The 288,358-nt window shown below is 37.3% G+C and overlaps 1 protein-coding gene and 1 non-coding gene across 2 annotated transcripts; both read right to left on the minus strand.

Moving 5' to 3' along the window:
- Window positions 1-33,972: 33,972 nt before the first annotated feature.
- LOC130705647 (uncharacterized) lies at window positions 33,973-184,711 on the minus strand. Its single transcript, XM_057533305.1, has 4 exons — window positions 184,485-184,711; window positions 147,174-147,334; window positions 93,152-93,241; window positions 33,973-34,295 (listed from the first exon to the last, which is right to left on the minus strand). The coding sequence occupies exons 1-4, from the start codon at window positions 184,709-184,711 to the stop codon at window positions 33,973-33,975; spliced, it is 801 nt and encodes a 266-aa protein (XP_057389288.1).
- On the minus strand, window positions 170,185-170,311 carry LOC114235975 (small nucleolar RNA SNORD22). The gene has a single exon (XR_003622039.1). It is a non-coding gene; the product is annotated as a small nucleolar RNA SNORD22 (small nucleolar RNA).
- Window positions 184,712-288,358: the final 103,647 nt, after the last annotated feature.

Consider the following 288,358-nt stretch of genomic DNA (forward strand, 5'->3'; position numbering starts at 1 on the left):
AAAGAAAGAAAACTTGCTTTCATTTCTCTCATTACTCATTCAAACAATGTGCATCAGTTTCTCCAACGGAAACTTGATCAGTCGCCATTTACTAGACAATGTAGTTAAAATTTAGAGTTCTCAAATTCAGTAGACTAGCGTCATATGTGTCTATTTTTTCCTGTGAACTGCTTCAAAATGCAAAGAGCAAAAGTTCTAAAGTTTTAAAAAATTTTTATTTAAATATAGTGGATTTACAATGTTGTGTTAGTTTCACGTGTGTACAGCAAATATATATATATATATATATATATATATATATATATATATCTTTTTCAGATTCTTTTCCCTTATAGGTTATTACAAGATATTGAGTATAGTTCCCTGTACTATACAGTAAGTCCTTGTTTATCTATTTTATATAGAGTAGTGTGTATATGTTAGTCCCCAACTCCTAATTTATCCCTCTCCCCACCTTTAAAAGTTCTAAATTTTAAATAATCTACAAGTAAAGTTTTTATTTAGAGGTTTCAGCTGCAAATGACATCTTCAAATGTGGATGTTGTGTGATTTAAATGTGTATTTGCCACTGGAGTTTATCCTTTTGAGAAGACACAAAATAAATACTTAGATAATAGAGCAATGGTAATTTCTATCTGTTTAACAGGAGCAAGCTAGAAACATTTTTTTCTTCTGCACGTGAGAAGTTGTAGTAAAGGAAGTGCTGGAGGAGAGGCCAGTCAGAAGGTCCATTACTCTGTGAGAATATGTATCACTCAGAAGTTGGGGCCCATTGCGTTAGAAAGTGGAATCATATGTCTATGATTTTTATCTTAAAAAATAAAATAATATGTGAATTATAGACCCATGTCTATGACTACAGTTTGCATTCCTAGGGAATCTGTCATGTTATATAAAAAATTCAATTTATAAAGCTTGGCACTGCCATTAGTAATGCCAAGACCTAGTCATAAAAATTAAGCAAAAAGTTCCAACTTAATAAAGCTTGGTCCATTTTAGGGATAAGGCTTGGATTCCATTATATATTTATTAGACAGAAAGAGACTATGTTATGTTTCTTTTAGAGTTTGTTTACTTTATTTCTGGTACCAGAATTTATTGGGAATAAAAGATATAAATACTTAGTATTCTCAAAATTCAGCTCCCAATACATTAATATTTTACTTATGACAAATGAATATTTGCAGAAAAAAATATACATTTTAATATCTCTCTGCAATGGTAAAACTGTATGAAGTGATTAGCAAAATGTCTTTGCAATGATAATTTTTAAAATGCAAGCTTTTAGCTTTTACTCAGAACTCTAATACTTATACAGTGATATTTCCATATCTATTTTTGCTCTTTTCCTGCTAAAACACTGAATATGAAGTTTATTATTTCTTATAACTAACTAGGACTGATCTTAATTTTTAATTTACACTGGAGATTTGTTATAAAATGTTCTCATAGCACTATATTAGGTCTAAGTAAGTGGGTGGTAATTGCCTTGGCTAATTGCAACATGTTTCTTGATATGAAGACCTTCAAAATGAACAACTTAAAAGAATATCTGTTCAAATGAGTAGAAAAGGCTGTGCTTTCGTTCTCTCATACAGATTTTACAATTGGAAGGATCTGAAGTTTCTTCAAAGAGACAAGTTCAAAATTGGGATTTTTTCATTTCCTATTTCGGGTGAAAAGATTTATTCTGCTAAAGGTCCATTTTCTGTAATCGTTCTTTTGTAAACCTCTTTACATTTCTCTTTACATTTTCTTGGATCGGTACTAACCCAATCAAAGGGTATACAACCTGTATCATTTCTTTATTTTCTTTTTTCTTTTTTTTTAATAAATTTATTTATTTATTTTTGGCTGCATTGGGTCTTCGTTGCTGCGCGGGAGCTTTCTCTAGTTGTGGCGACCGGGGTCTACTCTTCATTGCAGTGCACGGGCTTCTCACTGTGGTGGCTTCTCTTGTTATGGAGCACGGGCTCTAGGCATGTGGGCTTCGGGAGTTGTGGCTCGCGGGCTCTAGAGCACAGGCTCAGTAGTTGTGGCGCACGGGCTAAGTTGCTCCGCAGCATGTGGGATCTTCCTGGACCGGGGCTCAAACCCGTGTCAGTGGATTCTTAACCACTTGAGCCACCAGGGAAGTCCCTGTATCATTTCTTAATAAATAAAAATACTATTACTATAATAACTAACATTTATTGAGGCATAATTCATACCAGGCATTTTATTTATTTTATCTGCATTTGTTTCTCAAGACAAATTTTTTACTCTTATATCTCTATTTTATAGATGAGGAAGTGAGTCTTGGAAAAGTTTGGTGCCTGGCATCTTCCAACACATCTGGTAAGTGACAGACTCAGGATTTGAACCAGCTCTTCCTGGCACCATAGGTTGTGTTTATAACCTTCTGCTTTTCTGCCTTCCTGAGTATAAACTTTGTTCATGTGTTTTGAAAAATTAGTGGAAAAATCAGTCTAAACTTATTTTCTGTCTTTTCTTTATCCCGTGATTAAAACAAAAACAAAAACAAAAACAAAACCACGTGTAATATACACTCTCAACAACGCTGTATGATGCAGTAAGCTTAGCTGAACTCACAACACTGAAGTTATTATACAAAAATAAACACACTCTTAAACATCCCTGGGGAAGGATTGTTCCCATAATGCATATAAACAAAGATCACCTCATTACCAAAGTGAGTGCCAGGAAATAAAACCCAACAATAAATCACAAATGTCATTGTTCCATTGTCTCTCAGTTTGGTAATCAGAACATGTTCTTACTGTTTAGATCACATTTCAGTATGTTTGTCCGAGTACCCATCAATCAGATTTTGAAACACGTTAACAGGGCACCATAAAATGCAAACCACATTTATGGAGAGTATGACTCATTCTCTTTCTCTAGTGAGTGAGTCCAAGGGAGCTCAGTTCTGATTTAGCTGTCCCCAAACTTAGGATGCCAGGGACCTGGAAGTGGACTTCCTATGTAAAAGAACACAGTTATTTCTCTCTAGAAAAACCAGGGCTTTCTTGACTCATATGCACCTTTTTACCTTAGTAAAAGTGGGACCTCTGGGATATTATATTTAATTTTCCAGGAAAGGAGAACTTGTTGGACTCAATGGTAACTCTTAGGTATAACAGGCAAATCCCACCAGTAGAGGCTGATGACCTGTCAAAGAATAAAAAGATGCTCTTGAATTTTTATGTATTGTGTAATCTTACCATGCACACTCTGTGAGGTGGGGATGAAAGTTGTCAATATTTGGGATGAAAGATGGGATGGAGTTGAGTTACCCACAGAACTTGTCCGCCGTTGGTTAACACAGGCTCGATGAAGGGGTTTCCTCAAGATGTTAGATAACCGTGCACTGAGAATTTTTCCTGGTAATCCATAATTGAGATTTTTCCTTAGTTCAGACTAAATTATCCCTCATGAATTACATTGCATGACTTTTGTCATATGTTATGTTATAGAATACAAAGGGGAGAATTGAATTATTACATTTATAAGAAATTGACATGTAGTAAATCCCTTTATAAAGGGGTTTCCATTTATATTTAATAATTATTTGCTTTCATTGCATTGACAGCCTAAAGACAGGGATGGAAAACAAAGACTATGCAGAAGATTTAAAACTAAAAGTTTGGATAATTTCATCATAATTAACAGAAATAAAAGCTAAACTTGCTCATTGGCCATCTAGTATCTGCTTTGAGTTACTCTGAATTGACTTGGAAGATAAATCTCCCATCGTTTCTCATACATTGCAGTGGGTCTTCATAGATAATAGCAAAGAACAGTTAGCTAGCTATTTAAGGTAACGCTCTGTGGAACATTTTAGCAATGGTTATTTTTACATCATCTTTTAAAAACATGTGTTTTTCTCTCCCTTACACTATTCTTTTCCAGCGGACGCACTCTGATTAGGTTACAAGTCTTAATAATCCATCAGATCTTTGTCCTAGGACCTAGAATCTTCATCTTGACGTTTCTCCCACACTATCTTGCAATGTCTAATAATCCTAAAGAACTCTGCATCCATCTTGGAGGACACAAGTACACCATAAGGGATAACGGTTAGTTCAACATCCAAGGAGCACTTTTTTTCAATAGCTAGAGTCGTGAATTATGAGAGAAAATACATATCAGTGATATAAATGCAGTATACTTTAGTTTAGGATTTTTCAGTGTGTGTGCAAGTATGTGGGTTTCCCCTCAGACAAACTAATGTTTCTCATCTGAGCTCACAGTCAGTTTTACTTTTATAAAGTGACTTCTTAAACAAAACAAGTTATTTTTGTAAATAAAACAGGCTTTGGCAGTTTTCTCTTTGTTTAAAGTAGCATTAAATCATGGAAGTCAAATTTCTCTTTGATGAGAGTCAGTGGTAAATAAACTCTATTTGTTCTTGCAAGAGGTAGCAAAATATTTATTCACAATTTAAATGCAGGAAGTTAAAAAAAGTCAAAATCAGTCAAATCGATGACAAGTTTAGTCAAATTACTAAAATCCACTGTTTCTCCCTACAGATTTTATAGTATGGTTTCATTCAATGCCCTGCAGTCTTTCAGAGAACATGTGAATTTGAGAAATAAAATCAACACTACATTTATACAATGTTAAAGGAAGAGATTAATTTTATTTATCATTGCAAGATGATGCACTTTGGAGGCAATTCATTATTTAACGTGATTCTAAATTTACATATTTACATATGGAGATTTACATATAAGATATCTTTCTGGGAATATTATCTGAGATTTGTGTTTTATGTAGCAGCTGAAATTATTACAAGTGAAAGACATGCTTTGATATGAATTTTTACAAAAGGAAACAAAAAGAAAAGATAACTGGGTATGGTCTGGAATTTCTAGTTACCCCATGGAGAACTCTAGTCCTCCTTCCCGTCTTGATTCTTTTCTCCTTTTTGGGCACTCACTTCACATACTTGTCTGTAGCATCCCCAGTTCCTGCCACCACCTTGGCCACCAGCCCTCCTGCCCTACCGACAATTAAGTCTGCATTGGTCAGATTCCTCTTATCTCTGTTCCCACTTCCACACCTGTAGCTTCTCTGCTTGGAACTAATATTATTTTTAAAAACTTACCACCAACAGCATAGGAGGGTTCCTTTCTCTCCACACCCTCTCCAGTATTTATTATCTGTAGACTTTGTGATTATGGCTATTCTGACTGGTGTGAGGTGGTGCCTCATTGTAGTTCTGATTTGCATTTCTCTAATAATTAGCGATGCAAATTGGTACAGCCACTATGGAGAGCAGTATGGATGTTTCTTAAAAGTTAAAAATAGAGTTACCACATGATCCTGCAATCTCACTTCTGGGCATGTCCAGAGAAAACCATAATCCGAAAAGATACATACACCCCAATGTTCATTGCAGCACTATTTACAATAGCCAAGACATGGAAGCAACAACCTAAATGTCCATTGACATGGGAATGAATAAAGAAGATGTGGTACATATATACAATGGAATATTACTCAGCCATAAAAAAGAGTGAAATAATGCCATTTGCAGTAACATGGATGGCTCTAGAGATTATCATACTAAGTGAAGTAAGCCAGACAGAGAAAGACAAATACATATGATATCACTTAAATGTGGAACCTAAAAAATGATACAAATGAACTTACATACAAAACAGAAATAGACCCACAGACATAGAGGAAAGGGGGGGGTGATAAATTAGGAGTTTGGGATTAACATATACACACTAATATATATCAAATAGATAACCAGCAAGGACCTACTGTATAGCACATGGAACTATACTCAATATTTTGTAATAGTCTATAATGGAAAAGAATCTGAAAAGGAATATATATATACCTATATATCACCAAATCACTTTGCTGTGCACCTGAAACTAACACAACATTGTAAACCAACTATACTTCAATTTAAAAAAAAAACAAAATTTACCTATTGGCATCATTAATTATGTGTGATTCCAAACTTGATTCAGGACCACAATATGGTGAGTGGATTATTTTCCTTTACCAGCCTCCTTGGTGCTCTTCCCAACTTGGACATCTCCATGGCTACTACTTCCATCAAATGCCATTGACTCATTTACTAAAAAAAGAAACAAAAATAGAAGCCACTCACCTAAATTTCTTCTTATGCATTTAAAAATATATTTCTATCCTTACCTTACTCACTCTCCCGCTCCTATCCTATCTCAGAAAGGGTTTTTCTACACTTTACCAAGCCAAACTCTTCCTCTGTGGTCTTATGCTTTTTTACAGTAAGTTTTGTTTTATAAAATTGACACATTCTTATTATAGAAAAGCAAGCAATACAGAAAAGCACCAATAAAAATTAAAATCACCCCAAATCCAATCGAAAATTGGTCAAAGGAGAATAAGAGTTCACAGAACAAGAACTACGAAAGGCCTAAACACAGGAGATGCACAATCTCACTCATATGAGAAAGATGCAAATCAAGACAACATTGACATAACCGCTCTTAATGGGAGATACACAGGAGGTCTGGGGACTGAGGACCCTCACGATTTCACCAGCCCTACTGTGGGCAACGTGGCAACATCTACCAAATTTACAGATGCATTTCCATTTCTGCCTAGAAACCCCACATCTCCAGATTTCCTTCCAGAAATAGTTATACAGTTACAAGATGTCACGTGTACAAATTATTGCATTTTCCTATGAAACTGGAAATTATTAGAAACAACCCAAGTGTCTATCTATAGGCTTCTGGAATAACCTAAGGTGCTCCCTTTCAATGGAATGTTATGTACTTACCTGTTGGGGCTGGTGGTGGATGGTAACACGGGTAGGATCTTGTATGTCTTAGCATAACTGTTTGAATTTTAAACTGTGGATCCGTTACCTAGTTGAAAAACAGTTAAATTTTTAAAAGTCCCCAAAAGTACTTTCAAAGTGAACATTATATTTTGGTGAATATTATGCTAGTCATTTCTCCATATATATAGAAGTTACCAAGAGAGGGAAGGAGAAAGGGAAGGAGGGGAGGATGCCAAAATAAATAAGGATTATCTTTACATTAGAAAAAATGTAGAACAATTTAGAAAAACATAAAGATTTGAAAATATAAATCAAAATATAGATTTTTTATTTTTTAAACAAAGGATTATGTTTAATCCAGTTAAATTTAGTGAAAAAATGGAATTTTAATGAGTTGAAAAAATTTTTAACCTATACCTAAATTATCTTTTTTTTTTACTGCATATATTAATTTAAATAACTTCATGTTAACTTAAGGCAAAGAAGGATCATAAAACCTTCAAAATGTTTTAACACTGCTTACTGTTCTTTGTCTTCCTGCTTTTCAAGATAATGAGTTCTCATATCCACACTTTCTTCAACTTTGTCTCTCTCCACCTCTCAGTGTTTTTCCTATTTGTATTGCTAATTTCACAATATCAAGCCAGCAAGAACTGCATTAGACCTGCATCTAAATTGAGTAAGGGTCTAGAGTCCTTTTGAGGGCTTTCCCACTCCTGAATTTCTTACTTTGATTAATCTTTAACTGGCTTGATTTCATTGTCAAGTGGGTCTTATCAGATATTCTTTATGATGCTATTTCCCTCTGACCTGATCCTTGAGACTGTCCAAAGTTAGCTGTATACTAGAAAGACAGCAAGCAGGAGGTAGAAAATTTAGGAGTCACATTTTTGATCCCAAATAATTTTATAGACTCTGTTTCACTGAATTCTGCCATTGATTGTTGCTGTGGAATGTTGGAGCCAACCAAAACCTATTTTTTCTTTTTAGTATCCAATTGTATTTTCTTCCTGGATGATTTCACGATTCTTTCTTGAACTTTGAAATTCAAAAACTCATCCCACCTAATCATGGTGTTAATCTTTCTGTATGAAGTCTTCCTGGGACACAGTGTGTACCATTTTCTTTTCTTTATCTTTTAATTGAGAAATAAGTGTCATATAGCAATATGCTAGTCTCAGGTGTACAATATAATCTTTTTTCTTGTGATGAGAACTTTTAAGTTCTACTCTCTAAGCAACTTTCAAAGACAATATAGTATTGTTAACTATAGTCACCATGCTGTACATTACATCCCAGGACTTATTTATCTTATAGCTGGAAGTTTGTGCTTTTTGATCCCCTTCACCCACTTCACCCTTCTCACCCCCAACCACCTCTAGAAACTACCAATCTGTTCTCTGTATCTATGACTTAGGGTTTTGTTTTGTTTTGTTTTGTTGTTGCTTGTTTGTTTCAGATTCCACATATGAGATCATATGGTATTTGTCTTTCTCCATTTGGCTTATTTCACTTAGCGTAATATCCTATAGATCAATCCATGTTGTCACAGTGGCAGAATTCCTTTTTTATGGCTGAATAATATCCCATTGTATCCATATACTATATTTTTTTTTATCCATTCATCCATTGGAGGACACTTTGGGTGTTTCCATATCTTGGCTGTTGTAACTAATGCTGCAATAAACATGGGGGGGTGCATATATCTTTCTGAGTTACTTTTCATTTCCTTTGGATAAATAACCAGAAGTGGAATTGCTAGGTCATATTTTAGTTCTATTTTTAATTTTATGAGGAACCTGTATACTGTTTCCCATAGTGGCTACACCAGTTTGCTTTACCACCAGCAATGCATGAGGGTTCCCTTTTCTTCACATCCTCACCAACCCTTGGTATTTCTGGGTTTTTTTGATAATAGCCGTTATAATAGGTATGAGGTCATATCTCATTGTGGGTTTGATTTGCATTTCCCTGATGATTAGTGATGTTGAGCATCTTTTCATGTACCTGTTGGCCACCTGTATGTCTTCTTCGGAAAATGTCTATTCAGGTTCTCTGCCCATTCTTTAGTCTGACTGATATTTTGCTATTGAGTTGCATGAGTTCTTTATATATTTTGGATATTATCATCTTATCATATATATGATTTGCAAATATTTTCCCTTTTTCAGTAGGTTGCCTTTTCATTTTGTTGATGGTTTTCTTTGCTGTGCAGAAGCTTTTAGTTTGGTGTAGTCTCACTTGTTTATTTTTACTTTTGTTGCCTTTGCTTTTTGTGTCAAATTAAAAAACAAATCATTGTTAAGACAGATCAGACATCAATTCAAGTCTCTAATCCATTTTGAGTTAATTTTTGTGTATGGCATACAACAGTCATCCAGTTTCACTCTTTTGCATGTGGCTGTCCAGTTCTCCCAACACCATTTATTGAACGGACTGTTCTTTCCACATTGCATATTCTTGGTTCCTTCGTCATAAATTAATTGACCATATATGTGTGGGCTTATTTCTGGGCTCTCTGCACTTTCAACTTTTATATTTAGATTTTACTTTTTCATGATTTTTTTCATTTATTGTGTCTTTGAATTTCTCTTCCATATATTTGGTTTCTTTTAGGGATGCTTGTTCAAACTTCTAAATCCATTAGATTCCTTCAGATTTTTAAAGGCATTGTCCTTTTGTTTCCCAGCATTGGCTGTTGCTTCTGGGAAGTCTGATGCCACTTGGTTCCTGATAACCTGGTTTCAGAGGTTTCTTGTTTTCCTTCCTGAGATATTTTAGGATCAATTATTCACAATAAGGTGCCATGATGTGGGCAGGTTTTATTTTGTTTGTTTGCTTTTTAATGTCACTGTTTTAGTCACTTGAGAGGCCCATTCATATGGAAACTAATATTTTTCTGTCTGGGGACATTTCCCTAAATTATGTCTTTGTTGATTTCCTCCCTTCCTCCTTTTCATTCTCTCTTTAATTCTCAGTTTCTCTCTGTCTCTCTCTTCCCCATCCTCCCTCATCTTATTCTTCTTTGTTTGTGGAGGGGCGGGGGGAAGGCAGGGGTGACAATTACCTTCTTTTTGTATTGAATTTGCAAATTCTCTAATTTTCTTTTATTTACTTTGCTATTAAAAAAAAATCTCATTGTCTTTTTGGTCTCTTCTCTGAGAGTCTTCATTTTCTATCTTACATTGATTATTCCCCTAAAATATAATTTTATTCACAAGAATTCTTATTAATTAATTTATTCTCAGGATCTTCATTTCTAATCACCTCATGTTGATACTTTATGATGGGAAAAGTTCTCCGAGCGTATTAATTACCATTTTGTCCTATTCCTAATATCGTCTGTTTTTATCTATGTTTCCTTTGCCCAACTCTAGCCTTTTGTCCTTTCTTGGTGACCTAATAAGTTCTTTTCAATGATTGGTGAACTTCTATGCTTTTAAGACACATCCCAAATATCACTAAATCTGTAAGTATCTTCTTATTACTTCAGCTAGAGTTTATCACCCCCTCATCTTACTCTCACTGCACAGTTTTTATGTGTCATTTCCCATCATAACTTTTATACAAGTGTCTCTTTCAGGAAACCTAACTCCTCAAAATGAAGAACTATGTCTGAATCTATTTATGTACCTTTTCTGTAGAAACTTGCAGTAGCGAGAACATTGGAGTGCTCACTAAGTGTTTTAAATGCTGTCAGTCATCTTTTACTTTTCTTATGTACAGATGTACTTTGTTTTATTGTGCTTTGCTTTATTACACTTTGCAAATACCACATTGTTTACAAATGGAAGGTTTGTGGCAACAGTGGGTTGTCAGATGATAGCATTTTTTATCAATGTATTTTTAAATTAAGAAATGTACATGTTTTCAGACATAACGCTGTTGCACCCTTAATAGACTACAGTATAGTGTAAACAAATTTTATATGCACTGGGAAACCAAAAACATGCATGTGACTCCCTTTATTGGCATATTTGCTTTATGGCAGTGGTTTGGAACTGAAGCCACAATATCTCAGAGGTCTGCCTGTATAAATTTATATCAACCTCAAGTAAAATATTGACTTGATGGTGAAATAGATAATCCTTAACTTCATTACCATGTTTTCTCCTCCAAGTCACCCACCTTGAAGAACAAAAGTTGTGCTATTCTCCCCAGTTTCGGGAACTCTCCTCCCCCATGGGTGATGTCGGCCATCCCCTCCACGGTGTCCTTTCACCCCTGTGTGTTGCTTTCATCAGGGCTCACCTTGACAGAGCTCATGCCCCAGTGAGCTTGTCTCTTGTATTTCAAGCACCTGACACATGGTAGTCTCTGGGGACATTTTAATGAAAGTGTTATGAACTGGAAGGAAGCAGATTTGTGGCGGGGGGTCTCTGTGGTCTGCCACAAACCCAGGCAGAGAGCAGAGCTAGCTGCTCATGCGGCACTGAGCCTGGGGAGGCCTTCCCGCCATTGGGCAGGAAGGGGAGGGCTCAGTGAGGGGAATTCAGAGACGAACTCAGAGGAGGGACTGCAGGAATCTAAATATACTCAGCATGGCCCTTTCTGGGGCCTCTCGGTTGGACATTGTTCTATTGGAGGGAAACATCCAGTTCTAGACCCTCTCTCCCTGATTTTCTTACTTCACCTAAAATGAATTTCACCCTGTACCTACCAAGTTTGAAGATAAGAAATGGGGATTGCTTTGAAGCAGCTAATGAAAAACAATGCCCCAGAAGTCATAATTGGAGGGTTCTGGGTTTTTTTTTTTCCATCAGACATGTGCAAAAATAAACATGTGATTAACTTTCATTGGGGTGCATGTTTAGCAATTCCACTTTAACAAAACAGCTATTATCCTTGCAGTGAAATATATAGTACAGATAATGCAATGTGTCATACATTTTACAGGGTCTCGGTGAAGTGATTTTATTACTGAATAGGCGTTTAAAACATTGGTGAATTTTTTTCATGAGAATCTGTATTTTTAATAAATGAAGCATTTATACACATGAATGGGTATAAATTATACAAATGCAAATAACCTCCCAAATAACTAAGTTTTACCAATGGAAAGTATATTTTTTTTGTAGTATTAAAAAAGCTTTTACATTTTTTTCCATTGTGTGTAGCTCTTCATCACTGGGCCTATTACAGAGAGCTAAGTAAATATTCCATTCCAGTTTCAGTAAAATAGTCATATTTCAATTATCAAAATAGTCATATTTCAATAATAATTCTTAACAGATCACTGACTCAAAAAGTAATACTAATTCCTTAATTTAGAAATAAAAGTGGTATTTAACCCTTTAAAAATCATACCATCATTAAAGAAAATGTAAAGATCACCAGAGACACATGGCTATGGGTTCATAATAAATGCAATACGGAAATTCTTTGCTTTGTTTATATATTCGCTTGATAAAAACTTTCTTCAAAAACTATAAAAAAATCTTAATGAAGATTTAAAATTCTTAGACTTAAACAGTTCTGACCCCAATAACTTATAATCTAAAGTCTCAGAGGAAATAAGTCCCTAAATGCTCCCTGGAAAATAAATCTTCTTTGAGCTGGTAGCCCGATCTGTATCTCAGTCAAATCAGCCCTTCTAGCCCTTGCTTTATGCGAACTAGAAAATGTTTTGATAAAGCTTATTTAAAATAGATAACCAACAAGGACCTACTGTATAGCACAGGGAATTCTGCTCAATACTCTGTAACAACCTAACTGGGAAAAGAGTTTGAAAAACAATAGATACATGAATATGTATAACTGAATCACTTTGCTGTACACCTGAAACTAACACAACATTGTTAACTATACTCCAATATAAAATGAAAATTAAAAAAAACTCAAATGTCAATATACAAAATTTTGCCAGATCAACATGTAAAAATAAAGACATCATGTAACGCGCCAAAAAAAAAAACAACTTATAAACATATACAATGTAAATGATGGGCTTTCTATGCTAGGGTGAGAAAACCAGGCCAATAAGTTATACAATTACTTTATCCTTTTTTTAATCACTCTAAGAGGAATGTTCATTTATTAGTGAAACAAAATATCAATATTCAGTGTTTAAATTTGGACTTCCTAAGACATTCTCTCTATTAAAAAAATCATTAACTTATTTTTAAACTCCAACTTCTTATTTTTTTGATGAAGACCAAATTATTAACTTTAAAAATATTTTTTAAAATTAATTCTATGGAAATAACTCTCTGAGTAAAAGAAAAAACAGTCTGTGAAGAATCCATTTTCAATTCAGGACACTTTTTCATCCAAAACCTATATTTCCTCTCTGAATGAGCACAGAATAAAAACAAATTTGAGAAATTGTATGTTTTATTTTACTGATGTAGACTCACATTTTATTATTAGGTAATGCCAAACAGTAAATTTCATGGGAATGGTTTGTATTTTCTCTGGGATAATTTTTGTCACACTGAGGTGTTTTTACATGGATGTACTTGAATTATTTTCCTCATCTCATTTTACACCGTAGAATGACCACCAGGTTGTGCTAAAACATTTGCAATGGTTTTATTCTGCTTGAGGCTGGGGTGGTGAGGGGTGGATGGCTTCTAAATGCTAAAATTTATATGCGTGTTATGTCAGTAAACTCGATGGTGCATTCAGACACGCCTGCTTTACAAGTTTCCATGTGTGTGCTGATATTTTACATCATTGAGTTCACCCACATTTACTTAAGAATGGCACTACTAGGTAAGTCAATCATATTATTTCTGTGGAGGAGGATTTTTTTTCTAGACTGTCTTCCATACAATCTCCCCAAAGTGGTCCAGCCTGACATCTCCACTCACCCATTACAGAAATCCACTCCTATCTCACTGCTCTGACAGCAGGAACCCCTGGGAATGGAGTTCTCTTTGGGGGTCAGAGCTTCCAATGGTAGATCCCAAACCTTTAGTCTTTCCAAGCATATCCTTTCATCTATCCCACATCAACACCAGCTCCTTCTAGGCAAAAAGCAGAAAAGGAGCTCCAGGTTGGTCATATTTTTCTTTGCCCCAAATCAGAACAATGTTGCAAAAGGCTTAGTATCTCACAGATACAGAAACATGTGCACAGAAGCCCTTCTGTGCAATGCATTTTGGCTACTTGGAAGACTCAGTCAAGGGTCTTTTCTGCCTACTTTGGCTATGACTTTGTTAGACCTTTATCAGGTGGTAGGTTAAGTTCATGTAAGTTAGGTATTTCAACTTGAACATCCTCTTTGGACACCTTTTGAAACAAAAGAATTTGTCATTGAGGAGAACAAAATAACATGGTAAACGAGCAACATGTCCAATAAAGATAATTTAGAAAGTATAGTTTTTAGAAAATACGTATGCATAAATCTGTGTGTGTTTTAATCCTAAAAAATTTGAAACTGTATGGTAGCTCTTAGTAACAGTATTTCTTTCCCAGGAATTGTTTCTGTCTCCATGCTAGTTGTGGTCTTGATTTTGTACATTCCTTCCCTTGGGCCCAAGCTTATCGTGGCTGGGCTGATCATCTTAGGAGGTTATGCCTCTAAAAATGCTGGCCTCAAGATCTTCCCAGCACTCCTCAAGAGCTGGAGTTTGCAAACTCTAATACCTTCAGAGGTTAGGAAAATAACAAGAAGGAATGAAAAAGGTTGATAAAATATTAAGGGTGGCAGTTTCAAAAACATGGAAAATGCATACCCCTAAAAGCACTCAAATTTAGTTATTTTTAAAACATGGCTCTGGCCTGAGAAAACACCCCAGCAGCCTGAGCTTTACACCATCTCTGTGCTACAGATACTGGTCCTGCTTCTGTCCCAGGAAACTGTTGCTGCTGGTCTGCTAGCTTGCTCTTTGCTTCATCTGCCTCTGTTTCTTTACATTTATACACTGTAACTTCCACCGCTGAAGAGGATGAGGGGGAGGGGGAAGGAGAGGGGTAGGGGAGGAGGGGGAGGGGAGGGGGAGAGGGAGGAGGGGGAGGAGGGGCAGGAGGAAGGTCTTTGTACTACTCAGGGAAACAATGACTTCTTTCCCTCTGTTATACTTTTCACTTGAAACATCACCTTACTCTGTGCTGGTCTCAGTCTCTATACAGTAGTTTCCAGGGCTCTTTACTTAATTTTGACATGTGTTTAGATCCATTGCTTTCACTGTGTGGTCATCTACCTCTGAGGGTAATTATCTCAGGAGATCTCAAACCATCCCCTAAGGTAGAGCTTCCCAACCAGGTGAGGTGGACACCTTGGCATGCCTTGACATTGACCCCCATTGTCCTCACAGGGTCCTGAGGCCACAGAACCTAGAGGCTGGTCATCTGCAGGGATAGGAAGCCTGTGCAGACTACAACTTCTTCGGTTTACTATTCATCACAGTTGCCTTTTAATACTTCGATTCACTCTGAGCTCATGAGATGAACACGCTGGGAAGCTCGACCTGACCAGAGACGGGACTCCTTGACCACGTGGTCACTTGTCACGTGGGTCAAGCGTCGGTGGTCTGCAGAGCAGGATCCGTCCATCTGTCCTAATGACCTGTATTGACTTCAGACTCACTATTGCATATCTGTGGCCTCTGATTTATAGACCCCAACGATGCAGATCCTCTGTTTTAGAGCCTCTGGCTTCTCCACTCTGTGTGCTGAGGACTGTTTATTTTGCCCAGGACTGGCGGAGAGGAGGTTGCCACCAGGAAAAACGTGCCCCAGAGAGGGAGACGGTTGTCTTGAACGGTCTCTTTCCTTCTTTCTTTTTTTCTTTCACAAGCATTCTCCCTTTTTCTGCAGCTTTGTGCCAAGAGGCAAAATGACCTTGCTTTTTATACAGATGCATTTTCTCTGTTTTAAACTTCTGCTGTCCCAGGAGAAGGGGATTCGTTTTATCAGCTGTAAGTACTGTAAGTTTCCTTGATGCATTATTCGTGACTGGCACTTGGGACCTACTGGTTTCACAGCTTGGATTTTGGACCTTTCACTGCTTCTGTGTTTGTAACTTTTCTGCTGCTTAATTTAGGGTTTTATTAGCCCTCCTGAATCTTTCCTGCTTTCCACTCAGATAACTGTCCACTGCTTTTGTCTTGACGACATATACTAACATCTCACTCTTTAGATATCCAACTGTCTAATTCTTTTGTGTTTGCCTCTTTCTTTAAATTTTTACTGTTGCCTTGTCTTCTTGGGGCATCTCCTTTTGGTCTATCTGACCCTTCCTTACAGAATGATCTCTTACTACTTTCTGGTTTTGCAGAAAATCTCAACATCTGCCTTGAACTCGACCCAGGTTCTTCCAAAAATTATTCCAGGAGCATTTCAATAAACGTGTAGAGAGGAGGTCTGCTCTCTCTCTAGTGTGCATTGTATTCTGAGAAAAGAAATTTTGTATAAAGGTAAGGTGTCAAATCCCGCTCTCCTCTACTTCCTGGCCAACTCTCCCCTATCTCAGCTGTGAGGAACTAGGGCTGATCTGACTCCTGCCCATCCTCTTATCTTTAAGGGGGCACTTTGCAGGGCGAGAAGTGTCAGCCTGCTTAGTGAGAGTCATTTATATTAATGCACCCTGTGGTGGGGCATCAGTCAAGTGGCATGAAATTCATTGTCATGTAAAACATAAGGGGATTCTACCTTATTATATGTATATATTTTAAAAGAGGGTAAAACAATTCAGTTTCCTTCTGAAAGTATTGTAGAGACACAATAGACTTTTTTAAAAAAAAAAGATGGAGGCAAAGCATCTTACATGTTTCATTATAGTTTTTAACTGTATTGACTTTTTCCTCTTACATGCTCAAGTCTTCCTTTCTATCCATACTACTGCTGGGCATAGCCACTGATCATAGAGAAATTGTTGACTTTACCTCTCACCTTTGGCTAAAAGTATAAATAAAGAGTTGCTTAACTCTTCAGAGAGATTTTTCTTTTATCCTCAGTAATGTATTGACTCGCTTCTTTGCCCAAAAGAAACCCACAAAGAGAATCAGAAGTGGGAAGAAAAAAAGCCCACCGTTTTCCTCTGCTTTTAGATCCCAAACTAATTAATTAGATGAAATCAAGTCCTACGTATTAATCTAACAAACAAAATATACCGCGTACAGAATGGGTTTAGACATCTTCCCTCCACCAAGTTTATTTAAGGTTCTTGGCAGGAACTTCCACTGGAATAGGCAGCTTCTTGGATGCTTTCTACTTGCAACTAGACACCTAATGGTTTTTCTCTTGGCTGAGAAACTCCATAAACAGAAGTGAGCGAGAGACCATGTGTCTCCAGCAGTCCCTGGAAAGGAGGGGCAGGCAAGAGGCTGCTCTTGGCTGCTGTTTCAAGATGCATCCAACAAAGAAAACATCCTCTCTGGGAAGCATGAGGCCATGTTCTTAAGAGCCGGGGCATCCTCTTGACCTCTGAGAGCTGGGTGAACTTTCCACTCCATCCTGGGTGACCAGGCTGCTTTCAAACAGCCCTTTTGGTGCCAAGGCAGATGCAGGGGTAGAAAATCCTTTAGGGCTGAAAGTCTGAGCCCAGTTCTACCAACACGGTGTACGATTTGGGGAGAGTTACCATGCCATTCTTAGCTTCAATTTTTTCATCTCTAAAATTGGGATAATATTTAAAAATTACCATTTATTCAAGGCAATAACCCAGGCACTACGCTAGCATGTTAGGTTTTCTCATTTAATTCTAAATGGCAAAGCAACCCAGCAGTAGAGTTTGAAGGTGGGTCCATTTTCTGACATCTTCAAGCCCCAGTTTTCTCATCTGTAAACCGGAAATCACGAGAGTTCTTACCTCCCAAGGGTTGTTGGGAAGATTACCCAAATAATGTGCAAAAAATAGTTACAAGAGTGACTGACACATAATTGGAACTCAGTCGATGATGGCTATTAACAGTCCTCAACAAGTAGCTATTATCCCCTTTAAGGATGTGGAAATTGGTACCAATAAACTAGCAGACCTGGGATTCACGCTTGGGTCCATTGGCTTTTAAAACTTAGCTCAAACCACCAGGCTAATAAAAATTGCTGTTGCCAGAATCCTCTCTTTGCCTTTGCCTCACTCCCACCCACCCTGCCTTCGCTGGGCCCACTGATGTCTATGAATCATCCCAACACTCGGCTTTATTATTGTAGTTCCCAGACCAATCCTGACTTAAGGGAGGAAGTTCCAAACCAGACTCAGCCTCTCCATCCTTTGAGGCTGGAGACTGAGTCACTCTTCCTGTTACTGTGAATTCAGGACAAAGAGTTCCAGCACTAACCACAGGGTCCTGTCTGTTCACTAAGGAAACCCCCGCAGTGGTCTCACAAAGGAGAGGAAGGCCTTGCGATGATGCCGACCACGGTCTCTGAATCCCACCCCCTCCCTCACTAGCTTCTCCACCTTCCATATCCAGTTCTTCCCCCTCTGCAGCCCCCAAAACCAGGCTCAGCTTGCTGTTGACCATAACAATGACACCGTGATGGGCACTTTATACACCGCCCCTCTAATCGGCGTTATATTCCTCAAAGCAACTATTTGTCTCTCAAATTTAAATTGAGGAAACAAACTTCAAATGCTTACATAATGTACCCAAGGTCACACAATCATTAACATTTATAAAAATCACAATCGTTTGCATTTATTCTTTACTGATTTATCTGAATTACCTAGAACAAGGTTTCTCCACCTCAATACTAGTCTAGGTATATTCTCGTGGGAAGTGGAAAGGGAGAAAGGGTTTGCCATGGCCCTTTTTTTAAATTAATTTTTGTTGGAGTGTAGTTGTTTTACTGCCATTGCCTTTCCATGGCATAACACAGAAGTAGCACACATTGTCTGCCTGCATTTTATTACCTCCCCTCTCATCCCATTGGCCAGAACTTAGCTATAGGGCCACAGCTAGCGGCAAGGAAGCCTGGGATGTGTGGCCTTTCTCACAATTAACAGCAAGGAAGCCTGGGATGTGTGGCCTTTCTCACAGCTAGCGGCAAGGAAGCCTGGGATGTGTGGCCTTTCTCACAGCTAGCGGCAAGGAAGCCTGGGATGTGTGGCCTTTCTCACAGCTAGCGGCAAGGAAGCCTGGGATGTGTGGCCTTTCTCACAGCTAGCGGCAAGGAAGCCTGGGATGTGTGGCCTTTCTCACAGCTAGTGGCAAGGAAGCCTGGGATGTGTGGCCTTTCTTTTGTATCAGCATAAAAATCAGGGATTGTGTTGGTTCATTTTATGTGTCAACTTGACTAGGCTAAGGAATACCAGATAGCCAATAAAACATTATTTCTGGGGGTGTCTGTGAGGGTGTTTCTGGAAGAGATTAGCATTTGATTCAGTAGACTGAGTAAAGAGATCTTCCCTCACCAGTGTGGGTGGCTTTGCCCAGTATATGGAGGGCCCAGATGGAACAAAAGGTAAGGGAAAGGTGAATTCTTTCCCTCTCTCTTCTTGAGCTGGGAGGTCCATCTTTTCCTGCCCTCAGATATCAGAACTCCTGGTTCTCATGCCTTCGGACTTGGCCTGAATTACACCAGCAGCTCTCCTGGGTCTCCAGCCCGCAGACAGCAGACCGTGGGGCGTCTTGGCCTCCATAACCTTGTGAAGCAATTCCTATAATAAATCTCTTCTTATATGTCTTTCTCTATATCCGATGGGTTCTGTTTCTCTGGAGGACCCTGACTAATTAACACAGGAATTCTACTGTTGTAGAAAAAAGAAAATAGACTTTGGGAACCACTAGCAATTTCCACCACATCACTTTACAGTATTGTCATGAGTCTCAAGGGCTTTGTAAATGTGAGAGTGCTTTGTGAGCCCTAAGGAAAAAAAAAAACAAAAAACCAACAACAACATTGAACTAACCCTAGCTGCAGACTTCTTCTAAAGAAACTCTTACACCACAAATCCTGAGATTTTTTACCAACTCATAAAAGTAAGTAAGATGCAGCAACAATCACATAAAGTTTCCGCAAGATTAGGGTTAAGGTTAAGGATAAGGTTAGGGTTGGGGTAGCTTCGTTTTAGCTGGGAGTTGCAGCTGAGGCCTGGGTGAAGGGCTCAACGATGACACGGATTCTGAATGTATAGAGGTTTACCATTAGCTGGGCTACAAGTCATCTGATTTTCACGTATATCGTATTTTCTAGATCCAGGCTCGAAGAACCCCTCCCGTCCTCACGTGGCCGACCACACAAAGAAGGCTGCTAATGGCACAGTTTACGTCAAAGAGCCTTGGACTTGGGAACTGAGTCTGTCTCGAGTTGCACGGATCTGCTTTGATCATGACAAACTACAAGTCTCATCTTGACTTTTCTTACCTGCAAAATGAAGGGAAAGGACTCCAGGATCTCCAGATTCTATCGTGCAACATCATTCCCTAAATCTGGGTTTCCACAGCCACTACGTAAGACGGATGGGGGACAGGGGCCATGCCAGGGGCTCCCTTTGGTGGTCTGAATAATCCAGTGTGGCCCCCACCACAGTCATTGCCTGGCTGGCTCTCTCGGTTCAGCCGAGGTCCAGGCATAACAGGCCCGCCCTGCTGCCTCTGACCGAGGTATATTTAGGGAGATGCATGTGGCTGTTTACACAGGCCTGGGAGCTGGGGCCTGGCTCACCCTGGCCCGAGCCTCTCACTTTCTCTGAGAACTGGAATTCCCCAAATTTTCCCCCAAATTAAAAGAACTAACAAACTGTATTACAAAAACAAACAGAGTTTGTTTTTCTTTTAACAAATAAAAACTAATTTATGCTCAAGCTTTGTTGCCTCGAATCAACCCGACCGCACGATTTCACTGCCAACACTTTTCTGTATTAACTTCTCAAGTTCGTCAAGCTTACCCCTTGCTGGAAAAAGTATAGGGTTTGCAAGCCACTAATTGGCCTAAAATGCTCCTCTATTTTATATAAACACACAGCATAGTATCAAAAATAGAGTTGCATTCATTAGCTTAAAAATCCAGCTTCCCATGTGAAACATTTTTTTATACCCCTTAAGATTTAGGTCTGCGTCTGGAGTTAAAGGAAAACTTGTTTTTTAAACATGTACTCTGTAATTTCACATAAAAAAAAAAAAAAGATGGCTTTGATTTCTATCTTTGCCTATTAATGTATTTTATAAGCAGGCCGAAAACGAAAATCTTTCCCTCAGCTATCCAGTGCTAATATTATTAGGAGAGTAAATCTGAAACTATGCAAAAACAAAACAATAACAAGACAACAACGACAGGAAGAAAGGAGAAATAAGCAGGTTCTTGTGGGTTCTGCCACAGGAGGGTGACTAAATCTCCGTCACATTTTGCAAACTATTGTTTGCCATCCTCTGTGATTCTCAGTGGTCAAGCCCACTCCGCCCCTCACTATTTCTGCAGATGACTCTTCTTTCTGCTTCACTGAGAGCAAGATAATTCCATGTGTCTCCTTGGCCAGCTTCTTCCAAACTCGGGGTCCATCTGTGTCTTCCTCCTTCAGGCCTTCCTCCGCTGGGTCTCCTTCTCCCACCTCCTTTGTTACACGAGGCCCCACCTGTGTTCTTGGTTCCACGACCTCACACCTCCTCCTCAACTTTACCAGCCTCTGCTTCAAATTCGTTTCGTCTGCTGATCATCTGACCTACAAACACGTTTCCCCCCCGTTCTCAAAACGATGATCTATATTGCCATTCCCCCAGCTCGTCCCATCCTAGCTGCCTCTGTATCAACTTCAAACTCTCAAAAGAGTCATGTACATCAGATGCTACATTGCCTCATTCCATACTCACTTTTCAAATCTTTTGAAATCTTCACCTTTGAAATCTAACGTTTATCCCCAAAGAGACGCCTGACACTAGTCTTTCCATGTTTAATGATAAACTCTGGATTATCAAATTTAGTGATTCTTTTTAGTCCTCCTGTGAATTGACTTCTGTAATAGGTGACACTAGACACAGTGATCCTCCCAATTTCCCGTCAACCCAGGACTAGAGACATGGGCAGCCCACTGCCCCTTCCTCGATGCCCTGCCCTGGCATCGAGCCTTGGATCTAGAAGGACACTAGTTTCCCCAAGGACAAAAGGCTCTGCAGGCTTGTTCCTAATTGTAGGGTGATGACTCCAATTTTGACTGCATTCAATGATGCGGTAAATTTCTCCTTAGCTTCCTCTACAATATAGTTTTACTCTTAGCATCATACATATATTTCGATGAACAGAAGTTCTTACATGTGGAAACTTAGCTCCCCGACAACCAGGGATCAAACCCATGCCCCCTGCAGTGGAAGCATGGCGTCTTAACCACTGGACCAGCAGGGAAGTCCCAGAAGTTCTTACTTTTAATATAAAGAAATGTATGCATTTTTTCTTTTGTGGATGGTGTTATTTGTATCTTGTTTATATAGATAGCTTCCAGACCAAAAAGTATGGCATCAGCTCCTCCTTTGAGGGACCAGACACACATTTTCATTCACTTTTTGGAAACTCCCATCTAGTCCTGGTAAACGGAATTGATAACTGCCCAGTGTCCTGGGATCAAGGCTTCAGTGTTGTCTTTCATCCCTTCCAGGGCCCATGATCACAAAAACTGATTGATTCCATTTTTCAAAGGGTCTGGCAGGTGTCCATTATTTTGATACCTGCAGCCAAGGCCCTAGTATAAGCCCTTCCTACCTTTTGATTAGACTATTTTAATACAAGCTCAGGGTCTCCCGGACTGGACTCCGAATGCTCTCATCTTTGGTTTATCCAACACATTGCTGTCAGATAACTTTCTTATAGTGCATCTCTGATCATAACATTATCTCTCTGATTTTCCCATGGCTAACAAGGAAAGGTCACTCTCCCTTGCTGACCTGAGACCCACCCCCTCCACGATCTGCACCTTACCCTATGCACGAGCTGACCTGCTCTACTCACTGCATGCTCACTACCATCTACTCTTTATGTTCCTGGAACTTATTTTAGTGTGTTCCGCCTACTTGGAAGGACTTGACTCCAGAGACAGCACTGTAAAAGGTCGCTGTCACATTAAGTCTCAACTCAAATGCTATCTACTCTAAGAATCATTTCTGGACCCCTGTTTACATCCTCCTTTTGGATTTATTCCTCTTGGAAGTAATTTCTCCCTCAATTTAAATCCCACTCATGTTTTTATCTCCCATCCTCAGTTCTTTGAGAGGCAAGTTTCTTTGGGAGGCAGATGAGTTCTTCTTTATTTCAAGAATAAATTAATGGAACGAGAAGATGGGAATAAAGAGGACAGAGGCTGGGGAAAGAGGGAGAGGGAGAAATAAGGAGAAAGAACTTTGGGGAGGAAAGAGAAGGAAAAAGAAGATGTGGTGGGAGGGGGAGAAGAGGGAGACAGATGAGAGGCATGAGTTGAGGAGAAAAGGGAGAAGGACCACAGCAAGGGAGGTGGATACTCAGGAGACACCAAGACAACCTATACCACCAGATATAAAAATACTCAATTTAACAGAGTGTGGCCACACCAGGAATAGACCAATAGAACAGACCTGTGAGCATATAGGGAACGTAATTCAAGGTGGACCCGGCAATCAGAATAGGGGACAAACTACAGAGGCATCTGATTAGTGATACGAAAAAGAATGAAATTACATTCCCATCCCATATCTCACACACATGCTAATTCCATTTAGTTTAGAGATTTAAAACCAAAAGGAAAAAAACTTAAACGTTTAAATAAACAAATACGAGAATAATTTGCATACGTAGGAAAGAGAAGGATTTTTTAACAAGATACAAACAGCACCATCCACATAGGATGGTGTAGGAAATGTAGGAAAAAATTCATACATTTCATTACTTTCAAAGTAAGATCTTCTGTTCATTGAAATGTACCGTGTTAAGAGTGAAAAGACAAGTCACAAGCTTGAAGTGTATACATGTAACGTATATGAACAACGTAGAATGAATATGCAAATACACACTCATACAAACATGTGTATTTATACATTCTATAAAAAATAAAAAAATAATTAAAAAGTTGGGCAGGTTTTATTCAGTAGTGAACAGAAAATAGATGGCTTCTAAACATGGGAGAAGATAATTAGCCTTTTTGTTAATAAGGAAAACAAAAAGGGTATGAATGAAATGCTGGTGGGCAGGGAGACCTCTGATTGGGGTACACTTTGCTACGCCCACTTTGACAAACACTTGGCTTTAAATATGTTACACGGGCATAAAGCCTTGAATTAGAGAACATTCTACTAAGAGCAGAGTCAATTTCCTGATGCCTTGACTCCTCTCTCACAACTTTCTTCCAAAAATTGATGGTTCAGGATTGGCTCTTTAGTTATATAAATATAAAACAAGTCCCCACCCATCGTCCTTGGCCATTGCAGTGAAGTCACCATAAATCTGAATGCTGATGCTGCAGATTAAGATGCCAAGTATTCTGTCCAGTGATGTAAGTGTGTGTCTTCAGCCAGAACCATGCCCTTGAAGAGGGTGAGAAATGTTTTGCCTAAATGTGTATCTAGAGCTGGTAATTTTCCAAAAACAAAAGGAATCGGTTCCAGAAATTCTGAGAGCTTTCTCAGCCTCTCCAAACTAAAAGCTGCCAGCAACCTCCTAATGGCAGTTCCAGCAAAGAAAAAAGAGATTCTGTCTTTCCTAGGTACCAGCATCATGCCTGCTTCACAGATAGTCTGTATTCTGAACACATACCCTAAACCAGATGTTTTCCTTTATATCAAATAAATTGAAAAGAATGGTTGAAGCTTTAAAAAAAAAATTGATGGTTCATTCAAATACTCAAAGAGGAAACTGCACAGAATGTGCACATAAACATTACCCCCAAAAGAGAAAAAAGGAATGGCAAAAGAAAGTGGTCGTTGACGAACACAGATGTGAAAAGTATCTCCACTAAGAAATAGGTGGATTCTATGTTCCAAGATATTCCCCAATAACCCAAAAGGATATATGAAAAGTTTATTAGAACTACTGTTTAAAGTAAGTTAAAGTAGGGCTTAAAGAAGAAAATGACATTTAAAATGTTTAATTGGCAGATGTCAGAAAGTAAGTAAAGGAGGGAAATAAAGCCATGAAAAAGCAAAATAGAAAAGAAGTTGACAATCTAATTAGGAACAGAGAGGAAGATTGCAAGAAAGAAAAACAAAAGTTAAAAAACCTATACTTTAAAATAATTTAAGTAATAGGAAAAAATAATAGTTATAGAAAGTAGACAATGGGATCCAATAGACACAAGAACATGGTTAATAAAGAGGGTAATGGAGGAGAATGAATATTCAAGCACATTTTTCTGAAATACCGGGAGATAAATTTCTGGATTTCTAGGGTATGCTGTCTGTGGTAAATAGTTGGTGATGATGGGGCACTACCCACCCTCTGCACCGAGCACACACCACTGCTCACACTGAGAGGTGGAGGGTATTTGCCCTTTGCTGACCTTGTGACTGGCTTCTACCAATACCTTGTGGTGGAGGTGAGGTTCAGGCACTTCTAAGCCCAGCTCTTAAGAGTCCTAATGGCTTTCACTTCAGGTAAAATCATTCCACTTCAGGGAAGATTTCCTTTCCTGACCTCTCCAGGAAGAGTAAGGATTTTTCTGAATGCTTGGCATCTACAGGGAACTGTGAATATTTTTACCCTAATTTTCATCACATTGCAGCAATCCCCTGCCCAGATCTGAATAATCATGTTAAGATTTCTGTCCAACGAATAAATGGATTGATTGGTACATGAATGAACATCACAGAGATAGTAGTGACCACCATCAGAGAGAATAATGCCATTAACGATAAAGAAAAAAAAAAGTGATGAGAATGAATAATCTATATTTAGAGGGTCAAAAGTAACCTGAAGAGTAATATATTGTGGAGGTCCTTCCTGCTACAGTTAACCAGATCTTGGATAAGCCTGCATATGCATGAAAAGATTACGGGGCTCAGAAGTGAGTAATAGAGGACAATTGAAAAATGAACTAAATCTAAATAAAAATGGAAGGAAGCTGAATGAAGGAAATTGACATTGTTTTGATGGCATGTGATAATGCCCAAATGTGGCCCTAGGTTAGGGAGTCTAAGACAAGGTCCAAGGTCCCGCTGACAAGCTGGGAAGGTAAATACAGAACTCAGGGTGAAGCCAAGAGCCTCAGATAGGGCAAAGGAAACCCAAATTATCTACAGAAGAAAGGAACCTCATTGTTTACTCTCAAGATTTGCAGATTGAGTTTACTCAAATACGAGTTTACATATTAAAAAGAAAAAGATAACGAAACATTAAAACTTCAGCAACTTGCTAAACCCTGTGTTTTGCTCCCACTTTGGACCTATACATTTCAATTATTCCCACTTACCTCTCAACATTTAAATAATCAACTGATATCCTCTAGGGAAATTTATACATATAGGTACATATAAGTTATATCTATATATCTGTATCTATCTATACATCTGTATCTCTATGTGTATATTTAATTTCCAGGTTATATGTCTATCTTTTCAGGAAATAACCAAACTTAATCATTATTTCTTGGTTCAGACATCACCACGTTATTGGCCATTCCCCAGCCTGAATCATCATACCACTTCTTTTGGTAATACCAAATTACTCATTCATTTATTCAATAAATAATTATTAAGTGCCTACTATATGCCAGATCCAGTGAAACAGCTGGGGATATAAAATAAACTATATAAGTGTGAACTCTGCTGTACTACTAGGGTACAGGCTAAGCTTCTATAACAAAGAGACCCTGAAGTATAGAAAAACAAATAACAAAATGTTTATTTCTTTCCTGTACCAGTCTATCGACCGATCAGGCTATCCTTAACACTTACAGACCCAACATGTCTGTTCCAGTGTTTGCCATATTCCAGCCAATGTAAAGGAGAACTCATGGGGAAAGAACAGGAAAGTTCATGGACAATCGTATATGAGGAAAAGGCCTGAAAAGATCATACATCTATCTGCTCAAATGCCTTAGATGAGAGGGGAGACACATACTTCAACTGGTTGTAAGAGGAATGGGAAATATAGTCTTTAACCTGGCAGCTCTGGGTCAGCTAAAAGTCTGCCATGCATAAGTGGAGAAGAATGGATATTGGGCGACCAGAAGTCATCTGCTACATCTCTTGTCGGCCATCCTAGAATCTCCATGATGTTTCGGTGATAAGTGATGAATAGTGACTATGCCTTTAACACAGACTTTGGGGGCCATGGAAATTGACCTGGATGAAACTTGTTTAAGCTGGGACTCTTAGGATGTTTAGGGATTAGGAAGATAAAAGGTAGAGTGAAGGAGTGCTCAGGCAGAAGGTGGAGTGTGCAAAGATAAATGAGGGCAATTACGGCAACTCATGGAAAGTATCACTAAGTCCTAGATTGGTGTCTGCTACCTAATGGTCCCTGGTACATAACTGACACTCAATACATATGTACTGGGTGAATAAATGAATAATCCATTGAGTTCAAATACCAACGCCTCTATTCTCAACAAGCAGTTTTCCAGTCTCCAAATTCTTCTCGTGATAGAGAATTTCTATCAAAAATATTGGATATTTATTTATTCAGCCACCCAGCCAGCCGGTCAGTCAACTAGCATTTACTGAGTATCTGCTATTGTAAATCTTGGGACATAAAACAATGAACCAAAAGAGAGCCGCTATTCAAATGGCAGTCTATGAGGGAGGGCAGAAAATAAAAATGAGTCAATCACAAAATAAAACATCAATACTACAACAAAAAATAGTAAAGGTTGCCATGAGAGCTTGACCCAGGATTTGATCTAGCTAAGGATGCCCAAGAAGGCTTTTCTTTTCTTTTTTTTTTTTTTTCCACACACACACACTGTATTTTATTTTTACAAGAGATAAATAGACTGACACCAAGCATTGTACATGGATGACCACAACAAAAGCAACAATGATTGCAATTACCAAACATGAAACACACTCATACTATGTCATAATATTGACATTCAGTCCAGTAATCCTCCACTGTAACAGCTCCTTTACTTTGCAGTGAAAATTGATTTGTATATTCTTTGCCTCTGAGTCCTTGTGGGATTTTTTTTTTTAATTCAGACAGAAAGTCACAAAAATTATACTCATCCTCATCAGTTCACTCAGTCCCATGTAATTAATTTTTTTTTTATCTTGATCTTTTGTTAGCACTTTTATGAGTTCATCAGTTTTTCATTAGAGTTCTGAAAATGCTTATTCATTCAGTTCAGCAGTACAGTCAGTTACCAGAAACCTGTACTTGTCAGAGTCTTTTCCATGAATTTCTTGAAGATGAAACCCTTTTATAGGAACATATTTGCAAAATCATCAGAGTACACCCAGAACTGTCTGTAAATGACAAAAGACTTAAAAATGACCATGGTTAAAGATTTGATGAAAGTTCATAATAATGCAGTTGACAAGAAAATTAGTTATTTCTGAGATATACATTTTAAAGTAATAACTAGGATTATTACTTATAACATTATACCAGAACATATAAGATTTTTAGAAGTTTCCTGTAATGTCTGAAACATTTATATTAACATATTTCCATACATATTTCCATACAAATACTAATATAAGATTTTTAGAAATTTCATGTAATGTCCGAAACATTTACATTAACATATTTCCATACAAATAACCCAATGAAAGTTTAGTATTAGTTGTTTTGTTTGTTTTTTTATACTGCAGGTTCTTATTAGGCATCAGTTTTATACACATCAGTGTATACATGTCAATCCCAATCGCCCAATTCAGCACACCACCATCCCCACCTCACCGCAGTTTTCCCCCCTTGGTGTCCATATGTCCATTCTCTACATCTGTGTCTCAACTTCTGCCCTGCAAACTGGCTCATCTGTAGCATTTTTCTAGGTTCCACATACATGCATTAATATACGATATTTGTTTTTCTCTTTCTGACTTACTTCACTCTGTATGACACTCTCTAGATCCATCCAAATCTCAACAAATGACTCAATTTCGTTCCTTTTTATGGCTGAGTAATATTCCATTGTATATATGTACCACATCTTCTTCATCCATTCGTCTGTTGATGGGCATTTAGGTTGCTTCCATAACCTGGCTATTGTAAATAGTGCTGCAATGAACATTCGGGTGCATGTGTCTTTTTGAATTACGGTTTTCCCTGGGTATATGCCCAGTAGTGGGATTGCTGGGTCATATGGTAATTCTATTTTTAGTTTTTTAAGGAACCTCCATATTGTTCTCCATAGTGGCTGTATCAATTTACATTCCCACCAACAGTGCAAGAGGGTTCCCTTTTCTCCACACCCTCTCCAGCATTTGTTGTTTGTAGATTTTCTGATGATGCCCATTCTAACAGGAGTGAGGTGATACCTCATTGTAGTTTTGATTTGCATTTCTCTAATAATTAGTGATGTTGAGCATCTTTTCATGTGCTTCGTGGCCGTCTGTATGTCTTCTTTGGAGAAATGTCTATTTAGGTCTTTTCCCCATTTTTGGATTGGGGTGTTTGTTTCTTTGATATTGAGCTGAATGAGCTGTTTATATATTTTGGAGATTAATCCTTTGTCCGTTGATTCATTTGCAAATATTTTCTCCCATTCTGAGGGTTGTCTTTTCGTCTTGTTTATGGTTTCCTTTGCTGTGCAAAAGCTTTGAAGTTTCATTAGGTCCCACTTGTTTATTTTTGTTTTTATTTCCATTACTCTAGGAGGTGGATGAAAAAAGATCTTGCTGTGATTTATGTCAAAGAGTGTTCTTCCTATGTTTTCCTCTAAGAGTTTTATAGTGTCCAGTCTTATATTTAGGTCTCTAATCCATTTTGAGTTTATTTTTGTGTATGGTGTTAGGGAGTATTCTAATTTCATTCTTTTACATGTAGCTGTCCAGTTTTCCCAGCACCACTTATTGAAGAGACTGTCTTTTCTCCATTGTATATCTTTGCCTCCTTTGTCATAGATTAGTTGACCAAAGGTGCGTGGGTTAATCTCTGGGCTTTCTATCTTGTTCCATTGATCTACGTTTCTGTTTTTGTGCCAGTACCATATTGTCTTGATTACTGTAGCTTTGTAGTATAGTCTGAAGTCAGGGAGTCTGATTCCTCCAGCTCCATTTTTTTTGCCTCAAGACTGCTTTGGCTATTCGGGGTGTTTTGTGTCTCCATACAAATTTTAAGATGATTTGTTCTAGCTCCGTAAAAAATGCCATTGGTAATTTGATAGGGATTGCATTGAATCTGTAGATTGCTTTGGGTAGTATACTCATTTTCACAATGTTGATTCTTCCAATCCAAGAACATGGTATATCTCTCCATCTGTTGGTATCATCTTTAATTTCTTTCATCAGTGTCTTATAGTTTTCTGCATACAGGTCTTTTGTCTCCCTAGGTAGGTTTATTCCTAGGTATTTTATTCTTTTTGTTGCAATGGTAAATGGGAGTGTTTCCATAATTTCTCTTTCAGATTTTTCATCATTAGTGTAGAGGAAAGCAAGAGATTTCTGTGCATTAATTTTGTAACCTGCAACTTTACCATATTCATTAATTAGCTCTAGCAGTTTTCTGGTGGCAGTTTTAGGATTCTCTATGTATAGTATCATGTCATCCGCAAACAGTGACAGTTTTACTTCTTCTTTTCCAATTTGTATTCCTTTTATTTCTTTTTCTTCTCTGATTGCTGTGGCTAGGACTTCGAGAACTATGTTGAATAATAGTGGTGAGAGTGGACATCCTTGTCTCGTTCCTGATCTTAGAGGAAATGCTTTCAGTTTTTCACCATTGAGAATGATGTTTGCTATGGGTTTGTCATATATGGCCTTTATTATGTTGAGGTAGGGTCCCTCTATGCCCACTTTCTGGAGAGTTTTTATCATAAATGGGTGTTGAATTTTGTCAAAAGCTTTTTCTGCATCTATTGAGATGATCATATGGTTTTTATTCTTCAATTTGTTAATATGGTGTATCACATTGATTGATTTGCGTATATTGAAGAATCCTTGCATCCCTGGGATAAATCCCACTTGATCGTGGTGTATGATCCTTTTAATGTGTTGTTGGATTCTGTTTGCTAGTATTTTGTTGAGGATTTTTGCATCTATATTCATCAGTGATATTGGTCTGTAATTTTCTTTTTTTGTAGTGTCTTTGTCTGGTTTTGGTATCAGGGTGATGGTGGCCTCATAGAATGAGTTTGGGAGTGTTCCTTCTTCTGCAATTTTTTGGAAGAGTTTGAGAAGGATGGGTGTTAGCTCCTCTCTAAATGTTTGATAGAATTCACCTGTGAAGCCATCTGGTCCTGGACTTTTGTTTGTTGGAAGATTTTTAATCACAGTTTCAATTTCATTACTTGTGATTGGTCTGTTCATATTTTCTGTTTCTTCCTGATTCAGTCTTGGAAGGTTATACCTTTCTAAGAATTTGTCCATTTCTTCCAGGTTGTCCATTTTATTGGCATAAAGTTGCTTGTAGTAGTCTCTTAGGATGTTTTGTATTTCTGCGGTGTCTGTTGTAACTTCTCCTTTTTCATTTCTGATTTTATTGATTTGAGTCCTCTCCCTCTTTTTCTTGATGAGTCTGGCTAATGGCTTATCAATTTTGTTTATCTTCTCAAAGAACCAACTTTTAGTTTTATTGATCTTTGCTATTGTTTTCTTTGTTTCTATTTCATTTATTTCTGCTCTGATCTTTATGATTTCTTTCCTTCTGCTAACTTTGGGTTTTGTTTGTTCTTCTTTCTCTAGTTTCTTTAGGTGTAAGGTTAGATTGTTTACTTGAGATTTTTCTTGTTTCTTTAGGTAGGCTTGTATAGCTATAAACTTCCCTCTTAGAACCGCTTTTGCTGCATCCCATAGGTTTTGGGTCGTCGTGTTTTCATTGTCATTTTTCTCTAGGTATTTTTTTATTTCCTGTTTGATTTCTTCAGTGATCTCTTGGTTATTTAGTAACGTATTGTTTAGCCTCCATGTGTTTGTCTTTTTTACGTTTTTTCCCCTGTAATTCATTTCTAATCTCATAGCGTTGTGGTCAGAAAAGATGCTTGATATGATTTCAATTTTCTTAAATTTACTGAGGCTTGATTTGTGACCCAAGATGTGATCTATCCTGGAGAATGTTCCGTGCGCACTTGAGAAGAACGTGTAATCTGCCGTTTTTGGATGGAATGTCCTATATATATCAATTAAATCTATCTGGTCTATTGTGTCATTTAAAGCTTCTGTTTCCTTATTTATTTTCATTTTGGATGATCTGTCCATTGGTGTAAGTGAGGTGTTAAAGTCCCCCACTATTATTGTGTTACTGTCGATTTCCTCTTTTATAGCTGTTAGCAGTTGCCTTATGTATTGAGGTGCTCCTATGTTGGGTGCATATATATTTATAATTGTTATATCTTCTTCTTGGATTGATCCCTGGATCATTATGTAGTGTCCTTCCTTGTCTCTTGTAACATGCTTTATTTTAAAGTCTATTTTATCTGATATGAGTATAGCTACTCCAGCTTTCTTTTGATTTCCATTTGCATGGAATATCTTTTTCCATCCCCTCACTTTCAGTCTGTATGTGTCCCTAGGTCTGAAGTGGGTCTCTTGTAGACAGCATATATATGGGTCTTGTTTTTGTATCCATTCAGCCAGTCTATGTCTTTTGGTTGGGGCATTTAATCCATTCACGTTTAAGGTAATTATCGATATGTATGTTCCTATGACCATTTTCTTAATTGTTTTGGGTTTGTTTTTGTAGGTCCTTTTCTTCTCTTGTGTTTCCCACTTAGAGAAGTTCCTTTAGCATTTGTTGTAGAGCTGGTTTGGTGGTGCTGAATTCTCGTAGCTTTTGCTTGTCTGTAAAGCTTTTGATTTCTCCATCAAATCTAAATGAGATCCTTGCCGGGTAGAGTAATCTTGGTTGTAGGTTCTTCCCTTTCATCACTTTAAGTATATCATGCCACTCCCTTCTGGCTTGCAGAGTTTCTGCTGAGAAATCAGCTGTTAACCTTATGGGAGTTCCCTTGTATGTTATTTGTCGTTTTTCCCTTGCTGCTTTCAGTAATTTTTCTTTGTCTTTAATTTTTGCCACTTTGATTACTATGTGTCTCGGCGTGTTTCTCCTTGGGTTTATTCTGTATGGGACTCCCTGCACTTCCTGGACTTGGGTGGCTATTTCCTTTCCCATGTTAGGGAAGTTTTCGACTATAATCTCTTCAAATATTTTCTCTGGTCCTTTCTCTCTCTCTTCTCCTTCTGGGACCCCTATAATGCGAATGTTGTTGCGTTTAATGTTGTCCCAGAGGTCTCTTAGGCTGTCTTCATTTCTTTTCATTCTTTTTTCTTTAGTCTGTTCCGCAGCAGTGAATTCCACCATTCTGTCTTCCAGGTCACTTATCCGTTCTTCTGCCTCAGTTATTCTGCTATTGATTCCTTCTAGTGTAGTTTTCATTTCAGTTATTGTATTGGTCATCTCTGTTTGTTTGTTCTTTAATTCTTCTAGGTCTTTGTTAATCATTTCTTGCATCTTCTCAATCTTTGCCTCCATTCTTATTCCGAGGTCCTGGATCATCTTCACTATCATTATTCTGAATTCTTTTTCTGGAAGGTTGCCTATCTCCACTTCATTTAGTTGTTTTTCTGGGGTTTTTTCTTGTTCCTTCATCTGGTACATAGCCCTCTGCCTTTTCATCTTCTCTGTCTTTCTGTAACTGTGGTTTTTGGTCCACAGGCTGCAGGATTGTAGTTTTTCTTGCTTCTGTTGTCTGCCCTCTGGTGGTTGAGGCTATCTAAGAGGCTTGATGGGAGGCTCTGGTGGTGGGTAGAGCTGACTGTTGCTGTCAAGAAGGCTTTTCTGAAGATATGATTAAAGGACACTCTGAAGGATACAGAGGGATTAGCTACTTAAAAAGGGGAAGGAAAACTGTGTGTGGTAAGTCCCTTTGTAGAGTGGAATCCTGGGGTCATAAACGAGAGTCAGAGAAGCCCAGTTTGGCTGAATTGAGGCTGGAGGAAATGGTAGAAAATAAATCAAATGCTGGGTGACAACCCACTAGTGAGTTTGTTAAAGACTGTTGGGTCTTGCCAAATTTTGATGTGTTCTTCTCCCCCTCACATACAAATGAGGGTCATGTGAACACTTCTTACCAATAGCCTGTGAGCAGAGCATCCCTGCCAACTTAATTAACAGCCATTGTGTCTTCTCCATACTCTTCCTCTCTTTCACCCATGCACCTGGAGGCAAAGGGCTCTGGCTTTGTGGGTAGCACGCCTGACGTAGGGGCCCTAAACCCCTGCTTGTAGGAAGCACGGATTTCACTGCCACCCACAGGGATTAGAAGATCCTCCGGTCCCTTGTTGACTCGTCCTCCTCTTGCTCCATCCAATTCTCTCCCTTTGGGGACGTTGCCCCAACAGGGATTCCGTTGCTTTGCAGTATCTTTGGCTCTGGTCCTTGCTCCTAGCATCTCCTCTACCCAGGGTACCAATGATGGCAAATGGTATTATAGACGATCCTATGAAAGTCCTCAGGACAGAGTGTGATGGTGCTGCCCAGGTTTCAAGCTTAGCCCTCATCACCAACCTCACTCGGTCACTTTCAGCCAGTAACTTACCTATCCAGGTCTCAGTCACACCATCTGTAAAATATCGATAATAAACATACTTAGTTTTATGCGTGGTGATTAAATGAGTTAATATATATATAAAGCCCCAAGCGCAGTATCTGTTACATCGTAAGTTTTCAATAAACATCAGCTATTAATCTTATTTTCCTTATTAGACATTGAAGAAGAACTAAAACAATAGTAACAAAACTGAAACAAACAAGAAAACAAAAAAAAACCACTTGCACTCGTGGCTAAAGAGACTGTTCATTTTCTGGTGCAGTCAAGAGTTTTCTTTTTCTTTGACATGCAAGATCCTAACCTTTTCTGGACCCATGTGAATCTGGATTGAAATGCCAGTTCCTTATTTTAGGAGCCTTGTGGTTCTCTGCAGAGACTTGCCCGTTCAGTTTATTTACTCATTGTATGTAACTGAGTTACCTTCTTCCATTTAATCTTCTAAAGGCCTGCCCCTGGTTAATTATCAACCCTGGAATGGCCTTTCTATTTGCATGGCCCTGCCTCTCTGCTTTGTATCTTTTGCCCCCTCACATTCGTATGGCCCGCACTTTCATTGGAATGGGTTTTATACTGCCCTGGTTTTTTTGGGGAAGAACAGATGCCCATTTGAGTTAGAGACACAAAGATGTGGTGACACTAAATTTACAACACTATGAAACCATGCTTTCTCCCACTGTAGCTCAAGGTGGTTATTTTCATGCTTGCAAATTGGAGTAACACCCAATAGGAACAGTGAGTTGGAAGCCCTTTTTCTGCCATGGAGGGCATGGGAGAAGGAGCAGGGCTAACTTCAGGAAAGAAGCAACAACATTGGAGATATGCTTAGAATTTTCTCTGCAAGGGAGGGAAGTGCATTCTAGACCAAAGGTCGCTGGGATACCCTATGCCTCTCAGTAGCTGTGGCCTCCCTCTGGTTGCCTGGGTAATGTATTGAAGGCACACACAAGTCTGGCCCTGCACCATCTAAGGAAACCTGATTGACCTCATGATATCCACTGGCGACACGAAAGTAAGCCGTGTAATATTTCAAGCTGTCACAAAGGAAACCACTTTCACAAAAGTTTATAGGGGTTAAAGGCCCCTCCACATGGCAACAGCTGTCACTGCTCCCTCTCAGTTCAGCAGCCCCCTCCTCCTCTGAAGATAACCATAGCAGCCCTACCCCCAGCTGGCTGTGTGGCCTGTTTCCATAGCAGAGGGCAGGGTAAACCCCCAATCAGCCTCCCTCTTCTGGGGATTTCACTTCGTGATGTCCTGAGAGACAAAAAATAATACCATAGTAGTAATTTTTGGTCTCTATTGAGTTCTTGTACCTCAGGCAGTTGTTATGTCTTTCATCTCTTACAACACACATCTGAATGTAATATTATTATCCCCTGTAGGGGAGAGGGCTTCAAGGGAAGTGATCTTCAAATACAACAAATATAATATATTCAAATAGACACATTCAACATGTACGTGGAATAAACCACTCTGGACACCTGGCTTACGAGGAAAAGTTATGGAGAAACATTTCAAACATATTTCCCAAGTCCAGCCTGCATGTCTCATCTCTGTCTGTTTTCCTGTCTAGATCCGTCCTTTTCAAATGTGCTCTCTGCAGAGCTCTCTGAGTTCCTTGAAGCCTCCCACTCCGACTCAAATCCTGACGGGGCCGAGGGAGACGGGTGGGAGAATGCCAGGGAAAAACCAGTGGTCCAGCAATTACAAAAGTGAGTAAGTCTGCAAAGACAGATCAAAATTAAAAGGCCAAACGCTCTGCATACCATGTAAAGGAATTATTTTAGATCCTTTAGCGCCCTGCTCACCACAAAGCCCTTATTCTATCACCTTTCAAACCATCTACCATCCTAGCTACCAGGTAGGATAAGCACTTGTAGGAGAGCCAAAACATAAATAATACGATGAAAATGCATATCTCAAAGAAATATATCTATTCAAAGTAGTATGTACTTATTTTACAATATTCTCTTTTTAGGATAAGAATGGAATATCTTAAAGACTAGATGTACTTCCTTCAATTTCAAGAAACTGTGACCAATCTCTAGCTAAACAAGCTGTCTTCCTTAATACAAAACAAAGCTGTCAACCTGAATATCACTACTTAGTTTATTTTCCTAGCTTTCTCCATTTGTTTCTTTTTTTTTTCATGTAGGTGAAATTTTATTCATTTTTTAAAAGTTTCCTATTTAGTTTTTAAAATTTTTATTTTATATTGGAGTACAGTTGATTTTACAGTGTTGTGTTAGTTTCAGATATACACAAAGTGATTCAGTTATACATATATGTATTTTTTTTTCAGATTCTTTTCCCATTTAGGTTATTACAGAACACTGAGTAGAGCTCCCTGTGCTATACACTAGGTCCTTGTTGATTATCTATGTTATATATAATAATGTGTATCTGTTAATCTCAAAATCCTGATTAATCCCTCCCCCACTCTTTCCCCTTTGGTAACCATAAATCTGTTTTCTAAGCCTGTGAGTCTGTTTCTGTTTTGTAAATAAGTTCATTTGTATCATTTTTTTAGATTCCACATATAAGTGATATCATGTGATATTTGTCTTTGTCTGACTTTCTTCACTTAGTATGATCATCTCTAGGCCCACCCATGTTGCTACAAATGGCATTATTTCCTTCTTTTTTATGGCTGAGGAATAGTCCACTGTATATATGTCTACATTTGTTTCTGAAAGTGTTGTGAACTTATTTTTCATAATTAGGCAGTATGTCTCATCAGCTGACCAGCATATCAATATGCCTTACTATGTTATTTATGACCTTATCAACAAAATACATGTTACATGAGCAATCCTGTCCCCTTCCGTGTCTAAGAGAACACTTCATGTACCTCTGATCTCCAAATTGCTATCTTTAGGAGTGGCCAAGACAGGCGCATTTCTCATCGAACCTGCCTCCTGGCATCCCAGCTAGACTCCCTTATATGTACACATGTATCTCTTTGCCTCCCTTGTAAGTAAGATGTGACCAAAAGACTGCATTCTCCCATCTGAACAGGAGTGCAGGCGACAGCACATCTTCCCAGCCGGCCATGCATGGTCCTCCATGCCCTTCCTCTTCTGCAGCCTGAGGCTGATGAAGCCACCTGTCAGAGAGAGAAGCCTTCAACAACCTATTGATCAAGAACCTATTTTATAATAACTTTATATGGAGTGTAATCTGTAAAAATATCAAATCACTCTGTTATACACCTGAAACTAATACAATACTGTCAATAAACTATACTTCAATTAAAAAAAAATACCTGTTTGGGACTTTACATGAGCAAAAAATAAATGCCTGCAAGTTAAGACATTGAAATGTAGGAGTTGAAGGTCTTAGAATAGTATGTACTACATTAACCAATAACCCAGCCAACTCCTGCCTTGAGCTCCAGACCTGGATTTCTAAATATCTCTTGTCTACTTATATCAAGCACAACATATTCAGAACTGAAACAATTATCTTGGACTCCAAACTTATCTTTCTCATTTTTAATCACCACCCACTCTACTTACCAACCTAGGGATTTTGGCTCATCCTCTCTACCAGGGCTTCCACAGCTTTGGCACGAGTACAAATCATCCAGCAGACTTCTGATAACACTGAAGTTTGGCTCCTCCCCTCTCCCCCCCCTTCCTCCATCCCAGTGATTCTGATTGAGGGAGTCTGGGGTGGGGAGTGACTCCAGGTGACACTGATGCTGTCACTGACCACACTTTGAGCAGCCCTGTGGTACACCACCTCCTCCAAACCATCTCCCCTTCCCCTTCCAGTTGGCTCTGAGTGCTAAGTAGCCTGCCCCCAATTTACCTCTAAAACCTGTCCTCTTTTCTTCCTTTTTCTCTTGGCCTATTTTTATCTTCTGTTATGTCTTATTGACTTGGTAAGTGGTCTACCTCCTTCAAACCCATTCTTCGGACAACTGTCAGAGTGGCTTTAAAAACCAACCCACCAACCAGCCGCCCACCCAACCCACCAACCAGCCAACCAACCAACCAACTGAGACATTGTGTATCTTGGTTTTCCCATTTCAAAATACTTAATATATTGATTTGTAAACTTCTTCCTTCTTTAATTAGTGTAGTTTTCCTTACGCAGGAGAACCCTTTCGTTAATAACATTTTGTGGATGAATGAGGTTCATCTCCGGCTGAACTCTGAGTGGGCACTGGGATCCTGGTACTCAGTCCCCTTCTTTCACCCACGTGGCAGTGTCTGATGGATCTGCTGGTAAAACCTATGGCTTCTCAGAGTTTGAAGATGACTTAATCAGATGGAGTCTCAATGTTCATTAAAAAAGAGATACAAATCTGACAGCATGGCACTGATGACTCGTCGTCTTCCAGCTCCAATTTAGGTGTTCAGTTTCATGTCTTGACTCTTTCTTTCCTTCTGTGGATGTGAGTTCATCCTGGAGCCACCTGGCTGCTCACAGTGAACTCTTATGCTACCAAGTGTGTACTTTCTTCTCCTGAGGATGCCCTGGGCACACACCACTGAGCCCAGCACTTGTACCCCATCACCAGGAAAGCTCTCTCAGCTTCTCATCCCAGGACCCCCGTCACCCCAAGATGGAGGTCTTCATTTTATCTTAATCTCTGTTTGCATCCCAGTCAAAATTGCCATATGTTTATTCTAGGACTGAACTCTATGAAAGCAAGCCCATGTCCTTGTATACATTTGTATATCATCATTTTTTAATATGGAATATGGACACATGTGTCGGTAATAAATGTGTGCTGTGCTCTAGAGCAAGATAGGATGGTTAGCCATCATGATTATCCTCATAAATCTTGTAGGATATAATTTAGAATCATTACAAGAAATAATTTCCTACTATGACAAAGAAATTAAGTACTGTGCAATAGTCACACCTGTAATTATTCTATGCCTTTTATTTATAATACAGTAAGTCCCCTACGTATGAACGAGTTCCATTCCAACAGCGCATTCTTAAGTCCAACAAAGTTAGCCTAGGTACCCAACTAACACAATCAGCTATGTAATTACTGTACTGTAATAGGTTTATAATACTTTTCACACAAATAATACATAAAAACAAACACAAAAAATAAAGAAAACATTCTTAATCTTACAGTACAGTACCTTGAAAAGTACAGTAGTACAGTACAACAGCTGGCATACTGGGGCTGGTAGCAGTATCAGCTACATCACTACTGCTTTTACGCTTGCTTCTGGACATTCTGGGCTTGGAATAAAGATACTATACTACTGTACTCTATACAGTACCGTGCAGTAAGGTACACAAAAGCACAACCACTTGTAGAGGATGCACGCACGTGACAGTGTATGCCAGACCCGTGAACTAACTTACGTGATTGGACATGCAAATGCACGTTTGCATCTTTGAAAGTTTGCAACTTGAAGGTTTGTATGTAGGGGACTTACTGTAAATCAGAGGAAAGATAAATTCATTGTATTGGTCATTTAAGGTCATTTGGCCATCCAACTCTTCTGACTGGAAATCTATGTCTTCAAAAGGAACTCAGTTGCAATTTATTTTAGCCATCATAAGTGAGACATTATCTCCATCACAGTCTCAATGAATATGACTCCCATTCTACATATTCCTGGGGTGTAACAGAGTTATTATGCCAGAGTCACATGTAAATTTAATTCTCCTTCAATCTCATTGGACACCCCTGATTCCTCTGTGACCTCCTCTAGCAGCAAATGGTTGATGAACTAAGAAATATTCTGTGCTGGAAGTAAGTATATTTTCCCCCTTAATTTGGAAAAACATGCCCTACTTCAATGCAAGAAGTTTTAGCGTGTTACCATTATATCTTAGCATGAATGGTAAATGACACAGACCTGATAAGTCGTCTCCAAGAAAGCTGGAAGTTAATTCAAAGCAGGAGTAACCTCTTCCCTAATATATGTAAAATTGCTGCCATCCTGAAGTTCTCACTCCCACATGGATTATTAATTTCCAATAGCATGAGTGAGAGTTGCACATACCTACAAAGGAATAGGCTCCCCGAATACGGTTCCGTATTTATTGTGATTAAAATGTATCATGCTTTTATGTTTTTTTGCCTTGTTATGAATGCAAAAGCTGTTTTTAAATTATTTTCATACACTTCATATCACATTAAAGGTATCATTTTAAACACATGGCATGACTTGCATTGTTTTCTTCAGGCTTCCAGATTTGTGGGAGCATTTATGCTGGTCATAACAAAGCACTTTGTACTCGAATAGTGTTTACGGTGCTTGGTAGTTTTGTCTCTTTAAATTTAGAATTGGTTGCCAGTTCCAAATTGGTGTATTCTAAGCTATAACTTTCCATCAACTGATCCAAAGGCATTCTTTCTCCCTTTTGAAAATCACGGCTGATTAAAAGTCTAATGCAACAGCTGTTACTGATCATGTGATTGATATGTTTTTAAAGACAGATGTTGAGTATTAAAAGCAGAGCCCTGCAGATTTCTCCGCAGTCAATGAATATTTCTGAGTGGCTGCTGCTCTTTTCCCCACTTTTCCACGTGGCTTTTTCTTATTTTTTTTCTTCTCTTGCCTTTTCCTTTTTTTATTTGTTGAACTGAAATAGTTTTAATCAAACAAGTTATTTAGAAGTATATCCAACACCCTCCATTCTCCAAAGCAAGTACTGGAATAAAATCCATCTTTGATGGTGAAGAGTTCTCTAAACTCTCAAGAAATCATGAAAATATCTTTAGATTCTGAGTAAGAACACAGATACAGTGAAATTCAGTCACCATGTACTCCTCCAGTCGGGGAGTTTCTAAATGGTCTAAATTGCCCTAGGACAGAGCATATGTTCATTAGAAAGCATATTTCTAAATAACTTCAGTTTTCATGGTTATGGTTTCTTAACGTGTTCTTTCACAAATTAACTCTCACGTTAGGAAAATTTTAAAAAGACATCACAAAAAAATATAGGTATCTATGTAATTATAATTGAATCACTTTGCTGTACACCTGAAACTACACAACATTGTAAATCAACTATACTTCAGTAAAAAATAAACTAAAATAGACTAAGACATCACAAATGCATTATCTTAACTCTTTTTGAACATTTAAAATCATGTGATCTCCTGGTTTTACACACCCCTTTGATAACTCCATCCTGTGGTGTCTATCCTGAAATTTTTGTGCCTGAATTTATGACATGCAGGTGAATTTATATCATGATACGGATGGTATGCTAGAAAGTGATTTATCTGGCAGCATCTCCTAGAAGAAAGCAACTGTGCTATGAAAAAGAGAGACAATATTATTTATAGAGAATCACAGCATTTTAGAACTGCAAAGAGCTTTGGAAATCACTCCAGAAAGAGAGTATTTAAAACACTTGATCTTGAATGTAAATGCTTAGGAGTGAAAGGTGATGCATCAACACAAGTCAGAGGGCCCACAGAAGGATTCTAGGCCAGCACATTTACCATGGTGGTTGGAACCTTCTAGGTTATTCCAGTTTGGATGGTCTTATACTGGTGACCCAGCAAGAATGGAAAAGCCATTAGCAAAGCCCAAATGAAATCACCACGCAAGTTACAGGACTCAGTTTTGTGATAAATAGTACGCATTCAGGTAATACCTTTCACCCCTGAATTATCTGGGGGAAGTCACAATATTATTCCCACTCCATGTATAAAGAGCAAAACAGTAATTGATCAAAGTGACTGAGTAACTTAAGCTTTCTGTGAATAAAAAATATCTTATTAAAAAGCAAGTTATCAATTTATCTTGGTCCTTAAAAAACAACTTCACAAAGGAAAAGCAAGGGTGGATCCATTCAGCCCAGGGGAGAGAAATCAGTACATCTTGCTTTTTCCTCATCAGCATTCCTGAGCTGTGTGTCATTTACATGGATTTCACATCTCTATTCATGTCATTACTATTATCCTCAGCATCAAAATCAGTTTTCGTTCAGTCTGCATGAATTTAGAGCAGTTTTCAAAAACTCTCACAACCTTTTTGAGTCCCCTGGTTTTGTCTTGACGTGTGCAATATTTGGTCTGGTACTAATAACTTAGTGTGGCTTTCAAGTTATGAGCAGCCGTAATCGTCAACACCATTTTCACCCACAAATGTGGCTTGAGTAGGATATTGCACCAGGCACGTTATCAAAGAATGTGCTCAGAGTGGCATCTACCCAGGGCCCAAACTTTGCAAGAAACCATTTCCAACCTGATCAATGAGTATACTTTATTTTGAGCGTTGGTTAATCCACATCAATTTCCTGGCACTTTCTAATGAGGCTGTGGCCCCTGAAAGCATATTAGCTGGGAAATCAAGGGCATAAAAAGGCAATTTAAAAAAAAAAAAAAAAAAGGCAATTTATATTGAAAAATCATACTAAAGTGCACAAACATTTGATTTTTCTGAAATTTTAAGTGAATTTAGTTAAATACAGTCCTAAGCTGTGTAATACACTATGTTATTGTTCCTATTCAAAGGCTCCTTTGATTTTGTTAAAAAAAAAAAAAAGAATAAACAGAAGCCCCAGGAGACCAGAAAGGGGAGGGCTCAGCCCCTGTGACCATAGCAGAGCCCAGTAGGAAGGAGAAATACTGTTCTTTCCTGCAAGGACTCAGCCAATGAAAAGCCACTGCCTCTTTGTTTACATAGCCCTCCTGACTTCCTTTCTCCTCCGTAAAATGTTCTCCTTCCCTTGCCATGTGGGACTTGTACGTGGCTCACCATGCTTGCAGACCCTGAGTGCAATTCTCTGGTGATCCCAAACACACCCATCTTTGCTGAAGAAATATATGGCAGTCTATTGATTTTATGTGAACCATTTCAATCGAGGAAGATTCCAAAATACCTCATGTCTGTATTGTATCTGATAATATTTTCAATCACCAGCAGAGAAGCCATAGAAATCTCCTCTTTCTAAGGAATAACTTTATTTACCTGTGAATAGGTTTATCTCAATGCTTTAAAGAAAACTTTCTTATTACTATTAAAACTAGTTAAATTCAGAATTTCTCAACGTCTGCTATATTGACATTTTGGGCTGGATACTTCTGTGCTGTAGGGAGTTTACCTGCACATAGTAGGACATTTAGCAACATCCCTGACCTCTATCCACTAGATGCCAGGTACACTCTGTCAAGAGATAAACTGAGGCATACTAAAAAGAATTTCAGTTTATTTGAGCAAAAACTGATTTGCATCAAGCAGCATCCAATCTAGTAGAGAGGGAGGAGCTCCAAGTTGCTGTGTAAAATGAAATACTTTTATAAGCCAAAGGGACTGAGAACAAGGAAGTTCTACTAGGCAAAAAATGAGGCTGGTTATTGCAAGGTTCCTTTCCTTTAGGGGATGCCAGAGGTTTATCAGGTGGATGAGCTCCCTAGTGCCGATCAGGTGATTCCTGATGGACAGGTTTAAGGTTCTATTGCCAGGAGAACCAAAACTGTAATGAAGTCTCGGTTTGGTGACATGGGGCTTGACATAAATGACACCATTTTGGGCCTGTCGTATTGTTTTTTAATAATTTCCAAGTTGTGACATCAAAAATGTCTCCACACATTGCTAAATGTCCCCTGTTACAGGTTCACCCCCTGGCTGAGAACTTCTAGTCTAACATGTAAATTTCTTTTTTCAGGGCTCATTGCTGGAATTGTCCCTTAAGATACTGCATTTTCATTGTCAGGGTCCTTCAAGATCGCTGGTCCAACTGCTGCATGGATTTCCACGGTGAAAGATACGACTTTAATTTCAGTCCATATATCACTAATTCCAGGAAGCAACTGTTCCTGAGTTTCTCCACAGGCAGATTGTTTCTGAAAGAGTCACTGGCTGATCTTAGGTTATCAGACTTCAGACTCAGAAATTTTTTTTGTTGGTTAAATTTTAGGGCTGAATCCTACTGTAATATACAATAGTTTCTGGAAGTTAAGTTTTTTTTGTGTTTTTTTGTTTGTTTGTTTTTTGAGCAGAGAAAGTTTTATTGCAGGGCCAAGCAAGGAGAACAGGCAGTTCATGCTCAAAAGAGCTGAACTCTGATTTTTTGTGATTTAATGTATGCATATACTAAAAACCTTATAATCTGCAAATCTCAGTAAAGAACACCAAATTACAAAAGCTTGATAAACTTAAGGAAGTGTCATAAGAAGTAGACAGACTAATTTTTTCTAATAATAAATATTTATAATGTATTTGATTTTTATGTGGTTTTAGTTTTATTATTTTTTCTTGAAATATATCACACCCAAAATCTTATCATTGCCTTAAATAAAAATTAATAAAGTCCAACTTTTTTCACGTTTCATCTCACTTTATGGCAAAATCCGTAGTATGCCGGAATGAAGCTTGTACACAAAGAGCATTTTGCCTTATTGAAATTCTCCAACAGCAGATGCATGTAAGCCTCCAATAAAAAATAGCTCTTCTGAAAATTTAAATTCAAGCAGCTACTTCGCTGGAAGCCAGTGAATTCTGGACAAGATCTGAGAAATCTGGATGTTATTACTTAATGCAAAATTAATCTTATTTTTTCCATCTGTAAAATGGTAAAAATATCTGCTTTGAAAATGTTTACAGAGAATAATGTGATTGTTGTGATATGTGAGGTATGCTTCCAGCTCTTCCAAAGAAAAGCACTAGTCACTGTGTTCCTTTTCTGTTTGTACACATCAAGAGAATATACCAAATAACTCTATAAACTGTTGAACTTACCTACTTAATAAATGCCCTTTGACGGCTGTAAGAATTTTAATCAGTTCAAAATGTGAACACGCTTGTGTTACCCTAAAGCTGGCGTAGTGTTAAAACATAGCCTTATATTTCTCATTTCATAACTTTAGACTGGGTGAAAAAGGCTTTCTTTCTTACTGTCTAGAACAATACTGAACCCAGGTATGGTTCTATTCACAAAACAAACAATGCTTGATCTACTCACTTATGATTTTTGGCTGTTGCCCTGCTGCCTTTCTGATAGCTGCATTCATTCCCAGTTTTGGAACAGTACTCTCAGACTAATCATGTCCAAGTTGGAATATAGAAAGGTAGCTCAAAAAAAAAAAAAAAAAAAAAAGGTGGCTTGGAGAGACTTTGGGTTTTGTGAGCAGATAGTGAAAAAATGGAAGCGAGAAAGGCAAATACCAGGAAGATATGTTAAAATTTTATAATATATATAATATATAAATAAATATATATTTTACAAATTTATAAATTGTATAAATTGATTGATTGATCTCACTCTTTTTTTATTGAAATGTAGTTGATTTACAATATTGTGTGAGTTTCAGGTGTACAGCATGGTGATTTGGGTCCTTTTTGTAGATTATATTCCATTGTAGATTATTACAAGATATTGGGTATAATTCCCTGTGCTATACAGTAAATTCTTGTTGCTTTTCTATTTTATGTACAGTAGTTTGTATCTGTTAATCCCATACTCCTAAATTGTCCCTCCCCCTCTCTTTCTCCCCTTTGGTAACCATAAATTTCTTCTCTAGATCTGTGATCCTGTTTTGTACATACACTCATTTGTTTCATTTTTCAGATTTCACTAAGCATTGTATTCTCTCGGTCCATCCATGTTGCTGCAAATTGCAATATTTCATTCTTTTTTAATGAATTAAGTAATATTCCATTGTATCTATATCCATATCTATATCTATATACAGATATATATATATATATATATATGTGCCACATCTTCTTAAGCTAATCTTCTGTTGATGGGCACTTGGTTTCCTTCCATGTCTTGGCTATTGTAAATAGTGCTGCATGTATATTAATGTTTTATTAATTAAATATATATACTTATACATTTTATATGTTATGTTTAAAACCACACTCATGCTTACCATAGTGCCCTGATGCATACAATAGGAGCTTAGTGAATACTTGCACAACATCTGATATCTCTATGTAGCTCTCTGCCTCTCTCACCACCCTACACTGTGGAGTCCTGCCTTGTGTGTGTACAAACCAGCTCTCAGCCAAGTTCCCTGCTTTCTGATATCTAGGCCCATGAATTCCACCTGCCTCATCAGCCCTGCTTTGAGCTCAGCCTCTGTCAGCAGAATGGACCACTGTTCTCCACTTGGTTTCTACCTCTTCACGCTGGAGTATGGAAAGTCCTGGGGCTTATTTTTTGTGTTTCCTGCTCTCAAGGATCATACCATCTGCCTTCTGTTGTCTGGTACCTTAAAGTGTTGTCTTGCATATTTTATTCAGTTTTAAGATTATTTTCTGTGGCAAAAGTGAATGGGTGTTTGTGTCCAATAGTGGTACTCCATCGTGAATGGAAGAGGAAGTTGAAACACACATGTTGTTGGATGTTATGTCTGATATCATGGGTCAGTACAATTCCTGTTTACTAGAAAATGTCAATGAGGATTTATCTAAAGAATCTACTTCCCTTTTTTTTTGGTAAGAACCTTACTCTCATCTCTTTTAAAAATCAGAGCCAAGTTGATGCTACGATAGCTTGGCAAGTGGCTAAGTGCTGTGTGTGTGCATATCTTTTCTTTGTTCCAGTTCATTCAAGTTGATCTGTTCTTGTTTATTTAAAATGATAACTGAGCATGTCCTTTGAGCATAAAAATAACAAGGACAAGGCACACAGATAAATTCAAATTCAAGAAAAGAAAGCTCTCATGAGAGGCCTGACTCTTCAGAAACAAAATACATAAACTCTGCACAAGGAATGGAAGCAGAATACACAGTTCCAATAAAACACTTCAAAGAGAATTCTAGTTTCTTCTTAAATTAACCTTCAGTCTGACATGTTCATAATGCCTGCAAAAGGCAACAGATGGTATTAGAATGGTAAATTACATCAAAAGATGTGTTTCAACATGGGTATTATATTTATTTATTAATTTGTTTAGTCACAAGTTCAGTTTAAAAATAAACTCACTTATCAGGGCAGGTGTAGCTTAAGGATAAATTCAGAAAGTTGCAGGTCTATTTCAGATTTTAGGAAAGTAGATCCCACATTCAGACTGATGCAACTGAAAGGACCTCCCATGAAATATAGCTCTTTGGGCAGTGAGTTGTTCTACCCAAGGATTAATAGTAGCCTTTGGAAAAAGATATAGGAAGGCTAACAAGTTGCCTTTAGTAGCGCATATATCTTCGTCTGTTTCCCAGAATTTGAGGTGGATTGAGTAAATTCATCCATACTTGTATTTCAGGGAATCTCGATGAGTTTAAGGACTTAATCCAGGGTCTTAGACCACAAAACTCACTGGTTCACAGTGTAATAAACATATTATTTTGGACTCAATAATTTAGTGTAGTTAGAAGCACGAAATAACTAAGTTAACTAAGTTCACCAGCTACAGAGAGACGCTATAATGACTGGTTACATGAAACAGAAATCTTCCAGAAAGTCAGAGCCATGGATAGCCAGATCTTAGGTGATCATGTAGTCAAGAATCTCAGGTTCAGAAGAGACTATTGCAAATCTACTTTTTCAACAAAATGCTACTTCCTTGCTCGATGGTCTTCAGCCCACATATGAACCTCCTCATTGAGATAGAACTTTTATCACCTAACAATCCATTGAAGTTTTCAGAAATTTAGAAAAAGTGCCTTATGGTAGGCTACGTGGTTTAGGAGAAAAAGCATAGCCTTCAGAAATTACTGAATTTATTTTAAACTTTGTTACTTCCTACTTTTCTCACCTGTCAAATGGATTTAACAAGGTGTGCCTCTTAATGTTATTTGTCCTATTTTTGAGAAGATGAAATGAGAAAGTCTTATGACTTCTTCAAATGTAGGAGATAAATATTGTGATAAATAAATACTATTGTTATCTTCAATAAAATGTGAAGAAACTGAAGCCCAGAGAGGTTAAAAGAATTGCTCGGTGTCCCACAGGTAGAGAGAGGCAGGGCTTGTATTGCATTCAACCCCTGGCCCCCACCCCTTACTCTTTTTGATGTTTAGAAGGTGCTTGGAGCATTCACAGAGGAAGTTCCCGACGTGGAGCAAGTCCTCTTGTTAATTCTTCTTTGAAAGAAGTTGGCCTCTGTCCTACTCAGACCCCTTCGCATGTGGCTTACTGTGTGTGCAAAGTGGGACAAGCAGGACATTTCAGCATTTCCTCTCTGAGACCAAGGTCCTCATTAGCCAGAAGTTCATGCCCCCAACTGCTATACAGCATAGTGCTTAGTCTCAATGCTCTGGCGTTAAATGCCTGAGTTCAAGTCCAGGATGTCCTACTCACTGCGGATGGCCCCTTTGGAAAGTTACTTAAGCTCCTTTTTTTTTCTGGTTTTAAGTGGGGATGATGCGAATTCTCAACTCAGAGCGTGGTTATATAGTTCGTGTGATTGGGAGCGGTTGGAACAGAGTAAGTATTTGATAAATGCTGGACATCCTTTCTATTTCCCTGCACCAAGAATAAAACAGGGGAGGGTTTTGTGAGGTGCTGTCCAAATGGTTAAACAGGAAGAAGACCTGCTGATAAGGTGTTCTTTATAACGAACGGTTCGTCCCACTTTTGTGCGACATTATATGACAACAGTGCCCATTTGCCTGGTGCCAAGAAGGTGCAAGCCGCTAAGGATGCAGCTCATGAAAAGATCCAGTTTTGTCCCCAAACACCTCTGGGATCAAGCCCCCCTGGTTAGCATCAATATAGTTTCCTGACTTCTGAGACTTAAATTAGCAGAGCTAAGAAACTTTCAGATACAAGCATAATTAATACATTAAACACACTTACATACATTGACAGATTCATGACTCTCATGATTAACCATTTTCCCTAGAAAATGTGTTTTCTGACTGATACTGAAGATGCTGACGATGTCATCCTATAGATGACCGTGGTGATTACAGCACATAGTCATTCATTAGCCACATTCGTTTTTAATATGTTATATTCATATTTTCATGTTCCTCCAGAAAGGCGAAGGAACAAATTCTGATCCCAACCTGGACCACATGTCTCTAATAACAGCTCTTGCTGTGCCAATTTTCTTTCCTTTTTCGTTTTTTGGGTTTTTTTTACATAAAGATACATGGGTTGTTGAGTAGCTTCGATGTTCTAAGATTAAACTGATGAGATCAGGCAAGCCTGACTGGTTTGTTTTCTAGAAGTCAAACAGACTGCAAATTTACAGGGTATAAGTAGTTCAGTTAGACACGGAGGCACCACCAGGGAGACAGATGCTTATTAAGTTCATGGATTAATGCAGAGGCAGCATGTAGAACATGCCTTCAAGGTCTGAAGCTTCCAGCTGTATGATTTGGACACCGCAGTTGTGGTTGTTAGGACAGGCTGCTGGCCGACACAAATAGAGCCAGTTCTAGGGCAGTTAATAAAAACCCTCCTAATTACCTTTGGTTTTGTTTGCTTCTTGATGGTTTGCTGTATATAAATTTAAAAAAAAAATGTTCATCAGTGCTTTCAGACTAAGATCTGCATAATGAAAAAAATGATTTAAATGTGATTCAAAAGTAACAAGTGAGGTTTTGAAAGAATCACGGAAAAAGATGGTGAAAAGGTTATGGCCAGAGTTAGCTTTTCCCTTGATTCTTAGATTGCTGATTGTAATAACCTTCTCTTTTATGTTGCATGGAGTTAGCCTTAACAAAACACTCAAGACACAGGATAAATTACTTTTCTAGGCAGTCTTTTCTTCCTTTCTCCTTTCTTCTCTTACTTCGTTTATAATTTTTCTATTATTTTTTCCTCCTCTATTTCTTTATTTTGACTTAGATTTTTTCATCTTTATCCCCATGCCTTGTTTTGCTGAATATTTGCCCACCCAGGCCCCCTGCTACAAGGATAAAGCACATTCGGCTGGAAGAGAAATGAAGAGAAACTAAAGAGGTCTGGTTCTATGTGTGACTCTAACATGGGAGACTGGTATTAGGGGCTGAATAGTGATCCCCAAATTCATATGCTGAAGTCCTCATCCCCCAGTACCTCAAAATGTGACTGTGTTTGGATATAGAGCCTTTTAAGAGGTGAGACTATTTAAAATGAGGTTTTTGTAAGGTGGACCCTACTCCAATATAACTGGTGTCCTTTTTTTTTTTTTTTTAAGTCTTTATTGAATTTGTTACACTATTGCTTCTGCCTTGTTTTGGTTTTTTGACTGTGAGGCGTGTGGGATCTTAGCTCCCCGACCTGGGATCGAACCCACACCCCCTGCAATGGAAGGCAAAATCTTAACCACTGGACCAGGGAAGTCCCTGGTGTCCTTATAAGAAGAGGAGATGAGGACACAGGCACACACAGAAGAAAGACCACGTGAAGACAGAGGGAGAAGGCGGCCATGCACAAGCTAGCAAGAGAGGATCAGAAGAAACCACCCCTGCCGACACCTTGATCTTGGATGTTTAGCCTTCAGAATTGAGAGAAAATAAATTTCTGCTGTTTAAGCCACCCGTCTGTGTACTTTGTTAAACAGCCCTACCAAACTAATACAACTGGTTGAATATATTCCCATTCCTTCACAAGACTCAGAATATATCCCCATTCCTGCCAGGATAAATTAATATCATTCTATTCTTCAGTCAGTCAATAATTAGTTACCAAGATACATCTCATCACAATGACCGAGACAGGAAGAGATTTCTACCCTTGTGGAACTTACCAAGATGTCACAAGCAAAAGTGCTTGGTAAATAAACTTGTTAAATACATTTACTGGATTATTGGAAATATTTTTATTTTCAAAAGCAATGATGGAAAGGCCTGCATTAACGGAGGTGTCAAATTCCAAAGCTCGAGATTTTTTACATGTATTCATCTCCATGGTAATAGTTAACGTTTATCAAGCACTTACTGTGTCGAGTGCTTTATTAGCAAGTGTTTATTTTATTTTCATAATGACACAAATAGGTAGACGCTTGTATTTTCCTCATTATACAAATAGGAGAGCTGGGACTCAGGCATTTAAATAACTGGCCCAAGATCATGCAGCTGAAAATAGCAGCAAGTGACAAATCAGTATGTGGAAGTTGAATGTAAAATCACAACACAGTAAAGTCGGCATGTAATAGAGTTGTTAGAAGTAACAGTTGGAAATGTTTGACTGGAAGAAGTCTTCCAATGAGTCAGTCTCTGACCTTGGCCTCATGCACAGCCTACTTCAAACACCAAAAACATGGTAAATGGAAAGAAGATGAGCAAATTAGGAAAAGGGTGAGATATATTTTGTCTGCTGATAATTTTTTTTAAATATATCTGCAGGAGGGGCTGATGTGTAAAGAGGATGAAAAATGAAGCAGGAAAGAAAAGATAGTGATATAATCATATAATCAGCAGAAAGTTTGGTGCAATGGGGCATGTACACCCCAAGAAGTCTTCTTAATTGGGCTTTTTAAATATCAGGTGACAGAAAGGAAGGAGCAAAACTATCTAATGGTGGTCTCCAATCCTGCCTTGTCTAGAGAATTGCTCTGTAGAAATGGTTACTTTCTGATTGGTCCCAATTTTTATTTGCCTAATTAAAGGGTATTATAGTTTAATATGGATTAAATAGATTTAGACTTTGTATATATAAATAAAACAATATTAAAGAGCCCTACTAAGAATGTTTTCTGGCATGCATGTGAGTGTGTTTATGTAAAAGTTTCTTCCTGCTTATAAAACAAAACAAAACAACAAACATTGAAAGGCCATTATTGGTTGGATTTTAATATGTAGAAAAACTAAGTTTATTTTCCTTTAGGCCAATTTTTTTCTTGTTATTCAACTAAATAACGTAAGTCTTAGAAGGCCCTAAATTATTTTAATCTTTTAAGTATTATAGGTGTGATATTCATGCCCAAGAAACTTAAATGTTGAAAAACAATAAAATAATGACATGCAAAAAAAGTTACACATTCTCCCATTTGCAGAAGTGTTAGCCTTCCTATGGCAGCTGATTTATTATTGCTTTGTAGGAAGGCAAAGCATATTTCATGCACATTTATTGAACAAATATAGAGCTTTATAAACATTTTAAAAGCTATGAATGGGCATCATCAGAAAATCTACAAGCAACAAATGCTGGAGAGGGTGTGGAGAAATGGGAACCCTCTTGCACTGTTGGTGGGAATGTAAATTGATACAGCCACTATGGAGAACAGTATAGAGGTTCCTTAAAAAAACTAAAAATAGAATTACCATATGACCCAGCAATCCCACTACTGGGCATCTACCCAGAGAAAACCATAATTCAAAAAGACACATGCACCCCATTGTTAATTGCAGGGCTATTTACAATAGCCAGGTCATGGAAGCAACCTAAATGCCCATCAACAGATGAATGGGTAAAGAAGATGTGGTACATCTATACAATGGAATATTACTCAGACATAAAAAGGAACGAAACTGAGTCATTTGTAGAGACATGGATGGATCTAGAGCCTGTCATACAGAGTGAAGTAAGTCAGAAAGAGAAAAACAAATATCATATATTAAGGCATATATGTGGAACCTAGAAAAATGGTACAGATGAACTGGTTTGCAGGGCAGAAATAGAGACACAGATGTAGAGAACAAACATATGGACACCAAGGGGGGAAAGCGGGGAGGGGTGGTGGTGGTGTGATGAATTGGGAGATTGGGATTGACATATATACACTAATATGTTTAAAATGGATGACCAATAAGAACCTGCTGTATAAAAAAATAAATAAAATAAAATTCAAAAATTCAAAAAAAAAAAAAGCTATGAAACTCTGACTTTTAAAAATTGTAGACATAATCTAAATAGGAAACATAGATAAGACTGAATGAAATGAGGATCAGGCTTGGCAGGGTGTTGAACACTTAAGGACAATCCAGTGAACAAAATGTGGTTGTTTTGCTGCTTTGATTAGTGTATAAATAAGCCAGAGTTTGTAAGATAGCTGTACTAGAAAGACATTTAATACTACATTGTTTACTCTGTATAAAGAAACTCAATCTGTAATGATGGTTATATAGGCCATGATTCAACTTTTATCTAGTATGTCAGCAGTCAGAGGTTCTTACTTTCCTGTAGGACCACCACATTTTGTTCAGTTTTCATACAAACGTGCCTGCAGTTGATTGCATTTTTGTCCCTAATTGTTTGCTTCTCTCCTTGTAAGATGGTCATACTGCTTTCTCCACTGAATTCAGACTTGGCTGTGTACTTTGCTTTGGCCAATAAAATGGGAGTGACAGGGAAGTGTGATGCTTCTCAGTAGCAGTTTTAAGGGCCCTTGTGTGGTTTTACCATTGTTCTTTGCTTTTGACTTAAGAATGGCCCATCGTTGGGAGATGCTGTTCCTTAAACCTGGGCCCAGGAATGAAGAAAATTGGAAACAGAGCCAAAACCAATCCATGCTGGAGATGTAATTTAAATTTAAAACAACTTTTGTTGTTGTTGTTGTATGCCACTGATACTTTGGGGGACACTTATTACTGCAGCATAATCTAGCTTAAGCTGATTGATACAGCATCCTAAATAAAGTTTCTTATTTGGCCAAAATACAGTTGAGATACTAAAATGAGTCACGTGGTCTAAAGTCTAGTGTCTGCCCTGTTTCTCCTTTTCCCCTTCTCTCTGTGCCTCTCAATTTCTTTCTGTGAACAGCTCAGGAGTGATAACCACTGTGTTGCTACCTTTATAAACCCCGAGCATATCTAACTTAAACAGGTGTCCCCACAAACATACAAAATAAATCATGAAAACATGATTAGAGGTAATCTAATCCAATGTTCTCATTGCACATAGGCCTGTAATTTGAAGTCCAGAGACACACATTGTCTTTGTCCAAATTCATGCAGCGAGAGAGTGACAAAGTGAACTAGAAAGCTAATATCAAGGCTCCTGGTCCAGGGCCATTTCCATGAGAAGATTCAGAATCCCCAAGGAATTTCAAGATGCTACAAGGAGATCTGACACAATATTCATTCTTCTCTTTTAAACATTTGGAAAATGACTCATAGATATAACAGACAGCAGGAAAACAAGAATGAAGCATTTGGGGAACAAAATGATAACTTCTCAGTCTGTTTCTAAGAACTGAGAGGAAACACGGAAAAGGCAGGAATGCATGCACTATTGGCCACTTACCCTTGTTGGATCAAACAGTAGTGTTTCATCAGAACAAGTCAAGTGGGGCTCATGAACATATGAATCTCCCCATACAGTTATTTTTCTACCACAAAAGAAAAAGAGGCAGCACAAATGCACAGCAAAGGGCCATATTCTAGTTTCATTGCAGTTGGGAAAACTAAACCTCTCCCTTTGATTGTTACAATAAATGTGTTGGTACCATTATTTTTCAACCCTTCTCCTCTCCCTCATTCTTCATAAAATAACATGGGGCTGCCCTTAAATTTTGTGTCTTCTTCCAGAGAATCAAAACATGAGATCAAAAACCTCCCAACAAACAAAAGTCCAGGACCAAATGGCTTCACTGATGGATTCTACCAAAAATTCAAAAAAATTAATACCAAATCCTTCTCAAATTCTTCCAAAAAATAGAAGGAGGGGGAACTCTTCCAAACACATTTTACATGGTTAGCATTACCCTGATACCAAAACCAGATGAGGATGCCATAAAAAGAAAATTATAGGCTAATATCCCTGATGAACATAGATGTAAAAATTCTCAACAAAATATTAGCAAGACAAATTCAACAATACATTAAAAGGATCATACATCATGATTAACTGGGATTTATTCCAGGGATGCAAGGATGGTTCAGCCTCCACAAATCAATCAGTGTGATACACTGCATTAACAAAGTGAAGAATAAAATATATATGATCATCACAATAGATGCAGAAAAAGTATCTAACAAAATTCCACACCCATTAATGATACAAACTTTCAACAAAGGGGGTGTAGAGGGAATATATGTCTACATAATAAAGACCATATATAACAATCCCACAGCTAGTATCATACTCAGTGAAAGTGTTTCCTCTAAGATCAGGAACAAGACAAGAATGTCCACTCACCACTTTTCTTCAACATAGTTTTGGAAGTCCTAGCTACAGCAATTAAGCAAGAAAAAGAAATAAAATCATCCAAAATGGAAAGAAAGAAGTAAAACTGTCATTATTTGCAGAAGCTACTACATATAGAAAACCCCAAAGACTCTATCAAAAAACTGTTAGAACTAATAAATGAATTCAGTAAAGTTACAGGATACAAAATCAATACACAAAAATCTGTTGCATTTTTTTAATACTAGTAATGGACTATTAGAAAGAAAAAATGAAATAAAATAGGAAAGAAAAATGAAGAGAACAAATTCATTCATAATTGCATCAAAAGAATAAGATATTTAGGAATACATTTGACCAAGGTGGTGGAAAAACCCGTACATTGAAAACCATAGATATTAATGAAAGACATTGAATAATACACAACTAAATGTAAAAATATTCCATTCTCATGGATTGGAAGAATTAATATTGTTAAAATGTCTACACTATGCAAAGCAGTCTACAGATTCAATGAAATACCTATCAGGGTTCCAATGGTACTTTTCACAGAAACAGAACAAACAATCCTAAAATCTATATGGAACTGCAAAAGACCCTGAATAGCCAAAACAGTCTTGAGAAAAAGAAAAACGATGCTAGAGGTATCAAACGCTGTGATTTTAGACTATACTACAAAGGTACAGGAATCAAAACAGTATGGTATTGGTATGAAAATGGGCACACAAACTAATGGAACAGAATAGAGAACCCAGAAATAATCCAAGCATATATGTCAATTAACGTACCACAAAGGAGCCAAGACTATACAGTGGGGAAATGACAGTCTGTTTAATAAATGGTATTAGGAAATTGAACAGCCACATTCAAAAGAATAAAACTGAATCTTACACCATACAAAAAAGTTAATTCAAAATGAATTAAAGACTCGGATGTAAGACTTGAAGCCATAAACCCCCTGGAAGAAAACATAGGCAGTAAGCCCCTTGACATAGATCTTAGCAATGATTTTTAAAATCTGACATCCAAAGCAAAAGCAACAAAAGCAAAAATAAACAAGTGGGACTATATCAAACTAAAAAGCTTCTGCACAGCAAATTAAGCCATCAACAAAATGAAAAGGCAAGCCACTGAATGGGAAAAAATTATTATAAATATCTGATAAGGGGTTAATATCCAAAATTTATGAAGAACTTGCACAACTCAATAGCAAAAAACCCCCCAAACAATTCAATTAAAAAAATGGCAGAAGATCTGAACAGGCATTTTTACAAAGAAGATGTAGAGATGGACAAAGGTACATGAAGGATGTCCAACATCATGAATCATCAAAAAATGCAAATCAAAACCACAAAGAGACATCACCTCACACCTTTTAGAATGGCTATTATCAAAAAGACTACAAATAACAAGTGTTGGTGAGGATGTGGAGAAAAGGAAACCCTTGTGCACTGCTGGTAGGAAAGTAAATTGGTGCACTCCTATGTTCATTGCAGCTTTATTTACAATAGCCAAGACATGGAAACAGCCTAAGTATCCATCAACGGATGAATGGCTAAAGATACAGTATATATATATATATGTATAATGGAATATTACCCAGCCATAAAAAGAATGAAATCTTGTAATTTGTGACAATACAGATGGACCTTGAGAGTAAGTGAAATAAGTCAGAGAAAGACAAATACCATATGGTCTCCCTTATATATGGAAACCGAAAAAGAAAAAAGAAAAGAAAAGAAGGGGAAGATTAGATGTGTAAGGGGAGGAGAGAAGCTGGGCCATAGTGGTACCATTAACTGAGAGGTAAGGAGATTGCAAGAAAAGAAGCTGCAGAATTTGAGGGAAGAAATCCAGAGTTCAGACAGGAGCATGTTAAGTTAAGCTCTCCCTTAGACGTAGAAGTGGGTCAAGTAGGCAGTTGGATAGATGAGACTGAAGCTCAGAGGAGAGGTTTGGGCTGGAATTAAAAAAAAAAAAAAATTTTATAAGCATCACCGTGACAGGTTTATTGAATCCATGGCCAGGACTTTCAAACTCTGTCAGAGAAAAGAACTGATCTGTCTCATCCTGGGTCCCATTGCCTTCTCTTTCAAGGTCCCAATGGAGGTAAAAATTGGAATTAATGTATTTTTCAGAGGCTGCCTCAGTCACCAACCTTCTGATTCTCTGCAAGGACACGGGCTCACACCGTCTCCTTGCTTGGTCTGTGCCTTGTGAGGATACATGTTCAAATGTTACAAGTAACGCAGGCTGAGTTTTATGCCCAAATGAAAAATCCGTTTTATTGAAGTCCAGTATAAGATGAGGCAAGGCAGATAAAAATATTTAAAAGTTAGCTAAAGCTAAAACTCAACAGATTTTAATATTTAGGAATGTTATAAAGTGCGTGCTTTCCTTTGTAAAGTATTATTCCAGTCGTGGCATCTCACAAACCCCAAGCTGTTTATGACCCCGCCCGCCTTTGATAATAAGCATACCCTCTGACATTCTGGAATCTCCACAGCAAGGCATATCTAAATTTTATATATCTCTCCTTTCTCAGGTTAGAATCGTGTGTTTTTCTCTCACAACCCCGACACTTTCTCCTCCGACAACCCCTATATTTGCAATTTCTATCTCTGAGGGAGCTAAACAATCTACTCCTTTTTCTTTATCCTCACTTGCATGACACGGATACATCACCACAATTTCTCCTCTAGACTCAGGAAATAACCTCCTCACCACACCACATATTTTTGTTTTGTTTTGTTTTTGTTGGGGTAAAATTGCTTTACAATGTTATGTTAGTTTCTGCTGTACAGCGAAGTGAATGAGCTATACGTATACATATATCCCCTCCCTCTTGGGTCTCCCTCCCAGTCCTTCCCCATCCCACCCATCTAGGTCATCACAGGGCACCGAGCTGAGCTCCCTGTGTTATACAGCAGGTTCCCACCAGCTATCTATTTTACAGATGGTGGTGCACATACCACATTTTGACCCCTTCCAATACATTCCCAACCCACAGACTCATCTTTTGCAAATACAGCTCCTGTCAAGTCGGCCTTCTATTAAACCATCAATCTTCCTCTAGACATTGGGGCCAAGTCCTACAAACGGTCTCCAGGTACCTCTTTCTCTACACACATCTTTATCTTCCTTTCTCTCCTAAGCTCCAGCTGTACTGGATTCCTTTAGGATCTTAAAACAGGCTCTGCCACTCCCGGGCTTCCAAACATTATTTTCTTTGCCTGGGACATTTCTTCCTTTGACCTCCCCTTATTTGTCCTTCAGGTCTCAATTTCCTCTAGGTATCTCTGGCCAAATGCTTCACCCAATAGAACCGTATGCTCTTCCATAGCATTTATTACACACCCATAAGCATTTGTTTAATCATGTGGAAAGGGAGGTATCCATCGTTTCCACGAATGGGCCTCCAGCAGCTCACAGAATGCCTGGAAAGTAATAAGCCACTTAAAATTGTATTTGGTGTGTTAGGATTGTCTGAAATTGTCACCATCTTCCTCGGGTTTCATTATAAATATCTCTTTTCAGGAAGGCTTTGTAAAAAGATGATTAGATGAGGGTATGGCAAGGGTGGGAAGGAAAAATAGAGGGCCAGGGGATTTGTGGTAATAAGGGTCTAGAGAAAGAACATGACAAAGTCCAGTGAAAGATGCACTCAGGATAAGTAAACCTCAAAGAAAGAGGAGAAAATGCAAGAAAGGGATATTGACCCAGTAAGAGGGGGGTGACAGGAGGAATCTAAAGAACAAGAAAAACCCTTGACAGACAGAGTTAATTGATTTGAGTGGCTGTTGCTTTCTCTAAGAAATCTGACCAATATTCAGAAATGAGTCTACAATGAAATTCAGTGTTTCAGGCCACTCAGTAGAGTTTCCAGGGGTTTATGTGTCTGTTTTTTCCCCACATCCCAGGCTGGGAAAACACAGTCAGAGAAGTACAGGCTGCTCTACAGTTCACCGGGCACAAAATGCCTGACAGCTCTTTCGGGAGCTCCATATCGACAAGGAAAGCAAGCCAGCTTGTCAGATATCATCATCTCTCGCTCGTTCGGCACCGTGGCTATCTGGCCCTGGGCTATCCCGTGGGGTACCACACATCTAGACCGAGGATTTAAGTCTCCACCATGTTGTGACAAGATTCCCATGTTTTAACTTTGTGATCTCAAATCTTTCATTAGAGGGGATGTCTCTAGACCGCATTGGAAGATAGAAAATCCTGCTATCTGTAATCTGTACACAGAAAATATCTAAGAGCTGCCAAAATCTATCTTAGGCTATAGAATATTATCTTGTGTGTGAAAAGAAAGTATACTTAAATGGGAATGCACATTTATTATACACATGTTATATAATTGGTCCTGTGCTGAGCACTTTCCTATTTACAGGGAAAGTACCAAACACTACTTTTGTCCAATGCTAAGGACATACCTTTGACTAGATTCTGATTCCATTTTTAACTCAATACTGGATATTTAAAACAATCTTGAAAAAGAACAAAATGGGTAGACTCACACTCCCGATTTCAAAACTTACTACAAAGCAACAGCAATCAAGATGGTGTAGCACTGACATAAAGTTAGACATGTAGATCGATGGAAGTTACAAGGCCATCCCAGATTCACATGGCTTTTGGTGGGAGTTACTGCAAAATTGCATTGCAGAGGGCCTGAATAGAGGGCAGGGTGAAGAAATGTGGGCATTTCATCACCAATATGCAATAGTCTATATCTTCTGCCATAGCCATTCATATTCCTTCCACCTACAAAATTTCTTCACCTCCTTACATATCCTCAAAGTGTTATCCAATTACAGCCCGAGGATCAAAATTCAGTATCTTGGGTTCTACATCAGGTCCTGATGTAGCTCCTCTCGATTCAGAGATTTAAGGACCAAAAAGACAAGATATCTGTTTCACATCCCCCAAACATACAAGGGTGGAAAAGGAGTATGGTTCGCTTAATAATCATTCTCATTTGAAAAGGTAAGAAATGAGACATAGCAGTCATTGTTCCATAGCATTTCAAAATCCTGTTGAACAAATATTCCCAGATTCCCTGCTCTGGCAGTGGGGAGTATTTCCACTGAAAAATATGGCCTTCGAGGAACTTTCCCAGTTCTTTATTGCCTTTTTGATTTCCGAATAATTTCATTTTTAGTCTTGCATCACTTTTGCTTACATAACTCCTTTAAGAACTTTTTAGGTTTTCTGTGAATCTGATTCCATTCAGTTCTAACGGTGAAGACTATACCTACAATTCAAGAGACAAGCCTTTCTCTAGATTTAATTACAACTATTTAGGGCATATCAAATTCTTGTGGGATTTCTAGAATCCCTTAAGATTTCAAGAAGTTCTTTTTTTCTAGCGGTTAGAAAGCCCTCTGTGAACGGGAATGCATCATAGCACAGAGCATAGAAACATCATAAAAGATTGTATAAGCACCCACTTTACTTGATCTCCTCAAGCTGTATTTTACGAATGTTTTGCTGGCAAGAGAGGCTAGGGATAAAAAAACAGTTTTATTTTCTAACCCAACAAGGCTTTTCTCTTCGATATTTCCTCTAAATTCTTCTTACAAATTGCTCAGTTCTTTCTTTAGCCCATCTATTTCTATATGTTATCACGCACAGCTAGAAGCAACTTGCTGACACTTTCAATATTCTCACTGAAGGTCTTCTTAACCAAATCCAAAAGTTCACTAGTCCTTCGTTTTCAATTTCCAAGTGAACACAGTATTTTTCTGCTACTACGTAGCCTGAGTCTCCTCTTTTCCAGCCTTAATACTTTTTTTAAAATCATTTTTTTCAGCCTTTGCTAACAATTTTCTTGCCATTCTGTCAGCTTCTTCCTGCCACCTGGTTCTAAAGCCAATGCCATATGTTTTAAGTTTTTTTATGACATTATTCTTTCTAGGTATCAATTTCTGTATAAATTATTTATTGACACAATAAGCTACAATAATATCCCAAGCTTAATGGCTTAAGTAGCAAGCACGTATTTAATTCAGAAGTCATTTCTCTGGGCTGGTCTTGTCTGATAACCCACTCATAGGTCTACAATCAACGGGCTGGTCGCCACCTCCCCAGAGGTGGTGTTTATGCCAGATGCACGGATGCCATTCTGCTCCTGTCCCTTCCACATCCAACCTCTAAATCCTCTAACCTGTCAACCTCTCTTGCTCTCTAGAGCCTTAATCCCACCTTTCACCATTTCTTTTATATTCTCTATATTCTGTTATGTTTCCATAAAAGATTATGTATCATAGATGTGATACAATTTTGTAACTTTCTCCTCTTTAGAAAATATTTTAAAAAGCAAAGCACACATTATGCTTTTAATTCATCCTTGCAAGATATACACAGACTCCTGTACATGACCTCTAGCACGGATTATAGTAATACCTACCCGTTAACAGTTCTCATACTGAGTTTTGATTTCTACAAATTCATTCTCCCTTAGGTAGTCGTTTTTGGTTGATTGTTTAAATGCAAATCTAATTTCACCACTTCTCTATATAATAGCTTCTGACTGCTTCTGGGATGAAACCTAAAATGCTCTCACTCCCCAACTCTGCTCCGCATGTTTTCAGGGATAACCTCTCAAACACTGCCCACATTCAAATCCTTGCTTTAGGGACTTTCTCTGGGCAAACTTAACTGTGACATGTTCTGAATAGGCTTTGAAGGCAAATGATGAATGGATAAGTGTGAAAATGAATCATTAACCACAGCTGAGTAAAGTAAATATCAGCTTATGAGGGAGTCAAAAAATAAATATAGATTTTTATCCAAAAATAATATTTTATTAAGAAATTTAAGGATTCAGTTTTTGAAGTTTGATATTATTGGGGAAGATAATTTCTCAACAATATGCTAATAGATTGTTCCTCTTGTTCGTGAAACTAAAAAGATGCTCATTTCAACTGAACTTGGTAAAAGAGCAACATATTGGGAAGTACCTAATTTATCTTTAATGCTTTTACTATTACTTCATATTCTCTATATCCTGTATTACATTTCAGTAAAGATTATTTATCATAGATGTTATGTCATTTTGGAAATTTTTTTTCTCCTTATGAAGTTTTGTAATAGCAAAACATGCATTCAGCTTTTACTTCATCCTTATGAGATGTATACAATTCCCAAATAGTATTTTCTTTCTTTAAAAGAGTCAGGGCCTGAATTGATTTTTTTAAAAAATTAAACAGGGTTCTTGAAAGCTTTTTGCTTTATTTTGCTTTATATTGTGAATGCTATTACACCTAGCAATTCTACCATATTTAGAATCGAGTATAATCTGCTTTCTATAATTCTGCTTTGCATCATTATTTTTAAATTTTTATATTTTTGGCTTAAAGGATATAATTCTTTTTTAAAAGTTACTTACTATCAAATGTCCTAAGATTTGTATTAACTGTCTCTATTTATTAAATCGACCAAAAGTTCTTAAATGCTCTTGTACATAAAATTAATAAGTTTAACCATCATTATTAATGTTTAGATCATTTTACTAATCATAATAAGTACATATTTACAGTTCTATTGATCAATAGAATTTCAATATATAAAATGCATAAAAATATTTTTTCATTCAAAATTCTTTATAGGTCTATATTTGAAGGAGAGTATCTGGGTATTAATAACACATCTTAAGGCGTGCCTCGCGGTGTGACTAAGGTGGAGATGCCTGTCAGGTGTGGGGCGGCCTCTGTGTTCTCACGACCCCTGACCACAGGCAAGCACAGCCCTGCCTCAAATAACAGTCCTCTGATTAAGTCCTTCGAAAGCCCAGGCTGAAGCTGAATGGGGGATTTGAGCCCAAATCTCTCTTTTTAACATGTTCTCTAATTTTGCCTCACAGCGACCCTTGAGAAGGGTATTATTCCTGTTTCACAGGTGAGAAAACTAAAATTGAAAGATACTGGATCATCTAGTGAAAGCTGCTGACCTGACAAGAGGTGAGGCCAGGACTCAGATGTAGATATGTTAGATTTTAAAACAGAACTTCTTATATATTATCTTAAGAGATCATCGTCTTGTGAGAAGGAAAAATAGAAGATGACAAAGAGTAATAATACAGACCGGAGAGTAAGGTGGGCCATAATAGTTTCAAGGTTGTATCTCTCTTCACAGTGAAGTGGGTGGCCTCAACCTTCCCTCATTCTTTCTTCCAAAATTCCTTCTGGGTTCTCCTGTCCTTATTCACTCAGAGCACATACTCTGCCTTGGCAGATTCTCTATCTATCTATCTATCTATCTATCTATCTATCTATCTATCTACCTACCTATCTATCTATCTATCTATCTATCAATCTATTTATCTATTTATCTATCTATCTATCTATCTATTATCTATCATCTGTCTATCTCTATCATCTATCATTTATTATCTATCTATCATCTGTCATTTATCATCCATCTATCTACTTATCTATCTCTGTCATTTTTCATCTATCTATTTATCTATTATCTATCATCTATCTATCTGTTACCTATCATCTGTCTATCTCTGTCTATCATCTATCATTTATTATCTATCTATCATCTGTCATTTATCATCCATCTATCTATCTATCTCTGTCATTTTTCATCTATTTATCTATTATCTATCATTTATCACCTATCATTTATCTATCTATCTCTATCATCTATCTGTTATCTATCTCTATCATCTATCATTCATCATCTATCGATCGATCTATCGATCTATCATCTATGTATCCGCATCATACACAGACTTAATTCAGTGCCTACTCCAGCTGTTCCCGTACATGAAAACCACACAGAAAGCTCTTCTATTTCAAATCCAAGCATATCTCTGCTCTTTTCAGGTCTAGGTATCCTCTAAGTGGAGGACTGAACCAAACCTGTTCTTGCTGCCTGGGGGAATGTGTTTGTTTATCTTAACACATCTAATAGGAGTCTAATAGGAGTATAGAAAGTAGGGCAACCAGCTGATTAATACTCCCGGAACATTTGAAATTAATCCAGAGACCAGAAGGATGGTCTCCACATGTTTTCAATTTCAATTTTCTGTGCTGCCTAATCATTTTATCATGGGGTTAAAATCATCATAATAAGTCTTAATTCATTTTATTATAGTTCTGGCATTATGCCTATGCAAAATGGTGACTTCTTTCAGTAAATAACGTATGCTGAGAGGATTAACTTTATTAATGGTTCACAGAGATCTGTAGTAGAAAGATATGTATTTTTTCAATATATTAAACACTGTTTCCACTGATACCTTCTTTATAAGTCTGATAGGCATGTCAGAACTAATAAATTGCTTCTCTTCACTTCCATTAAGAGTGAAAAGAAAGGTTAATGAGTTAAATAGACAAGAGAGAAGGTTGGAATATTTAGATAATATGTTACATTTGATAAGTAATTTTCAAAATGCTGGTAAAGGATTCACCCAGATTGTCACAAATACGTTGACACATGGGCTGCGTCCTGAGAGGAGACTTGAACATGTGTTTACTCTAATGCCAGAACATTTTGGGAAATCAGCAAAAGGCTCAAAATAAGGGTTTGGGTTTCAGGTGAAGAAAAAACAAAAGGTGGGTAAGATATTTGGAAATTCCTTTTTTTAACAAAGAATGACTAAAAGGCATGTGTTAGTGTCTCGTGTTCTTGTGAATTTCTTCAACAAAAGGGAATCTGTTGAAGATTCAAACTCTCTTACATAGTGAGAATAAATGACTTCCGGTTATTATGCATAGGGGCATACATAAAACAGAAAGCTTTCCTGGGGAGGTTTGGGGTGGTGGTGGGTGTTGTCTAATCAGCACTTAAAAACTTGTCAAAATGATGTCTTGCTTATTTATTTTTTTCTTTATAATTGACCTCACGTTATTTGAGAAGGCCCCATATTTTAGTTGTTTATTTATTTTGCCTTTTTAAAAATTGAAGTATAGTTGATTTACAATGTTGTGTTAGTTTCAGGTGTACAGCAAAGTGATGTATATATACATATATTTTCAGATTCTTTTCCCTTATAGATTATCACAAAATATTGAGTAGAGCTCCCTGTGCTATACAGTAGGCCCTTGTTGGTTATCTATTTTATATATAGTAGTGTGTTTGTGTTCATCCCAAGCTCCTAATTTATCTCTCCCCCCTAATTTATACGTTAGTGTAAAAATGGAGAGAATTAACCTCCTATGCAAGTCAAAAAGTTAAAAGTTTAAGATAAATAGAAAATTAAAATTTCACCTGCAGATGTTCATGAATTCTAATCACAAATAGTACAGTTTTCCAGAACCGTAGTAGTTAATGGTACTTTTAGGACTGATTTTGCAAAGTGAAGTCTCCAGTTTATGGAATACTTTACTGTGGGTCCTCTTTGGAAGAGGGGAGTGGGGTGGGACCCCTTGGACCAGAGTTGTTCCTCTGATCCTGCTGGGTCTTCTCAGTTGCTATAGATGCAAATCAGAACTAGAAGTTATCCTTTGGTGCTTAACCATCACCCTTTTCCATCAAGGTGTTCCTGAACAGATTGCCCACACTATATACTCTTCCTATTAGGTATTACGTTCCTTGGTTTTTAACTGGTATCATTGCTTTTCAATCCCACTCTGCTTCTTGTGAACACTCCCTGACACCATACACAAAAATAAACTCAAAATGGATTAAAGACCTAAGTGTAAAGCCAGACACTATAAAACTCTTAGAGGAAAACATAGGCAGAAAACTCTATGACATAAATCGCAGCAAGATCCTTTTTGACCCAGCTCCTAGAGAAATGGAAATAAAAACACAAATAAACAAATGGGACCTAATGAAACTTAAAAGCTTTTGCACAGCAAAGGAAACCATAAACAAGACCAAAAGACAACCCTCAGAATGGGAGAAAATATTTGCTAGTGAAGCAACTGACAAAGGATTAATCTCCAAGATTTACAAGCAGCTCATGCAGCTCAATAACAAAAAAACAAACAACCCAATCCAAAAATGGGCAGAAGACCTAAATAGACATTTCTCCAAAGAAGAGGGCAATTTTTTAAATCTTCCCCAATGCAAATCCAATTAAGTCATTCCCCATGGTTCCTTATTGTTCAAATTCCTTAAAAAGGCAGATAAATTTATTTGGGGATATGGGCACCTGTATCACCTAACCTCCCCGCCTGCACACATGCATCACTTTCTCACATGTATCTTCATTTCATCCAGGTCAACTCATCATTCTCCTTCCAGCCTTCATGCTTTAGTGTTTATTGTTCCCTTAAATGGGAATACATATCCTCCCCGATCTTTCCACTGAACTCAAAATTCAAATCAAACATAAACCCTATATTACTGAAAAGTTTCCTACTGTTGTAACAAATTTCTCCCAGAACAATATCATAAAGCAACACAAATGTATTACTTTATGATTCTGGAGGTCAGAAGGCCACAGTACATCTTACTGGGCTAAAATCAAGGTGTCAACAGGCTCCACTTCTTCTGAAGGCCCCGGGGGACAATCTGTTTCCTTGATTTTCCCAGCTTCTAGAGGTCACCTGCATTCTTTGGCTCATTGAATGGATGAATTCCTTTCTCCATGTTCAAAGTCAGTAGCAAGACATCTTCAGTGCTGATGACCTCCTCCTTCTTCTTATAGGGACCCATGGGATTCCATTGGGCCCACCTGGATAATCATCTCATGTCAACATCCTTAATATAATCACATCTGCAGAGACTCTTTTGCCATGTAAAGTAAGGTATTCATGGGCTGCAGGAATTAAGATGTAGACATCTTTGGGAAGGGACATTATTCTGCTTACCTTAACCCCTCAAGCAAGTCCTCCTCTACGTCTCACACTTCTGACTCCATTTATTTTAATTAGAAAGTTAGCATATTGCACTGGATATAGAGGCAAAATAAAAATACCTGCTGCAATTCCATGAAGGTGACAATCAATAATGATGAACAGTGTTTTCCACTTCATCGTATTTGTGTTCTCAGTTTTCATGATCAAATACCCCCCAGAAGAAACCTCTAGTTTTATAATTTGATGCATCTTGAGCTATATCCCACGTCCATTGTATATGCAAAATAGGTCTTTTGTAAAATCATTTTAATTGAAATGATGACAAGAGACTCAATCTGCTGTCATTTGTCATAGTGTTCTATGATTCATCCATGATAAAGTTTAGTATTATTTCAAAACTTTGAGGGTAAGAGCTATTTGTTACTAAGGTGAGATTTCAAAAGAGACGGGAAAATATTTATGGCTTACCATGATAAAATTAAGCCATCCTTTGAAGTTTTTCTGTCTCTTAGGGAAGTGAGGTGTACCTCCGATTAAAGGATGGGTTCTGGATTAGCACATTGAACAAGGGCTGAACTGAGGGATGGCAGAGTTCAGAGGGATGGCTGGGTCCCCCAACAAAGTCTCCACTGCCAAAGGCCCAGCCAGCCTTTGCTCTTACCAAACATCAGATGTGAATCCAGGCTCCTGGACTGACTTTCTCAAATAAACTCTCTTCATTTCACTTCAATATAATAAAAAGGACTTTTTTTTTTTTTTTTTACCATTTCTCTACCTTATCCTATTTAAAATCAATAAAAACACATATAAATTGTTATGCTTTAATCCAAATAGCCATTATAGAGATACTTTTGTGTGTGTGTGTTTTTAAGAATAGAAGGCATTTTCAAAAGGTATTTCTTTTGTAATGGGAAACCACATTTGTGACTGTCTTTGGGAATTGCTCACAGATGACAGGGCTTACTTTGTGTTGTGTTTTTGCACAGATGGTGGGTCTGGGCATGGGGGAAAGACTCACTTACTGTTAGGGTCCACTTTTGTCTACGGATGTTATTTCACCGAAAAATTGGGTATGGCCTTATATAACAGAAATCCAAATATTGAATTTAATAAAAATTGAAATTCATTCATTTCCTTACTTATATATTAATTATTTTACTTATTTATTCATTCATTTTGTGATAAGAAGAAATTGAAAGGTAGGCGATTCAAGGCTGGTGCAGGGGCTCAATGTATCCTGGCTGAAGACCCCTGGATTTTCTGAACCGTTCCCTCATTTCTGTTACACCTCGTCATCCTGTCAGCATTTCAGACAGATAGAAGGAGAAAGCACAGGTGTAAGTTGGTTCTCTTTTAAAAGGTTTCTTGATAGATTCCACCCCAATTCTTCTGCTTACATCTTATTGGGGAGAATACAATGGTTTCCAAGCTCAAAGGGAAGTGAGGACAGTTGAACAGTTGTGGGTTTTTTGTTTTTGTTATTGTTTGTGGTTGGTCATGTGTTTGTAGACATATATAAATTTTTTTTTGAAGCTAAGTATATTGACCTACAACATCTAGGCTCTACAGGAGAACGTAGCAGTCTCTCAAACTAGCCATTTGCCAAAATTGTTCTCCTCTCAAGTATTTCGACTTTTAATTTTGACACTGAATCTTAATGCAAAGGTTAAATATGCAATTGAAGATAACTCTGGAATGATATTGCTTGTGAAGATTCGTTCTAGGCTTCCTTGGTAGGCTTGGTTTCTTCTATGATCTTTAGTCAGTAAGAGAAGGAATTATGAATGATGATTTTGAGGAGAAAAGAACTCTTCTGTAGTTAGTAAATTGGGGTCTTGCTTTTATAATCTACTCTGTGTTTGCTTGAGAGGCTTCTAGAAGCCTTTAACAACAAAGAGAAAAGTTCCAGCACTTTTTTTTTTCCTGGTACTGTTTTAAGGGTGACTCAGTCCTTTCTTCCTGTGTGCTCTTGCCCTCATTAGGGCCAATGTTTCACTGGGATGGGCGAAGAGGCGAAAATCCAGTTTTCTGGCAAACAGAACATTGTTACCGTTCCTCTCTTCTCAGACTGGTCCAGAAAAAGACACAAGAGACTAAGAATTAGAAGATAGAGCCTCTATACTTCCTTCTGCCCAAACTTCACTTTTAAACTCATTTTCTGCTTTTGTAAATAATGGTGGTAATATTTCCCTTCCAACATTACTGGGTTGTTGTAAATATAAGGTCAGCTATGTAAAAACACATCAAGAAATTTAAAAGTGCTGTATGAATTATAGGAAATGATAGACTTCTCAGAAGAGTTTACAAAATACTCCTTAGAGATAAGCAGAGTGCTCTACATTAACTTACCCATAAATGTTTTATTGTGAGAAACACAAAGTGAGGAGTAATTCTATCTCCTAGGTGATGTAAATTGCAGGGGAAAAGTAGTGGATTGCTCAGTTCCAATCACGTGTCTTGAAATATAATAATAACTATTAGAAAAGCTTTTTCATCTAATTTATAGTTTCAAGGTTTTAAGGAAATGCTAAGAACAATCAAAATAATAACTCTCAAGGAGGATTCAGTTAATCATTATACTGTTCTATGGTGTAAATGCTGTTATTAGCTCCATAGTACACAAGAGGAAATTGAGACACAGAGTTGTTAAGAAACTTGAATAAAGTCACAAAGCTAAAAAGTATTAAAGGCAGGATGACCTGCTAAACTTCTGGCTCTAGAGTTTGAGCTATTGATCAGCGAGAGCTACACAGTTAAAAGTTTTCAGGAATAAAGACGCAGACCTACTAGAGAACGGACTTGAGGACACGGGGAGGGGGAAGGGTAAGCTGGGACGAAGTGAGAGAGTGGCATGGACATATATACACTACCAAATGTAAAACAGATCGCTAGTGGGAAGCAGCCGCATAGCACAGGGAGATCAGCTCGGTGCTTTGTGACCACCTAGAGGGGTGGGATAGGGAGGGTGGGAGGGAGGGAGACGCAAGAGGGAGGAGATATGGGGATATATGTATATGTATAGCTGATTCACTTTGTTATAAAGCAGAAACTAACACACCATTGTAAAGCAATCATACTCCAATAAAGATGTTAAAAAAAAAAAAGATCTGAAATTAAAAAAAAAAAAGTTTTCTTTCACGTCATTGGAAAACACGGTTTAGTGTTCATCATTGATTGAGGAAGCATATTAAACATGTTCTGTGTTTCTTTGAAGTTTTCTGAATCAGTACTCACAACGTTAGGCTCACTCAAACCTCAGGTCTATTTAGCTGGCTAGGGATCTGGCTTAATTGAATTCCCAAAGTGTCCTGGATATCATGGTCTTTATACTTCAGAGACCACAAGGAACTGCTAACATAGATATGTAAGGACAAATAGGCTTTGAGACTTGGGGAAACAATCTGTACAATTCTATTCAGTTCTCAAGAGCCCAGGGTAGAATCCATTTGTTACTAAATGCCTGACCTTCTGGGTCTCAGCTTCCTTATCCATCAAATAGAGATAATGGTACCCAACTCACAGGATTATTGGCAGTCAGATAAGTTAAAAACATATAGCACAGGTCATGATATATGGAAAACTCTTAACAGGTGTTGGATGAATTATAGCAAACTTTTCTGTGGAAATGGGGTAATTCTTATAACTTGTGTTGTCAAATTGATTGGGTTGGAATTGTTTCTTGTTAGCCAACGAAGTAGAAGAAGAACCACTAATGCACAACCGGAGGATGTCTATAAAATAAAACTCTATTTTCAAAATAAATCCCAACAGAGTAAATGTAAGTCAGCCATTAACACTTTTCCAAAACATGTGATACAAAGTAACATAATCAAATCCTCTTCAGGCATATGTCATTCATGAGTGTTTATGAGTTGATTCTGAAAGGAATTCCCAGTCTGAGTAAGAATCTTAACTTGTCACTCAACATTTACACGTCTGACTAGATACAAGGAAGCTATTTTAAATAATCTGGAATATAATCATGTAATCAACGTTAGGTACCAGTTTAATAGATTCCATCAAGTGTAGAAAGGATATACAGCATTCTCAAAATACAATAAACAAATTGCACTAGGTTATAGCTATCCTCATATAGTACTGAGTTTTCTCTGTCAGGGGACTTTTCAGTTAAATCAGTTGAAGGCGTCCAAACGTTGGGTCTCTAAACATTAAAACACACACACACACACACACACACACACTTATGCACATCCAAACTAAAAATAGCAGCTCTACAATCAGAAAGTAATTTTACGTGCAGGTATGTAAGTATGTAGTAAGAGTCTACCGCTGCACTCTCTTTTATTGTTCATTCAAATGTAATTCTCATAATGAAAAATGAGCTCTGATACTGAACCTGAATGAATCTATGGACAGATTGGGAAACTGGGTAAAAGGTTAAGGCAGGCAAAGCTTCTCATCAAAACTCTCTAATTTGGGGCTTCCCTGGTGGCTCAGTGGTTAAGAATCTGCCTGCCAGTGCAGGGGACACGGGTTCGAGCCCTGGTCTGGGAAGAACCCACCTGCCGCAGAGCAACTAATCCCCGTGCACCACAACTATTGAGTCTGTGCTCTAGAGCCCACGAGCCACAACTACTGAGCCCACGAGCCACAACTACTGAGCCCGCGTGCCACAGCTACTGAAGTCTGTGTGCCTAGAGCCCGTGTTCCTCAACAAGAGAAGCCACGGCCATGAGAAGCCTGTGCACCGCAACGAAGAGTAGCCCCCGCTCGCCACAACTAGAGAAAGCCTGTGTGCAGCAACAAAGACCCAACGCAACCAAAAATAAAATAAATTAATTAAAAAAAAAAACTTGGGCTTCCCTGGTGGCGCAGTGGTTGAGAATCTGCCTGCCAATGCAGGGGACACGGGTTCGTGCCCTGGTCTGGGAAGATCCCACATGCCGTGGAGCAACTGGGCCCGTGAGCCACAATTACTGAGCCTGCGCGTCTGGAGCCTGTGCTCTGCAACAAGAGAGGCCGCGATAGTGAAAGGCCCGTGCACCGCGATGAAGAGTGGCCCCCGCTTGCCGCAACTAGAGAAAGCCCTCACACAGAAACGAAGACCCAACACAGCCATAAATAAATAAATAAATAAATAAATAAAAATAAAAACAATTTCCCCAATTTTTGTTTACAGCGCTTCTTCATTTTATAGCACTTGTCTCTAGGTATATAAATGTTCTGGAGTCAGATGGATCTAGGCACTTACATAACCTCTTTGAGTCTTTATTCAGTAATCTGGAAATTATGACTAGTAATAGCTGCCTCTAAAGGTTGTGAGACTGATCTTACAAAATGTGTCTCAATTACCTGGCTCAATGTAGGCATTCAAAGAATAGTACTTATTATCATTCATGCTGTCACCTGGCTTGCAGGGACTCACAACTTGGTTCTATTCTCATGACACTGGATTTTATTGAATGACACACATGCACATGCACATACATGCATATCCACAAAAATACACAGAAACACAAACATATATGTTACTGAAAGTGGGGTCTACCTCCTTGCCACTTGAAAGCCAATACTTGGGAGGCAAGGTTGGTGGAAAGGAAAGTTTGCTCTGTTTTGGATGCCAGCAGCTGTGGGGAGGGCGGACTCCTGTCCAAAGGCCGACTCCCTCCCTCCCACCCCCATGACAACCAGTGGGCAAGAGCTTTTATAGGCTGAGGAAGGGGGCTACATGCAGAAACAACACAGTCAGCTCTGACACTCATCTTGAAATTGGTCATGCAGTGGTCCAACCAGCATCATCTTGATTGTTTTTTAAGAACAGTTAATCTTCAGTTCCAGGGTCTGTTTGTTCCCATTTCTTTGAGGCCAGTTCCTTGGAATTGCAGCAGCTTATGACATGGCTATGGTCTGGTCATCATGTAGTTAAAGTCTTCCATCTGGCGGGGGTTTCAGTATCTATAAAACGGTTCACAGGACATGACTCTGAATATTATCTATAGCCCTTGAGGAGGAACTAAAGGCCTTTGTTTAATGACTAAACTATTATTACTTGGTCTTATTTGACTGTTTTCCTTTGCTTCTGCATTTTCTCACTTCTCTGATGAAATTTATTCTTTTACTAAAGTTTTTCTACAAACAAAAGGCAGGCTGAGGACATGAGGGGTGGGTCTATCCTGGGAAGGCCCCAGAGGGTCCTGCTTCACTTCATACATTTCATGTATACATTTCATACATTTCATACCCCATACCCAGATGCTGGGCAGTGGGTTTCATCAGACATTGCAGAGCCATGACTAAAACATGGTTTCTATCACTGAACCAATTCACAACTAATAGAGAAGGTGGCAGATAAACAAATTAATTAATCTGGACGCCAGTAACTCCATGAGTAGATTAATGCATTTCTACATGAGCAACGATTAGTCCTGAACCAAGGCGTATGGTCAGAGAGGGGCTAGGAAAGGAGGGGTGGGATGTCAGAACCAGTGACCAAATGCCCGTGAGGAGTGAAATGAGGGAGGGGAAGTCAGAGACCACTGAGAGGTTTCTGTCCTAGGTTCCTGGTGGTGGGGTGCAGCCAGCAGGGTCTAAGTAAGGCAATCGGATTTGGTCGGGGTGTGTTGAGTGTAAGGTGTGTTGAGTGTAAGATGCTCTTGAACTTGAGGATGTACCAAGGAGGTTGCTTAAAGTTTCAGTATTGCTCCCAATTATTTCTGTCTATCACACAGTCTGTAAACCATGGAACATCTCTAAGTCCCATTAAAACAAACATCCTAACCAGAATGATTGTGACAGATAAAGCTTACGATGTCACCTCTTCTATATAATGATTTTATTTCAGCAAGAGCCTCAACACCAAAATATAATGTTTAATGATCCCCACCATAAAAACATAAATACACACACACATATGCACATACTAACAAACACTGTAAAGTATGCAAAATGGATAACATAAGAAATTTTCATGTTACACTGGGTCCAAAAGGGACACATTTTGCAACAAGTGTGACTTAGGCTGCCCTTCAAATGACAAGACTGTCTTCTCTACATTAGTGGCACTGGGTTACTCTAAACATGCTCTTCAAGGCTGCCAGCTGCTATTCAGTAGTTCTTCTCTGTTAGATAGTTATTGCCATCTTGGAAGGTATTTGGATGAAACATTAGCTAGATGTTTCCCAGCCCTGTCGTGTTGAGCCTCTGATGTGACATGATGTAGGGTATTCGCTGCCTCAAGAGATATGGTGCACGTCAACACGTGTCAGACATGAAATAAATGATTGGTTAGTCAGTCCTGTGTGACTCACAGTCTATTGGCTCCTTGGCAGTGTCACGTGACTTTGCGTATGTTTTGGAAGCCCAACGAGACCAAGTGGAGAAGAAAAATGTGGATAAGTCAGTGCATGTGTAACTCACCCCCTACCAAGTTGGCAAGTCAGCAACAGCAGTAGCTGTATGATAGTTGGACTCACCTACAATAAACTGTGGGAGGGAGATCTCTCACTATTCCTTTAGAAATGAAGTCTTTTTTTTTTTTTTTTTTGGACTTAAAAAAAACATTTATTATCTCACTCAGTTTCTGAAGGTCAGGAAGCAGGTGAGCTTGATGGTGATGACTTGGGATCTAATGAAGTTGGCCATCAAGAAGTCAGCTGGAGCTGCTTTCATTTGAGGCTGGAGTGTCCTCTTCCACACCCGCCCACATGACTGTTGACTGGACATCTCACCTCTTCACCATGCGGGTCTTTCCACAAGGCTGACCAAGTGCCCAAGTCTTAACTTCAGATTGTCCCCAAATCTATTTTTAATTCTGTATATGAATCAAATAAAAGATCACCTAGAACCATGTTTATGCTACAAAGCTTATCCTAATCTCAGAACTGCCTGATGTCTCCATCATTAATTGAAAGTTCCAATTGCCACTGATTGGTAGTGGTTTGCTAGCACTCTATTTTAAGAAAGATCCTTAATGCTCTTTTGAGGTCACCCAAGATCAAGTGTTGGGTTCAATTACCAGGCTTCCCACAGTTGCTAGAGGGAGAAACACAGCTCAGAGATTCTCTGTAAAGAGAGTCTCTCCTTTGGGCTTAGATTTATGCCTATATAGACTCAGCTCAGATCAGAAGCAGCCTTGGGTGGGTTCCATCTAATCATCCCCCATAACCCCCTCCAGTGCATCATTTCCACACAAAATCTGCGAGCTCAACCATCTCCTCCCCATTTCTACTGATCTTTTTGAGGACTTGCTATTATATTACAATAGGCAGGTCCTTTTATGAGTATCAGAGCAGGGCATCCATCCACACGGACCACAACAGCAGAGACTTCCTGGAAAATTACAAAACTTCACAATCACCCTGAAAATTGTGTCCAATTGTGACAAAAGATCTGTCAATACCATGAACCACAGGTGAGTAGTTCCTGGAATTGTTCAAACAGTAAATAAAAACATTTAAAAATACCTGAAACTAACACAACATTGTTAGTCAACCATACTTCAACATAAAATAAAAATTTAAAAAATCTTAAAAATTAAAATCTCAAAACCTTCCAAAATACCTGAAAGGAAGGGACAGAAACCTTTTTAATAACTCTATTACAAGACTGTAAAATGCAAACACACTCAACTCAAAGTCGATGTCTTTCATGCTGAGGAAAGAAGTGAAAAGAAAAAGGGCTTAAACTTGACAGTTTCCTCTACAAGAGAAACTACAACACCTGCTCATTGCTACTGAATACACTGGCTTTTATGCACACACAACAATGAACCTCATGAAACGATTTTCTCTGTTTTACAATTAAACAATTCTACCCCATGTCTAAGACTATAGAGGGATACTCTTCAGTTGAATTATCGCTCTTGGCTCACTGCAAAAATTGTTAAAATGTGGGACTTCCCTGGTGGCACAGTGGTTGAGACTCCGTGCCCCCAGTGCAGGGGGCCTGGGTTCGATCCCTGGTTGGGGAACTAGATCCCACATGCATGCTGCAACTGGGAGTTTGCATGCCGCAACTAAGGGGCCTGCCTACTGCAACTAAGACCCAGCGCAGCCAAATAAATAAATAAATATTAAAAAAAAATTGTTAAAATGTGTAGAACTTGCTTTACATTAGGGAACCCCCTTTAGACTTCTGGTGGCTCTGAGTCATATAAATGTGCTCAACTCTCAAATGTCCAGTGTTGATAATCAGTCTGTGAATTATACAGACTCTGGTGGTTTTTCCCCTTCATCTCATCCTTGTCTTTTAGGGTTTTTTTGTGGTTTTGTTTCTGTTTCTGTTTGCTGGCTTGACTGTGCTTTGGTGTCTCTATGAGAGAATGGAAAATGGAGTGAAAGCAAACAAAACACAAAACAGTCATTTCTTTTAAAGCTTGGGTTAAAACAGTGTCTAGAGCATCTTGACATTTCAAAGGATGTCAGGTATTCAGGTTTTCCTGACCGCCTCCAACTTCCTGGCCTCCAAAACTGACCCAGTTGCCAAGAATTAAGGGTTTCCTGAAGAACTGGCTGAATGCATCAGAAAAACTAGCATTCCCTAAAACACGTGGACTAGAGACCCTTCATCTCATGTATACGGTACCCCACACTTTTTCATGTGTATCCCCTCTCTTATGTTTCAAAGCGAGGTGCAGCGGTACTGAGCTCCAGAGGATAAGATGAGGGTAACTCTTTTTAGTGGTAAATATGAAACCAGGTTTAACAATTTGTTTGAAACTCTCTGTTTATATAACATGTGGTTTGTTGATCTCGCAAACCCTGAAGGCTTAGCTTAGCCTCAGGATCAAAGTTTACTTTTCCCCATAGTTATGATGGTGTTTTCATACGTTATTTAAAATATATGATGGTGAAGGCACACTAGAAAACAATCTTGATAGCGAACTTTTGTTCTCCAGATACTGTACTTCCCCTCAGTGGGCTCAGTCAAGTAATGTGCAAAAGAGATTTTGCAAGATGAGGTGTCTTCCAGCTTGAGTTTAAGGGGTGCATCTGGGTCTCTCACAAAAGTGTGTTTTGAGTAGGTCTTTGACTGATTTATAATTCACTAGCTTTGCCAACTGAAGCATATGAAAATCCCCTATTTTGCCTACCATGAATAAAGCTGCTATGAACATTCTTCTAGAAATGTTTTTGTAAACATACATTTTCATTTCTCTTGGGTAAAAACACCTAGGAGTGGAATCTCTGGGTCATAGGTAGGTTTACTTCTAAGTAAATAAAAAACTTGAAATCATAATTTAAAAACATCTTCTCGACATCAGTGTTATTTTCACTTCTCTTTCCTCAGGAAGAGGTCATTATAACAAAGTTCTGTGGGAATTCCTTCCCACGTGGCAACTTTTCTCTGTCTCCTGCCCTTTCCTTACTTCCAAGGTGAGATAATCACAACATACTTTACGTACTGGGAGTTTGGGACGGACATGTACACACTGCTCTGTGTAAAATAGATAACCAACAAGGACCTCCTGTATGGCACAGGGAACTCTACTAGATATTCTGTAGTAACCTATATGTGAAAAGAATTTGAAGAATAGATACTTGTATATGTATAACTGAATCACTTTGCCATACAGCTGAAACTAACACAACTTTGTTAATCAACTCTACTCCAATATAAAATAAAAATTTTAAAAATGACTTGGTAGATTTAATAAAGATTTAAATTTAAAAATAAAATAAGATAGTCAAACTCGAAAGCAGAGAGTAGAGTGGTGGTTATCAGAGGCTTGTGGGAGGGGGACTTGTTACCTGATGGTTATAAAGTTTTGGTTATACAGATGAGTACATTCTAGAGGTCTTCTGTACAATCTATGATTAACAATACTGTGTTGTACACTTAAACATTTTCCAAAGGGTAAATCTCATGTTAAGTGTTTTACCACAATAAAAAAAGTAAAATAAAAATTAAAAAGAAATTAAAAACAAATAAAAACACACTTGACACACCTCCTTCTACTAACTGCCTGCTTCTCTCTTCTTCCGGGCTCATGCTGCCAAGTAGGAGACTCTGACCCTGCACACACCCTAATCGTGTCAGCAACCCCACCCTTGAACTATTGCTATAAAACTCCTCATCAAATCCTCCTGGGTTGGGACACACAATTTTGAGGGGCAGGAGCCAGCTGTGCCCCCCTTTGCCTGGCAAAGCAATAAAGCTATTCTTTTCTACTTCACCCAGAACTCTGAGATTTGCTTTGGCACCGGTGCACAGAGACTGAGATTTCAGCATCATTTCCATCCAACCAGACTAGAGGCTGAGGAAGTCCAGGCAAAGGGTCAGTCAGTCACTCTCCCTCCCCTGGGATGTTGTCTTTTTTATCTATTTGGTGTCTAGACCAGAATTACAGCCAGCTGCACTCTAGGCAGGTGAGTCAGCACTCAGTCTCACTCTTTCTCTCTGACCCCTCTTCTGGCGCTGGTGGGGATGCTTGATTCAACCAGTCCTCCCGTTGTACTGGTAGGCTCTGCTGCTTATAAAATAAATCAGCACTTTCTCAGCTCAGTCTTCCCAGGTGTGTGGTTTCTACTGTTGTGTAACAAATACCACAACCTTAGCCCCTTAAAGCAACACCCATTCATTATTGCATAGCTTTGTAGGTCAAGTTTGCACTGAAAGGCTCCTCTGGTCTTTGGACATTCAGGCCAACATTGGCCCAAGTTAGATCTCATAAAGGAGCACTTGATGAGCTAATTGATGAGTTTACAACAGCCCTGCCTTACAACTCAGGACCCAAGCTCTAGTTAGCGACGTAGTATTACTTTGTGTAACTAGCATCGATCTTATGCTCATATTGCAACCAGGGATTTCACAGGAGGAAAGATAATTCTTCTGTGTTAGTCCAGGTCCTCCAAATGACAAATGCTAAGACAGGGTTAAGCTTTCAAGAATTGTCTTAGGGGAAAAGCCTGTGTGAAGGAAAATGGGGTTGGTTGGGAGGTGGGAAAGGCTGGGAGAGCAGTCAGACCCAGAGAAGAGAGAGGGAAGGAAAGTTAGGTAGAAGTGCCTAGACTTCTGTATCATCTAAGGAAGGCTCCGCAAGGCTGTCAAGGACTTTTTACAATTTTTTATTTTATTTTTAAATTTTTTATTGAAGTATAGTTGACTTACAACGTTTCAGGGGTACAGCAAAATGATTCCGTTATGTATATCGGGTTGGCCCAGAAGTTCATTCAAGTTTTTCCATTTTCTTAGGAAAAACCTGAATGAAATTTTTGGCTAACACAATACGTATATCTATTCTTTTTCAGATACTTTTCCATTATAGGTTATTACAAAATATTGAATATAGTTCCCTGTGCTATACAGTAGATCCTTGTTGGTTGTCTATTTTATATATAGTAATGTGTATATGTTAATCCCAAACTCCTAATTTATCCCTCCCCTCCCCTTTCCCCTTTGGTAACCATAAATTTGTCTTCTATGTCTTTGAGTTTGTTTCTGTTTTGTAAATAAGTTCATTTGTGTCATTTTTTTTTTTTTTTAGATTCCACATAGAAGTGATATCATATAATATTTGTCTTTCTCTGATTTACTTCACTTAGTATGATAATCTACATGGATAGACCTAGAGACTGTCATACAGAGTGAAGTAAGTCAGAAAGAGAAAAACAAATATTGTATAATATGGCTTATATGTAGAATCTAGAAAAATGATACAGATGAACTTATATTCAAAGCAGAAATAGAGACACAGACTTAGAGAACTGACATATGGATATCGGTGGGGGTATGAATTGGGAGAATGGGACTGACATATATACACTACTATGTATAAAATAGATAACTAATGAGAACCTACTGTACAGCACAGGGAACTCTACTCAGTGCTCTGTGGTGACCTAAATGGGAAGGAAATCCAAAAAAGGGGGGATATATGTATACTTATAGCTGATTCACTTTGCTGTATAGCAGAAACTAACACAACATTGTAAAACAACTATACTCCAATAAAAATTAATTAAAAAAAAAAAAAGACTCTTCAAGCTAAAGTTTGGAGTCCCCTGTCACTCAGGAACTGGTTAATGTGTCTAAGGCAGGGCTTGGTCAACCTTAGGCCCCAGCCTGTACTCAAAGGTTGGCAAGGAGCAGTTCTGCAAAAGACGTAGCCTCAGGGAAAATGCAGCTGGGCCTTTGGTCAACTAAGCTCCCTCTATTTGAAGGTTGAGAGGCACACACCCATGACTACCAGACCAGCTGACATGGATTTTGGTATTCCTTGGTCACCTAATCAAAATACCTAATAAATGCTGACCTGAAAACACTCCAGTTTATTGCCTGACACCTGGATAGCCCTGCATCCTCTGGGCCTTAGGCTGCAGTCATGTGTCCATGCCCTTTATTAAAGGAAGCCAGCACTTTCTCACCCCAGTTGTGGCAAGTGTGTTAGTTTTCTACTGCTGTGTAACAAACACCACAACGTTAGCACTTTAAAGCAACACCCATTGATCACCTCACCGTTACGTAGGTCAGAAGCCTAGGAGGCCTCAACTGGGCTCTCTGTTTGGGTCTCATAAGGCTGAAGTCAAAGTGTTGGCCAGATCAGACTCTTATTTGGAAGCTCTGGGGATGAATTCACTTCTAAGCTCTTTCAAGTTGTTGGTAGAATTTAGTTCCTTGTGGTTGTAGGACTGAGACTCTGGTCTTCTTTCCAACTGTCAGCCAAGGCCACTTTCAGCTCCTGGAAGTCTACCTTCAGGTCCTTCCACCTGTCTCCTCCAGCTCTGCAAGGATCCTCATGTCAAATTCCTGCCCAAACACTTTCTGCTTTTAAAAGGCTCATGTCACTAGTTTGAGAACCTGGAGAATCATCTATCTCTAGGTCAACTATTAATAACCTTACATACATCTGCAAAACTACTTTGTCATGTAGTATAACGTAATCACACCAGTGGGATCTCATTACATCCATAGGGAGTGATCTTAAAATGCTGCCTACCATGCAAGATACTCCAAGAAGTCTTCTTCCAGCTCACGTTGCTTGTTTGTTTCTCCTGAGTCCCTCTCCTCCACCATCCTTTTCCTCACATGACTTTATCCTGTACTGAATGCAACACCTTTTCCATAATCCATCAATAGTATAGCAAATAAAAAACTAATATAATGCACTTTTACTATCTGTTGGAGTACTAGTAGGAGATTATATCAGAGCATAATAAATACAAAATATTGAAATAAACATGAGAAAATTTGAAACTTTCTTCCTGGCCAACTCCTAATACTTGTTCATGAGTGTCTTGTCAGGGTCAATTTTTCTTTTTAAAGACCTCTTCCTCCTTCTCCTGTGCGCTAATCACCAATGACTTCTTTAGGAGACAATGTCACAGTTCACCACCTACCCCCACATTATCCAAAGCTACTCAAGCACACATTCTGGAGTTTTCTTGAGCAAAAGAATCATCAGCCAGGTATTCATTCTCAGCCATAGTCTCCATCCATGCCCTCACCTCCATTGGGATATAGAAAGGGGTTTTAGAAAAGATTTATTCTATCCCTGTATACAGCAAGTCACTAGGGGTATAGATTTTTTGTTTTGTTTTGTTTTGTTTTGCTTTCTTCCAGGTAAAGAAACTCACCATCAGCCCCACCAGCTCCCAAGGAGAGCAGCACAGCCTGAAGTCCTTGTGTGTTTGTTGGAGGCTAAAAACTTATTTTCTATATCCTAGTGCTCTAGTCATGCATTCCAAAGTAGCGTGGCCTTGTGTCCCGCTTAGTATAAAATAGTCCTCTCATCTCTACTCGGAGGACTCTCTCTTCCTAGAACACGTGTGGGTCTTTCAGGCTTTACATGGAAGGAAACCGACAGACATGAGATGCCACCTTCTCCTTACAACAGAGGGACCCTTCCTTACCATGTCTTTCTACCCAAGAAGTTTCCCCCAGTCCCTCGTGCAAACCAGGTCTTGATGAAGAGTCTGCCCATCATTCACCAACGTGTCTGAAACGCTACAAAGAATATGGACTCTACCGGTTCTGGAATCACCGACACAGAAGAATTTGCAAATTGTTCTTTTCCCCATGTACCTAGACAGAGAGTCTTCTAATCCCAGCATGGAAGTGCTTTACCAGTCTTATTGGTCAGATTTGCAATTGCCCCTTTCACTTCTGCTTTATATGGTTGAGGTCAGAGTGTTAAGTTTTATGGGTTAAATAGAAAAGACTCACTGTTCCTTCTTGTTTTTCTTGTCATAAAGAGTACAGTACCAGAGTGGCAGAACTTAATGAATCAAGTCTTTAGACTGACACTCCAAGCAGCACCTGCTGGCAGCTGGAAGTGACCTTGCTATAAACCTTCTCCCCCAAGGTCAGGCCACATTCACACTAGGGCCTTGTGAACTCGCTACCCTTTAAACTGATGATAAATGTTCTTGTTTAAAAATGAGGTCAAAATTTTGTTTTCCATGTGTTGATTCCTTCCGTGCTATCAGTGCTAAATATCTATAAAAATAGAAAAGCGATGGTGAGCTGCATTTTTGTGTGTGTGTCTTTTTACTGTAGCTCCAAGATTGTACATCTTTTATATGCTCTGCCTACATTATGTTAATACCTAAAATAAACATGGGAATTCGATTCATGCTTTAAAGTCTTGCATATGCCAGGGATAGTAGCCATGTTTCCAGCTGGGAAACCAAAGTTCTGTAGTTATGATGGGCATAGCAATTTCTGTGATTTTTAAAAAAATTTATTTATTTTATTTTTGGCTGTGTTGGGTCTTCGTTGCTGCGCGCGGGCTTTCTCAAGTTGTGGCTAGCGGGTGCTACTCTTCATTGCGGTGCACGGGTTTCTCATTGTGGTGGCTTCTCTTTGTTGCAGAACATGGGCTCTAGGCCCGCGAGCTTCAGTAGTTGTGGTTCGCGGGCTCTAGAGCACAGGCTCCGTAGTTGTGGCGCATGGGCTTAGTTGCTCTGCGGCACGTGGGATCTTCCCGGACCAGGGCTCGAACCCGTGTCCCCTGCATTGGCAGGTGGATTCTTAATCACTGTGCCACCAGGGAAGTCCCAATTTCTGTGATTTGACAAGCAAATCAAGGAAGGGGTAGTTATGATAATTCCTATGATTTGACAAGCATTGCCCATCACAAGCATTGAGGAACTGAATAGTCGGCTTGACTTTGAAAAGTCTTCTTTTAGCTGCAAAATGTAAAATTATTTTCTTTGTTAGTTCCCTAACGAAATACTGGTAAGAAATGTGTGACAGTTACTTTTTTAAATTTTTCAAAATAAATGTGGTGATTTTTCTAGAGACACTCTTTTAAATAAGTTCGGATAAAGACAGCCTGCAAGACAGCTAAGAAGATGCTCTACTTATCTCCGGGCAGAAAAATTACAGTACGACCAATCTTGCTTTGAGAAAATGCTCATGAAAAACATTTTACAACAAAAATTTTATTGTCATGCAAACAAGCATGGGATTTGATAAACAAAAAAATGCCTCAAGTTAAGTTTTCTTGTTGCTATCCAATCATTTTCAGGATTTGTATAGAACTTTACATAGGAAACTCCATCTGCATGCTAATAAGAGTGGATTCAGTGATCCAATAACCTCAGAATTTACTCTGAGCAAATTGCCTAAGAACAGCAATATTTGGTTAATGTTTTCTCTGTGTCAGGCGCTGTGAGATAGATTATTCTATTGAAGCCTTACAAAACCATTTCAAAATATGTATTTATTTATTCATTCATTTGTTCAGTTAGTCAATCAAAACTTTATTCATCTCCTGCTCTGTAGTAAGCACTATTCTGGGTAGTTAGTAGGTATCAGTGAAGAAGCAAACCCCTTTGCAGTCAAGGAGCTTACATTCCAGTGGCGGAAGAGAGAAAATAGGCAATAAATATATGTAAATTGTGTCACCTATTAGAAGGGACTAATTTCATTTTATATTTCAAAAGGATGTCTCTCTTTGCCTTATGAAGGCTGTAGGTAGGTAGCCAAAGGAAGCAGGGAGACAGGGAGATGAAGTAAGAGGCTTTCACAACAATTCACACAGAAGTGAGGGTGTCCCTGACCCTCATTTCTGGTAGGCTTTTTAAAAAATTTATTTTATTAAAGTATAGTTGAATTAACATGAACAACATTAACAATGCTGGGTTAATTTCTGCTGTACAGCACAGTGATTCAGATATATATATATATATATATATATATATACACACACACACACACACATATATTCTTTTTCAGATTCTTTTCCATTATGGCTTATCACAGGATATTGAATATAGTTCCTTGTGCTCTACAGTAGGACCTTGTTGTTTATCCATTGTACATATGTAGTTTGCATCTGTTAATCCCAAACTCCTGATTCTTCCCCCCACCCACCCACCCTTCCCCTTTGGCAACCAGAAGTCTGTTCTCTTTTTCTGTGAGTCTGTTTCTGTTCAAAGAGTTTATTTCTGTTCATTTGTGTCATATTTTAGATTCCACATGTAAGTGATATCATATGGTATTTGTCTTTCTCTGACTTACTTCACTTAGTATGATAATCTCTAGGTCCATCCAAGTTGCTGCAAATGGTATTATTCCATTCTTTTCATGGCTGAGTAGTATTCCATTGCATATATGTACCACATCTTCTTTATCCATTCATCTCCTGATGGACATTTAGGTTGTTTTCATGTCTTGGCTGTTGTAAGTATTGCTGCTATAAACATTGGGGTGCATGTATCTTTTTGAATTATAGTTTTGTCCAGATATATGCCCAGGAGTGGGATTGCTGGATCATATGGTAGTTCTATTTTTAGTTTTTTTGAGGAACCTCCATACTCTTTTCCACAGTGGCTGCACCAATTTACATTGCCACCAACAGTGTAGGAGGGTTCCCTTTTCTCCACACCCTCTTCAGCATTTGTTATGTGTAGACTTATTAATGATGGCTATCCTGACCGGTGTGAGGTAATACCTCATTGCAGTTTTGATTTGAGTTTCTTTTATAATTAGCAATGTTGAGCATCTTTCCATGTGCCTGTTGGCCCAAAGTGATAGCCTTTATAAGGAGCAGCCAATAGAGTGGCCTGACTGAGTTGATTTTAGGGCTGACTCTATTGTTTTGGCCTAAACCACTATTAGGATGTAGTTGTATTAATTGAGATGGGAAGGGTTGCATGGGGAGCAGGTTTGGGGTGAAGATCAAGGACTTTGGTTTGGGATGTGTGGAAAGTATGATATCTCTTGGACATTCCACTGGCAATGTCATGTATGCAGTTGGATATAGAAGTCTGCATTGAGGAATGTGGGCTGCGCTAGAGATTAACTTTCAGAATCACTAGGATACAGATATTATTCCAATACTTTGGGCTGGTTGAGATCAACAAGACAATCCTACAAATAGATAAGATAACCAAGATCTGGGCCTGGTAGGGGAAGGTGTAAGGATAAGAGGTGAGGAGGAAGAAGAAACACCATCATAAAGGGCTGGAAGGAAGGACAAAGGAGGTAGAGGATAAACCAGAAGGATGATCAAGAAAGTATGGTGGTTGGAAAGTCAATTGAATACCATGAAGAATATTATTTATCTATACATGTGGCTCAAAAAATTTAACAATTTGATTAGATTTCATAGAACTAGCAGGTGGTAGAAATTGGACTTAAAACCAGCTCTTTTGACCTCAAATCCGGGTTGTTTTCTCCAAACATTGAAACCTTAGAATAAGAGATAAAGTTGTCATAACTGTAATAAGGACGACAAACATGAATGCAAGAGAGTAGTGCTTTCTTGTCTGCAACAAGAAATGTAGACCAAGTTTAACCCAGAAGAGTGAGTGCAATCCATTGATTTTTGAGTGACCCATAGATGGTTGCTTGATATGAACATATCTGTGCTCTTATTTTACTTTAAAATGGTTTCTTGATAGTGGTTTACTGGAGATTCTATTCCCATTTAATTAAGATATTTTTAAGGTATATTTTAAGAAGACAATGTAAAGAAGGCAAAATATACAGAAGAGAACAGAAGAGGCAAAAAGGTGTAGTAAACACTTTCTATGGTATATTGATTGTGCTCAGCTTTGGGGAAGTAGGTACTCAGCTGAAATATGTGTCTAAAAACAGAAAGGGCCTAGAGAGTACTTCTGTCCAGAAGTTATGTAACTGCCCTGGGGAACCACTCAGCTACCAAAGAGAGGAGATCTGAATTTTCAGGATTCCACAATATTTTCTCCATTTTAATCAAAGAAGCATCCCTCATATCTGTTTTATACACAAGGCTTCCTAGTAAGATTTTCTTTGACTAAATGGTCTTACAAACAATTGATGCTAATCCAATTTTTATTTTATCTGTAAGAAAACTGAGGACCCAAGAGGTCTGTGACTGGTACAGGATCATAGCTATCAAGGCTTTAGCTAAACTCAGATCTTAAACTTACAACCTCAAATCTAATGTGTGTGCATGTCTGTATTTCTCTACACAATAGTCCCATCCTATGATGGAGGAGTGAGGGAATCCCACACTTTTTTTTTCTTTTAAAAGATGAATACGAAATTCTCACAGATTGGCTAAGTAACAGCTATGTTTAGAGTTTAGTTCTAAGTAGTTATTGAGTAAACTCAGGGGAGAAAGTATCCAAATTATGCAAGGCTGACTTCTGCTCTGTGCAGTCTAATAAGGCATCACACCTGTGGCAGGACAAAACCCTCAAAATTCCATCTCAAAATCTATATGTGAAGCTTTGGACATTGTAAGACCTAAACAAACCCCGTCACCAGGGTCGCCACAGTGATGGAATACCATGCTTAAACATGCCAATTGTTGCCTCTCAGACTCTTGAACGACCACACCTCCCTTAACGTTTCTCCATTGGTCTAGAAACTCATTGCTTCTGAGTGCCTAAGATTCTTGCTAATTGCAATCGCTAATACTTTTCAAGTCTTATATGCTCGGCACCGCTCTGTGTTTTATATAATTCTTTATTTAAATTCACCACAACTTCATGAGGTTTCTAAAACCACTTGTAGCTTAGAAGTGAAGAAAATTGAAGCAGTGAAGTAACTTGCCCAAACTCACTGGAATTCAAATCTGATACTCTGACTTGAAAGCTTGACATTGAACCACCAGGTGTGTGTGAGAACATAAGCAGGTTTGTTCCTCCAGGGTCTTACCATATGCCTCATGTTTCCTGAGTCATTCTTTCTAAGGATAATGGTTTTATTTTTTCATAGGACTGTACACTTTATTTTGCATTTTCCCTAAGCATTGCATCATGAAAATAGGCATCCAAGATCTCTTGCTGTATAACTCATTCCATCCAAGCCTTTCCTACACAGCAAATCTAAGAAACTAATATGAGGGACGTTATTAATAGTTCATGGTGGGATAACTTGAGTCCCCTACTTTGCACTCATCCTATATTACATTTGAAAAGAGACTTCTCTGAACCAAACACTAAATAGCTGTGGAAAGTTTAGGCTCCATAATAGGACTGAGAATGAATGCAGTTCTGACATTGCTGATCTCAAATTACACCATCTGAACAAACATCACTGCCATCTATGAAGTTGGGCACATCCTAAAAGCACTCGATTTGTAAACCACTCAGCTTATATCCACTAAGAGTCTATTCCACGACCTTGCAACTGGGATGTTTTCTGTGCTTAGATGTTCTTCTGTGCTGAGTACTAACACCACACCTTCCCCCAACATTCTGGAAAATGATCCTTCCTACACTCCTTTTTGTTTGTTTGTTTGTTTTTTAAAATTTACTGAAGTATAGTTGAACCACAATGTTGTGTTTAATTTCTGCTGTACAGCAAAGTGACTCAGTGATATACTTTCTTTTTCATCCTTCCTACACTCCTAATTACAGGATTTCAGTTGGAGCAGTCGTGGGTTTACAGCACTCAGCCTCCTTAGCCAATCAGATTGTGGTTGTTGATTGGTTGACGTTGCCTGAATCAACCAGAATCCTGTCCTAAGGTTTTGGAATGTGAGTATATTATGAATCCCTCTTGGTCCCCTTCTGTTTGCTGAGCTGGGGTGGGGGGGGGGATGTGTTTTGGTAGCTGTGAGGTCATAATACCTACTGTACAGGAACTCGTGTCTCAAAATATAAAGCAAATCTGAAAAGAGAATCCAACACGAGGGAACTGGTAGATTCTGGCAGCTTTCAAATGCCTGAGTCCAGGGGTGCCCTTGTCACCCTGCAAATTGGAAGCAAGATGTAGGTCTGCCAGAGCAATGCCTGCTCAGAAGAGTTCCCTGCTACACCTCTTAGATTTCTCCCTGAGCTTTGTAAGAGAAAAGGCAGCAGGCAGAAGCTGAAGGAATTTTCTTTTTACAAGAAAACTTCTGAAACCTTGAGTTATGACTGTGACAGTGTGGGAAAGAGAAGCAGCCATCCCACTAACTCCTGAGAACCATGTGGCTTCCGTTTAGCACCAATTCGTCAAGTCACAGTCAAGTCATGTGTATTTGGCAATAGATCTATTGGAAAGGACATCAGAACTTCCATGGTGGTTATTGACACCAAGGGGCAGAGAAAATGTCATTGTCATTGGAATTGTGTAAAATACCTCAGAGACTCCCAGAAATCCTTTTGTGAACTTTTGGAATAAAGGGCAATTGGGGCTGGAAAAGCTGTTCTAGTTAATGTGAAAAATGTCATAAAAACATGAGTTATTAAAACGGTTACACATTAGTTTCCATTGAGAATCAGTAAAATATAGAATATACTAGTGCCATTTTACTTCATATTTTTAAAATATTTCTTCTTAAAATTACATGAATCGTAGTTTTAAAAGATTGAATTGTATAGTGGTGTTCATAAATAAAAGAGTAATCTCCTCCTCCAGTTTTACTTAGAAATAATTACTTAAATGTCTTGTCTTATCTATATTCTTAAAAGTATATTTATGCAGCTACTTATTGATTTATCCACTTTGCATAATTTATTGATATTTTGCTATGATTCTCCCTACCTCCTCTACACCCTTTTAGTATATGGCTCTTCTGTTGGTAATGTTTTAGTGTTAAATAATATATTGACTCTACTATTTCTTCTTCCATCATTGTCGGCAGTTTATTATTACTCTCCACTTCTTCAAATGAGGGTACAAAAACCTCTAACCTTCTACTCTCTAACTTCTCTTCCACTTCCCATATTCTGGCAGATTTATTGCTGCTTTCAAATCAAGAATGGTAACATATACCTTTTGTCTGGAAACCCAAGTGAATCTTACATGCATTGCCCCAAAAGTGAAAATAATTTTGCATTACTATGACTCTATTACTGTTATTTGTGTCATAACCCAACAGTGTAATATAATAGGCTGCAATGCTCCTGTGTCCTTCCTTCTTGCTCCAATGTGTTCTCTAAGGAAAACAATCATATGGCTTCTCCTTTTTTACATTCTACCAGTTGCTCAAAATCATGACAAGTGTGTAACTTTTTAACATATCTCTCTTTTATGGGTCTTGTAATATCTACAAAATCTGATGACTATCCTTCTTCGTCCTTGTTCTTCTTTATTCTTAGGCTGGAAACCGTGTGTGTGTAAACATATACATTTAACCACATCCATATTATTTTCTAGTATCATTAATTCTGTCTACTTAATGGAGTGATTTCCATTTTTATTCTGAAGACTTCAGAATGCTTGTTTTATTCTACACTGATTAGATCACATTTTTTTTTCATGGAAATTTAGATTTTACTCTGTTTTTTATTAATTAATTTTTATTGGAGTATAATTGCTTTACAATGTTGTGTTAGCTTCTACTGCACAGCAAAATGAATCGGCCATACATAAACATATATCCCCTCCCTTGTGGATTTCCCTCCCTTTTAGGACACCACAGTGCATTAAGTAGAGTTCCCTGTGCAGAGCATTAAAAAAAAAAAAAAAAACTCACTAGAGTTTTTCCTTTATATTTTCTTTCTTTACTATACTCTGTGCCTCTATAAATTCAGAATTTCAATCAAAGATTATATATATATATACAATCAAAAATATATATATAAACACATATATGTATATTCAGAATTCTCTCCCATGACATTTTTTGTTGTTGTTATTCAGACCTTCCTTATCCCAGAGTCTCTGTCTTCTCTATCTAGAGTAACTGTTTCTGTGTTGAATTCAGTGATTTCTATAACAAACTGAAATAGCATCATTTTAAAAAAGTATGTGTGATAAGCCCCCCCCCCCTTCCTGGGCAGCTACTACAGCCCCATCAAACCTGGTGGCACACGCAGCCCATGAGAGGGACACTCACAGATTGACAGGCTCTGGTGGCCAGGGGAGATGGCACTTCTGGGCCACACAGAACAGCTCCTACACAAGACCACTCCTGCAGGACTGAGGGAAGTCTCCGTTTCCCCTAATACATATAGACAAACACAGAGAAACAGAAAAAATGCAGACACAGAGAAATATGTTCCCAGGCAAAGAACAAGGCAAATCCCCAGAAAAATACCTTAGTGAAACAGAGGTAAGCAACACACTTGATAAACGAGTTCAAGGTAATGGTCATAAAGATACTCACTGGTGTTAAGAGAGACATGGATGAACACAGCCACAACCTCAACAGAGAGATAGAAAAGTACCAAACAGAAGTTATAATTGAACTTGAAAATACACTGGAGGGGTCCAACAGCAGATTAGATGAGATAGAAGCATGAATTAGTGAGCTAGAAGACAAAGCAAAGGAAAACACCCAGACGGAGCAGCAAAATAATAACAGAATTAAAGGAAATGATGATACATTAAGGGACCTTGGAGACAACAACAAACAAAATAACATTCATGTTATAGGGGTCCCAGAAGGAGAAGAGAAATAAAGGGCCAGAAAAATTATTTAAAGAAATAATGACTGAAAACTTTCCTAACCCAGGCAGGGAAACAGACATCCAGGTGCAGGAATCCCAGAGAGTTCCAAATAAGATGAACACAAGAGAAACACACTGAGACACGTTATAATGAAAGTGGTAAAAGTTAAGGATAAAAAGAGAATCTTAAAAACAAGAGAAGAGTGACTCATTACATACAAGGGAAACCCCATAAAGCTATCAGCAAATTTTCCAGCAAAATCTTTACAGGCCAGAAAAGAGTGGCATGACATATTCAAAATGCTGAAAGAAAAAAACTGCCAACCAAGAATTCTCTACCTAGCAAGGTTATCATTCAGAATTGAAGAAGAGGTTAAGAGTTTTACAGAGAAGCAAAAGCTAAAGGAGTTTATTACCACTAGAACAGCCTTACAAGAAATGGTAAAAGAATTTCTCTAAGCTATAAAGAAAAGGCACTGACTAATAATAAGAAAACTTATGAAAGTAATAATCTCACTGGAAAAGTAAATAATTAAGAAAAGTAGGGGATCAATCATTTATAAAGCAAGTACAAAAGGGGAAAAAAGAGAAGAAGTAAAACTAATTAAAAATGTAATGATTAGTCAAAAGATACCCAAAATAAAAAGATGTAAAATGTGTCATCAAAAATATAAAATGTGGTGGGGGGTTAAAAATATAAAACTTTGGGCTCTTTATTCTGTGTTCTGATGACTCTTTAGATGACTTATTTTGCTTTTTTATTTTCTGGAATTATTTAAGATCTCTTTATCCTTGGTGCACAGAAACTTCCTTTTTCTTTTGTGTGCTTTTCTGGCACCTTAAATATTAGACCTTCAGAGATGATCCACTTTCTTCAACCTTTCTTTCAAAGTCTTACTTACTTGGGATTTTACCTACTAGGAGATGACTTAATTTTACATTTTAAAATTCCTATTAATTTTTTTGGCAATCACACATTTAATTACCAAGATAACCATTGTGTTCTCTGTTAATTCCTTTTCATTATCATCTGTTGCTATTTTATAAATATATTTCTTACCAATTGTCTCTTAGTTACAAATTAAAATTTAAGCAAAGTTCTCTTTTTTCTGAATTACCTCTATTTTCTTTGGAGTCAGCTTTTCTTTTTATGTTGGTCGTGATCAGTCATGATAACTTACCTGAGTAGTTAGTGATTCCTGCTGTCTCCTAATATTCGTGAGTGAGGAAATAGAGTGACTGAGCTCTTCAGGTGAACATGTGCAGTAGGAACGATACTCTAGGGCCCCCAACGCCAAATTCAGAGGGATTGGTTCTAGTTAATTCACAATATTTAGCCAATGTTATTCCAGAAGAAACCTGTTTTTTTTTGTTTGATTTTTCTGGTCAGTCAACACTTGGCCATCAGGTGATACTTAATGTTGTGGTAGAGGAGCTGACTGAAGCTCAATTGCTCTGTATAGACATTTAGGGTCCACTCCCTGCTTAGCCCCTTCCCTTCCTTCTGCCTGCCCTCTCCAGTGTGCGTACCCCTCTGGACTCTGGAGACCCCATCAGTCCTCAGCTAGGACAGATCTTGACTGGAGTCTCCCCCAATCCGCTTCTCCAGTTATACCCCTCTGGACTCTGGAGACCCCATCAGTCCTCAGCTAGGACAGATCTTGACTGGAGTCTCCCCCAATCCGCTTCTCCAGTTATACCCTGTTCTACCCACATATGTGCTTCCTGACATGTTTTAAAATGTCTCACCCACAATGGTTCTTCTTTCATTTTGTGTTTCTGTGGAATTACACCCTTTAATTCCCTTCCTGTTATTGTAGTGTTGTCTCAGCAGGGAAAGGAGATAAAGCCTGTACTCAGTCTATTATCTTGAAATCCTATCCTAAGTAAAATATTAAATGCTTTAAGATAATTTAAGAATAATTACCAAGTAGGCCTTGTCTTCCTTCAAGGCTTTACTATAATCCTTTTTTAGATTGAAAATTGTGAAATTTAAAATATGACACGTGTGAAGGTGTCAGGCTGGCATCTGGTGGGACCCAGAGTCCACCTGAGAAAGGAGACAGTGCATTAGAGACACTTCCCAAACTTGACTCACAGAACATGTGTCCTAGGATTTTAACGTGCTGGGTGAAAATATATAATGTGATGTTTAAAAATAAATTACATTATTCTAGTAGATAGTTACATTTTAGTCACTTTTTAAAAGTTTATATATTTAAGGTAGTCCAAACACATTTTGAGGAATGTTCCATTGACTAAAAAGGGGCTCAGGATCAACTTATATCGGGGATGCATTTCTGACTTCAGCAAAGTAACTAAATCTCTGATTAAATTAATTTATCTTTTTTATAGCCAAGAAATGAAAGTACAACAATATGTGCAAAATCATCTTCTCTCTCACTAATTTATTCTTTTTATCATCCATCCTCATCAAAGGGATCTCACGTCAAGTGCCCATGTGAATTTTAGTTTCTTCTTTAACAGATGCATCTACACTTACCTTCCACCAGGATAGACGTTCTTCCTTCTGTGTCTTCAGGACTCTCAGGAATCCCTTGAGCCTCAGTAGAGCACAGGGAACCCGTTCCACCTGTCCAACATTTAGACAGCACAGTCAAATCCATGGAACCAAGAAGACATGGCAGCGATTTAAAATTTAACTACCAATTCACTCAGTCGTATTTATCAATCAAAAATGATATTCCGGGCTTCCCTGGTGGTGCAGTGGTTGAGAATCTGCCTGCTAATGCAGGGGACACGGGTTCGAGCCCTGGTCTGGGAAGATCCCACATGCCACGGAGCAACTGGGCCCGTGAGCCACAAACTGCTGAGCCTGCGCGTCTGGAGCCTGTGCTCCGCAACAAGAGAGGCCACGATGGTGAGAGGCCCGCGCACCGCGGTGAAGAGTGGCCCCCGCTTGCCGCAACTAGAGAAAGCCCTCGCACAGAAACAAAGACCCAACACAGCCAAAAATAAATAAATAAATAAATTAATTAATTAAAAAAAAATGATATTCCCAGAGCCCAGTACACAATACCCAGTATATAATTTAAAACAACCTAAATTTAGCCATAGTCCCAGCAGAGAATTAGTGTTGTGTGCTACTATATATAAGATAGATAACCAACAAGGACCTACTGTATAGCACAGGGAACTCTACTCAATACTCTGTAATAACCTATATGGAAAAAGAATCCGAAAAAAAATGGATATATGTATATGTATAACTGAAACACTTTGCTGTACACCTGAAACTAACACAACGTTGTAAATCAACTATACTCCAATATAAAATAAAAAATTTACAAAAAGAAATGGAAGAGAAGGAGAATTCAAAAGAGAGACAGTGTCATTTAATGAGAGTTTGCCAACTGTGATCGTAAAGCTCAACTGCGAGAACCCTCAGCAAGGGTTAATGATGGCGCCATCTTTCCTGCACCCTGAGAGCAAACCCCCCCATCCACACACTCCGTCCTCAGATGATAATTGGAAAAAGATCATTTTTTCCTTGCAAAATTTAAAACTGTCTTTCCCAGTTCTTCTTCTCTCCTCCTTTGTGTATTTGAACCTCAAACTATCCCTTCACGTTTAAATTAGGCCCCTGAATTGTTGGGCAGTCTACTGACATGGCCTCCTCCCTTTGAGCTGAATACCTTGCATGTTATACAGGCATTTCTCCAAGCTGTGAGCCTGCTCTTCCTCCGGTATAGGAAGTGGCACTTGAGAGGGAAATGGGTCCAGGAGAAAGGGACAGAGAATGGTTTGAACAAATAATGCAATTTACCAAGACTGTCATTGCTTCTAGGCTTTTGCTGTGGACAAAATTTGGACATACATAATTGTTTTTTAAAGATGTGTTTATACTATTTCCAATTAAACTATAGCATTACATAGTTTTTAATTAAATTATTTGATTTCATATTTGTCTCTTTTCACTTATACTGAAATCTTGGCTTTTATAATATTAACATTATTATGTATTGCTGTAAATTATTTATATTATCCTATAATTTATATAAAATAATTTCATAATACCAGAATTACTGAAGAATTAAACCATTAAATGAAATTTAAGACTATTTATAGCTTTATGTATCCCTAATATATATTCTGCAAAGTTGGCACTGCCATAATAATATTATATATCATATAAACTCACTTAAAATAATTATTTTTTCTACCAACTGGATAGGCAGTTAGCTTCATCTATTTCAGTTCATTTTTAATTTTATGAATGTCAATATTTTTAATTTAATTTAATTTTTTGAATATGTAAAACATATGCAACATATATATTTACAAGCTTGCACGTATATATAAAAGACCTATTCAGAGAAGTCTAACTTCCATCCCTACTGCCTTCCACCTATAGGTAGCCATTCTAGCTTTTGGTTTATCTTTCTAGTGCTTCTTTTTGCAAATACGTTTTAATACATAACCTGCCTAACATTTTCTAACACAAAAGGTAGCATAAAATATATAATGTTCTTCATCTAGTTTTTTTCACTGAACAAAACATCCAGGAGATTTCACCTTTTCAGTGGCTACTGACTTTCCCTCTTTCTTTTTACACATCCTGCTATTTCATTATGAGGAGCTGGCATCATTTATTCATTGTGTCCCCCTTGTTGAGGGTCATTTTATTGTAAATATTTTAGTATTCAATGATCTTACAACAAATAACTTTACATAAGTCATTTCATTTTTTTCAGTAGATCTTTGGAATAGATTCCCAGAAGTGAGGTTACTAAATCAAAGAGCTAATGGATATATCATTCTGTTAGATGTTGTCAAACTCCCTTTCATTGGGGTGGTACTATCTGCATTCCCATCTGCAGTATCTGAGGATACCAGTCCTTCCCTCAATCTAGGCTCACCTGCCTATATTCAGTGAAGGAATTCTTCAAAGGTTTCGGAATGTGAATAGCACCATTCCTTACATTCTCAATTTTTCTCTACTGTTGCTTTCTTTTGCAATTTCAGTGAAGATTTGCAAAGGGAAGCAGGTTCTTCTTGTGGAATCAGATTGCCATTTTGTTCTCGATGGCTGACATTCCCTTCTGACAGCATTGAGTCAAATAAAATAGAAGACACATAATATTTCTGTTACCCAGGGGCAGCTTGTGTATCCGAGCAGATATTATACAAGGTCAAATAAATCTAACAATGAAATTGGACTTCTTTATAGTTTACATGTATACTTATTTAACATGTTTTATTTGTGTTGGGGCACTCTTGGTACAAGATAAGTTGGTAACACAAACATTGAGTCCAGCTTGGTGCCAGGGCTCAGAGTCAGGTGTCTGAGTCAGTCCCCTTTCTTTTTTGATCGACTCATGATGTGATTTCCACCTCATTGAGAATTGCTAGTGTGAAGGAAAACAGCAAAAACTATAACCTGCTGCTGACTTCCTCAGAGTGGAAATGAGATGAAACCAAAAATGGAAACATCAGGATGACCCTTCTTCTCATTCCCCGTATTGTCATTCCTTTCACACCTCCTTGTACTTGGCCTGGTTTAATATGTATTTTCTGTTTAATTGTCTTTCAAGTTTTCTTTTCTCATCTCATCTACATATTTTTAATTGGTCAATCTGATTATTAACACAAACTAACATATGCTTTTCCCTCTATTTATATTTCAGTTGAATAAATGGAAAAAGTGAGTAAAAATGGATAAAAAACCAATTATCAATAAATACATGTGTAAAACAAAGTTTCTAACTAAGTCGTATAAAACTTTTGCTAAATACTTTGGCCAAATTTCCTTTTTCTTCTTAATTCAATTGTAGAGATTTAAAGTTGCAAAAGACTTCAGGAGATCAACGATTCCAGAAACTTTATTTAGAGATGAGGAAATCATTTCGTCTGGAAAACTCTGGGAGAATATTCAGTCTGACTTGCATCAAAGAAGCAGTGTGTGTTAGAGCTAGCCTGAAACACAGATCTCCCAATTTTTAAAATCAGTGTTTTTACCATGAAATCTTGAGACATTTATTCATTTTTTGTTTTTGCCATTGTTGCTGTTGCTGTTAACCGAAGGACATGAAAGGGGTAGAGGATGACTTTCCTTTGATGGTGGGTGGAATTAGTTTGAGGTCAAGTAGTTTCCTTTGCCTTGATTCAGATGATTCTGGCCATGCCTTCCCTAGAATCTACTGTATGAAAAATTGAGAAGCTTTCTTACAGACAGCTTCATTCTAAGAAGAAGAAGAAAGAAGGATTTTAATTTGAGCCCAATCTTAAAACCTTAGCCTTAACACGCGGGGCAGTTCGGAATTTAGCAAGGTGCTTGACATGGACATGAGTCTGCTGGCTCCACTTACGGATTTATGCTTGGTTCTCTGAATAAACAGGAAGAACTGCTCCATTAAGGCTTTATATGATATTGGAAAAAATGCAGTTCTTCAGTACCATTTTACCAGAGCGTTACACCGAAAGATGAAAGAAGGTCCCTTCGAGTCCCCCATACTGGCAGCTCTGGAAGTTTGAGTCAGTGCTACAGGGGGGTCGTGCTTCCCAGAAGCAACAGAGCTTGGTGGCCAGATTGCTGTTACCCAATGAGATTGTCAGCAGGGGGAAGGAGTCCCTGCTGAGGGTGACTGCAAACAGCCAAGAGAACAGTGGTGTTAATGGGAGTGGTTATAATTCAATGGAAAGCAGAAGTAGGGAAAAGGAGGCTGGTGCAGTGTCAAGTTTGATTGGGTTTGTAAAATCTCCTGGAAACTCTCAGAAATACTTCGAGATTGGAGGAAAGATAGGAAGGGAATTACTGAAGACTAAAGCCCTGTAGTATCCAGTGGACAAGATTTTCACGGAAATAAGTTAATTTCATAATCTATATATACCCAAAGTTCATTTTATTTTGTAGTAGCCAAAAATCATCAATGAGATACCAAGAGGTATTTCTTTAATTATTACTTAATTACATCAAAAATCTGAAGACTGTTACTTTTACTTAATAAGTACAACCGTAGTTTTCACAAAAATTATTAAAATTAACAAAACAGAGAAGATAAAAGTACTTTAGTACTTTGAGCTCATCTATTCTTTGAAAGTGTGAAATTTACCAAAGCAAAATACCTCCTAACTTTATAATAGAGTTGGACTTATAAAAAGTCATACCACTATTCATTTTGCTTTTATCAACCTCTGAACTATTAAAACTTAAAAAGCCATTTAAACTTTCTATTATGTCTATCTGTCGCTGACTGCTATAAAACATAACATTTTAAGAAAAGATTTAGTAAGAAAAGTGACAAGGCATAAAATAGTGAAGAAGTATAAAGAAATGCATCAGGAGATTTAAAAAAAAATCAGTAAAAGTGACAGAGGAAGGGCAAACTGCTTGCTTAACCAGCAAGCTTTCTACGTTAGTTATCCATTGCTGTGTAAAAAATCACCTCAACACTTAGCAGCTTAGAAGAATGAAGACTTGTTATCTCACAGTTTCTGGGGTCAGGAATCTATTGCAGTTTGGTTGGGTTCCTCTTGACTCAGCATCTCCATAGGCTGCAATCAAGGTGTTGGTCCAGCTTCAGTCACATCTAGATGGACTACAGTGGGATCCACCTGCCAGCTCACTCAAGCAGCTGTGGCCTCAGTCCCTCATCACAAGTCACTTTCCACCAAGACTGTCTCAGGATACAGCAGGTGGTTCTCCCCATAGAGAGTGAACTGGGAGAAAGCAAAAGAGAACCACCAAACGAGAAAACACATTTGTTGGTACCCTGATCTTGGAGCTGATTCCCTCACCTCCACCACATTCAACTGGTTAGAATTAAGTTTCTAGGTCCAGCCCACACTCAAGAGATTGTGACTATACAAGAGTATAAATATCTGTCAAAGAGGATCATTGGGGCCCATTTTAGAGACTGCCAACCACACAGTCTAAGACGGAAAACGTTGGATAAAGGGTTAAGTGCTACATTCATGAATTATTGGGCAGTTTGCGTTTCGGGTGCCCTAATTAAGGGGTCCCCAACTCCCAGACCACAGACCGGGACCGATCCCCCCAAGTCCCCTGCCATCTGTGGAAAAATTGCCTTCCATGAAACTGGTCCCTGGTGCCGGAAATGTTGGGGACCGCTGCCCCTAATTATTTCTTCTCACACTATCACTCTTTTTCATTGTGAAAATCATCCAGATTTATTGGAAACTTCTCTGTTTAGAATTCCTTCATCTTTCTTCTGGATAATGATCATTTCCTCCTAAATGGTGTATCAGCAGCTCCACTAGCAAACCCATCAGGTCATCCTTCACACGATAACCAGAGTGATTTTTGTTTTCTTTTGTTTTGAAACTCAATTGGATCATTCACTACCCTCCAACTCCCACCTTTACCCTTTGTTTTAAAATTCTTAGGCGGATTCTTATTGCACTTTGGACAGTAGACCAACGTGTTCAACGTGGCTTATATATTCTTACATGGTCTGGCCACAGGCCACCTTCTCAGCCTCAAGTGACAACAGTTCCGCAGGCTTTGTTTCATCCATACCATGCTGGCCTCTATCCTATCCTTAAACTGCCTTTCCAACCCCACTGCTGGTGTCCACATTTGTTATTCTCTCTGCCTGGGGTGCTTTGTCTCCTTCCCTTGACCCCTTATCCTCAACTCCTTTACCACTTACCTCTACATCTGCAAATGGAAATTTTTTCCACTTCGGCAGAACTTGCCTGGAAGATATCAAAACTAAATTTCATGACAACTCTAACTGGATGTTAATTTCAGCCCTAACCGGATGAAACTTGTAGAAGACCATGAACTTGGAGTGACCTTGGTATACCAAACCATTACTGGATCTAACTGAAGACCCTTCACTGGTCAATAAACTATGAGGGTTTTTTTACCCAACCCAGATAGACCTTGAATTCATTCATCATCTTATTCAGAGAGCTAGTTTTTAATCCTGACTTATCATATGTTCAAGAATACCCTTGTCTAGCACTCAAAAACCATAACTTTCCCCTGTCCCTGAATGACCTAGTGAAGATCTTCATTGGTTTGCATTCCCTTGCTTTGCAAGTTAGAAAGTGACTTTAGGGCTCTCTATTAGCAAACTTTGTGATGAGTATCTTTCTGTGCCACTCTACTTCAAGTACCCAGGAGGTGGGACCGCTTACCATGATACCACTCAGCACTCAACAAAATGCCAGGAAATAAATAGGCTCCCAACACACACCTGTTGAATGGAAGAGTACACAACTTTGCATTTTATGACCTTGCATTCTAAACCAAGAAACTACATACCGTGAACTTATTCATTTCCTTTTCCACTGGTTTAGGTCTTCATTTTCAGGCAACAGCTGTCATTTTTTATTTAATCAAGATTCATCTATCTTAACTGCTGTGTTAGTTTGTGTTTACCAGTTGCAAAAGGCATTTAATGGTTTGGAGAAGGTGGTCTCTCCTCCCCTTCCTTCTGACATGCCCAGTAATGTGCTTGGCCAGCTGTGCAGTGTTGTCTGTGTACACAGAAATTCTTTTCTGAAAAGCACAGGTGATCAGGTTACACCCTGAAGCCTGAGATCTGATTACTCTTATTATAGTAGCTTGAAAAGTAACACATGTCATTAGGAGTCCTTAAATTACTCTCTTTGGCTCTCTAAAAGGAGCTCTGGTATTTGACTCAGCGATCTCACATGGCTGTAAATTCCACATTTTAAACACGCATTTTCATGGGACTTCATATTCTGTGACAGATTCTATGTGTTATTGCTTTGAAAGTGACTCTCAGTAATGAAAGTAGAACCTGAGCCCAAGTATTCTAATGGAAATTTATGGAAATCCAAGTCTTGGAATTAAGTGTGTGTGAGTGCTGGCCTGACCAAATTGTCTTCTCCACCCTTTCGACTACCCTCTTCTCTTTTGCTGTGTTCAAGCAATTTAATTCTGCGTCTAATTTTTATCTGTAAACCATATCCTCTCCTGCAGTTGTAAAGCATGTGTTAGCACTTAACCAGCAGGAGGGGTTTGTCTAAGGTAAGAGGACTGATAGCACAGAACAGGCATCTAGAAATGGCTTTGTGTGATTTGGCCCTACTAGCGAAGGCTTATGTGCCTGGGTCCAAGCTGTCTGTCCAGGGCTTAGAGAGATTCAGGCAGGGAATATAGTGGAATCTTTTATTCTTATTATTTGGTGTTGATTTTCCAGAAAACTTTGCATGGTGAGGGGTGGTTTAAAGGACTCTGAAGGTATTCACAGAGGGAGCAGGAAGAATGAGTGAATTTGTCTGAAGAGGAAGGGGGACTGACTTGGAAAATGTGATTAAGACCTGTTAAAATTATATTGAATTGTGATGGTGTCGTGGAAGGTAAAAGAAAGGATTTGTAAAAATACAAATTTAGCTGCTAGATAAATGCTAGCTCTTCTTACTACCTATAATTTATAGTCTTAGAAATTAGGAAAAATCTGTTTATACCTAGGAGTTATTCTTACCTTAAGGTCAAGGGGAAAGTTAGATTTTTAAGTCAGCATCTAGGATAAACATCATGTAGAGCTCAAACAACCCTTGGAAATTCTTAAAAACACTTGTAAACTTCAAACCGTGCATTTCATTTGTGGTCAATGGTGGGGAAAAATTAAACCCATTCCCAAAATCTTGCCATCATTTTTTTCTTACTTGCATTACCTTTTCAGGTTTAATTGTGTCTATTGTTTAATAGAAGGAATGCAACCCGGTGGATTTCTGGGAATAAATATTCTATTTCATTGAATCTAGGTTCATCTGTTTTATATTTTAACATCTCTTAAATTGAGATGTGTCTTATAATTGATGGCATTTTAAAATCATAATGGTCAGAGTTCTTTTTTTTTCTTTCTTTCTTTCTTTCTTTCTTTCTTTTTCTTTCTTTCTTTCTACTTTCTCTTACTACTTTATACAGTGATGGTTTGTCTTGCCATTATTGGTCTATTAGTTGGAAGAAATATTGTAGTTAAATTCATATATGGTAAATATATAAGAGAATGTTAGGAATCCACTCTGGAGGCTAGAAATAAATGCCACTGTTGTACATGTAGTTTTCTGGAAAAATTACAGTCTTTTAGCCAAGTCTCAACTTTAACTCATAGTATCTGGCGTAAAGCATCGTATCATATGAGTCAGTCATTGAGGGCTTGGCTTGCTATGTAGCCATGCTTATGACTCATTCATTCACATAATGTTTGTTGAGCTCTTATCATGTCTTTGACGTTGCTCCTGGTGCCAGTTTGAAGCAGCAACCAGAACAAGTAATTTTCACTGATGAACAAGAAAAACCAGGTCTCAAATCACTTAAATTATAGTGCCATCCTTCCAAATATGGAGTCTGAGAGGACACATCTTGTTCTCAGACTATATCTTTATATTTCACTTAAATCCCAGGGATACTTAATTTGGGCTGAATTATTGTCTTGAAAGGAATATACTATTCTTTCTTTTCTTAGAAGTTGTTATTCATTAACGGCTAGATTCTCAAAATTTGAATATAAATGAAATGGTAGAGTTTAGTGCTATCACTCCACCAGTTATGACAACAGATATATGACTTATTGTCCCCATCTTCAAAATTGTCCCCATCTTCAAAATTGTATTTCCTTCCTCAAATGGTTCCTATGAGGATTAAAGGAGATAGTATACCTAGATCATTGTGTGAATTTAGTAAAGTAAATGATAATTCTATTTAATTTTATTTCTTTTTGCAGTTGACTAAAAGTTGAGCATAATTTGTGGTGTGACTTTTTTGAAACAAGACCTAGAGTCTTTTAGGATAGTAAAGGGGTAAATGTTGTCAGCTTGAACAAATCAAAGAAAAACAAAGCAAAAAAAAAAAAAGAAAGAAAAATTTAAAAAAAGATGTCATGCATATGAGAAGTAAAAGGACCATAATTTCAGCGCTAAGAGTTAAATAAAAAGAATAAATTTTACATAATGGGATCCTATCATACATAGGATAGAGTTTACTACCACTACTACTACTGAATATTTATTGTGTCAGGTATTGAGCTAAAGTCATTACATAAATTATTTCATTTATCCTCAGAAAACATTATCAGATAGAAAATATTATACCAACTATATAGTTAAGAAAATTGAGTCTTAAGAAGCTTAATTAATTTTGCCAAAGCTGCTTCTTTAGTAAGTTGGGATTTAATCCTCAGTTTGAGTTTTACTTAATTATAAGCAGGCTCTTCAGTCATGAAAACATTCTTGGGTTATTATTATTTTCTATCATATTCCTGTTATAATGAATTGCCCCATTCCCCATTGTTGGACATGTAGCTTGCTGCCATCATTAAATTTTTGAAAATAATGTTGCTTTGAACGTCTTCATACATATATATATATTAAAGAGAATCCTAGAATAAGAATGAAAGATTCAAAGTTTACAAACATTTAAAATTTTTAATAAATAGTGCCAAATTGTTTCCATAAAGTTTACATGAGTTCATATTCTCATGAACACTGTATGGTTTTGAAGGCAAAGAATAGATACCAGTGTTAGCTAACAAATAAACTAGGGTTAATTTCAAGGCTTCAATCAACTTGTAGATATCTAAAAGCCATCCAAAAGCATAGCAAAGACAGCTGGGAAAATGACTGTTGGACTTGGAATTTTGTGGACGAAAGCTGCCCTGTCCATCTTTCAGGGAACTGCTGTTCTTCACTAATCACCCTCTGCTTCTGACTTACTGACACATAAGTAAAGTAAAATGAAATCTACCCCACATCTTCACGACATTATAGATCTCTTACACACCTACTACCTCCTGACTGATTTAATGGATTTTAGTTCAAGTTCCCAAGGGAAAAATTATGAAAGTCTCTGCCAAGCTTATGGATTAGCTCCCCTTGGGACAGATGTGTGCCCTTGGTCCAATCAGCCATCACTGGGGAGGTCACATTTTCAAAAAAGGTAGATCAAGCATAAAAGTGAGTATTAGCAAAAACCAAAGATAATCATACATTGTACAGTACGAGCACATTTCTTTCAGCGTTAGTGGCTTCTGTGTTCTTTTGTTCATCAATTAACTTTACTAAAGATAAATTACATCTCATTGTTTTAAACTTGAATTTTCATGCGTGAAGCAGAATTTTACGTCATATATGTAAAATTTACCTCTCTCATTTGCATTTCTTTTGTGACTTCTCTGTTCAGATCCAATGTTCATTTCTCTCTTGAGGTGTTAATTTCTCCTTATTGAATTTTCTATATTAAGAACATATATTTTTAAATTTTACATATTAAGCATATTAATAATTTGTCTTATTTATTTCTTATATTCTTTTTCATTTGGCAACTGCCTTTTCATTGTATGTTTTTTTGACATGCTAAAGATCAAAGTTCAAGTAGTCAAATCTTCTCATTATTTTGTTTTCCTTTTTCTTCCTTCTTTGTCGTTAATATTTTTAAAGTTCTTCACCATTTTAAGATTAGTAACTCTTCAACCTCACTTACTTTAGAAAATATTTTTAAATTGCAATTAGCTCCTTAATGTACTGAAATAAAACTTGAGAGCTTCTGTGAAGTTTCAGGTAAAATTTCATTTTTTCCCACTTAGCTAATTTTCACATTTCCCACTAGAATAATCCACCTATTAAACATATTAGGACATTTTATTCAGAGTGCATTAAAGGATTCTGTAACACAATTAAGTTTTTTAAAAGATTTTTTTTTTCAAATGCTATGGGGAAAGTATATTGACCGGATGGCTGACTGTAGACAGAAAGTTAGTTAGGTGACTATTGGAATAGTCCAAGTAAGAAGTGTGAGTTTCTCAATGACACAGGAGAAGTACATAGAAAAATTGGACTCTTAACAGGATAGCGAGAAGTGGACATCTTTAGAACTTCGTGATTATATGTGCAGGAAAAAACAGAAAGGAAGAGTCAGGAGCATGTGATGGTGTCCAGATTTCTGGCTTTGGTTGCTCAGGAGATGAAGGTTGTTATCCCTTGGGGAAAAGACGATGAGTTTGCTGTGGTCATGGATGGACAAGGGTCCATGGGAAGAGCAAAAGACAGAGCTGCAGATTTGGGATATCTTGACTGGAGATAAACACTAGAGTATCAGCAACATCTAAGCAGATATAAACATCGTACAGGTGACTGAGATCCCTTGAGAGATTGTAAAGCATGGGAAGAGAAGCAGCTTTGAAAACCAATGATGTGTCTCACAAAGAAACTAGTCATGCTAGGTTAGGCAGATTAAGATGGGCCTCTAAACAGTAAGACTTCACTGTAATAAAGACAGAAAGAAATTCCAATGAGAATAGGCTCACGTCAATGGAGACTAGAGATTAAAAAAGGAACGAATGTCAGTAGTGACAGACAAGAAGGGGTGTTCAAGTGGGATCCCTGACAGAAAAGTGTGGTTTGTAGTATTCGGCTCTATGGAGCTTGCTGGTGATTTGGTCAAGAGCAGCTTCAATAGAATAATGTTATGCATGAGTGAGAGTAATGTTAGACGCAGCCAAATTACAGACAATTAAGGTGAAATAGAAAGTCATCAAGTACAGAAAGTGCTGTAGCTCCCACATCCTATGTCCAAAGACCTAGCTTGAAACAGCAGGAAAGAAATGGGATGATTATTTGGAGGATGCAGCAGTACAGAGATTTTTCTTAACTTTCTTTGTTTCTGTTTGAAAAAGGAGAAAACTGAACTTTGTTACACGTTAAATGAAAAGAACCAATATGGTGACAAAGGAGAGAGATATTAGGGAGGAAGACCTGTCCTGAGCAAGGAGAAGGCAGTAAGAAAACCACAGGGCAGAAGCCTGGGCATTCAGAGACCATGAATGAGGAAGTGGGGGAAGAGTCAGATGAACTAAAGCTTCTCGGTGAAAACCAGAGGTCACTACCTCTGCTGCAAACACGATGGTGGAGAGGAGTAGTTGAGGAACAAGGAGAAGGTTTAGGCTAATTCCTGGGGAATGGGCTGGGAGAACGCAAGTTTGGAGTTGAGGGACCAAGGGATTTGGAAGCCCATGAATACATCCAAACACAAAATCATAGGATTGTGTGATTGTTTTCAGCAACGCTGCAGCTGAAAGGACAGTTGTTTTGGGGATAAGAGAATGAGAAACTAGAATAGTAGGAGGTGATAGGCTGAACGTGGACTACTACAGTTTAGGTACTGGATGTGGTGAAATATTTGATGGTCATGACGAGATCTAGAGCAGAGTCTCAGAAATGGGTTTCTGCAGTGGGAGTTGAAGGTAAATGGAACTGAAAAGGGCAAGAAATGGGAAGAATAATGTATGTGACAGATTTTTAAAAATAAACATTGAAGCCTTCCAGATATTCCTAATATGGACACTCTATAAGTATTTGTATTGTGAGTATTGTAACAAGAATATAATGGTTATTATCATTACAAATGATAAGCTTAAAACCGCTGTGATCAAATTCAAAGACAGTTGTACTATATAAAAACATAGAGCCAAACTAGTTAAGAGAACCAAACCAGGCTGTATTATAAGCCCCACAGACTTATGAGGCTGTGGTCCTAAGTCTAATGATATAGATAAGGTTCTTGGAAGGGAAAAACACAAAGAAGGTGGATAAAATTTCATCTTAAGTTGGATTTAATTATGGAAATTAATCTGCTCTCTGACTCTTAGAAGTGTTCTGACAGATATATAGTTATATATATTTTCTTCCCTCCTTAGCAAATTCCATGACAAGAGGAAGTATTCTTTGAGTCAGTCCCCACCCAGAGTAGCAGAAATAAAATTACCTGGTGATTATGTCCCAATTTATCAGGAAATCTAACAAAAGATGCAGAGAATGGATACTGTTAAGTGTTGTTGCTGTTTTAAGGGCATCGGTACCAATGACAAAGATGCTGATGGACTTCTCATGCTTTCTTTTTCAGCTCCGTAGGAAGATGTGCAAACTTAGATGGTTATGTTATAGATTTCATGAGCCAAATAGTTTACCTTTTTAAAAAAGTGCTCTATTTATAACTTACAGAAGTGTAGAAAAGTGTTATTCTTGTTTAAACTAGTGCCTTTTTCATCGAAATCTGATCGTATGGTATACATTGAATAAATAAACCTGAAGACTGTGCAGATTGGAAAAGTTGAAGTAAACCGTATTACTACTTTCAATGCATCTTTCAAGGACGGACTAGTTCTTGACTGCAAAATGCGGGGCCACAGTTGCATTCATCGTTCAGTGAGCTTGTCCACACAGCTCAGCCCACCGACAGCAATGAATGTTGATTGTGACCTTTTAAGAAATAACCTCTGCCAGGGGAAGAGAAGGTCGTGGTGTGTCCTGCTTTGGTTTCCTGTCTTCAGCAAATTCTGAAGCCACGGTGGAGATGGTGGTTGGCCATAGGGTACAATCAACGGTCGATGGTTTTGATTTTAATTCCAAACTCACCGACAGCGTTGAATGTTCACTGAAGCAACCTCTAAACTCAGAATTCTGCTGACTTTACAGGATCTGTGAGTATCTGGAGGGGGTAGGAGGGGAGACAGAAGCAACAGAGTAGCTGTAGTCATACATTTGATGCATTTTAACCCATTTCTAAAGAATCAGAAAGAAGCAGCATGATTTCTCCAACGGAGACTTTGGCAGGTCTCCACATCACATTGTGTGTGAGAGAAGGATCTGTTTTATTGAGCTAAAAAAATGCCTATCTTGGATTAGTTCCAGGAATGAAATTATCTCACTATTGACATGGGGAATTTGTTATTCAAAGTAGCTTGAGGTATCAAATCAAAACAATATCTTCTAATTTAAATATGGTTATTCTTATAGTAAGTAAACATGATGTATTTAGATTATACAAATTAAACAGAATTTCTTACATTTCCTAAAATCATATTAATGTTAGTCAGTGTTATCCTTTTATATTTAATGTATTTTTTTCTAAAATAGGGTTGTAAAATTAGTATCATTTAGAAACTACTGAACAAATAATAAATGAAACCAACTCAACACATTTTTCTTAGCTTATGACACAAAGATTTCACTAATACTATGAAAGGTACAATCTAGGTATGCTACAAAACCATTCATTTCCAAGGTTTTGGATATGAAAATCCTGTTTTTGTTTATTTTTGTTCTTTTCATATCTCCTTTCTCCAAGAGTGCTTTGTGATTTATACTTATTTTTAAAATATTGTGAACTCCAGTGAATGTATTTTTAGGACCCCTTTCAATCATTTTCTATCATCAATTCAAAAAAAGTCACTTTGCATGTATCAAAACCAGGGTAGAAAGTCACTATTTCATGCATTAAACTGGCATCCAATGTGGTTATAATTATCTGTGGGTGAGACCACCCACAACAATTTGGGCTACTACTTTGAAGGTGACCATAGTCTATTCAATTAAGACAATTGTTCTTGAAATATAAGTGAAACAGGTCCTCTAAACTTTTATACATTCCAATATTCACTCGGTTAAAAAATTTTAAAGCCACTAATTGTTTAATACCTTCTAGACAATTTTCTTTAGGGGCAGAGGGTTTAGTGATCTATTGGGAGTTCATACTGAGGTGACAAAATCTTAGAATATAAAAACAGTGACTAATCTGAATTTTGTGGTGTTTATTTCTTTTGAAATAAGCAAATTTTTCCTATGGAATAACATTCCTTAGGAAGATGTGCTTTATCAGTAGGTGTTTCTGTATTTGCTGGAAAGAATATTATCATGGGACTTTGGACTCACTTGTTTGCATTATCAATTACAAATGAAAGCCTATCACTCCTGCTCTGTTGCCTGTCCATTGCAATATTAGTGTCAGGTCAACATACAACCATTTTCAATCATGCCTATTCATCTCTTGGTACATCTGCTAACATTTGCATAATAGGGGTGCTATGAAAAAGGCTCTAAATTGTGTATTTCGCATTAACACAAAATATGCATTGGCCTACTAATAAGCAAATCTCTAGGGCAGTTGGAATGAATTGCAACGCATAAACTTGTTTTTCTTTGTATCCCAACATATTTTCCTAGAAGTCCTTAGCAGAATATAATTAACTTAAAATTCTTAAATATAAAAATGATTCACTTATAGCAATAAGAAATTCCTTTAAATGTCATATACACATAAAATAACAGTAGTAAATTCAGTAATGAATTCTTTCTTCTTTCCTTGGACTAAACCAGATGTTTCACATAGTTATAGTTTGTTGAAGATAATACCTCATCTCTGAGTAGTTTAAATTTTCCACAACTGGAAAGTAGGATCTTGTTCTTGCTTGCAGGTACCTAGTGCCAGAAAAGAGAGTAAACTTTAGGGCCCTATATTCTCCGATAGTTTTGTTCTGTCCTTGGCTTTACTTGCTGGTTCAACTTAGTCTTTCACTGATTCAAGCGCGGCTTTCAATCACTACTTTACATCTTCCTATGTCTTCCACATCTTTATTTTCAAGACTTAATCCTTGGTTGTCAAATGTTTATATTTAAAACATTGAGATTCAACAGTACCAAGGTTTTACATTTTCTGTAAGGAACTGTGTAGTGCCATTTTGGGGAGAACACACCGTCATAATTCCAGAATTCTAAGTGGATGGCAGCAATCTGAATTCTTGCATAGTTTTCCTTGAATGAAAAGAGCCACAAGCAATAGGTCACTTATGGACAAATATCTTCCTTTCCACTTTCCCATAACTTTGGAGGGTCGTGTGGGCAGAATAAGACCAACTTGTATCAAGGCCAGATTTATTTTAGCTTTTATTTCTCCATCCCTAAGCTTGTGAGAACATTAAGTATTTCAGTTTTCCTTAAGGTTAGTAGGTCATAAATAAACAAAAGCAATTTCTTTGCTTTGAGCAAGAGGGTCACAGAATACATGAAATACCACTTTTAAACACAGCCAGCCCTAATGTGAATTGACAGAGGAACACCAGGAGGTAGTGTTGATGTGCCCCGGTAAAAGGCCATAGGGATTTGGGATGCTCGAGTTGTCTGTTTTAGGAATAGATGATATATCTTGCCTGATGACCTGTGTTTAATTTAAGTGACTGCTTCTGCCAGCCCTTCCAGAGGGCAAGTGTGTGAAATAGAGCATCTCAATGTCAGTCTGCAGTCCTTCCCTCTGCCTGACGCCTTGACCTACATTGAGCACCCGGGCTCTGAGCTGGACAAACGAAAGGAAAGGAGACTTTCCTACCGCACGAGTCTTATCCTTCATTCTACTTTGTTTGAACGCTTTAGGGGCAGCTCATATTCATGAATATTTATGGTTTAATCAGCTTTACTTTCTGTTCATGGAAATGAATATTTTCAAAATAGAAAGAGTGAGAAATGTTGCTTCAGAAAAACAGCCATCGCTGTTCCCCCTCCCCTTCCCCTCAAAGGACATAATGCTCTCTCTGAAACCTATAAGACATTGAGAGGCCGCTTAAATGTTATTTGGGGGCCCCCCACCCCTTTCTTAAGTCGATTTCCACTTTCTTAGAGGATTTCTTCCTCTTTTTCGGATATGAAATCTTATGAGATGTTTCAGCACTGACGTTTTCACCTTACCAATTATACAGTTAAAGTGAAATATAGATAAATGGAACAGTATAGAAAGCCCAGAGATAAACCCACACAGATATGGTCACCTTATCTTTGATAAAGGAGGCAAGAATATACAATGGAGAAAAGACAGCCTCTTCAATAAGTGGTGCTGGGAAAACTGGACAGCTACATGTAAAAGAATGAAAGTAAAACACTCCCTAACACCATACACAAAAATAAACTCAAAATGGATTAAAGATCTAAGTGTAAAGCCAGACACTATAAAACTCTTAGAGGAAAACATAGGCAGAACACTCTATGACATAAATCACAGCAAGATCCTTTTTGACCCACCTCCTAGAGAAATGGAAATCAAAACAAAAATAAACAAATGGGACCTAATGAAACTTCAAAGCTTTTGCACTGCAAAGGAAACCATAAACAAGAGGAAAAGACAACCCTCAGAATGGGAGAAAATATTTGCAAACGAAGCAACTGACAAAGGATTAATCTCCAAAATTTACGAGCAGCTCATGCAGCTCAATATCAAAAAAACAAACAACCCAATCCAAAAATGGGCAGAAGACCTAAATAGACATTTCTCCAAAGAAGATATACAGATTGCCAACAGACACATGAAAGGATGCTCAACATCACTAATCATTAGAGAAATGCAAATCAAAACTACAATGAGGTATCACCTCACACTGGTCAAAATGGCCATGATCAAAAAATTTACAAACAATAAATGCTGGAGAGGGTGTGGAGAAAAGGGAACCCTCTTGCACTGTTGGTGGGAATGTAAATTGATACAGCCACTAGGGAAAACAGTATCGAGGTTCCTTAAAAAACTAAAAATAGAACTACCATATGACCCAGCAATCCCACTACTGGGCATATACCCTGAGAAAACCATAACTCAAAAATTGTCATGTACCACAATGTTCATTGCAGCACTATTTACAATAGCCAGGACATGGAAGCAACCTAAGTGTCCATTGACAGATGAACGGATAAAGAAGATGTGGCACATACACACAATGGAATATTACTCAGCCATAAAAAGAAACGAAATTGTGTTATTTGTAGTGAGGTGAATGGACTTAGAGACTGTCATACAGAGTGAAGTAAGTCAGAAACAGAAAAACAAATACCGTATGCTAACACATATATATGGAATCTAAAAAAAAAAAAAAAAAAAATAGTTCTGAAGAACCTAAGGGCAGGACAGGAATAAAGACGCAGACGTAGAGAATGGACTTGAGGACACGGGGAGGGGGAAGGGTAAGCTGGGACGAAGTGAGAGAGTGGCGTGGACATATATACACTACCAAATGTAAAATCAATAGCTAGTGGGAAGCAGCTGCATAGCACAGGTAGATCAGCTCGGTGCTTTGTGACCACCTAGAGGGGTGGAATAGGGAGGGTGGAAGGGAGACGCAAATGGGAGGGGATATGGGGATATATGTTTATGTATAGCTGATTCACTGTGTTATACAGCAGAAAATAACACAACATTGCAAAGCAATTATACTCCAATAAAGATGTTAAAAAAATAAAAAAATAAAGTGCCTATTACAGATGCTTATTCTGGGTAATTATCATTGAAATTATTGGGACTTCTGGCTACTTCAATAGAAAAAGTGGAAGCATTAAAGCGTCAGAGTCTGAGTCAATGCAGAGAGAGCCAAGTTGAATACTTGGACATGGTTCTTTACCGAGAAAGCAGAAAAAGCAGGGCAAGTCATGCCAAAGCTTGGCTTGAATTAGACAGCTTTTACTACTGAAACACTGACACCCCAGAGGGGCTATAATTTTGTTTTCCAACAGACTCATAATTACTGATAGCCCTTACTCCTGTTGACGGCAAAGGGCCTGAAATGTTTCTCGTTTTCCTTCCCCTATAAACTGTGGAAATAATTCCACACTACTCACTTTGTAAAATGTCTTTATGAATTTTTTTTGGAGAAGAGATGCATTTCTAGCACAACCTTTGTACTATTTGGCAAAGTTACTAGTAATGAAGAAAAAAGTGTTTGATGTTTAATATATATATTAACTGGATATATACATACGAAACCCATACTGTACTTATGTTCCAAAATACTCTGTAAGTCATTGAAAAATATTTTTTCACAGGTAAATCAGTCTAATTGACATTTATGGAGCCCTTATAATTTTTTTTAAAAATTGTATTTTCTGGAAAGATTTGGAAATCTACTGATGTGATGTTTGTTTTTGGAAGTATTCACCAACATATTTATGTCTTTTGTATAAAAACCATATACTACCTCAAATATTTACAGTTTCATTTAGTAGAGAAGGTTAACAAAGAAAGAGTGAAATTGAATGTTTTAATAAAAGCCTAGAATTATTGATATTTTGTGCTTATCTTACTTTCCTTATATTAACCATTTATTATTACAAGTTGGATTAAAACTGTGTTTTTATACAAACTATGTGTATATGTCTAAAGGTTTTCTCTGCATGCAAATTGCAGCAATTTAAAAGATGTACCTTACTGGGAAACACAATACAATAATTAAAAAAAAAGAGCAAAAGAATTGGGTCATTGTTCTGGGGTCTGCCACTCACCGGCGTGGTTACCTAACCTCCCCGAGCTTTCATTTCCTAGATCAAACCTGGATAATGAAATCATCCTCATGTACACTAGTTCACTTTATTTCTAAACAATCCTTTATAATAGATATTCTGCAGGGGATAGTATGATACTCATTATATAAGGGAAAAGATTTAAATCTAGGTCTCGTAAGATTTTAATGCTTCTTCCCTTCACAAACTGCTGCTTTCCCACTTCTAAGATTAAAAAAAAGAGAAATATTAGATTTATTTTCTAAATAGCTTCCTAATATGTCATTTTTTAAAGACCAACACAATAACATTCCCAGTAAGATCAGACCTTTGCTCTGTCGCCCTCTTACCTGGTAGGTGGTATTGCCTGACAGGTAGGGAGAGCCCTTCCAGGACATGTGGTTCTCAAGAGAATCGATGTTGACCTAAAAGTTATAATACATCTCAAACTCTCCTAAAGAACCCTTGATTAACCTAATGCGTCTTTGTCTTCATCGCCAACGTTAACACAGAGAGTGGGGACCAGAGTACAGTCAAGATGGCTTTTCCTGATTACCTTTCAAATAGTTTCTTGTCCTTGAGCTTCTGTCATAAATCATTTTCAATCGAATAAGTATGTCATGGGCTCTACATAGAATTAGACCAGTGTTTCCATATTATTGTATATTTAAACAGTCATCAAATCTTCATATTTTTTAATGTTTCAAAGTTTGTCTACTGGAAAAATATGTCAGTGTTTCTTTGCTCTGAAATTTAGACTTCTTCCGAAGCAGAAAAAGGAAAGAAATATATACATTACTACATTTTTCCAAAAACCGTGAGCTTATTTTGTAGTTATACTGAGCTATCAAAACTATTCCTTTATGAACAATTAATCATTTAAAGAACCAATTAACAAGAACATTTTTAAAAATAGAATAAACCTTCTTTATAGAAAAAGGAACAAGGATGGTGTTCAGTTTGGAGTGAACTGAATATAGTGAAAAATTCAAATCACAGTTGAAGCTAGATTGTTTTTTTTTTTTTCAGAGTGAAGAACCATTATGTCAATAGTACAGCCATCGTGACTTCAACAAATGTGCCAATGTCATGTGCAGCATGTTTATTTTTAGCAAAGAAATATAATGTCTGTGATCTCAGACTTTGCAGGAATATTTGATGCATCCTTTAGTTTGGAAAGGAGATATATGTTGACTGGTATTCAAAATAATTAAAAAATTAACTCCCAAGGAACACTATCATGGTAGTAACTCAACTTGTCTTATCCTGGTTTATTATTAATCATGTGAATTAATCTTGGAAAATTAAGAGCAATATGTGTGTTACAGAAATTAAGTACTTTTCTAGGAAACATGCTAGTTTTTGAAAAGAGGTAGACCTCTTGCTTACACAGATTGTTTAAAATTTGTCAGTGGAAGAGATCAGATATGCATAATCAAAAAAAAATACATGCTAGATTTTTATTTTTCATGTAAAACAATCAAATACTACTTTATGAGTATATTGTTACATTATAAACTGAGTGATTACAACCATAGATTATTGATAACATCTTTTGAATTGTCTATGCTCCATTCAAAATAAGGTCTATGGCCTCGAGTCTCCCAAGATTTTTGACTTCATTCCCCATGAACTGTGTTATTAGAATATCTTACTATTTTTGGAAGATATTGTGAATGTATTTCTGGCTTCATAAATTATACAAGCATCTGTTCTGTTCTTTCAATCAACAGGATACCAAATGTTTTTTACATCAACCTGTGTGAAACAATGTATATAATACAATTTTATTTCCCATGAGTTTTTAGTAAGCACTGACTTTGTAGCAAAAAAGAAGAAAATCTTTGAATGATTAGGAAGGTGAAAGGGAGATGAAAAACAGTAAACAAAATATGTATTATAAAGTAGGATCCGTGGGAATTATAAAAAAGAATTTATGATATAAAAGTGGTTTATAATAGTTTTCTAGGGGTCCATTCTACATAGAAATTTTAAAATAAATGAGATCAGCAGAATTCGATAATTTTTAAGTACAAGCTGTATCTCTATCAAAAGATTACATCTTGTGGCTTTACTATTATATAAAACTCTATACTTGGAAGATATGGGAGTTTATAAAGATTTTTTTATATCAAGTTCTGATATGCAGAACTTGATATAAAAAGTTTGGTTACTCCATCAAAATCACTTTTTATTTTTTCTTTTTGGCCACACCTCGTGGCTTGTGGGATCTTAGTTCCCCTACCAGGGATCTAACCCAGGCCCTGGCAGTGAAAGTGCCAAGTACTAACCACTGGACCACCAGGGAATTCTCCAAAATCACTTTTATTAGAATTTACCCTTAAGAATGAATAATCTAAAGGAGACTTGGACATGCAAGAACATTACCTAACTTGTAGCTGAGAAAGGATTCCAACCAAAAGTCAAGAGTCCATTAAAGTTAACTAACACATTGCTCAATAAATCTTATGAAAATGAAATACCTTAGCACAGTTATTCATCAGATATATGCCATATGATATGTTTGGATTAATTGTCTAAGGAATTTATGCACAGATTTTGAATGCTGATTAATGACCTCTTCTAGACATGAGATTCTATTCTAAAATTCCACATTTTAAAAGAACAAACAGGCAAAAACCCAGTATTTAGTTAACAACTCACAGTACTTTTTTTAAAGAAATATTAATATTAATCAGCTTGTTCCTTGAACAATAAGACCATGTGTCAACTCAATTTGTTGAAATCATAATTGAAGAGAGAAAAGACAAAAGACTTCATTCAGAGATTACTTTATGTTTGTACCATTGTAAGAATGTTCCTTATTAAATGTGTAGCAATAATCCAGATATTTTAACAATTTTTAAACTACTCCTTGTATTCTTTATAACTGTTTCTCCTCCAAAAATAAGTTACACAGACATTACTATCTATTAAAGTACGTCTCCAGAAAGAGAGACAGAGACAGAGAGAGAAAGAGAGAGAGAGAGATAAGAAAGTAAGAAAGAAAGTTTCCTTCTATCCAAATTTTCAAATCTTCACTGTTGGGTTGCTTTCCTTTCATATTGACATATTTACAGAAAATCAAATGGCTTAAATTTTCAAAAAGGACCATATGATAAATGAAAGCCTATGAGAGATGGAGTTAAACCATCTTTGATGTTACTAGGTAATAGTGGAAAATTATGATTTGATTTAAGCAATCTTTATGAAATTACTATTCACAACCCTGTAAGGACACTTCACCACCACTAATCCAGGGAGAAACACCTAGTTTCTGGCAAAGATATGTGATAACTGTACCATATTTTTCAGAATTATTCCTTTTGGACTTAATTCACAAGCAGCCTCTCTCCTGTATTAATCATAAATGGTTATTGGAGACTAATGCAGAGGGAAACTGACACAATGACACATTTGTAGAACTGTTTTTAACAACCTTTATTTACCATGTATAATAGAGTGGCTGTAGAGCTTACAGTTTTTTAATCAGTGAGGGTATTAAACAGATAATCTCTGAGCAAAGTCAATGTAGGTGCTTTTTTAAATGTCCTCTCTGAAACTCCAATTAAATACACTACTCTTCCCAGTTTCCTGTCTTAAAACTAGTTTTTAGTGTTGCCTGGAGGATGGTGAACAGCTGCAACATTCCAGCCATGAAGCTAATGCTTTTTAGTGATGAGAGAATTACACAAATGCAAATACTGTTACGTATCTTCTGGAAAAGGATTTACAAATACACAGATTTGGGGGAAAAAAAAAACTTAGATGTCAAAGGATTTCAGGCATAAGAGTATACATATGCCCATATGTACCTTAACTGCTTTATGGAAAAGATGGTGATCATTGTACAAATAAACACATCATATAGCCATAGGATGGAGACAAAGTTATTCTTTAAAAACATGAAATGTTATACTCAATTGGCATAGAGACTCAGATACACTGAATAATTGGGGACAAGCTATCGGACAGTGACAGAATTCTACTCCCTACCCCATCCCTTTTTCATCATCCTATGTATACAACGTATTAGCTTCCTTTTTAACACCTTTTCATTACCCAATTATTAGCTACAGATTTTTTAAATCAAAATTGTACAAGAAGACAATATAAATGATTCTGTTTATATACTTTGAGACTTAAAGGCCATTTGCTATTTCCCACTGAACTTGAAAATGAGAGGAGAATAAGGAAGTGTAGTAAGTTAAGGACAAGTACACCAAGTGATGTAGAATTCTAGTTTCAATACTGAATCTTTTTCTATGCGACATGACTTTCAAAAATAAAAAGTAGGTACACCCATCATTGCATGAAGGTATGTTGATAATGCTTCTCTTCCTTTGTCTGTTCTCCCATTAGACGGTGAGACCCTTGAGGTCAGAAACTGTTTCTCAATCATCCATGGACTCTGGGGACCTAACGCATCTCCTTGAATACAGTAGGCGTTCAATGTTTGCTTGTGTCTTCTTTAATTTTAGGGCACAGGTCTATGTTCAGTTGCTCCACCAGACACAGTCTACACCCCATCCACCCCTCATTTACCTGACGATGAAAAACGGGTGCGAGCAGCTAACTTCCACGTTGGGGCCCCATGCGTCTGGATGATCTAGAACCTAAAGTCGGTCACGGACGCTATTCATCCTCCAAAATGTTAACACGGAAACATTCAAACAGGTTAGTGCCCATCAGAGATCTTGGCCACCACCAGAATCACTGATATCAAGCGATGCCAAGGGCCAAATTTCAGACGAATACTTCTTTTTGGTTCTTAAATAGGGAGTTTCATTAAGTTAGGAATTCTACTCTTCTATGCAACAGACCATATACTTTCTTCTAAAAATATAAAAAAGATGACACTTTTTAAAAACTTATAGTCCTGAACATGTTTCTAGACCTTAATATACTTTTTGAGCAACTGTATACTTCTTCCAGTAATATTCTCATTTTAGAAAACGTTTCCATTGTCTCTATTGATCCAGACTAGGGTACTATGGAAAGTATACTAATTTGGGGCCTATTCTTTAACTTTTCCAAGTTTTATTTAGTGAAAGCCTACAGAATGTGCTCTGGGTAGACCAAAGTCCTCCGTAGAAATGAGCTTTTCTACTTCTGTTCTTACCAAAACATACCTCTGGTTGTGAGTTTTGTGCTCCGCCCCCTCATGTATCTAAATATTTTAACTACATACTGTTTCCCCATTGAAGAAAGGTCCAGTAAAAAAAAAAAAAAAAAAAAAAAAAAAATCTGATTCTGTCCATCAAAATGACCTTCAGAGTTACTTCATAAACACAGGTGAAAATTAGTCTTAGTTTTTTCATTCCAGTCCTTGTGAATCAATCTGATCAACTATTATATGCACCAAACTTTGTAACGTTAAGGATATTTCGGCTCTTCTGAAAATTGAATCATTAGAGGAAAGTTGTCATCTTTCAGAATCTTTAAAAAGTAGGGTTAAAAAATAAGTGGGGCTGGATTTAAAGACAATTCCAAAAAGTGATTGGGGGCAGATTTCTTGGCTTAGGTTTCCACCATCTAAGGCGATTAATTCTGAAGGCCCAATGGAGTTTGGATTATATACTGGGATACGTTTATCCAAAAATCAGTCACATTAACATAAACTTGACATTTATAAAAAGTCTCAGCAAATGGAAAATTTGCTCCACAGTCAACTTAAAGAAGCACAAAGGTTTACTTACTAATGGTTAAGATGCTATCAATAACAAGCTTCTTAAGGGAAAATGTTCCACCCTTCTCGGATTTTTTTTTTCTTTGTTAAAATCATGTTAGCTAGAAGATATTTTGCCCAAAAGATACCATTAGAAAGACCTTTAAGAATATCATAATTTATTCTAGAGTCTTCTTTTTCCAACACTTCTTTTGCTGTTATTAAATTCAGCTCCTATCAGTGTCTAAAAAGTTGATAATCACTCCACTGTCATGTTATTACTCTTATTTTATTTTTCAGGACAACTTTCTCAGTGAGATGCCTGTTTACATTGTGATCATCATATTATACCTGAAGTTGCATTTCTTCATGTAACTTTGGATGTCTGCTTATTGCTCAAAAGAAGAAATTCTGAACAGAAATCAACAAATTATATTACATAGTTACCTAAAAGGCTAAGGATTCCCCAAATTGTTTCAAACATGTTGACTAATTTGAGTATTCCAATTAGTTTCTCCCCATACCTCATACTTTTCCACAGGGAAGGCATATTTTACATAATGATATTTACAGAGAAAAATCTGTCATTTGGAAAGAGAGCTATAAAATATAGTATGTTTCAGTCTACTTTCAGCTTTTATTTTATGGTGAAAAAGAAAAATAATTTTGGCAATTACTTGTCAAAAAATCCCCTCAATGATTTTCGCTGTTTTAGGGTAACAAAAATAGTTTACCAAATGGGGTCTTTGACCTAAATGTTAATTTAAAAATAGTTTCTTTCACATTTTCAATTCTACACTCTCCCCAGTTATGTTAAGATCACCTGAATGATACAAAATGTTGCTAACTTATGCTGACTTAAAAGAAACCATAAAAGCACAATTCTATGGACTGAAACTACATGACTGTAATTCTAATTAACAAGATTAAGTCCATGAGATATCTTTCAATGAGCACCTTTAAGTTACCACAGTTTTCCCACACTTTACTGAAAACATCTGAGGGCACTGTAGAGAAATATTATCGTTTCTTTGGGATAAAAAATCAGTATCAAAAAGCTAAAAATGTCCTTTGCAGGCAAAAGATATGAACAAGCTTTCCTTTCTATTATGGGAAATAGCTTGACGTATATGGCAGAAGGAATGGCAAAGGGCTCAGTTTTCCTAATGCCTTTAAATATAACTTTTTACTTTAGCTAAAGCCAATCTTACATTGAAAGTACAATTTTTGTAAACCTCTGTGGTTACTAAACATACATTACTGTAATGGACAGTAAAATTTCAAAATGAGCTGTACATCCATTATCACAAATCTGGAATACTTTGGGAGAAATAGTGGAATAAAAATATACACAGCACACTGAGAAATCCAAAACAGATGTCTCCTAAAATTCAGTATATTTACATACTTGTAAATAGCATATCTTTCCAAAACATGACATTTCTTCTTTAGGATGGTTTGTGTGTGTCCATGGGATAGTGGGGGTGGGAGAGGGAGAACACATTTAATTCAAACTTATACGCTTGATGGAACTAAGATTGAGTCCTTAGAGTTATTCCAAGAGCAACAGAACATTTCTATTTGAAGAAACATTTGAGTGAATAAAGATTGGTGATTTGATTTAAGTTGATTTATTTTCACACTTTTGCACGCATCCTGTGGAATAGTTGCTCAATACTCACTCCATGGTTTTTATATTTGTAAAGATTTCAGAGATTGATACATAAAAATACAAACCAGGGCTGTTTTCAAATATCTTTCTGCAGGAAGATGGCTGAATTTGGAGGCTGCATCCCTTCTCTTATTTTATGGCTTCCTAGCTTGCTTTGGAATTCTCAGCAGAGTATCGTCAGGTAGTAGTTACAAAACCTTGGAAACATAGGGAAAGTCTTCAGGAATCTGAAGTTAATATTACCAAACAGGATCAACCCATTTTTTTTTCCTTAGATTTAGAAGCTGACATGAAAACCAAATGATAACTTCTATTGCTATTTTAGCAACTGCACATCGAAACCCCAAATACAAATTGATAAAATATTTTTCCATCTAAAGCTACCCTTGCATAAATTGTTTTCTTAGTAAAATAACATAATAAAGAAAGGAAAGAAGGGAGGGAGGGAGGGAAAGGGGAAGATTTCTAAATGGGCATGTTACCATCCTAACAGCAATTTCATCTTTAAAAAAAGGAAAAACAAACCAACAAACAAACTAAAAAAACTCTTTAACCTTGCTTCATCTTTGTTTTTCTTTGTGAAATTTAAAGTTGTGAAAGCCTATGGTTTAGTTACAGGGAATATCAATGTGAGAGGTTGATACCAAATAGAACACATATTATACTTTAAGGAAATAGTTCTGCAATACTTCTTTGATTACAGATTATTAACTGAAAGTGATCATAAATTTGGATTATTTCCAGTTTATCTAAAACACAAGCATACGCTCTCTCATAAGAAGAAATCTTAAAAAGTAACTCTAAAATTAATGATGATTTCATGAAGTAGCATTGACAAATGATTCGAGCTCATTCTATTGATATTTCTTTTATTATAAAGAATATTCTAGGATTATGTTTCCTGTCAAAATAAATCAGTACTTAAACTACAATTCTTTTGATTTTTTTCTTCACCTAGTCTAATCAAATCACATTATCTCATAAAAGAGGAAATGGATGCTTAGAAACTTTAAGTGACTTTGACTGAAACCCAATAAAAATATAGAGTTAGAGCCCGGAGTCAATTCACAGTCACAATCGGGGACCAGTTTCAATCATCATTTCCTCTTCTTTCAGGTGCTCCGAGAAGCTCGTGAGCCTACAATTCTTTCTTCCAACTTACAGGACTGTCATTATTGCTCCAGCCCTTTTTCTATTTTTTGGTTCATCATATGAATTTATTTTTATTTTGTTTTAGCCAAAAGATAACACCTAGAGTTTTATAATCTTTAATTATAACATCATGTATCTCCTAATTGTTTTTAATCTCCTTTACCTTTTGTTTTTAAAAAATGCATTTAAGGGACTTCCCTGGTGGTCCAGCGGTTAAGACGCCATACTTCCACTGCCGGGGGCGCGGGTTCAATCCCCACCCCCCAAAATGCATTTTAGAACTTCCCAGTTCCTTCGGATCAATGTCATCACACTGGTGCCACAGGGACAGTAAACCTCCTGTGCAGCCCTCCCTGCCCATCCACCCCAAAGCCACTGGCAAGTACATTTGATCTCAAAATGTCATAAAACATCAACCTCCATTCATTTGTACTTGGAAGGGCAAGGATGCTTAATGAATTTTTTCTTTCCTATTTTTTTCTGGGACTAGGAGTGGAATGCTTTCTGTTTTGTAATAAATAAAAACTTTTAATCCTTAAACCCCTGGATACATTTTCTTCCTTCCTTCTCCCCCTCCCCTGACCCTCCCCCTCCCCCTCCTCCTTCTTCTTCTCCAAAAATAGCTACCTTATCTTTCATTATTTGGAAGGAAGAAGGGGAAATATAACTTGGAAACGGAAGAAAGCATTACCTGCAGAACTACACATTGGACCTTAAAATTGTGTTTTCTCAATATATCTTCCCATTATTGAACTGGTATTCAAAAAAAAATCAAAAGCTCGAGTTCCATTTGATCCACGTGAGAGATACGTAACAATATATTGTGCGAGATGTTTACCAACATGTGTTATTAATATAGACGTTTAGGTTATGGGGTAACTATGACACAAGTTCGGATTTTGCTATTTATGGCTTTCCCTCTTGCCTTTCACCTCCAACCAAATCTGTATACACCAACGTATAGATCATTGGATTCTTAAAATATAAAACTATTCTAAATATCTAGAAGAGTGGAATATGAGAAGTCCATAAAAATGAAAAAACAAATTTTCTGAAGTCTTTGCAGACCAGCAACAAAGCTCATCACAGAGGTCTGCGACTCTCAATAGAGTCTGTGCTTCGTCAGACATCAGAAGCCGTCCTTGGCCCCTGTCCTCTCCTGTGACAGAGTTGTGACCCCATTTTTGCCTCTACAACTACGAGAAGAATCCATAAACAAAACGGTGTGTTCGTTTTTTTTATCTGTGATCCTTGATAAGAAGATTGAGGGAGTAGATTTCCCAGAAATAAAAGAAGTACTAGGTGACAGTTAAGTTGGGTTGTTTGAACGCATCATTCATTGAAAGCGATTTTCCTGCATCATTTTATTAAGTGAAAGGAAGATACTTAGAAAAGGTCAGATAGAATACTTTTTTTTTATTCTAAATGAGGAATAACCAAATTAAAAATCATTTTCCGTCCATTTGAAACAGAGCAGTCACGTAGTAAGGCGACTCTGAGAGCCAATTGCAAGGTGACAGCTGCTGACTCTTTGTGCTGTCAAGGCCGGAGCTGGCTGTGCTCACCTAACGATGTCCCTTCACTTCAGGCTCCTGTGAGGAAGCAGAATTAGGACCCCGATGCTTGGTTTGAAAGAGCAGATGTAACCTAAAGGGGCTGATGTTGGGGTGGGTTCATTTCTGTTTCTTTTTTCCCTTATGTATTTATTTTTTTTTAATTGAAGTATAGTTGATTCACCATGTTGTGTTAGTTTCAGGTGTACAGCACAGTGTTTCAGATATATATGTATATATAAAGTTTTTCAGATTCTTTTCCATTGTAGGTATTACAAACTACTGGATATAGTTCATTTCTTCTAAGGAATATTCCAAGGGACCTCTTAGCTCTCTTCCAGGGCTCAAGTGACAGCTTTCAGGTGTAGGGCCAAGGGCCAGAGCAAGTCCTCTGACCTAGGGAGGTTCCTGGTCCCTGGCCAGACATTCGTCTCAAGGAGAACTCAGCACATCCATTAGAAACAGAAAGTCTGTCTCCAAGGAAGTCGAGGGGCAGCTGAGCACGCGAAGGAGGCCTTGTCTGCAGCTCCTGGCTGTCTGCTGAGGGTATAATTACAGGCTGGAAAAATGCAGCCCCACAGAGGTACACGGGCCTGAGTTACAACATAGCAATTAATTAGAGCAGCCCATATTCAAAGTCCTGAAATATGAACACGTTTTCAGGACAAATGGAATTAATTTATAATGTATAGTAGGCAGTGTGCCCATCGCCGTGCCTTTTGGACAAGCAAAATAGTTAAAAGCCTACATATTCTACCAACTCTATGTGAATTTTTGGACCAATTTCTAGAACTCTGTTTGGAATTAAATATAGCACATGCTTTTTAAACTTGACAAGTAAAATCTGTATAGCACAGGGAAATATGCTAGATATCTTGTAATAACTTATAATGGAAAAGAGTCTGAAAAAGAATGTATCTATCTATATATATGTATTTATGTATAACTGAATCATTTTGCTGTACACTTGAAACTAACACAACATTGTAAATTAATTATACTTCAGTTTTTAAAAATCTGCTAAATAGATTAGATTCTTGCTATCTTACATAGAATTAGACTAAATAATGAAGTATAAGAAAGGCCCAAGACTGCTATTTGGAGTCTTTTGAAAAAGCAGCTTCCTTTCTCTGGTGAGGCTGAAAGAGCATGCTCTGGTGTTACATTGAATCTGTGGCCACCTTGACAATGAATTATTAGGTGATTTGAAAATGTTCTTTTCAGAAATGCCATCATATATATTGAAAATTCCAGAGAATATGCTGAATGTAGAAAATTATTAATAGAAAATATTGATCAATAAGGTATATAATAAAGCACAGTCTTTAATGCTACCATGCACCCTCTTGCTGAGGATGATTATAAACATACCCAGAATTTGGGTTGAGATTATCAATAGTGATAAATCATTTCCTCCAAAGGTGGATAGTTTACAGAGGTTACATGATCTGCCTGGTAATGTTTTGGTGTGTTTGTGAGACCAAACAGTAGTTTGGAGTAAACAAATTCTGTGACAGGAAACTATTGTCACTTCATTGATTGATTATTTGATAAAATACTGCTATATATTATGAGCATAAGTGCAGAAAAATCCATAACACAGACTAGGACTAAAATGTTTCTGGTTCTGTTATCTACAAAAGAGAAACAGACTCACAGACAAAGAGAAGAGACTGTGGTTGCCAAGGGGGAGGGGTGGTTGGGAGGGATGGAGTGGGAGTTTGGGATTAGCAGAGGCAAACTATCACACATAGAGTGGATAAACAACTAGGTCCTACTGTAGAGCACAGGGAACTATAGTCAATATCCTGTGATAAGCCATAATGGAAAAGAATATGAAAAAGAATGTGTATACGTGTGTGTGTGTGTATAACTGAATCATTGTGCTGTACAGCAGAAATTAACACAACATTTTAAATCAACTATACTTCAATAAAATAAATTTCAAAAAATGTTTCAGGTTCTATGAGTGGGACGGCTATGCATGACATGCCTCTTAAAAAATAAGACTAGGACTTCTCTTTTTATTATTCTTTATGTATTTTCTTATGTAAAACTTTCCTTGTGTCCCTTCCTATCCTAAGTTGCCTTCTGGGTGTTGAGTTGTTGTTGTCATGAGGGCTATAGATTGGGAAGAAAATTGAGCATTCATTCATTTTGTTGTTTTTCTTTTCTTTGACCTATAACCACGAATCTATCCATGGCATACAGTAAGTAACTTGTACTGAATACTGTGTATACGTCAGATATTCAGCTATGTGTGTTAATTCTCTCAACATCTCTCAACACCTGAATTTGGCGGGCTCCCTTATTATCAAATCCACATCCTCATCAGGGTTTACATCAACAGTCTGGATAATTCCTCTCACTTTGTCCCCTAGCTCTCTTCTCCTAATTCACTCTGCTCCAGTCACACGTGTCTTCCTGCTGTTAATAGAATGTGCCAAATACGAATGACCTCACGGCCTTTGCACATGTGGTTTCTTCTGTCTAGAATATTTAGCCATCAGTTACCCCATGGCTCATTTTTCTCACTTCATTCATGTCTCTTGTCAAAGATGGCCTTCTGAGAGAGGTCTTCCCTCACCATTCTATCAAAATTAGTACCCAAGTTTGCAGGACTAGTCAGGAGCTAAGCTGGGATTCAGTCTTGGCCAGTCTGATGCCACAATCTGTGCTAAACAGGGGTCAGGAAACTACGGCCCACTGGCCAAGTCCAGCCCAATGTTTGCTTTTGTAAATAAAGTTTTATTGGAACACACACATACAAAAAATAAAATAAAATAGTACCCTGGTTACTCTCTCTATCCACTTACTCTATTTTGCTTAATTGCAAATATCACCATAGGACATTATATTAGATTTGAATGCAGTCATTTAATAAATAGATCACAAACCCCTAATAGATACCAGCTGCATTCTAGGGCCTTGGGACAGAGTAGAGGATAAAACAGACAAATGTCCCTCCCCTCCTGAAGTTTACCCTTTAGTGAGGAAGATGTAACGTAAACAAGACAAATAAGTAAAGATAGGGTATGTTAGTACTAAGGACCAAAGATTTTTAAAAAATAAGGCAGAAAAGGGAATAAAGATGTGACAATGGTGGAATTGAAATTTAAAGTTGGTATCCAGTAAAGGTGACTTTTAAATAAGAATCTTAAATTCTGGGAAGGGACTAGCCCTTTGTCCATCTATAGGAAGAAAATTCCAGGAAGAAGGAAGACCTCACTACGGGTGGAGGAAGCAGAGGGCCCATGTCACTCATCAGCTGATTGTCTGTCCCCTAGCATGAGAATTCACCACCAAGAGAGCAGGATATTTCGTTGTCTGGTTCACTGATAAATCCCCAGAGCCTAGAACTGAAAGTTCCCACTAAGCATGTTTGAATGAATTAAATACGGTAATTATGCACAGTTTACAAATGAAGAAGTTGAGGCACAGCAGTTGAGTAACCTGCCCAAAGTAGCCAGCTGGACATAAGTACCCAGTTGGACATAAGTGGTGAAATACACTTTGAACAACACCAAAAATCTAAGCCACAGCCTGAGTTCTCACTACTGTCTTCAGATGTTCTAGGAGCCCTCAGTTCTCTCTGAAGGTAAGAACACAAGGTATGGAGACTAAATGCTGAACTGGGAATCAGAAAAGAGGACAAAAAGAAGAAAAGAAAGGAACTATCCTGGATTATCCATTTCATTCCCAATTTTTAATTTAGACTCAGAAAGGCTAACACATGTCCAAAGTTTAATTCGAGACTTATCTGAATTGAAGACTGATGTGAGCACCGCTGGAGAGACTGGCAAGAGATGGGTAATTGGTTTTGGGCCCTCCATATCACTGTATGACTTTGGGCAATATTTTCTCTCCGTGCCTCAGTTTCTTTGGCTGCAAAATGGAAAGACTGGACTGGATAATCCCTACATCTTTTTCCATTTTAATAGTCTCTTTTCTCTAAATATTAAGTCCCTTAAAATACTCTGGAAAGTTTTGAACCATTCTTGTCCATTAAAGAGATAAACAACCCGATTAAAAAATGGGCAGTAGAATTGAATAGACATTTTTCCAAAGAGGAAATGCAGATGGTCAACAGACATATGAAAAGATGCTCAACGTCGTAAATCATCAGGGAAATGCAAATCAAAACCACAATGAGATATCATAACACACCTGCCAGAATGGCTATCATCAAAAAGAAAACACAAACAACAAATGTTAGCAAAGATGTGGATAAAAGGGAACACCTGTATACTGCTGGTGGGAATGTAAATTGGTGCAGCCACTATGGAAAACAGTGTGGAAGTTTCTCAAAAAACTAAAAATAAAACTACCACATGACCCAACTACTACACTGCTGGGTAAATATCCAAAAAAAAAAACAACAAAAAAAACCCAAAACACTAATTTGTAAAGACACATGCACCACAATGTTCATTGCAGCACTGTTTACAATAGCCAAGACATGGAAACAACCTAAGTGTCCATCAACAGAGGAATGGATAAAGAAGATGTGGTACATATATACAATGGAATACTACTCAGCCATAAAAAAAAAGAATGAAATTCTCCCATTTGCAGCAACATAGATGGACTTGAAGAGCATTATGCTAAGTGAAATAAGTCAAACAGAGAAAGACAAATACGGTATATTACTCATATGTGGAATCTAAAAAATACAACAAGCTAGTGAGTATAACAAAAGACAAGCAGACTCACAGATAAAGAGAACAAACTAGTGGTTATCCATGGGGAGAAGGAAGGGAGGAGGGACAATATAGAGGTAGGGGATTGTACATACAAACTATTAGGTATAAAATAAGCTACAAGGATATATTGTAGAAGACAAGGAATATAGCAAATATTTTATAATAACAATAAATGAAATATAACCTTTAAAAATTTGGAATCACTATATTGTACACCTGTAAGTTATATAATATTGTACATCAACTCTAGTTCACTTAAAAATAAATAAAGAAAATAAAAATGAATAAATAAATAAAGAGACGAGTAGAAATTATCCATAAACAGAAATGGATAGAGACGTTCCAAGGAGAAAGGGGTTTTTTTTGAAATACATTTTATTTTTATTTTTAAATTTTATTTTGGAGTATAGTTGATTAACAATGTTGTGTTAGTTTCAGGTGTACAGCAAGGTGATTCAGTTATACATATACATGTATCTATTGTTTTTCAAATTCTTTTCCCATTTAGGTTATTATAGAATTTTGAGCAGAGTTCCCTGTGCTATACAGTATGTCCTTATTGGTTATCTATTTTAAATACAGTAGTGTGTACATGTCCATCCAAAACTCCTAATCTATCCCTCCCCCCGAGAAAGGGATTTTAAGAGAAGGCAACAGGGTATAACAATTCACGTGTTAGGGAAATGGTACCCAAGTATTAGATGGGTAGGGCTGGAATATAAGGTGGGGAGAGAGGCAAAGAGGATGTTTGAAGATGCTAAGTTCTTGAGCTCAGAAAATAAAGAGTTTTCCACACCGTGGTAGGAAGTTTGGACCCTGTTTGCTGGGTAGCAGAAGTATGGACACTTTCTACAAAGAGTTCACGAGGAGTTGTTGTATATATTTAATGTGGTCACTGTGCGCTACAGCAACAATTGATCGGTTTCTTGTCCTAAAATGCTTTCTTTGTCATGAATTGTTTCAATGAGAAAGAAGAAAGAAGAGACAGAGCTTTAAAGACTGATTGGAAGAATTATACAGATGTAAAAAATAGCATCAGAAGACCACTCTATCTCCCTTCCACTCTCTGTCCCACGTGAGGTCCTTGTAGACTGTGAGTCACGTGGTCCACACTCACACAGCTCATAGCCAAGTGGAAGACAGTGTTAAACAAACACAGAAACTTGCTCTCCAAGTCACCTAACAGTATATAATGTCTAAGACTTAAGAGAGTAATTCTAAATTGAATATGAAATTCTAGATGTTCAAAAGGCCACCGGTACATGAGAAAGGTAATTGTTAAAAAGAGTTGCATTTATATGTGGAATCTAAAATAAGACACAAAAAACCTATCTACGAAGCAGAAACAGACTCGAAGAACAGACTTGTGGTTGCCAAGGGGAGGTGGGGGGAGGGATGGAGTAGGAGTTTGGGGTTAGTAGATGCAGACTATTACATTTAGGATGAATAAACAACAAGGTCCTACTGTACAGCACAGGGAACTATATTCAATGTCCTGGGATAAACCATAATGGGAGAATATGGAGAAGAATGTATATATATGTATAACTGTGTTGCTTTGCTGTACAGCAGAAATTAAAACAATATTGTAAATCAACTATACTTCAATTTAAAAAAAATTGTAAAAAAAAGAGTTGCAGGTCTCTTTTACATGGTTGGTTCAGTGGTCAAGAAATTAAGGAACAAGAAAAGCTGCTTATAGAGAGTCCCCCTGCCTACCTCCACCCCCAAACATCATTTATTTTTCCCATCCCTGTCTCTCCCCTCCTCCCCTTCATTCCTTGTCAGGCTTTGCTGCAGCCAGCTGCATGAAAAGCTCAAAAAGCTTTCTTTACAGACTGAGATTCACCAGTCTTTACACAGTATTGCGTTTCTTGAAGACTTACATGTCAAATAACCTATGTGTGCCCTTCATTTTTAACCAGAAATTGTGCTCTTCCCCCAGAATTATATATAATTCACTTGGTTGGTAACACATTAGTACCTCTACAATATAGGCCAATAAAAAAAATTAAAATACAGTTTCTAGTAATAGCTTGTAAAATGCACTAAGAGAATTTTGTAGAAATCCATTTCTGAACAGATAAGTCAAAAGGAAAAGAAAATACTCTGGGCTTGGACCATATACGAAAATTCCAGCTACTTTCAAATCTAAATATTTAACTCATAGTGGATCAATACATTTGACTTAGGCCAAACCAAGTTACCACTGTAAAGAAGAGTGACCAAATTCTGGAAATTACTACAATGTCTACCAGAACATTGAATTCAAAAAATGAAATTCATTGTGTGTAATAGTGATTGTTTCAAAGAAGCAAAGGGATTATCGCATTGATGGCTTTGATGTGTGTGTGTATCACATACATCAATATTTTGGTAACATACCTGCATATATATTTTAAAAATAATATCATTGCCTTGCTGTAAGCAGTGAATTCTTTTCAGAAGTAAATTAATGTCATGTATAAGCTTTATCTTTCCCTTCCCATTAGATCCTCGTATTTCCTAAGTGATGACAGTCATAGAACCTGCTTATTTTCCAATATTGTTCTTTCCCTTTCTCTGCCTTCGTGACTACCATTCATATTTTTTAAATTAAAGCCTTCTTTTACTCACCTACCCTCATATATTTTTTTAGAATATATGTCTTACCTTCAAATTGTTCAAAGTTTTAAAGAACATTCTGGGTCTCACTTTTTGTGTACCTTTGTACAATGAATATTCGGAAGTGACAAGAAGAGTATCGCTATAAAAGAAGAGCCACTTCACAAACTTGAAAACAGGCTCTGGAGAAATGTCTTCTAAGAATCAGAATGTAACCCTTCCAAACATGAATGACTATATCAGCAGTAAATGGCAGATTTTTTTTTAATGGCAGATGTTTTTTTGCAAAGTGGATGACTGAGAGATAACTAGTTCAACCTTGTGTGGAAAAAGACTATGCAATTAGTTAATCCATCATCACAAAATCAAATTTTATTATTTTAAATGGGAAAGTGAGGACAAATAACCGTTCTCCTTTGGAAAAAGACTATGCAATTAGTTAATCCATCATAACAAAATCAAATTTTATTATTTTAAATGGAGAAAGTGAGGACAAATAACCATTCTCCTTTGGAAATGAGATTACCCTAATATTTCAGAATGTTTGAATTTTTAAAGTGTATACATACTAAAACTATAAACATAGGTATGTTTCTATTTTTCTCTAGTGAGCTCTATTTTGCTTGCATCTGAAAATATTTCAGTATTATTATCAACTGTCTTTTACCAACAAAATAATTTTTTAATTCCTTTATTTTAGGTTTAAGTAATGATTAAGCTCCGCTCTGTTTTATGCTAATAAAACTGAAATGTGGAGTGAGTGAAATCAATTGGATAAAAGTAAAGCTTACTTAATAATTCATACTCCAGGAAAGAAGGACCATGGGGGCGTGCATGAGAGCTTGTTCGGGCACAGGCATTAGTGGGGGATTAGTATACAGGAGTCTCTAGGCTGAAATAAAGCCCCATGGTGGGAGAGGTGATAACAAATACACTTGTAATAAGAGGATATGATATCCATTTTCTTAGCAGAAACCTAGGAATGTATGGGTCTGGATTTTTTAAAAGCACCTCGTTTATACAATTATGTATTTTAACATTTACAGTGCATTTCTCCCCTTTCTTTTTAGAAAGACATTGCACTAAAAGGGGCAAAGATATTTTGATGAAGTGACTACAGGGTGAAATTTTTAGGCCAGACAAAATGAAAGTTCAATTAATCACATCTGCACCTGTTCATTTGCATACGGGTGTATGGAAACTGCTGTCCAGTTCTTTGACACAAACTGGATTAATCCAAAAGATAGTGAGCAGTTACCTTTAGGGGATTTCCCCCTGTGTTGCACAAATGACATTTTTATTCACTAAAATTCAAAGTTGGCTAAATTACAAATATATCTAGTGATGAGCACTGAATTTTTCTGTGGATAGATGATTAGCATGTTGGAAACTACTAAAAAGTGATATTATTGGGAGTTGCTAATAAAGGTGAGCTGAGGTGGCAACCCCTCAAGGGATCCAGATTGAAAGCACCCCTGCAATTCCTACTATATCAGGTCAGTACTAGCAGGATTGTATCTAAGCTTAAAAATATGTTTAATACTACAAAAGATACATGTGCTGTAAGCGTATACTTAAGGAAACTTCTTGCAGTAAATTGTCTTAAGTGTAATGAGATTAAGGTCCAGATGATGGAGATCTGCTCTCAAACTCAACAAGTCTAAAATGTGATACTCGTTCTCTAGATAGAAGAAGTACGGCACAGGGCAGGTTTTATCCTTTACGTATTTTCAAAAATATACATTCCATGTAGAGGCTTCAGACTTTATCTCTGGGGGGAAAAGGCTGTATATTAACTTCAACAAAAACTGATGGCACCCATGGGCTGCATAGGTTAAAAAATGAACCAGAGGACCTGAGTGTTTGCTATACCAACTATCAGCTATGAAATCCTTATCACATGATGGAATCTCTCCCCTCCTACACTGACTGTGGGAATGTAAGTCGGTGCAGCCACTACGGAGAACAGTACAGAGGTTCCTTATTAAACTAAAAATAGAGCTACCATATGATCCAGCAATCCCACTCCTGGGCATATATCTAGAGAAAAACATGGTCCAAAAGGATACATGCACCCAATGTTCATTGCAGCACTGTTTACAATAGCCAAGACATGGAAGAAACCTAAATGTCCATCGACAGAGGAATGGATAAAGAAGATGTTGTACATACATATAATGGAATATTACTAGCCATAAAAAAAGAATGAAATCATGCCATTTGCAGCAGCATGGATGGACCTAGAGATTGTCATACTGAGTGAAGTAAGTCAGACAGAGAAAGAGAAATATCGTATGATATCGCTTACATGTGGAATCTAAAAAGAAATGATACAAATGAACTTATTTACAAAACAGAAACAGATTCACAGACTTAAAGAACGAACTTATGGTTACCAGGGGAGAAGAGTGGTGGGAAGGGATAGTTAGGGAGTTTGGGACTGACATGTACACACTGCTATAGTTAAAATGGATAATCCACAAGGACCTACTGTTTAGCACAGGGAACTCTGCTCAATATTATGTAACAACCTAAATGGGAAAAGAATTTGAAAAAGAATAGATACATGTATATGTATAACTGAATCACTTTGCTGTACACCTGAAACTAACACAACATTGTTAATCAACTATATTCCAATATAATATAAAAAGTTAAAATTTTTAAAAATTTAAAAAAAGAAAAAAAAAGATGGAACCTCCATAATTTCATTCCTCAAGAGAAAATGAAAGGCTGCCAACACCCCAGTAGACCTCATGGTGTTTGGGTGGGGATTAGGTTAGCTAAGGGAGGACAGACTCTATCACAGTTAAATGGACTTTGGTATCCAGAAGACATGAGTTTGATCTTTGACTTTGCTGCTTTGTAATCAAAGAACCTTTAACACTTAACCTCTCAAAACCTCAGTTTCCTTTTCTATAAAATGGGTATGAAAGGGTTGAGCCAGTCTTACTGACTGGTTATCTATCTATCTATCTATCTATCTATCTATCTATCTAACTACCTATCTGTCTTCCTACTTACCTACCATTTTATGTATCAAGTAATCATCACATTGTGAGTTCTGGTAAATACTAATAAGGTAAAGTATTGTGAAGATTAGTATTCCACACGAGTGTAACCTATTATTAATAGAAGTAGCTTGAGAAAAATTGCATATCTAAAATGCATCCTTCAAAGTATCAACATTATACCTATAGTTAAAACTCAAGCAATTTCATATTATTGGAGTATAGCAGCCTGGATATTATATCAATATCTAATTTTTATTCCTAGAAGAAATGAATGCATTTAAGTAACAGAAAAATAATGTAAAATTTAAAAAGTATAAAAAGTGTATTTTCTCTATCCTTTCTTCTGTCTATCTAAAGAATGTATTCTTAGGATTTTCTTTTAACACCTAGAGGAGTAGCTGCCCAGGATGCTGATTCATGGAGGTTCTTGAAAAATCTTCACACCTAAAGAGAATTGAAAGCAGGGACTCAAGTAGATACTGGTACACCCATGTTCAAAGCAGCATTACTCACAATAACCGAGAGGTGGAAGCAGCCTACTGTCCGTCAATAGATAATAGATTAACAAAATGTGGTCTATACACACAATTAAATACTATTCAGCCTAAAAGAAGGAGAAAGTTCTGCTATATCATGGATGAAGCTTGAAGACATTATTCTAAGTGAAATAAGCCAGTCACAAAAGGACTAATACTGTATGATTCTGCTTTCTTGACGTGCCTAGAGTAGTCAGATTTATAGAGACAAAAAGTAGAAGGGTGGTTGCCAGCGGATGGGGAGGAAGGGGGAATGGGAGTTTTTGTTGAATGGGTATGTAGTTTCAGTTTAGGAACACGAAAAAGTTCTGGAGATGGATGGTGGTGATGATTGCACAACAATGTGAATATATTTGAAGCCACTGAACTGTATGCTTAACAATGTTTAAATTTTACGTTATGTGTATTTTACACCATAAAACATCTTGTGATCTAATAATTTTCTCTATGTTTTTCTGCCTCCTTATATTTAAAATTGTAATCGCAATCTTCAGTTTTTGGTGTGTATATTCGGTATCTCCAAAAATAACTTGAATGGATTGAACAGGGCATGGAAAGGGGAGTAAAATAGGTCATTTTTGCTTTGGCTGAGTCCTCTAATTTTAATCCTTCTTTCCTAAATTTAAAATAAATACATTTAATCCATGTTAAGATAACCAAAAGGGTTTCTGGCTTTGCTTCCTCTTCTAGCTAATGGATCTGCATAGAATGATTAATTGATTGTTTCAGCAAGCCAGGCATTTTATAGAACCACCCAAATAGCTACTTATCAGTGGAATTGATGCAGAGCCACAAATAGTACTTGTACACATATTGCAAGTATTAGAAACTTTTTGTGTCTTTTAAAGAAAGCCCTATCTAGCCCAAAATAATAATATTATTTACATAGGAGTTTAAAGTCTTATTTTTCACATATATGCCCTTAATCCACACACAAATCTTAAGACTCAGAAACTCCTATTCTAGTACATACCTTAGAGCATTTCTTGCCCATGCATACCAAGAGACATATACAAGGATATTTACATCAACAGCGTGTGTAATTGCCAAGCAGATAACAACCCAAGGTCAAAGAAGAGAATAGAAAAATAAATTGAGGATATGGACACAACGGAAAACTACACAGAATTAAAGTACAAAAACATACAACTATATGCAACAATGTATATAACTCTTAGAAACATAATTTTCAGTAAAAAAAAAAACTAGTTCTAGTAAGACCATATAGAAAGTGTTACTTTTATAAAGCTCAAAAAAAACAAAAACTATCAGGTATATGAAAAGAATCTCAAAGCAGCCCATGAAAGTGGCAGAGCCATTATGCAAATCTGTGTAGGTTACACACTGCACACTTCAAAGGGCATAATTCACATGAGGCTCAGCTAGATATGAGGGTCAACATCTCTTAAATTTGTAAAGTGCACACTTTGCACAACTTTCTGTGGCAGCCTTGATAATAGCAACTTCTAGGGAATTGGGGGGAGATAGAGGAGAGACATCATTTTGGTACTCTTCTAGTTCTCAAATTGGATAATAGGTTTACAAGTGTTCATTATATTGCATGTAATCTTTTGTATTTATCAAATAATAGACTCCCAAAAATATTTCTAGGCTATATCTTGGGGTTTGAGGCAGAAGAGAATGGGGATATATAATCAACTACTTTACACATAAGGAGAATTTTTCATTCTATTCTGTTCTCTTGCCCCTAAAAATCATTATAGTTTTGGCCCCAATATAAGAAAAATACATATTTCAAATTAAAATGGCCCCATTTAGCTACATCAAAATCTGATGGGAAAATATTTGCCACGATTTCTTGTCAATTGTCAACGAACTGTGGAGACATCCAATTCTGATTCCATGAAAAAGTGATATATTAAATCATGCCCCTTCTCAATGAATCAACTGCAGTTCCTCAGGTAAGTTAAAATATGTTGAAGAATCCCTGGCATTTCCAGGTGGTAAAAAAGACCTTATTCTTCAAAGCTACCATATGTCCGTTGATTCCCTTCCTTCCTACTCTATGTGTAGCATACAGAATGTGTGATTTTCTACACAAAAATATTAGGGATAAAAGCTGGTCAAAATTGTTTGGAAGATTAGAATCAATTTATTTGCAGTAGATGGCTTTTCCCCAAGCAGATACATATTAAAATATATCTATCTGTTTGGGGAAAGTTGAAGCTTAACTAAAGTACTGTCACTTAAATTTAAAAAAAAACAACAAAAAATAACCACATAAATGTCTCCCATGGGCACATTAAAGTCACTTACACTCAAACAAGCATCTTGCAACTCAATCTTAATATGATTTAAAAGCTCATTATCTTTTCAAATGATTTAAATCTGCTTGAAAATGCTTGAAGCTTCATGTTATGTTTTTGAAGCATGAAAGCGAAGTTATCCATCAGTTACCAATCAATCATATGCTCCTAGACAAAATAAGTTTCACTTTTCTAAACACCGGTAATAACTATTTAACAATATATATAACATTGGGTAGCAAAAAAGGTATAAGATCACTGATTGCATGTTCCTGCTTATATCTATACGTAAGAAAAAGCTCACTACATCTGTAAAAATGTAACATCTCATTTTTATATCTGCAGGAATATTCTAAGTAAACTGCTAATTTTATTGTTAAGTCATTATAATAAACATTCTATTAAAGTACACATTCAAATTAAAACTTGTTTCTCTGGTGACATTTGAAACACACCATCTGCATTGTGTGCTACAAAAGAATTCAGATTACAGCCCCTTTCACTTATATGTAATAGTCACTCTCCTATATATCTGTTTAAACTGATATAAAACACTTTTCTTTGAGGAAAAACTATTTTAGCTATAATTCCCTAATGGGCACACATTCTTGATTTTCATTTAATATGTGTCTATAGTATACCATGCATCATGTCATATATAAGAAAGATGATAATACTAAGAACAAACAAAAATGTGGAGGAGGTATTGCAGAAAAAAAGGAAAAGAAATCTATAAATTGGTTTAAATTAAATTAAAATAACATAAAGCAAAGTAATCTTTTTGTCTCGCTTGACTAGGTCAACTTGTAAACCCAGTTTAAAAGACGATTTGCTCAATTTTTTCTAGCAAAAGAGAAAAATGAGGACAAGTACAGTATGGGTTTTAAAATGACATACTGACAGATTATAATATGGTTTCTCATCAGATGACGTGGTGTTTTGACTGCATGGCTACAGAAGGGCTATAATTTAAATACCATTAAAGACACATAAACTCTAGCATGGAGACAGGAATACTGAAAAATTTTTTGGTCTATAGTCACAATGCAGATAAAATTGTTTCTTTGATCTTGCAGTGCCAAAATCTGTTGTCCAGAAGGGAAATGTCTTTGTGTTTCTCTCTTAAGCTAAGACAGATTTCATTTCCCATCTAAGTCGTTTCGTTAACACCACGTAAAAAGTAAAGTGTATTTTATCAGCAGAACTTAGTTTTCTTCCATTGTTATTTTAGGTTACTTTATGATCACGTAGTGCTCAAAAAATGTACCCAAAATACACGCATCTGGGTTTAAAATGACAAAACTCTAACCTCAAATGTTTTCATAGGGGCAGTTTAGTAGCATTTCTATCTGAGGAATTAAGAACAATGCAATTTTCTTCTTTAATACATTTTTCTTCTTAAAGAATAAGGACACATTTTGTTTATAAGACTCAGCAGAACATAAACACACATATTTGACCTTTGTGTGCAATGTTAGCAGCTAATAGTCTGTAATAAAATATATACTACAACCCTTTGCAAAGCAGAGTGAATTCTCTCTTGAGCAAGTTTCTAAATTATTGAAAATCTTGTGAAATGTTAAAATTTTTTTGGTTTTAAATTTTTATATTACATTTTAAGGGAAATATTTGGTGTGGAAAATTTTCATAATTGATTTATTATGTCTTATTCTTTGGAAAACCAGACAAAAGGAATCAGTCACTATGATTTTCACTTAGCCTTGATGGCTCATTGTACAGGACCTGATTATATTTATGTCAAAATCATATATTGTTTTGAGACAACAGCATGCCAGTGATAGTTTCTAGAATTTAGTGAACTTTAAGACTTAAGCATTTATGTTTTGATGCTTTTATATTAAAATATGAGGAATAATCTTTTAAAAAATAGATGCTGAGTTGGAAATAGTTTTGCCAAGATTGAATCTAATATTATAAATCTAATTTGTATCTATCTCTCTCTATTCTCATTATACTTAAGAAGTAGATCCAATTTCTCTTCCAGGTGAAATTTTGAGGATAATTGAAAGCAGTATGTTTAATGGCCAAAAATAACATTTTTATCCTGTCAAATTTATGCCCTCAAGGTGGGAAAATCTTGATAATAAACTACCAAAGTCAGGTTTGAAAAGCTTAAAGGCAAAATATCTACTGCATAAACAGTGCTTCTTTAAATTTTTTCTGCCTTGATACATATCATTATATCATGGCGTAACTAAATTCTAAAGTCAATTTTTTGATTAAGAATTCTTTGGAAAATTAAAAGTTATTTAAAAAGTGAAAGAAAAATGTTGAAAAGCTTAATCGGCACTATTTCTGGCACGGATCCTGCTCAGGGTAAAACAACTCAAACGCATTGGGCATTTCTGCAAAACACCCATCAACAAGCAAGCGAACAAAATCAAAACCCAAGCCTGTGACTGAGGTCTTCCTTAATGCTGTTCTTCTATATATTTGAGAGAGTGGTTTGTATTCAGTAGAAATGGGGGCTTCTTTCTTTTGCTGCCCATCCCAACGTGGAAACTAGGGGAGAGGTTTCTGTGTAAAACTCTTTCCTAGCGTTTACTGTCACCCACCTGCAGCACCTCATGAGGAAAGACTCTCGATTGTGACCCCCTCACCCGGACCCCACGCAGTGTCCCAGGCATCCTTCCTTGCAAAGCCCCTAGAGCTCGTCAGACCTGGACCAAAGGATGAAGTTGCCACCTGCTGAATGGCGGCCCAACCCTCTTTTGTGCAGATCGATTCCTTGACAATAGAAAGTACATCACTGGCATTCTACTCAAACCTCTGCGTAACATAAAGGCTGTGTTAAAACTCCATCATATAAAAATAATTATGCTTTTATTGATTCTGAAAATATTTCATCTGTCTATGAATGTCCAGGAACAACCCAAGATTGATACAAAATGTCCTATTACTCAGTGCCTGCTGATGAAAAGTGAATTCTAGTTAACATAATAAGAAAAGCAAGTGGTGTGGATGGCAACATATAAACAATCCTAGAGAATATATTGAATATTATGTATTTGATTTTGAAATGTTATTTTTTAAAAATTTCATATCAGCATCTTTCTGGAATCCATAATTGTTAACGGTTACAAGTATTGGCCCCAGGCAGATGGCCTAGCAAGGTTTTCTAGAGCAGTAAAGGTAAACAAGCCAATTACTATGCAAACAAATATTGTTTTTTATGGTAATTTAAACACTCAGTGTACATTGGAGTGTTAAAATACTAAGAGGAAGCACAGTATCTTCTGGTTATCATAGGGACGGTTGGATAAAACAGAAAAATGCTTAAGCATACATAGGATCAGTAGCATAGGGGAAATATATTAAACACAGAGCAAAGGCATTTCTAACCAGAGGGGTATCAGAGATTACAGTCACTAGAATAGAAGGCATAAGTAATTATTCAGAATCAACTCTTAAATTATGAGAGAGAGGATTGGTTTCATCACTATGAGTTTAAAATTCCACAAGAAATAGCTAAGCAAAGAGAAGTATTTTATTAAGTTGGAGATGAAAGCCAACACAAATATACAGTGGTAAATATTGCTATGCTTTGGAGGAAATGTAAGAAAGAGAAAACACATTATAAAATGTGTAAACTAAATACAAATCATCTGTCATTGTATTTTTGCAGAGTTCTGCTCTGAATCAGTGCAGTCTTGAATGAGTTCTGCAGCAAACCAGTCTGGTTTCAAGGAGATCACTGGTAATAATTTTGATTAATAAGGTAATTGTAGGGTGTTACTAAAATCCATTTCATTCTCAATTTGATGAGTAAAAAGCACTAATGTTCTTACAATGAAGGTAATAATTATTTGTAGCCATTTCAATGATAAATTCACAGTAAATCTATCCAGTAATTATTCCCTTTGATTCTTTTAAAAAATTAAAGCACCGTGAATAAACAATATATAGATTTTATCAGCTCAAAACCAAAATCATTTCAGACGCTTAGTGAAGCCAAAATACAGTTGGGTTTGCCCAACATTGAGTGATTTTGCACTTTTTTGGAGCTCTCCTGATTTCTAGCAAATTGATAAGTACCTGAAAATCTCTGTTAACTGAACATTATAAGAGCAAACCCAGGGCACAATGATTCTCACAGTACCGCAAGAATCGATTTCTAGCCTATATTAATCCATTTTCTTCCCAAAATTTAGATTATTACTTGAGAAAATGATAGCAGAGTGAGGTCATCAAATAAACCATGGAGAGTACTGTATGAACAGAATCTCTATCAATTCTCTGACAAGGCACTCTATATTTAACATGGTTACATTTGGAACTTGATCACCATATGCAGCTATAGGTCATTAAGAGAAAGACAATATCCGATACCTATAAGTGGTTCAGGTTGTGACAAGTTATGCTTTTGTGTATGGTTCCAAATGTGGTTGGTACAGAAGAGCTGTTCTCCAAGATCCAAGCTTCTTGAGCTGCCAGAAAATATCAAAACAATCGGGGCTCTTTGGAATGCGTAGTTAACTTCCTGCTGTAGGACAGGAATGCCAGCTGCTCCTGTAGCAGTGGGTTTCCAGATGTCAAGGCTGTATGGAGAGTGAGGTAATTGCAGGAAGGAAGGGATACAATTTTGTTATCACAGATTACCATCCCCATTGAAAACCATGGCTACAGCATTAATGTCAGCGCTTTGGAGACACACAGTATGAATGGGAGGTCTCCGAGTTGAAGTGTAGAGGTTTGTACATTTGCTTCTGTGGAAGAGGATAGGCCAAAATTATTCAAATGTGTGGCAAGAGCCTTCTCAAAGCTGTAGTGTCGGAGTGATAAAGCATCTGTAATGCTACAGGCCTTATCAGCTAAAGTAGGTCTTAGAAGGCCAAGAACAAAATAACAAGATTTAACTATAAGTGTTCTGGAACTATGGCTTGCCCATTGCGTTAAGAAAAATAAAATGTTTGGATGCAAATTAATTAATCAACGACTCTATTTAGGGCTGTCTTTTGTTATTAGTGCCTGAGTAGGGGAAAGTGGATGATGATTTCCCGGTATTCAACCAAGAATAACTTATTTCTCAATTTCCCCTGCTGTGTTATCAATAGACCATAAGTTATCAAAAGCACTATAAACATTTAAAAACAAAATTATTGGCGTGTAGTTGATTTACAATGTTGTGTTAGTTTCAGCTGTACAGCAAAGTGATATATATACATATATTTCAGATTCTTTTCCCTTATATGTTATTACAAAATATAGAGTAGAGTTCCCTGTGCTATACAGGAGGTCCTTGTTGGTTATCTATTTTATATATAGTGGTGTGTATACACCAATCCCAATATAAACTTTTATTTCAAAGCTAGAATCAAGGTGTCACATTTCTATCTGGGAATTTTAAAGACTACCTTATTTTGGCATATTCCACTGGCAAAACCAGTCCATATTTGTTCCCAAATTATGGAGATTAATTGAGAAAATTTAATGTAACAATTTCTTGGCTTTCTGTCTAAGGCTCCCGATTACCTACATGCTGCATGTAGCACATGTGTTTAGTGTTGTTTGTAAATGAACAGAACAGTTGGTGCCTTGGTTCACCTACAAACATAGCAGGGTTGAAGATGGTGTCTGAAAAGTCCTTGATTCTGGATCCATTCTACCAGCCACGAAGATAAGGGACTTCTCATTTTCCCTCACATCAGAAACTCTATCCTACTCAGACTCGAAGATGTGCATGGGTCTTCTAGGCAGTTGCGTATTACGATTGGCGTAACACCGAGCTAAGAGCTGTCAACTAACTAGAAATAAATCACATGTGCAATTCTTAAGCCAGGTCTCCCACACCCTGCAGAGTTTCGTGGTTATGCCCGTCTTGTCGAACCTGTCCTATTATATCTGACTAAGGGACACCTGATGGCACAATTCCAGGAGTTCCATTTACATCATCACCTCTGTCAACGGCATCTCCTGGAGATGTACTGTGCACAGTTTCTATGGCCATAGGTGACAGCCCTGCATACCCTTGAAAATATTTTTTTGAATCCTCAAAAATGTATTCAATATATTACACGTCCCAGAGCTTAATGACATCCTAAATGTCATACGATCTTGCCAAGTGCGGTGCATTGAAGCTACGAGATATATAAGGACAAGAGCTGTTGCATACATTGAGGGGGGGACGCTGAGGGTGGAGAATGATAAAATTTTTTTCTGGCAGGTGGGAAAAGAATAAATAAGGAAAATATAAACAAAATATGGATAGCTAAGTGTTTGCTGGTGTAGGAAAATAAACTTTTACTTTGTAGTAGGCATTTTTTAAAAAGCTTTTAGCTCCTTTAAATCCCTGTTTGGGAGTAGTTCGTCAGTTTTGTTTTTCTTTTAAGGTTTCCTGTCTTTCAATGGTATGTGAAGACTCTTGTATTAAAAACATTCTCTCTCATAAGTCATTCTTTCCAGTGACAAAGCTGATTTGGTCTATTGCAAATGAGTAAACCCAAATTTATACAACTCTTTTATGTCTTTGTATTTATAGTCTCTGCCATTTTCAATAAAGAAAAAAGTTATCAAGTCAGGCTAAGAAGCTACATCTGAAGTTGAAATTGTCTCTAGGGCAGTGGACATCTCAGGTTCTGGATCACCTGAGAACTTGTTAGAAATGTAGGTTCTCTGGCCTTGCTTACTAATCAGAAACTGGGCAGGAAGCCCAGTAATTTATATTTCAACAAGCCTTTCAAGTAATCTGATACAATGAAAATTTTGTGAAACTTTGACCTAGAAAATCTGTGGTAATAAAAATGTTTCTTCAGTAATTAAATAGCAAGCAATAGTCGCAGAGTATGTAGGTAAAAGAAATGGTAATTTCTTTTTAATTTCAACATAGTTGCTCTAAAAGTGTTTTATACTTTTCAAAATTCACTGGCAATGATAATTTCTCATATCCACTTCTCCCCTTGTTTGCATCTTATATTATTTATTACCAGGGAAAGCTTTCTCTGTCGTTAAAAACACACACATGGAGAAATAAAGCATTATCACACTGAGCTCCTACAGTCCTATTTTTTGTATCCTGCAGAAAATATTTGCATTACAGAACTGTTCTTCACTTGATACATACGAGTTCTCTACGCAGAGTTTCTACTGATGGTAATGTGAAGAACCAGCGTAACTCATTTTGCAGTGAGATAAGGGAAGAAATGAAAAATGTTTAGACAAGTGGTTCTCCACCAGGGGCAATGTCTGGAGATATCCATATGGTGGGGGAGGGGTGCTGCCCACATCTGGGGAGTAAAGGCCAAGGAGGCTGATAAAAATCCTGCAATGCCTAGGAAATCTCCCACACCCATAATTATCTGGTCCAAAATATCAATAGTGCTTCTGTTGAGAAACCTCGGCCTAGAGAAAAATAAAGTCCTATTTCATCAAATTAAGTTAGTCATAGTTACTATAATTTCCATGTTACTCACTTGGGAAGCCAAAGCCTTCCATCATAGCTGCATAACCCTAGAACATGAATTAAGTTCCCTTTCTTATACTCAAAATCCCCACTTCCACACCAATCCTCAAGCCCTGAAGAGAGCTTTCCTTCTTAGTGCAGAAGATATGGCTAATTATTACAGACCAGTATTGAACCCTCTTTTAGGAGCTCACATTTTTGCACTGGCATTTTGAGTTCCACGGCATATTGCCTTGTGGGAATGTTCAGCTGTTAGTCAATTTCTTTTTCTGAAAAATGTTGTTTACTTGAAATAAGACTTCATCATGAAAAAACAAGCATTTATTTCACTATCTGTATGTTTATGGCTCCTAACAAGATTCTTTTTTACATTGCATCTTTTTCTCAATTTCTATTATGATTGAACCCTATCGAACAGGTTGATAAGATACTAAAGCATAGCCCAGTTTCTAAACAAAACATATTTTCCATTAGTAAATATCTTTCAGTGGTCCTTTCAACAACTTCTACAACAGCTCTGAAAATGTTTTCTGAAGGGCATGTGATTACTTTTTCCTTTCTTAGCCAAAGGATATTTTCGGGTTTCTCTGGCTAAAGAAGCCATTCAAAATTTAGTAGAATTGTGCAACATGAAATTTAACAAAGGACAAATGTTGTTGTGTGTATGTAATTTATCTGGAAACATAAAGAGCCTACTGGGAATACTGTATTTCTGTGCAATCTGATTTGAATTTTCATGAAGTTACATCCTTTGGGCACTGTCTGTAGAAAGCAGGCAGGTGACACACAGCTGCACCCCCCTGCTCCTGAAGATTCTAGGAGAGGCAATTTGACACGAAGCCTAATTAACTCTGCAACGTTTGATCACAGATATTTTTATTAAGAGCATACGTACCACCCACCTGCAAACTTTAGTGTTAGCCATGGATCTCTTCACGTAGCATTAAGACAAGAAATACCAGACTCCATTGTTACAGAATGGTCTACAGAAGTACCAGGAAAAATAACCATGCAAATCCTCATGTGTGCTGATTCCTCTCACTTTTTGGCTCAGGGAATAACATTTTCCCCTAAATTCGCATTCATGATATTACACTGCTCTGTGTTTTCCATACTATTATGTAAATGATGACAATAATAGGGACAATTCAGATCTTGATGCTGTTTAACTGAATTTGGAGTCCCTGAAACACATGTCAAAATTTAACATGAAGGCGATCACAAAATTCCTGTTTAATTCTTTTTTAAAAAAATTTAGTTTCTCCTAGATGTGTCCTCGATATTTGGGGACTGAAATATGCCCCGAATAAGGAGCCAGTGTTTAATTCTGGAAACTGATAATCTCCTGATTTTTACTATTTCATTAAAATGCCCACCTTTAACTGAGGAGGTGGCCATCTTTTAAATATTTTCATCAAAATGTACTTCAAACTAAAAAGTTAAACAACTTCTAAGATCTATGTGAGATTTGCATTTTTAACCTTAAGGCAGTGGGTCAGGCTTTTTGGAGACAAGACCTTCTACATGTTTAATTTATAAAGATACTAATTTCTAGTAACATCACTATACACATTTCCATATGACGTTTCAAACATTAATCTGAGTAAATATTTCTTTTTTGAGTTGTTTGATATCCTAGAAAAACTAGAAAGCCAGTTTAGGGGTATAATTAAAAATTTAAAAGCTTTGTTTCATAAACATATTTTAGGGTATGTATAATATCTTTTTTTTTTTTAACATTAAGTCTACTATGTCTTCAAGAGCAAATTTTATTTTCTCTAGAATACCACTGACTGCCTTTAATAGTAGGATCTAGCTGTTTATCTGCAGTAGATTTCTTTCACTCTCCCACTTCTGCCAGTTGTTTTGAGAATACTCAGAAGTGGAAGATAGGGATTTTTTTCTTCATTTTTTTAAGAGCACAATGTTAGTGATGGAAAAGAACTTCTGAATTTCCAATATGCTTAGGACAACTTACCTTCTTGTCTTCTGGGTGATCCTTTTTGTTCTGATTATAACTATAGAACTCTGAGTAATATATAATTGTAATACAAAAAAAGTCAAAAAGGGGGTTGTACTTATATACAAAAATAATATTCATTCATGTGCATAATTTGTATATGGTTTACATACTTTATACAATGATTAAAGGACGTTCTGCTATATGAATAATATCCCCAGGTTACTTCAATATATATTATAGCCTATTGAATAATAGTTATATTTTACTGCATATATATTTTCATGATGATATCTCTTCTCAAACATTTCTAACCAGTTATTGGGAAAATATATTCTTTACCTAAAAATAGGCAAAACTACAATTAAACCAATGGCACTTATAGACAAGCAGAACGACTTAGCTTATTTTCTGGGCTTCATTTTCTTTGTTTCAATTTGAGAGCTGTATTACAAAATTTCTATGATTTCAAAATTTCTATGATTTCTTCCAGCCCTATGACTCGGTTAATTCCAATAACAGATATTGGGATATAAAGAGAAGGCCAAATTATGAATTGAAACACCCAGGATCACAGCGACTATTATGTAACCAGACAGGCACCTATAGCTCATCATTTTATGAGCGATCTTGTTACTATTACAATTTATTCTTCAAATCGCTCCATCTACAAGTTTGATAGCCTGACATCCATATGTGCATACGTGTTCTTTAAAACCATTCCAGGGGAGGGACTTTTTCTGAAAATCTACAGCCACAGCATGTCCAAAAATGAACAAGGTCAAGTAAGGACGCTCCTGAGATGCAGTGTCTCTTTTTAAAACATGTTCTTTGTTGCCTGGGAGGCCCCAGCACGGAGCAGTGGTCAGAGGCCAAGCAACTAGTGTTTAAAAAAAAAAAGTAAAAGAGGTGAAAAAATGGGAGGAAGGAAAGTAATATGTGGAATTGTCAAATACAGGGATGGAGTCAAATGGTATGGGGAAAGGAAACAGAGACAAGCAGGAAAAGGACCCAGCAAGTAATCCCGACCGTGTCGTGAGTCTACACCGCTGAGTCACGGGTATACTGTAAAGTTCCCTCTTCCCAGACTCTGTGCTTAAGTGACTGTATCTTTAAACTGCCTGATCCAACAGCTGATTCAGTTGCCACCACAGAAATAGAAATTATAGCTTTCAACCCTTCATTTTATCCCTCTTACCTATAATCCCCTAGTTCCAGTCTGTCTGACAACTTGACAACGTTGTTGTTTCTTTTTCTTTCTTTTTTTTTTCTTTTTCTTTTTTTTTTTTAATTAGCACAGCTTTGGGGTACCACCTAAATATGCTTTACACATAGATAACAGTAGACACCCCTGGAAACTCTTGATGAGAAAAAAAAAAATCCTGCTGGGAATATAAAATGGCACAGAGAACACACAGAACGGATTCTCATAATTGAGATTGTCATGTGTCTTATTAAAAGCCATCATTTACCTGGAGGTCTTTCTTTAAAGCCTAAGATTCTTCACAGATTTTACGTAGGGATATCTTTTCAAAGGCTCACTGATCTACTTTCACATGTGTGTTGTTTGCTTGGGTCCTTCAAAGGGCTTCAAAGTTTACTTTCATATTTAAAAAGAGTAATGATGAAGGCTATTATTTGAATGCAATGCCTTCAGTGAGACCAAGATGCTTATTATAATTGCCCTGATGAGATGGTCAAAGCCTCTCATGGCTCCCAGCCTCCTCTAATGTGTATTTAGGTGCCCTGCCGGATGGCTCGCCTCAGTGTTGTGGCATAGGTTTGATGAAAGGACGGTAAGCAACATCAATTATAAAAGACATATGTTAATGAGAAGAAGGAAAGGAAGAGAGAGAGGGACTAGGGGAAAAAAAGAAGAATTATCTGCAGTACAAAGAACAAAGCATTTCAACTGAACTAAAAGAAATGACGTACCTGAATCACGTCCTAATTTTAGGGTATAACTATGCTCTTTGGAGTATGTGTCTTTGGAGACATAACATATTTCTTCAACTTTTGTGGGACTGTTATTGAAGGTGTAGATCAAACTGCCTTCAGTTTCCTTTATGGACTTATTGGTAATTTTGCCACGATCCCTGTACAAAACAAAGATGTTACGTAAAACTCAGGTCATGTTAAGCAAATTAGCTAAAATTGATTTTTATCCTCTTATGGAAATGTTTTCCAATCCAGCAATCCATAGAGATCTGTCAACTTTTCGTATCCTAAATTTTCCTTTTTCCAGGACTACTAATTTAGCCCAGAAAACATTGTTTGCCCACGTCTCCAGAAAATAACAACCAAAGACCCCTGAAAAGGTAAAACAAATACTTTTGCCTACCTCTGCTATGCTAATTAATTATAAAGATTACTTTTCCTTTGGAGGTATTTCCCATGTGTAAAAAGGTTTTAAAATATTAGATACTATTAGTACAATTCATAAATAAGTCTAGATTTTATTCCCAAGCCCGTTAAATATATTTGCTTTATTTTTTATCTAATTTCTCTAAAGAGACTAACTTATCTATCTAAATAATACTGTGCTATATTTATATCATTCTTCTAGTCTATGATAATGGTTGAATCTTCAAAAATAAAAATATTGAATGTGATTAAGCCATGTGGTTTTCTGCCTTTCAATTAAACTAAATGAAGACAAACTAATGTGGGGTTTTTTTCCCCCTTTTTACTGTAGAATCAGAGAATCCTGGTATTATGTTTAAAAAAATACCATAAGAGACAGTGTCTAGAATTTATGAGTTTGTTAGACAACTTATTTCTTCAGTTAGACAATGTATTCTCCCCTTAGGAATGTATTTCTGTTACTTTTATTGTAAAAGACTATCAATATTTTCTGTCCACATAACAAGATGTTTCATTCCCGTACTTTTCCTCTGTGCTCCTTGGCACCTGGGGTGAGGCTCTCGAGAGTGCTCCGGGGCACAACTGAAGGCGTGTGAATACCCCTTGGCTGAAACTACAAGGGAGAAGAATGTTGAACAGCCTCCCACGTGCCCCCTGCTATTCCCAAAACTTCCCAGGCAGAGGCCATGGGTGTGGCAGTGAGGGAGGGGCTTAGCACAGCTCCTGTTTTCTGGCTGGGGTTTTGGGCATCACTCTGTGCATACCCACTTAGCAGGAAAACGACTAACAAGGGGAGAAAGAGTTCATATAAAGAAATACGTCAGATATGCTTTAAGATATTTAAAATCACTCTGTCAGTTTTAACATTACAGGAGATTGGAACATTCTGAAAAGGCCATGCATACACCCATCAACTGGTCTGCGGTGTGGTGATCGCCTAGCTTTTGACTAATTTATTTTACTGAATTCACCAGGGACTTCCTATCTCTATTTATGACACCGAATTGTTCTTCACGTGAAATTTAAAGTTTTCAAACACAATGGAAGTTGAACACACCCCCTCCCCCCATGCACTCACATATGTCAGCATTTTGGAGTCCATTCTGCCTTTGCAGGTTCATCCCCAAACAACTTTCTATGACTGACAAAATTCCTCCTATGATAGGGAAACTGAGGCTCAGAGAGTCACTAAAGTTACAGGGTGATTGAATATGCATAAAAGGTTATGCTCCCAAGGGTGTGGAGAAAAGGGAACCCTCCTACATTGTTGGTGGGAATGTAAGTTGGTGCAGCCACTATGGAAAACACTATGGAGATTCCTTAAAAAAACTAAAAATAGAGCTACTGTATGATGCAGCAATCCCACTCCTGGGCATATATCTGAAGAAAACTCTAATTCAAAAAGATACATGCACCCCAATGTTCATTGCAGTACTATTTACAATAACCAGGACATGGAAGCAACCTAAATGTCCATCAACAGAAGAATGGATAAAAAACATGTGGTACTTATATACAATGGAATATTACTCAGCCATAAAAAGAATGAAATAATGCCACTTGCAGCAACATGCATTGACCTAGAGATTATCATACAAACTGAAGTAAGTCAGAAAGAGAAAGACAAATACAATATGATATCATTTATATTTGGAATCTAAAATATGACACAAATGAACCTATCTATGAAATAGAAACAGACTCACAGACATAGAGAACAGACTTGTGGTTGCCAAGGGGGAGGGGGGTTGGGGGAGGGATAGAGTGGGAGTTTGGGATTAGCAGATGTAAGCTTTTATGTATAGAATGGATAAACAACAAGGTCTTACTGTATAGCAAAAGGAACTATATTCAATATCTTGTGATAAACCATAATGGAAAAGAATATATAAAAAAGAATGTATGCATATATATAATTTAATCACTTTGCTGTACAGCAGAAATTAATACAACATTGTAAAGCAACTATGCTCCAATTTAAAAAAAAATTTTTTTAAAGTTATACTCCCAAACAAGCACTCCATCCACCATACTCCCTTTTCATGGCAAATAAATGGGTGCTGGGGACACTTAGATTATTGTTAATGCCACAAATAAAATCTCAATGTTATGAACTCATGTTATAAATTAACTGTATTTTGATTAGATTGGAAAGGATAGCTAGAAAGTATTTTGATCTGAATACTGTGATGGGAATAAAGAGTGTATGTGAAACATTTTAATGGTCATAGAATTTATCTACTCTTCTCATTTTCCACTCAGCCATCCTTTATTAGATTGTGAAGTAGTTGTTTTTCTCTCTGCTATTCCTATTAACTAAAGAAATGTAAGAATAGCAGGAGCTTGGAAGGGAATGGTAGAGGACAAAAGATGTTCTGAATTTTTAAAAAAATAATTTTTGTAAATTTTTTAAATTAAGGCTTCCCCAGGGCAATGTCTTGGTCTGTAGCCCCTGACAGCTACTATTAATTACAGCCTATCCCAAGTATTCCACAAGGATTGAACCCATTTATGAAGAACAGAGAACTGTTGAATGGATTGGGCTGGGGATGCAAGCAGACTCAATTTGGGAGAGAAATATTTACTAAAGGTTTCAATGGAGCCATCAAAGCCCAGGATATTTGAGTAAGACAAAACTCTATCAAATGGTCCATTTAAATCTTCTTATAGGGTTCTCCTGTTTAAAAGTGGCCCCATGGTCACTTTTCATATACAACCGAATGTGCCTCTGCATGGTGTATGAAACAAAAGAAATACAAAGACAAACAAAAGTTGACAAGCTAAGAAGGCAGGTGGGAGAAATCTTCCTCCCTTGCTTTAAAAGATTATGATAAATTAAAACTGCAAACTCTGGGGACTTCCCTGGTGGTCCTGTGGTTAAGAATCCGCCTTCCAATGCAAGGGATTCTGGTTCAATCCCTGGTTGGGGAACTAAGATTCCACATGGCACGGGGCAACTAAACCCTCGTGCCTCAACTACTGAGCCCACGTGCTGCAAACTACAGAGCCCATGCACTCAGGAGCCCTCATGCCACAACCAAAAATCCCACATGTGGGAACGAAGATCCTGTGTGCTGCAACTAAGACCCAAAGCCGCCAAAAATAAATAAATAAATAAAATTTAAAAATTAATAAAAGAACCAACCACTATGAAAAAATAAATAAATGAAAAAAAATAATAAAGCTGCAAACTTTCTCTCCCTCTCCCTCTCTCTTGCTCTCTCTCTCTGTATCTACAATATATTTAGAGCATCACTTGAAGATATGTTATAAATTAATTCCCTAATTCATTTCGGGAGTTTTTTTTCACACGTTTCTCTTTTCATCTGCAAAAGTCATCCTGAATTTAGAGAGGAAGAAAAGCATGACCTTCCATAGTCAATGATGATCTTTCTTTGTTTCCCAGTCCCAGCCTTTGCACCTACATGCTGCCCCGGCACGGTATGGAGGCCAATCAGACAGCTCTCACTGCAAGATGCCAGAGAGACTGTGGAAGCCAGAGACCCTGGGCTCACAGGCTGAAACTTGCTTGCTTGGCAAGGCTCAGATGCCATGGTTTGAATCTCTAATAAACAGCTCGTTGCCTCGCCAGTAATGTACCCTGGGGCTGCTGGGAGGGGATTCTTTTTATAGAAAACATAAGGATTTAATATCTCTACGAACTCTTTGATTTAATAGAGTTTTGGGTTTTTTTTTAAACTTTCCCCTTTATTTTGTAGACCCTGTGATGTGAACCAGTGTTAATTCTTGATGCGGCAGTAGGATGTAATCAACGTCTCTCTACTGGGCTCAAGATTCTTTATCCTTTTTAACCATGTGCTTAAAGGAAGCATAAAATATCTTGCCACCGAATGTCTTTTTACAGACTGAAAAGACTTTTAGGTTAAACAACATTTGTGAGGTTTTTGATGCAATCAAATGCAATTTCAATCTTCTTGAAAGATCCAGCCCTGCCTCTCGAAAATTGCTCATATGTGTCAGCTTTCCATCTTTCTCACTGGTGTTTTACACATGAAGTCTATTTTCACTGAGAAAATGGAATCTTTGTGTCTTTGTCTCTGAGCGTGCTGCTTTCAGGCATGTTCTGGCAGGGGCTTTGACTGTCGAGGCTCTGGGGGAGGGGCCTGGCAGTCATTTGTCAGCTTTTCTTGCATCTGTAATTTCTGGCCACTCAGCAGTATTAGGGGGTCTCAGAAAGGGGGCGAAGAGGGTTGAGGGGAGAGCTTGTCACTGATGAAAGCCAAACTCTGCATAACTGCCTGAATTAATGACCAAAGAGAGAGAGAGGGGAGTCTGAAGAACTTTTATTGTGCCTTAATGAAAAAGATTTTTTGGAAATGGCTAATTTACAAAATTGCACATTGTAACATTTTCAGATCTCAGTTGAGAAAGCCCCTGTCCATATTCTGTTACCGATTTCATTGCTTTTAGCTTGGCATTGGCTCATGAAACTATTTTAATTTTCCACCAGTGGCTTCTGGTTATTTCTGTCCTTATTTCCTCGTAACGTAACTGACAGGCCAATTAAACATCTGCAGTTTTTTAATCTGGATTTTCCCCCATAACTATTTTGCTTTTCTTCTAAAACTTCCAGATGTTTTGGCTCCTTTAGGATTTGACGGCATGCAACTATACTTGCTCCTATTTCAAAGACAGAGAATCAGATGGACCGGCCAGATGTTTCTATAGGAAAAGCTTGGTAACACACCAATAATCGGGTCAGTATTTTTGTCTCTTTATAGATACTTTTACCCTAGTACATATCTTCTTGTCTTTTAGCATTTTACTATTTGAGTTGATCTTGGAAACATTTTTGTAGGTGATTAGAGTTCAGAATTTATGCTGTTATCTGTAAAGTAATTTGTTATGGCCAATGAAGAAAGTATCCAATTCTGTTATCTCAGTGTCTAGCGATGGGAATAGAAGCTGCTGTGATTTGTTTTTTATTATTTCTGTCTTTTTTTTCCCCTTTGTGGGAGATAAGAAGTTGTAAAACTATGTGAGGCAACAATGTATTTTAACTCAGTTTCCGGCTTTGTACAAACATTAAAGGAATCACCGATATCTTGCCTTGTCTGGAGAAGAGTTAAAAGAGTCTCTAATGTACTTCAAGAAAACCTGTTTCCCATAATTAATAACAGGAAGCCGGGTAAACAGACATTTGCTGACACGTGAAACTGAAACAGTAACATATACACAGAAACCTGGGAAATGAAACAACGCAGCAGCCCTGTATGGTTATACCAGAGCGCAGCTCGGTTGTGATAGATTTATTCATAGTCACATAAAGTCCAGGGTAAATGATCATTCACTTTACATTGCAAGGTGACTTCTGACCATTCAAACACATGCTCGTAGAGTGCAATCATTTCTCCCACGGTTAGTATTTGGAAATGATCTCAAGCTATTCATACTCTTAAGATTTAGGCAGAAAATCATTCTTTCCTGGAAGATAGATTTTCCTGACAATCAAGTAAACATGAAGGAAGACAAGCTTTTCTTTTTTAAAACATTATTATGAGATTTAAAAACCCATTCTTGCTACACTTCTGGAAATGAGAACACTTAATGGGATAATCTTGGTGCGTGTAAGGTTGCTTTATCGGGGCGGGGGGGCAGTGTATATTCGTGAGGTCTCAGGCAAACTAAATGCAGCAGGTATTAATTAGACACATAAAGGATCACTGGGCACCCTGGCCCAGTTGTGATTACAGCTCCAGACCAGCTTCCCGAGGAAGTAATGTGTCTTTATCTTCCAGTTGTATCAGAGAGTGGGGACTGTCTGTGCTCAGTACTGACCTTGAAAGCAGCAAACTGATGTGATGTGTGGTTTCCCTGCTTCTTAGAAGACTGAGCTTGATTTGAATTTGGGGATTTTTGTACAGAGTTAGCACTTAATGTGCAGTTAATTTTGAGGTATGAGTGGCTTGATCCTTTAAGTGAAACATTTTTTATTACATTTTAAAGTTGACTTTCTGAGAACTGTTAAATGTAAAATGAAGCTTCATCGAATGTTTATTTCTGGTTTTGTGGGATGAATAGGAGAATAAGGAATGATGGCAAAAGTGAGGAAATGTGTGTGTTTTATGATGTACATATTGCAAACTAGAGGATGTATTTTGACTATTCTAGTGTAATAAAAAGAAACCTACACTGTTTCACACAGACAGAGTTATGTGTCTTCCTGGTAAGCTCCCAGTAAGTCACATCTTAACACTAGAAAAATGCAGTGTCCTGGGTACCAGAATCAGAGGATTTTGCATCCACGTAACTTATCTCAAAACTGAAAGCCAAATGTATTGTTTTCTTAACTATATCTGCAGTAGATGTAAATTTAAGGCAGAGGTGTTACACTCAGGTCCAATTAAAAGTAAATATAAATTGTTTCATGTTTTATATACACATGGATGAAGAAAAGTAAATAGGAAACACTTTATCTCCAGAATCTGCTATTCGTTGTGGAATTTGGAACCCACCCAATGAATATCTTAAATTTCAAGAAACAATTGAGTTGCAGTGAAGCTTTGTTAATTGCAAGCAAAAAAAGAAGACATTTTCTGAGCTGCAAGATGTCAGTGAGTTTATAAAGGCGCAAGAAAGTATGTAGAGACTTAAAGTGTACTTACTTATTTGGACTTTTGTTAAATATAGGATGGACTATATATTGAATATTAGGAGTATACCAGCTATTCAGAATATTTTTTTGTAAGAAAAACATGTTAATGAATTCCAAATTACAAACAACGACAACAGCACCATTGCTGTTCTCCTTGTTAAGCCTTATGGAAAGAAAAGGAAAGCCCAGCAGGTTTGGTACTAGAATTATGCCATTTGCAAATTGACGCCTTGGAAAATAGAAGATATTTTTTCCAAAATATTTTAGGTGAGGATCTTCTTGGAATACTTTTCAAGTATAAATTATAAACTTTCAACTATTAACCATAAAGTTTAACCCTATGGAAACGATGACAATGCATTAAAAAAATGATTTTCACAGGCAGACTCATTATTGTACACTCATGTCATGATATTTAAAGTTGTTCTTGGAAATGGTTCGTCATAAAGATCCTGTAGATGACCTGAGTTACATTGTTCAGTGACGATCCCAGAGCCACCTGAGATGTGGTTACTCTTACTCCTCAGGTAGGTTCGGTTGAACAGAATTAGCAAAGTCTAGTAAGAGTAGCATTTCCCTTCCTTTCTTTGACTCCATCAGAGCACAATGTCTTTACATGAACCTGATGGAGACAATCTGGTGAATTTATTAAGAGAACAGTGAACTCACAATTGTGACAGAGTCAGTAAATCCTCTTGCTTTTGTGGAAACTACTAACTAAAATTTCTTAAAAATGAGATCTGGAAGCAGAAAAAAAATTTTTTTAAGACTGAACCTCAGTGTTGTATGGAGCTCAGACCAATATTTCGAATGAAGAGCTAAAACATATAAAGCAAACTTACACGTTAGACCTGTGTACATTTTCTAATAGTAACGTCTTTTGGTTCAAGTGGTTTGTGTGTGTGTGTGAATTTCACTCATCTGTTTGCTCGTTATATAAATGTCCACTTGATGGTTGTTCTGTCACACTGTTTTCTAGTTTCTATTTGCTTTTTAGGAACATGCCCAGAAAAAGCTGAACATCTATTTCCTGACTTCTGCCTTTCCCTCCTTTATTTTTATTTATGTATGTGTTTATGTATATATTCAGTCCTTTGTGAATTTTCTCTAAAAGGTATTTCAGAGAGATAAAATATATGGATATGAATGGAAGCTGGCAAAATTATTTATTGATTACTTGGTGACTCCTGCTTCCTACAGCTTTAGTAATCGCTGTAGTCTATCTGGTACCTAGTGAGTTTCCAGTACAAGCTTGGAAAATTTTTTGACAGAGAATTTAGCAGTTTCAACATGACCTTTCCTGTTCCCCCTTAAGCTTCACTGCTATGATCAAACAAAACTCTAAGACTATTCCACACTTCTCAAAACACTTCTCAAAAGGAAGTGCTTCAAACTTCAACCAGGTTTCTGGAGATCTGTCTGTCTTGCATTTTTGTGTGCTTTAGTTAGCACGTCTCAATATATTTCCTGTCATTGTCATCTTCCTAAACACTGCAACTTGTGACCCACACTGAACCCATTGCTGGAAAACCTATTATTTTGCTAATAATGAGCTAGCAGCAGAAACTATTAAGATTGAAGGGCAGTTTTTAAACATGTACTCGAGCATGAATAAATGATGGTTGTGATGGGACCTCTATTGAAGTAACAATTAAAATTGTCTTTGTAGTATAAATATAGGTCAGACCTGGACAGGTATATGGTCTATCAATATTAGGAATGCTGATTCCTCTATTAAAAAAAAACAAACAACACAGAAATTGCCTAAGATATAAAGGTCAACCTCTTTTTATTTATTGCCTTACACTAAAAGGGTGAACTATCACTGCCATCTAATTAGTATTCTTCTTTCTTTCCTGTCCTACCACTTATATGTTTTCCTCCTTCAAAGGAAACCAAATTTGCTTTGCTGGAGGGGAAATTATGTTTATAAATTTTAATTTTAGAAAGTAAAAGCATATAGTTTGTCTTGGTGGTTTAACAGGTCGAGTATGTTTCATCCATAATATATTTGCAAGCTGATTGAGTTCTGCTTTACAACATCTGCGGATATGTAAGAATAAAAGTAATTTGAAAGTGTAAGTTACACTTTAAAGTGAACGTTACTCTTTAAACGAAAACTCTGAATGATGTTGCTTAAGAGAATTCCTAACTTTTAAAAACACTGTGGATTTACTTATCAGTTGCTTAGAAAATCTAAGTATGTATCACGAATTTTGTTGAATTTTACTGGCTTCCAGATGAAAACTTTATTGAAACTTCAAAACCATGGTACACAAATTCTGCATGAAAGAAACCTAGAACAATGCGCAGGCAACTTTTAGGAACTGATGCTGTTCAATTCTACTTCTTCTATTCTGTATGGGATAAAATATCCCTAAAGTTTTCAGCTCACTTGTATTGAAGTGGTATAAATAGGCAAGTCAAATTGTACAGAGAGAATAGGACACGAATCAACTCTGCCTGTTTCTGCCGTTTCTTCAGCAGAATAGTTACTAAATAAGTTGTATCTTATTTAGTATCTGGATACTAAATAAGATACAATAGATACTAAATAAGTATCTATTGCATCTTGTAAACAGGGTGTGTGCCCTTTCATTTAGCAGATCCTGTAACTTCACTGACATCCACATTTCACAGGATGGGAATAGAATCAACAGTCTTTTATATATCTGGGAAAAATTGATTTATTGAGGAGGAAAACCACAGATTTTTTTTTTCTTTTTTGTATGCTTTACACTTTCTCCTGTAAATTCAGTGGCAGCAAGCGTCATTAAGCCAAATTTGGTTCACGAGTTTAAATTATAATTTCATGTAATAAAAATTCTTGCTTTAACAATGTTTATTAAGCAGAATCATTCAACACTGATTTTTCTTTCAGCATAACATACACTTTTAACGTTAATCAATTTAATTAACATAATGCAGCAATATCTTTTTTAAATAAATAACTCTTACCAAGTTAACACTATCAAATGGTGAAATTTATTGTCACTATATTATACAAAGAGAACTTCTTTATTTTTTATATTATATGAGTAAATTTCTATGTGTAATTGCAAGAGGGATTGTTTGGTTATGGCCTTAAAGCTCTATGAGAAAATATTTCTAATGTGAATTATTGGTTTCATAAACTAAAATATTTGAGACATTTGTGGTTTTAAGTGGCAACATACTTTTTTGTTAATGGGATTAGAAAATGTTGGACCCTGGAACTTAACAAAACGACCAAAAAACCATTTCACTGTACTCTCCCATCATGTTTAGTATAAGCATTGAAAACAGAACAGAACAAGAAACAGAAGACACAGAGGATAATACACTGTGGTTTCTCCTCTTACATGATCTTTTGAAAACAACTAAAATATGCAAGCAGGGTTGAAGCATGCCTGACTTTCAGACAATCCACTTTACAAAGGAGTGGGTTTGAGCCTCAGTGACTCTGACAGGATAAATTATTCTATCCTACTTACAGGGAATCTACACACATCCATTCTAGCATCTTCTAAGACAGGAAGAGTCACTTGTTCCCCTTAACATATGTGTAGGAACAAGAAAGATTTTCATGGGACAGAGCCCTAGACACCATCTAACCAATGAGACTATTCCCAACAAATATGCGCAGCCATCTTGAGTGCCCTGGGAGACTCTACTTACTTAAACAGAGGCTGCTCATTTCTGTACTTTAATAGAGCCTTACTCTAGTAAATATACACTGAATGAATACACCCCCAGCACCCCACACACACTCACGTCTGCGAATTCTCCTACCATCAAGGATTAGCACAAATGCTGAGGAACGAAGACTCCGAAAGGAAAATACCTGAGAAGAGATGACAGAACTCATCTTTGATGGAACAGAATAAAAGGTTAAAAAATTCCATTTGGACACTTGAAAAAAATGCTCATTTTTTTTTTCTTAAAAAAGAAGAAATTGGTGGACTTTATCAAGTATCATTGTTTAGACCTTCAGCCTAATGGCAGGCTTTTCCTCAGATCATGTAACCTGAAGGCTTGTTCAGAAGTCTGGTCTTCCGAGAGCAGGGGCTGTGTCCAGTTCTAGATTATTTTTCCTACCTCTTGGCCAGAATAGCAACCACAGGGACCATCCGCAGATGCACAATGCATTCAATTCAATTTCATTTTCCAGAGGACACGGATGGGGAAGAGAAAGAAAGAAATTCTTGGCTCAAGAGGCTGAGAGTTTATTTGAGTCAGGTGCGGGTCTAGGAGAAATATGCAAAAAAAAAAGTCTTGGGGAGGAAAAATGAGTCACAACTACGTGAGGAGGAAGCATCTTTAATGTCAATGTCCATATTTCTTGATTAAAATATGGGTATTTGCATCATGCTGTAGCATTCTAAATATAATAGCAGCCAAGACTCTCTAAGAATAAATTCTTACTCAAGAACAGGAAGGAAAGAACTGGTTAGAACCCTAATGGTACAATAAGAAGCACTGTCTAGCACAATACTATTATTACAATAAAACCTGTTAGCTGATTGGTTAATGTCTCAGAGTAAATGCACAGGTGACTGAGAAATTTTTCAGGATTAAAAAAATAAGTCATTGGCTAATATTTCAGAATACATAAATATGTGAATAGTCAGGACTAGCAACACACATTTTTACTCTTAGAAAGAGTTTATTAAATGGTATTTTCAGGTAGGCTTTTGATAACATTTAAATTTTTAAACACACATATTTAAAAACAGGGCAGGACAGAAAATATCACTAACTGAGTGTAAGCACTCGCGCACACAGGGTACTTACTGAAACTGCTCAAATATAAATTATGCCATTATTGTGGTGGCTACAAGATAAAAGCATTGCTAAAAATAAGTACACTAATCCATTGAGAGTAAAATGCTAGTAATGTTTTTAATGAAGCTAACCATTTAATCAATATTCAGAATTTTTCCTAATGCTAAAATTACCTTACATATGGCCTTTTGGATCAAAACTCCTCTTGAGTATGCAGAAGAACACTGGCAAAACGTGAAATGTAGTAGAAGGAATAGTAGCTTTGGAGCTCTGGGATCTGGCTTGACTTCTGACACAAAGCCTGTCACCCAGCCATCTCTGAGAACCGGTGTTAATCCTAATAGATGCGGCCCCTAGAGAATAAGGTGGGGCATGATTGCCAGGATAAATTAGATACCACAAAGCCCCCTTAGAAAAGAGACTTTTCTTTCATCTACATCTGGTAGAATCCTACTTAGTAAAAGTCTTAAAGAATAATTTGACCTTGGTTCTAACAAAATAGATCCAGAATCCAGCCACTTCTCACCACTCTGCTGCTACCATCCTAACACAAAGCGCCCGCATCTCTTCCTGGGTTCTTACTAGACTGTCCTAACCAGCCACCGTGATTCATCACTACTCATCACCACCAGCCTAGCCAGCCCTGCTCTGCACACGGAAGCAAGTGACCTTTTTAAACCTGTAAGCAAATCGCATCTAGTCTACTGCCCAAACTCACCCCAATACATCCCCATCTCACTCAGGATAAACTCCCAAATCTTAACCGTGTCCTGCAGGGGTCTGTCCACCCCACCTCTCCACACTAGCTGCTGGCACTCTTCCCTGTACACTCCGTTTTGACTATAATGAGCTCTTACTTTTCCTCAAGCACCCAAATAATCTTCGTGCCTCTGGAGCCTTTGCACTTGCTGTGTCCTGGTCTGGAAAGTTCCTCTTTGGATATTTCTACTGCTTCCACCAATGGTTCATCCAAGGCTCAGCTCGAAGACTACCTAACCTAGAGGTCTTTCCTGATAGCTTCTATAAAATCTCATACCCTGCTTACTGGCACCTTACTGATTTTATATGTGTTTACTGTGAGCAGGGAATTTGTTTGTTTACCATCTTTTCCTCAGCAACTGGAAGAGTGTTGGACTTAAAATATAGGTGTTTTATAGTATAGTTTGAAGTCAGGAGCCTGATTCCTCCAGCTCCATTTTTCTTTCTCAAGATTGCCTTGGCTCTTCAGGGTCTTTTGTGTTTCCATACAAATTGTAATTTGTTTTGTTCTACTTCTGTGAAAAACGCCATTGGTAATTTGATCAGGATTGCATTGAATCTGTCGTTTGCTTTGGGTAGTATAGTCATTTTCACAATATTGATTCTTCAATCCAAGAACATGGTATATCTCGCCATCTGTTTGTGTCATCTTTGATTTCTTTCATCAGTATCTTATAGTTTTCTGGGTACAGGTCTTTTGCCTACTTAGGTAGGTTTATTCCTAGGTATTCTTTTTGTTGCAATGGTAAATGGGATTGTTCCCTTAATTTCTCTTTCTGATCTTTCATTGTTAGTGTATAGGAATGCAAGAGATTTCCGTGTATTAATTTTGTATCCTGCAATTTTACCAAATTCGTTGATTAGCTCTAGTAGCTTCCTGGTGGCATCTTTAGGATATTCTATGTACAGCATAAAATAGATAACTAATGAGGACCTACTATATAGCACAGGGAACTCTACTCAGTGCTCTGTGGTGACCTAAATGGGAAGGAAATCCAAAAAAGAGGGGATATATGTATGTGTATAGCTGATTCACTTTGCTGTACAGCAGAAACTAACACATTGTAAAGCAACTATACTCCAATAAAAATTAATAAAAAATAAAAAACATATAGGTGTTCACTAAATAAATGTTGAACAAAAGAATGAGTGGATAGCAATCAGTCTCAGAGGTATGTATATAAGCCATAAAATCTCTTAGGATTACATCTATTTCTTGCAGCCTAAGGTCTCCTCTCCTCCTGATCTTAAAATGGTACTTCTGTTTTACGTACTTCACTTATTTCTCAAGGTTTTCTTTGATGACCTCTTTATATGTAGTTTTTAATGATTAACGTATAGGGCATACTCCCATTTAAAGATTTTTATATTCAGCTTACAAAGAAAATTAGGACTGCTCGATTATTACAATTTAGACCGAGAAAATTTAGTACTCTGAAAATTATTGGAGCTATTTCAGTCCTAGGACCAACTCTTGGATTTCTGCAGGGGGTTTTCTCAGTTCTTACCCATTCATTCAATATTTCAACAATATTCACTTTGCACCTATTAAATGAAGAGCACTCTTCTGAGTGATTGAGATCCTACCTTCAAGGATTGGTCTTCTAAGGATGAAAACAATAACACAAGGAACAAAGTGCTCAGTGCCCTGAAGGGGTAGAGCTAGGTTATTAGAGTTTAAAGAAGGGATTAAGTCCAGCAGAGGTAGGGGAGGTGGGTTGGAGAAGGTGGCATTTGAGTTACGCTACATTTGGACATTCAGAGAAGAGCAGGGAAAAGTCATTTCAATAGGAGGAAACAACATCAGCAAACTAGGGAGGTATATGGAAAACAAAACAATAGGCTCACATAATAATGGGAAACCTTGCGCCATGGATGTTTATACACTTAAATTCTCTGTATAAGAGCACACCAGCTCTAATATACAGTATGGCTTAAATTTAAACGCACTTCTGGGTGCACTTGAAAATATGCATTTAAAAAGATAAAACCTTTCCAGTTTTCCCTGTTGTATAACGTAAAACAAAAAGAAATCCTCAACGATCAAAGTAGATCAGAAAATTCCTTAAGTAATAATTACATACTATTCCAGGCAATGTATTCAAATCTAGCTTTGAGTCCTTGCAGGAAAAAAAAAAAAAAAAAGAAAGAAATTACATAAATTTTTAAACCATTCTTTATCACCAGTGTCATTAGGAAATGTGCCACATACATTAGATAATGTTTTAAATGTGTTAACATTGTCAGATCTTTGCTTGCGTGGCAAGATACCTGCCTACATGCGCACACTGAGATGTGTTTCATGCTTTGTACCCAGTGAATATAAACATGGAGAACTCGCTAAGAAACCTTAGGGTAAAACTATTCTTCCATGTCTATATTTTTAGTGAGAATCAACATTTTATCTCCATGTGCAATTCAGGATTTGACTACAACTTTCTTGATCCATTGCATTACTGGCAAATATGCGACAAAGGAAGGGAATTCTACTTTGAGTTAGAATGGCAGCTTTGTGTTTTCTCCACATCAAAAGCATCTTTCAGTTCATATAGTTTCATTTTCAGATGAAGAACATCAAGATTCCTGTGCAGAGTGGATTTTGAGATGGGCAGAGCAGTGACACTGGTGCTGGGAACCAGGCTGAGTTGTCCCTTATGTGGTTTGTGTTTGCTTTTGACATTTCCAACCTTAAAATTCTACCTGGCCTGAAATCGCACTAAGTGTGTGCTCCTAACGTGTCAATAAGGGGTAAGACAAGGAGGAAAATAAACAGCTGCTTGTTTTTAGTATTTTGTTAGAAGAATAAACAGTTTGGGGAAAACACAAGTTCTATTTCATGCTTGGATCATTATTTAATTTTTGGCAATTACAATGTTACCTCATCTGAACTGAGGCCTGAGTGATCCTTCTAAAATGCAAATCTGATCTTGTCATCTGTCCTCTCCTTTGTCACCCTCAGATGGCTGCTGATGCTCCTCAGGGTGTAAATGGACCATGTATGTAGGGACCATGTGTTTAGGAATGAACTTGATGGGATTCCCAGAATCAAGTGCTCCACCTGTACAGATTGGGTTTCACTCCAAGAATGGAATGTTGTGTATATTCCTGTGTCAACCCAGGATGTTTTGTGGGAATTCTGTAGCTGATAGCTTTGCACTCCCACTGCAACTCTGCCCTGGGCCTCCAGCCTGCTGTCCACCCTGAGGATGGGGGCTTGCAGGCTCCTTGCCTGCAGCAGTAAGCCCTTGAACACACCTTTCTCTCTCTCCCCTCTCTTTCTTTTCTTTCTCTTCTCTTCCCATTCCCTTCCCTTCCTTCCTTCCTCCCTTCCTTCTTTCCTTCCTTCCTTCTTTCTTTCTTTCCTCTTTCTTTCTTTCCTTCTTTCTTTCTTTCTTTCTTTCTTTCTTTCTTTCTTTCTTTCTTCCGTGCTTCTTTCTTTTTCTTTCTTTCTTCCTTCCTTCCTTCCTTCCTTCCTTCCGTGCTTCTTTCCTTCTTTCTTTCTTTCTTTCTTTCTTTCTTTCTTTCTTTCTTTCTTTCTTTCTTTCTTTCTTTCTTCCTTTCTTCCTCTCTCCCCTCTCATTCTTCTTCCTCTTCCTCCCTCTCTCTCTCTCTCTCTCTCTCTATATATATATATATATCTCACCCACACAAACCCCCTATTGGTGTCTGGGGAAACCTAACTGGTCCAGGAATGGTGGGTGTCTTAAAGATGGCTACCTGAATACTGAGCAGCCTCTTCACGTGTGTTTTGCTGTGTGACTCCTTGGCAAATCCTATCTTTCTTAGAATTATGTTAGAACTAGGTCAGTAGAAATCTGTTTGCTGTGTCAGCTTCACCTGTGCACCAGAATTATCCCACAGCGTAGGAGTGGCTGTCCCAGGCATCACTATAGCATCTCTAGAACATCTGTGCAGAAAGGCTGCAGCTTTGAAAGTTATTTCTGCTCCACACGCAGCTGCCCTGTTGGAAGCTGCCCCCAAAGGCAGAGGGTTGGTATTAGCAGAAAGGCCAAGAGCAGAAGAGGATGCAGGAGAGAGAGGAGGGAGTCCCAGGCCCTGTCAACATTTCCAGCAAAATTGTCTCTATGCCCTGCAGAAACTCATGAATACTACATGGAGAAATGACTTGGCTAAAGATGTTTTCTTCTTGTGATTATGATGAAAGACTTAAATATTTGGAGAAGACTTTTATCAACTATGACTCTCAGGCCACAAAATGTTCATATGACACATTATTGAGGGTGTTTTAGAAGAAGCCTTGGTAGTAGAAATTTTAAACAGAATCCTTTATTAAAATGACTTGATTCTGTTGGTGGGAACATAAATTGATACAGCCACTATGGAGAACAGAATGAAGGTTCCTTAGAAAACTAAACATAGGACTACCATATGACCCAGTAATCCCATTACTAGGCATATACCCAGAGAAAATCATAATTCAAAAAGACACATGCACCCCAATGTTCATTGCATCACTATTTACAATAGCCAGGACAAGGAAGCAACCTAAATATCATCAACAGAGGAATGGATAAAGAAGATGTGGTACATATATACAATGGAATATTACTCAGCCATAAAAAGGAATGAAATTGGGTCATTTGTAGAGACATGGATGGACCCAGAGACTGTCATATAGAGTGAAGTAAGTCAGAAAGAGAAAAACAAATATTGTATATTATCACATATATGTGGAGTCTAGAAAAATGGTATAGTTGATCTTATTTGCAATGCAGAAGTAGAGACACAGACATAGAGAACAAAAGTATGGATACCAAGGGGGAAGAGGGGAGTGGGAGAGATTGGGAGATTGGGATTGACATATATACACTATTGCTACTATGTATAAAATAGATAACTAATGAGAACCTACTGTATAGCACAGGGAACTCTACTCATGCTCTGTGGTGACCTAAATGGGAAGGAACTCCAAAAAGAGGGGATATATGGATACGTATGGCTGATTCACTTTGCTGTACACCTGAAACTAACACAGCATTGTAAAGCAACTGTACTCCAATAAAAGTTACTTTAAAAAATAAAGTAAAATGTGTCCCCTAAAAAAAAAAAAAAAAAAAAAAAAAAAAACGTGATTAATGTGATGGTGAGAGCAGAGGTGAGAGGTGAATGGTTGGCAGAGGGGCGGGAAGGGGAGGGGTGATTTTCTTGGGTCCGGCTTGGGTGGGAGATCAACCTTTTCTGCCCTCTACAGTTTGGAGCCCCATCCATAAGCCCTGGATGGGATAGAAGGAATTTGCCTCTGGTGCAAACCCCCAAGGGCTCTCCATGAAGACTGGTGACAGTCACTTCAGCCTTGGTCCCTGCTTCGCTGCGGTGAAGTCTTGCCTTATGACCATGTGTGTATAGGTATTTGTCAGCTGCTTTGTGAATATCAATTTAGATAAAGACTCAAAGATGGGACGTTTTCTTTCACCTTAAATCTACCTTTTCCTATTTTATCTACTTTATATTCTACTTTTGTTTCTTTCATGCATATCTTTATGAGAAAGAGTTTCTCCTCCTTACTTTCGTGTACGGAGTGATTCTACCATCACAATACTCTTAGCTCTCTCCTTTCTTCTGTTCCAGACAGGCATCTAATTGGAAAGTTTGGAAGGAAAACCTGGGCACGTGAGCCAGCAAATCTCCATATTCCCTTCTTCTGTGTGTGTGTGTGTGTGTGTTTCTGTCTCTCAATCACTCTGCTCCTCCCCGTGAAGAACAGCTCTGCCTGCAGAATTCACGTTCCCTTGTATGACCTCCCTGCTGTGATTTTCAGCTCACATGCTTGTAGGTATAAGGCATAGTCTTCAAAATGATCAGAGGCAGCAGTAATAGAGGTGATATTCTGTCTCCATCTGTTTTATTTTTTATTTTATTTCAGAACTTGAAGGGGGAAGAAGGGTGTAATGTCTTGAGAACCCCAACTATCTAATGCATCGCTTGAAACAAAGCCTTGTCTTCTGCATGAAAACCAAGCATCACTAACGTATATTTACCCATATTTCATGCTATTATTATGATATCCCATTTCCTTTTTTAATGGTGACTCAGAGCTGTGTGTGTAGTAGGGCCCAATCTGACACATTCTCATTTTTCCCCTTAGAAAACATAAATCAAAGTATTCAATTACAAGTGCCCATACTTCATTTTCTTGGGGGTAAAAATGATAATCTGTACCTAAATTAGGACAATAAGTCAAATGCATACAGATTAAGACTTTTGATGGCAAACACCTGTATCATGCCTTCCTTTACTCTTTTAGGAAATATAAATTTGACCCAAAACAAAGCAAAGAGTTCTAACGATTTTCTTTTTCTGTGTTTTAGCCCAGATTGTGCTATTTTGCAGAACTGACGTATGTGGCCATTACAAATCTTTTAAATTCCTCATTACCTTCAGATCCACGAGGAGCTGAGGTAAAGGTTGATGAATCTGCACCGAGTTATGATTTCTTTACCCTTCCTGTAGTGTTCCCATTAATTCAGAGCAGGTATTTCCCTCCAATGAGAAAAACCATTAAAGCCAAGAGCAAAATAAAAATCTCCCTTCTCATTTACTTTCTCAGCAATTGGAACCACTACGTGACTCCAGCATCCTAAAATTCAACTATATAAGACGGATAGCAATTTAGTCAAAACTCTCAAAACTGGCTGCATTTGGGGCAAGGAGGTACAGTAAGGAACTAAAAGCCAGTATTCATACAGAGAGGCTCCTGAGGGACGAGGCACAGGGTGACAGGGAGGGAGGTGATTCCTGGGGAACATCCTGCTAGCTGTTATCAGAGCTGCTGGGGATCCCACAAAAACTAGCGAAGAGCACAGAAGCCCAGGAGCTGCCTTTCGTGACCCTTGAAATCTCTTTAGAGGTAGCACAGCACACCTCATTCTCCGAAATCCCTTTAGAGGTAGCACAGCACACCTGAGTCTCCGACCATCTAGAAATGCAGCTTCTGTTTCCGAAAGCCTCACCAGCTTCCTCCTGATTCCTGGTCAGATGGCCCCCTGGCCTCCCTCAGTCTTCACAGTGTGTCCCTTTGCCACCTCCCTGCAATTCTGTTTTCATTATAAAACAACTCTATCTATGTTATCTTGGAAACTATCTTGGCTTAACATCTTCTTAGCAGTTTTCTTTGGCACCTAACCTCCCAGGACCACACCCAAAATGAATCAAAACTCCTGATGTTGAGGTGGCAATTTCTAGGAAGTATCATTCTGTCTTCTGGCTCAAATATCCCCTAAGGTTAACAGTGGGTGAATCAAAGTCAAAACAAGCCCCTTCCCATCTGCCTGGTACCTAGGAGGGAGTAGAAAAATAATGAGGGTGGTACTGATGGATGGGATGGAATTAAGATGAGGCATCAATGGTAAGATAAATGTTCTAAGAGAGTAGACCCACGTTTCAAGGAAACAAGTGGCAAGAATTCACTTGGCCATTGGACCAATGGCTTTCAAATCAATGTTTCCATGAGCTACTACTGCTATGAGACTCCAAGTCATTCCAGAAATGACAGTTCGATGGGAGTATCCTATCTCCATCTGTCTAGCCCCAGGAATCATGGCATCCATCAAGTCCACTGCTTGGAAATAATTCTGAGACCATTACTTTTGTGGTTCTCAGGTCTGCTGAAAAGATTGTATGGTATGATGCGTTCAAGCCACAAGAACAGCCCAGCCTGATTGTGAAGATTCTTGAGGCCATCCCAGGTGGGACTGAGTTGACCCAGAGCATGTGGTCAATGCTTATGCTAGCTGTCTTCAGACCATGCCACCCACACTCTCAATAATATTGATTTGATGGAGATGGGCCCTGGGACACTGAGAATGACATGAAAGAATTCCAAGACCCCAGGTGTTATTTGAAATGTATCTGAGTTCTTCCAAATGCCTGCAGATTTATTCGAACAAATGTTCTACAGCAGAAGCTACTTGTTTGGTCACATAGAAAATATTCCTACTTGGTGTCCCTTTCCTTTCGTGACAAGGACTTACTCTAGGAATCGAGGAGAATATGATTGCAGTCCACTAATAATGACTTGACAGCACTTTTTACACACTATTAAAGCAAGCAGTTAATTACCTGATTGAAAAAATTCCTTCAAATGACATGAAATGAGAAACATTAATACAGATATGTCTATTTTTTCCTGAAAATGAACTGACACATTTGATTAATCCTTGGATTCTCATTTTCAAATATTTTAGGAATCAAAGAATAGACTTTATCCAAAAATTATACTGAATACAATCCAGTGTTTACTTTTATAATTCTGAGAATTTAGAATATTTACTCCTTTGGTCTTCATGATGGAGATCAATTATCTTTGAAAAGCACTGAATAATGACACCTTTGAAACTGTAATTTCGCCCTGTGTCTACTTCCCAATAAAATAATAAAGTGACCAAAAAAATGTAATTCCTTGAAATGTCTCCTCCTTTTGGATTGTGCGTACTTGAAATGTTGCTCTCCTCAAATTTAAGATTTTTATGATAAAATTTCTTGCTATCAAAAAGAAAGATGGTCTTCTTTTTATAACCTCACTCTATATTTTAAATAAAATAAATGTTAATTACCTTGAGTATTTTTATTTGATTTTGAATCAACTGGATTATAAACCCCTTGAGGGTGGAGAATATTTTTCTTGTGTTTTTGATTTACTCCTTCCTGTGTAGCCCTGTATTTAGAATAAGTGAGAGCTCAATAAATGGGACCTGAATTAAAGTAACACAGTGATCCAGTTTCTGTCTTTTCACCTTGACCATAATCTATAAAATTCAGTCAGCATCTCTTTTGCATTCTACTCCTCAGGGACACAGTGTTAGTTTAAATTTACTCCTTCTCTATATGGTAACGTTGAATGATTGATTCAGAAATCACTTATGATTATGAAGGTCAAAGAGAAAAATGGATGCAAATTATGGACAAGCATTCAAATATAAAACTTTTTGACAAGAGTTTAATGACTCTTGCAATAACTAATCAACAACATTTGAAAGACTGATTGGAGCACTTATTTTTCAGGGATAAATAATGGAACTTCTTCAGGATAACCCACATGACTTTAGAAAACAATTTCAAATTTACTGCAGTATTTCTCAGAATTGAGAACAATGCTGCAGATAGGAAATTACCACAGTAACCTCCAGCCCCTTGCTATTATGCTACCCTTGACCTTCAATAAAGTTTTACTATAGTAGGCTCCAGTTTCACACAGACACACTAGATTAGTGTTTTAAAGTGAATACCTTAAGAGGTATGTTCAAGTTAATGAAAAATATTCGGTAGGAAGCCCTTCAGATGTAGCATATAATAAAAAATACTCTACTGCTGTTTGTGGAATGAATGTGTTTCCGTAGTGAGTTTCACTACCTGACATGAAATCAAGAACTTTTTTTTTTTTTTAAAAAAAGCTGAGAACTAACAAAATTTTCGGGCAATGACTTACATTTCTTCTCCAAGAGAGAAGTTGATTTGAGTCAGAGTTTCACATCTAGAAATATTCAGTTGATTAATGCTTAAAGAATCACGAGAGAGAGTCTTATGAGTCCAACAAAGTTTCCCCACGAAACCAAATTTTAGTTGTTCACACAAATTTTTAAAAATGCTAGACAAAATTTGAGAGGTGCGAGATTTTAGGATTTCTAAGTACACATTTTTAATCCTTGACAGAGCCCATTAACTTTGATCCAAAATTGAGATTGTCTACATTTTTTTCTTTTTTTAACCATGAAATCATGAACTATGTTGATGGCCAATGTCTCCCCAAGAGCTAATATTCAATAAACTTTTTAGATTGATTATGAAATGGCTACATTGTAGCAATTTGACAAGCACTGTCCTTGAATAGAATTTCGTAAGGATTATCGGTGGCTACGTTCATTTGGATGGAGACCATGATAGGCTGCACTCCTGTGCTACTATAAATTGTCTTATCGCCAAGTTCAGTGCATTTACTAAAATGCTATGAGGTTAATTTATAAATTTGCAACTATTACTAATATAGTTTTTTAAAAAAATAAAACAAAACTTGTATTTAGAAAGGCTGAAATGATTGTATGCTAATTTGAACAGGTAGGTTGTATAAGAAAATTCCATTTTTGATATCCTTCAAGAGTTGGATTCCATTATGTGTGCTTTGTTCTTTCTTCAGACCTCTTAACTTCAGACTGGAGTTGAACAGAAATATGGCTTACTCCTTTCCCTTCAAATCATTCTCAGGCTCCAGACAAGGAGCTGGACCTTTGAGCAAACAAGCAGGTAACTGGCAATGGTACCTTTTAACTCTGGAGGCTTTCTAAGAGTATACAGGAACAAGGAACAAGCTGCTCCTGAATGAGAAGATCATGTAATTAGCAAGGTATCTAAAATAGCCAGAATTATTCCAGCTAGGGTTAATGGATAAGCCAAGAAAAGCTAAGCAAATGATATCCGCAGGCATTTGCTGTATCTCAGACAGTTCCTTATAGAACAAGCTTTCATCCTCTCTCCCAGTTAGCCCCAGTGGATTCACCATTACTGGTTCTGGGGCTAGAACAGAGGTAAGACAGGATGCTTGCTTTCCTCGTTGGCTAATATACTTTTTTTGAGGCATTACTCCTATTAAGATGGAATAGCAGAATACAATGTGTTGATTATCTAACAGAGATAAAAGCAGGAAACTGATGAACCACAGGGAGATATGACTGAGAGCAAACTGATTACATAAAACAAATATAATTGGTGTGGAAATGAAGTTTGTCTTATCCACACAGGTCAAATTCTAATACAGTGAAGTTCAAGAGAGTTCAGTGCAGGAATTTTAGATAAATAAGTAGAATAAATGGGCTTTTCCATGGTGCTATGTATGTTCTATCTCAATCTTTCTTGTAATAGAACTCATTAGAGAGATCAGACCTGCACATTTAAGAACTGATTACCCAAGATGATGTGAGATAGACCCAGCATCCTTTCCAGAATTAATACCATCTTGCATTTGTAAAATGTTTTAATACACTGAAGTTTCCACACACACACCTATTACTTCATATTTTAGGACAATAAGGGAAGAAGAGCCAGGAAAGAAAGCAGTTAGATGCACAGGTGAACAGTCTGGCCTTTGGGTTCAAATGTAGCCTTACTCCATAGGCTTCACGGAATCTTAGACTTATTAGTCTAAGTCAACCTGTTTCTAAGTGTCTTCATTTCCAAAATAGGGATAATAATGGGGCTGGCATCATATAAATGTTGATGAGAATTAGATGCAGAGTACATGGCCTGATGACTTACTGGGTGTAAGCACTTAATAAACATCCCTAGTATTGTCAGATGTATAGGGCATGTGTTGGACTGTTTACAAATGAGGAAATGGAATAAGAGAGGTTAAGTGCTTCTGTAGGAACTTTGATGTTTCTTACTGTAACAAATTGACTCAGCTTTATCTTTAGTAGGACTTTTATCAAAACAAATGTTATGAACCAAATGGAATTGTGGTGCTTTCCTCTCTATGCGTTTTCCTTTATCCAGTTCTTTTTAAAGAGACACCCAAGAAATGGAAAGAAGTCTATCCTATCACTCTAGACAATTTATTCCATGAATTTGGATTCCTTTCTTCTCTTTTCAGACCTCAGTTTCTTTGTCTCCTGGTAATCTCTGAGACCCTTTTCTGAGTGAAAATAATATTATTTCACAAACTAGAAAATCAAACTCTTGACCTCTGATGTTTGACTCTAATAAATAAATATCTTAAATGAAAAGAAAAAGGGATCCACATTTTGATCATAAAAAGATGTTGTTACATTTTATCCTATGCATATTATTTAGGCGCTGACATTTCCTAGGTCAGTTCTTCCTTTGGTTTAACATCCCATTTCAAAAAAAGTTATAATGGAAATTCAGATGCATAAATTCAAGTTAATATTGACAGCAGTCATGGAATTAAAGTTTTCCTTGCCAAGTCCAAATAATACCATTAATAATGTATTATGTATTAATGTGTGCATATGGTATAATGTATCACAGCTTCACATAATGACAGACAGTATCCAAATCTAAGTAAATATTTCTGAAATTCTACATGATTTTCATTAAATACCTAATTTCACATTTTCAGCTAAGGAACTACTTTCTAGATTTAATATGATCTGCTGTTATATCTTTTATTTTTCTCCTTTATTTCTTCCTTTCTAAAGCTTAGGCTTATACAGGTATTTGAATACAGTGATTTTTTTTTTTAAAGAAGGATGAAGAAAATCACAGACATTTCTGCAATTTCATACTATGGCTAGTTTGATGCCTATTGATACCTGATTTTTGTATACATGAATAGCTACAAAAGTGATTTAATTTGGATCTATTTTGTGTTTATACACTATTCTAGAGGCAGACATAATTTTGGTGGACAAATAGGTTAAAGAAATTAGTTTCTGAGTGCTTTATGAGATGATCTGAGTAGTTGTTGATTACATTGGTATTTGCAATTTCCTAAAAGAATAAATTAAATCTTTTGTATAGGCTTTAGTAGAAAAGAAGCCTCAATATTGTTACCACTCTGTATATTTCAAGTGTATTTTTTTTTGTGATTTATTTTATATTTATTATTTAGCTCACTTGATGTGGTAGTTTCCTCCACAGTCTCTCAAAACTCATGCTGCACTCTTGAGTTTTGGATTGTTATTAATATCCCTGCTTCTGATATTTGAAACTATAAGTTCAATTCCTTTATTTTCATTCCCCATGGAAGTTCAGTGTATGTACACCACAGTTAAAAACTCATGTAAACATAAAGCCTAGTGTGAATTAGCGAGAGATTTTATAACTTACCTAAGTTGTTCATAAACAGAAACCTGAGTAAATTTGCTAAAATTCAGGGTAAAAATGTTGGCAAAGTTCCTCAACAGTCTCTCAATGATCAACTTCCCTCTCATAAAAATAGTGGTAGTGTTAACTCAAAATATAATAACTTTTGGTAATACCTTGAGGATGTCTATTATGTAACTCTTAGTGTTAATGACTAAATCAGCATTTGGAAAATCCCCAAAGTCATATCAGATGATTGCAGTAATAACAGTTAAGATCCATCCCGCAGCAAATCCCTTTTTTTTGTTGTGCAACTCAATGGTTCAAGATTTTTGTGGAGTTTGCAAAAAAATCCCACTCAGAAAGGATCTGTACAAAGAAGTGACCATGTTGTTCCCTGACCTTACTGGGCTCACCAGTAAAATGCATTGCCAGAATTGTCCAAGATTTCTTTAAACTATACAATTTTACATATGATACTTCACACCAAAAATCAGCTGTTTGAGATGAAGAATACCCTTCAGATGGCACGTTTAGGAATCAGAGTTTATACACAGAGGAATTTAAAAAGTGAAAATTAAATACTTAAAAGGAATAGGTATAAGTGTGACTACATTTTTTAAAAGGATGGACCACTTGACCCACGTGTAACATACTGAGATAATTTTGAGAGCTCAGAATTCATCAGAGTCTCAATTTCAGTTAATCATGCAGACATATGTCCCAGGACCCTGGAGATCTACTAGCTCTAATTCCCCAAACTACTGAAAGGGAAATGGAGGACCAAAAAGAGTTAATAAGATATTTAGTAAAATGTCTTCTTACTTCTTACCCAGTGCCCTTATTTGCTGTGTAACTATGATGAGAAACAGACATAAGAATACTAAAAGGTAGTTAATGAGTTGACCAGAATTTTGGAGAAACAAGAATAAAAAAGACCCCCAATGAGTGGCACCGACTGTGAAGTTATCTGGGGAGAAAGAATATTGGTAGCTTAAAGGCTAAAGAACATAGGTGGTGTCTGAGAAGAAGAAAAGAAAGAAAAAGTTGAAAAAATACTAAGTCAGTATATTTGAAGCTCTTTCTGCCTGATAATAAGAGAAAGACTCTTTAAAGATAGATTTCCATACTCCTGAATTCGTTCTATACTAAAAACGTGATGTCTTTGACAAAAAGACTTTGTATACAAAACTTATAAAGAAATGCATTTTAAATATGTTATGTAGCAATATCTTCTTTTAAGAAATGATGCCATCAAAATCACTGTGCCAGTTTTTTTAAACACTTAGCATAAAAGACCTGGAGTGATATTTATTGAGGGCTACGATATACTCCGATTTGAACCTGAAGAAAAGGTGTAGTCTTGCATACTTGCCTGTCTTCATCTTTAGACTGTGTTAGCCTAAATATTGCCTGAGGTAAATATTACTAGTGGCAATTGTCCAATCCTGAAATAGCATATATAGTCCATAAATGCAAGTTGAAAATAGTTTAGCAATCTCAAGTATCAAACCCAGGTATGTTAATTGCATCTTTTCCATTTGGGCATTAAGATTGTGACTTAAGTTTTAAATTGACTGTACGTATCTCTTGATATATTGCTGCCTAAGTAATTAGTAGGGAAATGATAGGGAAAAATACATTTAAACTCACCTTTGTGCTACTCTGAAGTTTTCTCTCTGAAGATTATGCTTAAGATAACACAGGACCTTAAAGGTGCTGATGTAGAGTTCTACTCTGATGCCCTCAGAGAGATGTGTGAGGGTTAAGAGGTCTCTATGGCGATGCATTGCCGCATAGTTCATGCAAATCCACAGTAATTCTGTGTTCAGATAAGGATCTCGGTTTTAATATACTTTTTCAGAAACGCATTGCTTCTTTTTTAAGGGAAATCTGGCTCCAGAAGAAGAAGCAAAAAAAAAAACCACCCTAACGTCAATGCTCACTTATTTAACTATGACATTGCTGATATTTTCTTAGCAAATCAAAACAGAGGTAACTTTGCTGACTCCTTAGAATAATTTAAAATAAGCATCCTAACAAGATGCTATGAGTGTAATATATGAAAATTAATATCCATGCATGAAGCTGTCCACAACGCATGCTTTCTTATGAAAACAATAAAATGAGAGCAATGGAGGTAATAAAGTATAAAGCTTTAACCATATCACCAATCCCTTATGCAGCATGAAAATGGTCAAAATTTAAATGACCCAGTTCTAAAGAATTTGAATAAAAAGGAGGTAGGAGGCATATTTGTCAATTTCTGCAACCAAGGAAATTTGTTGAGGCAGGGGAATGAAATCTTTTAACTTAAATTTTTATATTTAATCAGCATTATGGTTTTTCAACCAAAAATAAATAAGTAAATACTGTTTTCAACGAATATGTTTGTTTGAAAATTTTCCAATAATTTTACGGTAAATTTAGAAACAGCAAATTTAGGAACTTCATAATTGATACCTTGTTCACTTTTTTGTTTCTGTTTTCTGATACATAAGTAGGTGATTACAGTGTAAAAATGGAGGTATGAAAAATGACCTATCAAATGAAAGATAGTGATTACTTCTATAGCCAAAGGGGCATCAGGAAATGGAAAGGGGATTGGAGTCCTCAACTGTATATTTATTTTTTAATGGCTTGGAGTAAATAGAGAAAAATGTTAAAATTTATAAATCTTCATGGTAAAAAGATCAGGATGTTTATTACATTGCTTTTACTTTTCTGTGTAGTCTGAAACACTTCTAAATTGAAAATGAAGTTCTTTTCTACTTTTAAAATTCTAGCTAAAAAAAAATGTTCATATATGACTTCTTTAGTGAAACTTAAAAACTTTCGTTTTCCTCATTAGTTAGAGATTTCATTTTCTTCAGAGTTCAAATTTTATATTTAAAATGAGTAGATTTATGTAATTTAGAGAACTGTTTGCTAAACAAAACACTCAGCAGTAAGAAAAAATAAAATCCTAAATCTTTTTAATATATTCTGATACCAGGAGACCTTTATTTCCCCCTTTTATGTTTGTATAGTTAATTTGGGGTCATTTTATGTGCTTTAATGCAAGTTAACTAACATTTCAGAGGCATAAACATGACAATTTTATCCAAAATAGCAATTAATGAGTATGTGTAAATTGGTTTTCTCTTATATTTATCAAACACTATGTAAATGCAGAAATATGCTTTATGGAATTGTTAGAGCAGGAAAAGTTTTACTATACTTCAGGATAAAATTCTAGGGAATTTTATGTGTTTCTTATGTGTTTCTTTCTCTTAGTTAATGCAATTTTAAAAGTCAAATCAAATCCTTTAAAAAAAGACAAAAACAAAACCTGGAACATAACAGCCTCTTGTATTACTAAGAGTGGACATGTGAAAATTTTAAAGAAATCATTATATATGCTTTTCTGTGTTTACTTCAAAGAGAATTTTTTTAGACAGGAATCATTATTTTAAATATGCTTGCAAAACTTCCTCATAACAGCAAAGGGACCATGCTGGTTTAAATGTAAGTTGCACCTGAATAGCCTTAGTTATATCTTGAAGAAGAGCTATAGTCACTGTTTATTAATTATAAAAGGAAGTGGATGTAAGTTTACAGGTCTTCACTTTTTTCTTTTTTTTTTTTTTTAATGTGGGCATCTTAACTCCTGGATTGCCTACACCCTCATCATATCTGTTTATTCACAATTTGAAGTTTGCACATAGTTTCCAGTAACGGTAAAGCCCTTGCAATAATGTTGCACCTGGACCAGGCAGGCGGAAGGGGAGCAGAGGTCAAGACCAGCCCTTAATGAGCATTGACTCCACAGACTTAAGACTCCGTGAAAGGTCCAGACGACCCCTGCAGCGTCATCTTACAGCTCTGATTTTCTTCTTTTCAAGATGTAGTATAATCCATAAATACAAGCAAATCACGAGCAGCTTAGTCTTTGCATTTTATCTTCCAGGTTTGGTCCTTTTTTTTTTCCCCTCTTCACAGAGGTTTGAAAAATTAACCCTCTTCTGTCCTCAGACTAACCAGAGAATGAATTTCTTCATCCCCACTGTTGTCAGCTTAAATCTTTAAGTCCTTTCAAGGCAAGAGGCACTTTGTAAAGTGACTTAAAACAACCAGAGAAGCGGCCAGTGGTTCATTTTCTCCCAATATAGATGAATAATGTCTTGATAGGTGACTAATAGTCACAAGGCAAATCAGTGAAATATGTCTCTTTTATGAAAGTTTCTAAAGCAATAAGCTTAGATACTTAAAACCGTAAATGGAATTTTTGTTTAGCTCTGATTTCCCATCACACAGAGGCTATATTTACGCACAGGCTTCTAGATAATCCACATGTATGATAAAAATGTCTCTAATCACCTTTTCTGACATATTCTTTTCATATTGTATTATCTGGTGCAGCTCACACTCTCCTATTCTGATGGACATAATCTCTTTTCACACTTAACGTTTTGTTTCTCTAGCCCAAACTTTCCTGAAAGAGAAGTTAGGCCCTTATGATTAAAACAGTCATTTCCCTGCAGGAAATACACCCAATCACATGTGCACTGCAAAGATGAACAGAACCCAGCTCAGGTGCATCCGTGGAGAGGAGCCTTCCACCCTGAAATGGGCATGGTCCACGTGCTGGAAGCAAGGGCTAGCCAATCAAATTCAGTCTTATCCCGTCCACAGCCTTGCAGAATTTCAGGATGCCAGAGACATCTGCTTCTGCCTTGACATATATTCTTTTGATGCCCTGTACACACTGAAGGCCCCACTCTCTCCACAGTTTAAAACTATAAAGTTTAAGGTCCTACTGGATAGCACAGGGAACTATACTCAATATTTTGTAATAACCTATCAGGGAAAAGAATCTGAAAGATAATATATATATATATATATATATGTACATATATAACTGAATCACTGTGCTGTGCACCTGAAACTAACACAACATTGTAAATCAACTATACTTCAATTAAAAAAAATAATATATATATATATGTATATATATAACTTTAAAAACTACAGCTCTGAGTGGGAACCTTAGCTGTATAATTCATGGTGAGGCCAAGTGTTACCCAAGCAGAAATGGCTGAGAACCTAGCACAGTGGGTGGGACGTCTGGAGGGTTCAGACGTTTGCTAAGGGCTGGGGAAAGAGCCTTTAGAAGGAGCATAAAAATGGATCCAAAGGGGGTCCCGGGAGAGCCAAAGGAGGCCTGGTTCCTCAAGGATCTCTATCTCCAACAGACACAGTGTCACAGAACAGGAAGGGGACAGAGTGAGGGCCAGACATTTTACACAGCTCACAGCTTCAGCACTGATCACACTTTCTCCCGGGCTGTTCCCCTAAAGCATCAGGACACACAGGAAGACCTCCACCGTGACCCCACGGAAATAAAAATGCCAACATTCACTTAGCATTTGTGACTCTCTATGATCCTGCAGAATCAGACCTGTCTCTTCTTCAGAATAACATGGAAGAGAGAGAATTGGGAGGAGGTCAGAGTACTATTTCTTATTCACACCTATCTGTTTTGAACATCTTAGCTTCAACCCTCTGAAATTACAACACCAATATAATTTTAATAATTTTTTCCCAAGATTCCATTATCCATCACCTCCTCTCACATAGAGGGCTAAATTCATTGCTCATTCAAACCTGTTATTTTAAAAGTAAACCTAAGCTAAACAAGTATCTAATTTAATACCTTAGACTCTGTATTATACTGTTTATATTTTGACTTCTGTTTCTGACTGTATTTTATTCATTTAGGGTAGTGGAACTAAATCACTAACATATATATATTTTTCTAATGGATTTTTATAATTCATACATCAGTGGGAAGTATCACCAAATATGAATGTTACATAGAAATCAACACATATACTTAATGGCATAGTGAGAGTTCTAATATTTCAGTAACACAAATTGACTCACACTTATATACATATATGTATATATGACAATCATCTCAGAAATTTAAATTACAAGGTTCAAAACAAACTGACTTCGCATGTTGCTGGCATAGAACACGCCTTCATAGCTGTGAATTCCATGGGCAGTTCCACTTTAGTTTTTGTGTAATTTGGAGGCAAAGAAATTCTAATTGATCTTATCAGTCACAAGACGCATTTTGCAAACAATTCCACTAGTGTGGCTTCTGGTGAGGTATCCCATTTTTGACAACTAGTAGACTGGCTTGAGATAAAAGGTTACCTGAAGAAAAATGAGCAAAGAATTCCAGAGACAGTGCTGCTGTGTGGCCAATAGATTTTCAATACCACTGGTAGTTAATTTGGCGTTTTTCTTGTCTCTATCACACATTTTTTAAAATATGCCCCTTTGGTATGTGTTTCTTTCTATCTTTATTAGTCAAAATAATTAGTTTCAGAAAGAAAACTTGTTTTCATCTAACACTGTTAAAATTTCATCTAACACATTCTAAAATTAAATTTTTCAAAAGAGAACATCTTTGACTCTTTGCAGTAATAAATAAACTCTGAAGAAAATTGATTCAAGAACTTATCAAATAGAAAAAAAAAACTGAGAACTTACATGCCCACTTCTACAGCAAATATGATTTGCTAAGCTACATTGACTCTGCAGATTATCTTCATTTCTTGATATATCTTTTACTAATCCAAGTCCAAACGAAATGTCCAGAAAAATATACTTTTCTTTATATAATAACTATACATATAATGAACCAAGAATTTTAGATAATGGATACTTTCATGGTAAATTTAAAATATATATATATATATATTCCAATAATGATGATTTATTCAAGTGACAAGAAAAATAAATTTAGCATCATCACTCTTTCATCTTAATTCAACCATTATGCCAAATCTCAGTGCATTTTTTAACCAATACATGGCTTTCCAGCTAGTTGAGATACTGTGGAAGTGCATGATAACTTAAAAAAAAAAAAGACTTGTGATGAAATGGCAGAAACAGCCAACTCAAATAATTTGTATTGAGCATTAACCTTGCAGCTATATTAATATGAGTACAAATTAAATATTTTCAATTTGTTTAGATGCGCTAGCAAGGGGAAAACACAAAGACAAAACTGAGGCAGAGAGGCTCACAATGACTCCACTGATTTCTCCACTGGTCCTTCCTCTGCACATGGTCAATTAGAATTGAAAATCCTGTGCTGATTTCATTCGCTGGAATTTTTAAGCAGGTCAGGAAGAAAGATGTTATTGAAAGGAAAAATCTCATCTAAATAAGAAAGGAGCACAGGGCCATCTGGTCTGAGCTATACATATAAAAAGTTATTTCAGCTGAACTGCAGGCTTGATGTTTCAAAAGAAGTGCCAAAAATGAACCCCAAATCTGTTTACGGTAAAATATCCCCAACGTTCCTCTTTAAGCCTCAAATATGCGATACACAGTTCATTTCCTATCTGTGGTTCATGAGCCCATCTGACCCCAGCACCTCCCTGGGCTTCACTGAGTCTCAGGCAGCGATAGGGGTGTTCAATCACTCTTCAGACACGTCTCCCTCGTGATGCATCAACGGGACCGTGGACCTTTTGAAAATTGTGAAAATGACTTTGATAGTTTTCCCTCAAATGGATTTTGAGTGCAGCCTGCATGTGGGCTTGGAAGGATAAAATCTGAGGCATGAAGCAACCAAACCAGTTTCCCTTCTTTCCTCCTTGAGACTGGCGGTAGGTTCCTGTGCATTCTCTGTGCAGTGCCCAGGCATCTACTCAGAATAATTCCAATCCCAATGCCTAAGGGCTAAGTTTAAAAAAAAAAAAACCCAAATCTCTCTTTTCATAAAGAGAAATTATGAGTGTGAGTCTACTCTCAGAAATCATCTTCCTAATGGTAACAGAGATTAAAGAAAAAAAATATTGTGTGCTGTTTGTCAAATGAGAGTCCTATGTTTTGACAGAATCAAAATATTTTTGATATGAGGCATTTGCAATAATTACATCATCATTACCTTAATTTAGCCAGTATCTGACCACAGACATAAGTAGCTGACATTGCTATCCAAATTTCGTTGTATTAAAGTGTTAATATTCTAACTCAAGAGCGTTTTAAAAACTCTGGTTATAATACAATACTAACAATTATTTTTGGCCATAAGACTATGTTCAAATATATAATTTACATGTACTATATGTACTACATACATGTCCAAAAATACAGCATTATAATATCAGCACATGTTAAGCAAGAGTACAGGTTTTAACTAAACTCTTCCAATAAATAATCGAATTAAGTATATTCTAATATATGAAACACCAGAATCTTGATATATCCCTGACATCAGATGTCATTGGTTGTTTTTGTATATTTACTATGTTTGTTCTGCCATTTCAAATAAATCAATACTATTGTGTGAGAAGAATAAACTGTCCTATAGTAAATTGTTCTTTCTCTGTTATGCTCTGAAAAACCATTTGTTCTTGGCGTTACGTAGTTCAACTATTTCAATCAAGTCCATTATCTTCTTTTCTTTGAAAGATGCCTTTTTAGTAACCTGTATCCCCAGCGGGCCATGTTATGTTTTGTTTTTAGAAAGTAGGTGAAATTTAAATCCAACTACTTGCTCACTTTTTAATCTTTGATAAAACAATTTTATAATTCATCCTCAGGCAAGAACTCCACTATATTTTGGAAGAACTGTTTACGTAAAAATTATGGAGTCAGGTCCAAGGATTTCTCAGAAAAGTTATTTATTAGTTCACACTGCAGTCTTACCCCAGAGAATGTCACCTAACTTGTGTAGCTTGCTTTTTCTAGCTACAAAATGTGTTTGTTCTTTAGGCTATATACTTTTGTCAATAATAGTAACACGAAAGCAAAAAAGAACAAAACACTTTTTCACTTGTTTTAAAAGAATCACACACTACATCAGCAAAATTAATCTCATTAATTTGTGTGTTGACAAATAAATACTGCTGCTCATGTACATATGGCTTGCAAATCCTTTCAAAATTAATCCTTTTTTAAGTATGCAAGAAAGAAATATTAAGAGCAAATTCCAAAATTAAGAAAATAGTGTGTCAAATACTTGGTATGTAAGAACTGGTAAGTATACCCAGTCATTCTATATCAATGAAGATTAATTTAAACTACAGACCAAAACTTGGTAATTGAGACGTTATATATATACAGTTGTTCTATGTTTATATCTCAGATATGGCAATGTATTTTGTTAAGATTATTAAACTTTGTTCTATTTGAGTTAAGTAAAATAGAATCATGTACTTAAATATACACATCATTAAAACTCTGAACACTTGCTTGGTGAATAACTGTTTAGCCTAAGACCCATAAAATAGACTTGAAAATAAATACAAACGCTGTACCAGCCCACAAAATTTTAATCCAACTATCATCTAACCCGAAGCACATGAAAAGAGCATTACTTCTAAAGAATCATTTGTATAGGAATTCTCTATGCAATAAGTAAATAGTAAAAATGATTGAATAGGTTACAAAAATTTGAGTGTCAAATAAAAATCACCAAGTCATAACAGATATCAGTGTCGTAGCATTTTTTATCCAAATGATTTCAAAATGCTCCCCATTTCCACATCCTATTCGCATCATTGAAATTCAGCCACCTCTGAAATGTTCAACCAGCATGTTAATAAGGTTTCCCAGAACCAGGAAATTCCGCCTGACTACATATGTCTTGATAAATATGGCCATACCGCCCCATAACACATCTTCAAAAGAAAGATAGCTGCAAATAAAATAGTCCTTTCCTGTGGGTGTCGGTTAACCCCACAAACATGAGAACTTCCTATGGGCACACACCCAGCATACATTGGCGATTGATTAGGTGATTGAAAATGTTGCCCACAAAGGCGAAATTTTCTATGTGATGACATCATCAGCAAACCTGGGTTTCTCTGCGATAGAATGATATACGTGCCTGGCTGAGTGTGTCTCTGGAGTGTGTGTGTGTGTGTGTGTGTGTGTGGAGAGAGAGAGAGAGAGAGAGATGCTTAAAGAAGAGTATCATCAGAAATGGTATAACCTTCCGCAAGGTTTGCAAGAATCTTTCCACAGACCTTTTACTTTCTTCAGATTTCACACAGCTCAAGTTCATTCAAAAATGCGTTTGCCACACCAGCAAATCGTGTTTTGTTTAGTGAGCACTGCTGTTAATCCTAAAATACCCCGGCGGGTCTGTGGAGATGCGATTTCTATAACCAGATGAGGCGTGGGCATCTGTGTAATAGTGTGCGTGTGTGTTACAGGGTCCCCGGGGACTTGCATTGGAACGGAGGAGACGTCTTGGTTTTCCAGGCAAGGAAAGGGTTAAAAATCGAGGCTGTCTGGGGTAAGAGAAAGGGGATATTGTTGTCTTTAATCTTTCCGCAGTCTGTGTAAGACTTCCATCCCGGATCTGCACAGAGCAGTGGGAGAGGCCGGGCATGCATTGCGTGCAGGGCTCCTTGATTGTAGAGGGGGGACCTGGCTGGGGTCCAGACAGGCTGGGGCTCTGTTGATCATTATGTCTGGCCTTCAGGTGTCTCGGCGCACAGTGGGCGGTGGTGGGGGAGGTGTGGATAACAGGAGAGCAGACAAAGAAAAAAAAATGGTGTATTTAAAAAAGATGATGCGAAAACGTGTGTCCAAGTCCTCTTTAAAAAATGACTCCTAACGTCTTGGACTTTTATAATGAGAACACGAGCTCTGCTCTGGCAGATCTCTTTAAGCCATAATTAGTTATGTCTGGAGCCTTTGAATAATTCCTGTCCATAATTGATGGAGTTAATATTCTCTTTCAAAAATGAGAAGGACAGGGCTTTCTCCCAAACTCCCTTTGGGTCGGAGGTTTTGCCGGTCCAGATCTTCATCCGTGAAAAATCGCATCGGTTTGATTTACCTTTTAATTTCTTAGGAGACTTAGCTTATAACTTTTTAAGGATTTGGATGATTCTAGAAGTGAAGGCATAATGCATTGCTGGATTCCCCTCGCTGAGTGTAAAAAGAAAGCAATAGTACAGGATCATTCTCCCCCATTTGTTTCCAGTTATTTTATAAATAATAATAAAAAAACTGCTTTGTATGTTGCTTCTGTTTGAAACTCCATCCAAAAAAAAAAAAAAAAAATCTTACCATGAATGTGACTTCAATGCTAACCCTACCCTTGCGTGCCAGTAGAAAGAAATCCCAAATTCCTTTATTCTTTAAGTATTTCTTCTATAAAAGCAGCTTCCGCATGCTTCCTCCCCACCCCCACGTCCTCACTCCACCCTATTAGGAATTTCAAAAAAAAAAAAAAAAAAAAATCTTTATACATGGAAGGCTGAATCCCGAGACAGAAAGCTGTCTTTTTCTTCTGTCTTTGCCCTGGCTGTTTTCAGTAGTCTTTCCCTTCTGCTGGAACTTGATTTCACATTTTGTGGATGAAAACCCTAAAACCAGTTCAGCCTCTTATCATGATGAGAACATGACAAGTGGTGGTTAAAAAATAAATAAAAAGAAAGCCTTGGCTTGAAGCCATTGTTCAGAATTTAAGAGCTATTTGCCCCCAAGTGTCTTAGCCGTCTTTCATAGCTAATTATAATAACTGTCAGATGCCTGGAGAGTGGATGGTACCCTCATCAGTAAAGTCAGCAAAGTTTGTCTTTTATTTTTCTTGGGGACAGATCAAATCAGATTAGGCATTAAGAGCGCAAAGAAGTGAAGTAAGTACATATGTGTGTGTCTTCATTTTTTCTTATGAACAAAGCAGCGCGCTGGAGCGATGTTTGAGGTGCAGTCTCCTGCAGCTACTCTTGGAATGCCTGACTTTTATTTTTCATTCTTTCTCTTTCACCGAATCAAGCATGCAACAATTGTTTCGGAAACCTTTTCCTGCCGGCTGAACACCCTTCAAGACACACATATAACAGTAGCTCAGAAAAAAAAAAAAAAAAATCTTCACATATCGGAAGCTTATGACAGAAAACTATTTTCATCAACACACCGGACGGAAAGAAATGGATACTTACAATTTCCACACGGTTATTTGTGCTAGTTCCTTGTCCCCGGGGGCACGGCCAAGGCTCTGGCCAGACTGTCCATCAGGCAGGTGCAGAATCCTGGTTTCCAGGCAGGAGAGAGTTAGCAAAGTGTTTCCCAAAGTCCCTCGGAACTCAGGCACTTGTGCCCAGGCATCCCTGGCTGCTGTGAAGGCTTTACTATCTGCAGTTCTGAATTGAACTAAATTACAGCCCATGTGAAAGACAGGGGCAGTGAGTCATGTGGGAGATACACAGCTATCCTATTGGCCACTGAAACATAGCTTAGGCATTCTGCCTTCTCCTCCATTGGTGAATAGTTAAAAATGAAAGCATCTGGGTCCTCGTCTCCAGCTTATTTGTCCTTTATGTGTGGAAGAATGACGGTAGGATTTTACAGTGACAGAATTAGTTAAGAAAGGGACTGAAGTCATCCTTCACAGAGGCTGGTGGGAGGGGATTGGAAGCCCAGCTTTTTCAAGATTTTTTTTTTTTTTTTTCTTTTTATCCCCCTGCCCTGCAGTTTTGTCTGTGATTTGCCTGTTTGCCTGTCAGGAAAATGTGTGTGTGTGTGTGTGTGTGTGTGTGTGTGTGTGTGTGTGTGTGTTTCCCCAGTTAACTCTGGAGGTGACAGAAAGTAAATTATCTCATTCCTTTGCAGAACTCAGTCGTGTTTGGAAGCACAAAATCCATTTTTCTTCACTGATGAATTTTCAGAGTTTATTTTGATGTTGAAAGAAGCTTAACGGCAGTTCTCAACAGCCTAAGTTGTTCATTATTGACACCCAGAAACAGAATTAACTTTTTTTGAGCGGCTGTTACAGTTTGGAGAATGTAGGGGGGAAAATGACACTGGAAAATACTAAAAGGCAACAATATCAAAGAAGCTTCAGCTAAGCAGGGATGAAGAAGAAGTAAACTTTTTCCAAAACCATTCTTTAATTTACCTCTTTTGATAATGCAACACGACCAGAAAATGGACAGGCAGACGGTGCTTTTCGGTTATCCCAGCATTATTTAATTCACCTGATTCGTAAAAATCTCTGGTGCGTTTGTAAAGATTTAGAGGTGTGAGTTCCCTTAGAGACCATCACATCCTTAGAGACCGTCACATCCCAGCTTCCCAGTGTAAAGGTTGTCAAAGGTGAGGAAGGTAGACTCTGACAGGTAACACCTCTCTATTCATTTACCTGGATCCAGGATTCACAGAGTTACGTAAAGTAAATGAAGGGGACACCAAAGTGAGTAGTACTGCTTTGCTTTTTCTTGCAAACCTACTACGAGCCAGTCAGTCTTGTTTAATTGCTACAACGACTCATAGGGTCAGTTTTATCACTTTCATTTCTTGGTGGCGAAAACAGACTCAGATGCTTCGCTACCATGGTAGTTCTTGATGTGAACCCATATTGGACTGATTTCATGTCAACTTTTGCAACCAGGGATATTGCCTCCCAAAATAATAGCGGTCATCCCTTGTAAATACCTTCCTGTTGTGTGTGCCAGGTAATGAGCCAAGCACTTCACATCACCTTGTTCAATCCTTCCAACTATCAACGAGGTAGCTATTCTATTACCTCCATTTCAGAGAAGAGGAAATGAGCCAGACACGCAGTTTCATCAAGTTGGTAATTGGTGGTACTTGATTCGAACCAACTTTCCTCTAGTTTACACACTATATGGATTTTCATCATGGTGGTGAATAAGTTTGTTTTTTTCCCTTTCTGGTGCAACAGATTTGAATATTTCATGTATACGGAGACTATCCACTGTAGTCGTATACGTGTGCTTGGTTCAGACCCACATCTTACCGTTAAGTGGCTATAAATCGGCCTTAGAGGGGCAACTGTGGAGCCGTATTTGCCTTTGGGGCCCCTCAGGAGGCCTTGCACAGAATCCTGCAGCAATAGAAGCTTCCACATTTATTGAAGGAACAAATTCACCCAGCACATCATTCTGAGCCTTAGGTGCCCTGCGGCCGGTCTAGAGCTTGAAAACACATCAAAAAGCAGGATAAGGCAAATCCTGGGTCCTTTCCAAAATAGCATCAAAATTCCATGTCAGCCAAGGCAATATCAAGAGTCCACGTGGAGTTTCCTGAATGTGTCCCCACTGCAGCCCTAATCACACCAGTTAAAGGACATTCCCGTTCACGCCGCCTACCCTTGTGGGGTCTGTTTGGAGACTGGAGATAATTACTCAAGGAATGTGACAGCGTCCTCACCTGTGGCGTTGAACGTACACACCGCTGTCGCTCAGAGCACAGGGCAGCTGGGCTCAGTTAAACATAGGTAGATAGGTAGAATTAGAAGATCATTTTTGTCTTCTTCTTTTTTGACCTATTTTTTTTTTCTTTCCTTGAGTGGTACTTAGTTTCCCCCAAATTGTCATCACCTCCTGCCATCCAGAGCTCTGCCGAGTCTGCCTTCTCATATAGCACTCATGTGATCATGTTATGTTATTCTATTTTCACTAAGTAAGTTTCTCTATTGAAAATATTTCAAGGACTTGGCTGTATCTCACTCTTTTCTTCATCCCTCATAATGCCTATCATAGTAGACATGAGATAAATATGTGTTGATTTTTTTCCCTTTGTCTTGCAGTGATCAATTCACAAGTAAGCTACCGGATCTAAAATAAATCAGGTAAGATAATGCTAAGGGGGCTTCCCTGGTGGCGCAGTGGTTGAGAGTCTGCCTGCCAATGCAGGGGACACGGGTTCGAGCCCTGGTCTGGGAAGGTCCCACGTGCCGTGGAGCAGCTGGGCCCATGAGCCACAACTACTGAGCCTGCGTGTCTGGAGCCTGTGCTCCGCAACAAGAGAGGCCGCGATAGTGAGAGGCCCGCACACGGCGATGAAGAGTGGCCCCTGCTTGCCGCAACTAGAGAAAGCCCTCGCACAGAAACGAAGACCCAACACAGCCATAAATAAATAAATAAATACTTAAAAAAAAAAAAAGATAATGCTATGGTGTTAAAAATAACATTTTAAAATAAACTCTACAGGGACTTCCCTGCTGGTCCAGTGGTTACGACTTTGCCTTCCAATGCAGGCGGTGCAGGTTCAATCCCTGGTCAGGGAGCTAAGATTTCCACATGCCTCGCGGCCAAAAAACCAAAACATAAAACAGAAGCAATATTGTAACAAATTCAATAAACACTTTAAAAGTTGTCCACATAAAACAAAAATTTTTTTAAATAAAATAAAATAATGTCAAAGTAAATGAGTCCGACACTGGAGGACAAGAGGGAAATGATTTTGAGAGCACAGACTCTCCCCACTGTTAGTCTAGATTAACCATGGGGCGCGTTCACACTGGCCAAGCTGAGGTTCCCAGTGTTGGCACATGCTTACTTAGCTCCTCTTGGCCATCACCTATCAACTCCTCTGTCCTTCTCACCCACTGGGGACCGGGCATCCGGTTCTCAGATTTCCTCTTTATCACTGGTCCTGCCGTCCCCCCAGTTTAGTTCAGTGTTCACAGAGCAATATATCCAACCGTCTACTATCTTGGTTCACTGACCTCTTCAGTGCCGATGATTCCCACCTCCACTCCCACCGCAGTCACCCCTGCCTGCACCGTAGAGGTTGGGACGGTTTGCTTTTGAAATTGTCAATTGAACCCACATGCTCTGTAACCACCACCTTCAACCGTTCCAACTTGATCACTACGCCTCCCTCTCACCCTTTCTGATCCCTCCAAACTCTCTGGCTCCTCCATTTTCCCTGTATCCATCATCCATTTCCATTTCTCTTTCCCTTTCCTTTCATACTTCCTTCTCTGTGAGAGTCCACATTTTATGAATTCCTACAGCATCTGGTCAATAGCCCCAACTTCCTTGCCCTGTTTTCCTTCTGATGCCTCATCCAGCCCACCAGGTAAAACCCATTTTTGGATGAATCCAATTGATTATCTCCTCTAGACTAATCTGGGCTTCTAAGAACTGCCAAATCAAATTCTAATGTCTGTAAAGGGTATGACTATTATAAACACATCATGTCCAAAGTTGCCTAGTTCCTGAATAACACCTGTTTGCCCAGTCAGCTCCTTTTCTCACTGTCTACAATGCTCTACACCCTCTCTCTCTCTCTCTGTCTCTGTCCCATCCATCTTCCTAGATTGTGTTACCTTCTCATTCCCAGGGGCACCAGTAAACTTACCGAGATGAAGATTCGTCCTTTCCTCATTTCTTCCCATTACAATGGAAAAGCTGTTTTCAAATCTGTCCAAGGCAAATCACTCACCGTGTACAAGGATGTTACCTCCCCTGCCAGCTCAGAAACTTTTTCCTATATGTTTCTACCCTCCTCACATTGTCAACAGCTCCCTGCCTACTCAGTCTTTCTTGCTAGCGTTTAAAAGTATTCAGTTCTCTTCAATACTTAAAAGTCCCTGCCTTGGGTACCAGGTCCCCCTTCTGTATTCTGTCCTTCCTGGACAAACTCCTTGAAAGATTTAATGACACACAATTTCAACTTTCTTTTCTATCATTTGTCTGCCTGCTGAAATCTGGCTTGTGTCTTCACTATGCTGTGCTGAGAAGACCACCAGGACTGTGTGTTGCTAAATCCCATGCCTTTTTGCTACTTGGCTTCTCTAAAACGTCTGTGCAGTCGGTCACTCCCTCTTTCTTGAAGCCGTCTCTCCTTCTGGCCTATGTGTCCCTGGTTTTCTTTCTATCATTTTATGTCTTCTTGTTCTCTTTAGTAAACTGTGTTTCCTCTTCTTGTTTGTAGTGTGTTTGTATTTTTCAGTCTTTCGGAGGCTCTATTCTCTTCTCACTAATTCACCTCCATGGCTTTGATGACGACTCTGTATAGATGATTTCCATCCTTCTAACTGCAGCCCGGACCTCTCTCCTGAGGAGCTGTAGATCCACCACACCTTTCCCCTTGAACCTCTCATAGAACCTCGCACTCAATATGTTCATCATCTCTTCTGATCTGTGTAACCTTCATTACTTCCATCTCCATGAATAGAACCACCAGGGACCAAAGACAGAAAACTGGGGCCAAATATTTAAATCTTCCTTCTCTTTTCCCAGGCTCATATCCAATTCATCAGCATACCCAGAGGCCTCTTGATTCTGTCCACTTCGCTCCATCTATTTCCTGGCGAGCATGCTTCAATATTCGTAATACTTCAGATCAGAGATTCCCCTCTGCTTCAGCCTGGCTCATCCCCGCTCCATGTCCCCTCCTGTAACAAGCTTTTCTCAAATCTTCCATCTTTTAAAGGGAACACTTCAGTGGCCCTTATTTTCCTTAAGGCAAAACCTGAAGTCCTCAGAAGAGCCTTTTTTTTTAATTTAATAAATTAATTTATTTTTATCTGTGTTGGATCTTCGTTTCTGTGCAAGGGCTTTCTCTAGTTGCGGCGAGGGGGGGCCACTCTTCATCGCGGTGCGCGGGCCTCTCACTATCGCGGCCTCTCTTGTTGCGGAGCACAGGCTCCAGACGCGCAGGCTCAGTAGTTGTGGCTCACGGGCCCAGTTGCTCCGCGGCATGTGGGATCTTCCCAGACTGGGGCTCGAACCCGTGTCCCCTGCATTGGCCGGCAGATTCTCAACCACTGCGCCACCAGGGAAGCCCAGGAGCCTGTTTTTTAATCTCCTATTTTATCTAGAAAAAATGCATGGACATATTTAATTCTACCTCATAGTTTACAAATGCTACTATACATGACATACATTAAAATTAAAGCACATAAATTTTAAAATAAATTTTAAAATGAAATATATAAATTGTACATACTGAATACATACATTTAAAAATTAAAATGCATAAATTAAACTTGGCTTCCCAAGCCTTTAAAATCTTTGAGTAAAATTGATGGATCAGCAAAGCACTGTATTTGTCCAGTGGTTTAGAGAACACTCAAGGGAACTAATATCCTAGTTCTAGAATATAAAGACAGAGTGGATTCAGTACCTTTCTTCTGAGGGAGCCTTGAAAACGCCCATTCGCACACTCAGAGGGAATGGGTTTCCTTTCCCCTGGCTTAAAATCTGTTTCTCTTGAAACTGGAGGAATTCTAAGAAATCGGAGTATTCTTGCATACTTCCTCCTCTTCCAGGGGTCTGTAAAAGTAAGGGCTTCCTACATTTAAAAGAACGAATTGAAATTATGAGGTTGGTCAGGTCACATGGCTTTCTCATTTTTTTGAGTCTCCTTCCCCCTGCGTGTCCACGGATAAGTGAATATTGTGAGGCTTACCTTCCAGATAGACCTTAAATGTAATAGCCTCTCCCCACATCTTTCACTGCTATGCATGTCCCGGCCACTATTACCTCTCACATCCATTACTGTAACCACCTTTATCTGGTCTCTCTGATTCTGCACGTGCACTCACTCCCACTATGATCTATGCTCCACGCAGCAGCTAGCTTTTAAAATACAGAATATACCTTGTCACTTTCTTGCCTACAGTTCTCCAGTTGCTTCCCATGACATTTCTATTAACCTCCTGATTCCTCGCTGTGACCTGTAAGACACAGCCTCACCTTATTACTGTTCCTACCTGACACTCTGATCTCACCTGGTATCCACCCCGCTTTCACGGCTTGCAATCATACCGGCCTTCCTAGTGTTTCAGGCTTTCCTCAAGCTGTTGGATTAGCTGTTCCATCTGCCAAGAACGCCCTTCCCCTCAATCTTCCTGGGCTGACTCCTTTATGTCCATCACCTGTGTTTCTCTTCAAATGCCACTGCTCAGAGAAAACTTCCTTCTAGAATGGCACTCATCTATTGACTTATATAACTTAAGGTCTGGTTTTGTTTTCTGTTCATAGAACTTAATACTATCAGAAAATATCCCATTTTAACCCACTTTTCTATTATATGTTTCCTTCCACCTGAACATGACTCATATGTTTCCCCCAGTGCTTAGAACGTTGTGTTGCATAAAATAGGCACTCGTATGTTTGCTGAATGAATGAATGCATAAATAATTATAAGGGAATTCAATTAATGTATTTGCGGGGAAAGAATCACCGAAGTGTAACAATAAAAAAATTATTAACGTAGTTCCATAGTGAAAACAATAGAGAAACTCTTGCATAGCTAAAAGTTAAAGTCAACTGTACAGATTAACTAGAATATATTGCTATTGAATGTTCAGTGAACTATCTAACTAGAATATGTGTCTGGAATTTGTTGTGTCTATGGTTCAAAGTTTGAGTCCCCATATTCTAAATATAGTGTACAACCATTACATATATTCATTTACAAAGGAATTAGTTGAGAAAACAAAATTGAATAAAATGCCCAAATGTGATAGTGATGAAAATAAAATAAAGACTAATAAATGAGTTTTGTGATTATATGTTCACTTGCTCTTTCAAAGTTGTAGGTATGTGCTTTTATAATTGTTCTAGGTCAGTCATGTAAAGTAAAAAAAGAAAGTAGATATATGTTTTTGTCACGTAAAAATATTTCTTTGTACGTTAAAAAGGTCAATTTCTATTTTCAACTTACTAAAGGAAAATCTATTGAAGAATGAATGTTATCGATGGCAGAATTGGACATGTTAAACTGCATATTATTAAATAAGCCCAGAATATATACCATATTATAAATCCTAAAATGTCTTTATGAAAACACATTCACCAATGACAACCTCTTCTATTTATACAGCACTCGATACACCTCAAAGTTCTTGCATTGCCACTGTTATATTTGATATTTACAATAACACAATGAGGAAGGCGGTACAAGTATTGATATTCCCTTTACTACGTATAGAGAAACTGAGATCTAGGAAATTATGTGATTTGTGGAAACTCCTAATGCAACATAGTAAAAGCACCATGTCTCTGCTTGCCAACACTTACAACCATAACGACTGTGAAAATGTAAGAAGTTCTGTTAAGACTTCTAACTTGGCCTTAAACTTGTATCCTAAAGGATAGGGTCCACAGACAGTCCTGCATTTCACACATTTATATACAAATTGTTTTCATTATAAAATTAGCTCTTGGTAGTAATTTTGTTTGTTTGTTTGTCATGGGTGGTCTGAATCTTGGGTGGGAAAATTAGGATCAGATGAAAATGAAAGCTATCTGAGCAGGAAGTTTCTCCAGCATTCTGAATTTACAATGAGCCCACACTGGGCTATGTGGTCAGCTCTTAGATAGTTAGGCCAAGCATAGTAAAAAGGGTGCCTCTTTTTTCTTTTTTGAACTCTGTAATAAACAAAACTTTTCATGAACTTAGATTTTTAGCTTTAAGTGACTGAAATGCTTTTGACTTTTCTTGGTTTATTATCCTTTCTTGGGTGTGATGACCATATTTCCTACAAGTATGTAAAAGTTAAACATTCAGACATGGAGGATTTCCCAAATATGAATATGATTCATGTAGAACAAAGTCAAAACTCACTATTTTGGTGTTCCACGGTTTTCCTGTGGCTATTTTGTCATCAGGTAGAAAAAGGAAGAGAAGTAGATTGATCTACCTTTGTCTTAAATTTCTCAATTTCCAGTGCCTTAGCTAATGAAAGGCAAAGTATATTTCCTGTTTTCTTCCAATCATAGGTAAATAGCTACATAGACAGCACAGAACCTGTGAACAGAAACTCTAATTTTTAGAATTAGATTAACCAAAATAAAGTATTATTCTTATCTGGTCTCAGATTACAAGAACAAAATTTTATTTATTTAAAAGAATCATTACTTTATTAGAGTTTTAATTTTATGTATGAGTACATCCTTTGAGTGTTTATACCTAGATGCCAAATAGCAATGCTTTTCTGACAGTCATGCACACGAAATATCTGGGACTTTGTCAGAATGCAGATACTGATTCTGTAGGTTAGAGGCATGGTCTTAGCTTCTGCACATCCCTCTTAAAATCTCCCAGGTGATGCTGATGTTGGCCTGCTGAGCACACTGGAGGATCAAAGCTTCAGAAACCATTTAGATGTATCAAATTAGTACATAAGATAGACACCAGCTACTCAGTAGGGCTTACTGACCATCTCCAATGAGAAAGAGTTTCTCCCATCCCCTGTTTTCCTTTTTCTCTTCTTTTGTCAATTCTCACCCTCACCCTCCAAGTTTTGCCCTATCTTGCTGGCACTTGATACCTCAGGAAGTTGCCAAAGTCCAGGTGATACCTTTAGGAAGGGTCTCCACAATCCTTCTCTGCAAACCCACAAAATAGAATCTATAAAGATTGACTTGAACCCCTACACAGTACCTCATCAAAGTCCTGCTCCCTCATTTACCTATTCAAGGTATCACATTTATCTTTCATCCACAACTTTAACTCTGGAATGCTTTCATTCAGCGCTTGGATTGTGGGGCTGAAAAAATAATTTTTGCTCTGCTTTTGTTTGTTTTGATGCCAAAATGAATTTGAAAATAACCTACTGTTTTTCTGAAATCTTTGCTCAGTGTTCTGCTGGCTTGATTTTGTTAAAGATCATTCCCCAGTAGTGTTGTTCTACTAGAGGGTACCTGTGTGAATAAGTATAATGAGGTAAGACATTTATCTATTGGGAATCCAGGGGTGAACATCTTTGGCAATGACTACTTGGAGAGGAAACATTTTGATAAAAGGTGAGATTGTTTTATGATCTTCAAATAACACCGTTAAGTGACTATCTACTGCATTCTGGTTTGGGCATTCATGTTTCTTCTAATATCAGACATATGATTAATTTAAGCTGTTCTACCTTTCTTGGCATAAATTGAGTATCCATGTAATTGTAACACGGTGAAACATCAGACTGAAGTATTTTAATCCTATTTGGGGGGTTGTAAGTATTTATAGAAACTTGTGCTGAATGTTCTTTTAGTCTTCCACGGTCTTCCTTTTACAAAGATTTCTTTTCTCTTATTTCTTATTTATCTTCAAAAATATCACTCAGGCCATGACACTTTATTGAATGAAAGCAAGTGTTTTACGGGCAATTAACTTTAAGAAATTACCTACTGAGCCTGGAAAATAAAATAGAAAAGGCACAAGGAATCCGAGTTCACTCTACAACTCCAGCCTCTTGACCTAGGTAAGTATGTGGCTTTTACAGACACACCAAATTACCCAGTAAGGTCTTCAATTATGAAAATTGTTAGGCCTTCCAGACATCACATTACGTTTGAGCTGTATCTATATATTCACTTCCAACACAACTCCCAACTCTTGGGTGGTCTAAAATTGAGATAATTAATTAAACCCTTTGAAAAGCATCTGCCATCCACATTTTGTCGTGGATGAAAGAAATTATTTCATGCTTTACTAAAGGAAAGTTAATACCCAAAGCCTGCACATTACCACTGTCTTGAATTAGAACTTACCAAATCTGAAAACTGGCTATTCACATGCAATCTCCTTTAATGACTTATGAAAATTTAAATTAAATTGGATTAATAATTTACATAGAAAGTTCCACCAGTGAAGCTCCATATTTCTAAGCTTGAGACTAAGCAGTGAAAATATCAGTTAGAAAAATGGGTGGTTGGATGTGCTCTTTCAAAGATTGTTTTAAAAGACTTTAGAAACAAGGGAAAAAAATCCTTCTTGGGGACTTGTCTTAGAGTAATATACAATATAATGGGAACAATACATTCTTTGAAAGAAACGTTTAAAAGAAAATGGAACCATTCTTTCCCCTCCCCTGAACAGATTATTTTTTTCCATGTGTATGGGGGTGGGGTATGAGGGGAATAGTAACATTAGTTGGCTGCTTTAACGGGCGAATGTTATGTTGGAAATTTCCAGTTTGAGCTTTTGCATTAGAGATGGGCTCAGGGAATGAAAAGCAAATGACAAAACTATGCTTCTTAGTCAGTGGGGACGGAAATGACTATGTAGTGAGCACAGCCAGCAGTGAAGTGTATGAGAACCTGAGCTGTCGGTCTAGATAGGAAAAAAAGAGAGAAAATGGATGGGGTGCAAACTTGAGTACTAAGGTGATTGTAGACCTGGTCCTTAGGTTGACAACTACTACATCCAATATGTATACATAGAGCTGATTCACTTCGTTGTACAACAGAAACTAACACAACATTGTAAAACAACTATACTCAAAAAAAAAAAAAAATCCACTCACTCAATCTATCCAAGGTCATCCAGAAGGTAATGGAGGCATGGGAATCATACAGGATGTATGTCTTCTCGTTTAGGGCAGACCTCCTGCCAGCAGCTGGATGCAGGAATATAGTAGCTGCCTGTTGGATTGTTTCCCCAGACTTCTAGGAAGTTCCATTCACATATTTGCATCTGGAACAGTCATGTTCTTATTACCCAGCTCACAATGTGCTGGTCCAGGTGTGGGACTTGATCTAAGCACAGTGTGTCACAGTCCTTTTCTTAGGAATTTGAAGTTGTGACTAAGAGATTTCCACTTCAGTCTATAGACTAAGAAGGAAAGTCTATTTTCAGCAAGAATATAGACTAGGAAATCAAGAGAGTCGATCTTCAGCAAGAACGCAGAGTGATGCAGTCTGCAGTGTGGATGGTAGACTTCTTGAATTTTCTACAAAGCCATAGTTTGCTTCTGTCTTAATACTCAGCTACGTTCTGACCACTGGGTTTCCTGACATCTTTCCTTCAATCCCCAACACATCAGTTCCTTGGATTGAGATCTGACATGGCCTGGCCATAGAAACAAACTTCTATTCTAGACAGATTTGGTGCAACTTCTGATCATAACCATCAAATCAATGTATACGGGCCTCACTTTCTCTATGACTTATATAACATATTGCATCTTAATAGAAAAAGACACATCTCTTTTACTGGAGGGACTTCCTGCTTCCTGGAGCAACTGAGAAGTTGTCCTAAAGTCTGCCTGAGACACCATGTGGGGCCTCACTGTTTTCTTCATTTATAATATGCACAGTAAGATTGAATCAGTTAGCTAACAAATATTTATTGAGAATGTACTATTTTCCAGCACTATCATCAGTTGGGAAAATAAAAGTGAGAATAATGCCTTTTCTTACCCCACAGGAAGAGATAACAAGGTATAAAATCATCGAAATGCATCTAAATATAATAAATTCTTAGGCTTCTTTTAATATACTGAATGATATGTAATCTACTATATATAATCTAAAAACAAGAAGCAGATAAGAGAAGACAACTTTGGCACTAAATAAGTAAAAGTCTAGTCAACACAAGTATTAATGTTCTCGAACTCTGGAGAACATTGCTCTGCAAATCTCTCTTATGACTATTTCCTTTTGGTTTTTCATGTTTTCTGGTGCCTATAAATGGCATGATTTTCATTAAGTTCTATGGGGGAGTTCTTGTCATTGTTCTTAGTTCATCTACATCATTTCACATTCACTGATCCTCTCCTTGATGTAGAGTCAAATCAACTCCTACGGGAGGGAAGGAAACTCAAATGACACTGATATATTTCATCTGATTCTGACTTTTGACCCTAAATTAGGGGTTTGCCTAAATATTCAGGGTTTTACAAATAATATCAGTTTTCTTATTCGCTTATAGTCATGAAAACAAAAGTGAGATCAAACTTTTCATCCCCCAAAGAATTTCAATTACAAGAGCGCTTCTTTCTCCTTCTACCCTCTTTCCCCAAAGCCAAATCCTCTGCAGCCCTGACTCATTCCAGATAGCTGTGAACCTTGATCTCTTCAGATTCTTGCTATGAAATTCAAGATCTCTGCCTCTCAAGTTTGACATCCATTCACTCCTGGACTTCTCGCGCTCTGCAGTTTTAGGGGAGAAGAAATTTCCTAAGACCCCTCTGTAGTCATGAGCAGAAGTGAGGCTATCATAAAGCATTCTGTAAGGACACACCTCTTCCAGCTATAACGCCTCTAAAATTCAGAACTGCTAAATATATTTGAGCTGCCCTTTCATGCCATTTTCCAGAATATTAGGGCATCTAATTAAATTATGCATGCTGCCTTGACCAAATAAGGCATTTGCTTCATTTTAATGGGGAGTGACATTTATTTTCCTACCCTAAAAGAATTCCACAGAGCTTTCATTGGAATAAAGGTTAATTTTATCTTTAATATGGTAACTATATAGACATAACCATACCAATTTTTTTTCAGATCAGTCTTCTTAATTTAAAGAGGTAAATTTTCCTTACCTGCATCTTAAAATTAACAATAGATCTGATAACTAACTTCAACTTTTCATCCTGGTTTTATGGCATATGTTCTTGTCATATCCCCAATCTGTGAACTGAACATATCATTTGAAGGCACAATTGAGAATCAACATAATTATTTTAAATGGGTTCTTTCGATGTTTTAGATGACTATTGAAATTTGTACAATGGGGTCAAATTGCAATTTACAAACTTTTGTGCATATTGAAAGTGATTTCTTTGGCAGTGATGTTTTCAACAGATGATGATGATGGCAGTTATCTTCTGCTGGTCTGAATTTAATTTAGTCATTTTTATTCATGATATTCTAACCCATGGCATATTAAAGAATACATAACTTCCAAAAGTGCTGAATTATCTCTGAGCGGCAGTTTATCTCTGTTAAATACTATACATCATAAGCAAACAATTCATGTAGAAAAATGTGCCTGTTCTTTGGAGGGAAGTAAATAGATAAGCTGTCCAAGGTACAAGGAAATAGAGCATAGATAATGCAGGTCTGAGATATTCTCTTGCTTAAGTGATGCATTAAATCAATATTCTGCAAAGTCTTTTGTTTGTTATGTTATTTACTTGGATACTGTCACAATTTTCCATTAAATTGTCTATTTCAGAAGAAATATTTTTTTCTCAGTTCCCAATTTCATTTGATTAGTATTCTTTAAACTCTTTCACTATATATGCAAATGATCAACTATTTCCATTATGTCACTCCTCTGCTCAAAGCCCTTCAGTGGTTCCCCATCTCTTGTCACGTCACATGTGAGCATTTTTACCTGATTTTCAAAATCTGCAGTACCTGCGTCTTTCTCTAACTAAGCAACATTATTTTTTAATGTTATCCTACGTTTACCCTAATCCAGCCAGGGTTGCTTCTGACTATCATATACACATATCCTGCTAGTCTCATGAACCATAACTTTATCTTCTTCCTCTTCCTTCTGTGTGTGTGTGTGTGTGTGTGTCTGTGCCTTTTCTCCTCTTCCCTTTCTTTAGTCTTTAAAGGCTGAAGAACCTTCTTTTAAAGCCTTCTTTTACTCCCTGAAAGATAACTGATGGTCATCTTTAAAAATTCCTGCACACGTAGGCACATGTCGTCTCTAACCATGTAATGTAATATAGGTCTTATTATATATTTTTATTCCAAGAGCCATTATCATATACCAGGAGGTCTGTGATGTCTAGTTACTTGGGATAAACAAATACAGCATGGTAAATGTTTGTCCACTCCTACGTAAGTGCCAGAGTCAAGAAACCAAACCATATCTGAATCCCAAAACTCACTCCCCTTTACCCTACTGAACTGCCTATATCACGTGAGTGATTTCTCTGTGGTTAAATTCCATGGATTAAATGAGAGAGTCAACATGAAGCACTGGTAAGAGTAAGATAATAAGAATCAATAAGTTCATGCCTCGTCTTAAACTCACTGTGCTGGCTGAGGGTCTGTATAGCTCTGAACTAGATCACTTCTCTCTGTTTCCTTAACATTCTGTCATTCCTGACAATAGTTTATGGTTCTTTACTTTTCGAGAAGATGATAAAACACTGAGGACATGCTTGGCGTTCAGTAAAAATATTTTCAGTAAGAATGTGCTGATTCAAGTTGTGATTCTAAAGAATCTGACAAATCAACTTGATTTATGTATATTGGAACTTATGAAGAAATACATAATTGGTGACACCTGTCATAAAATCTTCAGGTAAGAACTAAAAAATTTTCCAACACAAGATGGGTATTGAAAAATATTTCTTCATGCATAAATAACCCAACTTTAAAAATGAACAGGGTATTGTACTATACTTAAGAAGGAAAAGCCAGGCATTTGTGACAAATGCATAAGCTGAAGTTCAAAAGTAATCACAATAATCCATAAATATTAATAAGATAGATATTTTGTATCTTTATTCTGGCCACTCCTGAATGTTCAGTGAATGTTTCACGATACTGGGTAACTTTGTTCCTGCCCCTGAAAAATGGTTGAAACACGTAGGCTCCTTTGGAAAATATTTTTTTAAATATTTAGTTTTTTTTTTTTTCAAGGTGATAGGCCAAATAGGGGGCTGATTTTGAGTTCCAATCTCTGGAACCTGTGAATACTACCTTAAATGGTAAAAGACATGATTAAGTATCTTGGGGATACTTATGGGGAGTATCTGGAGATTATCCAAGTGAAGCCAATGTAATTACATGTGTTCTTATGAAAGAGAGGTACAGGGAAATTTGAAACAGAGAAGACACACACACATATACACACGCGTGTGCGCAACACACACACACACACACACACAGAAGAGAAGGCAATGTGAAGATGGAGAAAAGATTGAAGTGCTGTGGCCACAAGCCAAGGAATGCCAGCAGCCAGCAACGGCTTGAAAAGGCAAGAAACAGAATGTCCACTTGAGCCTCTGGAGGGAGTGGGACCCTGGCTGACACCTTGATGTTGGCCCAGGACACTGATTTTTGACTTCTGACCTCTAGAACTGTGAAAGAATACCTTGTTTTAAGGGACTAAGTTGTGGCAACTTGTTATAGCAGCCATAGGAAAGTAGTGTACATGACCAACTTTTAAGATTAAGCTCTGTCATATTAGGAAAAATTAAAACAAGTTAAATATGATAGAAGAGCTACACTATGTTTCATAATTTATTTAAATCATCCATACCTTCTTATACATAATTCTTAATTTTTGTGTACAATATCATTTGTGTTTTTTATGTAATATTCTCACATATTAAAGATATAAACTATTGATTTTAAAATTGAGAATTATTTTATCAATCATATTGAATCAATTGTAGAGCTTAACTAGACAAGTGTTTGTAGAAATAACCCTCAGAGAAAAATCAACACCACCATAAAGTGTATTGCTATGCAAATACATGCTTTTTATAAAATCTGATGATAAGACTAAGAATTTTTTAATGAGGATAATAGGGAAGGTTTGATTACAAACCACAGATGCAGGATGTTTTTTTAAAAAGGAATGTTTTCAGTGGAGTGCTGGTAAATGTTTGACTCTGAGGGGGGTGGGAGGGGGAGGAAGGAAAGAGTCCTGATTAACAAAATTGGTTGATTTCCGTGATGCAAAAACACTTAATGTGGCTGATATGACGTCACTGGACAGGTTGGTAGGAGATATGCAAATTAGCTCCTGCAAACCTGTCCAGCTGGGTTTTGACTCTAACTGCTAGATATTTTTCAGTTTTACACTAGATTTCAAAACAGGTATCTTGGAAATGTGCTTTACTGTGGTTGCTTCTATTCATAGTGTATTTTCATATATTGTTACCTGTTTGTATGAGTAATTATCTACATGCTATAAAACATGTCCAGCAATGCACATGACTAAATAAAGACTTGCAGAGACAGTGAAATATCAAAACAACCCAGTAACTAGACCGTATATTCTTATTTAATTTTTTTTCCTGAAGAGACATCATAGGAAGAGGAGTGACTAGTTTCAGGCAAGTTCAGAGAAGGCTTCATGTAAGTGGTGTCTTTGAGTTAGGTCATTAGAACCAAAAAACTCCAATGGGCAAAGAGAAAATGTTATAGCACTTCATACAGGGCATGAAGGGCAGGGAACTTTGAGGGAAAAATGAGACATTCAAATCAAATGTATTGATTACTTTAGGGAAATAGCTCTGGCGGCAGAGATTAAACTGAGGTGGGGAGCAATTCTGTGTTAGGATAAGCAGTTTTAAGGGTTTTGCTGACATGGCTCTCTGAAAGACCTTAGTCCCTTTACTAATTGGAAAATCCATTTCTCATTAGAAGCCCTGAGTTGGAGAGTTCTTAGGCATGGAGGCATGATTCCACAATTCATAGTTTAAATGTTGACTAAATGGCCCCGGAATTGGTTTAAAATAAACAGTTAAGATCAAGGAGACTTGGTACTCCTCTGAGCTGGGGAGACACCCCTATTGGCTGCATAAACCCACATGGAAGTTTGCTTTTGTGTGATGTACACGCTGCCCAACGGGTTGAATTCATCTTTTTTGTGTGATAAGTAAATACAACCCTGACGACTGTATGCCATTACAGGAATAACAATCAACTGCTCCTTGGGGTACAGAGGTGTAAGAGTTGTGGGAATAAATGAGATATAACAGGTTTATCAAGCGGACCAAAGGTGGAATAGAAAGATGGAGAACAGGAGGGGGTGGAGGAAGCCCACTGTGTCCCCTGGCTTTACTCCAGGAAAGGAGGGGTAGCAGAGGACATGCTTTGCTAGAGGAAAAGTGTGCATGCGAGAGTTTAACCAAAGAGCGGACAGACATTGGAGAAGCTCTCAGGTGACCTAAAGATGGTAGGAGGAACACCCGTGTCCCTGCACAGAGCTGTGTGAGCCTTTCTGGAGAAAACAAGGGGCTTAGAAAAGTAGAAGGTCAAGAAGAGAGATGAGGCGACTTGGGAAGTGCCTCCCTCTTTCTCAGGTAACGTCCTGTGTGCGTGTTTCTAAGGGGAAGAAGGTGTGTGTCCCTCTTCCCTCTCTGAGGGTGCCCGACCCTCCTTGTAAGGCAGAGTTGAGGTCCACCCTGCAGTTACGCAGAATCCACCCACACAGACTTCCCAGTCATCCTGCAGCAGAGAGAGGGATTGCAGACTTACTGAGGGAAGGAGTTGGGCCAGCTTTAGGAACAGTACTTCCAAAAAGCAGAAGCGACCTCCACCACTGGGCTCTGGAGGATGTCGGCATTGCTGTCCCATTGGAGTTCTGTGTTCCTCATTCTCTAACTCAGGCTTCCCACAAATCACGTCCAACACAATCTTTGCATTTCTGACGGCCAAGGAATACACGTCCAAATGGTGCCCAGTAAAGTGGCTTCTCTCACTCTTTTTCTGACTTTTGTGGTTTTAATTGAGCATTTTTTATGATTCCATTTTCTCTCCTTTCTTAGCATAGCAGTTATACTTCTTCTTTAAACATGTTTTCGTGGCTGCCCTAGAGTTTGCAATACACAATTACAACTAATCCAAGTCCACTTTCAAACAGCACTATGGCACTCACGGGTAGTTTGAGTACCTTATAACAGCAAAATAATCCGAATTCCTTCCTCCTGTTCTTTGTATCATTTCTGTCCTTCATTTCACACATATAATCTTACATAAGCATAAAGATATATATAGGACAATGTATAGATATGTGGTGTATACATAAGCATACATAATCAAGTACATTGCTGCTGTACAGCAATGTCAAGATCATAAGATCTTGAACAAACTGTTATCTGTTAGATTGCTTAAAAATAAGAAAAATAAATTTTATTTTACCTTCACTTATTCCTTCTTATATGCCCTCCCTTTATTTCTGTAGAGCCAACTTTCTGACCTGTATTATTTTCCTTCTCTCTAGAAAACTTCTTTTAACATTTCTTGTAAGTCATTTCTACTGGCAACAAATTCTCTCTCTCTCTTTTTCTTTTGTCTGAGAAAGTCTCTTTTTCTCCTTCACTTTTGAAGGAGAATTTCATAGGGTACAGAATTGTAGGTTGATGGTTTTGTTCTCTCGAAGCTTTAAATATTTCATCTATTCTTTTCTTACTTGCATGGTTTCTGAGGAGAAGTTGGATGTAATTCTTATTTTTGTTCCTCTATAGGTAAGGTGTTTCCCCCCCTCTGGCTTCTTTCAGGATTTTTTCTCTATCTTTGATTTTCTGTTATTTGAAAATAATATGCTGATGTGTAGTTTGTTTGTCTTTTGCATTGATCCTGCTTGGTGTTCTCTGAGCTCCGTGGATCTGTGGCTTGGTGTCTGACATTAATTTTGAAAAATGGTCAGTCACTATGGTTTCAAATATTTATTTTTTTCCTCCTTTTCTTCTCCTTTTGGTGTCCCCATTTCACACGTTACACCTTTTGCAGTTGTCCACAGTCCTTGGATATTGTCTTTTTTTTTTCATTCTTGTTCTCTTTTTGGTTTGGGGGAGTATATTCTAGCTCAGAGAGTCTTTCCTCAGCTGTGTCCAGTCTTCTAGTGAGTCCATCATGAGATTCTTCATTTCTTTTAGTGTTTTAGATCTCTAGTCTTTCTTTGTGTTTCTTTCTTAGGATTTCCATCTCTCCGTTTACATTGACCATCTGTTCTTGCGTGCTGGCTACTTTATCCGTTAGTGCCTTTGGCGTATTAATCATAGCCGTTTTAATTTCCCAGTCTGATAATTCCAACAACCCCACCTCATCTGATTCTGTTGCTTGCTCTGTTTCTTCAAATAGTATGTTTTTTTTTTTTTACATTATGGCATACCTTTTAACTTTTCTTGATAGCCAGACATGACATACAGAGTAAAAGGAACTGATGTAACTAGGTTTTAGGTGAGGTTTGACATGAAGGGAAGTGTCCCACAGTCCTATGATGAGGACTCAGGCTTTCAGTGAATCTGTGCCTCTGGGCTGTGAGATTCACAAGTGTTTATCAGGTTTTTCTCCCCTCTTAGGTGGTACAGGAAGGCTAGAGAGGCTGTGGTTGTTGACTGCCTTTCCCCAGGTCTGTTAGGCTCTGATAACAGCCAGCAGGGCTTAGCTCCGGTTAATTAGTTTCTCCTGAGGGCAGGCCTTGTTGAGAAGGACAGAGCTCTCTGACATTGTCCAAAGTGGTTCCTTTTCCCTTCTCCCTGCTAGAAGCCCAGTGGATTTTTTCTCCCCTGTGATATGGAAACCTGGTCGAGCTCCTGGAGGTAACCCTCACCATACTGTACTCCACGCCCCACAACTGGGTTTTTAACTCTCAGTATCGTCTGCACTGAGCACCAGCAATTCGATTACAGATTAGGGTTTCCTACCCTGGCTCAGTGTTCCTGAGGCCATTTCTGCTGGCGAGTCACTGCTCCCATAAACCATGATTCCCTGTATTCACCTGTCTCTCCAAACTTTGGGACAGCATGTTGCCATGTGTCCTTCCTGCTCTTCTGGATCCGAGAAGAGTTGTTGATTTTTCAGTTTGTTCATTTTTTTAGTTGTTCCTGGGTCAGAGTGTAGACATCCAAACTCCTCATGTGCAGAACCAGAAATCAGGAGTCCACACATAGCAGGGGAGAGGCACAGTGACACAGACTCATGCAGGAGGTCAGTGTGATGGTTTGACACCAGCCTCTTTGCTCTACTTTAGTTGTGACAGGCACTAGTGTACAGGGGACACTGGTGGGCTCCTGTGTGGTGTAGCCCCTTGGAAGGATGTTTTCTGGGTAACATCTAGGAAGCATTTGTAGACCAAATCCATCACAAGAACCATCTGAAGGAGGAACACAGGGGAGACCCCGGGGACTCAATCAAGTTCATTCATAAATGGATGGGGGGAGGGGTGGTTACCCTAACAAAGGAAAAGGAAGTGTTCAGAAGTACCCAGCTTTTAAAACATGAGTTCAAAAAGGTGAAATTAACCTTCACCCTTAGACATCCCAGCTAGGAAATCCTAAGAGAAAATGAAGGGAGGAAAAATCAGGATCTACTGCCCTCTCCACTCCATCCTCAGATCTTAAATACAAATTTTAAAAGGTGACGACATAACTGCCCCTCTGGAGAAGGCCAATGGCCCAGGTTAGAATTCTGCCCAACTGGGACCACTTTTGTCTAAAAATCATAACATTGCTCTAATTAGAAACATATTGTCATGTTCTGCAGTTATCAGGTTTAATTTTAGCCAGAACAACAGATGCGGGGGGCAATCTGGCTGTAGACTGTCAGGGGTGATTTCACTGAAACCCAATAGCTTAGCAGGTGTCCTTCCCCACCCCATGCAAGTTCCACCGAAGAATACGCCAAACTTGTCATACCCGGAAATCTCTCTTCAAGCAAAGTGATTCCCGTTAACCAGCAGAATCTGAACCGGGTTTCCTAGTCTGTGAGGACAGAGATCCTATCACCAAGTCCACGTGAATTTCCCAGAGTACCTAGCAGGAGGTGGGGTACAGCCTCATGATTGATCCAACTTGATTTCCACCTGTAATTGATTACCTTTGCTTTCTTGGACTGGAATTAGATGAATGTTTTGTCTAGTTGTTACCAAGTCTGCTAGACCCATGTTTAGTTTCCTATTTCCCTAGAATTCTCAGTTGCCTGAGAATTCTACTTGTTATTGGCTATTTTTCGCTGAATCTCTTCTAAGAAGATGCTCTATTCAAGTGTTTTTGTGCATCTGGCTGTGGGTATTCACTCATCACATCAGATATTTCTAACAGTTTGAGCTACAATCTAATACTTTATTTCCTTATAAAAAGGTTTATAATGAAATAATTTGGAGTTAAGTTTTATGGTACTTCTTGGTATTATTTATAGTGCTCTGATATATAACAAAATCAGTACTGAAAATAAAGTTGTTATTCTTTAACAGTAAATATCTACTTGTAATTGTTTTATTCATTTGAATATAAAACTCAGGAAAATATTCTAAAACATCAAAGATAATAAAAGGATTCTAATAGTGTTTTTTAATGCTCAACTTACCTCTTGCTGAGATATTTTTTCAAAAACTATTTTACTTTAGAAAGGTTATACTTGAAATACTATATTCCACATATATTATCTTCCAAACTGAAATATTGATAATGCTTGTTTTTTGCTACCAAAAGTAGATACATGTTTACATCAAATACTTGTGGGTATATTATTTGCTACTCAGATATTAGTAATTTCCGGGACAATATTTGGTTTTTATATTCAAAGTCTATGAATGCAGGTTGTCTAACAATTTGCATGAGGCCGTGGCTCTCCTGTAATACTAGTAATAGTAACTTCGATTGTTATGTATATTTAAATACAGGTGGGTGGGATGCCAAAAAGCATCCTTCAATTATTTTTAAATAATTATATATCTCCCAAATGCACATTTCTATAGCAAGTATTGGATATGAAAAGGGTTTTTTGATGTCAAGAATTTCTTTTTCTAGGAATTCTTATCACTTGGTATCATTGAGTGGATTCTTTAGTCATAATTTTACTGACATGCATCTGTTAAATTATCTTGAAAAAAAAGTGAACATTTTCATGCTTCTTAAAGTGTAGTCATGTGATCACTTTAGTACAGCTTTCAGTTTGCCCAAGAGTCCTGCTCTGGTTTTTTCCCATAATTGGCTCTCATCCAGTTAATGTATGACCCCTTTTAGCCCTTGTAATATCTGTTCCATAATGAGCAGGAGGAAGGAAAAAAAAAACTGTTGAAACTCTATCACGTAGTAACTGTAGCAAGAAGATGAGGTGGTTAAATGTAATATGTAGCATTACTAACCAGTGATGTGAAACATTCACTATAAGTCTGCACTCCCAGTTCGGGGGGATGGGGGGAAATATTCCTTACCTTTTCCATCCATGTAAGAAAATAAATCTCAGGTTTTCATTATGTGGAGGAAAGGAAAGGGTCATAAATTACAGATTAATATGTATTTCATAATCTTTCCCCCTTTTCTCTGTTAATGGTATATAGTTGAGGCCATGCAATATGGATTAATTTAAACTACTTGAAAATCTGGTTATGTATTTTATGAAATCAGACATTTGTGTCTGGAGAGAAAACAATGTATATTAATGGGATCAGCTTTATGGGCAGGACTCCAGCATTCTCATGTAATTTTCATGCAGGACAAATTCAAATTAGCAAAACATAAAATAATAGAAAAAGAGATTGTCTGGAAATTTTAAATTTCAGCTGGGCAAAAGGCACTTTGACAGTGATACTGATGAGAGGTTTGGTTTGTGTTCTTTTGTTTGTTTTGGCGTGCTTTCAGATTCTCATCCATCTAGGCTTATCTTCAATCTGGAAAAGGCTGACAAATATCATTAAAGGAGAACTGGAACTCACATTGCATTATGACAAAAATAAGGAGTTTCTTTTTTGCTTTAAAATGAGTTCAGATTTTCATGATCAAAAGAAATACACGAAGGCACTAAGATAACTTTCAAACATGACTCCAGGACCTTTGGGAAAATTTAGAGAAAGTGGAAATGTTTCCATACAAATTAAGAAACATAATTGTTCAGATTTTTATGAAGGGTAAATAATGAAAAGATTCTGGAAACTACAGACTTGCAAATTTGATGTGAATTCCTGATAGTAACCAAGAATAAATGCCCAGAAAAAAAACTGGACTGATTAAGAATCACATGAAGAATGAATGATCGAAAAGAAGCTTGAAAACAGGTTGACGTAGAAAAGTTGGCCAATAGGACACAATAGTAAGAAAGAGCTTTCCTCAGAAGAGGTCACATGGAAGAAGAATTAGATTTCAACTTGGTTCCAGAGGACAGAGCATGAACCAAACTCTTGGGGGGAAAAAAAAGAGTGATCGGTTTTCCAGACATTTGAGCTATTTGTATATGTAATGTGCTATAAATGTAAGGAGTACCCAGTCACTTGGAGTTTAAGCAGAAGTTGGATAACTACAGCTATGTTTTAAAATAATAACAACAACTTTTTCCCTCCCCCTGCAAAACTTCCTGCATTGTGTCAGATGAGGGAGATGACTTCTAATGTTATTGTTATTTGAATGCATGTCAGTTTCTTTTATCTCAGCAAAATATTTACTTCCTGTTATCCCATTTTTAAACCATATATAATGTGTTCTTTAAATTTTTCTTTATAGTAATTTAGCTTTGATGGTGAGATTTTAAATTTATTAAGTCTAGATCATGACTTAGCAGGTAAGGGATAAATCACTGGATTTTTATATCTTCACAAATGATGCCCCCAGAAAAAAGAATTTTTTTTTTGTTTTTGTATTTTGCTTTGTTTTTTTTGTCATTGACTAGTCATATAGAGATTCATATTGTTTCACACAAACTAGGAACATAGGAATTGCTAATACTCAACTTTATTATTTTCTTCTCTGAAAATGCACAAAAATGTAAAGAATGTGAGAATTGAAATGCAATCATTTTAAGAATATTTTTATGCTTGGGCTTGAAGCTGTTTTAGTCAGTGTTGGATAGTCTCCAGAAAAAAAAAAAAAAAAGTAAAAATCTTAATATGTTCACAGGATCATGGGATGCTGGCCACATGGTTGAAATTTCAAAGTTGGTTGCTGTGGCTCTTTCCCCTCTGAATTAATTGTAGCATTGAATACATTTTGAATCGTCTAAAGAAAAGTGCTACCTGCAAGTAGAAATCCTGCTGTGTGTGATTGATTTTGCCTCTGGAAAGCAGACACCTGTAGGTACCCTGTCTTCTTTGGCAGGTAGTGTAATCAGGTAAATGAATTAGTAAGTTCCTGTCCTGGCAAAAGTGGAGGCCATGGAAGATTATGAGGAAAACAGTGTGAGAAGGAAAAAAACTCTAGGCCAATTCTGATGATACTATCAAAAGAATTTTCTGATTTTTCTTGGGTGGGTCTCCAGGTAAAGGAAGAATCGGAATTGACTGCTGAACAGCTAGGCTTGTGTTGGTGTCTTCTTCTGAAACCAAAAATTCAGGGAGGAAGAAGTGGGTGCTGTTTTAGTGGGGAACTGGGGGAAGAAGATCAAATATAAACATGTGAATTTTTGGACGCTTATGAGGCATTTATGAGGGCCTGTCAAATGAGATGCATGAGTCTGGCACATAGAAGAATTATCTTGGCTGCAGAAAACAAATTGAGAAATCTCTATATTTATGTGGTATTTAAAGCTTTAGAAAAGTATTAGTTCATCTGGGAGAGTTTAGAGAGAGAGAGAGAGAGAGAGAGAGAAATGGAGGCTGACCTGTAAAAAGGTAGACAGACAGGGTTCACCTATTTTTCTCCTAAAGGGATTTAATCAGAGAAAGGAACACAAAATTTGCCCAAGAAATCAATGACGAGAAGTCATATAATCTTGAGTTTACAAAATTATATGTGATTACAATCTATGTATATACACATATACATATATATAATATAGCTGATGCCAGATATTTCATAAATACTCCATCTACTGTAAATTTTGGTGCCCCTGAGTTGTTTTAGAAAATTTAGCACAATGTATTAAAATCACGTGTTAGGAAATTTCATGGTCTCACCTACACAACTTTTATTTTGGAATTGAACTATGACTAAATTGCATCTAACTCTGGACTACAGTTTAATTATACTCAGTGCTTCTTAAGGCTTCATTTTTCCAAACTTTAGAAAACAAAGTGCTTAAACTCTTCTCCAGACACTTCCGAATGGACCCAGGAGAACAAGTGAATTCCAATTCCAAGCTTGACCAGACTGGACAGATTACAGAGTTGAGAAGACTAGGTTGGAATGAAATAACAGCCATAGCGTGGGCTTGGCAACCAAGACACTGAGTCAGCTGCAGGAGGTGGGGATTGTGTTTGGGAGGCGCACACACACACACACACACACACACACACACACACACAGGCCAGCACATCAGGGTCGGGGCTGTGTAGCAGAAGTCAGGAATGGATTGTGACGAGTAGAGCTTGGTAAGAAACCGTTGCCTTTGATGACCCCAGGACACCCACAGATGACAAGAAGCAGTCAAGCCTTGAGTGACTCTCCCTTCCAGCTGGGAAGTCCGCGGTGCCCAGAAGATCAGCACAGGGTCACAGTCACCAGTTCTGAATCCGACGACTAGATAACAGTACTGATCTCTTTACAGAAGCCACACTGGCATGTGGATCTCAACATCTGCCAAAGTGCACATCTCATCCCTGCATCCCAGTGAACCCTCTCCCCTGTCGGTGGATGGGCTTGTTACCCTTCTCATCCACTCCGGAAAGCACTCAAGTTCATAACTTAAATGTCAATCAGTTCACACCCTTCTCCCCAAGAAACTCCTCGAAAGGCTTCCTTTTGCATTTATAGTAAAATCCCTGACTTCAAAGGATGTTCACGTTCAGATCCCTGACCTACCTTCCCCCCTCATATTATCCGTGAGACCTCCTACTACCTTACGGACAACCAACCCATCACACAGTTAGATGCGCTAACAAACATCTCACCTTGGTTCTTTGACTTAGTTCCCTTTGCAGAGAATGCACTAGACCCTACTCTTAAGGCAAGTCATGTTCTTCCCTCAGATTTTAGCATAAATGTCTCCTTGTCAGAGGGGTCTTACTGAATGTCTTACTTAAAACACTTCCCCTCTTTTATCCCCTCAGCTCACTTTGTTCTTTGTAGTAGAATATTTACTACTACACGTTGACTTGCTGAATGTCTCCCTGTTCATTAGATTATGAACTCCATTAAGGGTAAGAATTATGGCATTCTGATTCACCATTATATTCCCAGTATTTGACATGTGGGATATTAACATTAGCAATATTTACCAAAGGAATGCATAAGTACATATAGAAATGAATGAATGAATGAGTGAATGAATTAATAAACAAAGGAAGAAATTTTCTCATTAACATCTGGCTTTTTAGTGCATGAACACCAGCCATCAGCAACAATAGTAGGGTTCAGGCAATCAACTTCTTTCTACAGTGTGTGAAACTACAAAATGTTGTTAATAGTCCTACTTCAGTAAGTAAAATGTCATGACAACATCTGTTCCTGGATTTTGATGTTTTTGAGACTTGATTTATATTTTTTTTCATATTGTTCTAAATTTTAAATTACGGTTGTGAGTATAGTTAATGCATTTATATCTTAATTGATGTAGAAACTTACTTCTATTTTCAACACGTTGTGTCCAACCAATAAAGAATAATTCATTTGTTTACTCCAGACTGAATGTGATTCAAATTTCACAACTTACTAAATTTCCCTACTCCTTTCAGAATTAAGAAAACTTAATTGTTCGCTTTATCCTAGGAAATTATTTGAGAATTTCAACTTTAGTCTGAGTTTATTATTAAGAAGCAAGAAAAGATATGTTTGGACAGTAGATTCCACACTGGTTCTAGTTTTTAAAACTAGTTTGTTTTCACATTAAATTTATATGAAAGTCCAAAAGAAGCGAGTGTGGAAATGAGGCCAGGATTTTGCTCTGGTATCGATAATATTTGTTGTTGTAAAGCATGCTAAAATCTGTGGTCTGAGGAGGAAAACAATATATCAACTGTTTTTCATTTCACTATAAATTTTCTTTAAAGTCACAAGTCATCTTGACTTTTGCACATGCTAAGTTATGTCCAGTATATAATTGGGACTTAAACGATGTTAAATAATGGAAAAGAGTCTTAAATCAAAATTCAAACACTGATGTAGCCAGACCTCACTCTTCATGGTCCCAATACACATGGATCTCAGTTTCCCGTGGTTTAGTTATGTAATACCCGTCCCCAAATGACGTGGCTCAAATTTCAGTTACCAGGGCGTATTAACTGTGAATAATTGCACAGAGTAACACGCTGCTGCTGGCTCTCCACTTCACAAATCACTATGTAAATAACAGATGCAAATCATGTTCACGAGTGGCCAATCATAGGTCAGTGTTTGGTCACATGCATCTATTATTCTGTCCACACACAGACTGGAAAATGTGTAGTTGTGTTGCCTCCTGGCCTCCTAGGACATGTGACATTTGACAAAACAAATAATCAAAAGAGAGCCTTAGACAACAACAATGAAATTTCAGTAAAAGAGTGAAATACGATCACCCTGGCAGTGAAATTTGCACAGATGGAAGTGTGGATGAATACTACAGAAGTGTAGGGCATGTACGGCTGTGCATCCAGAGGGGTTTAATAAGGGTGAACTTATCAACATAAGAGAAAAGGATGCGAGGGATGATCGGAAAGATAAAGATGTCCTAGAGGAAGTGACACCGGCAAAAAATTCATGTTAAAGGGATTCTCGGAGATAGTCATGACTTTGAAAATACAAAGGATAAAATGTTGGAAGCTGATCCAAACTTAGAAAAGAATACGACAATTCACTAAGACTTCTAAGATGCCCACTCTGTATCTTACGTAAAAGCTACATTATGCTATGGGATGAAGGCCAGCACTGTTTAAATGACAGTTGAAGATTTTTTACAGTGCTATAAAACACTTTAATTCTCAATGATTTTAGTGCTTTAAATTACAGTGGTATAAATAAATATTAATTTCACTATTTGTTTTCATTTCCCCATACATTTATAACTCTTAGAAAGAGGTTTTAACGTTTTGGAGAAAAACTTTAAAATCATAGAAAAAATTTTACTTTTCCCACTGATTATTAAGATCACTTTGTACAATTTCTGTTTGTTTGTCTTATTCACAGTCTGAGACTATTGTGGAAAGCAGGGACGGCCAGTACTACTTTCTTTATTCGTCTGAGTGATCAAGAATCAAGTTCAGTATATTTTATCAGGTAACAGGTACTGGGTGATTTCCAAATTATCACTAATCACACTTACATAAAAACAGTCTGTAATTTTGATATGTTTTGGAAGTTATGAATGGCCTAAAATTAAAGACAATTACTAATAAAAACTTTTTTAACACGAGCAGTAACTGATCAACATTTCAGGACTGATAAAACCTATAGAGTTTGGTCACATATAATTGGGAAATATATCATATTTCAACACTGCAGAAAAAGTAATTTAGGAAGCATAATTTAAGGTTTGAAAGACATATGTAAAAGCTCTAACTTATTATTTTGAAAAAAAAAGCTCATCTACATTTTTGCCTGTCCCTAGAAAGATGTCATGATTTTGGGGGGAAACGTTATACGTTATTATCATAGCTCCTCAGGTCATAAATAAATTAATTGTGCTAGGATTTGCTCCAATTATAGGAGCAAAGGGCTAAATTAATAACACATTTCAGTGTTAAAGAAGTACAAGTGGTGGCTTCTATTAGCCTTTATATTAGCCTAAGCTGAACCACAATCTGGTAAGCAGAGGAGAAACATTCTGTACCAGTCAGGGCCAAGGCTGGAAACAGAACAGAACTAATATGGTTTAAGAGATGTTAATGAAGGGTTTGAATAGAATTAGAAGAACCAACAAGGTTTGTTGAAGCAGCCAGAGATTAGCAAAGTGAGAAGCCTTTCTTACCCTTGACTTAAAGGGTTAAATAAGAGAGGACTTTAACAGCCCAGTGAAGGGATACAGGCTCTTGGGCTAGAGCCATGGTCCCGGACTATCTAGCCACTGCCCAAAATGTGGCCTAAAGAAGGAAGAGAAAGGGCAAGAAACACCCTGATTCTCCTACTCCTCCTGCCTCGAATTTCCCACCAGTGGATCCCATTGGCCAAAACCTACTGGGAGCAGCCAATCAAGAGAACCCATGATAAAATTAACTTCCCATGGTCCTAAGCAGAGAAGAGAAAAAAGTTTAGTTCCAGGGCTATGTCAAACAGAAAAAACATCAGAATAGCCAGCATCGTAATAAAACCTTATCAATACACTTTTGTCCCACTAAATTCTGCTTCAGAAGCAAGATCTCAGGATTTGAAAGTAAGCAGAAGTTTAGTAAACTCTACTTGAATTCTGGGGAAAAAATATGTTTTATTACATATTTTTATTGTTTTATTACAATAATGTTAAAATCTCAAGGAGGTGTGACCCCCATTTTTCTATTTAATTTTGTTTAATCTGCATTTCCCACTTCATTCAAGCTATGTTTTACATACCTTTATTTTGAGAAGTTTGTAGGCACCAACGTGGAGTGGTCAAAGATACATACAAAATGATTGAAATGTAGCACGGCGTTACAGAAAGGGTTCCATGCTGCCTGCCCATTAAGAAGTGGTCAGGGGATGTCCTTCCATGTGATTATTACAGGTGAACAGGCACCTGCCATCTCCAGAGAGATGAGGCAGTCTGTTCAGAGGTCAGGAAGCAGGAAGCAGCATGGTGCTTTCTTAAATCAGCAAGCAGTTCCATATACCGGACACAATAAGAATGTGATGTGATACACACTTGAAGAAGAGCACCCTTCTGCAAAGGATGCTGCCTTCTGTGTCTTGAAAGTAACATTGGATTTTTCATATTTTCAGAAAAATGGAGAAACACGCAAGAGTGAGAACTAGGGGAGAACTAATTACTTTGAAATCGTGCCCTGCTGGCCAGATAGATTCTGGCTTCTGTTCAAATGTTGGAGCCATTTAATTCAGGATTAAACTGTTTTTCACTCTGGGGGGAAAACATGAAAAAAAAAAAAAACCCTAGAAATGGTGATTATGTTGTTTCTATAATAATAAATAATGGCTACTAAAATGTTTTACAATGACAGGGTCAAATATTTAATTAAAAACTATAAGGAGGAAGTTATAACTGTTGCACCAGACCACATATTTGGCAGTGGCTACAGCATCAGTCTTTAGGTACCCAGACAAAGTACATAAAATGGTATGGACAAGCATGGTTGCCATTTGAAGCTACATATTTGTGTGAATCTGGGGGTTCTGACACATCACGATGCAAAGACATAGAAGAGAAATCGTGTGGATAATAGACCTGATATGCAGCGTCAGATCTCTGGCTCAATGCACGTGAGAATGAATTCTGAGGTGATAGAAGGAGGAAGGCAGAAATCATTTTACATAAGGCTGAATTTATCAGCTTTGGTGCCCTGACCAGAGAATCTAGTCACAATTGTTAGTACAAGCAGTTGTGAGCCGTTCAAATTCCTTGCTAGTTTGTTTTGACTCAGAATTGGTTGAGATGCCAGACACTTACTGGTAGAATGTAGAATAGAATCCAAAGACACTGGAGATGCTACCCTCTTCAAAGACCTACATACCTTCCCCTTCATCCAGATTTTATTTATTTTTTAAATGGTGATGGGTATATTGTCATCTTTGAAAAATAATTTTGTGGATATTTCCTAGAGACCAGGGATGCTGATGGTAGGTGCTGTGGCTGATTTCAACAAGAGTGAGAGGTGTTGCTCCTGCTGGGCAGTGGTGGTGAAACCTTAACTCCAAGAAGGAGAGGTAACCAGGATAGGCAGCAAGAAGAGCTTGCCCACCAGAGGGTCTGATTGGCAAAGACTTATTGATTAGAGCACCCCTAGGGTTGAACGAGGTGGGCCATCCACAAAAACCTTCTTTGTGGTATATATTGGGGGAAATTTTATCCAGGAAATGTGCCTGAGATGAGATATCAAAATAGAGAATTGTTGACCCCTCACTCCCTTTCCTCATGTAACCAATTCACAAGATGCAGCTCCGTGAATCAAATGCCTTCAGGAAAGGCTCTGTGAAAATATTCAAAGTACATATTCTGAAATTTCCACCAAATTTTCCCCAAAGAGACTGGCTTTTATTACTAGGCAATTACGCACTGGGAAAAGGAAAATACCTGGATGTTGTTTCAGATATCATTGGCCCTTGAACCTGAGGTCGTTTCAATTCCTAGGGATTCAGATGCCTTCATAAGCTCTCACTCAGGCAGGGAACTTTCTTCCTTGGGGTCATTTAATGATGGACTTTTGATTTGAGCTCACGTTAAACTAAGCTCATTGGGTCCTCAAACCCATTTCTTAGCCCGATCCTCAGTTCTCGAGTGTGTAGTAGAAATAGAGATTTTCAGCAACTGGCAGGATCCTCAAGTTGTTCTCTGACCAGTAGATATCTTGTTAGAAAAACTAAGGAACTCCTACTCTTCACCGAAATATTAACCCAAAGCCATTCTATGAAGCTAGAAGAGTCACAGCAGTGAGGGACACCATCAAAGATTTGAAAAATGCATGGGTAAGGATTCCCATCACATCACCATCTAATTCTCCAGTTTAACAAGCACCAAAGACAGATGAACTTTGGAAACTGGTGATGGATTATGGACTATTTTCAACTTAGTCAGGTGGTGACAACAATTGCCATTGCTATTCCAGATGTTGGCCTTAAATGTATTAAAACAGGAGTCGAGTAGGGATTATCCAGTGAGTCAGAGAGGAAGATTTAGGAGAAAAGAACAGAAGAGACAGGGAAAGAGGGCAAGAACCTCCTACACTGTCTGGCCAAGTTTATCCACAATAAGTAGAGGAGGATGTTTTCTACTGGAGGGTTGGGGTGATATTAGTCCAGGAAGAATGGACACAACAAGATAGAAGGAGGTAAGTGACTTTATTGCAACTTCTATCCCAAATGTGCAATGTTTCATATATTTAAAATATTTTCTCTTCCCTCTCCTTTTGTGAATTCAATTCCATGTAGGTAAAACTGCTTGTTATTGACCTATAGGTTATTGAGGCTCTGCTCATTATTTTCTTAGCCTTTTTTTTTCTCACTGAGTTTCAATTTGAATAATCACTATTGTACTGCACAGTGATTGTTGGGGTCTTTTCTTTTGCAGAGTCAACTGCAGCTAAGCCCACCTGGTGAGGTTTTCATTTCTGTTACTGTGTTTTCAGTTTGAGAACTTGCATTTGGTCCATTGTTATAGTTTCCATGGCTCTACTTTAATTCCTCATCTTTTCACTTGAGATATATATGTGTGTGTGTGTGTGTGTGTGTATTTTGGGTTGGCCAAAAAGTGCCTTTGGTTTTTAAGTAAAAATAGAGGACACATTTTTCATTTTCACCAAGAACTTTATTGAATAACGTATTCACTCTTTTGTTCTACTACCTTCTGCTATTTTTCAGGCAAGTTCATAATTCCATCTTCCAAAACTTTTTATTTTTTTGAACAAAGAACTGTTCCAGGTGCATTTTACAGTCTTCCAGGGAACTGAAATTTTTTTCCATTAAGAGAATTTTGTAAAGACTGAAATAAATGGAAACCCGAAGGTGCAATGTCTGGTGAATACGGCAGATGAATCAGAACTTCCCAGCCAAGCTGTAACAGCTTTTGCCCGGTCATCAAAGAAACATGTGGTCTTGCGTTATCTTCATGGAATATTATGCATTTTCTGTTGACTAATTCCAGACACTTTTCGTCAAGTGCCGCTTTCAGTTGGTCTAATTGGGAGCAGTACTTGTTGGAATTAATCGTTTGGTTTTCCAGAAGGAGCTCATAATAGAGGACTCCCTTCCAATCCCACCATATACACAACATCACCTTCTTTGGATGAAGACCGGTCTTTGGTGTGGTTGGTGGTGTTTCATTTCACTTGCCTCACGATCTCTTCCGTTCCACATTATTGTACAGTATCCACTTCTCATCGCCCATCACAATTTGTTTGAAAAACGGAATGTTTTCGTTATGTTTAAGTAGAGAATCGCATGTGGAAATACGGTCAAGAAGGTTTTTTCACTTAATTTATGTGGAACCCAAACATCAAAGGGATTAACATAACCAAGCTGGTGCAAATGATTTTCAATGATTGATTTGGATATTTTGAGTATGTCAGCTATCTCCCACATGGTATAACGTTGATTGTTCTCAATTAATGTCTCGATTGGATCGCTATCATCTTCGACTTGTCTACCCAACACTGGAGCATTGTCCAGCGAGAAATCTCCAGCGTGAAACTTCTCAAACCACTTTTGACATGTTCAATCTGTCATGGCACCTTCTCCATGCACTGCACAAATCTTCTTTTTCATTTCAGTTGCATTTTTACCTTTCTTAAAATCATAAAGCATAATATGCTGAAAATGTTGGTTTTTTCTTCCATCTTCAGTATTAAAATGGCTACACAAAAATTCACCAATTTTGATAAGTTTTTTTTTTAAATGCACGCTGTTATGACAGCTGTCACAATACAGTCTAACAAAATTTTTCGAATGAAGTTAAACACAACTAAGTGCTACTAGAGTCATCTTACAGAAAAAAACAAAAGAACATTTTGGCCCACCCAATATACACACACACACACATATATAGATAATGATGTAATTATATAATATACATAATCTTCTTTATGTTTTAAACATATCTTAATAAATGTTTTAATGCCATTGCCTGCTAGCGGTTCACCTTTTACTCCTTCTTCTCATGTCCACTAATTTACAATGTTTTTAGATTGTTAGGAGCCTATTTTTATTTTCCTTTCAAGATGACTGGTGTGTTGGCTTTGGTTCTGGAAGGCAGTTGCTAAGCTGGCAGATGAACTTGGTCCTTGCTTGTTAGTTTCTAGATACATCACTCCTGGTCTAGAGCCTCCTTTCCTCTCATCAGTGACTATCCTGAGGACGCAGTTAAACGTCTGAGTTGTTCAGTGTGTTCTCTCCACTCTGGGTCTTTGGAAATCTCACATTTCCTGACATGTGAGGTGTCTAACTCTTTTCAGCTCACAGCTCCCTCGCTGGTTGTCTTTCTGCAGACCTCACGTCATCTCCCCTAGCCGTGCACATTTAACGTCTGGATCGAAATATTGAGGGGAATTCCTAGGCAGATTTCTAGATCACTTTCTCTGAATGACTTTCTTCTACGTGGTATTGCACCCTACACTCTCTATCTATCTCAACAGTCTGCTTTTTCTTGTTTTGTTGAGATATTATCTCAATATTCTGCAAAATACAGACAGAATTATTAAGGCAAATCTGCAGTACAAGTATATAATTTTGATAAAGAAAATTATAAAGGATATAAGGAAAATTATACATTGATAAGGAAATGGTATGAAAAATAAGAAACAAGAAATTAATTAAAATATACAAATATATTTTGAAGTATAGTTGAGTTACAATATTGTGTTAGTTTGTACACACAAACTAAACTGTTAGGTGTACAGCACAGTGATTCAGTTATACATATATATCTATATATTCTATATACAAATATAGACAAAGAAGGAAATATGGGTAGCTGATGAGGTTTCTGAAGTGTTTGTTACATGGTAGGTAAAGAGCCAGGGCATTGACAGTCTGGTGAAGCATTAGAGTTATATCAGTAGCTCTGCCAGTTATCCATAGGGATGACTTTTCTCCCTGTAAATGCCATAGAAATAGTTGAATATGGTTACAATTGAATGTATTAATTTTTGGTAACAAACTATTAAAAGAATAAATATAGACATCTTTTTATATACTTATAATATCTCAGAACATTCAACCAGACTTGTGTAATAAGCCAGACTTGTGGCATCAATTTAAACGGTATCATTGAATATTGATTTAGACTCAGGATTTTAAGATTAAGTTGTGTTAAATGTATATTTAATATAAAAACATTTAAGAACACATAAGGTTCACTGCATTTATAGGCTCTTTTTGTTATATTTTTCAAAAAATATTCAGTGCTTATAGATTTTATTTACAGTTTTGTTGGTTATACAATTGAGATACTTTAAAAGGAAGTAGAATATGATAACCATAAATTGCGCTTTGTCACCTACAAATTGGCACTAGCCATGTGTCTCTATAAGGATTAAATTATGAGCCGCTGTAGAGCTGCTGACCTTCAACACCCCTTGAAAGGAGCTCAGGTGGAGAGCAGAAATGAGGCACTCTGTGCTCTGGGAAAAACTGGCAGAACAGGTCTTCAGATAGTTAGATATTTTTAGGAGACAATTTTATGAGCCCAATTCTTGCATCTCCTCGTATCTAGAAAAGCACTAAAATCTTTCATGGTGACATCTGCTCCTCATGACTAGCAGTAACCTGCACAAGACTAGCAGAAACCTTCTGCAAAAAATACGTGCTTGATTGCATGTACTCCCCCTTCACCAAAATCACATATATACTGACCTTCCCCCCAACCACTTTGGAGCAGTTCCTCAGAGATATGTGAAATGCTGTCTCCCGGATTATAGTCCTCATTTTGCCCCAAATAAAACTTAACTCACAACTCTCACGTCATGTTTTTGTTTTTTCAGTTGACAGCTTAAAATGTTCAGATGAGTTTAAATAAAGTTTATAAATGAAACCAAACAATCAAGGCTCTACTTAAAACTATGCTTAAAATTAGCTAGATTTATAAATAGAATAAAATTTGAAAGCTGAACTTAAAAAGCTTAAGTAATAACTAATATCAAATTATATTCTAAAAAAGTATCAAATTGATACTCTTTAGTGCACAGAACCTGCCATCAAGAACACTTAAATTTTGATCAACACTGCTTATACAGCACTCTATGTACTTACAAATGTCATAATTTTACATTTGTGTAATTAATTTCTGTCCCTCTTATTAACTCTAAGCTTCATGAAGGCAAGACCAGGTTGGTTTTTGCTCTTATTCAGTCCCCAGGGGAGTACTCAGAGTAGGCTTTCAAAATGTATTTTTAGATATGATGAATAAATTTTAACATCACTTTTCCAATGTGAATGAAAAATGTTGCCTGCCATATCAGTAAACAAAGGATGTTGCAGCCATCAGGCCAGCAGTCACCCCCAGCTGTGCCCCTGAAGGGATTCAGGATGAAGAAAAGCAGGATATTGGCCCTAGAGAGCTGAGGTGCATATCAAAGGAATGATTTTGATTAGCCCAGACTCTTGCATCTTCCCATACATAGAAAAGCGCTAAATTCATTAACTAGAGATGTTTGGTTTTCTTTAATTAACAGTAATATTTTGATGTTCCAATGACCTGGTTTTTGTTGCAAAACTCCTATGTATCCTGGCTCCTCCTTGATCTCTTCAGAGAAGTCCCTCAGAGCTCTCTGAGATGCTGTGTCCCGGGCTTGAAGTCTTCAGCAAGTCCACCAAATAGAGCATAGTTCTCAACTTATAGGTTGTGTCTTTTTTTCAATTGACATAATTATACAAGTCTGAATTATCTTTATATTTAAGTAAACATTGATATAAGTGTAAATGTAATGCAGGTGTTCCATTTAATTTTCAGGTAAAATATAGAACATAAAAACTTTGGGCCTCACATCAAGGCAGTTTCAGGTACTTTCTTCTGATATTAGAGTATCTGACACTTACCTCTGCCCCTGTCTGCTTCTGTGGGAAAGGGCGAAGGTCCTAGAGCAGAGCCATGGTTGATGTCGGTAAGGACCTTCTGGAGGAGTAGAGGCCAGAGGAAGACTGCAGGGGTCTGGCTGCAGTTGATTAAAGAGGGTGGCTGTGATGGGAAGATACTGAGAATAGGGGTGTAGACAGCATTGAGATTGCTTTTTTTATGGGCTATTTTTTAAAAAGATGATGGTGATTGGTCCTATTTACATTCTTATAGATAAAGAGATGGCCCTGGCAAAAAGGAAATGTTAATGGTGTGTTACCTACACGGAGTGGCTGACTTGGTGTGTGTTCTGGTGGACTTAACCTTGGATATGGGGAGGGGGAATGTTTCCTCTAAAACAAGAGGAAAAGATGGGAGTGGATGCAAATATATGTAAATGTACACAGGTGACACAGGGGATACTGGGGCAATGCAATTTCAGGCTATCTTACTGCCCCCTCCTCTTTCTCAAATCCTCCTAACTCATTCAAGGTTGCCTGAAATTCTGTTTTTTAGATATAATACTGTGACCTCACTTCTCAAGGTTTGAAATGAAATTTTTCTTTATTAGTCATTTTTATCTTAGTTTGAATATTTTTTAGAAATATTCCTACTTGAATTTTTGAACATGACTGGTTTAACTAATGAGCATCAGAACCACATGTAGTGGGAAACAACTTATTTCCGGAATATCTATAATAGTTTATCCTAGAAAAATTGGAAGGTAGCATAGAGACAGATGAAGGACATCAACTGAGACCAAGCAGTGTCTCTTTCAGCTGACCCGTGTTTTCCAGAGTGCTTACCTTATATCGGTTCTCAATGAATATTTGTTCCATTATTGAGATAGGAAACAGTTGCTTGACAGTTTTATGAGGTAGACAAGAAGGCTGTGAAAGGTGATATATGCAAAAAGTGTGGAGTCAAGTGTATAGTAAAAAAGAAATATGAAGAAAGCAAAGAGCAAATGTGTAGTACAAAGAAAGAGCAAAAGAGGTAGAAAAGGGTAGAAACCACAAAGACAATTTCTGTTTTACCTATACTCCTCAGCAATAATACCTAAGAACTCTTAACAAGTGCTCCATCCACTCTATACCTCCTGATTTACAGGTTCCACGATGGAGCTAGGGACCCTGGGGCACGTTCGTCACAAGGCCATGATTGGTACTTAAGTTTCCACTTGGCTCTGAGCCATTGATTTGGGCTGTCCCCCTCAGGACACACAAGAGATTTCTAGGCAAACCTAGCCAAAATTTGACTACTTTACTGATCATCAATCTTCCGTTTTAAGTATAAGGGTCTGAAAGTAAATATTAATCACCTTTTCCTGGAAAGATGAAAACTTCAAAGGTTCACAGAGAATGGGCTGGAATGATAGAGGGAAACATTAGGAAAATGACTCTGCAGGATGAACCCCCAAGGATCCTAACACATGATCCTCTTTTCATAAGACTCAGATTCTATATTTTGTTCTTACTCAAGCTCATCACTCTCTATAATACAATGGTAGGTAACACTCCCAGTCCTCACCATTGGTAAATAGACTTATGTTAACATAAATCCACTGGGAAATTTTAAATTAGGAGAAACGTGATAAAATCCTGTATTTTAAAAATGGAATATTTCCCCTTTCACGTAAACCCAAGGAAGGCAAAGCATGTTTCTGTCTTATTCACAGATGTAGCCTCAGCGTCTAGCATAGTACCTGACTCAAGAGAAATTGTCAGTAAATATTTGATGAATAAATGAATGAATGAGCTATAGTTCATAAAATCTAATCAGTCAACCTCTTAAGCCAGCAACTGTGCTAAGTACTAAGAGGAATACAAAAAATATGTATCCTGTCTACTTTATGGTGTACTAGGAAGAACATAAGAATTATGGAGATGGGAGATATGAAGCTGGAGACCCTGGCATTTAACAAGACTCTTAACATACTTGAGACTCTGCTCCTTGATCTGTGAAATGGGGACCAGTATGCTGAGTCTGACTGACACCCCATGAATATTAAATGATGTATGTTACTATTTCCAAGAATTTTCCTCCAGCGGTAGATTGAATACTTTTCCCCAATTTTTTTACTCCCTCCTCTCCTTACAATAGTATCATGCATCCCTTTCCCAATACACTGTTGGTGACTTGTTTTGGCCAAGGTGAAATTCCACTCCTGGTGCACAGGCAGTTAGCAGCAGAAGCTTCTAGAAGCAGCACATTTCAGCTTTAGCTCATGTCCTCTACCATGTCTCAAGCAAGGCCATTCCTGCAGCTTGATTCCCAGAATAAAAAAGGAGGCAGAGCAGCCCTGATCCTGACTCACAGCCAGAAGCAAAGATGCAGCAGCCTACCTGCAGCTGCTGTGTCTAGTGTGACAATAAATAGTTACCGTGGTGAAGCTCTGCGTTTTTGAGCTCATTTGTCATGCAGCGTGAGCTCCTGAAATCTGACTAATGGGGTCCTTCAACCACAAAGGCGAGGAAATGTGTGCCCCTCCCTCTTGAGGCCCAGAAGTCCTTTAAAGTCCTGTGCTCTCAAATAGTTAGTCCATGATATTTGCTTTGGTTTAGGTATAAACAGTGTTTCAAAATTACAGTAATGTCATGGTCGCTTCTAGGGAGGTTTCCAGATACGTGTACAAGTGGAACATCACAGCTTTTGTGAGATTCACAACTCAGTGAAACTGTGGTGTACGGAAGATTTTTTAGTTTTTTTTTTTTTCCTAAAATAGAATAAGTCTGTACTTACAACTTTTTAAAATGTAAAATTAAACATTTTGTAACGTGAAACTTAGGAGATAGCTTGATTTTAAAAGTTATGTATGCAGAAAAAAACATAACTTACATATATAAGTCGGGCTGAACAGGGCTGGCTGGCAGGCATGTATATACGTGCGTGCTAACAGGGATGCATGTTAGCGTAAATTATTCGGTGGAGATCTTTTTCTTATTCTTAGGATTTGTCATCATATCATCTCCATAGGAAAGCAGAATTTCAACAGTTTTTCATTAGAAATAAACTATTTTCACGTATCAATAACAAATGAGCCCTGGGTATTCCCTGAGCTTGGAGTCAGCTGAGCCTGTGTGGGAGCCTGATTCTGCTTTGTTTTTTGACACTTTTTTTCTTTTTAGCATTTTGACAATGGACAGTTTTCTTTTCTTTTCTTTTTTTTTTCCTGGTTTAAAAGTTTTATTGAGGTATAATTGACACAATAACTGCACACATTTAAGTGTACAATTTGAGGGTTTTGTATGTATATATACCCATTAAACCATAACCAAAATCAAGAAAATAAGCATCCATTTCCCCCCAAGTGTTCTCATGCCCCTTTAATATCTCCCTCTAGACACTATCCACTCCTTCCACCCCTACCATCCTCAGGCAATCACTAATTTGGTTTCTATCATTAAAGATTTGAGGATATTTTCCAGAATTTTGTAGTAAATGAAATCATAGGGCATGTATTCTTTTTCAGTTTGATTTTTGTCATTCAACAAAGTTATTTTAGGATTCACTCATGTGTATAAGTACTTCATTTCTTTTTTATTGCTGTATAGTATTCTTTTTCAAAAATATTTTTACACAATTTTTAAAGGTTAATTTCCATTTATAGTTATTATAGAATATTGATTCTATTCCCCGAGTTGTACATACATCCTTGAGACTACCTTACATCCAATAGTTGGTGCCTCCCTTTCCCCCACCCTTATAATCCCCTTCCCCCCTTCCCTCTCCCTGCTGGTAACCATTAGTTTGTTCTTTATATCTGTGAGTATACTTCTTTTTTGTTATAATCACTAGTTTGTAGTATTTTTTAGATTCCACATATAAGTGATATCATACAGTATTTGTCTTTCTCTGTCTGACTTATGTCACTTAGCATAATACCATCCAGATCCATCCGTGTTGCTGCAAATGGCAAAATTTCATTCCTTTTATGACTGAGTAGTATTTTATTGTATATCACGTCTTCTTTATCCATTCATCAGTTGATGGACACTCAGGTTGATTCCATATCTTGGCTGTTGTAAATAATGTTGCTATGAACATAGGGGTGCATGTATCTTTTTGAATTAGTATTTTTATTTTTATTTTTTTGGCTATATACCCAGGGGTAGAACTGCTGAGTCATATAGTGGTTCTATTTTTAGTTTTTTGAGAAACCTCCATACTGTTTTCCACAGTGGCTGAACCAATTTACATTCCCACAAACAGTGTATGAGGGTTCCCTTTTCTCTACATCCTGGTCAACATTTGTTATTTGTGTTCTTTTTGATGATAGTCTTTCTAACAGATGTGAGGTGATATCTCATTTTGGTTTTGATTTTCATTTCCTTAATGATTAGCGATGTTAAGCATCTTTTCATGTGTCTGTTGGCCATCTGCATTTCCTCTTGGAAAAATGTCTAAATGTCTATTCAGTTCTTCTGCCCATTTTTTAATTGGGTTGTTTGTTTTTTTTGACATTGAGTTGTATGAGCTGTTTATATATGTTGGATATTAATCCCTTATCAGTCGTATCATTTGCAAATATTTTCTCCCAGTCAGTAGGTTGTCTTCTTGTTTTGTCGATGGTTTCCTTTGCTGTGCAAAAGCTTTTAAGTTTAATTATGTCCCATTTGTTTATTTTTGCTTTTATTTCCTTTACTTTAGGAGACAGATCCAAAAAATATTGCTGCCATTTATATTACAGAGTGTCTGCATGTTTTCCTCTAGGTGTTTTATAGTATCTGGGCTTACATTTAGGTATTTAATCTATTTTAAGTTTATAGCAATACAATATTACCTCAGGAAACAAGAAAAATCTCAAATAAACAACCTAAACTTATGCCTAAAGGGACTAGAGAAAGAAGAACAAACAAAACCCAAAGTTAGTGGAAGGTAAGAAATCATAAAGATCAGAGCAGAAATAAATTAAATAGAGACTTATAAAAAAAAGAAAAGATCAAGGAAACTAAAAACTGGTTCTTTGAAAAGATAAACAAAACTGATAAACCTTTAGACAGATTCATAAAAAAAAGGGGAGAGGGCCCAAATCAATAAAATCAGAAATGAAAAAGGAGAACTTATACCCAAGACCACAGAAATACAAAGAACCATAAGAGACTACTCTGAGCAACTATATACCAATAAAATGGACAACCTAACAGAAATGGACAAATTCTTAGAAAGGTACAATCTCCCAAGACTGAACCAGGAAGAAATAGAAAATATGAACAGAGCAATTACCAGTACTGAAATTGAATCAGTAATTTAAAAACACCAAACACACAAAAGTTCAGGATCAGATATCTTCACAGGGGAGTTTTATCAAACATTTAGAGAAGAGTTAACACTTGTCCTTCTGAAACTTTTCCAAAAAAATTGCAGAGGAAGGAACACTTCCAAACTCATTCTATGAGGCCACCATCATCCTGATACCGAAACCAAAGATATCACAAAAAAAGAAACTTACAGGCCAATATCACTGATGAACATAGATGCAAAAATCCTCAACAGAATACTGGCAAACTGACTCCAAAAACACATTAAAAGGATCATACACCACGATCAAGTGGAGTTTATCCCAGGAATGCAAGAATTTTTCAATACCCACAAACCAATCAATGTGATACACCACATTAACAAATTGAAGAAGAAAAACCCTATGATCATCTCAATAGATGCAGAAAAATCTTTTGACAAAATTCAACATCGATTTATGATTAAACACTCTCCAGAAAGTGGGTATAGAGGGAAGCTACCTCAACATAATAAAGGTCACATATGACAAACCCACAGCTAATATAACACTCAATGGTGAAAAGCTGAAAGTATTTCCTCTAAGATCAGGAACAAGACAAGAATGCCCACTCTCACAACTTCTATTCAACAGTTTTGGAAGTCCTAGCCATGGCAATCAGAGAAGAAAAAGAAATAAAAGGAATCCAAATTGGAAAGGAAGAAGTAAAACTGTCACTGTTTGCAGATGACATGATATTATACATAGAAAATACTAAAGACACCACCAGAAAACTACTAGAGCTCATTAATGAATTTGGTAACGTTGCAGGATACACAATTACTATACAGAAATCTATTGCATTTCTACACACTAACAATGAAATATCAGAAAGAGAAATTAAGGAAAACAATCTCATATACCATCACATCAAAAAGAATAAAATACCTAGGAATAAACCTACCTAAGGGGGCAAAATACCTATATTCAGAAAACTATAAGACACTGATGAAAGAAACTGAAGACAACATAAACAGATGGAAATACATACCATGTTCTTGGACTGGAAGAATGAATACTATTAAAATGACCATGTTACCTAAGGCAACCTACAGAGTCTGCAATCCCTATCAAAATACCAAAGTCATTTTCCACAGAACTAGAAAAAATAATTTTAAAATTTGTAGGGAAACACAAAAGACCCTGAATAGCCAAAATAATCTTGAGAAAGAAGAATCATACATCCTGACTTCATACTATACTACAAAGCTACAGTAATCAAAACAGTATGGTACTTGCCCAAAAACTATTAGATTGATGGGACAAGAGACAAAGGTTGAAATAAACCTACATGCTTATGGACAATTAATCTACGACACAGGAAGCAAGGATATACAATGGAGAAAAGCCATTCTATTCAATAAGTAGTGCTGGGAAAACTGGACAGCTACATGTAAAAGAATGAAATGAGAACATTCTCTAACACCATATACAGTTTCCATTTCTAAGCCTCAGTGTTCTCATCTGTAAAAATGCAGCAACTCAAGCATACCCCATAGATTTGTATTGAAGCTTAAAAAATTAACGTTTCCTGAGACAATTTTTTTGTATCACAGGCACAGAGTGAATGATATTTTTTTTCCCTTTCCTTAACATAAAAACCCTGTATTTTGTGGTTCTTGTATCTATTTCTAAGTGTTCTCCTATATACTATCGCATTTCATCTTCACAATAACATTCTAAGTGTAAAACATATTATGGCTTTTTTACAGATGAGGGAATTGAGACACAGAAGGACTAAATCGTGCTTTAGCTTTTATAGAACTTTTGTGAGGGGACCTAGAGTCTGATGATCAGAATGACTGTCATTTAAGAAGCTGCAATTGTGAATCACAGTCATTCTAGATAACTCTGGTCAAAATCGTGAAAAGTTGCATTTATGGAAGACAGCTGGCATTTTTGGTCTGCCCTGTGATCTCAGAAAGTTCCTTCAGTACTCCAAGATCCAATTTCTTCACTTGTGAAACATGAATAATCAAGAACAGCTATTTCATGGGTTAATTGTAAGGATTCAGTGGACACATGTTTGTGGAACATTTAACACAATGTTGGCTTCTAGTAAACATTTAATAAAGTTACCTATCTTCATAAATATTGACTACTTAAAATGAAAAAAATGAATCTTTATTTTTATTTGTATTTTGTTTTCCTGGCTTTTTGATGAATCTTCTAGGTATGCATAAACATTTATCAGTTTGAAGTCATCTCTTTTTGTAAAATGTATTGAAGTGTATGTAGGACAATGATATTTGATGTAAGTTTTCTCTAGATGGTGAGATTATAGGTGATTTTTAGTTTATTCTATTTACTTATCATTATTTTATGTAATTCTGATAAACATGTATTAATTTTATGATAAGAAAATAATTATTATATTGTACAACAGATTTTCAATTAAGAAGGTTTGAAAACCAGAATACACTGCTACAGGGCTCAAGGGTGAATAATACAAGGACAGATTAAAAATGCTCAAGACTAATTTCAACATATCATAAGGTCAGCAAATCCATATTCCCAGATGATCCTCTTGAGAATTTCAAATGTTTGAGTGACCTTTTTTTTAGAACTGATTGAATTGTTGTTATTTTCACCCCTTAACATGGCTAATGAGTGACTATAAAAGGGAAAGTATTAGCTCTGCCATTTTCTTGTTGTTTGTTTGCTTTTATTTTTGTGGTATCTTCAGGTCACATTTTATTGCCAGAAACTTTTTTTTTGCTTTTTGGTTGCTTGTCCAAGTTTTGAGCATTTGTGTTTTTAAAATTTGAAAATATAGTTCATAAAGCCATTCAACCAGGCACAGAGAAGCTACATCACGGTGCACTTAAATCAACAAATAGGTGAGGAAGCTCTTGTGACAACTTTCCTTCGTGAAGTGCTCACCTTCCCTTGGAGGGAGCGCATCATAGATGGTGGAAGACAGGTTTACCTGGCAGAGGGTGAGGAACCCTGACACTACAAACATCAGTGATGCTTCATGCCTTTTAAACTTTTTAAATTAGTATGTGTATGTATGTATAACAATTGTATGTGTGTGTGTGTGTATATATATATATATTTCTTACTGAAACAGTAGAAAATCATGCTTACACTTTCAGATGTGGGCATTTCACTTTGGAAACTACTGTGATGAATAATTATTGAGCATCTGCTATGTGCCAGGCACTGTACTAGACACTAAGACACTCGGCAAGTCAGATGAAGGAGGCAGTTGGCAAAAAGAGAAGCAGAAAGAGATGAAAGAATATGAAAATGGGATGAAGCTAATTTAGACATTGTGGTCGAGAAAGTTCTCGAAGGGGAGTGATATGAAGGCTGAGCCCTGCAAGATTAGATGCCATGAGTCAGGGGAACAGTCAGGGTTGGGAAAGAAAAGGGCGTGTTGTAAGGAACTTTCCAAGTCCAATGGGCCTGTGATGTAGTGAACGATGAGAGGAGTAGGCCAACAATGGGTCAGAGGGGTGGGTGAGGATGGATTATAACACGTTTTGGAGGTCACTGAATGGGTTTTAATTTTAATCTTAATGCAGTGGCCAGGGCTGCATGGAGAATGGATTATAGGGATCAACAGTAGAAGATGTATACGTATATGTATAACTGATTCACTTTGCTGTACGCCTGAAACTAATACAACATTGTAAATTATACCCCAATAAAAACTTTTTTAAAAACTGAAAAAAAAAAAAAAAGAGTAGGCTTTTAGCTGGATTAGGACACTGCCTTGGTGATGAGTTTAATGTCATGTGCAAGAGAGAAATTCAGATTTCTGTCTTGTGTCATCGGATGGATGGTGGTACAATTCACGGAGAAACAGGTTTCTCCTACCCTAGCCTGGTGAGATAACCAGGTGTCTATTTTCAGAGCAGGCCTATGAGACATTTCAGAGAAGATGCTGTGTATGAATTGGGGCCTGCAAGTTTGACCTGCAAAGGAGATCTGGGCTGGAGTATTCATTTTGGAATCAAAATATAGAAATGTTATTTAAAGCAAGGGAAGTGGATGATGTAACTTGGGGAAAGAATGTAGAGATAGAAGGAAACCTGGTAGCAAGACAGTAGCAGCATTTGTAGTTAAAACAAAACAGACAAAAACTTACTTCTATTCCGGAACTTATGCCTCATAGAAAAATCTTAAAATAAGCTATCAGGCTTTTATATCAACTCCAGTTTGTTTGAATAGCATAACAATATAGGAAAGCATGCATTCTTCAAGTCACATATAACAATTTGAAAACTTTTGGCTACTTTCAGAGCCTATGTCACAGAAGTAAAAGGTTACATCCTTTGTAACCTGATTTCACTTGTTCTCAGTGACAACACTTTATTCTAATTATAGTTACTGAAAAATGATATCCTTCACTACCTACCAGGATCTTTGGTAGATGTGGTTAATTAGTATCCATCCTCCTTCTGTGTACCTGCCTCTTATGCAGAATACGAAAAGTTAAAAATTTGTACTTCCCAGTCCCCCTTACAAGCAACAGTAGCAGTGAAAATTAGATTCCTCCAATGAGATGCACCAAGAGGCTGAAGTCAGTTTACTGATGATCCTGGCTGTTTCCTGTTGGGAAGTCGTGGAGGTGCCAGATCAGCTCTGAGGATGTTGAGAGACCATGATGGTGCTCAGGAGTTTGGGTGTATCACGATTTAGCCTCTAGTTCCTTGGGTGGTGATGGGATTTTAGCAGCAATGATCAGAAAATATCGGGGTCTAAGCAGTTGTGTGGTATGGGACCTGTTTCTGGCCTCCTAATCCCACATCTCAGCCAAATCCACATATCCTCACACTCGGTGGCTGCAGTAACCACAGCCTCCTGATCTCCCACTTTCCTGATTGTTAGATAAATCAGTGTTTGTCGATCATTCCGGAGAGGCCACCGTGGAACCCATCAGTCTAGTAGAATCTGCAACAGTTTTCAAAGAGATTTATTTCTAATTTCCTGTCTGTACAAAAATAACTAGAGACGTTTCCATTTCCTTCATTGAAACGGGATCCATGTTCCAATTCACAGACTCACTGTCATAGAAAACAAACTTATGGTTACCAAAGGGGAAAGGTGGGCGGAGAGATAAATTAGGAGTTTGGGATTAACAGATACACACAACTATACATAAAATAGGTAAACAACAAGGACCTACTGTCTAGCCCAGGGAACTATAATCAATATTTTGTAATAACCTATATGGAAAAAGAATCTGAAGAAGAATATATATATATATATATATATATATATATATATATATATATAAATGTATTATTAACATATATATTTATATATATATATATACATTATATATGTAATATAAATTTATATATATAACTGAATAACTTTGCTGTACAGCTGAAACTAACACAACATTGTAGATCAACTATACTTCAATAAATATAAATTTTAAAAAATCCTGGGTGTAAGCAGGGTATCAATCGGAATTAAATTACAAAACTTTTGATGGAGGAGATCCTCGGAATCATCCATTTTTTATCATTTAATTTAGTATAACACATCTATTTATTATGGGCTTACAGTGAGAAGTATAGCCAGACTTAGTAGCCGGTGCCCAATTCCACAATTTATGAGGTAATTCCTAGGTAAAAATAAGTGACTTGCAGTCAAGATGAACAGTTCACAGGATTGTGCTTAATGCCCTTATTCATTACACACAAGTTGAAGTAATTTATTTCTAAAAGCACTTTATTATCAGAAAAAGGAAAAAAAAGATTCATTTATGTAGCTAATGCATAATAAAATTGTTGGGATCATTCTATTAAGAGAAACAAGCTACCTTCTTAAAGACACAAATAGATCCCTTTTTACGGTTAAAATATTTGATATACTTGTGATTTATGGCATCTCAATTGGACAACCTAGGAATGTAAAATGTACTCTTTTCAGACTTTGTCATAAATATTCAGTGTTCTCAGCTCATATCCATTATCTTTTATTGCTATATTTCAGAAAATATTGAAAGAAGAGGGATTTGTGGCCGTCAAAAGTTAAGCTCAGTGTTTTCTTACGTGGGAATTAAATAGAGCAGATATATTCCAGACACAGCACAGTGCCGGGCAGATATCAGGTGATCAGTCATTATGTGTCAAATGAATACCGACTTAGGAGAGTCTAAACAAGACAAAAATATGTGGTTTGGAAAATCACAACAGGTGAGCCTAGCCCCAAAGATTTAAATACAATTATTAAGCAGGCGTTATGATAGAGAGGAACTAAATGGACTTTGAAGCCAGTTAAATTGGCTTGGGTTCCCAGACATGTCCTTTATATAATGTATTACATTTGCAAATCATGAAAAATCTACAAACTTGAGTTTCCTCATCTGGAAATAGGGATAACAACACTTTCCTTGGATGGTGATGACAAAGATTTTATGATAGGTGCTCAAGAAACAGTCGTGATAAGAATTACATGGGCATTTTTTTAAACATCTTTCTTTATTGAGTATAATTGCTTTACATTGCTGTGTTAGTTGCTGCTGTATAACAAAGTGAATCGGCTATACGTATACATATATCCCCATATCCCCTCCCTCTCGCATCTCCCTCCCACCCTCCCTATCCAACACCTCTAGGTGGACACAAAGCACCGAGCTGATCTCCTTGTGCTATGCAGCTGCTATCTATTTTACATTTGGTAGTGTATATATGTCCATGCCACTCTCTCACATCATCAAGGTTTACCATTCCCCCTCCCCGTTTCCTTGAGTCCATTATCTACATCTGCGTCTTTATTCCTGTCCTGCCCCTAAGTTCTTCAGGACCATTTAAAATTTTCTTTTAGATTCCATATATATGTGTTAGCATACGGTATTTGTTTTTCTCTTTCTGACTTACTTCACTCTATATGACAGACTCTAGGTCCATTTACCTCACTACAAATAACTCAATTTGGTTTCTTTTTTGGCTGAGTAATATTCCATTTTATATAGGTGCCACATCTTCTTTATCCATTCATCTGTCAATGGACACTTAGGTTGCTTCCATGTCCTGGCTATTGTAAATAGAGTTGCAATGAACAATGTGGTACATGACTCTTTTTGAATTATGGTTTTCTCAGGGTATATGCCCAGTAGTGGGATTGCTGGGTCGTATGGTAGTTCTATTTTTAGTTTTTTAAGGAGCATCCATACTGTTCTCCATAGTGGCTGTATCAATTTACATTCCCACCAACAATGCAAGAGGGTTCCCTTTTCTCCACACCCTCTCCAGCATTTATTGTTTGTAGATTTTTTGATGATGGCCAATCTGACTGGTGTGAGGTGATACCTCATTGTAGTTTTGATTTGAATTTCTCTAACGTTTAGTGATGTTGAGCATCCTTTCATGTGTTTGTTGGCAATCTGTATATCTTCTTTGGAGAAATGTCTGTTTAGGTCTTCTGCCCACTTTTGGACTGGGTTGTTTGTTTTTTTGATATTGAGCTGCATGAGCTGCTTGTATATTTTGGAGATTAATCCTTTGTCAGTTGCTTCGTTTGCAAATATTTTCTCCCATTCTGAGGGTTGTCTTTTCGTCTTGTTTGTGGTTTCCTTTGTTGTGCAAAAGCTTTTAAGTTTCATTTGGTCCCATTTGTTTATTTTTGTTTTTATTTCCATTTCTCTAGGAGGTAGGTCTAAAAGGATCTTGCTGTGACTTATGTCATAGTGTTCTGCCTATGTTTCCCCTAAGAGTTTGATGGTGTCTGGCCTTACATTTACGTCTTTAATCCATTTTGAGCTTATATTTGTGTATGGTGCTAGCGAGTGTTCTAATTTCATTCTTTTACATGTAGCTGTCCAGTTTTCCCTGCCCCACTTATTGAAGAGGCTGTCTTTTCTCCATTGTATATTCTTGCCTCCTTTATCAAAGATAAGGTGACCATATGTGCGTGGGTTTATATCTGGGCTTTCTATCCTGCTCCACTGAACTATATTTCTGAATTTGCACCAGTACCATACTGTCTTGATTACTGTAGCTTTGTGGTATAGTCTGAAGTCAGGGAGCCTGATTCCTCCAGCTCCATTTTCTTTCTCAAGATTGCTTTGGCTATTCGGGGTCTTTTGTGTTTCCATGTAAATTGTGAAATTTTTTGTTCTAGCTCTGTGAAAAATGCCATTGGTAGTTTGATAGGGATAGCACTGAATCTATAGATTGCTTTGGGTAGTATAGTCATTTTCACAATGTTGGCTTTTCCAATCCAAGAACGTGGTATATCTCTCCATCTGTTTGTATCGTCTTTAATTTCTTTCAACAGTGTCTTATAGTTTTCTGCATACAGGTCTTCTGTCTCCTTAGGTAGGTTTATTCCTAGGTATTTTATTCTTCTTGTTGCAGTGGAAAATAGTAGTGTTTCCTTAATTTGTCTTTCAGATTGTTCATCACTAGTGTATAGGAATGCAAGAGATTTCTGTGCATTAATTTTGTATCCTGCTACTTTACCAAATTCATTGATTAGCTCTAGTAGATTTCTGGTAGCATCTTTAGGATTCTCTATGTATAGTATCATGTCATCTGCAAACAGTGATAATTTTACTTCTTCTTTTCCTATTTGGATTACTTTTATTTCTTTTTCGTCTCTGATTGCTAAGGCTAAAACTTACAAAACTATGTTGAATAATAATGGTGAGAGTGGGCAACCTTGTCTTATTCCTGATTTTAGTGGCAATGGTTTCAGTTTTCACCATTGAGAATGATGGTGGCTGTGGGTTTGTCATATATGGCTTTTATTATGTTGAGGTAAGTTCCCTCCATGCCTACTTTCTGGAGAGTTTTTATCATAAGTGGGCGATGAATTTTGTCAAAAGCTTTTTCTGCATCTATTGAGATGATCATATGGTTTTTATCCTGCAGTTTGTTAATATGGTGTATCACATTGATTGATTTGCCTATATTGAAGAATCTTTGCATTCCTGGGATAAACCTCACTTGACCACGGTGTATTATCCTTTTAATTTGCTGCTGGATTCTGTTTGCTAGTATTTTGTTGAGGATTTTTGCATCTATGTTCATCAGTGATATTGGCCTGTAGTTTTCTTTTTTTGTGACATCTTTGTCTGATTTTGGTATCAGGGTGATGGTGGCCTCGTAGAATGAGTTTGGGAGTGTGCCTCTCTCTGCTATATTTTAGAAGAGTTTGAGACGGATAGGTGTTAGCTCTTCTCTAAATGTTTGACAGAATTCGCCTGTGAAGCCTTCTGGTCCTGGGCTTTCGTTTGTTGGAAGATTTTTAATCACTGTTTCAATTTCAGTGCTTGTGATTGGTCTGTTTATATTTTCTATTCCTTCCTGGTTCAGTCTCGGAAGGTTGTTCTTTTGTAAGAATTTGTCCATTTCTTCAAACTTGTACTTTTATTGGCATATAGCTGCTTGTAGTTATCTCTTATGATCCTTTGTATTTCTGCAGTGTCAGTTGTTACTTCTCCTTTTTCATTACTAATTCTGTTGATTTGAGTCTTCCCCTTTTTTTCTTGATGAGTCTGGCTAATGGTTTATCAATTTTGTTTATCTTCTCAAAGAAAGAGCTTTTAGTTTTATTGATCTTTGCTATTGTTTCCTTCATTTCTTTTTCACTTATTTCTGATCTGATCCTTATGACTTCTTTCCTTTTGCTAACTTTGGGGGGTTTTTGTTCTTCTTTCTCTAATTGCTTTAGGTGTAATGTTTGGTTGTTTATTTGAGATATTTCTTGTTTCTTGAGGTAGGATTGTATTGCTATAAACTTCCCTCTTAGAACTGCTTTTCTGCATCCCATAGGTTTTGGGTCATCATGTTTTCACTGTCATTTGTTTCTAGGTATTTTTTGATTTCCTCTTTGATTTCTTCAGTAATCTCTTGGTTATTTAGTACCATATTGTTTAGCCTCCCTGTGTTTGTATTTTTTAACCTATTTTTCCTGTAATTGATATCTAGTCTCATAGTGTTGTGGTCAGAAAATTTAATTGATACAATTTCAGTTTTCTTAAATTTACCAAGGCTTGATTTTTTTACTCAAGATATGATCTATCCTGCAGAATTTTCCTTGAGCACTTCAGAAGAAAGTGTATCTGTTGTTTTTGAATGGAATGTCCTATAAATATCATTTAAGTCCCTCTTGTTTAATGTGTCATTTAAAGCTTGTGTTTCCTTATTTATTTTCATTTTGGATGATCTGTCCATTGGTGAAAGTGGGATGTTAAAGTCCCCTACTATTATTGTGTTACTGTCGATTTCCTCTTTTATGGCTGTTAGCATTTCCCTTATGTATTGAGGCGCTCCTATGTTGGGTGCATAAATATTTACAATTGTTATATCTTTTTCTTGGATTGATCCCTTGATCATTATGTAGTATCCTTCTTTGTGTCTTGTAATAGTCTTTATTTTAAAGTCTATTTTGTCTGATATAAGTATTACTACTCCAGCTTTCTTTTGATTTCCATTTGCATGGAATATCTTTTTCCATCACCTCATTTTTGGTCTCTATGTGTCCCTCGGTCTGAAGTAGGTCTCTTTTAGATAGCATATATACAGGTCTTCTTTTTGTGTCCATCCAGGCAGTCTATGAGTTTTCGTTGGGGCATTTAATTCATTTACATTTAAAGTAATTATTGATATGTATGTTCCTATTCCCATTTTCTTAATTGTTTTGGGTTTGTTTTTGTAGGTCGTTTCCTTCTCTTGTGTTTCCTGCCTAGAGAAGTTCTTTTAGCATTTGTTGTAAAGCTGGTTTGGTGGTGCTGAATTCTCTTATCTTTTGCTTGTCTGTAAAATTTTTAATATCTCTGTCAAATCTGAGTGAGATCCTTGCTGGTAGAGTAATCTTGGTTGTAGGTTTTTCTCTTTCATCACTTTAAATACGTCCTGCCACTCCCTTCTGGCTTGCAGAGTTTCTGCTGAAAGATCAGCTGTTAACCTTATGGGGATTCCTTTGTATGTTATTTGTTGTTTTCCCCTTGCTGCTTTTAATATTTTTTCTTTGTATTTAATTTTTGATAGTTTGATTAATATGTTTCTCCTTGGATTTATCCTGTATGGGACTCTCTGTGCTTCCTGGACTTGGTTGACTATTTCCTTTCCCATATTAGGGCAGTTTTCAACTATAATCTCTTCAAATATTTTCTAAGTCCCTTTCTTTTTCTCTTCTTCTGCTGAGACCCCTATAATTCGAATGTTCGTGTGTTCAACGTTGTCCCAGATGTCTCTGAGACTGTCCTCAACTCTTTTCATGCTTTTTTCTTTATTCTGCTCTGCAGTAGTTATTTCCACCGTTTTATATTCCAGGTCATTTATCCACTCTTCTGCTTCAGTTATTCTAGTATTGATTTCTTTTAGAGAATTTTTAATTTCATTTCATTTATTGTGTTGTTCAACATTGTTTGTTTGCACTATAGTTCTTTTAGGTCCTTGTTAAAAGTTTCTTGTATTTCTCCATTTTATTTCTAAGATTTTGGATCATCTTTACTATCATTACTCTAAATTGTTTTTCAGGTAGACTGCTTATTTCCTCTTCATTTGTTTGGTCTGGTGGGTTTTTACCTTGCTCCTTCATCTGCTGTGTGTTTCTCTGTCTTCTCATTTTGCTTAACCTACTGTGTTTGGGGTCTTCTTTTCACAGGCTGCTGGTTCGTAGTTCCCAGATTTTTTGGTGTGTGCCCCCAGTGGGTAAGTTTGGTTCAGTGGGTTGTGTAGGCTTCCTGGTGGAGGGGACTGGTGCCTGTGTTCTGGTGGATGAGGCTGGATCTTGTCTTTCTGGTGGGCTGGACCATGGCCAGTGGTGTATTTTGGGGTGTCTGTGAACTTAGTATGATTTTAGGCAGCCTCTCTGCTAATGGATGGCGCTGTGTTCCTGTCTTGCTAGTTGTTTGGCATAGGGTGTCCAGCACTGGAGCTTGCTGGTTGTTGAGTGGAGCTGGTCTTAGCGTTGAGATGGAGATCTCTGGGAGAGGTCTCACCGATTGATATTACATGGGGCTAGGAGGTCTCAGGTGGTCCAATGTCCTGAACTTGGCTCTCCCACCTCAAATGCTCAGGCCTGACACCCAGCCGGAGCACCAAGACACTCTCAGCCACATGGCTCAGAAGAAAAGTGAGAAAAAAAGAAAGAAAAATAAAATAAAATAAATAACGTTATTAAAATTAAAAATTAAAAATATATTTTTTTCAAATAAAAAAAGTAATTAAAAAAATGAAAGAAAGGAGCAACCAAACCAATACACAAATCCACCAATGATAACAAGCGCTAAAAACTAAACTCAGATAACCATATAAATCAGAAACTAGTCACTTGCAGACAGCAAACCCCAAGTCTACAGTTGCTCCCAAAGTCCACTGCCTCAATTTTGGGATGATTCATTGTCTATTCAGGTATTCCACAGGTGAAGTGAACATCAAATTGATTGTTGGGATTTAATCCACTGCTTCTGAGGCTGCTGGGAGAAATTTCCCTTTCTCTTCTTTGTTTGACAGCTCCTGGGGTTCAGCTTTGGATTTGGACCTGCCTCTGCATGTAGGTCGCCTGAGGGCGTCCGTTCCCCACCCAGACAGAACGGGGTTAAAGGAGCAGCTGCTTTGGGGGCTCTGGCTCACTCAGGCCGGGGGAGGGAGGGGTACGGAGGAGGCGGGGCGAGCCTGCAGTGGCAGAGGCTGGCATGACGTTGCACCAGCCTGAGGCGCGCCGTGCATTCTCCTGGGGAAGTTGTCCCTGCATCAGGGGGCCCTGGCAGTGGCGGGCCACACAGGATCCCGGGAGGGGCAGTGTGGAGAGTGACCTGTGCTCGCACACAGGCTTCTTGGTGGCGGCAGCAGCAGCCTTAGCGTCTCCTGCCCGTCTCTGGGGCCCGCGCTATAGCCGCGGCTCACACCCGTCTCTGGAGCTCGTTTAGGCAGCGCTCTGAATCCCCTCTCCTCGCGCACCAGGAAACAAAGAGGCAAGAAAAAGTCTCTTGCCTCTTCGGCAGCTGCAGACCTTTTCCCGGACTCCCTCCCGGCTAGCTGTGGTGCGCTAACCCCTTCAGGCTGTGTTCACGCCGCCAGCCCCAGTCCTCTCCCTGCGATCCGACCGCAGCCCGAGCCTCAGCTCCCAGCCCCGCCCGCCCCAGCGGGGGAGCAGACAAGCCTCTTGGGCTGGTGAGTGCTGCTCGGCGCCGAGCCTCTGTGCGGGAATCTCTCCGCTTTGCCCTCCACACCCCTGTGGCTGGGCTCTCCTCCGTGGCTCCAAAGCTTCCCTCGCCGCCACCTGCAGTCTCCGCCCGCGAAGGGACTTCCTAGTGTGTGGAAACCTTTCCTCCTTCACAGCTCCCTCCCACAGGTGCAGGTCCCGTCCCTATTATTTTGTCTCTGTTTTTTCTTTTTTCTTTTGCCCTACCCAGGTACGTGGGGAGTTTCTTGCCTTTTAGGAGGTCTGAGGTCTTCTGCCAGCATTCAGTAGGTGTTCTGTAGGAGTTGTTCCACATGTAGATGTATTTCTGATGTATTTGTGGGGAGGAACGTGATCTCCACATCTCCCTCCTCCACCATCTTTAAGGTCCTCCTACATGGGCATTTTATTAAATCCAGAAAACCTGAGTGTTGTTTTTGCTTCTTTAAATAATAAAGCAAAGTTTTTTCTGGACAGGTCTTTAGGTGCCTCTGGCTCTGCCCTGTGATTCCCTTTCCTCCGTGCATGTCCTTCACCTCAACTGCTCCTTGGAAAGAAGATTAAATTCAGTACTATTGTGAATTCTTTCCGCAATTTAATTCTCTGGCATAGAAAGAGAAGTATTAAAACATAAAGCCACTTCTTCTTTAAATTCAACCTTAAGAGGGTATGTTTTTTCACATTTAAAAATTATGTTAATGAAGGTTAATTGTATGTACATGTAAATATTCATGCCAAATGTGTTCATCCACATGTATCATTATGTATGTTTTCCATTAAGTGGGTGACTCATCAGATGGGATGTGGGGCATCCATATCCCTCCAGGACAAATAGAAAGGACCAAGCGTGGCAACTGTGTAGTGAGGAGTAGCACGGGAAATGAGGAGGAGACAGAGTAATTTGGCTGATTCTCAACATGATTTTGAAACCAACTCTCCATTTTAAAGCTGCAGATATATCCCTAAAATGCTATGTAAAATGTAAGACATTCCTTAATTTATTAATTCTGGAGTTCACACAAAGATTATAGCAGATTCTGAAAGAAAGTGTCTATTTGCCATCTTATCATCTAGTGAATGTCATGGTGATGATAAAAGAAGCACACATTGTTTAATGTCTGGAGTTCAATCCAAAAGATATTAAATAGAAATATCTAGTGTGTGGGAAGCACAGTAGATTAAAGTTAATTTACTTATTTATTTTCAAAATGCATTTATTAAAAACTAATTACATATGTAGGTTACTTCTACCAATTCTAACAGCAACACATTTCCAAAGACATCAGGGTTTTTCCTGAATCTAAATATTAAAATACCAGTACCTATTTAAAAGTAACTTTAAGAAATTTTGTTTATGGCATAATCATATGTGGCACAGGACACAGTAACAAATGAAAGAAGAAATAAAATTCATCCAGGAGCCATGGTGCTAAATGGGGTTTTTAAATGAACTATTAAAAAGCAATAAGGAACTAAATATACATAGTCTATTTCTTATGTATCATCATAAGAAATTTGGAAGAAGTGAAATCAGCAACTGAATTGGTAGTTGTCTTGTACTGTTGTGCCTTAGTTGTCTATAAAGAGCTTTATTGCTATATAAATATACGATAAAATTTGGAATGATAGTCCCATTAGGCAGTGTAGTGAATAATTAGTAAACTCAGGAGTACAAATTGAGTTACACTTCTGCAGAGATTTCAAGAAAGCAGTAGCAATGAAAAAAAATCATCACACTGAGAATGTTTAAGATCTAACTCACACAAACAAATTATTTCACCCAAAGTCATAAAACAAGGAAAAATATGTGGGGTACCGGTGGTATTGGTACTCAGGGGACAGTCAAGCTAAGCAAGAAAAAATGGATGAAATCACAAAGTCATGAAAATAAATATTTTCAAAGGACCAAGTTCATGATATGTAAAGCTGAAGGCCCATCAGTGGCCTGGGTTAACCCCAGTGAGATGTGAATTTCTAGAGGATTTAACAACCTTCACACGTGCTGGTGAGTCCTAACCAATCAGTAGGAAATACTGTGTGATGATCAGGGGACTGTATAGCCTGACACAAGAGTAGACACGATGCAGGGGGTTATAAACAAGGACAAGACAAATCTACAGTGCGATGCCCCTACCTTGTGTCACTTTCATTTTTAGAGAAGACCTAATAATGAGAGAAATCACTCATCTCTTGACTTGAGGAGAATAGAATAAGATATTTAATTGATATACTAGTGTTTTCTTTGTTAAAAATCTTAGATTTATTCATTCATTCATTTTAAACTTTGGTTGCCTTTCTTGTTCTTTTATTGTGACAGCAGAGGCAGGTGTGCCTGGTCCAGTCATGAAACATGAGTAGCCAAGGAATAAAGATGCATGAGATGGGAACAGGGAACAGGGGCTGGTTCTGCTCTCAAGATCTTTGCAGCTCCCTTCCACCTGCCTTTCTATTTATAGCCATATAGAAGTATTGATATAACTCAGAGGGCCTGTTAGTATGTTTCTTAATATATATTAAGCAATATATTGTGGGAACATCAAAAGCATTTTGCATCAAAGATCAGCTACTTGGAGGTTCATAATAATATCTATCCTATGTTGTACATTCATGTCAACAATCTAAGGCTTTCCCTAGCATAAGGAAATAGAAGGAAAAAAAAACAGTTAGGAAAAATATTTTTATTCCAAGCTTAACATTTTTTTGTGTGTGGTTAAAACACAAAATTATCAAGAGTGGCATTTTTCACTGGGAAAGGGAAAAAATTTGGTGTGGATGGAGTTTAAGTTTTATGAGAGAGAATGGCCAAGGAAGAGCCCAAAGGTGATGGTGAGTGGCAGACCTTGAAAGTTTTCCATTCATAAGCCAAGAAATCTAGGCTTTACTCTTGAGCCTGAGGGAGGGTGGGGACAGCCAAAGTTATTGAAGTGACAGATTCCATTTTGGTTTAGAAAGATATCTGCTGGTTGTGAAAGAATAGGTTGCAATGGGGAGAGGCAGGAAGACATCGGTTTCAGTGGTCCTTGTGAAAGGTGACTTGTGATCATGGAATTGAGAAAAAACAGTAAGAGAGCATGGGCAGTATTCATTGGCCAGTTGGGTATCAGTGATGATATATGAAAAATGTCAAGGAGTAACAATCTGGGCAGTGACATCATTAGCCACAATTTGAGAATGTCCTTTTGATAGAATGGATTCAAATAAAATTGATCATATGAAAATTCAGTGCTATGATTTCAGAGAACTAAGATCTTTACATACCAAAAATAAAAGTTGAACGTCCTTTTAACTGTGGTTCTCCCCACAGAAACTGGTTTAAACAATAAAAACAAAAACAAACAAACAAAAAGAGTGGCATTTTCATAAAGTTAGTGAGAGTTATAAGCTACAATCAATTGATTTTTAAAAAAGCACCATTTACAGGTGTCCATGTTAACCACTTTCTTCTTTTCCATTTTGTCCAGTATCTAGTAGAATGGCTTCAGTTCCTCATTTGCCTAGGAAGAAGCTAGACAAAGATTGTCTGCTTGAAAATTGTCATAAAATATTGCCCAGTATTATAGTGGTCTAGAGTGATAATTCTTTATATGTTTCTCTTATTTTATTTATATGCAATACATTTCCCAGATGGATATATCTTAGGAAACATCCTTTAAGTTTCCTTGATTGGATTTAAAACTTTGTCAGTACTTCTATACCCTTTATATCTTTATATCCCAAAGCAGTAAAATTACCAAACTACAGAGAATATATACTTAGAAATTGACATTATATACATAATTATATATAATATAACAATTATAGTTATTATATTTGTATATAATTAACATTAATGTGTATATTAATATTAGACATATATCTTGTGGGAAAGCATGTATTTCCTCTCAAGAGAACCCCATAAGTCTTGGAGACTCTTTTCGTGTACGTTGTGTTATACTCCACAGTAGATGCAGGGAGTGGGTTAAGGAAAACACATCAGTAGAAAAACAAATGTAAAATTTCTTTCCTCCAGTTTCCCTTCCAATTCAGCCACTACTGAACCAAAGGCAAAAAGACTGAAAAATTAAACACTTTCTCTAACCCTGTCCCACCCAGCTAGTGGGAGATATCTTTGTCAAGATTTGAGATATGTATGAAAATCTAGATTGTCTATGCTTTTCTTTGTTTGGTTCTAAAGATTTACATCATGACCTACTTATTAAGAGCTCTGAGGTGGGTCATTATAAGTTCAAGTGCAAAAGAGGATCTCCATTTGCATTTGAATTGCCACTATCCTCAAATAACCAATCAAGAAATGTCTACTTTTGAAGGGCAGGTGGGTGGGAAGAGAGATTAGTAAATATCATTTAATTCCAGATGACATGTCAGACCTTCCTCCACATACGATTTTTCAAACTGGGGAGAGAATGAAGGAGTTGAGTGATTATTACTGTCCTTGCATTTGGAAGACAAGGAAATAGCCATGCAATCATCTTCCCCAGTTCATTTCCCTGAAGGAGAAGATCATTTAGTATGGTTATTTTCTTTGGTGTATGGTAATCTTACAGAAAGTATGAATGATTCTTGTCACTAGCTTAAATGTATACCACATATTATTCCACAAGATGCTCCAGTACGATGCATCAGAAAATTTTATCATTCTTGTTTAATACGAAAGCATAAATGATGCTAAATTTTATTTCCCATCTGATCCCCTAATATTTCATGTTAATGATTAATGTTAAGATCATCATTTAATCATAATCAGTGAGCTAGAATTAAGTAGGGGAAAAATAGATGTTTTGTTGTGCTCTGTGTCAGAATAAGTGTTGAAATGTTAAACAATTTTTCATCAGTGACTGAAAGGGAAAAGTATAAAAACCACACTCAATAGAAACGAAAAGAAGCATTTATAAAACTTGACAGTTTTCAGGATGCAAATATACAATTTGACATGCATTAAAAAGATCCTAGTATGCATTATAGGATTAGTATACATTGCAGTGTATTCACTGATACTAATAACCATAGTGGCATTTAATTAATAGACTGTATTCCTATTAGTTATATTGAAAGTGAGACTAAAATTGAGCTCAATCTCTGGCTTCTTTAAAAAGACTGTGTAGGAAATATAATGAAGAAGCACAGTCCCTACAGCTTAACCAAATTGATCCATATATGGTTATATTGATGTTATTATAACAGCTAATTAATGAGCAGTTAATAATTGCCATTTGATCACCATAGGGCCAAATCAAATGCATTATTTCAAATGGCCCAAATAATGTGATAAGCCATTTCTTCATTTTGTTAATTTATTAAAACCTATGTAAACAGTTGATCAATAATGCTATCAACAGGGTCTTAAACTTCAAATATTGCAATAATATCTACTTCTTATAAAAAATATTAAATCTAAATGATCTCAACATTGTCCTCATTCTACCCCAGAGCATAGCACTGCTGCATTCCGTACTTGAGTGCCAGATTTGTTGTCTGGCTGCTCTGAGATTAAGGTGCACACAAATAAAAGCAAATGCTTAAAATATGTGGAGGTCTACATTCAAAATGCAATTATCTGTAGATTTAAAAATGAATAGGACACTCCATGAAGAGAACCACAAGGCAGCAGGAGATTTAGAACATCTATGTGTAGCCACCGAGCGAAGAGCCATTTTTACTCCACACATCTCTTTAATCACGTTTGTGGAAATCAGCACTGAAAGCCATGTGGTGATTAAGCTGAGACTCAGACCCCAAATTTTCACAGTCAGTGCACATATATGGCATTTTGGCTACTTATATTCCTGACCATCTGTCAGAAATGGCAAAAGGCCCAATTCAAAGTTGCTGGACCCGAGCAAGTAGGAGTCAGATGGTTATGAGTTTCAAGGGATGTTTTAAATCATAAATAACACTTGTCAATTAAGGATCTCTGGCATTCAATCAAAAGGTAAATAGTATTATACTTCCTTTTGCACCAAACTAAGTAGTGTCTAGATAATATCATATTACCTAGCAGTGAAGTAAATAAATGGGAATATCTTGAAACAGTGGCTAAGAGTATTACTTCTGGATTTTTGCTTTAGTCATTACCTCCTTTAAATAGTTAAGTTTAAGTATTTTCCTGTTCAATAATGAACCTACGTTAATTAGCCTGAATTGGGCATAGGGGTGGGATTCGTGAAGGGGGACACTGATTTGGGGCCACAGTCTAAAATGGAAAGTCCAAGGGACTTCCCTGGTGGTCCAGTGGTTAAGACTCAGCGCTCCCAATGCAGGGGGCACGGGTTTGATCCCTGGTCAAGGAGCTAAGATCCTGCATGCCTCATGGCACAGCCAAAAAAAAAAAAAAATCCAGGAACCTGGAAATCAAGCCCCATGGATTCTTACATTTTTTTTTTGCCTTTATAAGTTTTTCAGCAAATCATTTAACAGGTCCAAGTCTCATTTTCCTCATCTTTAAAATGAGGTAATTAAGCTTAATAATTGCAAAAGTCTTTTTAGCAGTAGTACTTTCTGATTCTAGAAAGCATAGAATACTCTCCGTTCCTCATTGCCCACCTCAAAGCTCTTCTCTGTGTATTTTTTAAACTCCTTCCCCTCTGACCCAATCAGGCTTATTCCCTCCTTGTCATTCCTGTAGCACTTTGTTTATAAATCTGCAGTAATTTCTCATGTAAATTCATGGATGTTACGATCTGTCCCTGCTAAATATGTTGTGAGCTCTTTAAGAGCTGATACTAATGTTTTTTCATCCCTATATTTAATATGGTGCTTGGTGTATAGTAGATATGGAATAGATATTTATTACAGTAAATATAAATACAAATAGGTGAAACATTAAAATGCAAATAAATAACTTTAGAAAAATAAAATAAAACCACATGCACACACATTATGAAATTTTTTGCAAATTTCAACACTCTGGGATGAATATATCTTGCCCCTAATTCCCAGGGAATGAGTTTGTGAAATGATAAAATGTATTGCTTTTTTTAAATTTATGCATTGATAATAGCTTCTAAGATGTGTCCCTGCCAACATTTTAATGAGGTGAGAATTCTTACATTGTTTTAGAAGCTGTAACTAGTTATTGCTTTCTTCACAGAGACCTTTATATCCCTCTTTCTTCTTTCTAGACCTCATCAAAACTTGCTTGGGTTCCATTTCCAGACAAATGTGTGACCTTCTCCTACCTGCTGTCAGCCCTGTTCTCTCAAGGATGCCGTATGGTCAACATCAGTGCGTTCGTTCTCATCACCTGCATGGCGGCCAGACCCGAGGGTCCTGGGCACATCACCAGACCCAGCCAGTCTCATATGCAGAAACTTACAGACCTCCTCCGAGTGTGGCATCCCTTGTAACAGATTTTACTGATGACACTAATTCCTAATATTCTGTGATATGGGAAAATGCGGTAAGTGATACAGGTGGGATTTGAACCCAGGTCGTGCCTTTCTCACAGCACAGACTTCCTTCTACTGGTTGTTCTTTCAACCATTGGATCTGTTGACAGTTGTCCGTATTATTGGAAACAAGCTCCTGTGTGGTAGTCGTGAGCTTACTCACTTGGTATCTGGCAACCTCAGGTTCAAGATGAGAAAGGGGATGATTGAGAACCTTGTAGGTCACACTGAGAAATAAGCCTGGTGAGACCGTGGTATGAAAAGCATCGTGCAATTCTCATGAGCACAGTTCAAGGTGTAAGATCAAATATACACACTACTAAACATAAAATAGATAAACAACAAGGACCTACCGTACAGCACAGGGAACTATACTCAATATTTTGTAATAACCTGTAAGAGAAAAGAATCGGAAAAAGAATATGTGTGTGTGTGTGTGTGTGTGTGTGTAAAACTGAATCGCTTTGCCATAAACCTGAAACAAACACAACATTGTAAATCAACAATACTTCAATTTTAAAAAAAAGTGCTTGGGAAAGCAAAAAAAAAAAAACCAAAATGAGATCAAAGAACAACATTATTGTTGAATAAAATAATAAATTCGAATGCTTCCAAATTATTTTCTTGAAGAATATAATTATTAAATGGAACTATGCTTTCATTTCCTAAATAAATATTTCATAAAGGATCTCACAAGCCTTTCTTTGCATTATGTGTTACTGAAGGTTGGTCAAACATGTTGAATATTCAACAATAATGGGTCTGTGATGCAAAATGGTAATTTTGCTAGAAGCCGTGTTTTCTTTAGAGTTCTTCCTTATTGAAATAAATTCCCTTATCCTAGGCTTGATTCATTTTATTTTTACTTTACTTTCTTAAGTGGCAATAAGAGAACTTTGGAGGCTAAATTTTGAGGTTCGTGTTATAATATGCCTTATCATTTTTAGTCTCCCTCAATTTTTCTAAATAGACATAATCTATAACCATATAGAATTTGTGGGGGTTTTGTAAAGAACAGAAAATATGAATCTAATTTGAGCTTGGATCAACATCTGAAATAAAATGTGGGAAAACCAGAAGTATGCAGTTTAAGCCAGAACCTGAACTTTAGCTGAAAAACTTTGGGTTTCTGAGAAGGAAATATCAAAACTGCAAGGAAACAGAAGTGATTTAATCTAAACAATTTCAGTTTAAACAGATAGTAATTAAAAAAAAATTAAAGATGGAAAAAAAAGGAAAAGACTATGAAATACCTTTCCAGAAATTTTACTTCCCCTGGAAGGAAGACACCCTCTTGTCTTTCTTTCCATGATGTTAACATCATGAAGTTGCCTAACTATTTTCTAAGAAAAAATATGCCTCCTGGCTTGTGGCACATAATTTTCCAGATAAAATGGAATGTGGGCTATAGGCCAATGCTTTCATTTATTTCCTAAAATAGTAACTTCCTAAAATCTTTACAATGTACTTCAGGTTATTTCCAAACAAGGACCATGTTCCAAATAACTTAGTAGAAAAACTTCTTCAATTCTTCTATGAGAAAACGTGTTAGAGGTATTGGCACACAAATATCATTTAAAGTAGGCAAATGTACATCAAGAATTGACCTTTAAGTGGATATTATTATTTTTATTAGGCAAATATTAAAAGAAACTCACTCAGGGTTTCTTCTTTTAATAAAATCATGCAAAAGCAAATTACATATAAATGTATTTGAGTGTCTTCAAGTGATAACGAATTGTGTAGCTCAACAAAGCATCCATTCAAATGGGCCCAAGGCATTTCATGATGTTGTGGAGTGATGTTTAGGATTTGGATAAAAATGGGGTTCTAGGGCTTCCCTGGTGGCGCAGTGGTTGAGAATCTGCCTGCCAATGCAGGGGACACGGGTTCGAGCCCTGGTCCGGGAAGATCCCACATGCCACGGAGCAACTGGGCCCGTGAGCCACAACTACTGAGCCTGCGCGTCTGGAGCCTGTGCTCCGCAACAAGAGAGGCCGCGATAGCGAGAGGCCCGCGTACCGCGATGAAGAGTGGCCCCCGCTTGCTGCAACTAGAGAAAGCCCTAGCACAGAAACGAAGACCCAACACAGCCAAAAATAAATAAATAAATAAATTAATTAAAAAAAAAAAAAAGAATATCCTCAAAAAAAAAAATAAATGGGGTTCTACAAAGCTCTAGTTCTTTGCCCAGTTTTTTTATTCTTTCTTTTTTCTTCCTTCCTTCCTTCCTCCCTCCTTCCCACCCTCCCTCCCTCTCTTCCTACCTACCTTCCTTCCTTCCTTCTCTCCCACCCTCCCTCCTTTCTTTCTTTTTCCTTCTTTCTTTTGTGCCTTTTCAAAGAGATTTAATCACCTTGAGTCTGATTAATTTACCTTCCTTTCATCAGAATGTTATTTTGCAAGAGTTGGATATTTGATATCCAGTTATCTATTCTGGACCTTTTTTCTTTATACAGGGAAATGAATATTTTTGCCAAGAGCAAATGGAAATTGAATAGGAAGAGTTTGTGGGTTTGGTCTGCCGTTTAGTACGTTCCAAAGTTATAGAAATAAAATATAGTTGTGGTCTGAAATTTGTCCATACTCCCCATCCTCAAGGCCTCATGTAAGAAGTGGTCTTTTCCATAAATCTGTCTTAATCATACTTAGAAAGCCTTTAGCATAGACCACGCACTGCTGTGAACACTTGACACTTGCTAACTTATTTCATGTTCCTACCAAATCTGTGATGAGGACACCATTATGAGACCCATTTTATAGATGAGGAAATGTTTAGTAACTTGCTCACGGCCACACAGATCTTACGGGGTAGAGGTGTCCCCAGGAGCTGTGCTTTTAGGCATTTTGCTGTACCAATGCTGGCCCGAGTTTTCAGGTTGGGAGAGTGATGCCTAAATTTGCTTCTGCAGTGAAGCGGCTACAGTGGGCAGCTCATGAATTCCACTCAGCCACGTGGAAGTGTTCGTTTGACCTGAGTCATGCTCAGGAGTGGACAGTAATTCCAAGGAAAACACGGAGCTTCGAGTCAATAAAATCAGGACCCAGGACCCCCCCGAGCCATCTCACAATTCCATTAACACCTCGCTCTGTGGGTGCCTATTCCCAGCACAATCTTTTACATTACTTTCCATAATTTGGAACGTTTAGCAGACATCTCATTTTACCACAAGTTTTGCCCATTTCAGGAATCTAGACAATTCCTAAAGGACTGTTCATTGAGAGTAGGATAGGCAATGTGCATAATATTTAAGGCTGGTGAACTACTTGCCACCTGCATGATTTGGGCCAAGTTGTTACACTGAAGTTTTTCACTGTAAAATAAAGATGATAGGAACACCTACATCATCAGCTTCTTCTGTGGTTCAAATAAGAGATGTAAAGACCTTCAAACAAGATAACATGCAATACTAAGTACAGAAGGACATTTGCATAAAGGGAAAATGTTTGCAGAGAGCCACCCAGTGGAAAATGAAATGTGCAGGGAGCAGCATGTGGTCTGGTCTGCTGTGGAATGAACTCCTGTCTGGGTCATAAGGGAAGCCAACAGTTCCACGTGGGGCTTTTCTAAAAGACAGGGCCTAATGAGTCTTGTGTGAGGCAATGCCTGGCACAGAGGGAAGAACAGGGAGGGCATTTCCCCCATTGCTTTAGCATAGGAAGAGCAGTAGGAAGTCCAGAAGCTTTGGGAGCCTCAGTGCTGGGGAGCCTGGGGTGTATGGAGGGGTCAGTCCTTGGAAGGGACATTGGATTTTCTCATGGGGGGTGGAGACTGATGGTAACAGGGAGGCCCCACCTTCCAGGGACGTGTAGGGCGGAGGAGAGATGTGGAAGAAGGGGGGCAGGGATGCAAGGACATGCAAGGGCTGTGCAAAGAACAGGGGAGACTCTCCTCTGTAATTTTCTAGAAATAGCAATATGAAACCTTGAGGAAAGCAAGCTGAGAGTTCTACTTTTTGTAGATAAATGTACATCTGTACACATTAGACAGTGATCCTATTAGTACCTGCCTCGAGGCTAGTAAAGTATATTAGGCATTTGTTTTGTTAGGCTAACTATATTGCAATGTCTTCATAGGTAATGTGATTTCATAAACAGCCCCCAGTATGGACCCAGCACATAGATGGTTGATCATTTTTCCCTGCTCCGTCCTGTACAGTGCTTTGCATAGCGAGCCTAGAACCACCTCAGTCCTCAAGGAAATCTCGCAGTGGTAAGTTATCGTCTCAGGGTCCATCAGGGCTGATTTGGAGCAATTTTATTTTATCTTTCCTGTTTATTTTCTGTACCTCTCACCAGGTTTTGGGAAGTAAATGTTCTCAGGTTCTTTCTCAACCTCTCACTCTCAGCTTTCTAAGATCTTTGTTTCTTTATCATTCAGGGAGGGTTTCTCTGGGGCTTTTTTTTTTGCTAGCTTAAGGTTTTTTTCTATCATACAACATGTGTTCTAACATAAGTTTCCCTAATGCTGTGCAGAATATCCCTGAAAACAGTCCAAATTTGCAAAAGAAAAAAAGGAATAAGAAAACTACATGGTGAGGTGAGGGTGATAGGAATGAATTCTATTTTATTTTTTCTTAAGCTGAAATAGTTAAAATTAACATCTTGAACTGAAGGTGTACAAAGAAGGGCTTACATAATTAATATAATTAATACTTTGGGGCTTTTCCTATGTGAAAGAGGTGACACAGTAGTAAAACTTCTGAAATGAGTTGGATTTACACGCAAGTGGAAGAGGATTATGGCACAATTAAAAAGAAGTATCTTCCAAGACTTTTTCTCTAAACATTGGATAAAATGATCATATTATCAGTTTTAACTGTCATAAATTCCATAAGAGGAATAAAATTTTAAAAGAAGAGGAGGAGGAGGAGGAGAAGCTGGGAGAAAAACCAGAGACTTCCATACATGACAGCAGTTTTAGGTCGATGCCGATTTTCTTCATTTCTGTACTGTTGTGCGATTGTTTTCTGGGGTCTCACATCACTGAGGCAATTCAAACTTTGCTTTCCTTTTAGGTGGGGGACGGTTATATTAAATCAGTGTACATTTTCACTTTCTTTCCTGGGACTTTCAAACAGTGGGAAAAAAGCTAACACTCTTTTCTCAACGGGAATTGCACCCGCCTAATGCATTTTTCTGCGTTCTTTCTTCCTGCATTTCTAACGGGGTTGCACCAACCCAGAGTACTTTCCCCAGTACATCCAAGAAGTACAGTGCGAATGCGGGCTGGCCCAATCATTTACGACTTCCGCTGCCTTCTTTTTCAGTTTTGCCTGTTCCCTCTCCCCTGTGTTGGCAAATAGATCAATTCGAGGTGTCTGCTTTCTTTCTCATGAGCATATGTGAGCATTTATTTATGGGTTTTCTCTTAATGCATTCCATATTAGAAAAGGCCAAGAGTACAACATTTCTTGAACAATTCAAATTTCTTGAGAAACAAGGAGGTGCCGCGCAGGAGGGACTGTTAACTTGGCAGACGGTGCTTAAAATATTTTGCACACGGAGCCCCCTGAGGGGTCGTTCATTCAACTCCCACCATTTTGCTATGAGAAGTGAATGTTTTTTCTGGCTCTCGATTGATGGGATTCTTAAAGGTTCTCACAGGTTGAAATAAAGAAGAAATCACTGTTTGAATGTATCCTTGACTATCCAGGACTCAACTGTCTCCGTTATAAAGAGGATTTGGTTTTTGCTTGAACTTCACACTTCCTTTTTTATTTTCCCTGTAGAAAGCATAATATATGGAAAGCTTTCATCGATATTCTAAGAATAACGAGAAGGAAGGAACCTCGGGTTTACGCCATAATTTTTTCCCCCTTGTTTGCATTTGCTTGATTTTGGAATACTATTCACTATATTAGTCACTGTCTCAGGAAAGCAACTACATCTTTGAAAAGCACAAAATAAATTCTGTTCACTGAGAGGGTGATTGTTCAAGGTCACCCGTTCCTTGTTCTGTCTTGATTGTTTGAATTAGAAGTTCATAATGGTACTGAAATGTGAATGAAGTATAAGCAATGGGGCATATTTTGGGGAGTGTCAGGAAATATTACAGGGCAATTAACGTTATCCAATAGCAAAGCTGTGTTCCCAGCAGATGTCCTATAATTACTGTGTTTAAAGAGTGTAAGGCTTAAACTAAGATTATAGCTTTTATATTGTCTGCCTTTAGAAGTCATATTTGGAATTTATTCAGTTTATTCTCCTGCCCTTTCTCTTTTGTTCTGATTCTGTCACTGACGTTTTAATTTAAATGTAGTCTTTTCATGAATTAAAATAAGTATCAGCAGATGGTACACAGTATAGGTGTTTATAAAATAGGAAAATTATTGCAGAGATATGTTAAATGACTATTGATAAATAGTTTATATTAATATTATTTACTTGCTACTCATTTCTTAATTTCTGTAATTCAAATGTTTTTACATCTTAAAGAGTTCACAATCTGATATTTCTGAAAGTGTTGTCCGAATTTGTTCACTTTTAGCAGGGTAGTAAAAAATCATTTCAAGAAAAGTTGAGTTATATATCATATATTATCTAGGAACTCCTAATTTTTAAAAGCAACACTCACTGCACATTTAATTTTTCCTTTCAACACTGACCTTCCATGTTGGCTTTGTTTCCTTAAGTTTTTCAGGAGAAGATTTCAAAATGAGTAGAGTGAAAATTCTTCCCTCCCCTGTAATAAGCAGTTTTGATTTTGCAGTTGGAGCCTCTGGAAACGGCAGGCCATGCATTGGTTGTTTCCGCTGTGAGTGTATTTGATGCAGCTAAGTTGGGGAAACACTTTCAAAGCTCACTGCAAAACATACTTGGTTTCCTTTTATTGACGTGTAGATATGTGTCATTACAAGGCCAAGTGGACTATTTGGAAAAGTATTCTTATTTATACCCCAAGGTCGATTTATTTGGCCAACTATAAGTTATCGGAGGACAAAGATAGGGAGTGGATAGCAGTCTAGCAAAGACTGCTTATTTGTAGATCACTATCATCCTGAACCATATAGAAAGTTTAACAGCGTTAAAAAGACATAAACATAAATAAAGGACGAGGGTTAAGAAAAAAAATTCAAACATTATATCGAAAGATCTCCAGCTGACAATTAGAAAGGTTTGCTCACTCTTGTGTCTTCCACTGAATCCAGTAGATTATTTTGCTAATACAAAGGCTGCTATGGTTATCACCAGTGAGACCTGGAATTTTTTGTTGTACATAATTTTTCATTCTAACGTATTTGGGGAATTATAATTAGGGCTTTCCTAAGTATTTCTGAATAAATTATTCAAAAATAAATATTCTCAGAATTTTTGAAATAATTCGAGGAGTCATTTGAAGCCTTAAACAATTGGTTCTTGGGTCTTGAATTTGTCCTAACAAATGGCACAGCACAAAAAATGTTTACAGTCAGAACATCATGGCTGCTACAATTGACAGACTCATTGTGAGTATTAACAGTGAAGACGCATGTGCAATTTGACAATTTTTAAATATGTTGTTTAAAAGTCAACGAACAATTCTTGGGTACCTGCTCTGTGTCTGCACTGTGATAAATCTTCACAGAATGACAATTCTACATAAGACACAGATTCTCCCCTCCAGGAAAAAAAGGGGTGCTCTCCTGTGGAGCAGTTAGGCCTAAGGTACATCCCGGGATCCAAAACAGGGCACGGCAAGGGCTATGATGGAGGCTTCGTGCCCACTGGATGCACGGAAGAAAAACTAATAGTACATCCCTTGGGGTAACAGGAGCAGGGTTTCATGTATGGAAAAATGGCCAGTGAGGTGGCTGAAGGAGGGAAAGAGGACCCTCCAGACCTAGAAGCTGGCATGAAATGACAGAAATGTGGAAGGAGTAAAGAATCATTTATACCTAGAAAGGAGATGTATGACACTGATGAATAAGAGATAAACCTGGATGGTTTGGTTTGAGTTAGACTCTAGGGATTTAAATGTCACATACAAGAGTTTAAAGTGGTCCATCAGTAGTTGTGGGATTTTGAGCAAGAGAGTGAATGACCAAATCTATGATTAGGAGGTAATTTGGGAAGCTGGGTGAAGGATGGGATCAGAGGGAAAGGTCAGTGACAGAAATCAACAGAAACCTAACTGAAGCATTTCAGCTGAGTGATGGAGTCTTAGAAACCAGCAATTGTGTCCTTCAACATGGTTTTGAATTTCCTCACATCATTGTCTCATGTAGAAAACCTTTTCCTTCTCAACCCCATGGTCTTCACTAAAAAAATGTTTAACTTTTTCAATTCTTAAAAAAATTAAACTTGTATGTGTTAGACTTTCAAAAATTGATTAACAACTCAAGTTTATAATAGAAAACTGTGGTGATCAGAGGCCAAAAAAAAAAAAAAAACAGAAAAAGAAACATTGAAGTGTCATTTAAATAAAAATTGTGAAATGGTGATTTGTGATATAATTTTATTGAGGAGGAAAAGAGGAGAGGTGGACATTTGGCATCATGGTGTAGAAGTGCACCACCGGTACTTATTATTTAGAAATTTTGACTACCTCTTTCTTCAGCCTCCATGTCACTAAATATTAGGTAGCACTGCAGCCAATGACTTCCTATATGTAACACTAAAATTAGCACTTTCAGTCTACAAAACACAAATGCTAGAGAGAGTGTGGAGAAAAAGGAACCCTCTTACACTGTTGGTGGGGATGTAAGTTGGTGCAGCCACTATGGAGAACAGTATGGAGGTTCCTCAGAAAACCAAATAATAGAATTACCATATGATCCAGCAATCTCACTCTTGGGAATATACCCAGAAAAAACTATAATTCAAAAAGCTACATGCATCCCTATGTTTGTAGCAGCACTATTCACAATACTCAAGACATGGAAACAACCTAAATGTCCATCGACAGATGAATGGGTAAAGAAGATGTGGCACATATATACAATGGAATACTACTCAGCCATAAAAAAGAACACAATAACGCCATTTGCAGCAACATGGATGCAACTAGAGATTACCATACTAAGTGAAGTAAGTCAGAAAGAGAAAGACAAATGCCATATGATATCACTTGTATGTGGAATCTAAAATATGGCACAAATGAACCTATCTATGAAACAGAAACAGAATCACAGACATAGAGAACAGACTTGTGGTTGCCAAGTGGGAGGTGGGATGGGGGAGGGATGGATTGGGAGTTTGAGGTTGGTAGATGCAAACTAGTATATATATATATGATGGATAAGCAACAAGGTCCTAATGTATAGCACAGGGAACTATACTCAATATCCTGTGATAAACCATGATGGAAAAAAACTTAAACATAAGGATGTATATATGTGTATAACTGAGCCACTTTGCTGTAGAGCAGAGATTGGTACAACACTGTAAATAAACTATACTTCAATTTAAAAAAAGAAAAAAAATAGACAAAAAAATTAGCACTTTTGCATCATGATACCAAATGCCCACCATTCCTTTCTCCTGACTCTCAATAAAATTATATCACAATTTTTATTTAAACCTCAGTGTCCCCCTACACACTTTTTTTTTTTTTTATTGTGTTAGTATTGTTCTCTTTTGACCATGGTTGTTTACTAAGATCTGCACCCTTACTTAAATAAATCTTTGTTTTTCCTGGGGTTAATGATTGTCTTTTCTTTTTCTTTCGTGACTACCTCCCCAAAACTAAAACACCTACAAACACTGTTTTGTGTATGTTTGGTTATAGTGGGTGACATCAGGTAATTTATTATTAATTTATTGGTTTCTTTTTTTTCCTGGATATATTCATTCTGGAGTCCTTCGTGTTCATGATCCCATATAATCTGGGAGCTTCTAGGTCTTCAGAATGTCTGCTGTCTTGGGATTTCTCTTAATCCTTATCCTAGGAATTCTTATCTCCTCTCCCTATTGTGGAACCATTTTCCTTGATCATATGTCTTCTTTATTTAGTTACTCTGTTACTTTGGTGAATTATCTTTCCATGAAGTGTGTATCATAAATACATAATTTGAGATTTAATATATCTGAAGTTGGATTTATTTAACATTATCCTCTAATTTTTCTTAATGAAGCATAAAACTCTAGATTAAAATTAGTTTTCCTTCAGAAGCCTAAATGTTATATTTTAGTTCCCATTATAGGTGATCCAGTTTATCTCCCTAGAAGTTTTTCAGTATCATCTTTTCATATCCAGTGTCCTAAAATTTCACAGTAATGTATTTTTGAGTGTACATTTATTATGTTGGCTTTTCAGCTGCATTTTCATTTATTTATTCAACAATTATTCATTGAGTGTTGTCAACATGCTAGGTACTGTCTTAGATGTGGGGAACATTAGAGATTCATATTTTTAAATTCTTGGAAATTCCACTCAATTATTTCCTTTATTTTACTAAGGTTCTACTGCCATGGGAGATGAGAAATCCCCAAGAAGAGAGTACAGAGGGATAAAGAAGAGTCTGAAGGCAATGCTAAGGAGAAGGAAGCTCATCTATTAGAGGCTGATAAGAAATGTCCGATAAGTGAGGTGAGGTTCATTCATTCACTCAGTCACTCAACAAACCTCTTTCTTCTGCACGTGGGTCCTGCAGTGGCTGGAAGCCAGCTGCTTCCCCTTCTCCCTCTTGGGTGGTAGCAGGGTGCCTGTGGTCATGGTGTGATCAGTGTCCCAGCTCTATCTCACCCCCAACGACAGTGGCTATTCCCTACATCCACTCTTCCTATACTCTTTAGAATTTTTTTACTGCCTGTTAGCAAATCTCTCATTACTCCAAGCCTCTGCTACAGTTAAAAACTATATTAAACATTTCCTGTTCAAATCACTGTGTGGTTCCCCTCTTCTGATTGGATCCTGACTGATACAGTGGATAAACAAAAATCAAATTGTAACCGTGAATGAAATTATACTTCCCAAAATTATATTAATGGTAGTTGTCTCTGGACATATTGTCATTATTGTGTTAATCTGCATATTCTAAGTCCTTATAGCAAAAATGAATTATGCTGTAATAAGAAAAATACCAACTTACTTTTCTTAAACCTAAAGTAAAATATTTTAACCTACCTGTAGGCAGTAAAGAATGATCTTCAATTACTTCCAATTATTCAGGATGATTTAATTTAGGCATAGTCACATACTGCATGATAAATTTAGAGATAAATAATCACCAGAAAACAGAGACTGTGTCCTGTTTCCAGTACAAATTTATGATCCAAAATTGATTTACTGATGCACTAATGTTCATGGACCATTGTAACAAATTATTTTCAGAAGTAAAGTAGATGCACACTAGAAACTTTAGGGTTTCAGCTTTCCCATTCCATGGAAAATTTTATTCCAATAAAATTTCCCATTTCCATGGAAATTTTATTCCAATAAAACTAAGTATTTCTTCATTGGTTTCAATGTCTAATATATACTTAGCGAGGTTGCAGGGGAGTTTTAAACTTTTTGACATCTCCATTTGGATTTTAGTTGGCATGTTATAAAAATCAACAATTGTACTCATCAGAAATACTCTAATTTTGAAAAAACCCATCATTTAAAACTTTAGTTTCTATTGATGATATTTGTTTTTGAGTTCCAGGGCACAGAAACTGAACTGACGAAGCTCTTACCCCAGGAAAAGTTAGGAGTTGTACTTTATGCCAGTGTAAGTGTTAGGGAACACCACACAGTGAAGATAAAGTAGCTCTTTTAACGGTTGGTTCAGACCATAAAATGGTTTAGAAACATGGCCAATTGCTTCCTCTCAGAAAATACATTACTTTCACCTTTGACTTAACTCTAAATTAACTTGCCTTGTAGCTTCCACATTAGTGAAATCCAGTATTGCTGTATTTTTTAAAACTCCATCATTTCACTGTTGGAAAAACTTAATGGCTGCCACATCCTACATTTTCCTTTGCAATAAAACTGAAAATTACATTATTTGCATTTATGTGGTTCACTATTTCTTAGAGGTAATTATATTATAATCACCATAAGTGTGTCACTAGCATGTTAGCAGTTAATCTGGCTTTCCCTGATTTAGCCTGAAATTTCTGCTAAGAAAATTTCTGGAAAGAAAATTCGTGGATTTTTATTAGGGTACTTGATGGCAGCATTATGAATGCAGCAAAGGTGGGTTCTGGGATTAAAACACAATGTTTTCTTTCAAGAATTGAGAATTTCAGGTAAAATTTTAAAAATATGAAAAAGACAAATGACTACATGAATTTTGATAACACGTCATTGTGCAATATCACGTATGAAATATGTAGAACTGTTAAGGGGGACCAAGAGGACAATTTAACTTTTATATTATGAATTGTGCCAAACATCAGCTGTTCTTGACAATATTGAAACTCAGATCGGAGTCATTGCCATAGAGACTTGATAGGAATAGTTTTATTTTTGTCCCCTTGATTTGATTGCTGTTTTCAATATTTTCTACTTCTTAACTTACTAGAAAAATCACTGAGAATATTTAAGAGCTTATCTCTTTTTCCTGGAATATCAACACATTTGTTTTATATTTCAACCTTAATTTGCTCATATTTAGTTACTGGCCTGATTTTTCCTAAATTTAAGATAATAATATCTTGTCCTCTCTGTTGTCATAATAGAAAAGATCATTTTATACACAATTTTGGTTGGCTTCTAGTTGGCTTTGTCAAATTTAGAACCACTTGAACATTGTGGTTTCTAAATTTAGTCAAACCCTTTGAACCTTAAGTTCCGTTTGGCACTGGCTGAACATAAGCTGCTGCTTTGAAAAAAAATTCCCTTGTTACCATCAGAATCGAGATGTGTGCAAGCACAGACCTCTCCTTATTTAAAAGAAATACATTCACTTTTATTTGAAAGTTGGGAGCTCCAAGGGGATAAATAATAAAATATGAAACAAAAAATGGGTCATATTTTAGAACAGTTCTCAAGCAGAATTGGGCTCTTGGGTTTAGGGCATGGTATTCTAAAAAAAGAAAGCAAGAAAGCAAGCAAGCAAGCAAGCAAGAAAGGGGCCTATTTTAGTCTTTTTAAAACCGACTTGTTTTAACTTGATTCCATGAGTTAAAGCAAACTTTGTCCATTAAGTGCCGTTCACTTGGTTTTATTAAGAGGGTCTTGGTGAACAACTTTTTTAAAGAATAAATTCTTCTCCACAGTATGAGAGATAATTAGGGTATCTCAAAGTCAGACGGATTTATTTCTCTTTTCACATTTTTGCTACCAACTTAGTCATAAACTATAACATTCACATAGGAGACATGTCAGGCCATGTCCTGTTAACATGTATTCATTCATTTAATACAATCATCTTTTAAGATATGCACTGTTGCCCCCGATTCACAGATCCGGAGACCGCTCTGAAGGGACTTTCTAAATGTCACACAGCTGGTAAGTGGGGGGAGCCAGGGTCAGAAGAAGAGACGCCTTTCTGCAGAGCCCCCCCTTTTAACCCCAACTGTGCCATGTCTCAGAAAGCTGAACTAAGTTAAAAACCAGTCTCAGGGATCCAAGTTCTCCCCAGTCTGTGCACATCCGCCACGTTAGCCTGTGTTTAGGTAGCAAGGTTTTCTTCCCCTCTTGTGCCCTCAACCTTCACTTCAGGCTCAACTTCATCACACCTCAGGTTCCAACTGTAACGGAACATAAGGTTGTGAAGTACTGACATCTTCCTGGTGGGCCTCGTTTGCCTACGAAACGTTGCATAATCTGTTCACTTACTTGGAAGTCTGTCTCTGGGAACCCACCAGCCCCGCCCCCTGCCCTTCCCCCCCCAACACACCTTCACGTGATTCCTCTCGTGCTTCCCTACACACCTTGTGGTCTTCCCCCAAAGGCATAGTACATTTCAATACGTGCTAGTTGTGAATTCATGAACAGCCAGAGGAAGGACTGTTGATTCCCAGAGACCACGTCTCATGGTCCCTGAGATATTACTCTTTAAACACAAAGAGGGTGAGAGACTATTTTGTGGGCACATTCCTGAAAGCAGATTAAGTCTTCCCTTTGCCCGAGAACAACCACAATCTTGCTGGGGGTAGGGGCACAGACATAGTATTTTCTCTGTGCCTATTGCCCATCTTACAAGAAAAATTCAGAGTGGTCCCCTGGAGAAATGGGAGGATCGCACTGAAAGGTCCCCGAGAATCCTTCTGAAAACACTTTGGGATAAAGCTCCCCACCTCCTATGAGCCTGTCTATAGGTAGCAAACAAGACAAAACACTTAGCTCCATTTACTCTTTCATGGGAGTGTCAACCTGATATGTAAAATTTCCTAAATCGTATTTTCTTTTGTTATTTTTGTCTTAGCTTTTCTACTCTTGTTTTTCCTTCATAAGGATAATGGAGGTCCAAGAGGTTTGTGAGCACCATGTAAAGGAATTATTTGACCGCAACCAGCCCTGCCCAGCAAAGAGGTACCCCCTTCCCCCTTTCTGTATTTAATCTGTGTCGTATAGTACTTACCAGAAGAACTTTTTGAATGGTAGCCCTAACACTGGGTACTCAATACATGTTTGTTGAGCTCCTATGGATTGAATATTTAAGCACTTAACCTTGATGACCTTGGAACACTACTCTCATAGCAGCAGATTGAAGTGCACAAGTTGTCTCTGTTTTATTCTGGATTATACATGACATTTCTAGGAAGTAAAAGATGGAGAAAATTGTAGAGGCAATACTTTTTTGAGCACTGGAGATAGAAATGCCAACAAAAGGGTGCACTCCTAGCTCATTCTCTAACTCTGGGTAGTTGAGTTCTATTCTGTATCTTTAAGTTATTATTATTGCCATGTCAAAAATTATAGTGACCTTCCTATAGTTATTTCTTACATCCCTCTGTGGCAGAGGAAGCAAAATCACCAATGACACATTCTCTGTGCAGATTCCTTAGATGGGACTTAAAAAAAATTAATGGGAGTTGAATGAGAATAAAGGATAGAAGGGCTACAACAGCCAAAAATAAACACATTTGTAAAACTCTATCATCTTGCATCCATCTTTTTCATGCACTCCAATATACAAATCTCTTTTTCCCCACAGAGATAGATGACAGATTTCGTAAATGTTTAGGTACCATTAAAACAGTCACCATCTCAATATATGAGAAGAATAATACTAAGGAGTTAGTATATGACTGCAGCCAGGAGGAAATCGAGAAATGCCTACCCACCCTTCAAATCAGTGATATTTCCTTCTACTTCTCTTCCTTTTCCCTTTCTGAATTCTAATTTTCCTTTTTTTAACCTGGAACATACTGATTTCACAATAGACTTTATTATTAGCTCTTCTCTGCAAGTTTTGTTTGTTCCTGAAAAATTAGATTTTCATGGAAATTTGCTTTGGTGAGTGAACAGTAGTTAGAATATCATCTTGCTCAAAGTAGGCCTTCAAAATGTGATGGCATAAATTAATGAATGTGTTTTACTTCCTGTAAATGCACCTTTTCAATTATACAGCTTTGAATAAGAAAATTTTAAGAAGAGATTATAAAGAGAGGGATCACACTTGAAACCCATTCTAGCTCTAAGCTCCTTTTCTGCCATCCTTTTTGGGTCATCTTGTCTAAAACGTCAAAATTAGTCTCTGAATATAGCGTGAAACAAACCTAATCTCTACTTAGTGAAGAAGAAAAATGTAGCTGTCAGAATGTGATAAAACTATCCAAAGTATGTTAAATCTGAAAAACAGTTGGCAAAACACACACAAAACTGCTAAATGTTTACCGGGGGGTGGGGGGGTGGGGTGTGTGATGGGGGGAAGTTTGGGGAGAATTTAATCTCTCCCACTAGATTATGAATTTCACAGGGCAAGAGTCATATCTATTTGCCTCTATGGACCTAGCTGCTGGTAGAGGACCTGACTTATGGTACAGACTCAAGAAGGACTTGCTGATTAAATGATATTTTATTCATTTTCTTCTGTTTTGGTTCCCACAAAGAGCAAATATTACTTTTCTAGTCATAAAAATCAAGATAATAAAAAATGTGCCATGTGGTGTATTGTAGGACCTCCATAAATCTTTGTTGAATGACTGAATCCAAGCAAAGAGCATGAAATCACCCAGGCAAAATGTGACACATGAGTCACCGTTCTTTCACGGTATGAAAACCACACATTTTTCATCAGGATAAAATTGAAAACCTAACATGGGTATGCACAGATAATCTGTGATCCTGCCCTTCCCAAAATTTTATGTGATTGTCCTGGTGCTGAGGAACCCAGAGCTTTCCAGTATGAGCTTAGTCAATGCATCTCTGCTCCACTCCAGATGTATCTCTATCTCCATGCACTCGCTTCTCTTTCCCTCCAGAGTTAGAGAAAGAAGTGCTGTTGTCTCCAAAGCTGATCTTTTCTCCCGTGACCCTGATTCCAACCCCTCCTTCCCATTCCAGGCCTTGATTCTCTCAAGACCCCTCGTGTTTCTGGAATGCAGCTCCTTCACCATGGCTGCTGTCATTCAGTCCGCAGCTGTGCACAACTCGTGTCTCCTAAAAATAAAAACCCAGACCCCCAGCACCCAAATAGTTGATCAAACTATTGCCCATTTGGCAACTTCTCTTCACCTTCCAGAGGTAAGTTATTCACTGAAAATCTGAGTAGTATTTAAAGATTCCGGGGAGACTAGCAAGGGGGATGGATAGCAACTTTGGTAGTCTCCTGGGACACGGCATGATGCCACCCACTAGGTTCGGCTGCACTCTCCTCCCTTGGGTACAGCTGCCAATTCATCATTTGAGTTTCCTATTCACAATTCTGATTCATTTATTGGCCTCAGGCAGCTCTGTGCTGTCCCTAATTGGGACAATTGGTAATTAGCCCTGTCACTCACCTGTGGTCCATGACCAGCTATGACCTGCCCCCTAGCTGCCCTCACAACTACCTGAATCAGTTTTTCCCAGTCTTGGGTTGCTGATAAAATAGGACAAAGTTTTTGTTTCCTGATCACACACTTTTGCCTTAAATCTTATGCTTTGGTTTCTGCCTTCACCACTTAATGAAATATTTCTAAGGTAACCAATGAGCTCTTAATTTCAAAATCAATGGTATTCTTCAAATTCATCATAATTCTCCTCTCTCAATCATTTTTTATTCGTGATGAAGTGGCATCCTGTAGATGAAATTAAGATTTCAAGTGTATTTTCTATATGGGCATTGTTTTACAAAGTGTATTTTTTTAAGTCAATGATTTGATATGGGGCGCACACCGTTCATCGTGCCTCTGCCCCATCCCTTATTACTTTACACTTGGCTTGCTTCCATGATTATTTGTCTGACTTTTCAAGGGGTTTGAGTTTGTAACTCTTATTTAGAATATCTCTCCTTCAAGGTACTTTTCCAAGGTACTTAGGGTATTACTCTTGGTTTTTATTTATTTATTTATTTTTTAAATTAACTTTATGACCACTCTGTTCCTTCTCCCTCAACTTCTTCCAATTCTGCTACCTCATTACATCTTTGAAATGTAGATTCTTTCTAAAGATTTGCTGGTACTCTATTCTCTTCACCCTTGGTGACCTCACCCAATCTTACACACCCAATGGCCACCTTGACCTGGAGACTCTCAGGAGTCTGCTTGTCCAAACTTGGTGGCCCCCCATGGGTTCCGCTGTGCATTTCACATCTTCACTCACAATCCCGAACATCCTTTAAGTTCAATATGTACAAACTAAATTTTTTTCCTTTTAGCCTTAAAACCTAGCCTTTTCCCAACATTCCTTATCCTTCTATTTATCACTAATATCTTAATCACCTGGGTTTAAATATTGATTATTCTTCTCTTTCTCTGATGCCCCTTTATCGTCAAGTTCTGTTTATTTCCATTTGTTACTCTTTTTTATTCAGAATTCCACTTGTCAAGAGTTAGCAAACAAAAGTTTAAATCCCGTACAAAATAATACATACCCAATATTTTCCTAGACCGACAACTACCAATCTTTTTTTTTTTTAATTATTTATTTTTATTTATTTTAAAAAAAAATTTTACATTGGAGTAGATTGGATTAACAATCTTGTGTTAGTTTCAGGTGTACAGCAAAGTGATTCAGTTCTACATATACATGTATCTATTCTTCTTCAAATTCTTTTCCCTTTTAGGTTATTACAGAATATTGAGCAGAGTTAAGCTACTACCAGTCTTTTTAAGTGTATAGCCTTTGGAGGATGCTAATTTATGTACAGTCTGTCTTCCCTTCCTTTGTTGAGTATCATGGGAGCTCATCTCCCACACCTGAGTGTCTCACAGCCCATCTCTCCTTCTTACAGAGGCATTTCCAAAGAGCATCTTCCATTGTATCTGTGTGTAAAGGGAAGCCTGTAATTTTGATGTATTAAGGAACCGTTGAGTGATGGATCACCCTTCCTTTGTGTATTGCAGTTTACCAGACAAAAGTTTTATTTTAAATTCTGAATCTGTGGTCATATGCTCCCCACCAATAATCATTATTTAATTCATTCTTTCAACAAGTTAATAAATGATTCACATTTCTCCCAAATCAATTCTTTTCTCTCCTTATTCATTTTAGAAGCCATTTCCAGATTAAATTTTCTGAAGTCTAGTTCCATTAATATTTCTCCCCTGTTCAAAAATACCACCATGCTCTCCTCTTGTATATAAAATAATGTCCAACTCCAGAGTAAGCCATTCAGTTCCTCCCATGATCTCAATCCAACTTCTTTTCCAACCTGATTGTATTGGCGGTCATGTGTCACACTTTACAGCCAAACCAAATATTCACCTCCCACCCTGTGGAAGACAGACTCTAAAGTGGCTTTTCATAATCCCATCTCCTGGTGTTCACAGCTTTGCCCAGTACTGTCCCCAAGAACGTGGGCATGACTTGCGATTTTCTTCTAACAATAGGATACAGCAGTGGGCACGAAAGGTCTCTGAGGACATCTCTGGGTCATCAGAGACCTCTCTGATGACATGTGTCACATGTAAAAACTGTGTCACTACCATGCTAGAGTCTATCTTTCCCTGATATGTTGCCATGTTGTGGGTTCCATGTTGCGTGGTCCAAATGGGAAGGAACACAGGGTGCCCTCCCTAGGCTGAAGGCCGTTAAGAAACTGAATATTCAGTCCTTCAATGCAAGGAACTGAATTCCACCAACACAAGTGGATTCTTCCCCAGTCGAGTCTCAGATGACACTGTGGTCCTGGCCAAACCTGTCATTGCAATCTTGTAAGACCCTAAACAGAGGACTCAATTAAGCCATTCCCAGACTCTAGGCCCATAGAACTGAACCGTGGGATAATGTGTGCTGCTTTAAGATGCAAATTAGTGGTAATTTCTTACACAGCCACAGAAAACTAATACACATCCTATACCCCAGGCCTGAAAAGTCTTTCTCTATACAATCAGGAATTTTAATTCTACCATATCTCATATCTCAGTGCCACTTACCTTGAGGAATTCCCTCATGTCTGAGAAAGCAAACTTTTTTATTTCTTAACCCCAACACCACCTGATTGGACCTGCTTCTATGGAACATATTTCTTCTATATTTTTATATTGGATGTGTATCTTCTCTTTTAGACCATAACCTCTCAAAAGGCAGAACTTGTGTTTGATTCATCTTTAGTATCAAGGAACCTAGCACATTGCCTTGCATGTGTTAGTAGATTAATAAATATTTTTAATAAATTAATAAAACTTTATAAAATAACTGAGCTTAAAAATGTAGGTACTGGGAATACTAAAATATGTACTTAACTTTCTGTTTCAAAAAAAATGACACAGCTCAGTGGGTATCTGATTGGACTAGAAAATATTGCAGAGAAATAGACTTAAATTTTCAATCATTTATTTTTCCTAAATCTGCTCTAACTGCTTTGCACTGTGAAATATAAGACGTTTTAAAAAGAATGATGGAAATGTACACTACTGGAGAAAACATGTGAATGTTTAGAAAATAATATTTACATAAATGGCAACAGTTATCCTAAAAGTTTTACAAGGCCCTAAATATTAAAATAGAGGCAGAGCAGTCTAACTTCATTTCCTCATTGTTTATGATTTTTTTAGTTTTCTATTCATAATGAACTTTCTATCTGCCCTACTCAAGACTCTTGCCTGTATCTGTAGGGTGACTTTAATTAACAAACACAGGAGCAATGATTAATAATTTAACTTTTTTCAATTCTGCAAAACAAAATGTGTAAAAGTAGAACGTGACATGAAATAAATATTCTATTTAACATGAAGACAGTCTAGCATGTGTGTATGCTTTGTGGAACATCGACACTGTATATGAAAGGTAGCTATGGTTTCATAAGAATTGCTAAATATTAAAGGAATTGTAATAATGTTTAATATTATATATGGTAATGCTGTTATAATATAAGGGGATTAAGAAATGTATTCTGCTAGGAATGTAGTTTCATGTGTCAGCTCTGCCTGTATTGTGAATGCATGATTATGATATCCATATTCTACACTAATTGGCTAATTCCCTAATAGTAGCAAGTGCCAGTGTATCCAGGGATATTAAATTGTTCTAAAAACTGCTTAAATGTCATTGAGATTCAGAACACTGTTCTAAACATTCAGTGATTTAAAATTATTCATTTGTAAGACTCTGATTTAACAAAAGAACATTTTCAGATCTTCACCATATAAACCAGGAAGAACTAGTATCACAGCAACTTTGTTTTACATACAAATCTAAAGCAGTAACAATAGGATGAAAATGATCTTTTGTAATCAGAGATTTCAAAGTGGAACTCTTTATCTCAAAAATCTGTAAAAATAAATAAAAAGAACAAAAACCCCACAACAAATTGATGCTTTAGTTCTCAATATGCTTCTTTCTGGCATGAAACATGCCATTAGCATTCAGAAACTGCAATCAAACCAGCCTATATCAAAAACATGTTCGCTTGCTAGAATTTATGTTGTCATTTTGGAAAATTATTTTAAAGCATGCATCCTATAGCATAGGAAATGCTATTGTCAAAAAAGTCATAATGTGATATTTAAAAGAACACGTTAAATTCTATGCTATTGGAAATATGTTTTTCATAATGGTGTTTGCTAAAATACTTATAAAATATCTTTGAGTTTTCAACAGTTTTTCATTGAATGGGAGAGTTTAAAAGGATATACTTTAATTTTGTGCATTTCTGCAAGGTGATAATTTCAGGATTATCATTATAATGAATACATTCTTTAAAATGTAAATGTCTAAATGCCAATATGCTTATAGTTGTCTACATATACCTGTATCCACACATAATTCTTATGAATATAGATTTTGTCTGCTTTCCTGTCCTACAATTCATTTTCCTAAAAAACAATTAGAGATATGCATTTAAAATGAAGCCTAGGTTATGCCATTCTCCTACTCAAAATACTCCAATATCTCCCCACAACACTGGATAAATCCAAATTTATCTTATATGACTGCTCCCTCCCTGACCTCTCTCATCTCATTTCTATCATTCTTCTCCACTTTGGGTGCAGTGGTTACAGTGGCCTACCTTCTGGTCCTGGAATATCCCTGAATATCCCAAGATTCACCTCTTCGTTATCTTCTTGTGCTCATTTCCCTCTTGACATGCAAATCTTAGCTTCAATGTCACCTCCTCAGAAAAGTCTTTGTGGGTCAGCAACACAAAAGTAGCTGCCATCACCCAACCATTGCCCATAGGGTCACCCTGTTTAATTTTTCACTTAGCTATCACTGTTTGTGTATGTGGGTGTGTGTGTAATTATTGTCAGTCACACCCAATCAGGCATAGACACAATGCCCGGAATTGAGCAGGTGTTTTGAAGGAATGAGTGAAGTATTAGGAGAAAAGGGTTTATGGTAGAGTTCTACCTCACTGTGAAAATGTGCCTTTCTCTTGCCTTTGCTGTATAACCTTAGGCAATTACTCAAATTCTCTAAGTTGATTCCCTATGAGCAGAAATGAAATCATAATATTTATAATATTTCCTAAGGACTGTTTGACTAATAAATGAGATAATACATATTCCATATTTAACCTGTTGATTGACACTTAGAAGTCAAAACTTGGTTATCATTTCATTGTTGGACATTATACATGCATATATGTATATATAGAGAAACAGTGACAGAGACAGAGATGGTAGACAGAGAGAGAAAGAGAAACAGAGATACTCATTCTCAAGTTAACAAATAATGATATCTCATCTGAAGCTGATATTTTATGGCATTTATGAACATTTTTAAGTTTATAAAATAACATTTATGAGAAAAGATAATAGTTTAATTTGTAGACAATATTAAAGGCTGTATTAGGATTTTAAAAATTTTGTCAACTTATTTTCAAGTTATTTTTCTCCTTAAATTTTGACCATATTTTATTACAAATATAAAAAAATCAAATAATACAGAAGTATATGAAATAAACTTCCAAAAGCACCTCATTACCATCCCAATTGTACAATTATCAGCTTCATCTTATATTGTTTATGCTTTTGTGAAAGCATGTTGATTCAAATGCTCTATTGCCTTTATTACTTCATGGCCTATTGGAGGTTAACATAATTTTTTAAGTTGACCAGTGGGCAGACAATAAATGTTATTTGATAAAAGAAAAATATTACTTTTAAAATTTTTAAAATATGACTGAGAATTTGTTTCTATAAAATATATTGAGTTCTCATTTCCCCAGAAAATTTGAGTATCTCACATTTAGTTTGCTATGCTTCTATAAGAGCCTTCTGTTTTGTGATATCATTGGAAACAGATTCTCTTTAAATATTCATTTAGAGTGTTGATTTTAAAATTGCAAAATCAAACAAAAATAGGGCTTTGATAAAGACCTCTGGAGTTGTCAAGGGAAGAAAGTTTACAAGAATGAATGAATTTACAATATTCTGAGACAGGTAATTGTAGGTTGCCTTCACCAAGGTACAAACTGTGCTGATCTGTTTAAGTCAGTGTGCAAGTGTTGACTTGGGAATGAGATACAGCATGAAAGCAAGAGTCTTATATACCAACCAGCCACATGGCGTCTGAACTTCTAAGAGATGGGTGGGGTCACCAAGCCTTTAAAAAAGCAAAGTCATCCCGCTTTTGATATGTCATATATGGCTTTCTTTAGTAAAAAATGTGGAGTAACAGCTATAAAAAGAAAGACTGATACCAATTACCTGACTCTTTTATACCACTTGGGAAAAGTTCTTAGTTACACTTATTCTTTTAGAAAAGTATATGTCAGACTGAAGAAGGAACCACAAGGGTTTTGGCATTCTTCTCTCCCCTCTTGCCAAATGAAACATGAAAGGTTTTACTGAAAAGAAGATCAAAATAAAGAACAAATTGAATTTGCTTAAGTTTTTGTTAATAATCTCTAATAATTCTTTCTTCTTGCAAAGTTTAAAGACTAGGGCTAATTCAGTTCATGGCATTTGGGTTACAAGGAGATATTTCAAAAGTATCAAGTTCAACGAGTGTAGTAGAACTGAGTTCTGAAATACAGAACTCTTCAGATTCAAACTTGCATTCCATCCATGCTATGTTAAATTACTAATTCAAAAGTAAATATAGAGAGAGTACTCTATATATTTGCTTGTATATACGTTCCAGAAGGAAATTTATTGCTTGTTCATCATAAAATGATGGAAATTGGCTTCTGGTTCATTTTGAAAAAGAATGTGAATAACAAGTATGGGAAAAATTTGGGGACTTCTTCTTTTAAATGACGGGCTATTGTTCTATTGTGGATATGGCAAGGCTTAAAGAAGTTCCATATGGCTGGAGTATGGTAACACCACCAATGATTAAAGGCTGCACGATGTCTCTACTTAGCTATGGTACGGTACTATAACCATAATTATTTTAGGACTAGAAAGAATTATAGTTTTTCTCCAGTCCAACCCTATCATTTAACAGTTGAAAAACTGAGGCTCATTTGGATGAATTTTCTCATTCAAGGCCACTTGGCAAGTTTGGCAGGGGAAGAGGGAATGGAACCCACATCTCAGAAGAGGACCTTTCCCTTGATTGCCTGACCTCTCCTGATAATTAAAATGGCATATATTTTAACTGCTTTATTGACATTGACTTTTATTTGTTTTCTCTAGAATGGTAGCTCTGAAGAATTAAAATGAAGGTGGCGATGACAGTAATTTGGATTAATTTTTACTTTCAGTTACATGTACATTCTGATATGTCTAGAAATTCATCTTCACCTCTGAAAATCCTCTATATTTTTCTCTTCCACTTACAAGTTATAGCAGATAATAAATGAGTATCTCAGAAACATACATTTGTACATTAGTACTTTTTCCATGGTGTGTTTTTCATATCACTTCAAATTTTCAAAGTAAAACTCATAATTAAAGTCATTTGAGTAATATAACATGTATGATTTTCTTCCATCAACTCTTCTCAAGCATCTGGCAATTGGATATACTTTAAATATGATTTTAAATAATTAACATAAAAGTAAACATATTCACTTTACATAAACACACTGTCTCATAGATTAGCCATCATAGAAGTTGTTTGTTCCTTCTTTCTTTCTCCTTCTTTCTTTTTTCTTTCCTTCCTTCCTCCCTTCCCCCCTTTCTCCCTCCCTCCCTCCTTCCTTCCTTCTTTCCCCCTTTTCTTCCTTCCTTCTTTCTTTCATCTTCCCTTTCTCTGTCCCTCTCTCTCTCTACCTCTAAGCCAGTCGCGTGTTCTAAATAAATCATTTTACTTTTATCTCCCATTTTTAATCTTCACAGTTCTCTTCCTTATGAACAAAAGTCAATGGCTTTACATCAAGCAATTAACTGAATGCATGGAAATGGTTTTATTTTAGTCAGGTTAACTCTAAAGCAGAAAAAGTGGATTTATGCTGCCTCTCCAGTTTGAATAAGTTAGGCTAAAAAATTCCAATTGTATTATCCAATTATTTGTAAGAATTAAGATAAATTATTACTATAAACTATGACTTAGTTAATCAGATTAGTTTCCATTCCCTCCCAGGTTTCTGATAAATAGAATGAACAGCATTCATGGCTTCCTTCTGAGTTGGTGGTTTACTGGGCATCAGAATGGGGGTGGGGTAGCAGCACTTAACTAGAGGCAGAAGTGACAGAGAAAAAATTGTCAGCTCTACTGTTTTGCCTGAGGCTGGCCCTTAACATGAGGGAATGGCCTTCCTTCTTAGACTTTTAGGACACATTTTCTTTGGGCATGCTTCAACCAGACATGCCCAAATAAGATGTTTCTAACATGTTTTCCTTCCCTGGTTGTATGCAACCGTGGAGCAGACTAGTTAAAAGGACTCACTTTGCTGCCTTAAACATTTCATCAAGTCATGTTGGACTTCTCTACTCCACCAAGACAGGGAACCCATTCTGCCCACGCCCTAGACCTGCTCTGTAATACTTCTTCATAATTTCAGCAATTACTTCTTGGTTCATGCTGTTCCAGAGTTTGGTGCCCAGTAACTATTTGGTTACTGTTAAGACTTTTCAGCATATAGCATCTTTTATCATTATATAATGCCCCTCTTGAATCATATCTTTCTTTTAGCCTAAATGACTCCTTTTCCAATATTAATATTGAGTCTCCTACTTTTTTATTGCATTTTTTTCTTATTTTTGACTCACTCTTTTACTCTCAAACCTCCTGTGTCAACAGTTTTAAGTGTGTCTCATGTAAACATTGTGTACATTGATATTATATTTTTACTTAATATAGTAATCTGCCTTTAATGGCAAAATTCATTCCATTCACATTTTGAGTGAAGATCAGTGTATTTCATGTTTATCGCTCATTTTAAATTATTCTCTTTTTTCCCTTTCTCCTGTTTTTTATTTGGCCAAATTGCTAGTTATTTCATTTTTCCTCTTGTCAGTTTGTATTTAAATCATATTTTCCATTCAGTCAGTAATGTTTATCCTTTTTTACTTGCTATTCTATTTAGCTACCTATGCATCTACTATTATTTGAAAAAGACAATCAACTGTTTTCCCAGTTGAGATGCACTGTCTCACCCAGCACAATATTCAATTTTCTTTAACTTCACCTGCACCCCTTACAACACCAACAAAAATGTTAAAACTTTAGAAGAGTTATACCAGGTCCTTATACTCCTTGCAATATGTCATTTCAATTTCAAGAGTTTTTATTTAGCATTAAATCACCCACTACTAGATGTTTATGTGTTAAATATAAAGATATAGATTGATAAAGAGATACAGTAGCAGACTGATATGTATATAGATCATCACCTTCTTTCCTCTTCATCTTCCTCTCTATAGAATTATTTTTTGATTGGTTTGAGTCTTTTTTTCAAGTTCATTTTTTTTTTCATGCAGTGTACTTGGGTAATACATTTTCTAAATTCTTGTGTATTTTCGGATAAATAACATCTCAGCTGATTATAGGATTCTTGAGTTGTAGCTCCTTTTTTCTCTTTTCTGGCTGCTTCAACCATTACTAATAAGATAATAAGACAATGTCAAACACACTTTTTCCCCTTGTAGGTAACTTTTATTTCTGCTTGGAGGCTTGTGTGCTTTTAATCTTTTGACTTTAGGAATTTTACCAGGATGTGTTTGATGTGTTTTCTTATTCATCAGTTTGGTTTAGAAGTATGAAAGGCATTTCATTCTACAGACTTGATTCTTTCTCCATGTCAGGAAAATTCTCTAATCTAGTTTAATTAACTGTTGCCTCTCCTCGTTCTGTTCTTTTTCTCCTTTTGGAAATTCTATCATTTATATTACATCTTCTGGATCTCACCTTAAATTCTTTATCTTTTCTCTCATTGATTGACACCTCTCTCTCCATTTTTGCTTTGTGATTTGAAATTTTATTTGTACTTGATCTCATAGACCACTTATTGTGATTTCTATACTGCCCATCTTCTTTTTCAATTTAGATAATATATTGCTTACTTTGAAATAATGATTTTTGTTTTCCTTTTGTTATTGTTTTAGCACAAGAAAACTTTTGTATACTGAGTGTTCTGAATATGATTTTGTTATTTCAGATTTTCATCTGTCCCCACCAGCAGTTCTAATTCACTGCAAATGTGTCCTCATTATTCTTCCTGATATTGTCTCCCTAGCTGCTGGGAAACTTTAAAGAGGTTGCTATTTTTTCCTTGCTATGTCACGGATCTTAGGACTAAAGGTTGGAATTGCCTAAATGATTAGACTCCTGTTGGTAAGAAAAGCAGAAGAGTTTTGGTGCCCAGTCTAGAGGCACAGATGCCTGTTCTTTGCCAAAGCACCTGGAGGAAGGCTCCTCACTCTGTAGTTTCACTGAACTCTCCCAGCCTCCAGGACACATCAATTTCCATCTTGATCTTCTAGGGCTCTGGAACACCTTGCATACTCACTCAGAATGAGATCAGCTTTCTTTTTATGAGTTCCAAACTATAAAAAGATAGCAATCGCAAGAGAAAAAATAAAAGAATTGTAGGCTAAGTCCAGAAGATATAATGTTGTCAACCTTCTACCTGTGGGTACACAAATCTCTGAAAGGTAGGGTCATCTTAGGATCTACTGCTTTGTGGTCCTTTCCCCTAGGCAATAATTACTTTTCCAGTAGCTTACCCTGGCCCAGTTCTTTCTGCTGTGATCCTAACAGGCCAGATCCCAATTATGCCAGTTGTCTGTGAGTTCCAAAATCTCTTTGGTCGACAGAGTCAAATAGCTTGGAGTGGGAGTTGATAGGAGGGGCAGGTAGCCCTACTGCCAGAATCTCTGCTCATGGCATTTATTTTCTATTACATTCAGACAATGAGCTGGTAAAATACGACATTCACTCATTCAAGAAACATTTGGCCATTTGCTGTGATACCAGAGAACTATGCCTCGATTTTTTCCCCCCTCAACTAACATGTACGTTCAAGGAAGACAGGTGTAAGAGTCTATATTTCTTTCACAGCATAAGTGGTACTTTTGTGAGTGTTGAGTGTTGGAGGACCTAGTAACTGAGCTGCTCCAAGGATGTTCTATAAAGATTTATAGTGAAGCCAGTGAACCAGAGATGTTAAACATCTATTCTAATTAAAGAGAAAGTAATTATAACACAGTCTAGAACAATAAGAATATGAAAAAGATGCAGTGTGTGTATATATATACATATATATATATATATAATACACACACATACACACACAATGGGATATAAGTCATAAAAAAGAATGAAATAATGCCATTTGCAGCAACATGGATGGACCTAGAGATTGCCATACTAAGTGAAGTGAGTAAGACAAAGACGAATATTACATGATATCACTTATATGTGGAATCTAAAAAAAATGATACAAATGAACTCATATACAAACATACATAGACTTATAGACATAAAACAAACTATGATTACCAAAGGGGAAAACAAAAGGTGGGAGATAAATTAGGAGTTTGGGATTAACAGATATGCACTACTATATATAAAATAGATAACCAACAAGGACCTACTGTATAGCACAGGGAACTATACTCAATATCTTGTAATAACCTATAATGGAAAATAATCCCATATATATATAAATCACTTTGTTGTACACCTGAAATTAACACAACATTGTAAATTAACTATACTGCAATTTAAAAAAAAAGAATATGATTCCACAGTGTAGTCATTCATGGGCAAAGTGTACTTCTACTTGTACACTGGTAATGCTTGTACCAGTGTTTCTGAGCATTTATAACCTATATCTCCTTCAAATAAATGTAAAACCTTCATACCCAACTTCATAAAACTTTTCCAGGTAGTACCCATAAAGAATTTATCCTACGTAATTTTCTCTTGAGTTTTGTTGAAGTTTGGATTTTAATCTTTTTCAAAATATAAAATTGTAACATGGAATATATTTTTCAAATTCTATTTCTGTCCTTCACCCACGACAATGGGTTTAGAATCAGTGACTCATGTCATAATCATTCGTTTAGCTTGTTAGTAACCTGCTACATCATGAATAAATAGATAGCTGTTGTGACCAATTTATGTTCTTTACTCTGCTGAAATTAGAGCATCCAAACACATTATGGTTTCAGGTTATTGTAGAGTTGGAAAACATCTTTGATAGCACATAGCGAGATCTCAGATATAATGCTGTATAACTCTTATCATTTCTGTTTGGTTCAATATTTGCAGCAATGATTTAATATATGATTTAGAAAGCAACTTTAAGATGTGGCTCTGAATCAAAACCTTTGTGGAATAGGGGTGCTGGTGAAAAGTCGTTTTAAGACATAGAAACTTAAAGTAAGTCAACACTATCTCTGGCTGTCAGACAAACAAGCCAAGAAATTACCCTAATTCATTGTTAGGCTGCAAGGGTGAGAAAATATCACATGGAAAGATGATGGCAGGTCTCACATCTAAAGAAGTATATTCGCAGCATTAAAAACATGTAAAGCAGGATGTCAATATTGCAAAACTAGAAGTAAATTTAAAGTACTTCTACTTTCACAGCACTTCTGATGTTGAAATTCCCTCTCTAATCAGACACCCAGACCACTTTGGGATCATAAATCATGTTGATGAATCAAACAGTCTCTAAGCCCTAAGCAGTGCTGGCTGAGGCTCTGCAGGCAGAAAAGGCAGCCCATACCTAGAATATGTGTCAGTTCCAGCCAAGATAAAATGCTGTCCCTTCCAGGGTGGAAGAGGTCCAATGCAATCCATCTGCTACCAAGTAACTGGTTCCCTTTGAGGGTGATGTCGTATCAGGGCTCTGCACGGGTTCTGTTGCTGCCAGGCTGAACACTGGACAGCAGCAGTTGCTAGATCATTCTTGGTGAGTGGGAGCCCATGCTGTTGGGCCAATGAATAGCCTTCCTCACTGTCAAAACAGCTATTTTGCTCATGAGCCTCTGTGCTAGCACCAAGGCATCTGAAGTCAAGTAGCTGAGCCATTCTCTCTATTTTGTTTTTTTGTGTCTCTGATCCCAAATGTACCACTTCTGTCTTAAGATGCAATTGTGTGGGATTTTCCAGACCTTATGAATTTGTGGATCTGTGTCAGAAGCCAGCTCATGGTGAACATCTCTGGTCACATGATCATTTGACCTTCCACACACTCAGGTGTGTGCCTGGAGCAACCTCCCAAAAGGAGGCATCCTTTTGTCCAAGAACCATGGGAATCTACAATGTGACTCTCTAATTGGGACTTTTCATAAATTCCTCCATGATGTATTTTTATAGAGCAGTTTTCTCCAAAATAATAAGGTCTACCAGGTCTTATGGCTCCAGTAGCAGGGTCAGTTGTACTGCAGACAGGACCTTCTATGGAACCATTTACTGCTCTAAGCCCTACTCAAAGCCTTTAGGGTCATTCAGAGTTGTATGGATTGAGTAGCACTCCCAAGTGCTAGTAGTTGGATGGGAGGTGCTACATGTAATAATCTTCCTTTATTTTGGAGAGACTATCTTGTCATGCTTAAGACCACTGTACCCCTAAGACCTTCACTGATGTGGAATTCTCCTCAATCTTTGTAGGTTTTGTCTCCACCTTCTGAGTGTCATGTGACTTAAAAATTCTTCTGATGTATTTTCTCCTCCATGTGCATCCGGTCAAATTAAAATGATGCCATTGATAGAGTGGACCAATGTCATGTTCTGAAGAATATCAAGAGGGTCAGACTCTTTGGACTATACTATGACAGTGGACATAAGAATTAGCATAGTATATAAGATATATGTATACTGTTTTCTGTCCCAGGTGGATACACACCATAAAGATGGAAAAGATTGCCTTTGTCAAATTAATGACCACATAGATTATGTGCATAGGGCCTTACTCCTCTCCTCTAGCAAAGATATTTTATATGGTGCAGGGCCTGTAATTGAGATAAACTTACTCAAGTTGTAGAAGTCCTCTGTCAAGCTCAAAGATCCACCTGACTTTTGTAGGTTTGTAAATAAATGGAGATATTTTGGCAGCTGCCTCCCATACATTCCTAGGTCTTGAAAGGTCTTGAATAGTAGTAATAATTGTTGCCATTTCCCAGAAAGTAGCATGTTTGGGATTTACTATCTTGACGGGAGAGTGGGACTGTTTCAGAGGTTTGTTTATATTAAGCCTTCCTTCTCACAATAGCTATTCCCCAACAGGCCAAGGAACCAAGGTGGGATTTCCTCCAGCTACAAAGTGTGTCTACTCTAATTCTATATTCGAGATCAAGGAAATGTCCCAAGGTGAGTTCATGGGCCTCACACCCCCACTGTGAGCTGGACCTGTCCCTGGACCCAGGTTTAGGATGCAGCCCTCATTTGCTCTGACTCCAGTAGGACGGTGTGAGATTGCTTTCAGGCTCTGTAATGTATGTCAACTCTGGTCCTGTGTCCACCTGTGCTTGACATATTTGGATGCTCCCTTTTCCCCACTGAATATTTACCTGAGCAAATGGTCACAGGCCTTTTGGGGAAGGACTGGGTGATTGTTACCTACACACCTGCCAGGCTAGTGCAGGGTACTTCAGGCTGAGGACCTGGCCTCTGATCTGGTCAGCGAGTTCCAGGCCTGAAAACTGCCTCAAGTCCTGTAATAGACAAGAGATTGTGACTCTTTACTGAGACAGGCACCCTTACTCCCCTGATCATCCCTCCCTGAGTTTTGCAGCTTGTGCACACTGAGTTAGACCTTGTATCAGATGGATATCAGAGGTGTGATGAGAACATTTGGAAATACATGGTCTTATCAATGTCCTCTTCTGGTTGAGTGGAGAAGGTTTTGCAGCTCTCTGCATCTGAACCTCAGGTCACCTTGCCCACTTGGAAGTAAGAACATCATCATGCTGGCACTGGATATGGCCACTTCTTACCTCCTCAGGAAGCCTGATCTGGCTTTGCCCTCAGGAGTCTCCACTCTTAGATTATGCTCTAAAGTGACACGTTTCCACTTTGCTTGGTTCTGAACAGCCTCAGAGTCCACTGTGTAAGATACAGTATAACCTGCTCTCAATCATTTCATCTCCCCACAAACTGACTCACTGAATTAGGCTGTGCCTATGTCCACATCAAGAATAAGAATAAGCAGTGGAAGCGACCTAAGTGTCCATCAACAGATGAATGGATAAAGTTGTGGTACATATATACAATGGAATATTACTCAGCCATAAAAAGAATGAAATAATGCCATTTGCAGCAATATGGATGGACCTAGAGGTTATCATACTAAGTGAAGTAAGTCAGACAAAGACAAATACCAAATGATATCACCTATATGTGGAATCTAAAATATAACACAAATGAACCTATCTATGAAACAGAAAAAGACTCACAGACATAGAGAACAGACTTGTGGTTGCCAAGGGGGAAGGCCGGTGGGGGAATGATGGATTGGGAGTTTGGGATTAGCAGATGCAAACTATTATATATAGGATGGATAAACAGCAAGGATCTACTCTATAGCACAGGGAACTATATTCAATATCTTGTAATAACCTATAATGGAAAAGAATCTGAAAAAGAATATACATGTGTATAACTGAATCACTTTGCTGTACACCTGAAACTAACACAATGTTGTAAATTAACTATACTTCAATAAAAAATGGTTAAAAAATAAAAACAATTTTAAAAAAAGAATAAGGATAAACAGAAGTGTGAGTGTATGTGTGTATGTGTGTGTGTGTTTCAGGTGGAGTGGGATGGGAGAGGTTGTGGTGGAATATCTCTCTCAAATATCTTTTTTTCTTTTTTACTGAGGTACAGTCAATATATAATATATACATTACAGGTGTACAATATAGTAATTCACAATTTTTAAAGGTTATACTCCATGTATAGTTATTATAAAACAAAATATTTGCAATATTCCCCACGTTGTACAATTATCCTTGTAGCTTATTTTACACCTAAGAGTTGGTATCTCATTTTCTTCTATACAGCACCTCTGACTCACCTGTCCACTGTATTCTAGAACTGAGACAAATAAAAGGTAACTCTCTGGGTTTTCTTCAGAGCTCTTTCAGAGCTCTGACAATGCATACTGAACGTAGCTGTCAGAATGCATATTGATTTCTCAAAGGCATTTAATAGGTTTCTCATGATATTCTTGCCGATAAAATGAGTGACTGTGGAGCGGATGCTAATAAACTTATCACGGTAGCTTTGAGTAACCACTCCCAAAGTTTGTCCAGCTCTGAATCACTGTCACCCTAGTTAGGTTTCTTGCGACATGCCTTGGGTACTGTCATCTTCAATATTTTAATCACTGACTTGGATAAAAATAAAGGTATACTTATCAAAGCAGGGGCAGAATGTAAATATTTAGGTTTAAAAATGGATTTAAATCGTGGTACAACATTAATAAGGTGGAATTTAGAGAAGCACACTGCCATTAGAATTCTAGTGGCTAAAAGACCGGACAGTTCAAACCACCGATTTTATGGATGAGGAAACTGACACCCCGAGAGATGAGGTGGTTTACCCACTCAGCCTGCTTGGAACAGAGCCAGGCTTGAACTCTGGGTTGTTTTTCCAGTGCTATCCACACTGTTTTCATTTTTCTCACTCTGCAGATATCCTCAAAAGTATTCTCAAAAATTGATTTTTTTTTTTTTTAGTATTTTTTTTTCAATGTGGTCCTTTTTTTTTTAACGTTGGGGTTTATTTATTTATTTATTTATTTATTTATTTATGGCTGTGTTGGGTCTTCGTTTCTGTGCGAGGGCTTTCTCCAGTTGTGGCAAGCGGGGTCCACTCTTCATCACCGTGCGCAGGCCTCTCACTACCGCGGCCTCTCTTGTTGCGGAGCACAGGCTCCAGACGCGCAGGCTCAGTAGCTGTGGCTCACGGGCCTAGTTGTTCCGCGGCATTTGGGATCTTCCCAGACCAGGGCTCGAATCCGTGTCCCCTGCACTGGCAGGCAGATTCTCAACCACTGCGCCACCAGGAAAGCCCAAAAATTGATTTTTGATTTGCTGAATTCTGAATAGATTTCAGAAACTCTGCTAATGAATTCAGAGTCCTCTATTTTGCCCCAAACAAACACAAATTCCTTGCATTCGTGCACGATGGACACAGCAAATGTGGGGAAGACATGGGTTTTTTGCAACAATAAGTCTCTAAAATGTGATTTGACTTCATAAAGAGCTAATTCCACTTAGCAGACGCGAAGCGTTTGGGTTGAGAGTGGCTTTTGTGCATTTGGTTCTGCTGTGAGAAGCCACTGTACCTAGGGTTGGGCTGCACCTTCCAACAACTTCACAAAACAGAACTTTCATCACAGGACCATCTGCAGGGAGAGGATCTGAAAATCATGACTGAAACCGAATATTTGTTAAAACTGGCAATGAGATACTTGGCCTGGGGAAAACATGTACTTTAGTTACGTGTGTGCTTGCTTATTTGTTTGGTACAAGACATTGTGAAACAGCCATGAAGTGAACAAGTGACTTCCTTTTAATCATGTTCAGTTCTGTCTGAAGTGATCTAAATTTTCTGTAATAAAGACACTCTGGTAAAGCTGAATTCTTTCTGATTAAAAACACCGTTAATCCTCTTTGTTTTTATTAATCTAAAATGACTCAATGCCTCTTTTTTAAGAAACCACAGAGAGTTACATTTCTTTGTTTAGTACCTGAATTTGTTACCCACTGAGCCAAAAGATATAAACCCCAAAGCACTTTTATTCTTTTGGCTGTTGGGCTGTACAAGAGATCTGCGGTAGAAATTTTATTGGAGTGTTCCTCAGTTAACCTCGCCTGAATGTCTGTAGATTTATGAGTTGCCCCCTTGTAGTCATAGGCTTGTTTTAAATCTGTGAAGGGATTTTATTTCAAAGCATAACGTATTTTATTAATAAATAATATCTTATTTCTACATGGTGTTAGCAGGTAGCTCAAGAAGACACTGAAAATAAAGTGTGCATTTTCTCTTTATTCTCTTGAAATATCTTTTCTCTCACAATGAGAAACATTTTAGATCTATTAGAAAAATTGGGTTGAACATATTTTATTAGCCAAAACATTCAAAGGCTACACGCATTCATATAAAGAAAGCTGTGATCAAACTTTCCCTAAGTGGAAAATTTAAAATATTGCTATGAACTGTCTAGAAAGCCAATTTCTCCAGTACAATTAACATTGAAATAAAAATATAACTCACACTGATTTTTGTCAGTGAAATAAGAGAAGATAGTGAAAAGAGTTAAGTTTAAAAACAAAGCCTAAACGTTGATAAATGGCCTTTGACTCTGTTATCTAAACTTTAAAGATAAAAGTACTATGTGCAGGGGTGGCACCCAGTGCATTATATGTGTAACATGAACAATATACCCAACGAATCATTTAGGTATAAAAATTGTAAATTTCTTTATTTTTGTAATTCAACCAAATCTCTGTTTGCAGACCCTACTTAACTCATATCAGAAAATATAACAATTGTTGACTTTGAGGAAACTTAGTGAATACAAGTTTAAACCCAGTTATTTCAGGTTTTCCTACAAGCCTCTTTCTCCCTTGGATGCACCTAATTTGGGGAGATTGCGTACCAGAGCCTCGGGGTGTTGTTGAGGGGCATCGCCGGCGGCCACAGGTTGGGTGGTGCTGGTCTCCAGAGTCCTCTGTTCCCTCCTGGAGCCATTGGGTCGGCCACGTTGCCGTTAGCCCACGCGTCCTCTGTCCTCCTCAGTCTAAATTCTCTCCCCCACCATTTCTCCCTGCCCTCAGAGGCAGAGGAAATTTCGGGGTGCAACCCAAGAGCACTCAGGACAGTGACAGATCAGGTACCATCTGCCTGCATTTGGCATGCCGACATTTCAGACCATTTGCTGAACCATTTGGGGTTCAGGATTATCTGGAACTTACCCCACGTATCTGGTCCCACGTGGGAAAAGGCAAAGTCTTCTCTCTGAGTTCCTTACTCTCTCCTGACATCCTACCATTCATTCCCCCGGGGGCCGGTGCCTTTGCTCTTTCAAGAGATCCTCAGCAAAGTCTGACTTCCTGACTTTCTTGTTTCCTACTCCCATTCTTTTTCTCCAAGCCCTCAGAGGTTTTACAATTTTCCTTTACTCTCTTCTCCATTTGGAGCAAAAGAAATGACTTAGTGTTTTTCCAGTTCTTTCTCTCCTAAACCTTAATCGTTATTTTTTTCATAAAGCCTAGGGTTTCCTGCCAGCATTATTTTCTGGCTCTGTCACAATACTTCTCCCTTGGGGAAAGAGAGTGTCAAGTCCCCATGGCAGCAAAGTGGAGAGCAAGGCATCACTATGTTGAAGGTGAAAGCGGGAAGGGGGAGGATGGATGAGTAGCAAAGCCCACTTTATACTTTATAATATTGTCTGCTATACATTATTTTTCCTCTCCTTTTCTTATTTCATTTCATTTCTTTTCTTTTTATTTTCTTCCGTATTGGAGTATAGATGATTAATAATGTTGTGTTAGTTTCAGGTGTATAGCAAAGTGAATCAGTTATACATATACTTCAATCTATTCTTTTTCAAATTCTTTTCCCATTGAGGTTATTACAGAATATCGAGCAGAGTTGGAGATGATCATACTAAGTGAAATCAGACAGAGAAAGACAAATGTCATATGATGTCGCTTATATGCAGAATCTAAAAAAATGATACAAATGAACTTATTTGTATCAAATAAGAAACAGACTCAGAAACAGACTCAAATAAGAAACAAAACAGAAACAGAATCACAGACTTAGAGAAAGAATTTATGGTTACCATAGGGGAAAGGGGGAGGAGGGATAGATTGGGAGATTGGGATTGACATGTACACACTGCTATATTTAAAGTAGATAACCAACAAGGACCTTCTGTATAGCACAGGGAACTCTGCTATACCTTCTTTATAGTGCTTGTTGGTTTACTAAGGAGGTGCCTATGTGGAGAGAACACTGGTGTCTCTCACCAGGACGTAGCTCCCTAAGGGCAGGGAGCTGGCTTTGTCTCCTTGCACAGCTCTTGAGCAGTGCCTGCAGCAAGCACGTGCTCAGTCAACACTGGCTGAATGTCTGAAGGAAATGCTCATCCCATATCTCCATTGAAAACATTCTTCAGCTCAGCCCTGTGCTTCTCTGTGGACCTGAAAACAAATCAGATGAATGACAGCTCTATCTTAAAGCCAGACTGAAGCTTTGATCATTTCAAATCGAGGAATAGGTCCATTTTTAGACTGCATCTTTGACATTATAGGTATCTCTAGTGGGTCATTTTGTGGTTGAACTCTCTGACAAATGTCTCAAATGTGAGTGCCTTGCTGAGTGATGAGGATGGCTATCCCGTCTGCCACGTCCCTAGACCCTGGTCACCTGGAACCGGCCCATGAGTGCCACACCACCACCTGTGCCCAAATACACAGAACAGGCAGGGTTGGGTCTAAAGGAAGAAGTCTGACCTTTATTCAAGTTACCTAACCTCTCTGAGCCTCAGTTTCCTCTGATGTTAAATTACCAGATATTGAAAGTAATGTATAGAGCATATGAAATCACCAAGTACATAAACCCATATATATATATATATGTAATATTGACTGCCCAGATATAATAAAATATTGACTGCCACACAGATGCTGTTCAGTAATACTGGTTATTATTATTACCTTATATGTAGAAGGGCTGATTTTGAACAAAGCTGTTTATGTTATTGGCATGTTAGTTCTGAAATGAACGTCAAGTTAAGCAGGAAGGAATTTCTCCCCATTTTAAGATATTAATTTTGCAACCAATGTATCAGCTTCTTAAGGCTGCTTTCTGGAACCTGAAAAGGAACTCTGTTATCAGGGTACAGGCAAATCCAGATTCTTTTAGCCCATCTTATCTAATCCAGTAGCTATATCAAATAATTTAGAAGTAAAAAAAAAAAAAGCCCCAGAATAATATATGATTTTATACTTTTTCCGATCGAACCATCCTGTATGGTTCTTATCTGCTCTGATTTTAGCAGTATGCTGTGCTATGTGCCTTGAGGAAATATTAATGACCTATAAAATTAAAAGAGTAGTTTGAACCAAAGGCAGTTCCTGACTATGGAATTGCACATTACTGAGAGATTAATGAAGACTTTGAAAAGACATGTGCATTGCTCATTCCTTTTCTCAGCTAGATTTCAATTGTTTATTTCTGCATAAAATTGTCCATTTCTCTTATAACGTGCTAGATTGAGAATCCCGGGCAGCAATGTGTTTTGAAAGCTGGAAGACGGTATTTGAGGGATGCAAAAGAAGGTTAGAATTTGCGTTCTTATTTTGTAAGATGGGCTAGAAGATTCTAGGACTTCATTCTGAGAGATCATCGAAGATTTAATTAAGAAAATAATTTGGCATGAGAAAAGAAGGTCATTCAGTGATGATATCTAAATAATTTTGGCAGCTAGGGATATATTATCAGTATTACTTTCATTTTGCAGCACGTGATTAGCTGTGTTACAGTAGGGTGGTGTAACAGGATCCCTAATTTTTAAAAAAACATATTCCATAATGTGGAGAGATTTTGCACAGGACCCAAGTGAAATAGAGGGTTTAGTAATCAACAGATTTATGCTCCCATAATTTTTCTTTCAAAAGCCTAATAGTATTTACAAATTTTGCATTTATAGGTACCCCTGATGGCTGAAAGAAACACTATTTGTTGAGACCCATTATTATCTCCCCCCCCAAATTATTTGGATTATCTAAATTGTAAATTAATGTTTATTCATTATCTAAAATCAAAATTCCATCTTAGATTTTAAATCACTTTTTTTTTTCATTGTTCTTTTTCTTCCTGGCTATCTTTTTAAAACATAAAGATTAAATGACATTTAATTGTCCCAGAATGGAATAGTCAAGACTGCTTGCTACCCTTCTACAATCTTAGGCTGTAATCGAACGTGAGGCTGTATTTCTCCTTGCACTGTTTGGAAAGAGTGCTATAAATTCTTCTTTAGACCTCAACATATTATTTTTATTAAATTAGAGCTTGTCTTAACCATCTCATTCCCCGGTTTTACCTTCTCATTGCTTATACTGTCCAGATCACTCAGGGCAGCAATGGGGACAGAGTAAGTTTTAAAAGAAAGAAATCACTTATAATCCATCTTAAAATATTTACCTCGAGACAAGGCATAAGTGCGAGAGGATGGGTTTTAAACAATAACATTGGCCCCTTCATTAGAAAATAAATGAAATTCTCTTAGATTTCCCACGGCTGCCATTTACCGTTATGTTGTTTTGATAATGAGCTTGACCTGGTATTTTTCTCTTTGATTCAAAAGGCTCTCCCCAGAGAAATAGTCCATAGGGAAGTAATCTTCTCAATCCAAATTTCCCATACCAGGACCATTGACAATCCTGGCATCCGAAACCACTAAAATCATTAAGTCAGATAATGGCTATTTACGTAAAGTTCAGAAGGTTGTTAAATTGATTCCAGATGTCTAAATAATCTGCATTTACAGTATCTAGAGGCACAGCATATATATATATGTACACATTAACCTACCACCTGTCAACTTTATCAGGAGAGTAGAACAGGATCAGGAGTAATAAAATCTTATTAGATGTAACCTGTAACTCTGAAGCTGATCTTCTGAAATGAGCCAAAATCATATATGATTAACTCACCTTTATCAAAATTGGTTTGAATTAAGGATAAGAGAAAAACCTTGGACATTAATTCCATTATAATCATGTCTATTCTGAACCTAAGGTAAAGTCTGAGAGGTATGTTGAAAAGTGAGGTGTCTGCTTTTCATTACTCATTCCCAGAGAGGATTTTAACTGTTGGAAACTTAGTATAATGCATTTCCTAAGGGTTCCTCAAGAATTGTGGACATTCCTAGGTATCTCTTTGTCTAAGAGAACGTGGATTGTTTGGGAAGATTTGGCCCATGGCATAAACTATCATGCGTTGGAGATATTGATGTGTGTTAGTGTATCCCCTTCCTCCACCTCTAATAACCAAATGCTCCTGGAGATAAGATGGTCCCCAGTTCTGGTAGGGCCCCATTGTATGTCTGAAGTTACCACTGTCTTAGGCAGAATTCTAAATCACAATAATGTCTAACGGTTGTAAACAGAGATTTTAGATGTGATACACTCAGATATTCTCCCAGGAGTTATCTTTAAGATTAAGTCACCTACTTGGGGCTAGAATGATTTAGGTTCTTGAAGGACCATGGTAGCATTAATAAAAGGGGAAAAGAAATATGTGCTCCCTTAGGGCGTAGGATTTTTTCCCCTATTTTCTGTTCAACAGGTCAGAAACAAATCTGAAGATACATAAAATATTTGAAAATCCACACTCTAAAATTTGGCATATTGCAATGAAGTAGAAATGATAAAATAATAAAAGCTGGTCTGCTGAAGGTAATATGTGAGCATCTCATAATTTTTCCCCTAAAGCAGTGATTCTTAATTTTTTTAGGGTTGTGGTCACTGAGGTAAGGAACTTTCTCACCATGAATGGCCCTGACCCCATTTCACATATAATTGACCACCTCCTAAAGTCAATCTCTGAGCTTCCTAGCAGAAACCCTCCCCCACACTACATCTTCCACATCCTAAAATATTTTACAGTTCAATCAAGCAGTTGAGACAACCACAAACAAATGTGATTTATGCCTCAAAAGGTTTGCAAGCAACTTTTATGGCAGTGTAAGTGAGGGGATTGTTATATACTGATAGAAGGATGTCAGAGTTTCATGCTGAAGATCTCATTTAAAATCAAACCAGGGAATATACTGGATTTCAGAAGAAACAGACTGGTTGAGCATATTCCAGACAGATGAACTCATGTGAGGACCAGACCAGAGAAAAGACGTCTCTGCCATGTTTAGTGATCAGGTTAATTCCTTAAACAAATGGGCCATGAAATGCAGTCATTTGAAAAAATGTTGGAAAGTTGATTGGGATCACATTCTTGGATATCAGATTACATTAAAAAATTTTTTTTTTATTGTTGGTAAAGGCAGTCCATCGCAAATATTCAAAAAAAAAAATCTGCAATGTTATTAGAGCTGCACTGGAGAGATTGATGTGATGAAAGTCATAGGATGGGACAAGAAAAAAAAGTTAGAGGTGGGTAGAGAGATAAAAATCCAAACTAAGGTAATAACACTGAGGAAAGAGAGGAGTCAAACTGTGAAAAACCCCACAATTTGTGCTTGCTTAAATGTGGTTATTTAACTAACAATTGTAGCAGCTGCTTTGTGTAACAAAAGAGCCCAAAGCATGATAAAGTTTTAGAAGGAATTTCAAGGGATCTGAACTATTCTGCTCTGGAATGTTCAGAGTATTAACAAATTGAAGTCTAAAAGAAGCCCTGCTTAACTTTATCTCAGCAAGAAATTCCCAAACTTATTAGACAGTAGAAACTTTGACAAGTGTGTAGTTGTGTGTGGAGCTTCCATGAATATTCTAAAAAACTAGTATTCCTTAGTACACACATTCTGCTGCTTATAGCCATAATAAACATTAATCCACAGTTCTGCCTTTTGTTGTGACATAGACATATTTGCTTGTCATTTAAATTCTACACATATCGTTGCTTCTCAATGTGT

This window comes from Balaenoptera acutorostrata, chromosome 1 (assembly GCF_949987535.1).
Source record: "Balaenoptera acutorostrata chromosome 1, mBalAcu1.1, whole genome shotgun sequence".
Taxonomy (NCBI): domain Eukaryota; kingdom Metazoa; phylum Chordata; class Mammalia; order Artiodactyla; family Balaenopteridae; genus Balaenoptera; species Balaenoptera acutorostrata.

Excerpts from the sequence above, each read along its gene's own strand:
- LOC130705647 (XM_057533305.1), bottom strand. The coding sequence starts at position 184,711 with ATGGGCTGTAATTTAGTTCAATTCAGAACTGCAGATAGTAAAGCCTTC. Across the intron at positions 93,242-147,173 it reads AAAATTAGGACGTGATTCAG|GTGGAACGGGTTCCCTGTGC; the intron begins GTACGTCATTTC and ends AATGTTGGACAG. Across the intron at positions 34,296-93,151 it reads AACGTCTATCCTGGTGGAAG|ATGGTGTGACTGAGACCTGG; the intron begins GTAAGTGTAGAT and ends GATATTTTACAG.